This window comes from Pezoporus occidentalis, unplaced genomic scaffold (genome assembly GCF_034315485.1).
Source record: "Pezoporus occidentalis ecotype Australia unplaced genomic scaffold, CSIRO_AGI_Poc_V1 ctg149, whole genome shotgun sequence".
NCBI lineage: Eukaryota > Metazoa > Chordata > Aves > Psittaciformes > Psittacidae > Pezoporus > Pezoporus occidentalis.
This window is the reverse complement of record NW_026913305.1, coordinates 2470847-2759204: the sequence shown is the minus strand read 5'-3', so window position 1 is coordinate 2759204 and position 288358 is coordinate 2470847. Positions and strand designations below refer to the sequence as shown.

Below are 288358 nucleotides of genomic sequence, written 5' to 3'. Positions count from 1 at the left end.
ATCCTTGTACCCCACCATGGAAGGAGACCACTGCAAAGGTCCATGTGCATCCTATGCAACTTCTTTTAATATTCATTTTCATTACTTAAGCACATAAAACCACTGTCTCCCACCAGAGTGCCAGACACTCTTCCAGCCTCTATTCTGATCAGGACTGAAGCGCACACTGCCCTCCTGCAGGCACAGCTCTCCTAAAACAGACCTAATTTTCTGCTGCTCACATTTATACTCACCATCATCACTGGTGTGTGGCTCTGTGCCGTTGTCATGGTCAACCTCATCAATAGTGCCCGGCTCACTGTGCGGGCTGTCACTGAAATGAAATACACCGTGCTTTCAAAGAAAGAAGGAGATTCTGTTCCTAAGGCACTTAATGAAAGCAAGCTGTTGGGGGAAATTCTGGCCACAGTGACACTTGAGAGAGTTATGGCTTTAGTTTTCATAGGACTGATGGTCATTGTAAATCACAGTAGATCTCTGAAATTGCTTTGAGAACAGCAGACACTCGCACCACAATCTTCAGGCCCAGAACACCACGTTCTGTTGCTCAAGCATCTTACTCATATTTGGCAAAACATACAGAAAGTGATACCAAGTTAAAACGTTCCATTCACTCATTCACAGTGGGTTTTAGCATTTTATTCTCCGCTTGCATCAGTAGGGATGGTGGTAGGTGATTGGTGTCAGGGAAGATTAGGTCTCAGAAATGTGTAAAACTTGTACACAAATCAGTTCAAGTCTGTTATAAATACAGGTTTGTTGAAACTCAGATCAGGGTGTCAGTTTAGAATTTCAGCATCCTCCAGACACCTGTGTAATATCAATGTTAAAATCATCATCAATAACTTAATGTTAATACCACATTAACCACTTCTAATGTGAGAGCTTGTTTAGGGAGTTTCTCCTAAGTCAGCATAAGAAAAAAGAAATACTCATTGAAACCGCCTACTCTGTTTTAACTAGCAAAGCTAACATCAAAAGTAAAACTGATACATCTAGGTAGAGACTAACTGGTCAGGTATGCAAAATCCTCTTTAGTTTTAATGAAGGGAGTTATAACTATGAACCATGCAGACAGCCTTGTATGGAGTAAGATTCTTAACCAGTGTAAAACTGCACAAGCATATCAAATATATGTCACTTGCACCCCTAATTCATAATGTTAACAGTAATAAATGCAAAAAGGCATGCCCCTTCTGCAGAGGGGCAAATTCACCCCTGCACTGTGCAGGGCTGCCCTGAAGACTAAGTCTAAATGTCCCTAAAGCTCTCCTCACACCCCATCCTCTTAGGGATCTGCTCCCGAGATCCCTTCTCCTACACTCATGTGAGCTGGGTTCAGCTCTCTGTCTGCCAGGAATCAAGCCAAAGCTCTGCATTTTGTCACAGGCTCACTCTTGATGTACAATGCCAGAAGATAACCCTAGCAGGGGATCTAGCTTTAAGTTCTCCAACCAATGAAGTCCTGTCCCCACTCCTTACCAGTACTCCTCCCCTCCAGTCATGCACTTCTCATAGACAGGTCCTTCCAGTTCTCTGTGGCTGGGGAAGATGCCCTCGTGGTTGATGATGATGGTTTTGATGACCTCATTGACATGGGCTTGGCAGGACACCGGATCCTGCCCATCTGGAATGTGCATCAGAGTGGGTCCGAAGCAGATGGCCAGGTTGTAGGGATCCATCATGTTCTCATCGCTGTACTGTGACAAGCTGCAAGCACAAGCATTAGGGAGGCATGGTGCTGACTTCCTCTGCTCTCTCAGAATAACCTCCCAGCACCACCACCACTAAACCCCTACCACCAAGAAAGTGATCATCACTGAGCTGTTCACCTTCCCCAGACATACAGCTGTGGCTAGGCAAGGCCCATGTAGAAGCAAAATACAACTCTCCATGGCAATACCAGGAAGGACTTGAGCAACAAAGACAGGGGAGCCCTCAAAAAAAAAAAAAAGGGAGGCAAAGAGAAACTCGGTGAAAGAGGAAAACAAAACCCAAACTCACTGATTAAGGAAAGCAAAAAGGTATCTCATGACAACGATGACAGCCCGAGGCAGAGTGATGATGATTTGCTGGATCTGGTGCACTCTCTCAGTTGGGTTCTCGATTTCTGGAACACATGGATAGAAAACACATCTTTAAACCTTCTCAGGACCAGGCAATACAGCACCAGAGGGACTTGTTCCAGATCTAGTAGCCCACTGTGCAAGGAAAAGAGCCTGTTTCCGGATTCAATCCACTGGTTTGGCACTAAGGTGCAAGCAGAGAATCAGGCACAGCACTCTTCCGTGGGTGGATTCACACACACATTCAGATTCAGTTCAACAGCAAATAAAGACATCTCCACAGTTTCACTTTTAAAATGTTTATGAATTATTTAGTTCATTCCTCAACAACTACTCTGTTCTTCAAAAGCTTGAGTCACCACGGCACTGGAAAATGGAGCACTGCATTTCTAGTGCAGATCTTTAAATGAGGTTCTTATTCACGTTACTCTCACGGGTTAGGCATCAGGTCCTTCTGAGACTTTCTGCTCCAGTCTCCCATTGATTAAATTCCCACTAGGAATTTAATTGGAACTGATTCTGTGTCAGCACTTCAAGATTCACTTCTCCCCACAGCAGTGCACAAAGCCCATAGCTGCTATCACAAACCAGCTTCTTCCTGCAGGAAGGAAGGTGACTTAGAGCCATCTTGCTCCCAGTGCCAGCTCACTCGCCTGGGACCCCAGTGCTGCACCCTCATCATCCTGAAGCCCCACATGAGGAGGATGTGAAAGCCCCTGCTCAGGAGCCTCCTTCACCTGCAGAGCTCCAGCACCAACCCACTGAGGGGGCTCAGCGCTGTCCTGCAGCAGCTGGCAGCACATTGCAGCCCCCAAGGTACTGCTTTTTTAAGCTGCTTAGTGTATTATGTAGTTAATCAGTCCTTTGGCTTTTACTGTATAGAAGGCAGACAAACAGTACCAAAGCTTTCTGAGAGCAGTCAGCCTCAGACGTGTGGAAGAGATGCTTACTTTACTGTGCTGGCTCAAACTCTGACATTTGCTAGCCATAACAAAATCCACTGACAGCATGTGGCTGGGCTGCCATTTGTTCAAAATTCCAAGCGAAATTTGGCTTCAGTATAAAGATGGGAATCTTTATAGTATTTTGTTTTGGCAATTCTTCCTTTTGAGGAACACATTTATCCCTTGTTATTGCTTGCTGCGTTCTGTACTTCTTCAGCTTGCTCTTACTTAAAAGGACATTTGTTAAAAAAAACAATAAACAAATAGAAACTGGATAGAGAGCCTCAGCAATAGATATCTGTTCTGAAACCCAGAGGAACACATTGTCTCGAAGCACTTGCCTTTGTCACTTAGCAAAATGTTTCAACTGCCTGGAATTCAGAGGAACTAGAGCAATCATCAGTCACTGTACGACACTGGCACACCTCTGAATGAACCTTTGCAAATCCATCTATTTCTCATGTGCATTTGAGAAACACATCCATACAAACTCTCAGTCCCCCATAAGCAAAAGGAAAACCAGCCTTTCCTCTGCCACCAGCAAGCCTGGCTTCCCCATCACATCAGCGTGGCAGCTTCCGCAGACACTTAGAGGCCCTCAGACTTATGCAGCAGCACTTGCTGCAAAAAGCTCGCTCAGAATAACCTTAGCAGGAGCCCAGGGAATCAGGGTGGCTCTGTGATGCACTGTACTGGGGAGCCCAAATCACATGGCTGCATTTAACCTTTCCACCATAATGACAAAATGAGGCAGAAGCTCTTACGGCGAGGGTGGCGTTTTACTGAGCAGTGGCTCTCAAAGAAGGAAGGCTTCCTCAATCTGTTTGGATTGTGACACCAATTACACAGCCTGTATTTCTGTGGCAGAAAGTCAGATGCGCTTAAGGTCAGATTTTTAATGGGAACAAGGCACTTTAATTCATTTAAACTCCATCCTTAATTGCAAGGTAGCAACAGCAGCAGGAAAAGAAAGATGAGAAAAAGGAAAATTCTTGTTAAGATGAGAAAAAAACAGAGAAAAGAGGATACTGTTCAGAAAATTAACAGATGATGTTTGCAACAAAAAAAAACCCAAAAGCTTAATAAACTGTGCAAATTGGCATTAAATAGGGATGGTTCCAAAGCACAAGCCTATCTGCAAGCGCAGATCACATCACCAAGCACATTTCCTGGCACTGAAGGGGATCCAGCCCCTTCTTTGCAGGCTGTGCCCTCACAGGCTCTGCACTCTGCTGCTGCAAGCACCCTGGGGAGGGCAGCTGGGGCAAGCACTGCAAGCCAGGCTAAAAATCCCTGTCTGGGGCATAAAACTGGTGCAGAAACAGCTCCTTTTGCCATGTTACAGATGTGTTGCCTGTTTTACACATAAAACAGAAAGGCAACAGTGAATTTCCTAAAGCTAATGTACAAAACAACTGTTCTTGACAAATAAAAACACATTCTTCTCCTTCTGGAACAAGCCCATCCCTGCACCATTCCCCTCTAGATATCATCTGTCTGTCTTGACATCACTAAATCTCTAGCACTAATGCACATTAAGAAGGGGGGAAGGAGCCATGAGCAGGGAAAGCCAAATGCAGGACATCAGTACATATTTGCCAGTCATTCCCCCTGAAGCTACCCATGTACTGAGACACTCGAACCCCAAAACAACCCTGATGCCTGTAAAATAAAGTCATCCTGTAGCCAAACCATGCAACACCCTCCTCCATCATCTCCGAAACATCAGATTCATTCTGCTTTCTTCTTTTCCCCCAGGGAGTAATTGCCATGACTTGCCAATAAATGTATGTCATCACTACAAGGTACTGAGAGAAATAAACCCCAGCTGGGATATCTGTTTCTTCAGTTGCACCAGAACAAGTGGAGCTGGGAGGAGAATTCAGGACAGGACAGAAGTAACTGGGCTTTCCCTGGCAGGAATCCCAGACCTTTGTGACTAAAACCCCTCACATCTCAGAGCACTTTCTGGCTCCCTTTGGTATGGGGAATGCACATAGCAAACACTTGATGGAGTGAGGTTGAAACCAACTCTGTAGATCCAGGGGCTGGAGAAGGTTTGTGAGCAGCCAGGAGTTACTCATCTTCACTATGTTTACTAACAAGACACTGAGCTAAAGCACCAAAACTCCTTTGGGTCCCAGGAGCCACAACTGTGTGACACGTGATGGGCAGGCACAGGAACCATTGTTACCCGCAGATCTGTGCAGGCAGGACCACAGCTGACCCTGTTCAAGCAATTAATGACCCCCATTTACTTGTACTTGTTCTCCCTGGAGCTGTCACATGTACTTACTTATAGTAGATATCAAATCTTGAAACCTTTCCTTAGGAAAGAGGGGGTTTTCCAGTCCTCGGAAATACAGCTTCAAGACTCCAGCCACTGAATTAATGTCCCGTTCATTCTGATCATCAGCAAGGGGATCTTCACCTGCCCAGAGAAGAGTTTTCATTTGTATTGAGTGGGACTTGATATGTGGTTTTTAGCTAGCTTAGAGGAAACTCTGACTTTCCCACAGACAGAAAACCCTCCTCTGTGTGGTAACACTCTGCATTTTCCCAGCAAGAGAAGAGCTTAATAAGGTATTCTTATACAGCATCCTGCTGAGACATGCTATGGCCCTACCTACTAAAAACCTGCTTACTGTGGGTATTTTGAACCTTTCCTGAAATTGAGGATGTTATTAATCAGTTTTCCTTCACAGTTTCCAGCCCAGTGCTTTTTGCATTTAAAGCAATAGCACAGAGAGCTGAGCAGAAATAAATGATGGTGAGTGAAAGCCCAAGAAGACAGGCTTAACTGGAGGGTGCCATTATGCCTCTGGAACAGACTGAACGGTTCTGGATAGCATTGTAGTGACTTACATCTATAAAAGGCTTTCAATGCCTAAAGGATTTGGATACTGATTCCTCTTAAATGGGATGTGCAAATCCTCCAGCCTTTGAGAATCCCATCACTGCCTTATTCCTGGCCACGTTCACCCTGAGCCTTCCAATGCTCTCAAAGATTAATGCCACAGAGGCCATTACTCCCATCTAGACTGTCCCTTTCACAGCTCCACCTTCACTTGCTGACAGCAGGACTGCTCTGCCCTATCTTGCCTTGCACCTTCAATGTGATTTTCTCAACAGAATCACCGCAACTCCACAACCAATACTGTTCCCAGGTACACACAGCAATGCTGCTCCTCCCTTGACAAACCACTGCAAGAAGGAGGAAAATGGATCCCAACAAACTATTTTATGACTCTCATGCTCCTCATTAATGACAGTGGAAAAGAACTCTGCACCTACCCCTACTTCTCATACTCTTTCCCTAAGTGATTCTTCACTACTGCTGGAGATACAACACTGAGATAGCTAGAAGGGGATAAAAGCTCCTTGTGTCTCAGCAGAAAAGCCTTCAGCACAGGCTTTACACAATGTCTAATGCACCCACCACACACTGAAACTCCCAACAACCATCTCTGCTCCCAGCAGAGCATCCCAGCTGTAGCTGCACATGCTGGCAACACACCTCTCTCAAATGAATTCTTGATGTCGTTGACTTCCACCTGGGAGCCAGGGACTCTGAAAATGCCCTGCTGCTGAAGGCCTGGAAAAGAACAATGGTTTAGATGAGATTTCTGTAACTGTGTACGTGGTACTTTCTGGTACTGAACAGGAGAAACCATGAGTCCATGCACCTGGAAAAGCTCAGAACAAGAAGGCCTGTTACAATTCATTCCTGCTTGTATTCTCCAATCAAGGCCCCCCAGATCAAAGTGTTGAAAGGGCTCCCATTGGCTTGGGGCCTGAGAGAATCATTTAACCTGAGTAAGTGCTAACACCACCTAAATATTTGCCAGCCATCAATGCTACATCACAGGCAATGGCACTGTAATTATTACATGAGCCCGTGTATCAAGGGCTGTAGGCATCTCTACTGTATTTCACTGCTAACCACAAATACTTAATTTCCTTTGCACACAGTTTGTGAGAATTACTGAATCACTTACCATACAAATTGATGTAACGAATGCAGCTTTCTACTACAAGTGGAATAGCCTGTCCTGAATCCTTCATGAAAGGAAAAGAGAAAGTTAAAAGTTACTGGTTTATTGATAACAAAACACGGGAAATGCATTAAGGATCGCAAAACCAGAAGATGTGAAAATCAGTGTCATGGAGTTTAGTAAGAGGACAGGTAAGAAAAGGAGGTGTTACGCACATTAAGCCATCAAAAAGTTCTGAGTATACTATGTGCAGTCAGCTATGCACTAAAAAAGCTTTCATCAGTGCGTGAAAGGCTGCTGCTCACTATCTGGTGGAAACCGGGGACCGATGCAACAGGATCACAGCTACTGAATTTCAAAGGTGTAATGCTGAGCCGAAATAAAACTTGTGCTATATCTGATGAAACAGGCTTCCAATAACAGAGTTTATAACAATATTTTCACCTAAAAAGCCATTGTCAGCAGCTGCTAAAGAAACCCAAACACCAAAACACCACAGGGCATGAAATGAACTGCTGGTATCTGAATCTGTGGTGAGCTTTGGCTTGTGTTTCAAAGCTGCTTCTCTCCAGGCCCCTTGTGGAAGGAGCTCAAGGAGAAACGTGAGCCGTGTCTGACTGCCTAAGTGGACATTTATTTTCCTCAGGGGCTTTGTTTGGTTGTTTTTTTCCATTAGAGCATGGTTGCATGTCTCTGGTTAATTTACTTCGTCTCATAGACGGGCCTCCGGTAAATACCTGGTTTCTTGTTCGCGCATTCCTCCTTCCTCTGAGAACACAAAAAAGCAGCAGAGCGGGAGAAAAAGAAAAGATTAAGCAAGGATAAGTTCAGTTAGAGGTGAGCACCTCTTTCGGAGGCCATGAACGCTCAAATGCAATGGCAGCTTAGCAAAGTCCAACCCGAGCCTTCAGGCTGTGCACCCTCCCTTCCAAACCCCATTTGGCACACTGCACTCAAGCCTCAGCGACCTGCAGAAACAGCCTCTTGGATTTCCTCCCTCCCTGATGCTGCGGCACTCTCAGAGCCCAGGGATGCTGCCCGGGCTGCAGGCAAAGCTCTGGGGAGAGCTACTCTGGTGTGAGGGACCCTGTGTCCCAGACTCGAGGACAACCCCAGCAGCACAGCACTGTCAGTAAGAAGCCCGTACTGGCACAGGACACCCGTCTGCTCAGATGAATTTCCATTGCAGATAATTCCTCCTCCACAGCCCTAGACAGGCTGGACATAAAAATCAGTTTAAGGAAGGAATAATCACAAGTATTAAAGGGATTACTGGCTTTGTCAGTCAGGTCTGTATATTACTTGTGACTGTGCACTGTTTATAAACTTCACCCTTAGGCTTATGGTTGCACTAAAAGAGCCTAAGAGAATAAATCTGAGATGTACAATGCCCATTAGTTTACCTAATCCAGCAGTTTGTCATGAGTGCTTCCTACAGTGTTTTCACTAAAGCTTTCTTCAGAGCAGGATTTAAACACTCTAAGCAACTGGAACTGCATTACTTCCTTTGGAAATCTTTCCAGCAGCCAAGCAATAGCAAAGTGCTGGATTTTGGAGGATTAGCAGATAGATAGCTGGAGGTGTCCTTTGGGACAAATCCCACATCCGCAGCTCTTCATTTTTCTCCTCAAATCACTTCTTCTGGGTAATTTCCTGGGACAGGCAGGGCCCCTTCCATTGGGACTGCACTGATATTGAGTTCATCTGGGTTCATCCCAGTTTAAATGAAGAAAATACTCTAGCCCACATTTATGAAGGCTGCACATTATCAGTGATGGAGGAGGAGGAGACTGGAGGATTGGAGGAGACCATTCACAGCCGCTTAGGAATCGCTTTGCTCCAGCACTGGAAGCTGAGCCTGGGGCCCTGGCTGAGTGCCGGCAAGGGTTGCAGTGCAAGCTGCAGTGTCACCTCTCCTGGTGCTTTCAGAGCTCCCATGGGAGCAGCAAACAGCTCCACACTGCCATGGCTCTTGCCTGCCCTCGCTGCTGGCTTTCCCTCCTGCTGGGGCTGCGGGAAGGAGCCTTCAGACTCCCAGTAAGTGCCGAGCTGTACGAGATGGCACCAGCCACTGATCAGCCATTGGCACAGAGATGAGCCAGCTGGGCTGGTTATTATTAATGTATTTTATTTAAGGATAAGGATAGCATGTCTACCCTCCCACACAGCCAGCCATATGTGTAGTATTTCAATTCAAGGCTTACAAACAGGAAGCACTTTCTAGGAGCTTGAGTTATTTTGTCTGCCTCAGCTACAGGGGAAATGACCACGAAAAATGGGTGGAAAAGGGGGAGGTGGGAGGCACTGCTGATCCTTTGAGGGGCAGTCTGATCTTCCGTCCCAGCATGGGTGGAAACAGCACAGGATGATGAGTGTTTTGTGCTACACAGCCTGCCAGCATAGCCACCAGCCACGAGGGTCCTCACTGCTACCTTGCCTCTGTGCTGGTGACAGGATGAGAAATGCAAGGAATAAATGAGGACAGCTATGGAGAGAAATTGTCACTGAGGCTAAGCTTGTACTGGCCACGTCAACTGGGTGCAGGACAGACCAGAGACACCCCCGAGGAAGGAAAGCAGCCAGCAGTTAGGACAGGAAAGCCACCATTACATTCAGAGCGTTCATAAACTCCTACTGTCAGCCAGCGAGTACCTTAATGAACGTTTCCATATTGCCGTTAAAGAGTTTATGATTATAGACTGAGAGAGGCCTAGGTCTCCTCATTTTCTGTGGCTTAGGGGGAAGACATGGGGGCCTGGGAGAAAATGGAACAAAATAAATCAACAAAACACCAACGTAAATGCAATGACAGGGTGAGATCTCAAAGGTTATGACCAAGAATAAGAAATAAATCAAATAGAAAAATCCCTCTGTGAGGACTCGACATGTGGCTCCATGCACTCTGCAGCCGCTCACGCTTCAGCATCTCCAGCATGGACATGGCTCCCCCGGGACCAGGGGACCTGCAAAGCACTGGGCTCCACACCGTCACATCATACAGTGCTACTCGAGCACTAACTTAGCTAACTCATTTTGGAGCCCACGCCACGATGGCCTCACTTCTGCAGGTCCCAAAGGTGAGGCTGAGCCCGGGTGCAGCTGGCGGGTATCTGAAGAGTAGCAGAGCCAACCTGTAGGCTGCTTGGCGCAAAATCAGAGCTGTTCGCTATTTTAAGTCAAGGTCAAGACCATAGCCTTTATTTAAGTCATAAATTCAAGTTAATCTTGATAATAGAAGCACTTAACAGCAATAAGCCAAGCTACTATCCATCCAACCACTTTTCATCCACATATTCTTCCAGTATTTCCATGTCAGACACACTTGAGCCGCAGCCACATACAGCGATCTAACTAGCTGTCGCTGCAGGCTTCCTGGAGCCCTAGTTCCTATGGTGGAAAACAGTTGTCTCCAGAAGTAAGACAGTGACAGAGCAGTAACTACACCAGGAACCACAGCCTGAATGAACAACGGGTGGCCAGGAACACTCTTCATACAGGACTTGCTTCATTCAAGCCAGAGAGTAGCAAAGCTGCTAAACACAGCTGGTCCTAACTGTCTCGGGTACCCACAATCTGCAGCTACAATTCTCTCTCTCTGGGATGCCAAGTATCAAAACTGCTGCTCAGTGCTTGTGCTAGTGCCAGGGATGACACTGTAAAATGTCATCGTAAAATGAAGGCTCTGGTGCTCAGCAGGATTGTTAACACCTGCCTCCTACCTCCACCAGTTCAGTGCTCCATCAGCCTGAAAAAGCACTGAGAGCAGCTGAAGAGTTCCTATATATTCCTTGATATATCTGAATAAACCACAGCTATCCCTGGAAAACTCTAGGGTGTTCTGTTTATAGAATCATAGAATGGTTAGGGTTGGAAAGGACCTTAAGATCATCAAGTTCCAACCCCCTGCCATGGGCAGGGACACCTCACACTAAACCATGTCACCCAAGGCTCTGTCCGACCCGGCCTTGAACACCGCCAGGGATGGAGCATTCACAACTTCCCTGGGCAACCCATTCCAGTGCCTCACCATCCTTACAGTAAAGAACTTCTTCCTTATATCCAATCTAAATTGCCCCTGTTTAAGTTTGAACCCATTACCCCTTGTGCTATCACTACAGTCCCTAATGAACAGTCCATCCCCAGCATCCCTATAGCCCCCCTTCAGATACTGAAAGGCTGCTATGAGGTCTCCTAAATGGAATAGACAGCCTGAAATAGGAAAGTGGGAACATCTCAACCTCCCTGTAGCTAACTTCTGTTTGGGATTCACAGGGACGTGCATGGGTTTTCATCTTTCCAGCAGACATTACCAAGATGAAAGCCACCAAACAAAAAGGTGAGCCCAGTCACCACAGATAAGCAAACCCACCAGCACCTCTATAAGAACAGAAAAGGTAGGCATGAGCACTAGGAAGTGGCCTGACCCTCCCCCTAATAGCCAGTGACTGAGAGTGCTCATCAGTGCAGAAGAGACCTTAAAGACCCTGTTGACTTCAGCAAGGGTAACAGACACCTATTGCTTCTGGAAATGAGGCCATGGAAACGTGTAACTTATTTTAGTCCAGTGATGAGGGCTGCTTTCATTAATGCTATTCACATTTTTATTTCTTCTTCTGATAATGAAGGACATTAAAAACGAAATGCCTGGATCTAATAAAGGGAGAAAAACAGCATAAAATCTCTATCTCCAGCCAATTTCTGATCTGTCCTATACCCTCAAGCTGTATTGATGTCTGTAGAGGAGAGATCATGACTGCAAATGCAAACAAAATGAGTGCTAGGAGCCTTCATGCAAAAGTTCTCACAGAGCAAAGTCAAATGGGCATGTATGATTTACACAGAGCTACGATGCAAAGGTGACAGTTGTGATAGGCTGGTCCCTTAATCAGATGCCTCTAATTAGGAAATTGGACTCAATGCTCCTATAGCTTCTAACCACTCCTCCAACTGGTAACCGAGGAGCAGAAATGACCACTGTCCCTTATAGTGCACATCACCTGAGCAGGCCTGTGCTGCAGACAACAGCCCCAGTGTGGTTTGCTGCTATGTAATCTCCTCTCCTGGGTGATGCCCTAGTGCAAGGTGGCCAGGGCAGCCTGGCCTCAGGCTCTACCTGGTGGGAAGGTTGTTCTGCCTACATTTGCATCACTGCCTCACACAAGGAGATTGTCTCTTGTTTGTTTTCCTTTGTGAAGGAAAAACAACTGCTGAAGCACAAGCAAACAGAAGCAGCAGGGAGTTGTGCCATCATCCTTCATGTAGGAGGCTGCTATTCATTCCTTTGATTGCTTTGGCCTGCAACACCACTACCCCATGGGTACTCACTCCTGATAAACAAAGAACTCCAGAGCAAATTCTCCCTGTGAGCTTACACAGCCCTATAGCTGTGCTTTCCTCAACCAGCTCTGCAGAGCCCTGCTGGCACACCCCAAGGTGCTCACCTCCCAGGCTGTGTGCAGCCCCACCAGCCCTGTGCTTGCAAACACACCGGGGCACCAAGGGCATCAGGGTGCTGCAGAGCAGCACTGGGACCTGCAGGGAAAGGATGCAGCAGGGGTGCTGATGCAAAGGGGACCTGGGAGCACAGTCAAGGGCAGCTCCTCGGAGCACATCAGTGCAGCGATGTGAGGCAGGAAAGGCCCTTCTTTGTCCTCACAGCACCTTGCTGCCCTGCTCTGATACCCCAGTGGGTGCCCAGTGTTGACGCCACTCTCAGCCTGGCGCCAGTAGCACAGTTCCCTCCGGCCGGAAGGCATCCTGCTGTCCTGCCGCCCTGTGCTAAGGCAGCCTCTTTCCTGCCTGGAAAAGCAGCCCAGGCTTTGCCATCTGCTGCAACATTTCTGACATGGAATGTTGTTTCTGGGGTTTTTTTTTTGCTGGTATGGTATTTCATTAAAAACTGAAACAGGGCTGTAAGAAGATAACACAGAAAGACTGTACATGTTCTGGGGAGATGTTTGGAAGCTTTGCTGGCCCATGTCTTACTGTCAGAAAACTCATGGCAAGCTGTGGAGATGCTTTATGGACTGGACACAGATCAAAGTCTCCTCCCTGTTATATCCACCCCCAACACTACCTCCTGCTACAGGGATGAAGGTCTGATTACAGGCATGCACTGCACTACTAGGCAAGGAAGCCAGAGCTGGAAAGGCTTGCAGAGACTTATCAAAGTCCTCAAATGAACAGGGGCGGTAGGGAGCAGGTAGGCACCCAGTGTCGCACTATGTGAACACAACCCAGCCATGCTACAAGGCACTGCACCGTGCTGACACAGAGCTTCCAAGCACTTCGGAACCAGCCAGCTATAAACTACACTGCAGCAAAAACAAGGGCCTGTTTGTCATCACCCTAATTAATGCACTCCAGGCAATGCAGCTGAGGAGCAGGGCAGTGATGTGGGGAGCCTGGGATCGCCTGCCCTCCAGCCTGCCAGCCCAGGGCACCTGGTTAAATGTGAGCCCTGCCAAGCTGTGTCAGTAGCAAAGCAAACAACCCTTCCCACAGCCACCCTCCTCCTGCCAGAGCGAGCCCTTCCCAGCAGCAGATGAAGTGGAAGAAACTGCTCACCTGGTTGTTCCGCATTCAGCTCTTTCACCTGTAAGAAACACAAGTCTCTATCATGTCTCCACATTAGTCACCACCAAATGACTGTTAAAACACACTCACACACTCACTCCTGGTTCTGTGAGCCCTAGGTTAAAGGCTTCTGGCAAGAAGCAGCTGAACATGCCCTGCAGACTGAGGAGATGCCGAGCTGGCTGCTATACAAGCCCCCACCACTAAAAGACATGTTGGAAATTCAGGATTCAGCCACAAGAGAGGGAAAATGTCTTCAAATCCCACTGATATTAAAGGTTTATTTGCAATAGGAAGCCCATTTTGTAAATAACCAGATGCACTGCGGGTCCTCTGCAATAAGTGCTCAGTTACACCAGCTGGGGATTGGCCAAGCCAAATGGAAAAGGGGCAGTCTGATAAGGGCTGAAGCCCCCAGGGAGGCCCCTGAGATTATCCAACTGCCTCATGAAGGACCACTAATAGCACCTGGATGCAGCAGAGTATTCAATTCCCCAGCTTTCCCTGGGAGATAACAGCCTATCTAATCACCATCAGGCAGACTCTATTCTGGCTGTCAATATTCTCATTCCCTTCGTGTATTTTTAGTGCTTGGATCTCAAATAAATGGCAGCTATCACCACTGATAAAATCTGTTCATTTTTTAAGCGCATTTGTCAATCCACTGAAAAAATCTGAACTAGTTTCACGTTCCGTTTGTGCCTTTCTCCCAAGGCCAGGAAACCTGATTTATTCTTCTTCTTTCTACACACATAAAAGGAAGCATTTGGCTGCACATGCCTCCTTCCTGCTCTCCCTTGGCATTTGCGGAAAGCAAGCTTGCAGCCAATTCCTCACTGAAAAAGCAATGAATTCCACACAAGTATTTTGCAAATCCAGACTTCTTCTTAATGAGAATCAGCTCATGCTGAAACGCAGCATTTGGTATTTCTGGGCTAAATATTTGCTGAACGCCTACACGGCAAGATGATCCCATGGCCTGGGAGAAATTCAGACAGCTTTCATGTGAAAGTCTTCCATGGGGGCTTTTTGTACAACTCTAGAGAATTCAAACACCTGACCTTGCACTCTTCCTCCTAATTATGGCTCTTGTGTGAGAGAGCAGGATGGTGATCAAATTGACCTTCAACAGATTCATCTGCACCAATCCACAGGAGTCTTGGCACTGTCTCCAATCAATGGAGCCCTTTTCTGCATCAAGATCTGGGATCCTGGGGGAGAGTTTAGATGGGTCCAATCTCTGTTGAGCACGTGCTGCATCCCCCTTGCTGAAGTCAAAGCCTGAACTCAGACCCACACTGGAGGAGGATGCAGAAGGGCTGGCATTGACCTGCTGCTGCAGGGTGATGAGGGGCTAAGGTGCTACATGGAGTTCTGAGACTCCTGGGGAAAGCAAGTGTGTTAGTGTCTACCCTTGCAGCCTGCTTTGTGTTTACATATTGTGCCTTGACTTGGCTCAGTGTTCACTGAGTGGATCATACCGCAGGATCTAACTAGAAGAAGGATTTTAAGGTGAAATAAATTTGGCAGAGAAAACGTTTGGCAAAACATAGAAAAAAGAAAAGCTATTCCTTTTTTTTTTTATTAACTCTGCAATGAGGAGTCCAATTTCTGTATCATTAAAACAAGACCATGGACCATTTGTGTATCTTAATTTAAATACATTCTCTCCTCTTGGAGCATTGGGACACAACTCACATCTATCTTCTTTACACTGGAAATCATGCAATTTTTTAAAGCCCTTTGAAAGCACTAACAGCTTCTCCAAGGGATATGGTTGCACATCACTACCCCAGCAGCAATTTAACCCACCTAGAGCCATTTGCTCCTGCCTCCCCCAGGAGGTACTACCCCTCTGTTGTATGAAGCTTGTTTGTGTGTATGTAATAATGTGGGTAATAAAAGCCTCCTATGGAAAAAACTAGTTTAAAAACAAGGATGATTTTGCAGTTCTAGTTTAGAGCAAGTCAAAAACCTGTGTTCAGGGGGGACATTTCCTGCTGTCAAATCTGTAACAGAAACACAGCATCAAGGACAAGAAAATGGACATGTTCAGGGCTGCACTAAGAGGGGGAAAAAAGGGGAGAGAAAGAAAAAGGCAGAGGGCTGGAGTGGGTGGGAAATCTCCTTGCTGCTGGAGAAGTAACACGGCACTTTAGGACACACAAAGATTCAAACAAATCTCTGTAAGTGCACTCCCAAAGAAAGGTGGGAAAAGAGTAATATTCCAAGGAAATAATGATTTTAGCATGTCACCAGTTAAACTTAGCAGTAGCAGCCAACCGCAGAAGCCATCAGTCACTCAAGGAAACACAGACACAGGTAACACAAAGATGACGCCTGGTTTAAAACTGTCTCCTGTGGTGAGAAGGTTCCTCCCTGGACCTAGCCCCGCGACTCACCTTCTCCAAGAGTCTGCTTCAGCAAGTCGTGTTTAGCCTGGAGCTTCGTGATAAGGTTACTGCCATTCAAATACTCTTTAAATTTCTGGAATTAGAAATAAAACAAACAAGGTGGGTAAAGACTCTTGGCAAAAAACAGCCTGTCATTGATGTACACGTTTGCCCGGGGGGCTGCTGGAAGGGGGCTCGGCGAGGCTGACAGGCTCTAACAACCCAGACATCAGATGCGCCGCAGGGCCGAGCGCAGTCTAATCACTTCTCACTGCTCCAGCCACAGTCCTGATGATCTTATTAGCCTGGTCTCCTTGGTGCTGCACCTCCTGCCTGGGAACGCAAGGAGGTCCAAAGAGTTCAAAGCAAGCTTTCTTTTGTCAGCCTTCTGGGAACGGCCTGGAAAATCAAAAGAGACTTTCCCTCCACTGCCTTTGTGCAAAAAAGTGCTACAGAGTGAGAACTCCCAGCGCATGAGACCTCCCCAGGTTAGGCACTTTATGTGCTGGGCAACACTAACTGTGCAGCACAACTCGTCTCATTGTGAGACTGTTTGACACCCAGTAACACTCAGGAGAAGTAATTTTACAGATAAGAGGAATGAGAGAGAAGGAGACAGAACAGGAAAGAGAATGGGAAAGATCAAATTCTTACAAAAAGCATTAAAAAAAAACCCAAGCACAAGCCTAACAAAAATTGCAATTTTCTCCCCCCCCCCAAATTGGAATAATAACAATACTGTTAAGAGAAAGTAGAAGCTTTTCTGTACACATGTAATATGTCACAAGATGCTATTATCTTTAGCCTATTAACCATGCTTAAATGAGGGCTATTTTTGCTGAACTAATGGCTTATTACTTATATTCAAGCACTGTAACAGAGTACCCTAGATCTGCCTCTATCCAGTGCACACAAACCCAAGCTGTCACAAAGCCTCCAACATCCGGCATCAGATGCAAATACTTCAGTTCGCCCCATGGATCAAGGGCAAATTTTAGCTGTGTGAGCCAAAAAAGGAAGGGCTTCACTGATGGTTCAAAACTGTAAAGGCTTCCAGGAGCAGGAACTGAATGGTGACATAGTGCGAGGCTGGCTGGAGCCCGCTGCCCTGCTCTGAGCCACTCGCACTGAGATCTCCAAGTTATCAGTCACAACCGGTTGCTCCGGTTGTTCCTTCAAATAGAACAAGGCAGACCCTGGATTGTCATTCCCTATGCATTGCCCTACCACTGAAGAACGCATTCCAAACCCAAATCAGACAGAAGACAAATACTTAAAGAGACTGAATTGGTTCTTGCTCTTTCCTAATGAGCACTTAAATTGTACTCAGCCCTAGCAATTAATGCTTTGTGTCCTCTATCGCATGAGATGAGACTCACTGTAAAATAGAACATTTCAGTTTCCTGCTGGTTGGCTCTCCTCTTGGCGATGTTTATTTTGCTCATGTATGTCTCTGATGCAGCCGATTTGACTGACTCAGTGGAGCGACTATGCTGGAAGGCATCTGAAACATCAAAATCTTCCACTGTCAGCATGTCCTGCAAAGTCTGCATTGTGGCATCCAGAGTTTTTCGTACCTATCAGAAAAAGAAGCAGGGTTTTGAAGCAGACTAGGAAAGTGACATATTCTGAGCCAAAACAAATGGCCAACACACAGCTCCTAAGCATCAGGATTGTGCTTGCCCTCGCTGCAGTCAGTGGGTGCTCTCAGCATCGTTGCTAGACAGACTCCACACCTGAGCACCCCAAGAAACCCCCTGCATAACAGGCAAAAGGCTCAATGCTGCCCACGAGGCCAACACAAGACCCAGAGCAACTTCTTACCTCTTCATTCTCTATCTTGAGGGTGGCTAGTCGTGACTGCAGCTGGTGGTACCGCATCAGCAACTCGGTCTGCACAGGCTGCTGGGCACTGACCTGACACACCTGAGACAGGAGAGCATTCAGTGGGTTATGCACTGATCATACATACACATTTAAATACCAAAATGATTCCCTCCAGCGCCCAGAAGCTCCTCACTGCCTTCAGGGAGGCTATATCACCCAGTTTCCCACCAACAGTGCCCTGGGCTTGGGCCAGCACAAAGCATTTTCTACTCAGCATCTGAAAGCAGCCCTCTGAAATGTTCCAATTACAGCAGGTAAATCAAAGCTCTGCTTTACAAATCTGTTGGGCAGTTCAGCTGAGAATCAAACCACAGGCATTCTAATTGGCAGAGACACAGAGCAAGAGGCAGATTGAAAGGAGGAGCCCTAATGAGCAAAGTGTCTCATTAAGAAAGGAAACATGAATAGCAGTGTGTGAAGACAGCACAGAGGGGTAAGGAGTCAGAAATAACAGTGATGGTTAAGAAGAGAAACCCGGCCCAAGCCAGGCTGTAAGGGCTCTGCAGCCCCTTGGGTGAGTACAATACCTCATCCCCCATGTGAGGCTGGAACTCGAACTTCAGCGGAGGGCAGAAGACCTGGTTGCACATGTCCATGATGGTGTGCTTGTCGCTCCGTGCATCCAGGTTGTCCACAGCGTTCTCAATGATGTCCAGGCCCTCGTGGCGGGAGGTTTCGAGGTTGTACTCAGCAGACAGGTATGTCCTGAAGGTCCGAGCGAGGCTGGCGTGGAATCCCAGATCACAGCACTGAAACACCAAGGAAGAGTATGGTGACACAAACACTCCCACCCTTGCTCTGGAGGGTCATGCGTACATTGAACACCCACAGAAGTACTCTGTGTCCCAGAGAAACACTAGCCCTGTTGCAACAGGGCACATTTAACAGTGTACTCAATACCATATGAAAAAGCAAGAAGGAAAAAGGACTGAAGGAGAAGAGGTACCAGGGAGCAAACAGCCAGACAGTACAGCGACCCCACACTGGACCTTGACAACACACCATGGTTTCATACCCTTCACTTGACTGGGAAGGGCACAGAAGCTTTTCAGACAGGACAGAGGAAAATAATCATCCAAAAGCACAGCTCTCCTGGCTGCTGGCTCAGCCCCAGGGCCACTGTGAGCAGAGAGGCCCCACTGAAGGCAACCCCTACAGAGACCCCCAGGAAAGAAGTGCCCAGAGGTCCTGTGCCACTGCCTGCCCCCAGTGCTTCCCTTCTCACCTTGTGAACTGCCCTGCAAGCACTTTTTACACAAAGAAACCCTTTCCCAAAGTTATCAAACACAGATGGACATTTGAGGAAGGTGGCCCTGAGAAACATGCCCTGCAGTATGTGCAAACACTTTTATCCTCGCTCTGAAGTTGCCTTCCTCTCTCATGATGGAGCAGCTTTTTCTGCGTAACTGATCATTCTCATGTTCACCTTGGGGAAAATGATAAAACTCGGAGCTAATTGCTGCCAAACTACTGTACATTAGAGAAAAGCCTGTTTTTAAACTCTCTTCTCAATATAATTGAGTTTGGCATGTTAAGTATAGCAACAGCATGGGGATTTGCTGCTACGAATGCTTAATCACAGCTGAGCTCCAAAGCAACTCTCAGCAACCCTCCTCCCATCCCTGATGGGAGCCTTGACAGAGCAAACCTCTGCAGGGCTGTGGTCTGACTAGCTGGCTCTGTCCTGAGTGAGGCAAGGATAAACACCAAAGCAGCACCCAAAATCCAGAGGTTATCAGATGTTGCTCTGCAGGAAAAGGCAAGACAGAGGATGCTGGAAGCAGGAGGAGTGCAACACAGCCTGAGCCATGCTGTGGGGCTGTAAGAGAATGCAGTGGAACAGAAGGGCTGCAGTCCAAAACAAGCACATGTACTTCTGGGATGTAACAGAGGGCTGGAGTTCCTGATAGAGGACATAAAGTTAGATGATTATGGCTTTATCCTCTGCGAGGCATTTCATAATCACACATCCCCAGTGCATTCCTTCCTGTCTCCTGGCACAGCACAGGTACAGCTGTGGCACACTCCTGGTCTGAAGCTGTTCAGGTACCTCTACACGCAAACACTGCGATCTACAGAGATGCGCCCAGGCACCTCCGTGAGAGAAACAGAGGGAAGCCATGAGAAATACCTTCCATGGCATGCAGCATCAAACTAACCGTGGCCAGCAACATCTTATTACTTGAAAACTATCACAGGACAATTTATATGGCAGAATAATAATCTGCTACACAGATTAAGGAATGAGTAGGAAGTTCTCACTGTCTGAGCTGTAACAAAGCCACCCCAGCACAGCATTAGCAGGCCTACAGTGAGTGGCTTCAACTCCAATGTATCCCCACCAAAACCACAGCCAGGAGGACCCAAAACAAGACCAAGCTTTCCACAGCAGCTCCTGTTGGGAGCTGTCATTTCAGAGGCACCTTCTCCAGCTTTACAGCACCCACAGGCATTAACTGAACCGGTGCAGAAAGGCACAAAAAGTGATTCTGCATCAGAACATCAGCATTGATAAACTCAAAATGGGAAATCTGAAAACTCAGCTGGTGCCACAAGCACAAAGAAGTCATCTTGTGCCGTCTGCCGATCCGAAGAGATAACCCTCAGCTCAGATCAAGTCACAGGCAGAGCTGTATTTGATTTAGTCTGTGCTAAAGCAGCAGTAAAACCACAGTGGGCAGATTCCTGCTCACAGATACACAACAGCCTGCCTATCCCCATCTAGTCTTTTAAGGCAGTGAAACCACACATCCAATAATGAGGATTTTTACAGGAGCTATCGAACGGTCATAATCCACCACTTATCCTGCTTCTATTTAGCTTCTAATCTTATTAGTTGAAAACACAGGCAGTTAAGGACTGGTACAGCTCTGCCTTAATAAATCACCAAACAACATAAAAACCAAGAAAACAGGGCAAATTTCTCTTCAACACTTGGGGCAAAACCTCATTCTAGCGCCACGAGTCTCTCCCAGGAAATAATCTTTGCATGAATGTCTGTATGAGCGCTCCAGGGTTGCACACAGAAACCGATGAGTCAAGGCAACACAGCACTCCAGCCGCCCTGCTGTCCTCAGCACCCTGCAAGCCAGGAGCCCCAGGAGACGAGAGGCGAGCTCTGTGCTTGGAGCACGGGCGTGGACCTGGCCCCCACAGCCTGTTTGAGGCTGAGACCCCCATGTCAATGCTGGAGAAGACCCTACTCTCCCTCCATGACCAGTCGACTGCAGTTCTGCATCCTGAAAACAGGACTGCGCACACTTCCCAGTGCATCTCCCATCCCCTTGCTGTCATTCTCCCACCCCCTGGAAAGTACTGCTGATTGACAGAAAGAAAATAACAGGAAAAAATATCTGCTGCCGTTTGAGGGTGGGAATTCCCAAAGCATACAAAACTGAGCTGTTACAAAGGAAAATCACTGAATGCCACAGAACCCAAGGAGATGGGGCTCAGGGTGTTGCCAGATGCTTTTGAGAAAGAATTCCATGTGAAATCTTCCCTTTACTTTGATGCGGAACTCACGCTGAAGCTAGCAGTTATTTGCAATGCCCGGAAATCAGTTGCTACTGAAAACCAGGGCAGGCAGTTCCCTAACATGCTACAGCCCTTGAAGTCCCTGGTGATTAACACTGTGCCGGCTGCTTCACACACTGGTGCCCAGAGAAGAAAAGACAGCTCAGGGACTTCCATGAAATTCCCAGAGAAACACACAAAGGGGAGGGGAAAAGAAAAAGAAAGAATAAAAAGACTTCAAGCTCCTGCTCCCAGCTCCAGAACAAATGGCATTTTCTCACCCCTCTCATCCCTTTGATGGAAAATAAATTAGAACCACAAATAATAATCCTTAGCCCTTCTGCAGTGCCTTTCATCTGGAGAGCTCAAAGCTCTAAGTATATTAATTCATTAAGTCTGGTAACACCCCTGCAAGGGGTGGAAATATTACAGTGTTCAAGTTGAGAAATAAACCGACACCCCAGAGCCCCCTGGTTTGGGCCAAAACACTGTGGAAGGAGCCAAATATATGTGTGTGTGTGTGTGTGTGTCCCACTGCTCACCCTGGAGCTGCACCAGAGGTGGTGCCAGGGGCTGCAGAAGACCACTGCTGGCTGTGAATCCCAGGGCCAGTAACTCCATTTTAGACATAGGAGTGGAAAGAGAAACACTAAAAGGTTCCTCGCTGGTTAAATAATTAAAAGATATTTGATGTGTCTGTCACAAACATGAAATAATGTTTTAACAGAATGATGTTTGTGCTTGGCCATGACAATGCTGGGTGCTATGTGAGAGCCTAACTCACACCTTTATCTTCAGATCTTAGGAAGAATGTTCAAAGAGAATACAAACAGGCTGTTCTCGTTCATTTTTATGTAGAACATTTATTTGCTGGGTGTTAAATATAGAGAAAACAGTCACATCTCTGCAGCCTGCAATCACTGCACTTCCCTCAAAGCAGAGCAGCATCGAAACAAGCCCTGCTACGAAAGGTACTGTAGCCAAGGTATGAGAAATGCTTGTGAAAAAGCAATGCTGCATCACACCAAACAGGCTGCGCTATAAGCCGCATCCAGACAGCAAAGGAAATTAAACCACACCAGGAGAAGGCAGAAAGGGCTGAAACGCATCAGCGACCACAATTAATTGCCCAGAAAAGATGGGAAGAAGCAAGCAAATGCAAGTGCTTTCTCCCTTTGATGAATATCGCCCCTAACATTCATTCCCCTGCAGGTTTGATGTCACTGTTGGGGATGCTGAAGTGCATGGCAGTACCAAGGAGAGGAGATGCAGTGCTGGAGGCACTCACCACACTGCGCCAGGGGGTTCAAGGGCTGCTGAACTCAGCATTGGGAAGGGGGTGCATCCCTAGAAAGTGCACTTCTTAAATAGAGAGGCAATGAAAGACCCTATCTTTAAAGTTTTAGCAATTTGTGGCCTATCCAAATCTAATAAGCAGCTCTTCTGGCAAAGAAAAGAACCTGAAACCAACCTGCAGGCAGGTCCCTCCGCCATGCAGAGGTGTGCTGCAGCCCAGCACCACATGGCAAAATCCTTCCCCTGCCCACAAAATGCCAATGCTGGCATCACCCCCCAGACACCACCCACATGGAGGGGCTCAGACGCAGCCCACACCTCAGACATCAGCTGCATGGGGTGAAGGTGTGACCTGCACATCTGGCACAGCACGGGACCAAACTACCCTGGATTCCCACTGTGAGTTCCTGTATATCTGACTCACAACAAAACCATGCCTGTATCACAACACAGTACATCAGCTGTCGTAACACATTAAACGGGGAGCTATTAGGTTTCTGTGGTCTGAGGCCAGGAATGGGGAAGCCCATGCCATAACACTAGGTGGATGTGATGTATGCTGCCAGGCAGGCCTTCTCCTATACCCAGTGACAAGTACATGTTTTTAAGGTGTTTCCTGAACTGAGTGAAGGGTCCCCCATGCACACCACAGCCTGGCTTGCAGTGTTTGACAGTCGCCATAAATCTCTTCCAGAGGAACAGTCCATCAAGTTCAGTGTTTTGCCTGAGGCAGCAACCAAGACATAAAAACTCCTGAACAACTGATTTATTTTTAGCCAAACAGGGAATGATGTGTGGGTACGGCAGGGGAAGGACAGGATCCTCCCTGACCCTTGCAGTAATCAACTCGCGCCCTGAAGCATGAGATTTGATTATCTCTAATCAAAGGTTCCTTAACTGTAAGTATTACAGAGCCAAATATTACGTAGTCCTTTTTGAATTTAACTCTTGTTAATTAACTCTATGGTCCCCCGAGCAGGCTTCTTTCTGGAGGGTTTTTAACCTACACCCTCTCCCATGTGGATTTTCTGGAAGCTTTTCGATGGCGTTTGTGGTTGTTTGGTGGGTTGGATTTTGGGGATGAGGGTTTTTGCTTGTTTGGGTTTGAGGGGGTGGTGGTTTGGTTTTGTTTTTAAGATGAATGCATTGGTAAATTGATCTCTTAAGGACATGAAAACTTCAAGGCTATTCTTTCAAGCCACTGGGAAAAACAACCCGAAGCATCAAGAAGAAAATCCGCTCTCTAAAGGAAAGTACTGTGGCTTTTTTGTACCAGTCTAACAAGGTCTATCAGACAAAGACTGATCATAGTCTTCAGACAGTAAGATTTACAGCCTGCATGACACTTCTAAATCATAAAACAATCAGCACATGGGCTTAATTAACTTAGCAAGCTACGTCCAATGTCTGTGGTATCCACGTGAGGAATAAATTGTTTGCTACATGCAAACTTTGGCAAAAAAACATAGGTTTGCCATATTATTAAAGCCAGGACTGGCAAAATTTAAGAAGTGGGTATTGCTTCAATTCTTGCAGTTTAATATAGTACTGTGAGAACAGCTTAGTTATTAGAGTATGATGATTTATGGTTCCTGCTTACGAACAGGGAGCTATTATTAATTATTAGTTGCATACAGAAGAGTAATGTAAGTTTACTAAACTGGGGTAGTGGTAGATGAAAAAATTATGTGAAATTTTATGTAAAATTCTATGATCCTATGAAATTCCTGAAAGGAAATCAAGTAAATAAATGCAGCTCCTTCCCCTCCTCTCCTGCATCCACAGCAGCTCTGTGTTGAAAGAAGTCATACATATCTAACCCTTTTTACCCCATTAATTCTCTTGAAATGCATAAAGCATTTAAAGGCATATGGATAGTTCTGGTTTTATTACCCATTTCCACTGACAACCTCTGCCCTGCCCCGGCAATTCACACACCAGGACTACTGCCTGGGGCTCCCTGTAAGCTCAGGTGTGTTTTGTTGCCCCACTGTTAAAGCTCAAGGGTTAGCTCTGCAGCCACAGCAGCTGAGGGCTTTGTTCTCCACCCCCAGGGCAGCACAGCATCCCCTGCATGTGCAGTCATGGACAATCGCTGGCATCCACTGCAGCCTCCCACTGGGAAGCGCTGTCACTCATGTGTCTGTGTAGCTCCCCATCTCACTGCTCTCTGCAAAGTCACTGACAGCACCTCCTAAAAACACCTATTTTCTGTTTTCCAGAGCTCCCTCCCTGGCCACAGGGACAGTTGTGGGCTGTGGTGGCATTCCCAAACTGCTGCCCCTGCGGTAAACTGGGTAAGGGGGACACAGGAGCCGTGGAGTAAAGGGCACGGAGCCTCTTGAGACAGCCTAATTCCTCTTGGTGGAAGCTGTTTATTCTTTTTATTGCTGCACTGTTGACTTTATTTGAAATACCCTGAAGCCAAGTCTCCTAGCTGCAGCTGCACACGTGGTAAGCTGCTGTACAAACACTCCTCCTGGGAGAGCTCAGGTTTTGAGTTACAGATGCTGCTCTGCAGGACAGTGTGGTGATGATGATGCTTTGCATGGAGTCTCCATGATAAAACATACCTGGCTCTCGGGGTTGGCAGAAGCCTGGTATCTGGCAGAGAGCCCAGCCAAAGGACAGGGTGGGAGGAACCTCTGTGCCTTTGTGGAACTGGAAAGCTCTTTATGCTGGAAAAAAATCACTTCAAACAAGAGAGTAAACCCCCACAAGAGACCCGCTGCTTGTATAAATCAGTATCTCTTCATTAAAGCAAGTGGCATCATGCAGAGCTGCTCAGACCAGGGGAGCATCCCTGTGCAGTCACACGGGGAAAGTGCTGCACAAAGCAAAGCTCTGCAGGCACAGACATGCCCAGGCATTAGCCACCGACAGAAACAACCATGACATGAGCTGCAGGAGATGCCTAAAAATAGATCCTAATAAAGTGGTGTGTGGCTTCCACACCTTTGAGTCTCCCTCTTATCTGGCAGGCTGAGCCCCACACATGGAATACAGCCGTGGTGTCTGACAGCCCAGCTCAACCAGTCCCACTGCCAAGGCTGTTGGCACGGCGCTGGACCCTGTGCCTCACTGGTGCAAGTGGAAAGTCCCAGATTAAAACCTGAGCATCCCTGCTAGTCTGCCATCGATCACCCTACTTACCAGGTAACAGCAGCTTAACTCCTAGTCCTGCACAGTACCCAGTGCTAGCTGGAAACAAATAGCTCTTATTTGCTCTGCTCTGTTTCCTTTCTTCCTCATTTTTTCTTTAGTCCTTCTTTAAAGATGTATTATACACTTATATATATATTTTTTCTGGCCTCTACTCTCTTGACACTGCTTCAAAAATGCAGTAAGTAAAGGCAATTGAAGATCTTTGGCAGAACAACTTTGACTGCCATTTCTGTTCCATAACTTCAATAAGCATCACTTGACCATGTGAAAAACGACAACGCCATCAGCTCAGTTTCCTAGGGACTGAATCATTTGGCAGTAACAATATTAAATTGCTCACAATTCCTCTCTTTTACTTGCTTGTTTGCCTCAGATATGCCAAACACACTAATCCATAGAGAAGCAAGCTGCTGGTTTAAAAGGATTTACAGGAGGCTGAACAAGTTCTGGTGGCTCAGGACGTATTGACACCGACCGCTACGTTTTACCCCACTAAATCTAGTGATATCTTTCATGTGACCATTTCAAAATATTTCACAGCCATTTCACACAGAACTCCAGAGGGATGGATAAGCAGCTTTATCTCCACTTCACATATGGGGCCAAAGAGATTAACTTGGTCACACAGCTAATGACAGAAATGAGAGATGAACCCAGGCGTTTTAATATAAACACAGGCTTCTTTCGAGGGAAGAGGCACAGCTCTTTGGGTCCAAGTCTAATTGGATCTGTCTCTGCTTTCTTCTCTTCCTCTCTGAAGGACAAAACAAAGGCCACTGGAGACGGAGGGAGGGCAGACACGCTCTGTGCCACTTCACGGCTCCTCTGATCGAGTTTTACATTTCTCATTAAAACCACAGCCCCAGGAGGACTCTCCACCCTTTCCCGGAGCAGCTGGGACCTCCTTTCTCGCCAGAGCAGGAGATTAGCAGAATGGCTTTGTTATAGAAGTCACTGCGCTGCAGTGATGCCGAGGGCACAAGATATGTCAAGGCTGTGCCTAATGGGCGAGACTGAGCCAGGTGGGATTTGGGGGAAATGGTGCTAAATTAGCTGCTCCAGCATCCTGACGGTTCAGATTTGCCTGCAAATCAAAACCTGCACATGGCAATTTGTGCTTGATACGAAGGGTGTGCGAGAGCACCATCAACCCTCCTGTGTCCTGGAAAGACTGCCTGCTACATCGTTAATCATTCCCCTTGGTGACACAGGGTGGAGAAGCCAGGAGCACTTCCATAACTGCAGTACACGGGCAGTGGTGGGATCCCATTAAAGCACAGTCAGCCAAGTCCTGAGCTAAACCAGAACTCTGTTCCTACCTTGAACCCCCTCCACACTCATGTCCTGCAGACACACTCCCCCTGCACAGACACAGAGGGCCCTGCATTGCCTACTCTGCTCACATTGCTGCAGCCAAGGGCTCTGCTGGCTCTTGATCAATGGTAAAATTCACCTTCTATGCTCAGAGCCCCTCTGCTGTGTCCCATTAAACAGCAGGGCTACCCCAAGGGACAGAGGACCTGTATCCTGCATATCGCCATGGTACAGACCTGGTGCTTGCAAATAGCACCATCTTCTTATCATGGTTAAACGTACTAAGATTAAAATTCTAACTCTAAAACTATATCTAAAAATATCTGTTTTCTTCATTTCAAAACAATCTCTTTTCTTTATTTTCCTTCATGTGGATTACAAACCTATAGGAAGCCCAATGCTGCTGGATCTGATGACTGCCTTTTCTTTCAACCACTTTCAGTACTAGTGGGATACAGTGAGTGGAATCTGTGCTGAAACTCTCCCCGCCATGCATGTGCACAATACACTGAATCTGTACAAAAGTCTGCTCAAATAATCTGCTCTTCCTTTGAGGATTTAAAATTAGGACACCTGTGAGCAGCTCCCACAGCCAAGATTTTGCTTTCTTTGGTGAACAGAATGTATATAACTAAGGGAATTTAACTGCACAGAGTTGAAGACACTTTAGTTAAAGTCCCCTGAAGGGATTCCTGAAGTGCGGAAGAAAAGCCATCTGCTGACTCCAGTGGAAGTGTCAGCAAGCAAATAAAGTTGGGAGGAGCAATACAAACAGCCAGGACTAAAATGGAACTCGGCAGCTCTCCAAGAAGTCCAAGTCCCCAAAACTCCATTAATAAAAGTCATTCTAGCTTAAAAAATAAATGAGAAAGAGAACATAAAAGCAGAAGCTCCACAGACTGATCAAGGTATTATCATACCTTGCTGTTCAAACGTCTCTATCATCAAGTTAGTAGTTTTTTTATATGGCTAAATACATCTTAAAGAGAACAAAGAATATGCTAAAAATATTTTATCTCGAAATCTTGAAGTCATCAGGGGTTTTGTATCAGATTTACTTTAATTAATGCTTAGAAGAGTAATGTAACTGAGTTAGGAAATGAGATAAACACTCCGGAACATTTTAAATTATACAGCTGGGTAACAATGAAACCAGCAGACTAACTCCGTACTTACAGATCAGTTATTTATGTGCTCATTGAAGCGACTCTAGCAGGAAGAAACTGCATCATGCACTCTATGCCACTATGAAGATGACTATTAAAGAAAGAAATGGAAATCCCTTCTCTCGAGTCATTTAAGAGCAGCTCATAGGAGTCACTGATACAGAAACAATTCCTGCCATCACTAGAAACCTGCTTTCAGCAGCTCCTGCCTTGAGGCTATTTTGTGCAAAGAGCACTTAAGGTACAACTCAGCAAGCTCCTCCCTAGCTAGAAAAGCACTTCCACGTGTGCTTAACTGCCTGCGTGTGCTTGATGCCACCAAAGTTGAGGAGAGCTACGTGCCTGCTCATCCTCATAGAAACTGCAGATGCATGTGGTAGAGAGAAGAAATTCTGTTTCAACAACAAAACCAAGGATGTATCTGGTCTTCATAAGAGTTTATCTGTTTCAAATGCAGACTAATCGATGGGCCAGGAGGAAACCTCAGGCCCACCTGGCTCGCCCCAAGGCAAACTCTCCATCAAAGGCCCTAGACTTTGAGAAGCTCCAGCCCCAGGACACCCTGATCTGTGGGAATCAGCAAATGAAGGAATTAACACGGTCCCTCCATGTCTGCATGGTTCTGAGGGCAGAACCGAATATACTGGTAACAGGACCTCAACAAGCTCATAATACAACATGGAAGGTGCAGAAAACACACAAGCAATATCTAGTTTGTAAAGGAGGTTGCCTGAACCACGAAGTTCAATCCAGACTCCCCTGCTTATGCACTCAGCAAAGCGTTTGGCTCGGGCTAGTTCAATACCCTGCAGTTACAATGAGAACGTCCACCTTATTTCCAGGCACTGATGAAAGCAGTTGTACATAGCATGAATATGAACCAATTACTCTGCTGCATGATCATGTGGCCACCATAAAGTTCAGAGAAGGCTGAATATGAGTGGTGCCCAGAGAAGCTGTGGCTGTCCCATCCCTGGCAGTGCTCAAGGCCAGGTTGGTTGCACAGGGCTTGGAGCAAGCTGCTCTAGTGGAAGGTGTACCTGCCCGTGGCAGGGGTTGGAACTGGAGGAGCTTTAAAGTCCCTTCCAACCCAAATCAACCTATGATTCTATGACTCCCATGTCATGGCAACTCTGGCTCTGCTCATATATGCCTACATCAACTGAGGGGAAAGTCAAATGTGTGTGTTCAGCTGGAAAGAAAACGCACCATCGCGGAGAAAAACAAAAAAAAATTCAACTTTAAAGCACATTTTCAGGCCCCAGTTAAGCATATTTTAAAGCCCCAACAATCACCCTCTTCATTACCACCACATGAGAGCTCATTTAAGGACCCTAAGATTCAGCTGTGCACTTATCAGTGGAAAACGGGCAGGATGCACACAGAGGGAGGAAGCACTTACATCAATGAGGTCAGAGACGTCGTGGATGTAGTATTTACTGACAGCAGCATTGGTGGCTGCTAGGTTCAGCAGGTAGTCGTTCCTGGCTTTAGTACACTTCAGCTTGTTTTCAGAGTATTTGGCTTGTCTCTGAAAAAGCAAAATGCGCTGTCAGAGCACAAACAGGATGCTACTTTCACAGCTTCTCTTGCTGCAGGGCCCCAGAGCACCCTGCAGCCTGGGTGTGACATGTTAATTTGTTATCAGCTATGAAAACAGGCACCCTTTCCAGGATGGAGGAGATCACATCTGAATATCCCTGTCACCGTCAGCCAATGCACAACGAGTGCTTTCTGTTCAGCTGCACCCAGTGCATCCCGAGCACAGATGTTCCTCCTTCAGCTGTGCATTTATGGAGGTTTTGGCATCAATCAAAATTAGAGGGCCAAATCTCCCTCCCAGAAACACTGACATACATTTGGACTTGCTCCATTCATGCAGCTGTATCAAAGCGGAATCTGGCCCAGAGGCCCAAGCTACAGAATTTAGAACAGGACCCAGAATTCAAAACTGTAGGACAGCAGATGTGCTCCAGAGCTGGGGCATTTGCTCAGGCACACCACTTCAGCACAGAACGGTAACCTTTCAAAGAAGCGCTGCTAGACAATGTCCCAGTGCTGGCTCGGTGTGTGAGCAAACTCCTCCTAACTGGGGAAGCTACTGCTTTTTCCTCCAAAACTGGTAGAAAAATTTCAGTTTTGGAGATCCTGAGACCTGGGGGATTTGCTGAAGCCAGAATGGAGTTCAGTGTTTTGACTAGCAAAGCCAGCGAATATTGCACTTAAACTCCCAGACAGTTTGCAGAGGAAGAAACCCTGATATTCTACATATCGCACCCTTTTTCTGCCTGCCACAAGTCTCTGACTGCAGGAACCCTGGGACAGCTGCTGTCCACTGTTAAAAGTGCTTCTTTTACAAAGCAAGCCATGAACAAACCATAGACCCTCATAGCAGGGTCCCGTGTCCAGCTCTGAAAGCATCACTGCGCCCAGCCAGACACACCAGTGTGCTGCTCTCCTCAGCCTTCCACACAGCCCCCTGGGTACCAGCCATGCACAAGCACCTTGACCACCAGTCTTTGACACATGGGTTGACATCCCCCCTAACCCTTCCCACAGACACTGGAATGGCTGCATGGAAACGGATAGGGCTGGAGCCAAGCCCTCCTGCCTGCCAGGAGCCCTCACCCAGCCTGGCTCCCCCATCCTTGCCTCTCACCCACCTTCTCCTTCATCTTCTCAATCTTCTTGACAGAGCTCCGCCGCTGAGGCCTGTCCTCGTGCCGCAGCAGGTTCACGCTGATGTCCCCGGACTTGTTGAACTGCTTCTCCTCCTGTTTCTCTGCCTCCTTCAGCTTGCTCTCAGCGCTGATGCTTTCTGCATGATACATGTGGTAGGTCTTCATCACCTGAGGAAACAGAAGTCTGAGAGTCACCTGCCCAACAGGCACACAAAGCACCCGTGCATGAGAGGATGACAGCCATGGGCAGCATGGAACAGCCTCAGTCGTGCCTGGGCTGTCTGAGGCCACTGTGGCAGTAAGAAACAATAAGCTGGGAAGGAAACTCACACAAAATTAACCCCATAACTAGCCGTATTTCAAAATGGCAGAGGGCTGGTGTAAGAACCACTATCCCTGCTCAGTCCCCATTGCAGGGGCAGGCTGAGATGTGCCTCTTGCACATACTGGAGTTCAAAGAGTAATGTGCATCTACCTACAGGGAAATGAGAAATAACAACCAGTGCTCTGCAGCTGGGATAAACGGTCTCCATGACAAGAGACTGTAAGGAGACCAAAGTCAACCTGAAGTCACTTTCGACCCAACCCCTCTATTCCTGCACTTGAACTTGCTAAGCCAACCCACTGACATAACCCCTGCTCTACCATGCTAACAGTAGATCCCATATTGAAGTTACACTTTCCAAGCAGAAATGCTGTTTGTCTCTTATCACCACTTAATTCTCCTCTTGCTGCTGCCAGGAAACAGAGTTAGCGCCAGTGTGACTGCAGCAACACCTAGTCCTTTAAATTCAAGATCACCATCAGTGTCTCTGGATAGACGATGCTGATCTACTGCCAAGAAAACTCCTGCAGGCAAAACTGCTACCACAGCCTTTTCTTTCAGATACAAAAGCCCAAAGGGCACATTGCGATCATTTTAATGGAGCTGGCAAGAGGAACACATCTGCTCTTCTCTCTTTACGCCTTTAGTCACGTTGTCCCCTTTTATCATCTCCCCTCAGGATTTGGATGCTGTACTTCACATTGCCTTGACAAGGCTTGAGATGCCTGACTTCCTGCTGAAGATGAGCCTCACACAGAGCCTGGGCACCACTGGCAGTGGCCCTGGGACAGGCTGGCTGAGGTCCATGAAGCAAAAAGGAGCAGGAACCCACAAAAGCAGAGTATCTTTGCACAAGCCTTAATGAAGAAAATACAGAGTTTTCCTCAGCTGCGGCTGTCAGCAGGAACCAGGAGTGTTTAACTTGGATGAGGCTGCGCTGAAACATATGATGTCTCCTCTTGCCAAGCACAAACGTCAGCTGCAAATGAGCTCCAAATGCCGCATCGAAGCCTGCACAAATGTGCCATCACTGGCAGTTATAATTTTAGGCAACTGCAAGGAATCACAAGCCAAGGTGTGCTCCCTGTTTCTGAGCTGCCTTATTCCAAAATCCTGCAAATTCTAAACCCAAATTGCAGTTTCCAAAGCGAATGTCACAGGACACACACAAACCAGATGATTTCTGGGGTCTTCCTAAGGAGAAGGCTAGAAGGCTTCACTGAGCCCTCCCCATCTTTGCTGTCTCCATCTTTCTGTGAAAAACTCAGAGGAAAGGGAGAAAGAAAAGTCCTGCCCTGCAGCATGACTGCATGGGCAGTCATGAAAGAGGTTTCTCCAGCAGCCAGAGATGCCCAAACACAATGCAACAGAAAGCACAACGCAACAGAAAGCACAACAATTAGTGGTCCAAATTGCATGGGTTTTGTGAAATCTAAAGGTTATGAGACTGTAACCTAATCAGCAAAACTTGAGCACATTTCACAGGTGGTCTCTGCTCACCCAGGGCTACACCACTGCTGCAGGCCTTGGGACACGCTGCTGTAACCCCTCTTCCATGGACTTCAGTGGCTCTTGTGAGGCAAGAGGAATGTTGGAAGAAGGAGCGCAAGGCAGGCCTCCATTGTGCAAGGGGGTCCGAGCCCCATTGCTATCTGGTACCTTTGCACAGGCTCTGATTGATCTATCTGCTAATGACCGGAAAAACCTTCCTTAACAAGGGCCCTTTTTCTCCCTCTCCATGTTTTCTCCCTGCTTAAACCTGGAAAGGTAACATGAGACCCAGGTTTAAAAGTCCTGCAGAAGTCTCTTTAACAAAGTGCAAAGAACCTAACAGCCGTTAAAGTACTTCCGCCAGCATCCATGTAGCTGAAAACAGATGCCTTAAACAGCTCACTGTGCCAACCATTCTCCTCATCAACTGCTGTGCCACCCAGCTCACACTTAGAAATTTGGGGGATACTTCTGTTTTAATATCTGCCTTAACTTTGAATGGGGATTACCTGCACTGCAGCAATCAGCCCTTTGATCCACAATTCCCTTGTGCCTTCTCATCACTTGCAATCAATCAAGTCACTCTGTCCCTGTCTTACACTATTGTGCCATAGAGAAAAACTGCCACAGCTGCGTCCCTGGGATCTTTTCTGTAAATAAGTTAATTAGCTGCAGTGGAGGGAGAAAAACATGTTCCGATATTCATTGGTTATTTAACAACACAAGTTGTGTTTTCCAATATTAATAACATGTTCTGGGTAAAGGCCATTGCCAAAATGCCAGCCACAAATGGCACTGTTTGCTGCCTTCAGCTAGAAGTGCTTTATATTCCTAAAGAGCTGGTGATTAAGGCTCTGACCCAGCAGAGGAGCCAGATCAGAAACAGGGTGACCTGTGTAAGCACAGGCTCAGACCCTCCTGAAGTTGAGGAAACCAAAACACAAACTCAGCACATCGGGTGAAGCAGAGATGAGCACGGCCATAGGTGGAAGCCTGCAGAAGACCCAAGCCCTTTCTTCTTTGCATGGAGCCTATGGCACAACCTCAGGGACACTCAGGGCATAAGGTCTAAGAAAGGGAGAAATCCATCAGACCAATGCACACTGACCTCCCTCTCCCTGGGAACATGGGAGCAAACATGTCCCTTTCATAGGATTTCTATGGCGTGACACAGAGCAACATTTCCACCATGCCATACAGTCAATGATTTCTACAGCATGACACTGACAGAAAACATCTGTAAGCCACGAAGGTATTGCCTTCCCCATCGCTGCACTTGCAATGGAAAGGGAAAACTTCCAATTCATGACCTCCTACACAGGGAATGATGACTCTTATTTATTACTTTTAATGTGGGTAATGTATCTGTAGATCTTACTGCAATTAATACAATTCATTTCACAGTTATTATTCCTCTTCCATAACACCTTGTGACAAAGAATCACACCGGTTCACATGACAGTACTTCTAAGGACTTCAACACGCTTCTGCCTTCAGCTATAGCCATGTCCCTGCATTATGGCAAACAAAGCCCATACATCAAGTAACTCATGGCTAGTGCCATACCCCAAGTGGTACATCATCACCTGAGCCTACAGAAAATACAACCAGAACAGTGTTATGGGGTTACTGCTTTTCTTACCCTAATTCTGGCCTGACTTCCTTAGGTAGGAATGCATACAATATGAAAGGGGACACGTGAGCAGAGGAACAAAGAACTTCCAGCCTCTACAGACTTCAACTTGATATCTATCTGCTGGAGTCAGTAAGCAGGAATCAAAAGAATGAGGCTGGCTTTAGTTCACAGCTGAATTATTTCTGTGTAAAGCTGTTCAGAAGCAACTCCTACTTCAGAATGAAAGTCATTTACTTCCTTTTTAATTAAAATCAGCATGGGTTTTGGGTCTAGTTTTTTCCACGAGTCCACAGGGTGACTCGCATCAGAACAGCGACAAGGCTGGATTAAAATCAATTTAGTTATTTTGGTTTGAGACAGCAAACGCCTGAGAAGGCTGTAAAAAATGTATCATTTCCATACAGTGCACAGAATTTCCCTCTTAAAAAGCAGCCTAGCCAGAGCACAGATGTACTAGGGTTACAAGGCTTAGCCACAGGCAAGACTAACGACTTCCTTGCATTGACAGCAGGCAAATGACATTTTACAAGCAGCAGCTTTGTGTCCTTTGAGCCAGGGACCCTTATTCTATACCTGATTTTGTCAGCAGCCACTGCTACTGAATGTGCTGCTCTTGGGTAGCCAGTACATAGCAATGAACACATCAACATCATGCCAGTCCCGAAGAACACCCCCAGCATGCCAGATCAGCCTGCAGACCAAGCCTGTTCCACCTGATGTCTCAAGGACAGAAAACTACTGACTGGAGGGGAGCTGCTTTGCATTGAGCAGGTTTAACATGATCTTGCTTGCCCAACACAGCCTGCTTTTTCTTCACATTTCATCACAGTTTCTGAAATAAGCATGTCTCTCCCCTGCTCCCTCTCAGCCAGATGACACAATCGGTTTGTTATCTCAAGGTCAGTTCAAAGAAAACACAAAGCTCTTCCAGCTGTTCCAGCCTGTTTCACCATTCAAACACATTCTGCTTAGCATGTGGGAGCAAAGCAGTGAAGGGGTGGGGGTGTGTGGGGGGGAAATCTCAGCTCCAGCAAAGATGAAATTTGCCACAGATTCAATGGGAGCAAAACTATTCTCTATGCTCTTCCTTAACCAACTGCACACACTCTGGACCTCAGCACACTTCTGATCCTGATGCTGACCTAACCACGTCCCTCAGGTGATGCTCTATCCCATGTTTGGGTTCTCAGTACACTGGCCCATAGGTATTCAGGTCAGCCCAACCTTAGCCTTTCCTTGTTTTGCATCTGTTTAATTACAACAGTCACGCTGCTGTTGTAATTAATCTTAATTGATCACCACCACAGCTTGTGACATTCAGCCATCAACAACGCACTCCCAAATCTCACACAGGCTTTTGGATCCAATCTGGCTGTCCACCCACACTGCAGGTCTCAGAAAAACCGAATCCTTCAACTACCAATGCAGAAACAAACCTGTTTAGAGAAGATTTATGGCAGAAATTTCAAATAATACCATTCGTGCTCTGGTGTTGTTTAGGCCTATTTTTCAAAAAGATGAATAAAATGATTGTTTGGGAATAAACCTACTGCAGCGTTATTTATGTACCAGTAACAGATACAACCAAAGAAAGCGAATACATCATCTCAATTTTCCAACACAAGACAGACTTTATATTGCTTTGTTGATCCTAAACCACAAATAAAATAAATAAAACAAACAAAACCAACTGCTACAGGGCAAGAAACAGAAGCAACACAAAGATTTCCACTGCCCTATTATGAAAACCTGCTTGAAGAGCAATGTCCTGAATAACAGTGTACAATTTCACCTGGAGGCACAGAGACAGCTCCAAAACCCAAGTGCTCCTGGCAGCAGGGAGATGCAGCTGAACACACACAAGTCTTAAGTGTTCCTCAGCGGAAGGCTGTGATCAGACATCATCCACAGGCCATGAGACTCGGATGAGCAGGTCAGCTCTCAGCCACAAGCCAGCACTGTCAACTGCTGAGCCATTAGTACCTACTAGCAGCAACCACCAACCCAGTGAAAACTGAAAGGGGCCTAAAGGCAACAACATGGTGTAGAAGGCCTGGCAGGTGACAGCATTACAGACACCAGGGACCACACTGGATCTTGTCTACAACATCTCCATTTATGCTTAAGTGAAGCAGTTAGGTGGCATGATCCACTGCCTGATGCGGCTGCAGAAGCAATTCATGGGAGGACCGCTGGGAAATCCTCCTCTGCAGCCATCAAAACCAGTGAGGAGTGAAACACTCCTAACAACTGCAAGAGGAACCGATGGGCTGTACGGCAGGAGGGAGGCTCCTCAAGCCACTGAAACATTGGACATTTTGTTCTAACAAATCACATTGCCTACGCAGCACAGGGTAGGCATGGGTAGGGTCAGCTCATTACTCACCGTGTAGAGCTCATTGGTGACTTTCAGGAGCTCTTCATGCATCTGTAAGCCAATCTCCTTACTCTGGAAGGCAGAAAGAAGAAGAGTTGAGACTGTTATGCTCACAATATGCATTTCTGAAAGGAAAATACATTTTGGAGGGAAGAGTAAAATTGTGTGACCTCCAAATACTCTGTGCATATGCATCTTCATCCTACCCCCAAGCTGCATTCGCCAGAGCTGTCTGCCCACACTGTGGGCAGTACTGTGGCACATCCTCAGCTATGGTCAGCAGCAGAAGTGCGTTGCCCTTAAGGCCCTGCACAGGTTAAGTGCCAACAGCAGCAAACAGACACTCAGCCCTCACTCTGAACGCTCCAGCACACCACAGCTCCATGTCACACTCAGGAGACAGAGAGGAGGCACGGAAAGGAGGAATGGGATCCCTACAAATGCCCAGTTCAAACTCAGGAAGAGGAATTGAGGTGATGGGTTTTTTCCTAACTGCCTGATCAAAAGTACACTGAGGGTCTCCAGTGCTGCTGGAGTACTGATACAGGACACCATGGCACCAGCAGGAGCAACAACGTCTGGGACACTGCTGAGCTGGTAGGACAGGGAAGCAGTGAATTGTTCTCCTCTTTTCTTAAAGCAAGTGACCAACCTGATTCCTGATGAAGGCAGTACTTCTTCCCAGCCCTTCCATCCCTGTGCCCAAGTAGATCCTGTTGGTCCCCAGAAAAGGCTTTGACACCCATCCCACAGAGAATAATACTGCAGCAACCCCTCTCATGCCTGTAGGGTTTTAATTTCCTCCTCTCAGCTGACAATGGGGCAGGTGGACCTTGGCAGTACAACTGGCTTCTAGTGATGCCCTTATCTTAAATACCTTCTGCTCCCATGGAGATCTGCCCTCTGCCCCACCAAACACAAGACTTGACGTGTTTTGCGCTCTAGTGGAGTTAAAGCCATGCACCTTTTAAGTCTAGATATTGTTTTAGAAAACAAACCAGCCCCGGCAGCATGAGAAATGCACCAGGGGCTGTATTCACACCACTTCAGAAACCCTGTCTAACATCCTTCTTGCTCCAGGAGCTGGGAAGACATCATCAATAGGGCTGCCAATCCATACCTGGGCTTGGTTTTTTCCATTTCTAAATATTAAAGCCCAAATACAGATGGCCTCCTCTTCCAATCTACCTGCAACAGTGAGTTTAGAAGTAAACTGGTATTTTGATTTCTTTATATTTACTACAAATCTTTAGCAAAACAAAATGTGTGATTGTAAACATGAACACATACACAGTACAGCAAACCCTCATGCTACTTCAGAATTGCTGCATTCTCATTTGAGGATGACGTTTGCCCATGGATCACTCAACCAGGGTTTCAGAGACCATCACACAATTTATTTATCCTGCAAACAAACAGGATGAATCTGGAACTACAGACCATATCGCTTTGTCCTTCCACTGGCACTATTTGCCTCCAGCCCACAGCCAAATCACTGCATGGGTATAACACATAACACCCTCCCTCATTTTGTGCACTTGTTTCACATTAAGACTGGCAGAGGGCACAAAAGCTGTGCCTGCTCTATAGCCAGAAGTGTCTTACAGCTTGACTTTGCCTGTTCTTCAGCAAAACCTGTATTACTGGATGTGGGTAAGTGGCTGTTGCGTTCTCCGCACTGAGCTGGCTGTGTTCGGGCTACATTAACTCCCCTGTGTAAGTTAAACTGCACAGTAAGCATTTGTGGGTACACAAATCACTTAGATACACATTCTCCAGTCATACAGTATCATCTGTCAATCTATCTTGATTTGATAGATTCATTAATGACACCTGCTGCTGGACTTGCAATTCCTAATCAACTGGCATTTCAGAATGGGGATTATCATGGCTTCCTAGCCCAGGCATTTCAGGTTTTACTTTGACCACCCTCCCCATTTGTCTTCAGTGGCTCATTTTCACTATTCTGTCCCACATGAACCAAACTTTCTCTCAAAAAGGATATTTTATTATGAAATAGCTACACCACAGTTATATAATAAAGCTTCCAATTTCACAACTGGAGTTCAGCAAGCTCAGGACAAAGCTCACAGAGTATAAGAACTCCCAGCATCTTCCTCCCTCCACCCTCGTTTGCTGAAATCCTATTATCAGTTTGTATTTTCACTCTTCTTGTCAGGCAGGATGAAGCAGATCCAGTCACTGACCTCCTACAGCATCAACACAGCATTTCACAGGAGAGGCCACAACCTTGGGAGCCACAGAACGTTTTAGCTTGGCTGCAGATCAAGTCAACTCCTACTCAGAAAGCCAGCGGTTGGATGCTCCTGGAGATGTTCATGCACTGCTTTCCTGTCCGCCTTGTAATTACACCCCAGATCAGTCTGTGGATCTTTTTGGCTAGGAAACCTTTATTATAGCTTGGAGATGTATTTAAACTAAGTATAGATACCCTCCTTCCCCCCGCCAAAAACCGAATCGAAACAACAAGCAGTTTCTTTCAGATTTCCTCAAATAACTCCATTTTTGTGCATGCTGTCAGGGAAAACAACATCCCATCAGCTTCTTGGCTGGGTGGCTAAAGAAGCCTATGGCACAGAAAGGTCTAACTACAGCTAAGTGAACAACCTTCAGACTTGAGAAGTTTAATCTTAGGTGATTAAAAGTTAGAATTGAATACAAAGAGGGAAGCAAGGAATACGAAGAGTAAAAGCCCTCTGCATTCAGGGAATATCCAATAATTACAGTTTATCTGTGAGTTAACATCATGGTATTAGGAGAAGTCTCATCCTCAGAAGCACAACTGATGCACACTTACATGTGCACCATGTCAGTGTGCTTCCTTAGATGCATAAGGTGCCAGGAAGATGCCAATCACGAGGGGTGTGATAAATACTCTGTGGAAACCTCTTCTGCTGGAAACCCCGTGCCTCTTCTCTCCCTGCCAATGCCAGCAGTCACTGGCTGCTCTCAAAAATCTCACTGTGGCTTGCTAAGAAGCAACAGAGCTATTAAAAGCATGCACCCCTCCCAGATACATCCAGAATCTGGTACTGAAGTCAGGGTCTACAAACACGGATTCTGCAGCCCATAGGGTCCAAGCCTGCAGGAGTTCAGCATCACACATAACCCTTCTGGCTGATCGTGCTGTTAGGAGTCAGAGTGTTCCCAAAGCAAAGGGAGGAGAGACTTGCGGTAGGAGCCCTGTCCCCAGGTCGGCTGCAGTTCTTGCCTCTGCCCCAGACTTCCTCTGTGGTAAAGGGGAAGTCCACAAAGCCGTAATTTTCAAACCTAATTTTAGACTCCTAAATAGAGCACCAAAAACCGGCTCAGTAGTCAGCAGTGTGCCATCCCATCTGATGAGGGGGGACCACAGGTGGCTACTACATTTAAAGACCCATTTGCTTACATCCTGCATCCTGTTCCTGAAGACCAAAGCGGTCTCTGGCATCATCACAAATCTCCCAGCATCCAAGAGGGTAGTGTCCAGCCTCGGGATGCTGAAGCCTCTTCCAGAGACAGGCAGGAATGAAGCTGAAGGACTCACCTCTCCTCTGAGCTTGCTGCCTCCCCTTTTACAACAGAGAAATTACATTTGTGTGTTTATGGAAGACAACATCAAAACGTCATTCCAATTCCCTGGTACCATCTGCAAAACTCAGCTCCAATTTAGACACTTGCTTTATGCCTTCCATTCCTACCAAAAAAAACAATGCTGCTTGCTGGGGTAGCAATGGTTTCAGTTAGGTGGTTTATTAACATTCCCGCAGCTGCAGATGAAGTGAGGGGAAGCAGCAACACAGACTACTGGCAAGGAAGAGTGCCTATTTTAGACAAAGAAAACAACTCCCTCCCAGACAGACAGCACTTCTTCATTAAATCTCCATCCAGGACACTGCAGTATAGGGCGTAATTAAATTCACTGTCACGGAACGTAATTAAATCTCACACTGGGGAATAATGCAGCATGGTTATTTCGGACATAGCAATGCTCTGTCTCAAATGTATAATTTCCTGTATTCCATACTTAGAAGAAGCAGCAAACTTCTTTCCTTCAGCCTTGGCAGGAGAGGAAAAGGCAGAAAACACCAGCAGTGTGACCCTCACCCAGGGTTTGCCTTTGCAGGAGGATGTGCTGTGGGATTTCATGGTGATGGAGACTCTCTACAACAATAGATCAAGTCAGACCTCTGCACTGACATATCTTAGCATCTCCGTTTATTGCTTGCCTATCAGCAACATTGACACACTTGTCTTGATAACCTCCTCCTGTATCAGGAATGTGACTCACGCTGGAAACTCCAGGGAAATTTGCCCTATTGAGTTTTCTTCTATTTTCCTCATTAGCAGGGCTTGCCTGTCTGCTGGAGCAGGCTGGGAGGCTGCCTGTTCATTCCAATTGCACATGCTAAGCTTCAGGACAGGGATGCTGGGACAGAGGATGCTTGTCCTCTACACTGCCTGACCCATCTTCAGGTCCCCACTGCAGCCATGACACCAGAAGAGACAGCAAGGAGAAGCTGCAGGCTGAGCCACTGCTAAAACAAAACTGCCCAGAGCTGCTCTGATCTGCATTCTGCCACTGGGCTCTCCACAGCAGTCTGAGCTCAGAAAGCCTCCTCTGGCTTGGTCTGCCAGTCCCAGCACTCAAGGATGCTTTTCTGATGTAAAACATCTCAGGCATCAACTATCATACAACAAGAAGCCATACCCACTAGACGACGATTGTCCTTCGTCACTGCCACCATAACCAGTCAGTGCAACAAGTAAATGATGTCATTAGTGGGCCTTTTAACAAAAATGTTAGGACATGTCTAATATCCCCATGGGCTCCTCCTTCACTGTGACATACATCAGGAGCAGAGCCTCCAGCCCCGCTATCGCCAATGAGAGATGTTGGCCTTGGGTCTCTAGGCTCCAGCAAACTCCCACTATGGAAACTACCATATATATACAGCTATATCTATCACTGCTTCAGATTAGAGGGTTGCAGAAACAGGGCCAGGTGTCAGGAGAACCCCCAATCTACACTGCTATTCCTGCCCTCATCATCCACACCGATGGGATGCAGCTGAAGATCTCCATTATACCAGTAAGCTAAATACTGGATTCTGAAGCACTGTCAGGATTGCACAGTTTGTTCAACTGCTGGGGTAAAAATGTAAGTGGAGGGTTGGATTCTAACTGTGTAAAACTGCACAGCTTCAGTGTGCAGGGTTTCAGCTGAACAAAACGAGTTCAGAGGGCAAGCCATACCCTCATGGAACCAGGTCACCAGAGACAGGAATTCCTATATTCCACATCTGGGAAGGGGAAAAAAGGAACAGGAAGAAAGAAAAATCACTGGACAGGAACAACTACACATTTTGTGACAAAAGAACTATCAGAGTCTAAATCCAGACTGGACTCACATTTTGCACATGGTTCCTGCCTTAACAAATATCAACTACAAGCATCTCCACACTCTGCCTCAAGACCACCTTTGCACGAACCCCACAGCTCAGTACCCTTTTCCTGCAGGTCTTCAAGAAGGAGGCAAGTTTCTACAGCTACAACTGGTATTCCTTCGGATGCCATTCAGAAGTACCTGAAAGGCCAACAAGAGGGCTGTGGATTGCTTAATCGACATCTATCACTGGACTTGAACACCAGCGATGCCAAGACTGCAGCTTCCCTGGGAGCATAACCACCAGCCTCAAGGTACCACTGCAGCTCACCAGCACCCTGCAAAACTGTCCTGTCACTGAACGCAGATGCAGCCAGAAATCCAGCCTACAAAACCAGACTTGCCAATGATTCAACAAATGTCATCTAATTTCTCCTTCATCTCTAATAGTCAACCTCTAATTCTTGTAAGCCCTGCTGGTAAGTACAGTCCAAGCTGCCCCTGACCCCAGGTGAGATGAGGTCAAACATGGAGTTGGTTCAGTTAAATGTCTCCAACTCAGACACTACCATCTCAGTCCCCAGTGGCTCCTACTTTCCCCCTCTTTTGGGTTTGGGTAAGCCCTGGCACTCCTGAGTGATGCACAGCTGAACACCAGGGATCGTACATTGCCGGTCAGTGGGAGGACAAAACACTTCAGTGGAGATAACAAAACACAGCACTCCAATTTACTGATGAACGACCTCACTGCTGCAAAGCACATCCAGGGAGGCTGAGGGGAGAAGCAGCTCAGCACCCAGCATCTTTCCACCACACTGATAAATTGCTTCTTAGTTATGCACATCCTCGTACCCCTGATATTATGTCCCTGCTTTTTTTGCTGAGACTGTTTACATTTACATAATAAACACACAAAACATAAAACCTTCCAGTTCCTCCGTGTACCCACAGCATGTCACAACCCATTAATGAATTCTAGATGGGAGAAATTAAAACTGACATCTCTGGGAAAAAATGTTACTCTAATTTACCACCAAAGAGCAATCTACAACAAAACCAAGCAGCTGAACCACAACTGCAGATGCCTTTAACCCTTCTGGAGCTGGATTATTTGCCCAATGGTCCTCTATAGCACCGTCTCCCCAGGAGGAGTGCCACAAGCACTTCATTCATCATAGAATCACAGAATGCCTTGGGTTGGAAGGGGCCTTAAAGCTCATCCAGTTCCAACCTCTGCCATGGGCAGGGACACCTTCCACTAGACCAGGTGGCTCCAAGCCCCATCCAACCTGCCCTCGAACACTGGCAGGGATGGAACAGCTGCACAGTCATACTCAAAGCAGAACAAATAAAAAGCAGTCTTACTTCATATGTCAAAAATGGGTTCAGAGTAAAGTGCAAACTCAAAGTAGATTTTGAGACAGACTTAGAACTGACCTAACCAATATATCCCAAACCTGTCCCATTTCTGGAGCCCAGAAGCACAGGAAAAGGGGTGATATTTCACATTAGATCAGCAAATCCAAACCTGACCTTGCGGTATAACTTCTAGGTTACATCTATAAACTGGAGGAAACTGGTCATAAAAATATTACATTAAATTTACTCCCTGGTCAGGTTAAAATTTCAAGATAAGCAGTGACTTGAGAGCCCTTCTCCTGTTTGGAGAGGCAAGCAGCCCAGCAGGCTCACCCTGCTCACTAACCACAGTTCTGCAGCTACCCCTGTTGAAAACAAGCAATAAAAATTAAGGAAAAACATAAAAGCCATAGAGCCAAGTGAAAGTTCTGTCTAGGCCAACACAGCATCCCTAAAGATGGCCATCAGCAAATGCCCAGAAGCACAAGAAAAGGTCCAGTGATGCCACCGAGTACATTCACCATGTGATGAGCTGCAGGGCCATGATTCCCAATCCCAAAGCTCTGCCAGCAGCTGCTGCTGGGGAACTACCCCTCCACATCTGTCTGACTGCCTGAGGACTGAGGTTACAAACACGTACCACTGCCCTCCTATTGTAAGTATAATAAAATATATACAGTATTAATGATGTTAAAAAGCCTTCCCTTTTTACCTTCTCTTTCTGTCCGGTGCCTGCTGACCTCCCTTGCCTTATGGAAGCAGGCACAACAAAGTCCTCATTCCTACTCACTTCCTACAAACTGCTGTGAGTCTTCATGCTCTTACCACATTACACACTCTGCCCTCATTTTCAGCTGAAGAGTTCTGGTCCACCTGACTTTGATTCCTGCAAGTCTGATGCTCATTTTTAATTTGCTTATCATTAATAATTCTGTATCATCAGCAGACTTTGTCAGCTTCCTATTCATCTTTTTTTCCAAATAATTTATTAGGAACTCCACTGACATTCTCTTTCCTTTTCTTCTCTGTCTTTTAACCACTCCTTAATCCAGGAAACCACTACTCTGTATTCTTCAACAGCTTCTTCAAGAACTTCAGCAAAAGACCTTTTCTGAAGCCTGTAAGACACTGAAGGGACCGTGCCAACAGATCACTGGCTCCTAGAAATACCTCCACTAGATTTCTGAGGTGTGACTCTTCAGAAAGCCATGCTGACTCCTCTCTATCTGCCTACAAGCCTGTCATTCTGCTCTTTACTAAAGCTTCACCCAACAAGTCTGTTCTTAAATTTGTATTGCTGATCTGGTCTCTGGCACTGACACCAGTTTAAGAATCAGGTCACACCTCACTACTAGCCACTTGACAATTTTATATCTCAGTTTATTTAATAGACTTGGATAAATATTACCTGGAAAGACTTATAAGCAATAGTTCCTTTTACAAATTTGCTCTGCAACATCTACTGACAATTCAGTTGGATAAGGTTCCTCAGGTTGGTAACACCAGCACTTCCCCAGAAAATCTCTAGTCTAAGCTTTTCCATAACAAGTACCGAATGAAAAGAAGCCAGCTAGCCTTTGGCTGTTACCGCATAGTGTTTTTTTCACCTCACCATCTATTCCCCTTCACACCCTGCAGCAGGCTTCTTTCCTGTGATTTTGGAGAAGTTTTTGTTAGCTCTGTGTCTTTAGTAAATTGTCTCTCAGAATTTTACTTGGCCTGCCTTAATATGGTTTTACATTTTCACTGCCGAACTCCTCTCCAGTTTTCTCATTAAGATGTTGCATGTACTTTGTAGAAAGCCCTATTGCCTTTCTCTGCTTTTTAATCTTGGCCATTTTTGTACCTCGTTAGACTTTTGGGAGGGCACAGGCGTGTAGAATTCCACAATAAGCTTCTATTTTTGACCAAAATGCAAGGATGGATCCTCACTGAGCAGAACTCGAGGTCAGGTTGGACAGAGCCTTGGGTGGTATGGTTTAGTGTGAGGTATCCCTGCCCATGGCAGGGGGGCTGGAACTGGATGATCTTAAGGTCCTTTCCAACCCTAACTGTTCTATGATTCTATTCTAACTCTCCATCACTGCTTTGGTTACCTTTTTAAAGAGCCTGATGACATCCTCACTGATCTGTGACAGCCGAACGATGACATTGTTCATGAAGATGTCATTGAGGGTGGCGTGATCTCTGCTCTCTCGCCGGGTCTGTGTCAGAACCAGGTACCAGCAGTTCACAGGGGAAAGGAGGTGCTGATCTTTCCTAGGGAATTGGGAAAAAAAAAACAAATCAAAAAGGTCAAGTGAACGAGTCAAAAAGGCACAATCTCCAAATGAATGCTGACAGCATACTAACATTGCCTTCCTTCCCTGCACGCATCCCCTAGAACCCATTGTGTCCCCAAAGAGAAGTGTGTGAGTTCCTCTGGGCTGCCTCCCATCCCCAGAAACCGTACACTATGGGCTCTCTACAAGCCCAGAGCCATGTCCTTGTGGCAGACACTGCAGGGTCATTGGAACAGGTCTGGGTGCTGGCCCAGAGCTGTTGCCCAGCCAGGAATGTGGCCTGGCAGACAGCCCATGCTCAGACACACGGCTGCCTGCCCACCAGCTGACACAGTGGCACCTCCTCTTCAGTGCAAGGAAGATGCTTAAATATCTCTCTGCCAACACAAAAGCTCCCAGGCTAAATATTACATACAAGGGTTTCAGTGAGGCCAAGGAATTCCCATTCTTTGCCCCAGGATGTTCTCTCCTACACCTTATTTACCAGCCTCCCACAGCTGGTGGTGGTAGGACAGAGGTGCAGGGGAGATGGATGCTCTAATGCTGACCCACGCACAGCCCTTTGCTTCACTCAACACACATAAAACAAAATCAGACTGGTTTGTGTTGGAAGGAACCTTAAAGCTCATCTAGTTCTAACCCTGCTGCCACGGGCAGGGACACCTTCCACTAGACCAGGCTGCTCAAAGCCCCATCCAACCTAGCCTTGAACACTGCTAGGGATGGGGTATATATGGATCTTCATACATAATCTGCCCTACAGCTTGTTTTTTCTGCCCTAACTCAATTTTTGGAAGCACCCAGTGCACTCTCTATTGCTCCATACCTATGCTTTAAAAAGGTCAGTCAGCAATATTATGGTAATACAGTGCAGATGCTCCAGGCAACAGCTCTGAGGGACCTGAACACATATCAGCCGGAGACAACAGGAGAGCTGGTCCCCTGCCCCAGCTGGGCAGGGATCCCATCTGTGGCCCTGCCCCAGTTTACAGGAACCTCTCCCAGAGTTCCTTTCAGTGTTTCCCACAGGGAAGTCTGGTGGCACTTGAGCACACATGCCTAATCTGACCCCAACTAAACCCTTTCCAAACTGGGTGCTGGAAGATGGTACAGGAGAGGAAACACCCCTGGTAACCCCTTCATAGAACAGAATAGAATAGAATAGAATCAACTAGGTTGGAAAAGACCTTTAAGTTCTTCAATGCTTTCCAAGGGATTGCTTCTTTTTTCCACTTTGCACTATTAATACAGCTGTCACTTCCTTTTCAGGAGAGGTTCGCTTGCCACACAATCTGTTGTACTGCATTTAGTCCACTAAACACTGCTGCGGAAAATGTTTTGCATCCAACATTATCATGAAGTGTCTGTGCACAACATGAATACATTCGTGGTTGCTGAATATTTACGAAGCTCTTAATCCAGCTCATGCTGCAGACAACAGAGATTGCTGTGAGCGGCAGCACGCATCAGGGTGGGCAACTTGAAGAGCCCCCAGGAGCCAGGCAACATCCTCAGATCAAGCTCATCTGCACCCAGCTCCACTGGGTGAGACCCTGCACAGGGGCATCCCCAGCCCCTGACTTGTCTGGAAGCCAGCGGGGCTCAGAAAACCTCTCTTGAAGGAAATTTCAGCAAACGTTTCACATTTGATTAAAGTTTAACTCATTCTGACACGTTCCATCTCAACACTGAGAGAAACCTGCACTGCTCCCCGTGCGCCGTGTTTAGTACTGAAGGCAAACTAATCAAAACCAAATCAAAATCTCCATAAATGATACAACTGAAACAGAACATTTCACATCATCCAGCTGAAACACTTTGAGATAAATCCTCTAAATGAGGCAGCCAAGCAGTACTTTCCAAATGTTTCACCTACACCATTTTCTCTGGTTAAACCAACACTTTCCTATAAGATGTGTTGGCTCCAGAGATTTGGGCCCTTCTAGCAGAGACCTCCCATGCCCCCATCCCTATCGTGCCACCATCCCTATGTGCCAACAGCCATGCCCAATGGATGTATTCCAGTCCCAGAGGCTTCTTCCTCCCCAACACCTATCAACATGTGAAAGCTGCCTGGGAGCATCCACTGGGGACACAGATCTGTTGCACACCCGGGTTCAGCAACCTGTGTGCATCAACAGCACTGGCAACGTGGCCATGATGGAGATGGGCCTCAGACCCCCCTGTGCTCAAACAAGAGTGTCCTTCTCAAGAAGTCCTGCAACCAGAAAGCCAGCCCGTGCTCGCTACAGCTACAATGTGCAGCCAAAGCCTTCACACACGTACTCCTCCTCAACCAAGATGTTCTCACCCATGGTACTGGGGCTGCTGCAGCCCACTTCACTGCCAAAGAGCAGAGGGGAACTCCAGCAAATCTGTGTGTGCTCATATAGACAAAACAACCACATATAAAGCATGAATGAGTCTGCCAACCTCCTGGAACCCCCATGAACAGCCCAGCAGGAGCACTGCAGCAATTACTGCTATTAAGGGCTGGGCCACAGCCTGCTGCACATGGCTACACAGGGACAAAGGAAGAGCTGAAGGTACTGCATTTCTTAAGAGCGCCAAAAGCCTCATCAGAATAATGACATTCATGAGCAAGCTGGGGAAGCAGTGCAGATGAACCTGACAAAGGGCAGGTAGAAAGCAGTCCAGAAGGAAAACATATTAAGGGAGTCAACACAGAGCGAGACTGTGAGGACTCAGCAGAAGTGAGCACTGAAATCAAGCTGACTCTATTAGCACTATCCATACCATCACAAATCACGAGCACTTGTGCCCAGGTAATGGTCACCTGTAGATACAGCACAACTGCATCCTCCCAGTACTGTAGGTACAATAAGCAATGGTAGGGCTGTAATAGCGCTCTCAGCTGATGGGAGAGGCACACACACACAGCCTGAGCCTCCATGGGCTCTGCCTCTGAACAGCCCATACTGGGCAATACCTCCCCCAGGACAGTTATCCCTGGTATCATGGTACAGCAGCACCAGCCTGGCATCACATGACTGACAGGCAACAGTCAGATGCAAAAAGAACAGACAGCATTGGAATGGCAATTCCTTTTCAGCAGACTCTCCGTAAGACAACAGTAAAGCTTTGCTCACTAGAGAGACCAAGTAAACAGATTAAATGGGATTTAGTAATATGGAATAAATAGGATTTAGTAACGTAATAGTAGAAATCACTGCTCTTGCAGTGGAACCAGGAAAAAACAAACCCACAATGGGTTAGAGAAGGAAAAAGGCTGTGAAGAGCCAGGGGCTAGCAAGGCTAAGTGCATCAGACCGGCAAACCCCTCCATCTTCTAAGAAAAGAGCTAAACAGTGGCTGTAGTCTTTGGCATTGAATTGAATGACACTAGCTTCACCTTGAGCAAAGGGTATAATCCCAGTTGAGAGACTATTTTATGCACACTGCTGTCAGAAGACAACTGAGACAAAGAGGTAAAGGTGGGGAGCTTGAGCTGACATGCAGGGACCAGCTCCTGTGCCAGCGACAGGACAGCAGCATTCACAGGAACCTTGAGGTCAAGCCACTAGCCATCCCACCTAGCAGCACAAGCTATGTATGTACCCTCACCGCACAACACAGCCACCTCCAGACTTCAATTCTGCCTCCAGTTTAGGGTTGTCTTTTTGGATCTTTTTTGTTCCTGCCATTCTCGAGTGTGTGGTTAAACTGAAAAGATGCTGCTTTTGAACACTTGCACATATTCACACATTCTCATCATCAGTTCGAGTTTCACACAATTCCAGCATCCAGTTCATGCTTCCTATTTCAAAGCTTTGTTTCAAAACATTTCCACTGTGGATGTGCCTCGCTTCAACACTGTACGGGTGCCTGCACAGAAAACATACGTACTTCATTTTTACACACTGAAATAAATCAGATTTCCAGAAACTGCTTCCAAGTCTGAGCCTGTGAACAGGTCTGTGCAATGTGAAGCACTCTAAGGATAGGCTACATAGAGAAACCGGGGTTTATAAAATGGGCCTACCATCACTTGCACCATCAAATCAGTGGCTGAATTCAATACTCTTTAAAAAAATATCATGGGGCTTGACTCCTTCCTAGTCCTTCATTTCTGTTTTTATTGCATTGTATTTATTGTATTATACTCAAAGAAGTGCACAGCAGGTCTTTTCAGGCAGCACAGGTCAGCAACGCTGTGCTGAAAGTCTTGGGAAAAGGCATTTCTAGTTCCTTTTGTGAGTCCTGCACAGTGAAAACACAGACAAGGTCACCAATGGTATTTTTCTTACTGCTCTTTCAGGCTGTGCAGCTACAGGCAAGCATCCATCTAGCGCTCGAGGCAGTCCCGGTACCACTGTGCCCCCGGCACCGCCTGCTTACTTGAACTGGTGCTCTCTGGAGCTGCGTATCTTGGAAGAGAACCGCTCAGCCAGCTTCTCCAGGCTCCTGGAGTACTCCAGCTCGATCTCAGCCTTCCTGCGGAAGAACTCCTGCAGGTCCTGCAGCAGTTGCAGGCGCGACTCCGACTGCTGCTCCAGGCATTTGAACTGCTCCACCAGCTGAGTTCGGATTTCTGGATGGACACAAGAGAGGAGGAGAAGAAAATGCAACATCAGCAACAGGCACTGGCCAGGAGGGTTGTCTTCCTGTCCCAAAGCGATTGCACAAGCTCTGCAAGCCTCAGGTTTAATTCAAGGCTTGATAAAGCCGACAGATCTCTTTCCAAGCGAGAGCTGAAGAACATCATTCACCAGTCTCGTATTCAAACCTTGCTCTTTGTCAAAATAAACCGCTGTACAGTACATAGAGACCAACCCTCAGAGCTTTTCAATTGCCTCTTTGAAACTAGAAAATGATACTTCAATTTATCTAGTACTACCTGAAGTCCTGTATTCTTTACAGATAAATACATCTTTTCTTGATAAATGAACATCTCAATACCTTCCAAACGGCTGACAATGACCTGAAGGAAGCTGGCACTGTAAATGCCAACAGAGGACAAGAGCAGAAACAGGAAAGAACATTATTTTGGTGGCACCAAGGCTTACTATTACAACTAGCATCACCCCCAGCTCAGACAGCACCCAGGCCCCAGGTCACAGCTTTGCCTCTATCACTTTATGAGCTTACAACACACTAGCAGTTAACTTCAAACCCAGTGCATCACCAAATAAGATGAAGCACATGCACACCACCATGCACACAGGAGTAACACAACCTGTGGTTACTGGAGAAGTTGCACATCAGGGCTTATTCAATTGGGCAGCCCCAAGTTCTCTTTCCCAGTACATCTCGGGCTCCATGACCAGCCAAGGAGAGCAAGGACACAACAAGAGGAAGGAGGATGCCAGGCATTTGTGTGTGCTTGTTCAGCTCAAAGGCTTCTCCATACAGCTCAGGGTCTGACCGTTCAGAATAGCAGGCTCCAGGCTCCTAGAATGCTCGGCACTGCTGGACCATGGGCATGTCCTGCAAGAGGAGCAGAGCCCTCACCAGCCTCCCACATTGCAAGGGGTGCTTGGCCACCCAAAAGGATTACCAGGAGCGGACTGCAAACATGAACTGTCGTGGTCTGTGTGACAGCAGGACTCAGTCTGTGCCATGAAGAAAGTCCTAAAGTTGCTAGAGCTCTTTGGCAAGAGGGCTACACCTCACCCTTGGTTCCTTCTGCAGACGCAGTATAGTGAGATGACAAACAGTAACTTACCCACAAGAGCCACAGCAAACTAGAAGTATCTGTACTGCCTGAGCACATGCGCCTGAAATGGCTGCACTGTAACTGGGAAGCTCAATGACCTAACCGAGACAGTAGAGTGGTGTCATTCCAGTGACTGAAATAATCTTCAGTATACATATACATATGTATTATGCATGCAAGGCAGACTAGCCCTACCAGTTCCCTGCCAGCATCAAGCTGTCCCACAACTTTGCAAGCTCCTATCCAGAGTCATTTCTCCATATTGGATGCTGAATTAATAAATTATTAAGTAATGATGATGCAAAGCACTGACTGAAATCACAAAAGATTTATGGGCAATTTCAAGCTCTTTAAATTTGTGAGATCCCATGTGGAGGAGGTTTAAATTGCCATTATAGGAACGTGGCAGCCTGGTCTTTTCCAACATTTCTTCATATAACAACTTGCATGCGAGACTGAGCCACTCACAGCCCGAAAAGTGAACTCCAAAGAACTGCAGGAACAAGGGCACCTGCAGCAAGCTCATTACTAGGTAATTTAACAACAGCAGTAATGGGACCAGAGGCTGCAGGCTGCGTGAAGGTCACCTAAAAACCAAGAGCTCCTTGGAAATAAGAAATGCTGAAATCTTCTAAGTTAATCAGTCACTTTATGTGGGATCCTCCATGGGCACTGCTTTCACAGCCCTTCCTTTATGCTCTTGATACTTTATGAGAGGATAGCACAATTGTTCATAAAGATGCATCTGAGGCTCATAGACAGTCTTGGCAAGAGACTCGACACACTGCACTGAGCCACAAGCAAAGCCATTTTCCATTCCTTAATATGCCTGAAAAACTGTGTGACCATCCCTGCAGTGATGACCAGTGTCAGAGTGTCTTGGTCTATACTCTTGCATCAAAATAAGTGGTATCCTATCCCTGTGATATCCAGCACCATGCCACAACAGAGCTGCACACCTCACACCCGCAGACAATGGCGCTTCTCCATCCCCTGTTGTTCACATTTGTGCTCATATGCAGAAAATGGATCCACTCCTCTTGTAATGGCACTTTCTCTGGAGAGAGAGGAAGGATGCTTTAATGCCACACAGCACCATTTAGCCTGGGTTTGCTACAGAGATGCTACAGGAATGCCAGGAGGAGCTGAGTGAACCTCCAGAAAGCAGTCCTCAATCACCACACCTGAAAGCTGCTCCAGTCCACCTATGGCTTTACAGAGAGATCACGTGCATGCAGCACTGCAGCTTCAATTCCATGAGGGAGGACTGCTCTTGAGCGACTGTGTGTGCGTGCACGAGCAGAGATGCCTTATGGGATCAACAGGAGACGGACACCTACACAGCCACGGCTTGTGACAGCTCCCTCACTTTCCACCCGAGCAGAGCCTGGGTGCGGGAGGAGCTGGTGATGAGCTCGGCTTCTCAGGATACAGCATGCATACCACGCTGCAGCGCTGCTCCACACGCACCCCTTTTGAAGGCACATTCCCCTTACACAGCTGCTGCAGTTAGCGATGGTGCTCACCAGGGCTGAGGGTAGAGAAGCGAAACCGCTTTTGAATTGAGCCTTAGAAACCCACTGCTGTGTTCCTACAGGATACAAAGGTATCGGTTTCATAACAAAACCTTTTTAAAATGTTCACATTCCCCTGCCAACAAGATTTTCCTTCCCACACAAGGTCAGTGGAAACTTCATTACATCCCATATGGATTTTACATTCCGACTCCTGCTGGTGCCAACACAGGACTTGCTTTATAGAACTCTGCTTTCCTGAGCAAGTTTGATACAGATTTTTATTTAAAGCCACAGAGATTTCATCTTTAGCTCACTCTTTTCATAGTGGATTACAACCTGAAGTGGTCTCCAGCTCTTAATAACCCTGACAATGCACAGAAATACAAGGAATTATCTGTAATGTTTATCCAGTCTTTTCCATTTCCTATCTACTCCCATTTTTTATTCTGAATCTGAGCAACTGCTGCTTATCTGATCTTTGTATCTGCATGAAGTCTTCTCCTTGACTCTTACAGGGTCATTCGAGGCAACTCAGACAGCAGCAACACATACAGAGACTCACTGAGGCTCTTGTAGCTTTCAACACCCCCTGCTCTGAATAACTGGAATGTGCAGTTTGTGCCCACAGGCTCCACCACAAGCTCAGTGAGGCTCATCACACCAGTGAGCAGGCAGGACCCAGCTCCCTCTCCGTCATCATCCCACATGCGCTGGCTCATCCCAGAGTCCTGGCAGCAAGGACTCAACAGTGGCACATCAGTCCCACCAGCAGGCAAGGATGCTTTTGGGCATCCCAGCATCAGCAAAGCACCTTTTGACCTTTGTCAACAGAGCTCCTTTGTTTTCTGCACTCCTGCAATGTGTTGCTTTCACACTTTCAAGTTTCCTTGCAGAAGTTCTGCCAGGCCAGCACCATCTAAGCACGCGAAAGGCAGTCTCTCCTGACATGGAGAATCTGCTAGCCATGACCCTAAAGCCACTGAGCTTCAAGCAGTCTGACGAACAAATGGAGACAGCTACCAACCCCAGGAGCTCTTGCTGCATGTTAAATGGAAAAGGTTTGCAGTAGAAAACAAAACTGAGGGCTGCTGGCGCCAGTAATGCAAAGACAGAAGCACTAGCACAGAAAACAACATTCTTCAGTGCTCCGGAGGTCTCTGAGTCAGCCACTCACAAACACGGCCCCCAACAGTGCCTGCATTGTCGCTCCCCTGCTTCCACCATTACTTTGCTGCTGCATTTAAGAGGCGTCCTCCATTCAATTAAAATGAACTTGCTCCTAAATGGCCTTTTCAGGTAATCATGAAAAAGGAAAAGCAGGCAGGCAGAAAAGCCTTTTTCCACCCTTCACGCCTGCTGCCTAGGGAACGGGCAGGAGCACTCAGAGGACATGCATTTTCTCCTGCCTGCACAGAGGAGCTGGAGACCAGCCCCACCGACAGAGCAGCCATCACTTGCTGTTTGACCCCGACACCCTCCATCCTTCCCCTCTAACCGGGCCTCCCGCTCATGCAGCAGGGAGAGAGAAAGTGGATCCCCAGCAAACCCAAACCCCTCAGGCCTCTTACTAACATCCAAGGTGACAGACACCCTGACGGGTACCAGCCAACAATCCCAACCAAAACCCACACCGGCTTTACCAGTGCTGTTTGCAAGCAGTTTTCTGGCCAGCAGCATCAACATGAGCTGCATCAGCCCTGTCCATTATGGGGGGATTAACAGGCTTTAATTATAACCTTCAACTGAGTGCCAGTTATGTTTTCCATGTTAGACAAGTAACTTTTCAGTGTCTGACCCCAAAACCTTAAAACTCGAAGTCAGAGCTAGAAAGCAGAGGATGCTCACGGGAAGAGGTGCTTCTGGAACTGGAGGGAGGGGAATCACCTTCAGGCAGTCAACTGATGTACATGGTGGAAACTGGCTTTTACAAATGAACAGATGAGACAAGCCCAAAGCACAGGCAGTTGGGTACAGGAAAGTTCAGGCTTCCTTGGGCCACAGTAACATCTGCAAGGAAAGAGCTAAAGTGTTAAAACTCTGATGGGGGCCCACCATTACTCGAGGATTAACCCCTTCATTCCTGCTCTTTGGCTGCAGGAACCTGTGGTCAGCCTCACCTTCCCAGTTGCACGCTTCCACATAATGGTTCCTATGAAATTGCAGCAATAGAACCGCTCCTCTCAGGTGAAGAAACATGTACAGAACTGGAATTCACATAATGGTGGTGGGTCCTTATTTACAAGGAATAAAAATAAACTGGCAAACTAAAAGGGAACGGGATACCTCAGAAAGCATCACTAACAAGTTATTCTGTGAAAGCTAAAGGCTTCTCAAAGAAATGACCCAAACTGGCGAGGCCCCTTTCTTGGTTCAACTAGTACATATGGGGGTTTTTAATATCCCATGTTCAGAGCTGTCCTTGCTAGATTCAACTTAAGCTTCTTTCCATGAAGAGCAAACCTCACCAGGAAAACTCTCCAACTCCGGCTTCTGCACAGCACCATTAGGATGCGAACAGAAATGCTGCAGATCCGCACAAGGAAAACCGCCACCTCGTAATCCACGTTTCCCAACTTGGAATTTACAGGAACTTTTAGCAGAAACCAATACACAGAAAACTACCAAACTGCTTTAGGAAGAACTGAAAGGATTTGCCAGAAAGCAGAATGTTAAATATAACTGCATAGCTGTTTCCAAAAGTAGTTTGTCCAAAGTGCTCCCATGTTTTACATCACAGTATAGGAAATCACAAACAGCACCAAGGGAGAAGAAAGTGAGCCATTCTGTAAACAAGGATGCTAAAAAACCCTGAATCCCCTTGAACTCTGCTGGCCAGCTGGCTTCCAAGATTCGCTGCTTTCTTCCTCCCACTTTGTTTGGTTCTCATTATAAGAAAGGAGTTTCCAGTGTGAGCAGTCCTGCTGTTTGAGATGCAGAATCAGAGGTTGCAAATGCAAGAAATATGATTTCCTCAGCTCTTCTGGAACACAACAGCAGGGATGGTGGAAAAAAACAAAATTCCTTGGCAAACCAAGGACAGCAGCAATGCTCAAGACAGGCTGTGGGACCACTAATCCAGCCGGGAGAGGGAACATCTGTAATCAGAAAATCTGGGGATCTGGCTTTGGTAAATATTTTCAAGTCAATTGTCCCGTATCACAGCCAATGCCTGCTTATTAAACCATGCAGGATGTCAGCAGCAATCAGACATCCCAAAGAGACTTGTTCCAGCCCCGGAGCCTGGCAGGGTGGGATGACAGCCACCCCTGCCTCCAGGACCATGTTTAACATGGCCCAGCGCAGAGCCCCAGCATCAATACAGACTGCCAAGATCCCAAATGAGGCACAAGTCCCTCATCAGTCAAAGTGCCCCAAGAATGCTTACATCCCTCTGAAAGCCAGGGAAAGGACTGTGACAGGGAATGCAGAAGGAAAGCAAATGTGACCATCACGGCACAGGCTGAGTGGGGATAAACCCACCGCAACCAGCCCCATTGTCAGCAGCTAAGTGGTACATGAGTGTTAGAGACAGCACAAAGACAAGAAAAACATCTCACATCCCGCCTTGGGCAGGACTGTAAATGAATGGCAACGTTAGCAAAATGCACAACACAAAACCCCACCCAGAAACTTGACAGAGCTATTCAAAAGCCAGCTCAGGCCAACACCCTGAACATAACACAGTGATGCTTAGGGCCAGCGGGTAGGTGGGATGGCTGGGCAGCCAGTCCCCGATGGCTCTGCTAGCCTATGGTGGGCAAGGGGCTTAGGGGTGGCATGTTTTGACATTATGGTAGCTACAACCCAGCTACAACACTGAGCCTGGATGAAATTCTGTGTGCGTAGTTTGGAGCTGAATGATGTGCTTCTGCAGCAAAAAAAACTACACAGAGGAAGCAATCCTTTCCGTGTGGGTTTTGTAACGTCAGGTGCTCTTCCTCCTCCAATACAAGAAGACTTACAGTCGCCCAGGTATCATTTTCTATCAGGAATCAGCCTCTGCGGCGTCAGCACATGAAGGCAGCATTAGATGTCAACAGAGTAGGCTGTTGCACAAAGCACCAGAAAGATCTCCATGGAAAGGTGTTTCTTGGTTGCTTTCTTAATGTAAGACTCTTCTCCAGCCTCAGACATCCGCAGCTCTCTGCACCAGTGGAAGACAGCAACGCTGTGCCCAGCCCCACGTGCCCACCGGCTGCACTGAGCTCTGCTCCTCAGGGCTCAGGGGTGTTGCAGCAGAACAACGAGCACCCCAGGCTTACAGCATGCAGTGCATCACCAACAGCGGCTCACACGGGGTCCTGAGATGAGCTGATTCTCAGGGGCATTTAATGTTAAACCTCAGGAAACACGGACCTTCAGAAATGCTGGAGTTCATCTGATCACCAGCATGGCAGGAGCAACTCTTGTATCTTGGGAGAGTTCTGCATTTGGGTTGGAAACTGATACTCATCAGTGTGTTGGTGAAAGAGTAAAGCGAAGGCAACTCCCCAAACCTCTTCAAGACTTCAGAAGTGTTGTTGGGGTTGATGTTAACACCTTGGCTAGCAGATCAGGGTAAAGTCTCATTTCTAACTTTCCTAGGCTGTTCACTTCATCCATTTTCCAGGGAGGACACTGCTGGCAGGCATGCACAGAGCCCGAGAACAATCACACGCATCCAAATAGCATACCTCTGACAACACTGATGATGCAGTGCTTTACAAAGAAAAAAAATTATTTGGGACAAACTGTGGCCAATTTGAGTGCTCACATTAGAATTAACATGCTTATATGAAGAGGTCAAGATGAAGACAACAGGCTCAGCTCCAGTTCATTATTAACATGCCACTGCTTCTGCTTCAGCTGGTCCCACCCTCAGCTTTGCTGAAGCATATTTTCCATATGGTCTCATTTCTTACATATAACAAACTCTAGATGAATGTCACAAGATCAATGCAACCTCTACCAGTGCTATTCAGTATCATTATTCACTTATTCCTTGTGTTTTCATACAGCTCACATTCTCCTGGGCAGCAGAATCTCTGAATTTCAACAAATACCATGTTGAAATCTTAGCCCCAGCTGAGGCTGTGGCAGAACTCCCACCAGTTTCAATGGAGCTAGGATTTCATCTTTTGGCAGCAAATGGAACAAGTGAGACAATCTTGTTCTCCAGCAGTTATTTTGCAAGGCTCCCCTTCTTCCAGTAACCCCTGGCTCCAATACTTCTTACTTCAGTGCTGACAGGGGCCATGCTCCTTAACTGGCATCCACCACAGTGGAAACCAACACCAGCAGAAGTACATTGGCTGATCCATGGTGTACTGCTACTTTAGAAATTACTTTCTTCATAAACAGTAAAGCACCTTAAAAATCAAAACGAGTTTGAGTGAAACAACCGCAAGCAGAAGGTTCAATGTTTCACAGCTACATTTACTTTTGCTTGTCCCATCTTAGGTCAAAGTGCCACATGAGATGAACAGTGGCACTTTTTGCTGCTGCACCTTCAACACAATGCTCACAGCCCAACACCACGGCCTTTTAACAACGTACAGTTACTCCAGTAGCAGAAACTAAAGTTGGGTCTTGGCAGAGCCCATTGTCAGAAGCGGCAAGACTGTGCGTGGGAGCCAGGACCAGCCCCTGGACTTATAATGTTCACATACAGGCCACAAGTGGGAAAAGCAAGATGGCCTTATAAAATATACCAAATTCTACATGGGCAAAAACCAATGAGAAACAGGCAGTGGAAAAATACAGTTAGTTAAGAGGTGCACAGCCTGAACTGAAACGCAAAAGACCACAGGAGCCAAGTGTGCTCCAGCACGCAGGAAAGCCTGAAGCTGTGGGGATGCAGCGATGCTCCAGCTGGCAGAGCCATCAGCTGGGAGCCCCGCACACCCCAGCCCCACCAGCTGCATCCCACAGCTAGGCCCCCTGCAAGCCAGCACCCTCCTCCTCAAGGGGATGCTGGGTTTGGCACGCTGCCCCCTCCACAGCCCCCAGGGTCAGGCTCCAGCTGCCCAGACAGGGACAGACAAAAGCAGAGGTTTCTCTAGCAACGGGCTGGCTGGGATGAAAGCTTCCAGAGACCTCCTCCTCCAGCAGCACCGCATGCTTCCGTGAGCCAGGAGCGCAGGACCAAGCCCTGCTGTCAGAGGGCTCCAGCCCAGGGCCATCCACCACCCCTGCATGGGGATGCTGAATTATCTGTCCAGAACAGTGTTGTTGGCTGATCCTCCAAACGGGCAGCCTGGGACAGCCGCTGCTCCAACATATGTTTCACCCCACTGATTTGTGACAAGTGAGAAAATATGCTTGGCAACAAAAGCCATTATTTTTCTCACAACTGGGATTAGACCCAATAGTTTATTGCAAATATAGCATGGTAAGTTGGACTCCGAGGAGAATCCAATTCTTCTACAAATATGGAATGCACTAAGGCCATCTGACATCCAATTTCTATTACTCCCTGCCTCAGTCTATTCGTGTGCTGTCTTCACTAAAAGCCAAGCCCTCTCAACCCCAGAATTACCTCTTATGTATTTTCTAATGCTTTGTCATCCTGTTTTTCAACAGTACACACCATTTCCCTTGGGAGAAACACACTCCTAATGCACCACTAGTCTGGATTCACGATTAAAACACCAAGCTGGCTCTTGCACCAACCAAAGCCACTTGTTCCAGGCCCAGAGTGGCCAGAACACCCCATGGCATGGTGCTCGGGGACCTGCACTCAAACTCCATGGAATGCTATGTGTGTTTGAAGACAGACACTCCTGTTCCCCAGCACCATCCTTCTCATCTGCCCGTCTCACCCCACTCCACAGCCAGCTCCACCAATGTGGTTCAGCAGCAGAGGGAATCGAGGGACAGTGCTGCCAAAAGAACATCCATCTTGTGATGGCTGAATCCAGGGCAAGGCTTCAGCAGGTCCCAAAGGTGACACTGTTCAGCTTAAGCAGCCAAGGAGGGACAGGGACCATGGACTGGAGCACCTGGAACACAGAGCTGCCAGCCACGCTTCTTCCTGCCACACAGAGCTCCAACCTGCCAGCCTGAGGGTGCCCTTGTGGTGATGAATACATAAGGCTTCAGGGAAGGCACAGAGCAAACAGCAAAGAAAACATAGCAAGAAAACAGCTCAAAGCAAGCCTCCCCCCTTCTCTTACAAGTCACTGTAAACAACCCTGTCTAGGAAGACAAGAGATTTGGCTCTCAGTACAACAAAGAGTGAGACAAGCCTTTCATCCAAAACTAGAAGTTTTGGATTTAGAAGAGAAGAAAACACTTCCCAAGCCTGAAAACAATCCATGTGGCATTCACATTTTCCATACAGTTTTTTTCATGTGTGTCTTTAATCCCCAGTCCTGGGGACTGCATCAGGAGCCAGCCGGCTCCCGGACACAGCACCAAACCAGAGGCATTTCCACCCAGCAGTTCTGGTTTTGCCTTTGTGCCCTCACACCATTACTCGCTGGGCTGTAAGGTAACCTCTGATTTCATAATTACTACAATGGGAAGTGAAAGCATCAGAAATCAGATCTTCTCCCTCCCAGGAAAGCCACTTCTCTGGAGGGAGCACAATGGGCTTGGGGGCAGCATTTCCCCTTGGAAAAAGGATTATGGAAGCCCTAAGTAGCAGCTCAGGGAAAACACCACCTCTGCTTTACTGTGAGCCAAGCTGGCTTCTGGACCTCGCCAAGCTCCTGCTTGCTCACTATCACTCCTGGCAAGGGGCAGAGTCAGGTCCTGAGGTTTCCTGCAAGCCTGGACCAAGCACCCTGGTGCACAACAGGCTCCCTACTGCACCTGCAGGGAGAAAGTGACCAAGCAGTGAAGAAAAATTCCCCTTCTCTGAGGATATTTGCATAGACAGTTTTACACAAGCCATCCTTTCCTTCAAATTAACTCCAACCAAGCATGATAGAAATGAACCGACTGCGCTGGTACCCTTGAGAGCAGGGTTGGTGCCCAAAGTCACATCGGTGCCGTGTTCTAGCCCTTAAACACCTACCATCCCATCCCAACAGCTTCCTGAGCACCCATGCCACCGCCACATGGGGAAGACAAGAGAAACCCTTGCAGCATCTCCTCCCAGCAGCACAGCAGCCAGGCAGGAGGTTACAGCCTTCTCCTGCTGACTCTGGCAGCAACACAATGGGAACATGCTAACTACAGCTCACAGCTGATTTTTCTCCCTCCTGCTCCCTCCAACAGATTTGGTTTCTAACAAGAATCCCCTGAAACCCACAGAAAAGTGAACAAGTAACTAACTGGGTTCAGCTGCTTTCGGCTGGCCCTGTTCCCTGGGTACAGCAGCGCTGGCCAAGACAGGCACACAAAGACCATAGGGTGAACGTGTGCATTAGGGTGCACTGTTTAGTGCTTCACTGCCCTTCATTAGGCTTCTTCCACTAACATTTTAATACTGTGGTCAGCCCATCATATCAGGAATGATCTCTGCTTGCATCCCCTTTGAGACACGAAGTCGAGTGTGGGTAAAAATGGGTTTATATAAGGCTTTCCAGCCACTCCAGGGAGTGTAAATCCCATCTACTGCCCTGCATTCCCGAAACAGTGCCCTGGTGTCCTGGTACCCTCCTGACCCCAGGGAACTCAGCCAAACACACAGAATCTGAGGCAAGGGCAGCAAATTGGTTGGACTTGATGAACTTAAAGGTCTTTTCCAACCTAGTTGATGCTTTGATTCTGTGATTCTAAGCGTTACTCTCTTCATGGAATCTGCTGGCTCCCATATCCCAGTATGAACAAGCTTTATAGCTCCGTAAGTAACCAATGGTCAGAAGGGTGCAGCAAGGTGCTCCTGCCTTCCCTGCCAAAGAAGCCAGTGCCTTTGTACAGGGACAACACACAGCAGCTTTCCACAAAACAACACAAGCAGAAGGGTCCAGTGCTGTGGCACCCCAACATGTCACCCATGGAAAAAGACCTGCCAGCCAAGTCATCCTCTTCTTCCCTCGCTCCTCCCCAAGAGTGCAGGAGCCAGACCAAGAACCTGGGGAGGCCAGAGCAGGTACCAGCACAGTGCTCTGGAAAACATCCAGAGCTGGAGGAAGCACCAGACAGTGCTTATGGCCACCTCACTCCCCACTCCTCCTCTCCAGGCCACTAGGACTCCTGGTAGAAAGCAACCATATGGTTAGAGGAGAGACAGGGAGGTGGATGCCAGAGCAGAAGAGTTTGTCCCACCTCCTCTCCTCCACCAGCACAGCATACAACCCCTCTGCAGGGACGACTCAAGATGTGTAACACAACATATAGCTACTCAAGGCCTTAACACAGCATGTAAATGGGACCTGACAGAGAAGAAACCTTCCATGGAGGTGCACTGAACCCCAGTGGGTCAGGCCACCTGATCCTGAGACTTATGGCAATAGCTCATTTCAAAGTGGCTTTCCCAGCTTGCACCATCAGTGTGGTTGCTCTGCTCTGAAACAGCCTCTCCCAGCTCCACACCAAATATGAGAGAAACTCTACTCTCTCATCCCTTTCTTCTTTTGAATAAAGCACAGACGATCACCTTACAGCATCCAGCACCTCTCAGGCAGCCATTGCACCAAGGGCAACAGGTTTGGCCACATTTAAGAAGATACTGGTAATTTCCCCCTACACCCCCCCCCCATTGATATTCAAAATGCAAATGAAAGAGTAATAAAATTTCAAAAATAAAGCAACCAACTCATTTTCTTTTGCTTTTAAACTTGCAGAACTTATGTTAGCAAGGCATTCTTCATGAGAAAAGCAGTTGTAGAACAAATCTGATCTTCTGATACTGCGGTTAGAGCTAACGCATCGATTTCCATTTTGCTGTTCACCAGCACTTCAGAGAGGGGAATTCCATCCCACCAGAAGCGATACACCAGATTTCACTTATCTTTCTAGATCACAAAGTATCTTCCTAGATGACAAACAAGCTTAATACCACAAAATGATTACAGGCAAAGTGCAACTGCTAAGACAGCACAGGCTTCCACGGCAGGAGACTGCATGCACAAGGTTTGCCTTACCCACTCATGTACTGCTATGTAGGACCTGTAATCAAAATCATCAGTGGCTTTTGAATCAGTTGGTGCCATGAACAAAAGGAAATAAAACCATGACACAGATGTAATGGTGACTTTCCTCCAACTGAAATTTCATGGCATCAACCTTTGCCCTGAGAAACTTCTCAAATCAAGTTAGTCCTGGTTTAAGCAGACACCATGCTCACAAAAGCACTAAATTTGGCTCAAGACTTATTTCCCAATCACAACAGCACTCCACCAGTAACAGCAGCAAGACTGATGCTTCTTTTCAGGCCCATCTGAAATGCACTGGAGATGCTCAGTCCACGTTTACCGGGGGGGATCCTCCTCAGATGACCCCTGAGCAGCCCCTCATCTTACACAGACAGCAAGGGAAGATAAGGGCAGCTTCTTGATGCCTGAGAACAAAGATCAAAGCTGAGGTGGCAGCAATGAAACTTTGAAATAATTAAAAATAAGCTGGGCAAGTATTTAAGAACAAGGTACTAAAGCCCTGCTGCCAAGAACCACTGCAACAGTGGATCTCACACTGCTCTTCATGCACTCCCTTTCCCTCTCCTTCCAACCCATCCACTTGATGGTGGCTGCTTCAGCTGGTGAGGTGGTGGCATTTGTCATCAGCTTTTGCAATCCAAAGCTACAGAAGTAACTGTCAGTGTATTCCCTGTTAAAAACTGACTCTGGATGCAGATGGAAATGGCCAGCCTGGCTCATGAAGAGACAGTGCCAGCAGCAGGGAATACCTGTTTTGGGTGAAGCAAAGCACCCAGTTTTCTTCCATTTGCACTCAGCATCACCACACTCAGACAACTCCGCCCTCCTAGAACAACCTGTGCTCCTTGTCCAGGAAAGGGAAGAAAACCAAAACCCAAACCAACAGAAAACCCGAAGTGTTTATTCTTAACTTCAGCCAAGCCTCAGGACCAAAACTTTCCACGGATAAAGACTGACTGACAACAAGTATAATGGTGTGTTGTAACTATGTTAAGTTTACAAACAGAAATAGAACTTCAAACCTCGCATGCACCAGATGGCAAGCATAAGCCTGGTGTCCAAGGGAGCCTGGACCAGACACCAACAGGCATTCATGGCATCAACCACAGCTTCCCTGCTCTTTAGGAACACTGACCACAGCAGAGAGTGGCCGCCTCCCTGTGTGCTCACAGCGTGAAACAAGGTGTTGTGCAGGGATGACATTTCCTTCCCTTCCGAGGCCAAGAAGGCAAACCTGCTTCCAGGAGAAAGCCCCACTCAGAGGAGGAAAGGTCACCATGCTATGGAAGCAGGCTGGAAAGCAGGAGGGGTGACAGGAGCAGTAGAGCTCCCAGTACCTGACCTCTGCGCATTATCACAGATAAAACACTCCTTAGGTATTGCCTGCTCATTATAAAACTTAGCGAGGGGAATTATTTCTTTAAAAAAGAAATTAAAATGCTGAACTCCACAGCCAAAATATCTTTTCCTCATATGAGAAACAAATTCAAGTGTGGACAAAAAAAGACCCAGATAAATCCATAAGCAAAACTGGTCCTCAAGAAAATGTATTGCAATTTTTTCCATGGGGCATCAGCTGCTCTCACACAGTGTCTAAATGCCAACCCCTAATGAATTCAACGTGCTGATGACTGCACTGTTTCTAAAGCACTTGGCAAGATGTTCAGCATTATTAGAGAAGAGGAAAAATGAAGCAGAATTTGGACATTTAATACCCTATCTTCCAATAACTGAAGAAACATCCCTGCCTTCTTGAGATAACTACAGACACTTCCATCAGAGGCAGGATGATGACTCAGGAAGGACTACTGGGAAGAATCGCCAAATCTACATGTCTGAATCCCAGTTTCCCATTGGGAATGTCTGGGGGTTAGATTTGTTCTTAGCCAGGATCCTGAGTTTCTACTAGTCCCTCAAAGAAAGAGCAGGTTATATATATGTGAACTTCCAGCTTGGAAAGCAGCCCACAAAGCAGCATCCCAATACCACCACCTTCAGCTTCCACCTGTCAGCAACACTGATGGACAGAACTTATGCTTCCTGGTCCAGTCTTCAAAGAGCAATTTTCAGCAGCTGAGCAGTTGAAATCTGTATGGTAACATGAGTTTAACTTCACCATAAGGGCTCGTCTTCAATTTCGGTTTCTAACAAGCTTTGGCCAAAGATTTTGTGAACAGCAGGGAATTGCCAACCATGTAATACCTAATTAAAAAAATCCATGTCAGTGTTCTGACCATTTATATAGGTAGAAAAAGTTTCCTGGTTTTCAGAGTGAATTCTTTTTGGAGAGTAATTTTCCTTCTTCCTTAACAAAAATTGCCATGTCAGCCAGAAATTACTCAGCATTTTGCAACAAAATTCTGGCATAGAAACTACCTCTCAAAACCAGACTGTAACGCAGGAAGTAGGAGAGAGTCAGTGTGTGTGCATGTATGAGTGTGAACATAGAATAGCTAAGGCTGGAAAAGACCTTAAAATCAGCCAGTTCCAACCCCCCTGCCATGGGCAGGGACACCTCACACTAAACCATCTCACCCAAGGCTCTGTCCAACCTGACCTTGAACACTGCCAGGGATGGAACATTCACAACCTCCCTGGGCAACCCATTCCAGTGCCTCACCACCCTAACAGGAAAGAATTTCCTCCTTATATCCAATCTAAACTTCCCCTGTTTAAGTTTTAACCCGTTACCCCTTGTCCTATCACTACAGTCCCTAATGAAGAGTCCCTCCCCAGCATCCCTACAGGCCCCCTTCAGATATTGGAAGGCTGCTATGAGGTCTCCACGCAGCCTTCTCTTCTCCAGGCTGAACAGCCCCAACTTTCTCAGCCTGTCTTCATACAGGAGGTGCTCCAGTCCCCTGATCAGCCTCGTGGCCTCCTCTGGACTTGTCCCAACAGTTCCATGTCCTTTTTATGTTGAGGACACCAGAACTGCACACAATACTCCAAGTGAGGTCTCACAAGAGCAGAGCAGAGGGGCAGGATCACCTCCTTCAACCTGCTGGTCATGCTCCTTTTGATGCAGCCCAGGATACGGTTGGCTTTCTGGGCTGCAAGCGCACACTGAAGCCGGCTCACGTTCATTTTCTCATCGACCAACACACCCAAGTCCTCCTCCTCAGGGCTGCTCTGAATCTCTTCTCTGCCCAACCTGTAGCTGTGCCTGGGATTGCTCTGACCCAGGTGTAGGACCTTGCACTTGGCATGGTTAAACCTCATGAGGTTGGCATCAGCCCACCTCATAAGCGTGTCAAGGTCCCTCTGGATGGCATTCCTTCCCTCCAGGGTATCAACCGAACCACACAGCTTGGTGTCATCGGCAAACTTGCTGAGGGCGCACTCAATCCCACTGTCCATGTCAGCGACAAAGATGTTGAACAAGACTGGACCCAACACCGATCCCTGAGGGACACCACTCGTTACTGGTCTCCAGCCGGACATTGAGCCATTGACCACAACTCTTCGCGTGCAGCCATCCAGCCAGTTCTTTATTCACCGAGTGGTCCATCCATCAAATTGATGTCTCTCCAATTTAGAGACAAGGATGTCGTGTGGGACAGTGTTGAAGGCTTTACACAAGTCCAGGCAGATGACATCAACTGCTCTACCCCTGTCCATCAGTTCTGTAGCCCCATCCTAGAAGGCCACCAAATTGGTCAGGCAGGATTTCCCCTTAGTGAAGCCCTGCTGGCTGTCACCAAGCACCTTGTTGATTTTCATGTGCCTTAGCATGCCTGCCAGGAGAATCTGCTGCAAGATTTTGCCAGGCACAGAGGTGACACTGACTGCTCTGTAATTCCCCAGGTCATCCTTGTGTTCCGACAGTTCCATGTCCTTTTTATCTTGAGGACACCAGAACAGAACATGAGCATGAGTCCTTTCTCCCAGGGATGGGAATAAGAAGGCAGAACATGGGATCCCTATAGGGCACAGAGACCAGATCTGCAGCATCAGCACAGGCAGTGGATTGGCAGATCTGTCAGTGAAGTGTGCCCGCTGTAACAGGAAAGGCCAGTGCGTGCAGTGCTGCAGAACAGCCATACCTGACAGCCAGCCACAAGCACACTGCAGGGCACACGGAACACAGTTCAGGATGTCCACAAGAAGGCAGGGACCGCTGCCCTGGAACCGCCCCCCCTCCAGGGGATGACAGATGTCCTTTGGTTTCACAGCAGTGCAAGGGACAGTGGCAATGATGGTGGATGAAGAACCCAGAGAGACACAGTTGAAGCAAGGAAAACACAGGACACAGGTAACAAACCTGACAGATTTGGTAGCAAGTATTAAAAACAGAAATCAAGGTAAAAATCACAATGTAAGCAATTCAGCTCCCCAAGTCCCTTAACAATCACTTCAACTAGCGAAGCGCCAGGAAAAATGTGATCCTGTTCACCTAAAACCATCACCAGGATTACTCCAGTGCTGCTGAAGGTAGAATCCAGCCCAAAGGAACTGCAGCAAGAACACATTTAAGCAGTCTCTTAAGACACCTATTTTTTCACAGTTGCCTCTAAGCAGCACGGAACATACATTAGCAGAGATGTGATGGGTTAAATGGAAATGGGCAAAGGCGAGGAGGAACCGAATGAGAAGTATAATCAGCCCTGGCATGCTAAGGCTGAGCAAACCCATGGGCTCTGTGCGGATGGCAGCTCTGCTGGAAACCATGCCCTGGCCAGCTCGGGCACTGTGTGGCCAGCAGGCACCCGGCCAGCCCCGGTTCGCAGGCAGGGGGACCAGGTCCACGGAGCCTGCTCTGGCCAAGAAAAACCTCTGCAGCCACAGAGCAGAACCTGCTTGCACAGAGCGGGTTTTCAGCAGAGCTTTGCATTTTTCAGGCTCTTTATCAGCAGTATCTGAGCAGCTTTCCCAGATACAGCCTGGAGTAACTCCTGGGGCTGCCTGGCACTCAGCACAGGGTCTGTTTTATTTCACTCTGTACCACAGAAACTAAACAAATTAACTCAAACTGGTTCTTTTTCCTTCCTCTTTCCAGGAAGAGGAGTATGTGCACGGCCGGAGTCTGTGCAGCAGGTATTTACCCACATCCTTGCTGGAGATATGTTGGAGATGTGGCTGACCCTCACTTTCAACCTGTGGTTTACCACATGAGCTGCCACTGCGATCAAACAAGCTTTGGGGGCTAAATTTAGGCAGCAGAAATGCATATTTTCACGTTTTCTCCTGCTTCGTAAGGCCAGCCAGAAGCAGGATTAGCATTCCTGGGAGAGCAGCAGCAAAGCAGGTTATGACCAGAAACTGCTCCACTTGTGGTGCCCCCGTGAGCCTCAGGCCAGATCTCTCCCGTGGCTGCAATAAAAGCGCCTACCTGCAAAGAGCAGGGCAATGGAAAGCACAGCAAGCACAGGCACATTAAGTTGTCTCATCCATAGTCCACCTCCTGGGAGCTCTGGCAGCTCGATGTCTGCTCCAGCACTTTGCTTCATTTAACCATTGCCTGCTTCAGCTGAAGGAAAGTTCATATCAACAGCCTGGTCCTTGCACATCCCACCTCTGACAGCCTCATGGCTTTCCTCCTCTTGAGCCCCATGTAACACAGGGACACCAACACCGACCCAAGCAAGAGCAGCTGTGCAATAAGGGGAAACAAGGCATCCTCATGCTCCTCTTCCCCCCAGCCCTCAGCACCTTCTTGTGTGCTGGTGAACAGAGACACAGCCACTTGTAATTCATAGCAGTGTCTGCAGAGCCCCGCTAGGGACGAGCTGGATATCAATGCTGCCGCCCGAGAGCAGAGAAGGAGCAGCACAGCTCTCAGTCAAGTTAGAGCCACACAACATGAACCCCACATGCCTGCCAAACACAGTCTCTTCTGTCTCCAAGCTGTATACAAAAGAGGATGCATAGAATAACCCCAGAGATACAGCCACATTTGAGGTACCTCACGGGAATACCATGGATGCCCTCTACATCCTTCCCACAAGAGCACTGCCTGCAGCCAGGCAGCATGGATACAGCTGAACACAACAGCCGTGAAAAGCCACAATAAATGAGTAAGGGAGCTAAAGAAGCTATTCCAGAGCCTATGGACAATGGATCAAAGTAAAACACACGGGCATCGCCAGAAGCACTGTAATGGGGGAATGGGCACAGAAAACGTAACCACATTGTGTTTGCTGCTGACTTCCCCTTCAGCCACTCCACTCTGTATGAAAAGCTGCTATCAAACATCAAAACCTTCACTGCTGTTTCACCTACACCAACAGTACGTAGACATCTGATTAAAAATGAAACAAAAGTTAGCATCATTCATCTGAAATTCTAGCATCAATCTTCTTGAAGTTATTTACAGTTGCAGTTAAGTAGATTAAGTAGATTACAATTAGAAAGATTTGATTTTCTCTTTACGGAGTCTTTCATGGGATCTTTTAAGACAGCAGAAGATGAAAACCAAGTAGGTAAATGGGAAAACCAGCAGGGTCAGGCATGCCAGAGGAGGAGTAAATGTGGAAGCTTTCAATGCATCCAGCTCTGTTTTGCATGGCCACCAGGCACAGAACCTCCCAGATTCCCAACCAGACCCAAAACTGGATGCAGAACCATAGACAGGCTGCAGCCCTTTGGAAAAACAAATGGGATATGAAAAGCCTGACAGCCTGCCACATTTGACTGGTGTCTCCGCTCAGTACTATATTTTTACAGGTTTTATGAAGATAAAACTATAGGTCTCTGTTCTTCTATTTATTTGATTTCTAAAGAGTCACTGTCAGTAAACCCCAAAAGCTTATTTTTCCCATCTCAACTGCAGGTGTCTGCAGCAAAATCAGAAAGCAATTAAATGAAAAATCAGGCTCAAAACACAGGCTCACAATCATCAAAATTGAGGCACTGGAATGGGTTCCCCAAGGAAGTTGTGAATGCTCCATCCCTGGCAGTGCTCAAGGTCAGGCTGGACAGAGCCTTGGGTGACATGGTTTAGTGTGAGGTGTCCCTGCCCATGGCAGGGGGGTTGGAACTGGATGATCTTAAGGTCCTTTCCAACCCTAATTACTCTATGACTCTATGATTCTATGATCAAAATCCACAGCCACAGATTACACACAATTTATTGCAATATGTAAGGACCTTGACCCTGATACCAAATTGAAGAGATGAAGGTGGGAGCTCAGAACAGGACATTCAGATTTTTGGTGGTTTGGGTTTCTTGCAGCTCCAACAGCATCACTGGCCACAACACCCCCAAAAAAAACCAAAACAGAGAGATTCTCACAATGGTGTGGCATGGAAATAAACATAAAACTCCCTTGACTTACTTTTTCCATTTCCAACCCCAATCCATATCTCTACCCAAGCCAAGGAAGCTCTTTGGAGAGGAAGTCTCCAGCAGCCCAAGAAGGGTCATATTCTTCACCAAACCCCAATGCCACCAGCTTTTGCAACTGGCAGTTACTGCAAAAAGGAAGGATAAATTGTGCAATTGCATAGAAGTTCAGTGAGAGTTGCCTGAGAGGAAGAAGAGTCAGCATCAAGGAAGAGGAAGAAGACGAAGCATCAAGCCAAAGCCCATGTACTGCAGGACTTCTTTCTCAATGAAGAGCAGCCTCTCACCCCAATGCAGCAGGAGATGCTGATCCTGACTCCACAGTCTGCAAACCTGCCAGCATGCAGTGTCTGCCCCTAGTCACGGCTTTCTGGCCCATGAGTCCATGGGGACAAGCAGAGAAGCCCCGAATCTGACCAGGAACCACACAGACCTACACAGGCAGAGGGAACGACAGGGCAAACCCCCTGCATACCTCCCAAGGTCAGCAGAGCTGCACCATAAGGTAATCTGTAAGCACAGGCAACAAAGACCAAGTCCAACTGACAAGAGTATGGCTTATCACAGCAAGTCAGTTAAATTTTGAACACAGCCAGAACAGTAACCAAGCTCCCCCCCCGCTGTCATCAGCAAGACCATTAATGACCCATTCCAATCATACACTTTCTTGATATTCCTGCTTGACATAGGGACGTATATGTCTTTCCTTTACTTAATAAATCAATCCCTATAATCACCCGATTTCCCCATATTTGCTTCCCTTTAATCCTCCTCTTCCTAGATTTTGTGATGTTTAGGCACCCAGCTTTAAGGAGAAATCTGTGCAGATCACAGCAAAAGGCATTGCTCTTTCTACTTTACAGAGAAGCAGCATTCTCCGACACCAAGGGATATTCTGCACTAAAACCCACAGATGCCCAGAGTGTATTCATCTATCAGCATCCCAAGTATCCTCTGTGAATTATAGCTGAGTTGTGCACAGGCTGAACTGGCTGCATCTGCTTCCACTTCTTTCTGACTGAGCAACACCAAGGAAGTAAATCGCGTTGACTCCCTGATACACCCCGTTGTCCAGGCTACATGGCCCTGTACTGATTATGCTGAAACACTGGGAGGGATAATTTACATGACTGAAGGTGGAGTGAGCCCGAGGAAATACATACCCACACAAGATTTTGGGGCTCAGGGTTTTGGGGTTGGGGTTTTGTCCCCATGTTTTGTGTTGTTTTTAAAGAAGCCAAACTTTGAGCGGGTCCATTCCAAGCCTCCAGCCTCCAAACACTCCTGGCAATCCTCCGCTGTTCATGTCTTTTGGGGGATCCCTGCCTCCACCTTGTGCACCTCAGCCAAGAATTCTGAGCAAGTGACCTGTGTCCCCAACTGCTCCCTAAGCAGAACAGGACAAGGAAGAGGGAAAGTGAAACAGCTGGCTTAGCTGGGTTTGTTCCTCCTCTACTTTTTCTTGTGAGGGAAACAAGGAAGATGCAAGAAATCCGTAAGAAGCTGTTAAAGCATGAAGAAGAAAGAGCCAAACTGATCCATTGTTGTGCTTGTTCAAGATTTAAGAGCAGCAAAAGGAAGCTTCACAAAAACAGATGGTGTTTTTTTCCCCCAAAGAAAACAGATCTTCTGGCTGCCCTCCCACCACAGCCTGCATGATCTCCAAGAGCCTTCATCTGCCTGCTCTGTCCAGCAAGAAATCACAGTGTATTCAGTGCCGGGCATTGTGTCTCTGGGTTCAATGGAGAAAATCTTTATATGCTGAATGCCCCTAAATGACGTAACCGTAACTGGGGCACTGTGTTTTGGGGCTATTAAGATGCAAAGGAGAATGTATTCAAGCTCAGAGAAAGAGCGAGCTGTACAAGAATGTGAATCACGCCCTGAGCCACTGAAATGGAATAAAGGAGCAGATCATTAAACAGTTCACTCCAGCACCTCACATTCCTTAATCCAGACAAGGAAAGATTTCACAGATCATTAAGAGAGCAGAGCTTTACAGTTAGTTACATGAGTTAGCCTTGGGTATCCCCACGAGCTACCCAACCTCTCATACAGCAGTAACAGGATAACATACTATACACAGAAGTCGGATCAAATTATCGAGCAGCGCCTTCTGGCCTGAAAAATGCATGCATTCATGGATCCACTGAACCAATTCTCTTCCAGGCTAATGCTTTACACCTCTACATGCATTACAAACACATAAATCCTTAAAGGACTTTTCATCTAACAACTCAAAGCATCCTCTAAACTGTAATCATTTAAGCCTCAAAATCTCTAAGAGAGGGAAGGATTACTATACTAATTTTACAGATAGGTTAAAAAAAGTCTTTCCTCAGGCTTCTCAGCCATTGTTCTGTCCCCCATCATGCCATTCTGTAGTGGAGCCAAGCTTCAACTTCCAAACTGCTCACAATCTGAGAAGGACACAAAAAATGAAGGAAAAACAAACTGCAGAAGACTCGCATTTTGGATAGTGTAGGTTTCAGCATGTCTGAAAACAGCAGTTGCCCAATTTCTTGTATTTGCTTGGTTTAACATTCCTAAAAATATCATGGACAACAGTCTCCCTGAAGACTGCACCCAGCATGGATGTGCCCAGCTCTCCCCAGCAACACCAGCACTGCCAGCTCAATGGCAGTGAGGTGAGTGTCACATCCCTTTCAATGGCCATGGAGGGAGACCTCCATCCCAGCCAGTCTATGCCAACTGCCCACCCTACCTCTTCCAATGCCCCCACCAAAGACCAGCTTGTCCCAGAGAAAGCCAAGAAGAGGACAAGGACAATCCTAGCTAGGAAAGGCCTGTGAGGTGCCATGAGCACCCAAGGGCAGATGTGCTCAAGGTGAGCGCATCACAGCTAACACCCACTGCAGTCAGTGGGCTGGTCTGCACCAGTAGGATGCTCAGCTCACAAGTCAGCACAGCTCCTCCAGCTGCAGAGTACATCTACACCCCAGGAAGGGCAGCGGAGCTGGCTGCTGCAGGCACACACCATCTTCCCTGCAGGCATCCCCAGGACACCCAGCAGCTCATGCACCATTTGTTCAGGGGCCACTTTAGCATCAGCTGCTTCTGCTCTCTAGGGCAGAGGCTTATTAGTTCTAAAGAAAAACAATCACAGACAATAGCCTCAAAGCTGTGCATGAGGAGGAGAGCTCACTGCAGCATAACAGACAGAAAGCAGCCTCTGGTCCTGCTGCTCTGCCTGGATATGACGACCCCATTGCAGAAGCTGAGTGAAGTACAGCGCACTGCAAAAGAGGGAGATGAAATACAGGGAAAGCCAACATACAAACAGTGTTAGAGGGGAGGTTCAAGGAATTCTGAAGCATAAGAAGCCCTAGAAGGGCTGCCCAGGAGAAAGCTGTCAGATTGTATAACCAACAAACAGGGCACTCCAGATTCCTGGTACAAGAAATCTGTGGGAAGGTAACTTACGTATGCCAGGTACTTGCCTCTCCATACAATCCCTCACTCCCAGTGGGTGGAGTACCACATATATTCAAGGCAGCCCAAAACTTCCCATTGTAAATGAAAGAATGAATGAGAGTACACACAGACACCCCACATACGCTCTGTTTATAAATACTAACCAAACTGCACAAGAGACCAATTGTTTTCCAGTCTGTGGCAGCATGGATGCCTCGTGCATTAGCTCACAGCTCATCCTGATCCAGAAAGGTTATTACAGCTTTTCCTAGGGCACCAAAAGCATTTCCACATTTAAAGTTTTGACGTCCCATGACCCATGAAGGGCTGAAGGCCACAAGCAGGATCGGCTGAGTTCATGTCCTGAGCCTGCTAGAGCATGGGATCCCCCCTGCACCAAGGAGGAGACACCAAAAGGAGCAATGCCCACCCTCAGCAGCTCCCCAGACCTCCCCAAGGCTCTCCAGCTACAACCCTGTGCTCCAAGGCTGCAGGAACAGTAGTGCTAAGAGCAGTAACTCTGAATACAAAGCAATGCTCTCCTCCCTCAGCCAAAGGAGGTGGCTGTGCTTATCTCACTCAGCCTCTGCTATGCAGGAATCCCAATTAGAATGTAAAACCTCCCAGTGAAACACCTGAATCAGTGGATTTGTAACACGGACTCATTAAAAATGAAGGTAATGGTGTATCTGTCAGGAAAAGGGTTAAACCAAATCGCTTGGAAGTGTAACTGCTGAGCACAGGGGAGAGCCAGTGATGGGCTGGTACCAAGCACCATGTTTGAGAAAGTTATGCCTGCGGACAAAAAACATCCTGTGCATTTGCAGGGGCTGGTTGTGCTTCACTGGAAGCATATCCTGATTCCCTACAAACACTGGTCTTCCATGTCCCCTTTGTTAATTATCCCCACTGTGCATTTGCAATTCCAGCATGGAAGAGACAGGCTGAGGGCACGCGGAGTGTGCTCTGCCTGCTGCCCTCACCAGCACACGACAGGAAAGCCTCAGCTGCTGCCAGGGAATCAATGGTGCTGCTTCCTCCAGAGCCTCTGCCTCAGAAGGCATCAGCCAAAAGTCAGCCCAAGGCTGCCACTGCTCTCCTCCTTTCCTGGAAACGCATAATGTTGGAACAGCAAAGGAAAACTATGCCGTGACCAATGGAAGCACATTGTCTGTCCTTGGATCCAGCCAGCTTGGGAACCGCAGAGGGGAAGCATAAAGATAAAGATAAGGAGGAATTTCACTTTTCGGTGCCTCTGAGAGGCAATAACCAGCATAACTCTCCCTGATGGCTGCAAAGCCAGTCTCAGACTGGACGAGCACAGACAGATCTGGCACAGGGAAGAGAGGGGTGGAAGAGATCTGTTTTGGGCCTTTAAAACCTAAATGAAATACAGGTTTGATTGGGGCCCCAACCTCATCCAATCCTCATCCCAGCGGTATGGACATCACACATTCACATGCACAGAGGACAGCAGTGCGTGCTCCCTGCCGGATCCGGGACAAGCCTCTTGGCTGCCATGTGAAAGCAGAGACCCCTCACATCCTCCCTGCAGCTCTGGGCAGCCATTCAGGTGAGGCGCAGCCAAAGGACATCTCACACATCAAATACAGCCTGCTGATCACAGTCTCTATCACAGAGATGCAGTTAGGAGGCAACTGATGAGTTTTCTTCATCCACGCCAGCAGACCCTTTAAACAGAGGGAAGAATTCCCTCCAGAATAGGCATTCAGCACAGACTGCAGCGATGCACTCTGGAGTGGTTTAATATTTGATGAGACTGCTTTGCTCTCAAAATTGGGCCAGGTTTGGGTGCTCATTCGCAAATGCTGAGCCTATTTTTAACTGAACTCAGTTTTAGGGTGAAAACAGACCTGCTGTATCTTACTATTGCACTGCAGAAGGACCATGTGGATATTCAGAAGGTAAAGAGCATATGATAGAGGAACCAACAGCTGTGGGGAGACAGTCTCCAAAGGGCTTTCCATACCAGACAGGATCCAGCCAAATTCTTCACAACCTCATCAGGAGTTCATCATCTGCTCAGGCCCGGAGCATGTTTCAGGCTGCCGACAGCTCAACTTGAGGCTAATAATACACATCGTGTTGGGATCACTGGATTGTGCAGCTGCCACCCACAAAGTAGAGATAATCACCCTCATTTGCTTCATTTCTGTGAGAGTCATCACATCCTCTGGTATGAAGTGATCACATTACTCCCTTCTAAAAGAGGGGAAATCAGCATAAAGCATATTGTCTCCTCTCATCATCTTCCCCAGCATCCCAGGCTTTATTTATTAGCGGGCACAGAACCAGGTGGTTATAAATAAACAATACAAATGAAAACCCAAGAATAGCCTGTTGCAGTACATGAGTATGAAATTCCCACCCAGAATATAAGAAAGGGCATTAGTGCTACAAAGGTACTGGGGCAGCTCACAAGAGGAAGCAAGTCAGCAGGCAAACACAATCAGTGTGCGCCAATGTACATGCCTTTCCTGAAGCACCATCTGAACAGAACGTGCTCCCCGCAGCTACAGCTCTGGCTAAAATCAGCTGTCCCTGCAGGTGTCTGTCACTGCTAGAAAATAACCCCTCAAATACTTTACTTTATTCCCTCGGCATGCACATAGCCAGAATTTCTGCAGTGCTCTCCTGCCACACTTGCCTTCTATCACGCATGCAAGGAAGATCTGGATGTAAGCATGCCTTCTGTTAAGGCATCAATTAAACAAAACACCTTCCTTCTTTTCTGCTCGCATTCGTATGTGCAGAACTCATCAATTCTTTGACTTCATATGCCTTCACACATGGCAAAAATATGGGGCTTGCAGGTTGACTGAGGTACCAATGAGATATGGCATTCACTTAAAGAAGTAACGTCATCCTAGCAGGGCAAAGCAAATAAAGGTTTTCATTTGTTTATTTATTTGACTGCCTACCCAGAAGCAGCACCTAACCTTTGTGCAAAGCTCCCACACAGGGTGAACTGGAACATGCCACATTCTCACCTCGGCTTTCACCAGCAACATGAGTAAAGCAGCTCTGAGGGACATCCTCAAGCAGCCTGTTCCCCTCATGGGGTTTTGCAGCCTCGTTTGAACCTCAGGCTACAGACACATCTATGTGTCCTGTACAGCACTGCTGTGCCTGTGGGACTGCACCCTACACCTAAAATACCTCAGAAAACAAAAGCAAGCATGGGAGCTCCCACATTAATCATTTGCAATTGCTTTATTTCAACTGCTGGCTGTCAGCAGAGATACTTGCACATAAATGTCGCACTGATGTCCACACAGCCCCATACGCTGCCATGGGGGTATGCTGGCTGGAAGTTAGTGAAGAGCCCAAGCCCTTTGCATGCGACAGAGCTGGTGTCTGCTTTCTTAATAGCTTCCTTCTGAAGCAGATTGCTCCTGATTTTTGCTCTTCTAAAATAAGCTTCAGCTGCAATCTGCACAGACTAATGAACTGCCCGCCCACCTGAAATCCAAACTTCAGAGAAGGCAGGCATGAAGCCAGCCACTAGCACCACTCGCTATGCCACTGCCACCCCGGGTAGACACCCCTCAGCCTTAAGATGTGTTTCTCTTAAGAGAAACATCAGGGACCCCACAAAACAACACAGAGCAAAGGGAGGAACTCCATAAGGGGGGGACAGAGTGAGGAGGGGGCACACCAGGACCCTTCCCCATAAAGCAATATATTTCTACCTAAACCAAGCACTGAAAGAGAAGACTAACAGAAAGTGAAAGAAATCACATCACTGCCTTACTCAAGCAAAAGTAGGGAAAGCACTGGGAAGCGGCTTGATGGGCATAACCCTGCAACAGTGGGAGAAGAGGGGATGAATTAAACCTGTCAGTCCCTGGTTACTACCATTCATTAAAAAAATAAAACAGCAACAAATGGGGCTGCAGATGTCAGCTCCAAGGAGCAAAAGGAAGCAATTACATAAACAAATCTCCCAGCAAATAAACATCTCGTGTAACACAGTTCATGACTTTATCACCAGATAATCTTCAATGGCAAAAGCACATCAAAACATTATTTTCTCTTTAATCTTTCTTTGTGAACTGTCAGCTGCAACTGTGACAATGTCAACGCACCCCACCATTTAGCACTAAGCACAGCGCTCCAAGACACCTGCCAGCCATCACTGCTTTGACTCTGCTTTCAAACACAAGAACACCACCAGTTCCTCCACTCACCACCCTGCAGGGTATCAAAATGTCTCACATTCAAACTCAGTGATGCTCCCGCGGACTAGAGACTCGCTGTCACATCAAGGTAGGGGAAACTCACATGTGAAGCCTGTAAGCCTTTTATTTCCAAACCATCTGCTACACAAAAAGCATGCATGGTCCTGCAGATCAGTGAATACAGAGTGACTACACATAAATCAAGTCCCATGCTTAAATAACCTCATTACTGCACAGTCATGGCAAATACACACGATGGATGCATGATTTGGCACACAGGTGTACATACCATCTAACATGCATGGGAAAGCTGACAATACTCATGCTAAGCTTGAGCATCCATACAGGAAAGGGGCCATACCACGGCAGAATACTGTCTCGCCTTACTTACAAGGCCAGCAATGCTCACCCTGACCTCTGTCACTGCCTAGGTGAATTCTCTCTCTGCCTACCCATACACAAGGACAGGCATCTTTATTGTCAACTCTTCACTTTTAGTTGGTGAAAAAAACAACAACAAAAGAATAAACAGTGCAGATGGCTTCCCCACGAAGAAAAGCCCCACAGCAAAGCAAGGGTAACAGAAAGGCAAATGTCTCCTTCAGGCAAGTTCTTAGAAATTAAACCAGTCAGTACACTAGGGGAAAACCATTATCTACCTCTGTGGTCACTGCACTCCTCACGCCACTGGCTTCCCCCAGCACAGATCTCCCTGGAAAAAAAACATGAAGCCTACTGCTGCAGTAGTCCTGGCAAGTATTAGGAAGCCTACTGCTGTTTGGAACTTGCAAATTACTGGTTTTAAGTCAATTTTTCCAGGAGACCAGACAGCTCCCTTCCTTTCCCCCTGTTCCCTCCTGCTGCAAACACAAATTCCAAGCCTTAAGGATTAGACAAAAACATTCCCATTTATCTCATGTTCTGTGCACTTCCTCATTCACTGTGTTTTACTGGGAAGATTGCCCTCACAATCTCTTGCGTAATTATTCCTATTTTTTAAAGCTGCTTCTTGATTTCCATGCATGTTTCCCATCACTGCTGCCCCAGCTACAGCCCACCACACAGGTGACACACTGAGGACCACAGGCAAGGCCAAAACGCAGCTCTCCATAGGAACCTTGCAGCAATGATACAGATAACCCATTCTCAATCCTGCCACCTTCATTCACATAGGCAGTCTTGTCACTGCTCTCTGGCAGCACTGAGGAATCAAGCCTTTAACCCATCCTTCCTCCCTCTGAGAGCAGAGTTCAGCCTTTCCCACTCTCTCCTCTGCATCCCCGTTTGGCAATCCCTCCTGCATTCTCCTCCATTTCCCAATACCTGCTGCAAGCACTGCTGCCCTGGCATGCATCCTGCTGAGCGAACAACACTCGCTGGAACCCAGCACAGTCTTCTCTGACATCTCTCCTGTTCACCCTCATCTGTTTGTCAGGAATAATTAAAAGATTCCACATGCCATTTTATTTACTCAGGTTATGCTTGCAGCAGGGAACAGCCCTGTGGGCATCTCTTCAATTCCACAGTTACCTGGACCTCTGCTGCCTTACTCATTAGGTGCTAGGGCCTGGGTGAGCATGCGTGCAGCCGAGTACATCCTGAAGATGCTCAGACCTAAACCTTCGCACCTCTCACAACCAGCACCTATAGCTAGTTACTGTACATTTTCTGGCTTAAAACTGTTCAGTTAAGGGCTTATTTACTGCTGTGAACTCTCCCTCCATAATCCAGGACATTTAGATGTAAAAGCAACACTATCACTGCACTGGTGCATGTGAAGTCCACGTGAATCTGCGAGAGCTCCCTTCCACCACCTGCACAACTGAAGTACAAGTCTGAGTCACCACTTCAGTGTTTTCATCAATCTAAGAGGACCTAAGGAAATCAACCATTTCAATCTGCATCATGCATCTTGAGAGCACCTTGTAATTACCAGTTCTGGTTCTCTTCTATCTATATCTCTTCTATATCAAAATACCCTGCGGATCTCTTAGCACATCCCTGAACCTCCTAGCTCACTTCTCCCCCAACTGCCATCCCAGCTGCAGCTGCTGCATCAGCTATGGTATTTATATCCCCTCTCTTTGCTGATCCACTACTGTTCCCTGCTTATTTAGAAGCTGCTTTAACTATATTTGCTTTTGACAATATCACATTTATCTCTTTAAATGGGACTCTGACCCATGTTTTCCCCTTCCAAAACTGATAGAGACATCCTTTGCCTCTTTCTGTGTAGGTGGGTGGGGGGTATCGGGTATTTCCTTGCAGTGCACTTTCTTTCCTCCTCCCCACTTCAGAAGATCAAAGAAACAGAACCCTGCTAAATCTGTTAGAAACACTGCCAGTTTGGCAAGCGAGCTGAGATCACATGGGGCAGCCAGCTCGGAACATGCCTGGTTTGACGCAGGGGGCATTTATGAGCAAAGATGCAAAAAGCCACTGAGTGGCTGTTCTCTATCTTGAGCTAATGGACAGCTTCTTCTTAACCCTCTCCCCTGTGTATCTCTTCATCTGGTTTTAGGATGCCCAATCACACTACGCTAACATGGCCAACACTAACTTAGGCTAACTGGAAAGAGACCAAAGAAAGCAATTAGAACTGTGTTACAAAGAGAGATGACGGTTGGACAATTACAACTGACTGACAGATACAATTTTTAATTCATCTATGTATTTATACTTAATATGTATTTATCATAAAATAATTATCTGTTCAGAAGCGATGTTTCTTCAACAACTAAGTCTTGCTCAGGATAAAACACCCACACTTCTTTTTTGGAGCACAATTCCCAAACCTTGAAGAAGACCTTTGCCTAACAGACTAGCTCCCATTCAGAAACTGCCAGGAACTCAATTTAGAGCATATGGGTATTAATACTTCATTAAACCATACAGGTGTAGCAGCATGCCTTACATGCACCATTATTTTTTAATGTGATTCTGTTATATATAAGTCTATATTCCACATGGAATCTTTTTTCCCAAGCTCTCCCAAAACCCTATTTTGACACGCTATGGGCAAGTGCCTTGAGCTTCCCTTGGCCCCAAGATTACCTCTTGGGGTCAAGATCCTCAGTCAATTTCTAGTGCATTTTTAGGACAGGGTTTGACATTGGAACAGCCTTGAAAACACAAGGAATGGACCCTCCCCTGTCCACTCCCAACAGGGACTGACTGGAGGCTCTTGCCTCCTTTAACAAAGCAGCACATTTGTAGTCCGCTGAAAACCATTCTCTTTCTTTACTTGACCTGCATGACAGGAAAAAGCTGCTTCTCCTGATTTGTCAGCCTAAGAGTGAAAGAGAAGTGAAATTACTTGGGAATGTGTTTATCCATCACTCCCGCACGTATGAACCCCTCATTGACAGCTTGATGAAATCTGGCAAAACGTTTTCCTTCTAAAAGTAAAAGTAGTACCAAGTTGTTAGACAAGTACCTGATGGCTATCAAAATACACAAAGAAATGACCTTCATAACAAGCGCAGGTCAAGCTTAGTAAAACAGACAACTTAATGTTCTTGATATTTGCTTTGTCCAAGTAGCCTGTAGGCTCTTCTATTTTAAACATAATTCCCTGAGCCTATAATACGTGCACAATATGTTATACGTTGGTAGCATTCCAAACACATGCTATATTTTCTGCTCTAATCATTCTGTGTTTTGAAGTCATCAACCACAATTTTGCCCATCTTCAAACTGCAGAATTCATCACAAGAGCTTCTTTGTGAGTGCTCCTCCCTGGCCAGCAAGCAGCTGACTGCCATCAGGCTCCACCTTACAGCTCTTCTCTTTCCTGGAGCACAGTTCCCTTTGTGCATCACTTTGTCATCATTTATTCTGGTGAGCAGCATCACAAAAGACATCGTCCCTGTTCTCACGGTAAATGCATCAGCTCATTCGGTAGGACCTTTAACCTCTGCCCCCAAGATACCAATCACCACTCGCTTGGATTAACTCTCTTAAGAAATGGGCACCCTTCATGCTCCTCCTAAGGCCATTCTTTCCTTGCTTTGCTCCATGTTATTCTCATTCTCTCCCATACATCAGCTTGCTCAAGGTGACAACATTCTGAAATATGCTTAGCACCATCTCTTCACTCAACAGCTAGACCTAAACTAAAGCCTAAATCTCCTCATCTCCCCACTCAACATACAGCTACCGTATAAAATGCCTCCTGCATATTTTTATCCCAGAATGCCATGGGATCTCAGGGATACTGAAGAGAAAATTCTTTATTTCATATCACCCCTTGGCTATAAGGTACTACAGCTTTACTGCAAAGGCAGGCACCACAGACTCCAAGATAGGTACCAAACATCAAAAATCATTAAGTCTGGGAGTTCTTCTCCATACCAGCAGTAGCCACCTGCCCTTTTAAACCCACTTGCTTTGTACTTATTTCTATCCATCTAAGGTTTCTCCCAACTGATCAGTATACTAGCAGCCGACTAGCAAGAGAGCCAGAAACATGAGCTATGCTGCATCCTTGGCAATGCAGCAATTCCCTCCCAGCACCAGGGAGAGTAAGGCAGGAGCAACTCCTCAATGCTGCCAGCCACCGCTGACAGCCGGAGATGGGCTGTCAGTCTCCATCATGCAAAGAGACGCCAATATCTCAGGATCAAACACATGTATCCACCAGCAGCAGCACAGCATCCAAAGTGACTTTTCACTGTTTTCAAGGTTTCTACAGTCCTGGTGCCATGCCACCTGCCCCCACTCACAAGCTCTCCCAAAGGCACTGTCCATCCTCCTGTCCCATTGCTAACAGGATTCTCTTTGTGGTATATCAAACACCAGCAGAGCAGGCAGCTTGTAGGAGCACACTGCTTGTTTCCTGGTTTAGGCATGTGATGGTGGTAGAAAACTATTTTCCTCATATCCTTATGCCGGATACAGACTTTTTTAAATATAATTTTTTAAAACAAATAAATGTGGCAACCTGCTGTGACCATTCCTCATGTGAATTCCTGATTTTAAGTTTACATCCTGCCATCAGTGCTAGGAATAAACAAAGCCTACAATCATACAACTGTGTTTTTCCTTTAACGCAAGTCCCTGTGGTGGGAGCAAGCCCTGATACAGCACACACATTCAGAGTATCCTTATTGGAATTTGACAGCACAAAGATGAAGCAGTGAACAAATAAACTTAGGGGGACTCACTCACTTAGCCATCAATAATGAACATGGAGTGTGCTACAGCATATTAATGATGTGCAGCAGAATACACAAGACCAGCCTGAGCAGCATCCCAGCTCCGCCTGTACCGACGCAGCACATTATCTGAGACTGATCAAACTGACACCCACCCTCCCCTGCACACAAAGTGTGTAACCAGTACCCTGACAAACACTCCTGAATGGAGATTTCTGCTCAGCCACTAACATTTTGTCAATGTCAGCAAAATAACCCAGGAACTGTATGTAATACAACTCACTGGTATTTGGGTTTTGTGCAAGGACCGTTCCTTTTCACAATAAAGATGATCTGTGCTAGCTACAACAGTCAATATTGACCAGTATCACATGAAGCTATCAGGCTGTTCCTGCAGAGCAGCACCAGCTGATCAAACACCCGAGCAATCATGCACAGAAGCAGTTTCAAACTCATTGGAAAAGCAGGAGATTTCTCTCACTGAATTGAGAAAACAAGGTTTCAACTGCTGAAGCACAGCAAGCGCCAAACCAATATAGGGTCATTATTCTTCCTTTCCAATATGCTTATGGCCAATGAAGCCTCCATCTACACTCCACTGCTCACTCTGTCCCCTGACCTAAACTTAATCTTGCCCTTTCTTGCCCTTCTCTAACGATTACTCACTCAATATCTTTGTCTACCAAGGCACTCTTATTTCATCACATCACATTTGGCTTTCAGAGCAGCATCTAACCCACCGTAACACAGTGCAAGGAAGCTTAGTAAGTATTTTTAGGCCCTGTGTTTCATGTGACACCAGGATTTTCATCTTCATTGCCTAGCTCAATGTCAGGAAAGACCAAGGGTAATCTAGAGAAAGTAACATTTAACAGCACCCAGATCTGACTGCACTGTCAAAACATTTACCCCTACAGCAGAAGAAACACATTGGCCATGGCAACGAAGATGATTTCAGTGCCCATGTCTGTGGCAGAAGGTAGGCAAGAATCTATTGTATTACCAAGCTGCATGTGCTCCCTGGTAATAAAGCACTTGAGAATTTAAACCTACCTGTTCAGGGTCAGGCAAGACCTTTATAATGGTAGGATGACCTAGCATGTCTCTTTGTCCATTTTCATACTGCTGCCCCATATGATGATGTTTTTCCATGTTAAAGAGATACAGAAGTGAGAAGAGTATGACTGGACTTTTGAGGTGGGGGACACATTTAACAGATGGTCTTTAGCACCAGCCATCAAACTGAGTTCAAATAACAGCAATTTGAAGGGAAAAAAATGACAGTGACTTGACATGGTCTCTTACATAAAAATGCCCCATATTTCTTTTGTGCCATATCCTTATTCACTTTGATGTATGATAATTCCTTGCTCCTCTTGATTGCTTTTCAAAAGTGATCTAAATTAATGTGAATTGGTAAAGGGTAATTATTCCTATGAATAATTAGTGCATGCTAATAAATGCAAAATAGGACAAATTTTTTTGCTTTTACCAGCACTGACAGTTCTTGTTCATGACACCCACCCCAGTAAAAGGACACCTACTGAACACTGACAAAGGAACTGGGAGAATAGCTGCATCCTTACTGTGACAGCAGAGTTGCTCTGTACGGCAAGGAATGACAGAAGGATAGCTTCTGCTTTTTGTCTAAAGCATGATCTTACCAAACAATGGCTGATTTTCTCTCAGCAAAATCCTACAGGAACCTGTATTATTAAAGATACATGATAGTACAAAAAGAGGAAGAAGATACTACCAAGAAGAGGAAGACAAAGATGCTGCTAAGAAAAGATATTGACAGCAATAGGAAGAAAATGGAAGGTTTTACAATACAGATCCTTGTCATTAACCGTCCTGCTTTGCCGATGATCACAAAGAGTTCGGTGCCAGTGAGCACCAGGTACCTGCAGGGCCAGGGCAAGTGCCCAGGAACAGGAACTGCTCGAATCAGCTCCGGCAGTGCCACCAAACGTGACACCACAGGCTGTGCTCCACGGCACACCGTTCCATCACCGCACTGCACAGCCGGCCCCGCGCATTGCCCTAAGCAAGCATTTAACATTTATAATGCCCATTAAACTTTATTAAACTGAATAGCTTCACACAGCACTATTTAGAGGCACCTCCAGCACACTGATTGGATTAAATGGCACACAAGAACATTTAAGTGCCTTCTCAGCAAGCGCAGGAAGCTCCACAAGTAAGAAGTAAGATCCTGCCTAAAATACATAGTTTAGAATTCTCTGCAAGTTGCATTTGTTACCTCCTCAAAGTCACAGCAGACATTCTGGCATCATAATGGGAATGACATTAGTGAATCACGTGAAACATTTTAAATCCAGTTGGAGTCCAGCCCACCATAATTTACTGGAGTGCTTTTAAAGAAGTTTAGCATGTCACAGTATAATGAGTCTTAAAAGGGCTATTTACCCATCTTTTGGAGAAAGACAAAATTCAAAACCACACACACAACTATCCTATTTGCACTGAGATATGGCTATGCATATCTCTATCAAAGATAATTATAAACATGGTGCAGTCACATTAGCAAGAAGCAGGATGGAGAAAGAGATTCAAGTTTGTCTACAAGTTGTTTTTTAAGCAGACTGTAATTACTAAACTTATTAGAGGTTGAAACACTCTTAGATGGTGCTCCCTCTTTTCCACCCAGGTACGAAAACGAGCACTCCCCCTTCCACAAACCTTGCCCCACAACTCCCAAAACCTGAGAATCAGCATTTACCTTCTCTAAGCCTGAGGTCTCAGGAGCTGCCTGGAGCTTCCACCCACCTACAGGGCTCCAACTTCACAATCCTCTCCCCAAAACACACCTTCTGCTACAGAACTGCAAACGTGCGAGTTAGAGTCTGGATCTGAGCAGACTGATTTGCACTCACCATTTCAATCATGCTTTAAACCTGCAAGCAGGAAGCCAATCTCAGTGTGGTTTATATCTGTAATCTGCAGTTATTTTCTTTAGGAAATAACAACTGATTATCAGTGGCAGGCATAAAAACAGCATTCTGCTACACAGGGAGATCCACCTATACTCCTACACACACATTTAACCAATTTTGTAGCTTAAAGCGTGTTTACTTAGAGATTTAATGCTTCTGGTTTTATTACACTAAAAGGCCTTGACCTGATGGAGAAGACCTTAACACAGCCAGGATGCTCTTGGCCTGCTTTGTCACAAGGGTGCATTGCTGGCTCATGTCCCACCTCGTGTCCACCAGGACCCTCAGATGCTTCTCTACAGAGATGCTCTCCAGCCGGTCGCTCCCTACCTGTGCTGGTGGCTGGGGCTGTCCCTCCCAAAATGCAGGACTTAGTGCTTCCCTTTGCTGAACCTCACAAGACTCCTGTTGCCCATCTCTCCAGCCAGTCGAGGTCCCTCTCAACAGCAACACAATCACCTGGTCTATCAACCACTCTCATTTCCTAACACACAGCAGCTTCCTCAAACTGGGCTCTAAGAAGAGTTTTATGATTTCTCCGAAACAGTATTCTCCTTAGAGTCTTGGTGCTCCCTATGCTGCCCCTCCTGCTCAAGCTCAGGCTTTAGACTGAGAGCTGACAGCTGCTCTTTACAAGGTAATTTCCAGCTGCTGAGACCAGGCCACTCGTTGCTTATTACCAAGCCACCACAGCACAGAGCACAACAGCCAATGCAGCTAATGAAGCTGCCTTAAACAATAAGATAAATGCATATGCTGATGAGCCAAGGCACCACTGCTTTTCCATTTGTGCACCTCCATGACTGATGGGTTGTGAAAGCATCGCCCATCATCCATCACGCTGAAACTTACTCATTGGGTCCAGAAAAAGCAATCCACATTTCCTTCTTGTTCACAGAGCAGTAATGGGTATAAAAGGAGATTTATGCCACCTTCTAAGTTCTTTGCTAAGCAAAGTAATAACACGTTAGCCCATATAACTATTCGGTTTTACAAAGGATGTCTACTCAGTTTAGCACATGGCAGTACAGATGTCAATCTGATTTACAGCAAATGTTGAAAACAGGTTTAGCTTGGATCCATCATGTACCTAACTGGTAGAAGTAAAGTATGGTGGAAACACAGCACTGGTGTCACGGCCTGCTTTCAAGAGGGAAGTGTTGCTCAGGCTGGGAAAGACAGAACTGGAGGAAAACATGGTAACAGCCTTCCCCTGCACGAGGAGTTGTGCGAGGGTGGCTGATCAACTGGTCCTCATAAGCACCGAGGGAAACACACAAACAAGTCAGCTTCTCTTCACAATATTTAGTTTAAATAGTGGGACAAAAGCAGTCTAATCAGAAATAGTTAACAGACTAACCAGGGAGGATGTCAGATCTCCCATCACTGCAGGCTTTTATCAACAGATTAGATGAGTATCTGTCAAAGATGCCTATGCTGCCAGGAGAATCTAAACATAGAGAAGAGACTTTGGGGGAAATAATACAGAGTTTAATAAGGCAATGGATAAAACATTAGTTTGAAGGGAGGGGGGGAAAACAGCCTCTTCCACACAGTCAGGAGACAGCGAAAGCATCCTCCTTGTCCCCAGCACAGGGTTGGCCACACCTGCTGAGGACACATACCGGCTGCTAACCTGGCAGTCCACACAACTCCCTCCACAAACACATGAAGTTAAAGTTATCACTACAAAAATGGTACAGCTAATACTGTGTTAGTGAAATAAACATGAAACTTCTCCCAGGAGTTGTGTGCTGCCTCTCGAAAGGAGGGGCAGGAGGTGCCTCATTCATTCTGGGTGTACAAAGCAGCAGCCGGAGCTCTCAAGGCCTTTTATCATTTTGATGACCTTGTGCTCATTGCCTTTTCGGATAAAAAATTAAATAAATTCACACATAATGGCCTTTAGGGAACTAATTAAGTAAAATATGCTGGAGCTTCGCAAGGCAGCAGGCTAGGGACAGACCAATCGGGGGGGCCTGAAAGAAAACATCTGAGACCCTTAAAACTAATGTTATTTTTCTAACAACACTGGTAAAGTTATTTTCAGACCAAACTGAGATTTATATTTTTTATTGGAAGCCTTTAAAATGTAAATTATGAATAAAAAATACCATCGCTTCCACCTTTTCACTGAAGGTTACATATTAATATTTCCCTAAAACAATGTCAGGCTGTACGTTATGTGACTGTATCTCAGCAGGGATTAATTCCAAACTCTTGAAGCCAGTGAAAAATCTCCCCTTAACTTAGGAGCCCTTGACTCAAACCAACACTGAAACTGAGTAAAACAAGATAGTGAGGTTGTCCAGTCCTGTTTTATTGCCCAAACTAAGCAATGTGCAAACACTGAAGTAAATTTAGCTATAGATTTAATTAATAATTGTGAGAAAATTAACTTTTTTTAAATACATGGGGTTTATCCTAACAATTGTAATGTAAACGTTAATGGATTATTTTCTCTCCCCCTCTCCTACCAAAAAATGTCACAAGATCCATTTACACATAAATTATATCCAGCAAGTTGCCTCCAGCTAGGATATTTTATTAACTACGGCATAAAGAACAGCTACATTATACAGAGCTATAATTATGTTGTAAGGAAAATATCTTCATTGTGGAAGTATGATTTTCTATTTGGATTTAAAACTAGTGAACAAAATCAACCCCCCATGCCAATAACCATGTACAATCTCAGTCTCCTTTTGAGCATCTCCACATTTCTGGCCTGCTTTAAGAGGAGCTGCACAAGCAGACACATTCGTTGGCAGGGTTGCAGGGATTCAGCTGAAGCCAAGGCATGCTGATCAGCTACAGAGAAACAGGACATTAGCCAGAATCTCCATCACCACCTTACAGCCTTTTCCACCCTGCCCGTAGGACACAGCCGCTTTCACCACACTGATTTCATATGAGAGAAGGAACAGAAAACACAGCATTATTTTACAGCTGCAATGGCCAGGAGAGCTTAGTCCTGATGCACACTGAAAGCTTATGTTACAAGACATGATGCGGGTTCCTTTTTGTATCTATTCTGCTTTCCTTCTGCATTTCCTCCTCCTTTTAGCCATCCATTGTACTCAGTGGTACGTCCTTATTCAGTTGATCTTTATAAAGGAGTAAGAGAGGCTGGGGGACTGCAGAACATGCCCCTGCTGACAGACTAACCAGCAAACTGTCACTCTGAACTGTAAACTGTATTTACATGAATGATTTTGTCCAAAACAATTTCCCCATGGAACATCATTATCTGCGCTTTTCATCAATAAACTACAGCTTGTTAAACAGGAGGGAAAAGGAGGGGAGAATCAAAGGGTTTCTATTTGTATCCAATGAATTTCAGAAAATTTCTTATTAAAAAGCTGTTAACAGTCCTGCCAGCAGCAGGAAAGAGGCACTGCTTGAGAATGACAGGGAAACCAAGGGTTATAACACAGACACTAGTTTTGGGATGACAGAAGTCATCAGTTTTAGAAAGCCCAACACCAAAAGCCCACATTGGTGGGATACTAAAGATCTGAGCTAAAACAGGGAGTTCAAAGATGACCATCATTATTGCAAGCAACACAGCTTGCCATCCCATCCTGCTCCAACCACTGCCATGGCACAAGAAGCTTCTACCCATTTGGGGAACATCTGTCACCAAAACTGCCAATCTGGCCACTTCAAGCCACAGACTGCCGCAGGCTAGAACCACAATGCTCACAGCACGTGGCAGTTCTCCATCATTTTGGACACACAGCCACTAAGGACCCGTGGAGCAACTTCACCCTGCTTAAAAGCAAGCTGGGGAGCACAGTGAACCAGGACCACCATGCCAGGAGAAGAATCAGTGGCACTGCAGGGCTGCAACTGCCAGGTCACGCATCCCACACACACTCCTGCCTGGCTGGACCATGTTACAGTGCATTTCTGCCACAAAATGATGGCAGGAATGTATTTTCTCAAACAGACCTTTAATTGGCTGGAGATTATTTTAGAATCATGGAATGGTTTGGGTTGGAAAGGACCTTAAGATCATCCAGTTCTAACCCCCTGCCATGGGCAAGGGCATCTCACACTAAACAATGTTGCTCAAGACTCCATCGAACCTGGCCTTGAACACTGCCAAGGGTGGAACATTTACCACTGACAGACCCAGGCACCAGCCCTTGGTGAGGAAGATTTGGGTTCAACTCATTACAATGCTACCAAATACCCTCTTTGACTCCACACACCCTATTTTCACAGCTCATGTCAAGGGACCAGCAGGTACCAGGCACCCCAACAATCTGGTTCACCATCTCAGCCCCTGGAAGTAAAGTGTCCTATCTCACACTCACATTGCAAGAGTAGTTCACCATTACAGAAAAATGTTCAGTTACTATGGCAACAGGGAAATAAAATTAAAAAAACACCCTTAAAATTCATATCAACACAGGTTTTCATATGCAGATTGCAGCATTCTGTACTTCCAGTTCATGCTGATTTATGAATTTTCAGCTATTCAGCCAGCCAGCAAAAACTGAGTGATTATTTCTGAATTTAAAAGTTAAAGGTCATTCCTAGATAAATCACAAACAAAAATAGGCTTGAAATTTCTCATCTATAATATTCATAATGACTAATTCACCTCCAGTTATATGTCAAAGCCTAGTCATGCTAATTTTAATGGCTTAATGTAGGGGGCAACTCTTCCTTGTTTCCCTCATGCTAAATTTGTTTCCGTACGTATGTCTCCACTTTCTACCCTTTGTGGATAACACACATAGTAAACAAGGAATAGAGGCTTTTAGTGAATGCTTCTAAAAGTCACTATATTCAGCTTTGAACTGCTGGCCTGGGGGTGAAATCAGCACTGATTCATAATGCCTCAGATCTTTTTTTAAGCTGCAACTGAACATTCACAGAAAAACTAAAATAGTCTGAAGCAGCTCTGGTTACCAGTTGTGATGGGTTTAAGTTCCAATGTCCTGATACCACTCATCTGTTTTCCTCCTTTTCTGAGCCTTTTCAAAATCGAGTTCCAGGAACACAGTCTCGCACCCCAGATGCCTGCCTACTTCTCTTGCCTATTTTCTACATGAAACCCACCAGGAGACTGCAGCTCCCAAGGAGGAATCTAGTCCTACCTCAGTTATCAAAGAATCTTCTGGAAGATTCAGAATCAGCTGGACCTCTCCCAGGGTGGCCAGCAATCCTGGTTCCCATGGCTGTCGCAGCAGCCAAACAGCATGGAATACACATCAGATGGATATCTACCTCTGGCCCTTCCAAACTGTCCAGGTTTCTCTGCTACCCCGTTCTTGTACTCCCTCCTGCATGCTCCTAACACCAACAGCTACACCTGCCCTTCAGAGAGCTCACCCACCAGCCTGCATCAGAACCAGCACCCTGCAGCCACTGTGTTAGCACCCTCCGTCGTATGACACACTCCAACCATGCTGCGAGGCTCCACCCTGCCCGATACCAAGTACACATTTTATCTCTATCTGGTTTACATAGGATTTGTTATTTTAAACATTCATTCCCTCTGTCCTACAAAGGACATGCATACAAATACACGTGCAGAAAGCCACCATGCAGCTCCAGACAATGCCAGCACAGGAGCCCTTCAATAACTCAGCAGCAGCAATAAAGGCCTCATATTATTCTGGCAGTGATACCAGGCAGTCCTCAACCAGATGGATGTATTTGTAAATAAGGCAGATCAGTTTTGTCAGGTTGTAATTGGTTTTAGAACAAGCAATTCCCACAATGACAAACAATTAAAGAGCACAGAGCTCCCACAGCATGTAACACGGAACGGGGTTTTAGAAGAGGGGCAAAAGCAGAGGAGAGCAATGGAAGTCTTACCAACACTACACAAACAGTTTCATCCTGGTGGGCCTAAGGATGCCACCTATGAGAACGGGACAACCCAGCACCACTGTCAGGGTGCCTCTTCCACCTCCACCATTCAAGCTGCAACTAGAGCCACAGCAAACACTTTGGCAATTCAGAACCTGCAAGGATCAGCTGTCCTTCCCTCTTGGCAAGTCAGCTGGATGGCAGGCAAACAAGGAACAGTTAGGGTACCAGGAAACCTGAGAGTCTTCACACAGAGATGCTACTGGGGATTAGGAGTTCTTTCCAGCAAGCTGTGCACGCATGCAGCCTGGTAAAGACCCCCCAGAAAACATAAGGAAGAGGTCATTGGCGATTTTCTTTCTTTCAAAGGCATATTGCCACCACGAATTTCTGCAAGCTCAGTAGTTAGTTTGGTGGCCATAAATGTCTTATTTTGTTGTCACTGTGAGGTACACCATGGACAAGGACCCTGCAGCAAACACCAGTGACAATGTGACCAGCATTCACAAGTCCTTGGCACACTGATGAGACTACAAGTGCTGGAAACCAAGAGGATAGCCGGGGTTCGTGCCTGCCTCTCACTCACAGCTGCAGAACTCCTGAGGATAAGACCTGTGACTGTTCCCATGACCAACCACCACTCTCATGTGGAGCTTACCACCGAAGCTCTGTGCAAACTAACTGTCAGAGCAGCTGGACTGCCTCCGCAATGACAGCATCCTACAGCTAATAAACAAGGGGCCCATTTCACCATATTCAGACCAAAGAACCAGTTCTGCTGGTGTGATCATCTTTAATACACTGCCTTGAACCTGCAAACCACTACCCCTCCTTATGAAATATCTCAGATGCCACCCACTGAGAGAAAACATTGTTAACCCCATTCTCCAGATGAAGAAGCTTTGGAGAGAAGAAGCCTCACCACTCAAAGCCCCAGCACCAATCCTCTCTCAAGCCTGGTGCAGGAGTCAGAACTGCAGACCTGGGTACCTGCTGCTCCCTCCAACATCAAGGAGATACCCCAGGCAAGCTGCTCCCCACGTTTCCACAGTGCACAGCACCCAGAGCTGCGATGTGTTTGGATGCAGTAAGATGCACAGCTAGCTGGACACTCTGCATCGGTTATAGAGTAAAAAGGGACATTTGCCACAAGCTGTCACAGCCCTGATGTTACACCTTCCGAGGGGACTGGGAGCACGTTTGGGTCTGGAAACAGAAAACAGCAAACAAACATTCATATCTAGCTCTGTGAAGTAGCTTCCAAGAAAGGTTCCTGAAGGTATTTTCTTGAATATTCAATTTTAATCCCCAATGCAAGTTTCATTCTGAAGAAGTTATTCTCTGGCTTTGTGACCTGCAAAATTATCTCCTTCCAGCTGGTGCCTCAGGAGAAGTACACCATCTGCTACATGCTCCTCTCCCATCTGACACGGATGTCTTCTCATCACACACAAAAAGAAGTGTTTGTAAAGCAGGAGGCAACCACACCAACAGCACAACCCATGAGATGTACCAGAACATGTTGTATGATTAGGAGAGGTAAACAACGAGCATTTCTTTTCTCCTCTTCTTCCCACTCACCCTTAGTTCTGAGCTGACCTCTTATATGAAACAGATCATTGTTATTCCAACAGTGTATCTCAAACTGCCATCCCGCAAGAACAATGACTACAGGAGAACTCTTTTTGTTATGGTTTCACTTTCAAGGGTTTATAATATGACATTTTCACTTACAGTATCTTTAGTTACCGTTTCTTTAGGGGTTTTAGCAAGAGTAGGTCAAGAGCATAGAAGCACTGTGCAGGAAAAACTGCTTTTAAGTGAATCACTCAGCATGACATCATGCAAGGATATTAAAAGAAACAAAATTGCTTTGGAAGAACCTTTTGCTTCCCAATTCACTTGACATAGTCCAAGTTAAAACTGGTTCAATGCTGCTATTTATTTTTGCTTGGTTTGTTGCCATATCTCCTCGGGTTCTTCTTGAACTATCAAAAAAATACAATTACAGTGGAGATCCTGATTTCCAGTTTCATGTATTACAACAGTCGAGGTCCCATTCACTTGAGTGGTAAAAAAGAACAAGGCAAAACAAAAGTCCCTACAAAACATTTAGTGTATTTAGTGGAAACTAAAAGGACAAATGGTTTAAGGAAAATCTGGCATAGCTAGAGGTTAATCTTGCAGAGTTTCTGTATCTGACTGCTGCAGCCATTTCAGAGAGCTCCGACTGAGATGTCAGTCTTTCCGTTTCCTCTGGGTGCAACACTGCATGTTCAACATCTTCACGCCTTCACAGTGTGCTTACAAGCAGTTTGCTGCAGAATGACCTGTGCAGTAAGTCTTGTCTTCTCCATCTCACTCTGGCTGATGCACATACTCAGTCCTAGCCCTAAGACAGATCAGTTCCCCTAAGGTGTGAAACGAACTGGTTTCCATCACAGAGCAAGGGCAGCTGTCCCAAGTTACAGTATTTCTGTACAACACCTCAATAACTCACATTTTCCTACCCATGCTGGACACAATCTTGCTTTCTCTGGGAGCCACAGTACATCTTCAAAATGTGAAGTCATGCGTTACATGTACCATGGTGGTGAAGATCCACCTATTTCTGCATCACAGACAGAGGAAGACATCATCCTGCCCTGAGGAGCAGACATCCTCACTTGAAAACAGGAAGCGGCAGCTGAGTTGAGCAAACAGGCAGGAGCTGGCCAGGGACCTCGACCGCACTTATCACCATAGATCAGCCGATCACACAGCTTTTCAGACCTCACAACACAAGCAAGCTTCAAACAGGCAGAGGGGAACTGCACAGCACACATGCTACCCAATCGCTGTGGCAGCACAGAGGACATGTCCAACCAAAGCAGTTTCTGGTCCTCATGTGAGATGCAGAGTTCAAGCACTTGACTTTTGTTCCTGCTCCTAACTACTGCCCTCTTGCCTCCATGCCTCTGCATCACCCTGCCAGCCAAACAGGCAGAACGTTCCTGCCTGCCTCTGGAAACACTGGGAAAATAAAATCATTTCAAACAGTTTGAAACCATTATATGGGTATTTACAGAAATGCCAGTGTTACCTAACCCAGCATTTTGAACATTGCTTTGATGCTGCAAGGGAAACTATAATGTATCCAGCCAATTGTGTAATGCTCTACATGGGGATAGAAATTGGTTTCTGATCTCTCTAGCAATCACATTCCACCCTGAGGCATGATATTCGATTGTGCTGACCTCAGCATGCTTAACTGTACATAGTATTGACTGTAAAAGTACTCAGCCCTTTTGAAAATGTGCCCATCTCCAACAAGAAACAACCATCAGGAAACACTGCAAAACAAAAACACATCATGATATTCCAGCCTGTACTTGATAAGTGTAACCCTACTAAGCAATCATGTGCAAACAACTTCCTATCAAGGTAGTTAGCATCCTCTTGCACACTACATCACTGCTAAAGTAACTCAGTGTGACAACCAACAGGTCTTTTATCCACAGTAAGAGACATACCAAAGGAGGAGCCTTTGCCAGATGTCCCACCACTGCTGGTTTCGGAGGGGCTTCAGTCACTGTGGTATGAAAAGCAAGGTGAAGGATTCACTGTGACTCTTTTCTAACCTTGAAACATACATTGTGGGATTCCTCATGCAAGCAGGGACTTTAGCACATTATCTCAGAGGCATGAAGCACTACACACCAAAGTCAATGGAAGATCTCACCCATTCAAGAGAGCCTTCCCTCAGTGCCATGCTCAACAGCAGCAGAGTCTTGTTTTCAAACAAAACTATCTTTTGGCCAGAGCAGAACTTTCCCACTCCTTAATGGCCATTTAGCGCATGCTGTCCTTTTGAGGGAGTTAGCACATCTTCCCATGCAACAGAGGAGCGAAAACCTACAATAACGTTTTCTAAGAAGGCCTAAAACTTCTTCATCAACCAGCAGTTTATCTCCTTCCAGTGAAGGTCACTGCTGGTTAGTAGTCCACAGCATCCTTCCAGAGATGCTGTTGAACAGATCACAATCTGGCTCACAAGGTCTGCAGACACAACTTCACAACAACCACAGGTCACCTGCTGCAACATCAGGGTAAATCTGGAGTAACTAATCAGCTTTTGAGGGCAAACAAGAACAGAGATGGGGAGGGGGGAGTTAAGAAAAAGCTAAACATACTCTCTGCTTATGGCAGGGTAATCTTGCAGACAGTATTTCTTCCTTCCCTAACTGACCAGCTCAACACAGTGTCTTCTGATAACTCCCAAACAGCTTTAGTGTATCACTTTCCACTAAGGACACAAAGCAGCTTGCAACAAGGTCAACAGCACCGTTTCCATCTTGTCCTAGGCTACACACAGCCCCCAGTTTCACGCTATGCTCCCACTCCATGACTAAATCCCAAACTGGACTTGCCTGCGCAAGGCTTCGCCTCCTGATCATCACTGCCTAACAATGCAACTCTGATCTTCAAGCTCTCTTGCAGCTTTAATCCTGCCACACTGCCAATACCGTCAAATGACAGGTCAAAGCCTGTACCTTTAAGATTTCACACACTAACAAGCTGTCTTGATTGAAACATCATTCAGGCTCTTCCCAAATATCAATTAACCTTTTTTCACACAAAGAAAACCTTGAACTGTCTCTAGAGCCTTTGCCAACACAAAAGCTTTAGACTGCCATGCAGTTTGATCTCTAGTTCTTACTCTCTTAAGAGCTCCGTAATCTGTGATTAAATTATATCATCAGTTTAATTTCCATGAAGTAAATAGAAAAGCGGGGGGATGCAGACTGCTACCCAAAACCTAGTTTGCTTAAAGCCATTAGATCACTAACACTGGACAGAAAGTCCCACCTATTGCAGTAGAGCCTTGTCTGACCCAGAAGCTTTGAACATCACCATCAACATAAAGAATAACTCACTGCTGGGAGTTCTCTCAGATCTCAGCCGCTGGCAGACTCTACACTGACACAGAAGCTTTCCTGAAAAGCATTTAGTTGATCTGAGTATGTCACCTTCCACTGTGTTTTAAGGAGGAATTCTAGTCACCTCAGGCAGTGGGGAAGCATTTTCATTCCACAGCAAGGGGCTTTACTCCCATGAAACAATTATTGATTAACCAGTGCATTTGACAAAGAGAGATGCTGGATACACACAAGGCCAGCAACCTAACATTATCTAACTGGTGATCTTGAGCTAAGAAACCTGCTCCGGAGGTCTTCTCTAAACCAGATGTTCCATGTAGCAGACCATCGCCTCAGGCTCTAACCACACCACAGACCAGCCTCAAGACCACAGACAACAGTCCAAACAAAATAAAGTTAATCGATGCTATAACATCTAAAAGGAAAACAATCTTTGGGGCTCTTCCATGGTGAAAGGGAAGCCACTGTTTCATAAGGTCCCTGACAGGGATTTCTGTTGTGGGCCTTCAGTGCGTGACAGTGTTCAACAAAGTTGGAGTTCAGAGCTGAATTTGGTCCAACAGATGGAGAAAGGCAGTGGAAAAAGCCTGGCTCCCTTCTCCCTTAATGGGAATCACTGAAGCCAGACCTCAGTCTCCTGATCTCTGGTCAGTTACAGCTTTGTATCCCACTTTCATTTTCAAATATTTACTCTCACAATGCAAGCCAGACAGTAAAACACCACTGAGTCTCACCTAATCACTAGAGGTAGCTTTGCTATCCGGATAATAACCAAAGCAAGAGCCATATGGATGAAATCCTTGCCCTAAAGCCATAGCCCCAAGCATTCCCAAAAGCAGCAGGATTAGCAGTCGCCCAAAGAGCAGCATCCCCTCTTCTCTAATTCACAGACACGCCACTGAGGCTCAGAGTCCTGGAGAGACAGAGCTAAAAAAAACAGGGATGCTCAACTAAGGAGCAACCTCTTTCCCTATCTGTCTGATAGAGACACAAGCAAGACGCTGTGGACAATTTAACTCCACAGTCATTCTAACAGATTACTGAGCTTTCCTGCACACCTGCTGTTGCTACAAGACAGAGCAATATTTTACAGAGCGACTTTGAGAAGCAAGATGCCTTAGAGTGACTGCAATCCCTTGCCACACGACTGTTCCTCCCAAAGGCCTCGGTGAGAAAGGAAAGTAAAACCTTTTTTCTTCCCCTTCTTCAAAGCTACTCTTCAGTTCTGAAGGAAAAGAGTGATAGACACTAATGCAAATTCTTCTCTGAGCTGTTGGACACAGAGGGGCCCGTAGCTTTCCCAAACCCTCCCACTGCCAGACTAGCAGCCTGCAGCACCAGAAATCTTCATGGAGAACCTCCCCCTGAATGTCAGCTGGGCTTCAGCGGTCAGGAAAGGACATCAGTAAAGCTAGCAAACAGCTCTGTCATTCTGGAAGGCACACTGTATAAGGCAGCTCAGCAGCACAAGATGGGTAAGCAAGAGAACCTCACAGATGTAGCCTTCATGCAGTTTCCAGCTCCCTGATCCCTCCCATCACTCCCAGGCCAGGGGTTTCCAAACTGGGAACTCAGACCAGTACAGACACACCACTCCAAGACCACATTCGAACAAGAACATGAGCACAAGCCATGAGGCACTGCTGTTCCCCTCAGAGCTAAATCTGGGGACCCACCTTCTAGAATTGGCCAGGGCTGGGCCAGAAGCACCAGTTTCCACTCTGGAATTAGCCCACCACACCTTTTTTGCATATCTTTGTTTTTAAAACAAAGGGGAAGATTTAAAACAAAGAGAAAGAGTTAACACAAAAGGGATGATTTAAAACAAAGAGGATGATTTAAAACCTCTTCCCTCCCTGCCATGGACAGGATCCTAACAGCTGCCTCCTCATTGATGAGTAATGACAACACTGGGATAAATAAAAGGCTGTATATTCCCCAGCCTGGCATGCGAGGGCTGCTGTGCTATCGATGGTGCCATTTTTCACATCAACTCTGAACCAAGCTGCTGACCGCTCGCTGTCACTACGCAATCCCACAGCATCGTGGCAGTGAGAAACACATCAGCACTATCACACCAACTCCACCCCAGGGAAGCTGACAACAACTACATAAACTCCCTCAGTTCAATGTCAATACTCCACTTCCTCTCTTAAAACTGTATGTTGCAAAAAGCTGTTCAGGAGCTGCCTCTTCCCAAAGCACTGCAGTTGTCTTCCAGAGGAGAGACACCAAAATAGAGTCATCTCAGGCCAGGTTTTCAGAGAAAACCTTACAAGCAGGTTCTTGGAGATGTGAACAACTTAAAGTACATGGAACAACCGCAGGCACAAAGCAGGAACACCAGGAGAGGACTGGAAGCCCTAAGGAGGTCATCAGTGACAAGTACAAACCTTTATTACCACTGTCACTGTGTGGGTTCATGCTGTTTACTTGTTTCTGGGTCCTCCCTTGCTGCTATGATACACACCAATAAAATACAGAGGTGGGGCACAACATAATAGCTGTTAGTAAGAAATACTCATCTTTCTAAAGAGGAAGGTTTGCTGGCAGCTCAGCAAAAGCCTCATGGGATTAAATCAACTTTCTGGATTAAAGAGCCACCCAGGTTGTAAGAAAGGGAGATTACCTCATGGTAGCTTCACTGGAAAGTGCCATGAGGAACACAACTGCGCACGCTGCTGTGCCCCTCTCCTGCCTTGAGCCTGATGCCAGGCATTACGGGCTTGAACTGCTCCATCACCAGCTGCCTGTCAGGAGTACAGATGCCTCCAAAGTCAGTAAATGCATTTCAGGAGGTGACTGCTGTTGCTGCCATGGGTGGTGGCTTAACAGCTACTGAAACAAAGCCAAATTCAGGCAAAGAGAAAACTTAAGAGCTCAAGGGGGAAGGTTTCCCCCCACCTTCAATGGGCCCGTAGAAGGAGAGAGTAAATCCTGCTCCTGACAGGTGCTGAAACTGTGTGCGCAAAACTTAAAATACTACACCTTGCAGAGGCTTATAAATATCTGTTAAGCACCTGAAGCACATTTAGTGCTGCACTCTTAGGGCCCTTAAAACTCTTCACCTGGAACCAGGACTAGCTACAGGCCATGAGTAAGTGTTGTAAGAGGTTTTTACTGTTACCAGGGAAAAGGGTAGATTGACAAATAGTGGCCAAAGACAAGAATAGCAACCGCAGTGCCTTGGCACTCTCCAGTTCAATCTCCTGCACCAGCACCACGAGGCCAGCTGCCCGGCTCTGGTGAGGCAGTGCCTGGCGCTGCACCCACGCAGAGCTGATGCTGAGAGCATCAGGTCACACATCAGCTGTGTCTGACCCACAGCAAGGAACCCAAGCACACATGCACACACATCTCTGACCAGTCACCACAAGCTGGCAGCTCCTCCTTCCCACTGACCACAGAGGAGGCCCAAATCCAAGGCATTTTAGGAGGGTCGATCCCACCAGCAACTGAACAGAACCCACTGATGGCTGGCTGCATGCAGGAGCCTGCTGGCTCCAGTTGAACCACCCCAGCCTCCACCAAATCACTCAGGACGTTAGCTTTGCAGGAAACATCTCTAATAGATTCAATTTGTTTCCATTAGAGACTGCCAATTCATCTTTATTATGAATCACATACATACTTTCTGCTATTCTTTGCATATGGCTGTCCCTGCACATTGAGGTCTCATGTAAAACCAGGAGCACACTATCAGACACCACTGAGGAAACACAACAGATAACAGGAAGATAGCAACAAGTAAATCACCATGGGAATCAACTGAACAAGGAGCAGTGCTGAGCAGTTACTCTTAAGTCTCACAGCAGAAACTAGATCAGATTCATCTATTCTGCTATCTGTTGCCAATGACTCCACTGATGCCGACAGCTACACCAAGACATACCAGCTGGCCCTCAGGTCACACTTCCCCACATTTTGCTAAGCAAAACAATTAAGTCAATGGAAATTTTATATCCCTTTCCATGCTTAATATTTAGCAGTTTCCCAAATAGGTGGAACTTCTCTTTTGCACAGAACCATTTTATTAAATGGGCTGTCAAGTTTCAAGCCTTGATGCCTCTTCCAACTGGGAGCCCTGCTTCCCTCCTGAGCAAGCCATAATCCCAGAAAATAATTTGGTGTGGGAATTATCCCAAGAATTTCTGAGCTAAGTGGAAAGAGAGGAATAGGCAGCAGTTGATAACAGACATAAAAGAAGGAATGCAGCTACTGCAATAGAAAAAGTAAAATGAAGCTAAAAACTAATGACAAATCAATGTAAGCACACATCAGTTTTCTGTGGCCCCAGGTTTGCAAGCCTTTTTAATGGTTTTATATGCTAAATCCATCAAAACTGTAATTCTATTATCAATTTACACAGCAACTAAGAGTCCTAGAAGTGCAAGAAATCATCCCTTCATCGCTATGCAGCCAGGTGCACCATTTAAAGACTACTGTCTTTAAGATCACCAGGGATGCTTTTCACCAGCCAGCCATCTGACAGCAAAAGATGCCACTGACTCACAGCAGTCTTCCTGCCAACAATAACCAAACAGATCATACAATGACCCGGCTTTTGCCAGAGCTAAAGAAAAGCTTCAGGAAGCAATATGAAATTAAACAGCCAACTAACATGATGCCCAATTTTCTGCAAGATTTACAACCTCGACCCTTGGATGGCTGCATCTACATAATTAACATTGGTTAGCTTTAGTGCATTAAAGCATCAAATCATGCACCTGACAGTAATGAGGAAAAGACATTTGTTTATTTTTCTGGCCAGATAAACCAATTAAAATTGCATGTCTGAAAACATTCGCTTTAAATCGTACATCCAAGGATCTACTGTATTCTGTATTCCACAAGTAGCTTTAAAGTGGCAGTTGTAAATACGTAGCCACATCTTTGTGGCCATTTATTTTTAATGCGACCATTCCTGTCTGCAAACCTCAGACAGACAAATAAGAAAACCTGCCTCCTAAAATGTGCCCTTAATATTTTCTTTCTGGTACCATCAAGCAAGCATCTGCTGGCAATCCTGGGGACAACTCTCTGCTGGCAGCTAAAGAAGGATGCAGATGAGAAGCAGAAGGCAAGGACGGACCCACAGTGTGATAACTGACAGGAGAGACCACACCATGGGACGGTGCCTGTCAGCGATGCGTGTGTTCAGGAGGGGTGAAAGAGAGAGGTCTCCATGCACAGGCAGATGGCAAACACTGCGGATTGCCGCAAGGACAGCCAGCCTGCAGCAGCCACGGGCAGCAATGATTCGGTATTTCCACTCCTAGAAACAGAGTGGGAGCAGCACCGACCCAAAGCCTCAGGCACCCTGTACCACCACCAACAGTGTGTAACTATGCCCCAGCTATTAGCCCCCCCAGCCCTCTGCAACATCCAGCGAGAGGGTGTGCAGCGGCAGCACGCACTCAGCCCTGCGCACACGCAGCACACACCCTTTATCTCTTCAAAGCATTTCCAGGACAACTCCTTCCCACCATGAGAAAAGCAGGCACAATTCTCCAGGGAGGGAATAAGATAGAGCTGTTACAGCTGACAGATCACCCCTGTGCACAAAGATTACTCACCAGTTAAACTCCACTTACGCCAATCATGCACCCCCCACAAAGTGTGGGCTCATCGATTTTTTCAACTGAGGGTGCAGCACCCTGGAGCACAGGAGGTCGGGGCAGGGCTCAGTTATTGACAGGCTGCCCCTGAACCATCCGGGGCCTTTGCTCTATTCCCAACAGCCTGGGCAAGAGGGCTTTCAGCAAAACCTTCCTACAGACCAAGCGTAAGCAACACTTTTTATTTCTCCTCCCCACCACCACCACATTATTCCCAGCTGTTTGTGAGTAACTCCCTAGTAATACCTGGGCAAGTGAGGGTGTTTATGCATTTCAGGCACTGCACATTGGTTACTGCTTTGTGAGAGCCCCAGGAGCAGACACCTCACACCTTCCTAGCTGCCCAGTGGATCAGGCTGGCCAGCACCCTGAACGCTTCCAGTCACCTCCAACATCCATCTTTTAAAAGCATTTTAAACACACCTCTGCTGTGAATTACTCTTCCGCCCATGCCAACGTGTTCCCTGGAGTTCACATCCAGGGTTTTCCAGCTTTCTCCCTGCTATCTTCTTGACCACACCATGGGTCCATCCCTGTACTGCAGTCAGACTTCAAACCCACCCTCTGTAACAAGACACCACTTCTTCACATTTTCATCTATCATCTTCCTACTTCAGGTATTCCTTGGCAACATTTTCTTTGTTAGTCTCACTTGCCACTGCTCCCCCTTTTCTTTCTCCCTATTTCTTTTCCATTTTAGTCTTTCTCTGGAGATTTGGGTAACTGTCTCCATCAAGTTAGCACGAGTTTAGATATGAATAGGATAACAACTAAATCCCTGAAGGAAATAAATGGGGTATTTGGATAATGAGGTGGCCTACATGAAATCCCTAGGTCAAGCCAAGAGAGACCAAGCTTCACAGAAGGGGAGCAGAAGTGGAGGTGGGTGTTTATGGTCACTGTCACAGCCTCAGAAGAAGGCCTAGATGATGACGAACTCTCCCCATGTCGGGTTTTGCTGATACCAAGGACACACAGGTTGTATTTGCACAGGCAGTACACAACTAACCAAAGAAAAAGCCCCACTCCCTCTGCAGAGTGTCCTCCGCAGCCAGTTCAACTGGGGTCCCCACCAATATAACAACCAACCACCAACATATCACTAAACATTTCTGCCCAGTTACATTTTCTTTCGCCTCTCCTATTTAGCAATGAAGCACAGGGCACAACAGACCTCTGTGCCAATTCCTCTGGACTCAGATGTTGCTAAACTGTCCTCTAACATTTTAGCACCACAGGAAGGTCAGAGCTGCCCTGATCCCTGCAGGGAGGTGACAGTGAGGGTGACAGCTGTCAAGACACAGCCACGAGCACCAGAGCCCCTTCACCTCACCAAGGTCACCCCAAGACCACCTTGGTCCTGTGGCTGAGCTGATGCTCCTCAGGGATGGAGCTGCCACCACCTCAAAGGCAGCGAGCAGGCAGCACACACAGACGCTGGGGTCTGACTCTGCTTGCCTTGCCCCAGCTTCAGGCGCAGTTAATCCCCAGCCACATGGGAATTAACCTTCATTCACACGAAAACACAGACCAAGTACCCAAAACCAGAAAACAGACATTTCTGGAGGTATAATTAGGTACAGAAGAGTATAAAGGAAATTATTACTGGTCCATTAGCAAACTCTGTGTTACAGCTGCCCAAAACGTGATTGCTGTGGTGCAATAAAACACCCTTCTACATAGCCCCAGCATTAACCAACATATGGAAACCATGAGGCTACAGAAGTCAGGCCAAGAATGATCATGGCAAATGAATATTCCAGTTACAAACAACAACAAGAAAAAACACTGGCAATGTCTGCAGTAAAGCTTTTGGCACAGATCAGACCCTGTCCTGCTTCCAGCTACCCCTCTGCAGCCCCAAGCATCCAAGAAGCAGGAGCTGCGTGGCCCAGCACATCATCAAGAAGATGGAAACGTGGGGCAGGCTCCATGAATAAATGCAAATCCCCTCCCATAAAACAGAACAATACCACAGGCTAAAAGAATATTTCATCTGCTTAACTACTGGGTGCAATAACATCAATTTGCCCAAATTACACACAAGCAGAAAGGTAATTGGCACTGAGCAGAGCATGTTGTGACTGCTACTTCACTCTTCAAAGCCAACTACAAAAGACTGAAATGCACGAAAGTAAACAATGGCACAAAATCAACAGACAGCCCCTTCCCCAAACCCCTCCATCTGGCACTGCACTGTAGCATTTCAGCAGCTACTTCTTCAAAATGATGAGACATCATTCAGCCAAGCTCAGGATCCAACACGCCAAGTGACCTCTAGAGAAGGCAGGAAACCTGTTCTGTTTGCACACTCAAGGGTTAACTTGCAGGAAAGCTATTGTATATTTTTTTAATTAACTCTCTCTTAACCAGAGACTTGAACATAACAAAATGGTGATCGTGTACCTGTATAAAACAGCCTTCCAAGGGGAGATTGGAGCCAATTTTATATAACAGCAAAGGGACTTGAAGGGGGCAACTCAATGAGAAGGCATTCAGTAAGCAGTTAAGTACCTTCAGCTGAAAGTGGGAAAAGGAATTGCCATCAACTAACAGGATGAGGAATTGTTGCAATGAGGAACAGATTTACAAACTGAAGTTACCAAAAAATATCAGTTCATACACTTTGCTACTGATACTAAAACTCCTATTTTTGAAGTAGAGGGATGGCTACACAGACCGATTCGTTCGCGTCTGACCACACACACTCTGACACACTTGGCCTTTCACCAGGCTGCAGGCATTTGTGATGTTTCAGAGAGTACCAACTTTTCCATAATGACTCTAACTGTCATAAAAATTAATCCGGAGCCTGGTGGGTGATGCTTAGCAGTCTCAACAGACACAACCACTAATGATGTTCTTCTCCAATATTTATTAACAAGGCGGTCTGCTTCCCAAGGTCTTCATCCTGCAATAACGCTGGGACTTGCATAATAATGATTATGTCCCTTGAAGTCACTGGGCCTGATGCGCGGCGAAGTTCCTTACGTAAGACCCGCAAGATCAATGTGCTTCCTACCGGGCGGCCCGGGCAGAGCTCACTCTGCAGACACCGGCATCAGCAGGTTCCCTCCCGCTACCGCTCCCGAGCTGCCGCGCAGCCCCGGCGCTGCCCAGGTGGATGCCGGCCGCAGCCTCGCACCTCCCTCCCCATTCACCGGGAGCCGACTCGGGTTAGGGCTCAGTAATCAGCGACCGCGGGCGCTCCGCTCGCCGAGCTCCCCGCAGGGCGATGGCACCGGCCGTGCCCGCTACCTCCGCGGAACCGGGCGCGACGGGAAGGTGCCCGAGGAAGGGAAGGCACCAGGGGCAGCGGCCCAGGGAGGTCAGGGCGGTGCAGGCCCCGCAGACAGGGCCAGCCACCGCCCGCCCCGCCCCGCACACAAAGGCGGGCACCGCATCCGTGCCCCGCCGCCCGCCCCGCAATGCAGCGGCCGCACTCCGCACCTTTGACTTGCGCCTCGTAGTCGGCGATGATCTCTTTGTCCTTCTTGAACCTGCCCTGCGATGACATCTTGCGGGGGGGTGCGGGCTCCGCCGGGACACCCGCTCCGCCGCTCCGCGCACCGCCGGCCCCGCCGCTTCACCCGCCCGCGGCCCCACCGCCGCCCGCGGCTGCCTTCATTGGCGGTGCCGGGGACACAGCGCGCCGCACACAGCCCGGCGGGAGCCGCGGCGCCACCGGCCTCCGCACCGAGCCGAACCCAGCCGCGCTCCGCCGCCAGCCGAGGCGAGGCGGGGCCCTGCTGCCGATCCCGCGCTCAGGTTGCGCGCTGGGCGAGGCGGGGCCGCCGTAAGGGGCGGGGCTGGGCGGGACGGGACGCGCGTCTCCGCGCCCCTTCCAGTCCCTCCCGGCGGGGATCGGTCCTTGTGGGCGTGGTGCCCCTGGCGGAGGGGCCGCTGGTGGGAAGGGGGGATGCAGAAGGCTCTGTCGAGGGAGGGAGGGAGGGAACTGCCGCCTCCCCATCCTCAGCCCCGGTCCCGGGTCAGCAGGGCCCGGACCGTACCGCCGCTGTGTTCCCGCAGCTCCGTTAACCGGCGCACCCGGTCCTGCGCCGCCCCCAGGCGCGGTGCTCCCCGCGGTGGCGAGGCCCGGCCGCGCTGACCCCGGCACCGCACGGATCTGCTGCGGCCTCCGCATCTCCCCGTTTCCCAAAGGGCAGGGCTGGGATCTCGTTCTTCAGCCCCGCCAGAGCTGCCCTCGCAGACGCGGCACACGCTGGCTGGCGACGAGTCAGTTTCCGTACTGCGGCAGGGCACCGGGCTGGAAGCTGCTCTCCAAGGCTGAAGTATCAGATACCACACTGTTAACCCGTATAGTGGATTTGACAGCTGAGGTACCCGGGTGGGCACCGTCACAGCACCCTTGTCCTCACCACCCCTTGCAGCTCCCCCTTGCCCCCATGGCCACACATCTAAGCCATACCTACAGGCCAACATCCAGCTACAATGGGTGTATCAGCACAAAAGCAGTAATAAACATGAGTACAGTGGCAAGGGAGAGGTTTATGGCACATATTAAACTCAAAGGCCATTTGGCTCAAGCTGGAATATCTTTTGGCTGGTGCTGTCTTTTGAAACTGCATTGGGAAAGCAGCAGGTCCCAAAACACAGCGAGCCCTGTTGTTCAGAGTGACAAACACAAGTTTGGTTTTGGTTTTCCAGCCCCAGGAGAAGGCCCATCACACACATAAAAGGCCATTTTGAGGAGAGAAACTCCTGCTTTGGGTAACACAGAGCATCACCTCGTGGTGCGTCTGTAAGCTGGCTTGTGGAGGTAGCGCTTCGTTCTCCCTTCCGTAATCCATCTCTACATTAGTGCTGGCCCTGGGTCAATCACAGAAGTACATTTGTTTTGGAAAAATCCTGTTTGGAAAAACCACAGTACAAAAGGCTGGGCTCTGTAAGTGCCCCATGTTTGGGGCAGCCTCCCCAGGCACTGCTGTACTGCTTCAGCTTCTCATCAGTCCTCCCCTGGAAAGTGTGTTTTCTAGCACTACATATCCCCCCCCCCCCAGGTTTGGAACTGTGAGTGTTGAGGGGGCAGAATTAACTGCAAACCAAAGTGGCATCTGACTACACTGCTGTCCAAAGACACATTTCCAAGTGAAGAGGCAGCTTGAGGGGTGGGCCATGGGAGCCTCACACCAGGCAGGCACTGGCTCGGCAGTCCCAGCACCCATGGGAGCAGCCTCCCCTCTCTCTGGACTGGGAAAGCTGGCATCCAGGGCAGCTAAATTAGGGGTGTACATGTTGGGAAATCTCTTCTGTGTGGGCACCATTTGTGCAGAAACAGAGCCTTGCAAATAATGACAGAAACGTTCAGTTCAGAGCCCCTTGCAAGATAGGGGTGTGACACATGGAGGACCGGGAAGCGAGAGGGAAACCCACTTTGCAGACTAAGGGTCTGACCTCAAGGAGTTCAGGGTGCTTGGATTTCATCCAGAAGCTGTTTTGAGAGAGGGGCTGCACTTGAGCAGATTTGTCATTTTTTGTTACCAACTAGGAAAAAAAGGGGGAAAATACAGGGAAAATCTGCTCATTCCATCAGAAACAGCTATGCTATTTAAGGCTCTTTTCCAGGGGTTTTCTGCTTGAGTAAGAAAGATCATTTAGGAGCCTGTGTCATGAAAAGACCCTTACACTTTTGTCAGCAGAGAGTTTTCAAAGCCGCACGTACAAGTGCCCATGTGGCGATGCCTGTGAGCACAGCCTCTTGGGAAGCCAGGCCCACTGTGTGTTTCCCCTGTCCAGCCCCAGCTACACTCCGATTACTGCGCTGCACAATGAATCCTTTTGTTGGTGTCTTGTGTGGAGTGAATTCAGGCAGATTTGATGATTCACAGTTATTCTGCCAGCTTACAAAAAATAAACCAAGCCTATTAAACAAATAATTTACCTAGCCCTAGCAAGCAAGACAGAAGAGCATTCTGCATTTCCAGCAGCCATAAAAAGACCCAAAGAGAAGGGAGACAAAGAAAGAGCTGCTAGGGAAGCGGCAGCCCCTGCAGAGTGCCAGGGCTCGGGGCTGCAGGGCTGAGCAGCCATCCCTTCCCAATGCCTGTGGGGGCTGAGGAGCTCAGAACCCTTCCCAGAGGGCAGAAACCTGGGCACAGGGTGAGGAGGGCGGTCACAGGGACCCCAGGGTAAGAAAGGGTGCTGGAACGGTGGCTATGAGCATGGGACAACTTTTGTGGCGGGGCAGAAGCAGCCAGAGTTAGTGATGGTCTCTAGAGCTAGATGTGCTGCATGGATGATGCAGGGCAATGCAATGCTCCAACAGCCCAGGGTCTGCAGAAGCAAACCTCTCTAGGAGGTGAGCAAGCAACCGTCAAGGCATGAAGTGGCAGGGATTTGGTGAAGCTGCTCTGTGGGATTCACCTTGTGCCAGTGTAGACCCACAGGACAACCAGGGACCCCAAATTGGCAGCTGCAGAAGTAGAGGGGTGAGCTAGGAGGGGAAGGGCACAGGGAGCCCCCAGCACACCCAGTAAAGCAGCAGTGCAGGCTGCAAACCCCTGATCCAACGGAGCCAGGCACGTTTGAATGGAAGACAAGTGGGGAGAAAGGATAAGAATGAAGGATCTGATAGGGGGAGGATTGGGTGCAGTCAGCACAAAAGGGGCAGGAGAAAACAAATGGAGAAAGAAAGAGGCCGTGAGTAATCCCGTGGGTGAGCTGAAAGGATGCAGGACGGATCTGAGTGCAGGACATGCTTCCCTGGTCTCAGCAAGGAGGGTGGGGTGGGATTAGAGAAGCATCAGCGAAGGAGTGTTGACACCTCAGTGGAGAACAACTAGGAAGTCTGGAAAATAGCAATTGCTGAGATGAGATGAAGAAAAGGGGCAGGGGGGAGAAAGCTCTTAGTGTGTGATGGGGAAGCCAGGACGTAGTGCCCAATCTGTGCCCAGAGATGTGTCTATCCACCAGCTGCAGATGCTCAGCAGTGCTGGGAGCACGCTGGCCCTGCCTCTCTGGTTTCATTTGCTTCACTCACCAATACCCTTAATGTTTTGTGTTAAAATATCTTTGAAACACAATTTAGCTTGGTCTAAGCAGTTCTGCAGCGCAGAGACTGGTGGGACAGGACAGATGAGCCAGCTGGCAGTACAACACGTTATCATTTGGTACAATAGATGCAGAAAGCAGACAGGAGTGAGTCAAAATGCTGCATGCAGAGGGGTGGCTGGAAGATTAACTTATCTCCAAAACTTTGCTTAGGTTGTGTTTGGAATTCTTGGAGGTGGGCAGTAAAACAGCTGACATGGGGAAATGGAAGAGAGATCAGAGGTCTGTTAAACTGCTAATGGCTCTGATAAAGGAAAATAGAAAAATAACACAAATTGGTACAGAATGGGAACATGGCAAGATTCTTCACTGAGAGGGATTCTGTACAGAAAATCAGATCTGTGACAGACCTCGAGAGGAGAGGGCTGAGCAGGGCTGGGAGCTCATTCCTGGGTGTCCAGGTGCAGGCACAAAACCAAGAAAATAATAGGACGTTGTAACTGAAGAAAGGAGAAAATGGAGCATTTTACTGGCCATAATAAATCACCTATCAAACAAAAGGGTTGGGAGATAAACTTCAGTCTGCCTCAGAGAAGATTCTCCATTAACAGGCTGCTCCTCAGCACCGTTCACACTAGATGTTTATCTGCTGCTCCAAAGCATGAGTTTGGTAGTAAATCTTGCTCTACATAGAAACACAGTTTTTGGCAGAACTACTCCAGTGGGAAAGAAGAATAATGACAAGCATTCTGCAAGCCAAGTGACAGTCCTGAGCTGCTGAGCTTGCTGGGGTCCGCATGCTGCTGGAAGCTCCGCACGCCGCAGAGGGCTGCTCCAGTGCTACCCATGGATGAGCAGAAACCTGAGTTTCTGGGAACAATGAACGCAGCTGCCTTCCCTGCCAGGGGAATCCAGGAAGGGGCTGGGGTGCTGTGTGTCATACCCAGGCATGGGGTTAGCCTCATGGAAGAAAGGCTGCCCAGGGCTACAGTTGGAAACAGGCTGGAGACGGGATGACAAGGAAAGCTGAGAGGTGTCAGAGAATGATCCTACAGGAATATCAGGTCTCTACAGAGGGTGCCACTGGAACAAGAATAGAACTGTTGTGTGCAACTATGGTATGTAATTTCCCAAAGCAAGGAAAGCTAACTTACATGACAAGTACGTGCTTGTAAAGCACAGGGATAATGCTGTTGTGTTCCTTTGCATCAAAGACCACTGTGGTTGGGACCTTATAATTCAGAGCTCACTCTCTGCAAAGAAGAAAATGAATAGAAAAAGAGAAGCACAGGCCATTTTGTAACAGATTAATCCCCATGGAGGTTACTTCTCCCTGTAACCCTCACAAGTGTTAGGAGAGCAAGTACCAACATTTTCTAATAACAAGCTGTGTCATAGGACAGATTTTGATTTTCTTGCCAGATTGGTGCCAACATGTGTGGCTGCCTCTGAGGTCAAAGTGAAGCATCTGGGGGTGTTAAGCATCGTCCATCAGAATGGTCCATAATGTAGTGGTGAAAGAAAAGACCCAAACAATACTGAAATTATATAATAGCATCAGGATTTTCTGCTATTCAGATGTCACTGAGAATAAAGAAGCAGAAATGTCTGAAGAAAAATAATCCAATCATGAATTAATGATCTTTAATAAATATCAATGTCTAAGATCATTCCTGGAATTTCTACTTAAAACAGCTATTTAAAAGGAAGGAGTACATTATAATTCACTTTGTGACACTTTCGACACAGAATTTTTCAATGAAGAATGGGATGGGATTTAATCATAATAAATACTTCAAGCTTGAGATATAGGGAAACCAACAGTAACTATGGCAACGTGGTCACTCCAGTAAGGCTAATGCAGATTATTTCCAGGGCAATAGCCTTGTGTGTGCTCAGGAAGCAGAGGTAATGCTTGCTTAAAGCAATTCCTAAATTAAGGAAAATTCTTTAGGCAGAAGCTGTCTTGCACTCTTTGTTTCCAGCCTCAGACTGTAAGAGTTTCATGATATGCTTAACATACACCCAGTTGCCTTAGACGTATATGCAAATACTGTTCCAAGAGGGATACTTACATACTGTTGTCCTAAGTCAGGCAGACCCTCTGGCCATACCAACTCTCATTTAGGTCAGGCATTGAAAAGGTAGGCTGGAGACGGGCTGGATGAGCAAGCCAAGCCTTGACTGATGAGGACATCCAGCTGTTTGTTAAAACCCTTCACAACTTCACACAGGTATTAACAGCTGCAGCATTGCTGCTGGTTACCCATCCCAGAGCAAGGCAGCTCATGCTACATGACCCCAGATCTTTCTTGGTCTTTCTCACTTTCTGAGATCTTCAACAGATAGAATTCCCTATGCCATGCCTTGGTTTGATGGAGTTGGGGAAGTAGGATGACTTTCACCTTTGATGTGTTGCAGGACCCTTTGAAACCTATTTGGGAAGTTGCCATAGACCCCTACTTGGTGATAGCAACTATTCCTAGCTGTCCCTCTGTGCCCTTTTTTATCTGTGTGTAGTGAAGTGCATTGTAACTGGGCACTGACATTGCTATATCAATGTATCCTGCACTCAAAAGAACTGCATCCAAACACAAATCTTGATTTCCGTATGCCTTAGGTTTTCCATGTGAAAACTCTGGGAGGCTTCAAGGCTTAAGACGTTCTTGAACTATTTGAGATGCTCAGATAAAAATTGCGTCCCCTTTCTCTAGGAGGGTACAGGTATGGTTCCTTCATCAGCTACAGAGCTGCAGGAACAAACTAGAGAGTAGGTTTAGGAAAAAGTAGCCCCTTTCTGCCCACATTCCATGGTGGAACTGCAGCAGGATCTTGATAGCCTGACTACTGCACTCAGCTCTGCATCACTGGCTCCTGACTCCTAGACACTACCTGGGGATTCCTTCTCTTCCCCTTTCCCACCAGGAGACTGGAAATAGCCCTCCTCAGCAAAATACCCCAAACCTGTAACTGCCTCATCACAATCTTTGAGAGGCAAAGCACACTTCAGACAGCACGGGAGAGAGCAGTCTCCATAGAGTGATGAGCAAAGAAAAGCTCTAATTGTTAAGGGGGTAAAAAATAAGGTAACTAGAAGCAATTGCTGTTCCTTCCATCCATGGCCTATTACACTATGCAGGTCTTCTGATGCAGATCCACAAGGATAAGGTGATCTGATCCAGAGCCCCTCCTGTAGGAGTCCTGGAAGCGATGCTGTCCATCAGCTGTAGTGATAAAGCTGCTGAGTTCTCCATGTATCCCACAACAGCCTTGAGCCAACACAGCTGTGTTGGGAATCTTTTGGAAAAGTTCCCTGCTGTGAACAGTACCAAACAAGACTTGGGGCAGCAAATCCACTGTAAGCAGCTTCCACTATCTATTCTCCAGATTATTTGCAGTTTACCTTCACTAATGTCCATGGGTAACAAGCCTGTTTTTACTAGGAACTCTCAGCAAAGAGGGAGTCATAGAATAGGGTTTCTTTGCTCCCAAGGAGTTTGCATAGGAGGATATAATTTGGAAACCAACATGTTTCTTTTCAGCATCCCAGAAGTTTGCTTTTTTATGTTTATTTAGTTTGGCTTCCAGCATCTCAGTTGTAAGTAGAAGGTTATCTTCAGAAAATATGAGCTCAGTATCTTTGAAGACATTGCTATTCAGAGAAGAAAAAGAGCACTCTAAAAAGATGAGATACCATCTGGATACCTGTCTTTGTCGCTGTTACCATTTTTAAGCCTTTGTAGTAACAGCAGAATTTAGTGTTGTGCTGGTCAATAATTCAAATCACTGTAAGAAATGGGAATATTCACTTGTGACTGGAAGCGCGAGGTATTATGATAAACAACGCGGCAACAGCAGTTCTTCCCAGTAACTGTAATTCTCCTGTAAAAGGCATTTGAGTCACACTCAGAATCTGACGTAACTCTGCAAGGCCAAAGTTGCGGCACACATTGCTTAAGCGGTTGTGAAAGGTCTCTTGCTGGCAGTTTCCTGCTAAAGATCTGTTACCTCTTATTTCCTTGGGAAGGTTACCAAGACCGTGTGGTCAAAGCTGCACTGTCCTTTCTCTGCAGGTTCTGCTGGTGCCTGCGCAGCCACTGCTTCAAGGAGAGGGCACATCTGACAGGAGGGAGCACAGGGAGTTGGGCACTGCTGGAAGGTGGCTCAAAGACACGCTTCTTCCGCACAGGAGCTTCCAAACCCACCCACATCCTTCCTCTGGGAGAGGAATATTCACAGCTTTCCCTGCCAAAGGGTCTGCTCTGCCAGGCTATGTAGGAAGGGCATCAACTGCACAACGCTGCCACTTACATATGAATATCCAAGGTGTGCAAGATGTGCATCTGAAATCCAAGTAATTAAGTCCTGTCCATAGGACAGGTTGGAGTCCTTTGCCTAGTACCACTTAAGTCCACAAATAATAAGTGCTTTTGTGTAACAGCTTTGAGGGAAAAGCAACAGGAACCTTATTTCTGGTTAGCTCCAATGGTCTACTTCCTTAGATTTAATCTTGTACAAGACTACAGTGACCCAGACTTACACTGGGGCTAGTCCCTCCTCTACACACTGCTGAATCTGAAGCTGCTAGAACTATACTGTTATTTATACTCCTATTAATTCAGAGTAAAGCTAAATATCTAATATTTCCTGTGAGACAGTCAACCCCATTCCTGATATGTCGTTGCTCTCTGTCCCCATTTTCCCCTATTTTCTCCCTCACCCTGGCCTCCGACAGAAACAGCTCTATTACACAGCACAATCCTGAGCTGTTGCCATCTCCCACTCACCCCAGCCTGGCTTCTCATGGCCTTCTAGGCTTCGGTACAAACCTGTATCATTTGTTCCACTCGAATGTGTAGTTTGGATGCGATTTGACCTATGCTTTGCTCATAGGGGACTGTGCTTCTCCCCTGGTTATCTGCTCCCAGGATACCACCACAGTTTTAGTGCAGCCCATGTTTTGTGTCATCTTAGACAAACTTCATTGGCCTTTCTTCCCTTTGCACCCATTTTCCACAGTGATGAGCACGGTTAACCCAGTCCAGAGCTATCGCACACGCAGATGACAGTGGCTCCAAAGGTTTGGCTGTAACTGTCTCCACACTGAAGTTCTTGACCTCCAACAGCTGAGGCTGGAGCTCTGAAGATGAAGTCCCACCAAAGGCGAGGCAAGTCATTTGTCAAACTGTTCTACCATAACTGGGTGATTCTGCATGTGCAGAGACAAGCCTGGAGACGCACATTCAGCGGCCTTCTCCCAGTCTGCCTATCAGAAATAAGGACCATTGGGTAGGGGAAAAGGAACACAAATCCAGTATTGCCTTAAAAACAATTTTAACATTCATAAATTCAGACGACCTCTGTTACAGTAATTTAGATTTTACAGTTCTCATCTACACCACTGGCATAAATTGAACTTTGCCAAACTGAAACTTGCCAAGAACTGTTTGCTTCTTTTGAAAGAATATTAAGGCTTTGGGGATTTTGGTACAGAATATGAGTTGTGGCGTAAAATACATGATGTCCAAATGCAAAAGAAATAAGGCCAAGAAATCCAGTGTTTGTATTCATCCACTGGATTTAAATAAGTTGATTTGATTTAATTGGTCTCTAAGGGGAAGGAGGAAAAAGCAACACAGGAATTCTTGTCACAGGAAGGCATGATTTCTATCTGAAATCTAACACAATTAGTGGGGTAGGATTCAGTTACTGAAGGCAAAAAAGGAGGCAAATCAAGAGTCAATTGAGTTGCTGCAAAATTTAATATCTTGCTGTCATCTTTGTTCTTAGTAGAGAGTTGCTGTAGCAACAGACCAAAAAAAGAACTTGCATTAGAGGAGGAGCTTACTGCTCTTTTAGCAACATTTTTATCATCCCTGAATTCGCATCCAGCAGTATCAATGACTACAGATACAAGGCCAGATCCTGCAGATATTAAACCTATCACACAAAGAACTGTGTTCTCAGCTCCTCTCTGTAGGTTATACGATGGCAATTTTCTTTTGGAGGATTAAGCCCATTTTTATCACATGCAAGATGCAGCTATTCCTCGATCCATTTACATCACCAGTGGCTCTGCACCTTGCAGATTAGGACTGCTTGTGACTACCCTATAAATAAGGAACAGCTTTTCCTACCGCTTTCTTTGCAGATAACACAGACAATATGGTAACTGGTGAGGACTGGCATGGGGCAGCAGACTGCGGCAGTTCTGGGGCTCATTCCCCAAGCAGACCCCTCCAGAGCCGTGTGTGCCATGTCTATTTGAAGCCAAAGAAATGCTGCAGTGTGCCAGTGGCTGTCGTGCACTGACTGGCTTTTGGACATTTGGGTCACTGCTCTTTATTGTTTGCAATCAGTTTAGTCACACATGATCTCCGTTTCTCCATCTGCAACATGAAACACACTGATCCCATTTTTAGGCACTTTTAGATCCAGAACTTTTAAGTGCAGGATGGCCGAAGCCTGGACCTGCTTTGGTCACAGTCAGAGGGCAGTTATGGGAGTTCTGCCCAGGGACAGGGCACGCCTGCCTGTGTGCTACTGTGAAACACCCCCTTCACTGACCCCTTCCCAGTCTGGATGTGATGGTCCCTGAACTCCCTGCAACAAAACAGAACCATCATTTGGCAGCAGCAAGACACACAAGGCAAGAGGAGGGCAGGCAGGGGGCCCTCTGGGACAGAAATGGGGTTTGATCTGGGGCACAGGGAACTTTAGCATACCCCTGCTTCCTTGCTTTCAGATGGAGTTAGCATTCCTGCTTTCTTCTGCGGTGTCCTCCGATGTCTGTTGATGCAAAGCTTGTGTGCAGACTAGATATCACTGCTGGCTTGCCTGTATTAATGAGCAACATCAACTTGCTGCAGAGGTTGTTTTTCAAACTTCACCCTGTTTTTTCTCACTCCAGCATCTTTACCCATCCTGAACAGTGCTGCAGAGTGGCAAGTCCCTGTACCAGGAGTGCAGGGATATCCGCAGCCACAGAGGCCTCTGATACCAAGCTGCCCAGCACACTGGAGCTCACTGGAGCAGACCATAAGGGCACTGCAGCACTCTGCCCTCTCCAAAGGGATCCCAGGCTGCCTTCACCCTCTGTCCCTGGGGCACAGCACCCTGCCTGCCTATGTTTGAGCATGGCTGGCCCCTGCTTGCACCCCGGGTTGCATCTCTTGCTGACTCAGTTGTACTTGAAGCAAATGACCCACAAGTACCTGCAGTTGGAGCAGGCAGTGGGGAGGAGGGAACGGTCCCATGCATGGACTCCCCTGCCCCTCGCCTCTTTGTTTGCTACCGGTGGGAGCAGCCTCAGCCCGCTCCCGCATCGCCGGGGGCTTCCAGCAGGAGAGGGGAGCGGAGAAAAGGAAAAGCCTGGGAAACTGAGCCTGCACTGTGCTGCTCACACAAAGCGCTATTGTTCGGGGGGCTCAGAGATGCGTTTTAGTAGGCCAGCCTGTCCTCCGCCGAGCGCGGCCCCGGCGCGGCACACACAGGCTGAAGGGAAGCTGCATGCGGGGCCTTCTGTCTGAAGTGACAGCGATTGATGGAGGAAAAGGAGCCAAATGGAAAACACGTCTTTCAGGGAGAATTTAGCCCTCTCATTAGAGCTGAATGCAGCTGGCCAAAGGGGCCTTCTCGTGGAGAAGCCCCAGGCTTCAGCCACATTCACAACTTCATTGTAAATTCCAGCACGACAGTGTCATTTCCTGGAGCAGAGTGGAAAGTTTTGGGTTTTTTCTAAGCACCCCTTCTCAGGAACACATGCCTCAGGAGGAAGCCCTTCCCCTCCTTCATGGCTCAGCCTTACAGCTCTCCAGACCTGTGCAGCGGGCAGGAAAGCAGTCAGTGCGTTTTCTGCTTTTGAGAAAGAACAATCACGGAGGATCTTGCTCACCTGTTTGATTATTATTACAGTAATTTCATCTCTTAAAACAGAGGAGGCCATGTTCTTGTTTTGTTTTCGGAGCTGCTTCGGACAGTGAAAAGCACTGATAAAGTGATAAAGAGGAAAACATGAGAAAGAAGCGCAGCAAAGAGAAGAAAGAGCAAAACGAGAAATTTCAGTGTTATTGTCCACCTAACACCATAACAAGTTGGGTAAACACACTTGCATTGGCACAACTAATCACACAAGTTCACATAAAGCTCTCACCTCTCTGCCACACATCTGTTACCAGATGTGCTCCTGCCTCCACAGCATCTGCTCCCTTTGTCCAAGGGCTGAATACTGTCCCCCTCAAACTGCCCTGTCAGCCAGCACTGAGGCTGCCAAAGCCATGTGGAGCCGCTGCATGGCAATGAGTCTTAACCAGAAGGAGGCAGGCAGTGGCTCCCAGCACAGGAACTTCAGGTGCCCAGCCCGGGGCTGACACAGGAGCTCAGTGGGCGGTAGGGCTGGGGGCTCGCATCCTACATCCCATATTCCCATCCTACATCCCGCTTCAGCATCCCGCACCCTCCCTGTCAGCCTCCGCCTGCTCCCTGCCAGGGTGAGCTAACCCTGTCACCACATCCTGCAAGGGGCTCTTCTGGCTGCTTCCCAAGGGAGCGACAGCTTCTCCTCCTGTCTTCAATCAGGGAAACATCTTTACTGACTGCCACCATTTAAAACACTGTGCCAATTGCACACTGAGGAAACAGAACACAAGCGTTCATCCTTTCAGCATTCACTTCTTTGTACACAACCCCATGCTGAGCTGCTAGATGTGCTTGTGCAAGTGGAGTTTCTGCAGAAAACTCAGCGTTAGCAGAATCCAGGAACAAGAGCAAATCGGGAAACCTTCATGTGTCCCAGAGGCTTGGAAGCAAGTTGTTCCAAACAGTAAAGGACACAGCAGCTCTGCTGTTCTGCACAATTCACAATGCAGCACTAAGCTCCCGGTGTGCACAGAGCAGCGTGGCCATGAGTGGTGCTGGCATGCTGAGCAGGATGCAGCTGAAAGGCCGCAAGGAAGGGCTGCACCAGAGCTTCCCATCGCTCCAGTCATGCCAATAGGGTACAACCACAGCTCTCCTCCCCCACCCCCAGTAAGTCTGGCTGAGTCCCAGGTAGGTTTTGCAGCCTGTGTCAATGTCTTTGCTGCTGCAGTCAGGTGAATATTGCCCCAGATAGCCTGTCTGTGCCCCTCTGCAGCACAGATGCACTCAAGCCCAGTGCTCAGAGAAATACTCCTCCCACAGCTAGAGCAAACTAAGGCTCCTCGCACTGCCCAGTCAGAAGTTCCCCCTCTCACACATGGCTCTGCACAGTAAAGGCTCTCTCCTCCACTGCCCAAGCTCTGCTTGCTCAATAGGCAATGTGGGTGCAGGCGGTGAGCAGCCGCAGCACCAACATGCACCGTGGTTGCACAGAGATCCAACAGCCCAACCCATGCACTGCCACAGCTCCAAGAGACTGAAGGTTTCACTGTAGTATCTGAGGTCTTAGTCGCAGCCCACCTGGAGGAATGAGCTTGTTTTAGGAACTCAGGCTAGGCACAGTTCAGTGTGTTATTTATGACTGTTTCATACCATGGATTATCCGCGACTAGCACGTACAAGAAAGCACTAACACAGTTTCAATTACAAGTTGCTTCCCAAGATCTTGGCTTCAGTATTAATTTATCAGACAGGGATTTTCTGATTTCCTCCACCAACTCAGTTGACTGCAAAGTACCTTAAAATAATCCCAGCTATATGAGCTGAAGTGTCAGCATGAAGAGGGAAACAGCCTCTGTATTCATGGGCTGGCTCTCTGGGGTTCTACAGCAAAGGCAGGCAGAAAACTGTCTAGTCTGCACCAGTACTACATGTTGTTTCCATCAGGTTTTGTTTCCTTGGACATTCCCTTCTGCTAAGGTGCAAATTACACCCAGAGTTGCTTGGTAAGGTAAAGCCAACCCTTGGTACAAGACATAACAGCACATATGCTCTTGTATTTTGACATAGTAAAAAAAGATGAAGAACACTGGTAATCATTATTGTTATTATACAACTATTAACCTCCTTGTGATGGATTTGCTTAATATGGATAAGAGAAAGGGGGGAGAAGGAGAGGGGTAGAGGAGGAATGCAAGAAAGAAGAAAAGGGAGGCGGAGGTAAGGCAGAAGGTAACTGACTGCACTGTGATTCACAGGTGAAGGCATGGCCTCTCTCAGTGCCAGCCTGCAGCCACGGCACAAGCAAGCACACCCTCATGCAAGAGGAGGGAACCAGGGTGTACCAGAGCCCTCGCTTTGCATTTCACTATGAACTCTCACACTGGGCCCATTTAACACATTTTGCAAATCCTTCCACTTGGCTGTGACTTCATCCCTGGAGCAAAACCAGACCGACATTAACACCTTCACATCCTGAAGGTGCAACTAGGAGCTGACGAACCTGCTAGGGCGAGAACATGATCTTCAGAAGACCAGGAGTGTTTTCTGAGCACACCACCAAGCTGCAAACTTTTGAGCACTCTCCCTCCATCCACAATAAACAGCATTCACAGGTAACAGCTACTGAGAGCTCCTGCCCAGCAAGGAAATGCCTCTGCGGCAGCAACTGCATCCATGCCAAGCCTGGACCACAGCCCAGCGAGACGCTGCAGTTCTCAGTTGTGTTCTCTCTGCTCTTCCCTCCTCAGTGTTGCCTGAACACAGGTTTTCTTCACAATTAAACAGCGTTAGAGTTGCTGCTCTGACCAGATAAGGCAGCTGCTTTCAAAAACAGGCTAGAAGGAGGGCAAGAAAAACTGCACCACAAGCACTGGGGCAAGCAGAAGCACAGGTTTTCTTCTGTTGTGCTAATAAAGCTGCTGCTTTGGGGCCAGAGCACCTGATCCTCCCTCTTTAAGCAGAGGGCTAATCTGCACTGTTTCTGCCAGCTAGCTCTGTTCCTCTGCCCTGTAAGTACAGCCCGGCCAATGGACAACCTGAACCCAGCAGATGCACCTTCCCATCAAGAAGAAAGGCCATTTACTGTAGCAGCATAAATCCAGCTTTCCTGGAATGGCTAAAGCAGCACTTTGCTTATTAATAGATGCTATATCAGCACACCTGGAACTGGCCAGGCACCCTTCCTGGGTCTGCAGTAGGGCCTGGGCAGTTGTAAGGTGTCACCGAGACCAAGCCATGTGCACCACCCTCTGAAGAAGGCCACCAGACCCTCTCAGCTGCAAGGACCCCTTTTAGTTCACTGTAAATCCTGGTACCTTCACACACACTGCAGCTCAGGCCAAGCTGCAGGGCTCTGCATAGCATAGGTCAGGGCTCACAGCGCCCACTGCGCTTACCACCACGGGGATGCTGTTCCTGCCTTGGGAAGGGGAACAGGCAGTCGGTGAAGAGAGGCAGCTGTATTCCAAACCACCACAGTTGATGAGCCGCGGGCACATCTGCCTAAGCCCCACTGTGGTGTCCCCTGGTTGTGCTCGCGGAATGCAAAGCGACTCCAGAAGTGAAGCAAGGACAGCAATCTGCTGTTCTGCCTTGTTGTTAAAGCTCTGTTTTCTTCCCTCTACCCCCAGCATCACTGTGCTTTGGGTTTGAAAATTGTGTGCATAGTGAATCTAATTTGATTTTTATCACTTTTGTCTCTCTCTTTCTATTTTGCACACTACATTAGGCTTTTGTTCCAACACAGTTAAAAGCAGAATTACTGTGTGATGAGTGGCTGCCTGGCAGTGGCTGGCAGAGCTTCACAGCAAAGACAAGTGCCACGTAATAGATACACTATTGATAAGCTGGGGATGCTTTTACAATAGGGAGACCCAGGAGAGCAGGGATTTTTAACAACAGCAGTAAAAGCAATTGTATTTGAGCAGGTTCCTCCAGTTGGAGAGCTGCACTATGCAAAGATGCAGCGCTGTGTTCCTTAGAGCTGCAGCAACTGCGTGGGACTGGGTCAGGAAGGCTAGGCAAGTTCTGACAAAAATAGCAGCCCCGCTGTTGTTCAGTTACACCCTGATGTTTGGTTTCTTCTTTCCCTTTTTTTAAACTCATCATGTGTCAACTGACTGTGCTGCCTTTGCAGCCCTGTGAAACATGAAGGTAGGCAGAGAAACAGCTTGTTTGGCAGCACAGGTCTGTTCTCGCAGTCCTCTGACACAGCTTTGCCCCAGCAGAGCTGGATCAGTCCCTCAAGTGGTGCCACCTGAGGAGGTGCATGTGAATCCTTTCAGACAAGACCAGGAATGTCCCAGGATAGCCGTGGCTGCTTTCCAGAGAAGAAGCTGCACTAATCTGTGTTGGTGCTGATTTGGCACTGGTTTCTCATATGTCAATCATATTGCTATACTGGCTTTTCCTACCTTCCTCTAATCACTGCAGTATGAAAAATCTGCTTTATAGTGACAGTGGTATATCCATTAGCTATTATTTAAATGTATACAGATCCATAGGCGCTTATGTCTTGAGGGAGAAAACAGGACAAAAGATATTTTGTCACAAGGTAATAAGAAGCACATGGTATACATGGAATTTCACAGCACTGCAAAGCCATCATCCCCAGTTCACTCTCGCTTTAAAAACACATCTCTCTTCAGTAAGGACATAACCCTGTTACAAAGCACTGGCATTGCAGGGTTGTGCACTGGATGCAACAGCTCCAAAATCTGAGGGACTGAGTAAAACACCCATGTAAAATAGGAATCCACCAGCACTCTGCCAGCTGTCCATATGCCCAGAATCGGTGCGAAATGTTGCTGTCAGATCTAACTGGCAACCTCAACAGTAACACAAATGACAACACAGCCTGCTTGCTCACAGGGATTCAAGGCCAGCATTATCATTTGTGTGAGAGGCAGCATTTTGGGAAGATTTTAATTTTAAGTAAAGGCTGGAATGAAGAGAGAAGAGTTCTTTCTTATTAACTTAGAATACTTCAAAGAGGCATTTGTTGTTGAGAAAGAGATAATCCTGATATTCCTGTCCCAAACAAATGAAAATCAGGACAGGCTGAGGTTTGAGGAAACAAAGGCACAAAACTCACTAGAAATCACATAGCACATTGCCAGCAGAGCCCAAACCTGGTCCCAGGCTCCCTGCTCCATGCTACACTGGGCTGACAGCACTTGGTATCCACTTGCCAACTGAGTCACTGTGTGGCAGCAAGCATCAAACAAGGGATGTACACAGATTTAACCTTGCTGCAAGGCCAGGCCAGTCTGCACTCCGCAGCAGCCTCACCAACAGCTAATGGGGAGCCTCATGCTGCACCAGCTAGGAAGCACAGCGGGACCCAGTGACCTGCAGCAGGTAGCACTGGACCAAGTCTGAGGCAGACCTTGGCAGCCAGTGATAAGAAATTAATCTTTCATTTCAGTTTTTAATTAAGTTCCCCTGCCCCAAAGCTGCAGCAAAAAACCCTGACAAGTACAATGCAGGAGCATAGTAAACGCTCCAGTGTGAAAGACAAATAGTATCTTGAGCTGCTGTCGTTTTAATTGTAATGCCGTTACACTGAAGGAAGCATCTTGGTTTTTAAGAACTCGTGCTTTTCTAGTGCATGCAGTATGACTTTCTGCATGACACATCAAAAGTCAACCAAGGCGTACATACAAGCCCACACTTCTTTCTTGTCACAAGGTGCTGATTTACCTGCGCTCAGGATGGTTTTGCCATCCTCTCACACACTCACTGTTTCTAAAATAACTTAAAAAAAGACCTACTTCTATAGCTCTTTTCCTGTCATAGGCTGAAGGACCTGTTCAACCACCACTTCTTTCTTCACAAACAAGTTTCAAGCCTCCTGCTCCCATGTAGTAGGACCTGAGCTATGTGGGATGTCACCACATCGTCACAAACACACACACAGACCCCTTCTATAGTCACTGAACTGCACCACCAACCCTCTCATATCCGCTCATCTTCCCAGTCTCTTTCCCCTTAAAAGTATGTGTGGAACAGGGTGTTTTCATAGGGGTTTTGTCTGGGGTTTTGGTTAGGTTTTTCCCAGGTAGACACGCACACAGCCCAGAAATATTTACAGAAAAAAAAGACTAAAAGTTGTCTCTAGCATTAACAGCTTCTTCCCTCTCTACTGGACCAAGGAAAACGGTGCTGGGTCCTTTCTCAGTTGCCATCCTGGCAGTTGCTGTCTCTTGCTTCCGTAAGCCTTGGCATCCTCCCCACGTCCTCTTTTGCTCCTGGTCTAGGCTCTTCCCAGAGCTGTTTCATCGCCAGCTTTTGGCATGTAGCCCTTGGCATGCAGTTAAGAGGAGGAAATTGAGCTGACACCAGCACCAGAGCTGCTGCAGCCTAATAGAGAATATGCTGTATGCGCACAGAGGGAGCACCATTTCCTGAGAAAATCACCCAGCAATGTCACTTGTTTCATAACCAGCAAACTTGAGCCAGCCCACAGAGGAACAGGATGCAAAACACTGCGGCCCTTCAACTGCAAGGGCTTTAAAACGCTAAAAATCCCTGCAACAGCACTGTGAGATTTCTGCTCTAACACATCCTACACAAAATTAAATGCCCCTAATCCACAAATGGCTTGCTGTGTAAGTGTAGTTCAGGTTTGAACTGTCACTTCTCATCCAAACCAACTCGAGTTCACAGAGTATCCAGGTTAAAAAGGAGAACCAGGTCAGCAGAGACAGTGACTGACATCTCCATGCTCTCTGACAGTGTGAAAGCACTGGGGAATCACCAGGCAAGGAAAGCCACAAATTCAGCAAGTCTGATGCCTTCCTAAAGTTCACTTCCACTTCCACAAAATAACTCACAACTGATTGAACACCACTTTTCATTCCCATTCGGGAGCCACATCCAACACACTCTAGCATAATGCTGAAGGTCGTTTTGCACCACTGTTTTCACCAAAATGCAGGAAAGATGGTCCCCTAAAGCTATCACACATACATCAAGTAAAACATACAAAACACATCAGAAGTATAGTTTGGTGCAAAAGCAATGAACACACATGGTGACAGGAGTAACTTTATGGAGGGGTTTTGCACCCTCTAAAACAAAATCTTACAGAAAGGAATTGGGTGAGTGACCTGTATCCTCAGCATATTGGGCTCATTACTCCAAAAGGGTCATCCTCCGGCCCTATGAAATGAGTCTGATGATCCATCACGTTTCAGAATTCCAAAATAACAAGTCTTGATTCTCTGGCTTCGCTGTTTTGTAGCTAAGACAAATCACTGCCTTGTGCTGAAGAGATTCCCTCAAGGACAGGGCGAGGCACCCTGGTGGGGCAGCATTAGAAAGCAAGGAGGCCTGGCCAGAGGACTGGTATCCACAGCCCGGGAGACTAACAGACCAGGAATTACTGTGACGACTGCAAGTGTTCCATGTGAGCCACATCTGATGAAAAAAGTCTGCTTCTAGCAGCTACGTAGTCATGGATATAGAACAAACAAAACATCAAATTCCAGAAAATTTAAACCTGGAGCTTGCTTTAGACCCTCCTCCCTGTGGTGTTGCACAACTTTTCCCGTTTCACTTCAAAATACCTTCATAATTCAATGCCAAATAGCTGGGGCTCAACTGAAGTCTGTATTCCCTGCAGCTGATTTCACAGATTGAGTTCAGCAATATCTAACTCAGAAGGCATCTCTCCTTAGCCTCTTAAAAATGCGGTGACATTGAATTTGTTAAGTAATCACTCAGACATCTGCTTAAAAAGAACATTCATCACAGGCAGTAATACTGAAAAGTTCATCCATAAACCAGAACACACAAGGGGTTTGTTTCTGGCTTAAAAGAGCACAAAAATATATGAAGAATTACTACAGATCAGTGTTGATTCATGAGACCCCGATGGTGACTGCAGGTCTGGAATGGAAACTTAATTATCAAATCTGAGTTTTCATCTCGCTTACATCATCTTTTAAAAATGGTTTAGGATGAAGGTGTAGCAGTAAGCGTACACATTAGTCAGGATTACTTCTTTTCCTAGAAGAGGAAGGTCTGTCCTTCCAGGAACATAAAGCACATATAACTCTGCACAAGTCACTGTATGAACTGTACAAGTACTGGGGACCAAAGGAACTGCTGCCTTTGGCAGAAGAACAGACAAAACAAAACGCTTACACATTGCTGTTTCTCATCATGATGCTCCCTGCACACTTCCAAAAGCAAAGGGGACCACATTGCAATACCCGATACCAGTATTAAACACAGACAAGATTGATGCAAAGGTCCCTTAGCCCACAGGGGAAGTAGAGGAGATCCCAGTGGCAAGGCATGTGCCAAGTCAAGCCACAGATTCAAGCAGCAGCTGCCAGCGTGGAGAATAAACATATTAGAGAGGGAATGGGAGGGGAAAAGAGGCACAGATTCTCCTCAGCTGCTCCCAGAGCTTTCCAGCTGGGCCTTGCGGGCAGCTCCCATCTGCCGGCACATCCTGAGCCCGCACTGCAGCTCCCGCATCCCAGTACCCCAAGGAGGTTGAACAGCAACCATCCAAGGTGCCCTGCTTTCAGATGAGCTGTCCTCTCCATTTACTGTCAAGTGCTTAAGAGGAGACAACTCAGGTCTGAGCACTTTCTACGGGGGGGGGGGGGGGTTAATTGGTTTAAGCCAGCTTTTATGTAGCGGTAATTCAAAGCAATTAATACAAAACACAAGCAGAGAGCACAGTTGTGGAGTCCTTGTGTCACTGTAGAAGCAACAGTTGAGAACAGGAATCCCACTGCAACAGACATGTTCAAACTCAGCACAAACACAGCAGACTCCAAAACCATTCACATGTGTGGGTGGTGGTTTGGGGTTTTTTAAAGCAAGAAAGAAATCACAGCTTTTTTTCCTGTTTTTAATAGTCATTTCCCTATATTCTCTCTTTAAAATGGGAGTAAAGGTACTGAACACTTTTGAAAGAATGTTTTCAGCATTATCCAGAAGTCTGGCACCACTCACACAGCTAAATCTCTTACCAGCTCCTTTTTTATTGTGCCTAGCTGCAGAACAGAGATTTTCTGAATCCTCTGAACCCAACATGCCTTTCTTCTGCCTCACATTTCCTAGCGAGGTGGAAGCACCCAGATGGTTTTCCACTTCTGACTGTCTTCCAATTGTCCTTCCATGTGCAGGAGACAAGTATTCTCTCCACATAACAATTTGTTTTTAAGAAACAGTGAAGCACAGATGGAAGCATGACCTGATTCATGACACTGCTTTCACTATTCTTCATGTACAGCTACCTTGAAATATTACCTGTAAAGGCATGATTCTTTTCTCCGAGCAATCCCAAAGCACAGAGGAATGCCAAGTGAATGCAGAGGTGATGTGGCTCTCATGCAAGCCTTCACCACAAGCTTTTCTCACTGTGGTTACTTTCCATTTCACACATCTGCAGCATTCAGACCCCTCACCGTTCAGATGGTATTTTCTGTTGAAATGCACCTTTCCAAATGAGATTTCTGATTTGCGCAATCTTGTGCTCTTAGAGATGAAAAAACTCTGTTAGCAAATGGGCAGAGTTCACTGGACTGAATGAAGTACTTGCCATACCCCATTAACAGGCACAGATTTGGATAGCTCTTGCACTGCACGTGTTGTATCATTTCTTTCTCTGTGTTACACAGACACACATTCAGTCATTTCATTCACGGAAACCCCCTTTCAGAATGACTCACAGTAAGACCAGCTTCCTGTCAACGCAAACCCTGTTACAGTCACTTCTGAGCCACTTTTCTGCTCTATGAAATCGAAAGCACACGGATGTGTTTCCAAAGCTCCATTTTTGTGCAAAATAGAATTCAAGTAGGCGATCAAACTGTCTGTTTCACATGCTAAAAGACAGTGCAGGCTTCCCACTTCAGAGCACTTAGGTTTAAAATAGAAATTAACTTTTACTAGTAGAGATCAGTTTCATAGATTTTAAAAATTAAAACCCCAAAACCAAAGCTCCCCAAAAGGTCTTTTAAGTGTATAAGCATGTGCCAGGCTCCTTTCAAATATTCTTAACAAACGGATTTCCATTTAGCAATGTAATTTAAAACTTTAAACTTTTACGTAGGAAATACTTAAAGAAATCAGTTTAGAATTAAGCTAAACTGCTCACAGTTGTACTCAACTGCAATGCCTATGCAGGTTCTATGCAAGCTAGGATAATTCTCAGCAGACTCATTGTCACAAGGTCACTCAATTTTCACCAAGTTTCTTCTGCTGAAGAGGTTGTGATTTCCGAGCAAAGTCAACAGACGAACTGCACCGCACACACTGCTATACATAGTGTGTGGTGCTCATTAATTCTCTATACAAATATCACCTCAAATGACAGTGTAGTCTATTTAAAATGCACTAAAATATTTTTGCTTTAGCACAGAAATGACCAATGATGAATTGGAAGCAATTGCCTAGCTATCAACAAAGGTCTGAAACAACAGCTTTTACTATGTATGGACAGTGTTACTGACAGCTGCTTATAACAATGACTTCAGAGAAAGAAAGAGGTCAGAGCTCATACATACTACCACTTTCAATACAACAGCCTGGATTTATAGATAAGAGGCTGAAACTGATTTTTCTCAGCTCAAAATATCAGGGACAGCAGGATTGCTGAGCATCTAATACATTGTTTGAATGTATGATTCAACACAACAGACATCAGAACAGGTAGGAGTCTTACAAATCCTTACATCCCCATAGTAGAGTCACAGAGAATTTGACAGAAGATAAATTAGTAAAACTCTCTTGATATTTCAGTGTTATAAATCTTGTAAGATTCCATCCTAGAGGATAATTAAAATTACTTTATAAGATAGCTAAATCAACTTTATAATTCTATTAGACTCTTTTCTGGCCCCAAAGTGATACTTGGCAGGTCTTTTAATATGCAAGCCTCAATTTACTCACTAATAAATTGGTTGTCAGGAAAACAAGACTTCACATGAAATGTATCAGGAAAGCACAGATGCAAACTATGAAGATGTTCATCAGTATCCATGGTATCTCACAGAAGCTGTATATTCTCATAGCATCAGTATCCTTTCGGACTCTGTGAGGAGCTAATCTGACACATCAAGCGTAACAGAAAATGTGATGATGCACATTGCGGGTCCACAAGATTATCCCCCCCGTCTGAATGATGACAAAGAATAAAGAATTCTGAATGAAGAGTGAGGAATGGGACTAGTAGGGACCTCCTGCTTCACAGGTCCCGTGTCAGCATGAGGAGTTTAGATACCTACCTGTCAGGAAAGTCTCCCCAGTCCCATGCTCCTTTAGCCTTAGCATGGTTAAGAGTGGGGAACAAACTTCTGACACTTAATCTCAGTATTTATAGCTGCAGTTTAAAGGAAATAATCTTTTGACCTTTGTGCTATGGACAACAGCAAAAGATTGCTCCTTTGCTCTTAGCCTTATGGTATTTTAAAAATGTATTACCCTTGCACACACCTCACCCATTTTGTCTAAGAAAAGACAGTTCAAGGTGGTTAAATTCTCTCAGAAGTCATGCTTTTTAGACCGTGCTCCATTCACCTTTTGAATACTCCCCAGTTTTTGGAAGTGCAGTGCCCAAGACCAGAAACAGAGGAGACCCATTAGAGCCAGTAGAGCAGGCAGATTGTATCCTCTGCTTGCAGGTCATACCTTCCTGTGCATCATCCCAGCATGACACAAGCTCACACCCAGCTTGTGATCTCTCTGAGTCCCCAGGTTCCTCCCAGCACACCCACCCTAGCAGTGCTGGCTCGCAGGGCTGCAGCTCTATTTCCTTGCTCAAGACCAGCACACCTTGCGCTTATCACTGCTGACCAGCATTCCGGGTTTCAGTTCATTTCAAATCCTAATCCTCTCCTCTGATGCTTCTGCAAATGTAGTCAAGCCTTTTCTGTACTCTGTCATCCAAACTGTTAATGAAAATAGGCAACAGAGCCAGCAAGGCAGGAGGGTGTGATTCTGGGATGCCACATAATGCGGATGGAGAACGATGCAGATCATGCTGGGTTATTACGCAGATGAATAGAGTAACTGTGCACATGCATCCTCACCCTGCACCCATGCTAGGTCACGCAGACTCTGTAGCTGGTGCCTGTACAAGACAGTCCATGCCCTGCCACACGATTTTCACGTGTCTACCATGTGACAGACAAGGACAGCACCCTCATCACAGGGTTACACCACAACAGCCCCAGCAACGCACAAAGCCTGCTCTGTTGTGTGATTAGCATTCGCATTTCTTATCACGTAACACAGGACGCCTGCTCTGGGATCACTGGGCAGCAAAAACACCCCTGGGATGGAAGAACCAGGAACAGACTTCAGGCCAAAATAATGTGTTCAGGAGTTCAGATTGCGCTTGTGGGTCACGGGTTAGGAACACAAAACCAGTGGAACACAGTGCAGCACAAACTGCTGGGCAGCTTGTTTATTGAGTGTTTTAAGAGTAGGGGACTGAGAAAAAGGCAAGGAGAGATTAGAATAGACAAAATATGGGGCTGTTTATCATCAGCAACAAACAGAGATGGTGTGCTATAAAAATGTACAAAAACATTCCAGAGACAAAGACTGGAACAAATCCCAATACTTAACCCTCACTTCTGCAATAAATCCATGGCACCTTTCTGAGTAGCAGTGAAGTAATGCAGAAGAGGGAGTGAAAACAGTACCAAAAAGCACACAGCAAGAGTGACATTTGAAGAGGAAATGGTAAAGCTATTGCCCAGAGTCCCCTGAGAGCAGTACTTTCTTCAAGAGGTTACAGAAGAAAAGAGCCCGACACCTTTACGTGCTGTTTTCACTGAAAAGCTTCCTATGCTGCTCACAGCTTTTTTATATTGGATGAGAACACTTTTGATTTCACTTCTGAAGGAGACAACTTGGGCTCTACCCTGCAAGATATGAGAAAGAACTCTGCTCCAAAGCTTTAGAAAGTAACACCAGGCAGGGACAGTATACAGCAAGCCTGTAAAATACTGGTTCCTTGTAAAAAAGGCAGTAAGAGTGATTAATCGTGGGAGCAGTTTAACTTTCACATGAGGGATTCTCTACCAGTTGATGGTTTTATGTAAAGTTAATTTTTCCAAACTTTGGCATTGGCAAACTGAATGCAGGAATTATTGAGTGAAGCTTCACGTGACAGACCTGACCAGAAGGCATGAAAACAGCTCTGTCCTTAAAGCTGAAGCTCAAAGGATTTTACACTGGTTTTAATGTAGTGTGCCAAACCCACACAGTTGTAAAACATACCAACATCTCATCTCAGCAGTGAAGGAACTTGATTGCTGTATAAAGGATCCCACAGTTCTCATTCACAGGGTCACTAGGGATCCCAGTAACAATAAACAGCTGAGGGATCTATTCTGTCAGAACACAAACTGGAAGAACCTGTTGCCTTACATCCAGGCATGAATGTCCTTCCAGCATTAGGCTAAGTCAAAACCTACTTTCCAGCTCAGTAGCAGAAGTCCCAATTAGGTGGTTTGATGAGGAGCACGCTGTGCCAGTTTCTGATTTAGTAATGGCCCAGTGTAGGTGTTGCTTTAAAACAATGAAAGCCCAGCTCACACTACCTACTTAATGGCTTCAAGCTGTTAAAACATAAGTGTATTTTCACAAAGCACCTCTGGAGCTGAGACAGCCCTTTGCAGGACAACATACAGCTTCGAGGGAACAAATTTGAAGCCACAGACTGCTCTCTGTTTCTGAAAATCACCTCTCTGAGGCCAATAGTTGCACGTGCTCAAGAGATGGATTTGGTAGGACTGGAAATCAGACTCATACTCTCCAAGTTCTGCTAAACTCTTGTGTTTGTTAAGGACTGAGCCCATAAACCAACAGCCAGAGCAGCACAGATCCTTCCTCAGGTCACAGGTTTATGGTGAGAGAGTATGCAGGCTGGCTGCCTGCAGTAGGAAGAAAGGGAAAACTGCTAGGAAGCGGGATACAATGTCTGGCATTAAACATTTTAGGAAAAAAAAACACCCAAACCTAATAAATTACATTTGAAACCACTGGTAAAATCCCATTTAATTTCTGAAATTTATTCCCTAACTGGCATTGCTCATGGCATCACCTCATGGCTGTTGCATTAGTGTGATTGCTGAGCCTCCATGGATGAACAGCTCATGGAGAGAAGTGCCATCACCACTGCTCCAGTGCGAGTCCCAGGGATGGGTGTCACACAGGCTCTGGTACCTCTTGAGATGTCAGACCACAGCAGCCACACAGCATCACCGTGCTCTGCCTCCCCTCAGGGCACACCTCTGCTGGGGAGGATGTCAGACCCCACCAGGGTTTGATATAAGGCTCTGCAAGAGCACAAACTCACTTAAACACTCCCAATGTCCAGTGAGGTGCCAGTGATTTGCTTTTAGCTTCAGACCGCACAGAAAGGTCAGGCACATGGAAATTGTAGATGTTTACAGGAGACACCCACAGCTGCTTTGCCCTAAATGCTACCCATGGGTGGACACCAATTTGCTTGCTCAGTCTTATCAGGGCATCTGGCATCTCTGGGCTACTCAGGCTTCAAACATGTCAAAGTTCCTGGTATATTTCAAACACTTTTTTGCTCTTCTCCTCACTGGGTATGTATTTATTTACCACAGCATTTGCACACCTCATAATTTCATTGACTTTCTCATAACTACCTGAGACATTTTAGAGGTGGAGCACTGCATTTTCAAGTATGTCTAAACAGCGTAGGAGGCTAGGCTCCATTTACAGTGTGTAATCACACTGGAGCTCAACACTGTGAAAAGCACTGGGATTTGGGCTTAAAGTAGCTTGTGTTATTATGGGGTGGAGAGTAAGTGGGCAGTGTTTTGCTGCCAGGAGATCCACAGTACTGACCAGGGCGTGCAGACAGGTTCCTTCATAGTGCCATAATGGAGATGAATGGTTAAATACTCAGCGAGGGATCTAGAAAGCCATCTAAACCTAAGCTAGCCAGCAAGAAATGTGGAGAAGGGAGGTATGGTTCAGACCCTAAAGCAGTTAAATACTTCTTGTGTCCAACTTGAAATTCACCACCTGGCCCGTGGCATGTAAGACAAATTATCTTTTCCTCTGGAAAAATGGCTTTCCCCACACCCACTGGCTGAATTACATCTCCTTGCCCTGACAGGTTCAGAAGGGGAGCTGGAATCATGGTCAGCTTTGTCTCAGGGAAGCACCTCAGCTCCCAGACCAGGCAATGGTCCGGTAAGTACTGACATGGGAGAGGTGACTGCAACAGCAGAGACTTAACCCACACGGAGCTGGAACAAAGGGCTAGGACACCCACAGGGAAGACTTCTCCAGGTCATGTGGAAGAGGAGCTCTGATGGACCCTCTCCCTCCACCTGACTGACAAGACAAAAGAGAGCCTATAAAGCTAACCGCAGAAGGTCGCAGTATCTTTCTTTTGGGAAGGGATCAGGTGGAGGATGCTTTGATTTAAGAAAGAGATTGGTATCTCTGGATGAGTTTCCATGAGCACGTTGGAAAAAGAGTAGGTCGTGTCTGAGAATGCTCCCAGGCCTTGCGCACGAACTGATGAACAGCTTCAGGAATTCAGCAGTTACATTCATGCATGCTGGCAGAAATTTGGGTATCCATAGCTTTTAGGTACCTACAAGATTAGGCAAGACTCTTTGGTTGCTGGAGGTACCCGGCAGCTGGATTCAGATGCCTAACAACTGACTTGCACACATTAACAGAGAAGGGAAACAGTGGCTCAAGAATTTGAGACCAGATGGTTGGAGCTGGGAGCTACCACTGTCCTCTTCTTCTCTGAACTAAAGACCAACCCAGTCCATCTACCAGAAGCAAAAAAATGCAATCCAGATCTATATTAGCTGCAACAACAGGAAACTCTTTCCTTGAATGTGCCTTTCGAAGAAATTAATTTTCTAAAATATATGTTTATCCAAAATCAAAGAAAAACTTTGATTTTCTTGCTCATCCGTCCTCAAATAAGATTTGGGCTTCGGCTAGCTCTGACTACAGCTTTTCAAGCACCTCTCCTTTTTACCCTCTAACTGCCAAATGGAGCAATGGTCTATAAAAATCTTCACAAGTCTGGAGTACCTTGGGAACTCATTTTTAGTAACAGCATCATGCAAGTATTCATTTTGTTGGCACTTCTCTTAACAACCACGCACACAGAGCAGTGATTTCCTGCCCATGTGCAAGACCCGTATACAGGGCTTCATTGGTGGTCTGCAGTGCATTTGTTTTCACTAAGGCTAAGTTGATATCTCTGATACGGAGATCTAAGATAGCTCACCAGAGGGGAGATGCTTTATGAATGTAGGAAGAGATATAAACAGAGCAAAACATTACTATTTCTTGAGTTTCTCCAGATTTTGATTATCACAGTGAACCCAGGATTACCTTGAGATGAGCCTCAAATGTACCTAGTAAAGACAGTAAGGTTATCCCAGAAATTAATCCACTCTACTGTTTTCATATGTATTTTAAAAGAAGTTATGGCTAAATAAGCAGAATATAGAAAGCCCATCATTCTTACACAGACATGTGGTTTTCTTCATATCCACAGGAAAATGTGTGGAACTGAGTTTTTGCTGTTCACATATTTGGATCTAAAATGTCTTGTGACCACAACCAATAGATAAGCCTCCTCTGTCGTGCAGTGTGACATGCTAGTGCAAGGACAGAGAGACAGCTGGAAATGTACATATTCAAAACAAAACAGGTGTCATGCAGCACTGAGTTGGAGAAAAAAAACCATGCAGAATACACTGGTACTGAGTCCAGGTAAGACCTGCACAGCTTCCACTGTAGCACTGAATGAAGACAGCAGCATGGTGCTAGTGCTAGCAGTGATAATTACCATGCTTCTGCCACAGGGTACAAAAAGTCATTTGCAGTTACCTGGTAATTCCTAGGAAGACAAGAGTGCTGGCTGCTCTGAGTCCTGATCCACCGGAGGTCAGTGCTTCTCACCTGTTTGTGTTTGCCTTCTTCGCTGTCTAACTGGTGCTGTCACTGTGGTTCCTTCTCTGCCATTCTGCCAAAGAACTGTTTCTAGGGTGTCTGAAATGTTTCCCTCCATTCAAGGACATTTCAGACAATCAACTCCATTGTCCCTGAAGTTTAACTCATCAAGTAGCCACAAACCACCTCAAATAAACGAGTGAAGGCAATAGTTCCTCCGCTAATGAAGTTAGGTGCAGTACGTCTGGAACCATTCTTGTCTTTTCCACCAGGCATTCCAGGCTATCTGCAGACAGGATCCTGAAAACCCTGACCACTTCATCCTTCCCAACAGCCTCCAAGATTACAATGGACATGGGGACAGATGAACTCGCAGACCATGAAAACTGAGCTACACCCGTATCACTCTGCCAGACCCAACACACGCTGCTGCTACAACACAAAGCCCGCATCATCCTTGGATGAGAGACACCAGGGAAGCACCAGCTGCACATCACTAATGTAGACCGGCTTTTGCTTGACTGAACGGCTGACACATCTGGAGTGACACATGGTAGCTTACATGGGACTTCGCTGTGAGAAGATGCCAAGGATTTGGATCAATTGTGATGTTTAATTTGGATTAATCATGATGTTTTTCAGCCCAAAGTAAAAACTGAGATGGTCTGTAGCAAATTCCAGACACTGAAAAAGATCAACTGTCTCACTTTAAAGGTTTTGTTTGATGTGGATTTCTTAAGATGATGTGTCACAGATATTAACTATTCCTATCCTCCAGCTTTCCCATGATGGCCTGGAATATTTAGGGATCCCAGCACTCCTTTATGCTTTTTTATAAAACTGGGCTTCTCTGAGGAGCCCCACTTGTGCTGTTCTTCTCATGAAGACCAGGATCCTCCTCAGGTATGTCTTGAAAGTCACAGGCTTTGCAGCTGTGTGTTGAGGGACTGGGTTAGAAGAAAATATATTTCCTTTCTCAGAGAACTTCAGCCTTTGCAAAATCAAGTGCTGGATGGGATTTATACAACACATCCCTGTCACTGCAGGACAAATCACACCCGTTCACACCAAATTAATCCTACAGCTCTGAAATTAACTCAATATAAGCAGATTCTCCAGGCAAGGCAGGTGCAAACAAAACTTGCCATCTCTAAATCTGTTTATGCCCTACCAAATTAATTAAACCAATCCAAGAAGTTAATTTCATTTATTCTGGTCCAAGTCAAGCAAGAACTTTTAACACCTTTCACTGCTTTCATGAAACTGTTGATGGTGTGAACTTCTGTGTGCACATTATGTTTCTTGCTAGATGATGCTCCCTCAGCAGAGTTTTCATTTAACACACCTCATAGAGAACAAACCTGGGTTTCTCGAGGCAGAGATGTGCACGATCCAGCACTGAATGGCTTCATCAGTATGACATTTTAAGCACATCTTCTACATTGTATAGTATAAGATTGTTGTTCTTTTATGGCCTTATCATCTGCACACAGCTCTGCAACCTCCATGCTGCCCATACAGAGGCTGCTAATTGAGGTTTATTCACGTGCGAAATCTGCTGGGGACAGGAAAGGTGGGACCATCCCCTTGTTAACAAAATACCTCCAGTAACAAGGGTTTGCTATGCAATTTCTCATTTTAAGTTGTTAACTATTTGGCTCGGCTTATCACCCACTAGTTTCAGTTCACACCTCTTCTGGGCAAGGCACAGGGTTCACCATAAATACTAACTCTCTGCCATCCGGTAACCATTAAGTTGACAATTCACCTCTCTTCTGAACTCTGGGGTTTAAAATAACATGACTTTATACTTCATCTGGAGAATCCCAAACACTATACTATATTATCTTTCTCTCCCACATAGGAAATAGCAATACTTAAGAAAAATGAAGTAACTCGATGAAGAACACTGCTAGGGAATGGCTTCCCAGCTCTGCCCCACAGCCCACTGCTCTGCCAGCCTCGTGTGGCAGCAGGAAGAGCCATCAGGTCTCGATGCCCCAGAGCATCCCACTGCCTGCCTCACTGCCCAGTGCTCCTGCTCGCAAGAGCTAGCTCTGGCTCACTGGAAGGCTGGCACTGCAGTTCCAAATGGAACTGTGCCAGCCCCTCACCAGCAGCACAGAGGGAAGCTGCTCTTGCAAGCTGTCTGACTGACAGTGGTTTGCAAACACACCGGCATTTCAATCCCCCACAGTCCATGCTAACGTCTCCCCCTGCCCCATAGGTTTTGCTGAAATCCAACTTGCTGCAGTGCACCTTGTCCCAGCACAGTGCATCCTTCTCATGCTGCCCTAAAGCCAACAAGCATTCATTTGCTTGATTTTCACTTCTAAGATTCAGAGCTGTTCACCAAAGGACTCCAGAGACTTTCTGAAGAAAACTCTGATCCCTGCAAAACAGGGGCACGGTGGTGCACAAACAGTCCAAAAGTGGCAGCCGAGCTTTGGAGAAAGGAAAGGATTTGGCTGTTTGAGGTTCTTGGGAGTTTTGTTTATTTGTTTGCTTCACTATCTCCAGCCAAACAACATCTTTTGAAAACGGAACATTTCTGAATGGTTTGTCACCGAGTTGCCTTATTTAGGTCTGAACTGAAAGAATCCATCCAGTTATCCACCAGGTCACCTATGAAGAAAACCCAAACACCCAAAAAAGACAGAAACCCCAAATTTTCTCATGGGGGAAGCTAGTAACAAAAATGAAAAGAAAACCCCAATTCACCACATAGAGACCCAAACCGTGCTTTTTAAAAACAAATCTGCAAATTATGCCAGACAGCAAGTCAGTGGCAACTAACCACACAGCTCTGTGCACACTCATACGCCTATTCTGAGGTACATGATGATGCAAAATCCAGTTTATTCTTTGTTTATATTCATTCTATAGTCCCAATTATAGCATAAGTTATTAGCACATTAAGTTTGCTGTGAATGTTCTTCAGTTATATGCCAACATTATAAGACAAATAATTTACTCCAGGATAATATTAGGACACTTTCTTTAGCTGGATGGTTGCTGTTTCCATCGCTCTGCTGATTAACCCTGATGAGCAAGAGTGAAGAAAACCACCATGTCCTCTGGGATTCAGCCTGCTGTTTGAAGCGCACCTTCCAAATGGACAGACCCAATTCACCCAGCGCACAAAACCTTACAGACAAATGGACAGTAATGCTCCTCTTCAGGTATGCACTAAACCAGCTGTGAAATCGATGCTGCCAGCTCATCAGGAACCGCTTCAGTCTGTAACAAGCCTAACAGATCCACCCAACAGGTACCTTCTTGCTTTAACTGGAGGTTCGCTCTTGTGTGAGCCAGTCTGATTTCTTGGTTCTGGGAACAGGGGTTCATAATGGGCATGAAAATACAACTCTGGTTTCTCTTGAAGGCAGTTTGTTGTTTTTCTCTCCTACCAAAACACATGTCCGATATTATCTATATGTAAAAAATTAATTGGCTGTTTGGATAAATGCGAACATGCATGCTACTACTCCTAGAACAGTATGGCAACAATCCTTTTTTCCATCTACATTTGCAACACTATCTGCCAGCTTATATATTTTTGCAGCCCCAATGACCAACATATCTATGGTGTGGTTTTACTGAAAGAGATAGAAATGACATAATACACAATGGAATACAAAAGGTGCTATCTCACATTCACTCGAGAAGCCTTTGAAATATACAGGAGCTTTCTATAACTGAAGGTTGATCAAGGAATGAGAATTAAAGTACTTAGATTCCATGGAAACTGTTCTTAGTTTTGCCAGGTCAGCTCTCTTCTGTCCCATAGAGCGCTGCTGTGCCATCACCACAGGGCATCGCCACGTTCCCACTGAAAGCAACTGCAGAGTTTTCCTAAGGGTTCAACAAATAACACGGATTTCAGCGGCAGCCAAGGACATGCAGACGGCTGAGTCTGCACCTTCCAGATCGTGTGGGAGGCCTGTCCTCTAATTCACTGTGTGGGACCCTTCTCAGGATAAGATCTGAACAGAACACTGCCAGCGTGCCTCCCACACAGGAGGGTTCGTCCTGAATCCTCAGGCAAAAATCTCTCCTCACTCCCACTGTCACATATTGTGCTGTGCAGTGCTGGTCTGAGTGGTTTTGCCTCTGTCATTCACAAAGGTGACATCTCCCCCTGTTTAAACTGAAAGATGCTTCAGCTCTACATCCACAGAGCATGTCAGGAGTTTCTGGGAGGAAAGCTGCAAGCAAAGTGGGGCATTATGCTAAGAGTCTTGTATGGGTATTAGACAAACAGCTGTCTTCAGCTACTGCAGGACCTGGCCACTGGCAGGAAATGGTTCTGCGAGTGATGCTTGGACAGATTTCAGGAGGTGAAGCAAGGCAGGCTCATTACCGGTTCTCACCTTTCAATCTGAGACCAGCTGGGAAGGGTCAGAGCTGCTGCTGATAGACCAGACATATGGGATTAATTTAAGTGTCTGGCAAATACCTTCACCAAAATATGCTGAAAAGTCTGCTGGTGAGAGTAGCTCAGCAGTACGAGTTCGTTATCCCACTTGATCCACAAAGCTCTCCCCCACTACAGGCATTGCTGCAGCATAGAGCTAAGCAAAACCTGTAACATTGATGTGAGCAGCAAGACGCACACCCCAGGACCCAGCCTGCTGGGACTCCTACTGCTGTTGGTGTGCCCTTGTAGTGCTGCAGGCATGGAGCAGGATGCTCTGATCCCCTGGCTGGCAAACCACACCAACTTCATCTGCACCTTGTAAATACTGCAGTAAAGGGGCAGCACCACGGGCTGCTTCAGCAGTTGCATGGGGATATAAGTTTATGCAGTGCCATCGCAGCCGGTATTGTGGAACTGCCACCACACTGGAAAGATCTCTCAGGGTGCCAGCTATAGATCACAAGATGCAAGCATACCCCAGTGGTTTTCTCTGCTTTAGCTTATTTTTAAATTCTCATCATAGAACCCATTTCACAGGAACTTTCTCCAGTGTGTTTATGACCCAAATCCCATGATTTAAATTCTGTATTTTCAGACTCGAATCACAAGTTAAAAATAAACTGATGGCATAAACCCCACACCTTCCCTCTCTGAGACACACTCTCACACACATACTTCTCATGTGAAAGCAAAGCAGTGCTTCAGAAGGCTCAATGGCAAGTGCAGTGCTTGAGGCACCCTGCTTGTTACTGAAATGCCAGAGCGGAATCAGACCGTACGTGGGAAAACGAAAACAAACAGTGCTGTTGCCAGTACTGCCACTAAGGAAGAGCGAGCTGCAGGGGCGAGCTGGGTTTACATTTATAAATCCAATGCTGGGAACAGGTGAAGACGCCCATGGCAGGCAGCTGGAACTAGATGAGCTTCAAGGTCCCTTCGAACACAAACCAGTCTGTGATTGATTGATTCTATGATTTGGAGAGGAGAGGATGGAAAACAGTGCTCCTGCAGTTTCATGCAGTTCGTACTTCATCACACTGATGCAGCCACGGTTATGAAGATATTTAGAGTGGCCTGTCTCTCCCTCTGTGCCTCCTAAAAAAGCCCGTATAGCGGTTAGGTTCTTATTTACAAATCAGTCCTGGTGCTGGACGCATTCCCAGAGCAGCATCCCGAAGATCCAGGGAATTCGGTACTTCTATAACATGGGCAAATCAGGCAGTGTCCACCCACGGTTTGACACCCGGAGGCAGAGGGCTCTCCCGCCCGCGGCGGCCTGCCGCGCTGACGACCGCAGAGCCGGGACCGGCCGCCCGCCCCACCGAGCGCCCCGAGGCCCGGGGCTGGAGCCGCCGGGCAGCAGGCGGCGCTGTCGCCCCGCGGCTAGTTGGCCGGTGCGCGGCCCGGAAGCGGAAGGGGCGGGCGGCGGCGGCGCGTGGCTCTGTGTGTGCTGTCGGCGGGGCCGGCTGGGTGGTGGGAGCGTCCGGTCAGACCCGGTCCGGTCCGGTCCTTCGGTCCCTCGGCGCGGGGACATGGCGGAGGCGGCCGGCCATGCGGGATCGCCTGGTCCCGGTGTAGCCCCGGCTGGGGAGGGTGCGGAGCTGGCTGCCGTTATCGGCGCCACCGTGCCCACCGGGTTCGAGCTGATGGCGGCCGAGGAGGTGCAGGAGAAGCTGGGCTCGACCTCCCGCGTCAGCAGGGACCGCGGGAAGATCTACTTCGAGGTCCCGGCACAGGGCCTGCCGCAGGTCCGCTCCCTCCCGCTGCCGGGGCCGCGGCTGGTACCGGGGCGGTTGTGCCGCGCTCGCCGCTGTGGCTGTGGGCAGCGGCAGGGCCCGGCCCACGCTGAGCCGGGCACCCCGCTCCCGAGGTGGAGTGGGAGAGCGCGGTCCCTGAACTGGGGCCGTAAGGTTCCCGGCTAACGGCAGCAAGCGCAGCCCCCTCCGCAGGCCTGGTCGGTAACGTGCGCCGCGGTTTCTCGTTTCTTCCAGGTCCATCGCCTAAGGTCAGTGGATAACTTGTTTGTTGTTGTTCAGGAGTTCAAAGACTATCAATTTAAAGAAACCAAGGTGAGTTACTCTTCATCTCTCAACTGTTTCTGGGGTTTGTAGTGTTGTTTTTTTTTAACGTAGCACTAGTTACAGAAAGTATTGTGTTTTATGAGCAAGTTGGGGGGTTATTTATGGTATTATCCTGATTCCTCGTTGCTGATCTGTCAAACAGAAGCATGGTCATGTTGTCTACCATCATTTCTTCAGTTAAATATGTTGCATGGACAAAATCTGGGATGAAAGCTAATGCCATGCTTGTAGGTCACACAGACACAAGACAGTGAAGTATCACTTCAGTCATTTTAGTGTTAGGTGTTTATTCGACAAGACACAATTATGAAATACGAGTTCTGTGTCATTCAGTGTCGTTATGCCGTAAGTAGCACAAAAAGCTATAAGCTCTTCTTAAATGTGGGCATATGGTTAGGAAACTAGTTTGAGAGGCTTTTTGGAAAAGGATAGCTTCTGAAGGGATGGAATGACTATAAATCACAATTTTTTTTTGTCTGTTAAAGGAGGATGCTCTGAAGGATTTGGAAGATTTGGTTAAAAAGCTGCCCTGGAATGATCCATTGAAAGTCTGGGAGCTGAACAACAGCTTAAAAAAGAAAAAGACAAAACGCAAAAAACACAATCCACAGAGTACTGTGAGGAAAGAGAAGCTGAATAGTGACGGAGAAGACAAAGAAGTGGATCAGAAAGACAGCAAGGAAGAGGAGGACTATGCCCAAGACACTGCAGGTGTGGAACCTGCTGATGGTCAGGATACAGAAAAGACACCAGAAGTGGCATCTCAAAATGAGGAAAAAGAGGAGGAGGGTAACAATGAACAATCAGATGCTAAAGATGAATTGCAGGCAGGTGCTGGGACTGAAACCAAGGCTGATGATAGCAGGACGAGTGATGGAGAGGCGAAGGTGTTGAAGTTCCGTGTGACATGCAATAGAGCAGGAGACAAGCACAGTTTTACCTCAAACGAGGCTGCAAGAGACTTCGGTGGAGCTGTGCAGGAGCACTTCCAGTGGAAAGCTGACATGACTAACTTTGATGTGGAGGTACAGTGTTGTGCCTTGGAAATACCTGCATTTTTTTTTGTAAAAACTCTTAGTTCTGTTGCATACGGATCTCCAGATGACTCTGGAACTGAAAATTGAAATGCTGAAGTCATGGCCTCCTCAGAGGCACTTATTTTATGGGCACATCGTGTGTGTCCTGACATCCCACCAGTTGCCTTAGCCATCCATCATAGTGATCCCTTTTGTTGGCCCAGTGTGCTCCCCCACATGTCCCCTTCTCTGGGTCCCTCTTTTGCTCTGCAAATGCTGTTGTCTTCTTGAGTCAGCTGACTAACATCACCCGAGTTGGTGCCCAAAACCTTTCCCCTCTCCCTCAATTGCAGCAAAAGCTCGAGTACCGAGTATTGCTTCCTTCTCTATCACTTGGTCTTACTCATATTTAAATACAACATAAGTGCTTTCTGCTTTACTTTCACCCTCAATGGATCTTTCCTTAATCTGCTGTTTTGTATGGGTGTAAGTTAGCAGAAGATACGCTATCTGGAAGCTGTAGTTTATGGGTGAGGGGGCAGAAACTGTTAAACTGTCCAGTATCTACTCCTTTTCATAGGGAAGGCAGAAGTTCACTGGTCCACTGTTTTTGAGGGTCAGAAACCCCAATTTTTTCTTGCATGTATGTGAAGAGGTGGCCTGCTGCCCTAGAGCAAGCTTTTCACCTTCCAGATTAATACAATGGAGGGGACTAGAAATATGATTTAATTGCTGCTTTGTAGATGCTTCACTGTGATTTGCAGAACCCAGCTTCTCCCCGTACTTATAAAACACGACTTTCAAAAAATCAGCATTGTGGTTATAGCAGTTTCTGAACTCTTGTGTAAAAGGTTCTGTGTGAATGAGCAAATGTGTGAATGCTCTCCAGAATGTTGTCCGTTGTTGCCATAAAACGGTGCATTGCTTTTCTTCAAGGAGTGCTCTTTTATGTGTAGTTCATGTTTTTTAAATTGCCACTTTTGAGTCTCATATTTACCAGTCGTACTGTGGATAACTTCTCTTTACTCCTGAAATATAGCTCAAGCTTTTTTCTCTAGGTTCTTCTGAATATTCACAATAATGAAGTAGTTGTGGGTATTGCATTAACAGAAGAGAGTCTTCACAGACGAAATATTACACATTTTGGACCCACAACTCTGCGTTCAACTCTCGCTTATGGCATGCTTAGGTCAGTGCAATTGCATAGTGTTGTAGTATTCTCAGTTAACAAGTCATTTTGTTTTGGAAATTAGATCCTTTGTCCACCCACCCCTTCTTCAAAAGCCTTTTCTGTTAATTCTTAAGAAAGAAAGAAAATAAGCATAGTTGCTGAAGCAGTGTGCTTTGTAATTGACAGCGGATGTTTTCCAGCTAAGCAAAGTAAACGTTTGCTGTGTTAGCCAACAAAATTATGTATCACATGCTTGAAAGTATTTCCCTGTACTGCTATTTATAAAATGCTAATTAATGAATGGGGGGTTGGGGAGAATCACATAGGAGGTTTTTTTGTTCTAATCAGAGTGATTGAAATAGTTCCATTTTCCTTTCTTACAGAAATTCATGGTTTTAAGAGTTCTCACCACATCTTTTCTTCTGCTCCTTAGGCTCTGTGATCCACAGCCAACGGACATCATAATTGATCCTATGTGTGGTACAGGTGCAATACCAATAGAGGTGATTCCTCCTTTATTTTATAACTTATAAAACATGACAGTATCTGCAGCTGAATGATATGTAAGTTCCCTTGTTAATAACTGAGCAGTGAACTAATGAAGTGTCTCGGCAGCTTTCAAACAGGTGCACTTTTTGTAAGGGATGTTTTTTTGCTTCCCAAACCTGTAGCAGGAAGAAACTAAGTCTGAAAGTACATTAAAATTTTAAGGTTCATAATACCTGTAACAGATACAGGATTTTAAAATCACTGTATTCTGTCATGTTTGAGTGATTCTTCTGTTTGTTTTGTTTTGTTTTGTTTTAAATTCATCAGTTTAAATTCATCAGCTAGTGTTGCTTGTTGTCAATATTTCCCCCCAGGGAGCTACAGAATGGCCTAGCTGCTACCACATTGCTGGTGATAACAACCCTCAAGCTGTAAAGAGAGCAGCAAACAACATCTGTTCTTTACTAAAGAAAAATGAGAATAAAGAAAGGTGAGAAGTGCAAAGAGAGAAGTGATTTTCTTTTCCTGTAATATTATGTGCAGAGAAATCCATTTTGCATTCATGCATTTGACTGTCTTGTTTGTATTTTCACATTTGTTCTTTTTGCCCACATTATAGACCTCCTTAATCTAAAAATACTCTCCATAAACCATGTCTGAGATAACCATCTTTGCACTTGCAGCAATATTTCCCCGGGCGTACCCTTAGACATCATCCAGTGGGATATTTGCAATCTCCCTTTGCGGACTGGATCTGTGGACATCATTGTGTCAGACATGCCATTTGGAAAGAGGTGAGGTGTCGCTGGTAAAGGTGCTGTGCTGAGCTGCTGCTGCTGCATATGCCGTCCTGTCCAGTATTCTCCCTACTTAGTTACTTAGCTAATTGAGAAGTATTATATACTTTATATTAAAAATTGAGGTTGAAATTAATAGTAAACATAGTCCTGAATGAGCTAATCCGTGTGTGAAAGACCAACAACACTTAACTGTTCTTCAGTGATCACAAAGGGAATCTTAATTTATGTCGCAGAATCGGGTCCAAGAAGAAGAACTGGGATCTGTATCCAGCCTGCTTGATGGAGATGGGCCGGATCTGCACCCCAGGGACAGGCAGGGCTGTGCTGCTTACACAGGACAAGAAATGCTTTGCCAAGGTATGTTCTGTGAAATAAAATCAAACCTGCTTACAGTTGGAAATATATTGAGGAAAAATTGAAAGCTGTCTTTATGACAGAAGGTGATCTATTTTTAGAGCAATAATTAGTAACATTTAAACACAGTTTTGGACCTGAGGAGCCATTTGACATTTTGTTCAGATACAATTTAGAATAATAAAAAATAATTTAACGCAAATTTGCGCTTGTTTGGAAGCCACCACTACTCTTTGGCTGTGTGTTTTGCCGTGTAGGCCTTGTCACGACTGGGCCACATCTGGCGCAGAGCTCAGACTTTATGGGTGAACGTCGGGGGCCTTCACGCTTCAGTGTACCTCCTGAAACGCACCTGGGAAAGAGCAGAAGAAAAACGATCGTTCTGGTAACCTGCACAGAAGAAGGGACACCTCCAGAACTTGTTGAATTGCAGTTTGGTAAAGCAGACATCCAAGAGCGTACACCTGTCATTTCCTAAATAAAAACCCAACGACCTGTGTAGAATTGTGTAACACAAATACTAAACCAGGGATCAACTTCAGAGCTACTGCCTGTACTATGTTCTGAAATGTTGTTATTTAAATCACCTCTTTACTCCCCACCACCCTAAAGTGGTGAAAGTTTGTAATGGAATTAGTAACGCTTTCCTTTGCCTGAGTCTTCTCCACCATGTTCAGTGTAGTTTTCAGTTCAACGTTTATTTCCTCTGCTTACAGTAGAAAACAGGTTGAGGCAGCTTTGGAGGTAATGGTTAATTTATTTCCCAAACTGTGGAAATTGTATATGTATCTGAAAGTGACTAACAAGACTACTCAGACTGCTGCCTTGAAGGGCTTAGCGATAGTGTCTCTTGAATGTAGGATTTTTCCAGATTGAAGTTTTATAGTTTATACAGTTGCCCAAATGTACACTAAGATAATAAACCACTGTCTGTTTCATTACGGTCTGATAAGCAGATGCCAATTAGCAAACAGGATGCTGATGCTACTGTTTTTCATGCCTGTTACCTCAACTTAGTGCTAGCTATTAGAAAACATCTCATCCATCTTTTAATGTACCACTGCCGTGGGTGAGGGGACACACACACACAGCCTTAGCTAACTATAGTTACTACTGGAGAATGAAATGTTTAGCAGTTCTATTAGCAAGTTAGTGTTTTCAGTGTCTGCTGTAGGCACATCCAGGTGGCATTATGTTTAAATTTGAAGTGATTTAAGTGCCACAGTACTTAACCAAAATCTTACCTGTTGAATAACTTGACGTTGCAAATATTTTTTCCTCCTGTCAATGTACTGCGATTTCCCAAGCCTCTTCCTTGGCTCGGAACATGAGTTTGCCATTGAAAACTGTTCACACTCGTTGTGTTTACGGATGAATTAACAACTATTAAAGTTTTTCAGGTTTTCCATAGGAGGCATTGTCTTTACTGTGTTCTTTTATGCTCCGTATCCGGAGCCCTTTGTTACTACATCGTTGTGTGTGATAAAGCGATGACAACGGTGATGCGGGTGTCCCGAGTGTCGCTAACCGGCATGGGCGCGCTCCCCTTCGCGGCGGTCGGGAGCGCGCATGCGCCAGGGGGGCGGACCCGCCCCCCTGGCGCATGCGCGCTCCCGGCCGCCGCGAAGGGGAGCGGGTGCGGTGATGGCGCCGCCGGTGCCGGGCGTCGGGCCGTGCTTGCGCTCCGTTAACACCCGTGAGCTCTCCGAGGTCGTCTTCAACAACCGTAGCCCTCGCTCCGTCCTCCCGGTGTGGGTGGATTTCGACGGCAAGCCCCGTCACTACCCGGTCCTGCAGCCGCGCACCGGGCGGGTCATGCACAGCTACCGGGGTGCGTGCGGCGGAACGGGACGGGGCCTGATTGAGGACGGGCGGTACTCGGGGGGGGCTCCACCGGGCTTCCCCTTGGGTGTTTGGGGTCAGATATAGCAGTTGCGGCTGCCCGGGGAGCAGGGCCTGCGCTCCGCCACTGGGCCTCTCGGTTCGGCTCCGGAGGCCGCAGCCGTGCTTGTCTTCCCCTTCTCCCTCCTCGGTGACACCCAGTCACGCAGGTGGCCAGGGCTGCAGTGATTGCCTGTAAGTAGGGAGCCCAGCTGGAGAGCGTTTTGGTTCAGTAGCTCCTCAAACCACTCATTAAAAAGGCCGGTGTTTTCCTTTCCTCCCAGGTCATCTCTGGCTGTTTCGGGATGCAGGGACAAACGATGGGCTCCTTGTCAACCAGCAGGAGCTGTTCATAGCAGCTCCCAATGTGAACAAAGCAGACATCACGCTGCCAGGTAAGTGAGAAATAGGATCCTCATATAAGGTCTGTTTCAAATATGAAGAGAGAGAGAGGATTTCTTGACAGAGCTGTGGTGTTAACAGGGCTGTTTGCAGTTTTAAAGAGGTCCGTGATGGGTTTTGTACTGTGCCTTGCCACAGGAAACAAGTTCTTCACACTTGGGGTAGCGTGCCATGTTCTGGGGTCATGTACTTGGGGAAGTACTGTCTGTGTTGGAGTCAGCAGCTAACAAGCACCCTTGTGATGAGGCTATGTGTATGTCTGTATTTAACTACAGTGTTCACCCTGAAAGAACGATGTCTTCAGGTTGTTCGCAGTCTGGTCAAACCAGTGGACTACAGGAAACTGGACATTGTTCGGTCGTTATACGAAGAGCTGGAAGATCATCCTGATGTTAAGAAGGATCTTCAGCGGCTTTCTCTGGAGAGAAGTGAAATACTGAGGAATGGAGTTCTGGAATAATATGATTACTCCGGACCATTCGTATAGCAAACCACAGAGTTTAAGCAGGGAGCATGCCACCAAACATGCTAAGATCTGTTGTCTGTATTTTATGTTCTGAGACATGAGCTCAGTTAACTTGATAAGTCTGCTCCCAAAGACTAAACAGTGCATAGAAGCACACCAGGATCATGATGGTTTGTTATGCGTGTTGCGAACCAGCAACTCTGGAGGAGGAAGCTCAGAAGTTTTATTTGGACTGCGTCAGAACACCGCACAGGGATGTAAGATCAGGTCATCTGTTTGGAGCATACAGATTAGCTTTCATTGTATTAGACAGTAAATTACGCTAAAGATTAATTTAATTCAGACTCTAATGATTGTAAGTGGCAGACCCACACCATTTTCATTTGAATAATTTGCATTCAATGGAATTTCACTCTCACACTTGGCCTGAATTTGCCTGTGACCAACCAAGCGTGGGGGGTGTTTGTGTACATGAGAGTTTCAGACACCCCTTCTTGGGACCTGACATGAAACATCAAAACATCATGCTGGTGGAAAGATGACACGTGTAAATGCTTGGGGGTTTTCCTGCCTTTTGGCTTTACATGTGTAAGCCCGCTCAGGCTGACGCGTTTTTACACAGATTGTACCTTGGATGCCTTATTTATCCTTCATGCTTGGATCTGAAGGTCATCAACCCAGTCAGCCATGTAGACATAGTTCTGGGGTCCTAGTTCAGGGGCTCTTCTCTCCTCTGTAGAGCTTCCCGTTACAGGTTGTGCTTATAGACAGTAGATGCTTTGATCCTGCCTTTTCCCGTGGCAGTGCAGTAGTCCAGTAGTTGGGAGGCCTTTTCAGGGGAGCAGGGACCACTTGAGCTGCTGGTGTCTCCTAAGGAACAGATAGCAAATTGCATCAGCTCAGATGGGCCTGTTGCTAGATCTGTCTCACAGATCCATGCTTTATGCTTTATTGCAGGCTAGATAAGCAGGGAAAACATTTGCTTACCAATGTTCTCTTCCCTCATGCCTCAATTAGGATGTGTATTTGTGTGAACATGCACGTCATTCCAAGCAGTGTAGTTTTTTTACAGATACGTGAATTGTCCACCAAGTAACAGATGCAGTGCTGTTCACTGTTAGAAGCAGAGTGGTAGAAGATTATAGCAGGTTATTTCTGTGACACGTTTCTTTCCAGTTACACATTCTAAGAAACAGCTGTGAAACTGAAGACTGTCGACATGTTCTGTAAGTATGAAATGTCTCCCCTTTTTGTAGACTTGTTTTTTCTTACATATTTGAAGTGTATGAATTGATCTTTGTCCTAAAAATGTAAATCCATGCTGTTTGATTCTTTCACACAGCCTCACAGTGTTTGTGTCTTTATTCTTGTATTCCTGTGATACTCCTGAAAGTCATTATAGCTAATCAGTGACAGATACTCCTGGACTGAGTTTACAAACTGTGCAGCCTCCTGTAGCTGTGAGACTGAGGGGTGGCTAAAACTAAAAACATAGCACAGCCTCAGGCCGTGCTTTTGCACAAATGTAGCTACACAACAATTTGTGCATTCGCCACCTTTTGCAGATCTGCCTGTGCAGGCACTGGGAGCAGACAGCAGGATGTCACCCGGCTCCTGGAAGACCTTGGGTGCTCCTGCAGGTGGGGTCCTGCAGATTCAAGAAAGGAGTTTCTCTCCTGATGTCCTTGTGGTACTCTGTGTTATGGTTACTGTGACAGCACGGCCAAACTGGCGCAGAAAACAGGTTGCACAACTCCAGTTTTCCCGCAGTAGGTATTAGGTTTTACAGATCTGTACATATCACAAACCTTCTGTGTGTTCCTGATTTATGTGGGGTCTATGATCTCCTGTGTTGCTTCGTTTAATAATTTAAATTTATTCCATTAGTCTGTGACTTCCTCCAGTACACAGCCAGTCAGTGATGCTTTCCTAGTACAATGTTTGGCTGCTTTTGGATCAGATTCCTTGGATTTCTGCATGTTGGCAGACAGGAAAAACATACTTACATATCTGTGGCTTGCCAAAAACATATAAACTACCTCCTGATCTCATTGATCATAGGAGTATCCTGTCTTTGCTGAACTTTACATTTAGTTAAATCATTTCCTTAATGTATAGCAAGAGGCAATCCATGCTTGAAATCTTATACTTTCCTGAGACAAGATAACAATAGAAATACTATTTCCATTTTGCGGATGAAATTGAGTATTCCAAAGTTATGCCAGAAGTTTGGGAGAGGAAAGGACTGAACACAGATACGAAGTCTGAGGCAGAAGCCTGTTCATGCATCTGCCTCCCCTATTCCTCTTGCAATGTGGGTATGTTTTCTTGTGATATGAATTCTGTGAATACTTAGCTAATATTAGCTTTCCGATGTGTTGTGTTGATTTTTCCTCTTGACAAGCCATGGAATACCCCCCACCCCCCTGCCATACATCAGGTTTAAAAGCTTAGCAACTTCCTCTCTACAATTAGCAGCACTTTACAGCATCTCTCACAAACAGGTGACAAGGTTTTGTTTTCACAGCCCATTGAGTAACATCTGATGTTCCATTTGACTCTTGTGCCACAGTCTGACAGTACTGTTACAGGTTGTGTGGGTTCTTTTTTGTCTTTTTAAAAAACATGGCAGTAATTGTGAGCATGTTAAATAACACCTTCATTTAATAACACCATTAATAACCTTCATTTAATAATACCATTCATGGGCTGGTCGAATGCTCAGAGACCCTGCCATGAATTAGTTCAGTAATAACATTAGCCCAGATGTATGTCTTTTATATTTGTTACCCAGAGGCATTGTAGCAAAAACACAATTTGATAACATGTTGTTTGTTGGAATGCAATAGCTCCTAACATTTTTGGTATCGTTTGGTTTTCATTCTTCAGCCAAACGCATGGGTTGAGTATTTATTCAAAGTGCAAAGTGCTAACAGATGTAAGAAGGTAATTGACATAAAAGCCTGTTCAATTAGAATTGTTAAAGCAGGTGCATAAATGCCAACTAGGAAGGTTTGGTCATTAAAGAACTATTTACAAAATGTTTAAAAAAACAGAAAGAAAACCCAGATGTTATAGGTAAACATGGAGAAATGCTCAGCATATGCACAAAAGTGTATTTTTGGACTGCTCCTTTGGGTCAGGGTAAGAAAAGACGAGGAAATAAACCCAGCTGGCTATAATAGATGGGAAATGGAGCCTCCTAGTAATTACTCAGCTGGATTAGTGATGAGTGAAAGTTGCCATTTGGTTGTGACAAGTGCATTACAAACTTGGGTAGTATTCAGTTGGAGTCATGTTAGTGTCTTGTTGGCAGGCAGGGAGCGGCGAAGGTCAGGGCCTGGCTATGCTCCAGCTCAACAGCAGTGGTGGTGGAAATGAGCTGCTGCAGGAAGTGGTGGGTAACAGCTGAAGGTGCAAAACACCACAGACACAAACAAGTTGCTTGTTTAGTTCCCGGAGGCTCGAGGAGGGCAGGGTCCTGCCTGATTAATACCTCATTATTTGCAAGTGGAGGCTGAATAGCAGGAGTAAGATCATTCCAGTCTGCATGTGAAAAAGTAAATTTCACTTCCTTTGTAAAACCCTTCATGCTTTGTCAATGTGTTCTTTCCCCTTGCTCTCCCATGAGGCAAATAGTCCAGAACGTTTCAGTTTCTTTCCAGTACCCAAGGGAAAGAAGAGTCTTCTCTTCCTCCTTTTATCCACTTCTTTGCAACACACATTTCAATCTCATCTTGCGTGATTTTCAGAGATGCTCTGATCGTTTTCCCATGGCTGTGTGTCAGAAGGACACTAAGCAGGGAAAAGGAGGGGAAACCCCCATAAATTCAACTGTTATTATTGAAATAGTGCTGCTGCTAAAACAGGGAGGTCCTGAGGAATCTTTGAATTGTGGTCTTTCAAGTTACACAATTCGGATATTCTTTTTTCCCTGTCTTTTGACCTTGTAGCTACATTAATATCACATTTTTCAGCTTTTCCTTTCCACAGTGGGGGTAAGAAATTCATTGTTACTTTAATGGTACTTGAAAGGCTTGTGATTTCTGAGGTTAGAAGTATGGAAAATTGCCGAAGTGTGAAAGTTTGATCCTGAAAACAAGAGTTAGCTCTGCTGTGAAATACGAGCAGATTATAAAGAAATAGTAAGTGAAAAGCCCTCTAAACTTACAGTAATGTTTGCAGTAAATACAAAAAGACCTAGGGCTGAACATGAACGAAAAGAATAGGAAGAGGAATGGGTCACAGTTGTGTTTGGTGAATTGTCCCATGCTGGCAGAGGTACTGCTTTAAGGCTGTCTAAGTAGATGGTTTTGCCAGCAGGATCTGTAGCATTTACCCTGGCAAAGTCATTACAAATGTTTATAGAAAGCAGCTTCAATACAAAAACAAAGGAAAAATCTATGCATTTAGAAAAATTACTGGCTTTAAGACCACATTTTAAACCCAATCCTCGACTAGCCTGGCTAGATGACCACTTCTCACGCCCTGCATCTGCTACTGTGCTACATATTATGGTAAGTGAAATCCTATATGCTGCAATGAGTGCAAAAGCCTGGCAGCGGTTAGGCAGAGGCGTCACTGCTCAGTATTTGCTGACAGAGGTTTTTACTGCCCTCCTGCTTGTACATGTTCGTTGCTTAGATCTTGTGGGATATTTGAAACTTCCTCTATCCCTGGTCGTACAGCATCCCGCACAGTGGGAGCACGGTCGGTGCAGCTCTTGGGGGGATCTATGTTTAAACACACAGACATATCTATACCCACACAGGTGACCAAGCCACTAGCAGACTGCCCTGGAAATGTGGCTAATGGCTGGGCTGAGCGGGCAAGCTCCTTACCTACCAGCCGTCGCTTTGCGAGCAGCCATTGCCCAGCCTGTCGGCAATACCAGCTGCGCGTAACAGGCAGGAAAGCACCTTTCACCTTCATCCCGTGAAACCTGGCATTTGGCAATCGGGCTGGAGCAATCGGCACTCAATGGAAAGGAAAATCTGATTTGTAATTGGGGCCTGACGTCAGCCAGAGCAGGAAGCAGGAGCGCGGTCTGAGCCTGCCAAGAAACGCTTGCCCGTGTCGCTCGACTCTTCCGCCAGCAAAGAGTGAGTGTGGTGGGGTGGGGACAGGCTGTGAAGGACAGCCCCTTTGAGAAGAGGAAGCGTTTGAAGAAAATCAGCCCTCCACAAGCCGCACAGGAGGCAGAGAGTGGCGAGTGTCCCTGCTCTGGGTATGCACCATGTGTAGCCGTGGCTGATGGCCACGGCGGGGACAAAAGACACTCCGGAGAGGGCCTGCGAAGCAATGACCCTGCAGCAGCCGCCCCTGGCCCTGAAAGGGGGCTCCCCCCCGGTGCTGTACATCCACAGCATGCCTGCCTGGGTGCTGGAGGACTTCTGCCAGAAGATGGACTGCCTGAGTGACTACGACTGGATGCGGTTCGGTGAGCTTGGCATGCGGGGAGGTGGGCTGATGGAGTGCCATAGGGGCACAGCGCGGCAGCATGGCTGGGACGGGCAGTGGAAGGGTGCGGGGTGCTGGGAGGGCACACAGCTGCCCCATGCAGGGCCTCTGGCCCAGCCGCTGCCCAGCACTCACATCCTGTAGACAGGGAGTTCCCATGCACCACTCTGGTTTTGGGATCAAGTGAAACTGCTGGTTCATAGGTGGAATTCCGGACTTCTGTGTTTGCTTGGCTTCTCTGCGCAGCCAGGCTCCCGCCTCTCGCGCTCTGCTCTTTAGCACTCCCCTCTCTGCACTTTATCTTCTGCTTCTCCCAGTGTTTGCCTTGCTTAGATGATCTATTGTTTTCTTTCTCTCTTCACTTCATGTATATTCCCTCATACTTACTGCCCCATTTTTCTTGGTCCTGCTGTGTCCAGTTAATAAGCATAGAAAATGCAGTCCCTGAGGTTTTTATTCTTTTTTTCTGTATCCCAGTCCAAACAGTTCTAACCTGAATCTTTCCTCAGTTGTCCTCCCTTTCTTATTTAACATGACATAATTTCATTCAAGACTTCACTAACTCTGTCTACTGACTGAACTCTTAACCCAGTTAAACTTGCTGACTTAGGGTGGGATTCACTTCCGCTATCTTTGCATGCATAAAACTATGTCCAGTGTCCTCTAAAGCCAGCTGAGGACAATCTTTGTTCCCACACTCCAGGCCCCCACACCTCTCCTTCAGGTAGATGTGGATCAGCTGAGGCGGGCTGATTTGGACAGACACCTTTGGTGGCATCTCCACCAGCCCCAGGGACCACAAATGAGCACACAGCTGAACTTACACAAACTGACCTTTCTTCATGTCCATATAGTTCAGTTATTGCCATCCTTCCTTGTAAAAGCGTGCAAAGGCAAAGTGTGTCTCACACCTTAGTTTTCCCTGTTGCACCTGCTTGTATTTTCTAGTTTAAACAGAACTGTCCTTTGTCTCCCAATAGCCTCCTACGTGATAACTGACCAAACAGAGCTACGGAAAATCAAGTGCATGGAAAAGACTGGGATCAGCATAACAAGGGAGCTGATGTGGTGGTGGGGAGTGAGGTTGGCAACGGTGCCACAGCTCCTGGACCTGCTGCGAGCACTGCAGCTCTACCGAGCGGCCCAAGTCATTCTGGACTGTGAGTAGCTGCTCCTTCCTCCTGTGGGAATCTGTGTTCTCCCAGAGCACCAGCCCCAGTCCAGTGGATCTCACTGGCTGACGAAACCTTTTGCTGGGAGTCTGATGCTTAAGAAGTGACATAGAGAAAGAATCACAGGTCCCTCTCAGTCATCATCCCACCTTTTCAGTGGCTTTGAGAGGTGCCACAGAGATTGGCTGTGCTCCGAGCCAGGGCTGGTACTTTAATGCTTCAGTCAGGGTTTCTAAACAGAGCTTGATTCTGCATGTTTTAATTCTTCATACGTTCTTGTTTCTCTGTGAAACTTTGTCACTATACTCAGTCAGCAAACCCAGAAGAGCAGAAGAACATATAATCAGTTTTCCTATGCAGGTTGCTGTCCTGCACCATGAGAAAAAGATTATGAAAAGGAGAAATGCTTTATCAACTACCTACATTACTCTTTGTTTATTCCATCTCATATTTTCTCTGTTCCTATCGTATGTTCTCCTCTGTCCCTCCCCAGATTAAACTCTAGTTTAACTTGGGGAAAGCTTAACTTTGTAACTCTGCGTGAGATTCTTTTCACCAATCTCCAGTTTGCTGTATTTCGGGTTTATCTTTTTGAGGTAGGATGGTTAGAGTTTGAGCTCAGTGTGCCTGGTTAAGGTAAACTATTGACTTATAGAAATCACAACACTCTTAAATGTAACTTTCCATTTTTTTTCCATTGAAAATTATGTTTAAATTGCAGATTTTTTGTCAATTTTTGTAAACCAAATTGTACCTTAACCCAGTGCTACCATGAAATCTGTTGAAGCCTGGACAGCATACTGTGTTTCTGTATTGAGTAGCCCCAAAAAGTTGAGAGTGGACCACGTTCCCTTTTTAACACATATTCCCACACAAAGTCTACGGTCTGGAAACCAGATGTTTTATGATTTTCACCAGTTTTCCATGGGGAATTACTAGAAAGAAACATTACAGATTGTTGTTACGTGGCTGAAAATGGTTAGAGAAACTCTATCCAGGTGTGCTCACGAGGGCACATGCTGCCATAGGTGAGGAATGTGTGGGAGCCCCATCTGCTTCTCCCGTTCTGTGATGGAGAAGCTGTCTGCCACGAGTCATTTTGAGTGACATCACGAGCGGCTGTTGCTCAACAGCAGCCCATCTCCACCGGGCAGGGCTGCCAGCTGCCATGCATGGGAAGTCCAGCTCTGCATCGTGGGTTTCTTGCCACAGCGTTGGTTTGTGTGGCACTGCTGTGTTCTGTAGTTTCCGGGAATTAGTGTCACTGTAAACCTTCATCTGGGTATCGTGGAAAAATCTGACAATGGCATTCCAAATTATGTAATTTTATTGGGTGTTTTTAAAGGAATAGTAAGTGCTACAGCTCAAGCAGCAAATTCTGTCTTAGTACATCTAACAGGGTAACCACAGACCCTAATGAGAGTGTTGCTCAGTTAATGTAACTGATTTTGCTGCCACCCTGTGCAGCACTTTGATTCAGCAGATCGACCTCCTGACTGAATTCACTCACAGCATTCAGCATAGAAGACCACAGCAAGTCCTACTCCTCATTCTTCAGCAAAACACATAGAGCTACAGGATTTCCAACCCTAATCATTCTATGCTTCTATAGCCTTGGGTGACATGGTTTAATGTGAGGTGTCCCTGCCCATGGCAGGGGGGTTGGAACTGGATGATTTTAAGGTCCTTTCCAACCCTAACTATTCTATGATTCTATGATTTGGTTCGAATCTGGTTTAAGCTGTATCTTGGTAATCCAGTTGTTAATTTAGTCACTGTGAGGGTCATGTCTCAGTGGACAGGATTGAAGATAAAATCTTGATTTAATTTTTTTTTTAATTTATACTTAAATTTAATATTAATTTTATCATTTGTATTAAATCTGATCTAGATTAAGAGCACTGAAATAACCCTGGTTCTCTGATAATGGTATTTTTAAGGATGCTCTGGAGTAGGGAGTGACTTTCATGACGTGATGAGGTTTTTGCTCTGTGCCTCTTCAGTATTTAACACCATCAATTCCTGGTCCATACAGAGAGGTTGTGGGTGCTCTTATATAACACAGCTTAACCTACCACACCTTAAGCTCTAATTAGTTACAGGCCTTGCATTCTTTCCCTGTCAGAGCACATTCTGGGGCCCACCTTTGTTTATACTTCTTGTAACAACTGAGATGCTGCTGCTTTTACCTCCGGGTAGGGGGGTTTCTCTTCTGTTACAGGCCTTTAAAACAAGCTCCTGAACAGATTTCAAACTGAGGTTAGTTCAGCACATTGCAGGGGTGAATCACTTCAACAGAAGCTCCATGTATTTAATTTCAGAGAGCTCTTGCTTGCAAACCACAACGTTGGTGGCTTCGAGCTGATGTTTAGCACATTTAGTGAAATGACCCCCTGAAGCCCAGAGGCTGTGCAGGGGGTCTCTGATTGTTAGGTGTGGGCCTGTGTGCAGAGGCCAGAATGTGGCACTGGATCAAACCCTGAGAGGCGGCATTGTAAAGCTCTGACAAGATCGCTTACACAAGAACCAAGTAAGATTTGTCTCGGTGCTTATGTAAAATGCAAAGAATCAGGCTTCCAATCCCAGAGCAACTTCCAGTAATTTAAAGATAGAACCTTAAAGATAGAACACAAACAAAAATAATCATCCCAGCACAGAAAGTCATTATCCTTCTGCTTGTCTGACTGTCCGTATCACTGTGTGGTATGTCAGTATCACTGTATTGCTGTAGCTTGCACAAGATGCAGCTGAGGTCAGCCTCTGGTACAAGAGGTATAACCTGTTTTTTCTCTGCCTCTGTGATTTACCTTAAGGTTTTGGGCTTTGTTTTAGCTTTCTCAGAAACATTCCTGAGACTTTTTGGACTTCACTTGCCACAAGCTGAAAACCCTGAGGCTTTTCCCTGTTAAAAATAAACCCCAATCAAATTCCTGCAGGCTGGAAGAGAATGTTTTGTAATTACCAAGGAAAAACTCGGTTTGTAAAGATTGTAGCTGGCTGATGCAAGTAAACAAGGGTCTTTATAAGGGTATCTGCAGGCTGAATAGTAAACAGGGAAAGTAAATATTAATAGATCTTGGAAAGAAATGGACATGTTCAATTCAGCTTATTAAGACACTGAACTGATGTAATAAATCTAAGATACCTTTGTTTCTCAGATTTCCTTTGTGATAATGGGTGAACTACAATATTGGACTGTTCCACAAAGAGCTGCATAAGGAGTTATGTGATTTGGGGGTTGACTCTGTAAAGCAGCATGAAAGCTAGATAAAGAGGGCTTAAAAGAGGATGGGAAGAGACAAATCCTGTGGAGTGATCAATTTTTACTTACATTTCTGGATGATGGATATTAATGTTAGTCTCAGATCAACTCAAATGCAGTAAGTTGCGAAACTACAATGAAATGATCTTTTAAAAACACTTATTATAGTTGTCTTTTATATTGAAGTCCATAGCAAAGCTTCATATTAATTTGAGTGGCAGAGAGTCTGGATTGTTTTGTTGTTCTGGCATGTGGAAGTAGTTATGTTTTTTTGGAATTAACCCAATGCGGACATTCCACAGTGGGCTCAGTCACAAGCCGCAGTGATTTCTAGCATGATCTTTTTAGATTTAGGCAAATCTTTGAGGCCTTTACCCTCTATTTCTGCTTTTTTATTTATATCTGAAAATGCTCACTCAGGTCATTCCTTTGGGGCAGATACGAAGAATACATTGCTTGTTCTACTGGGCACTTTTGAAAACCAGGTGGTCCTTCATCACTGTAATTCTATTCATTCTGACCTAAAGGAATCAGACACAACACACAGGTTGGTTTTCCTGGCAGATTAATTCCAGGAGAGCTGTACCTCCCGTCAACAATTTCTTGCACTACTCTAGGCCCACTTCTGAACTCCCATAATAATTGATTTTTTTTCTTATGTCAGCTCTTTAGCTGCAGTGATGACCTGTTTGTCTGATGTGCAGGAAGTTGCTAAATTGATGACAAACCCTGAAAAGTAGGTTGAAAGAGGGAAGTGATTCTAATTTTAGAGACTTCTAGGTTGAAATACAGGAGGGAAAAGCTACCATCTGCGGAATGCAGGGACTGTCAGTTTTAGCTAAAGGCCTGCAGACTTGTTCAGTGACTGATTTTTGAGCCCTCGTGGAATTCGGGATTTCTTAGCATTCTGATACAGGAATAAAGAAACATACCTGTTTTTTTTGTGTCTTAATTCTAAAGCCTGGCTTTATTCAAACCTACATTGATACATGACTGAAGAAAGTGGATGCAAAACCCAAACAGAGGTCAGAAGACAAAACTTGCCTGTCACGACCGTGGCCACTTCTACCATTACTGCTTTTCATCTACTCTTCAATCTTTAGTGCACTGAAATGTGCATCGCTTGTCTTCTCTTAAACAGTTCTACTGAGCCCTGGCTTCTTGTGAGCAGCACTGATTAAAACGAAGCATACTGCTTCCTGCTTGTCTCAGATATTCTAATGCTTTGTACAGAAAAAAGGACACAAAGCTGTTGTCTAATTTCACATTCAAATAGAGGTCTGTGGCTTTTGATTCCAAGATCACCGCCATGCTTAAGATAGAAAGCTGATAAAACAGCATGACAAAGAAACCTTGTATTAATACCTGTGCTTATTTTCCTTTATAGCAAAATAAAACTTTAATTTTTATTTTTAGGAAAATTCACAAGGTGTTGCTGGAAAAAGGTGGCAGGTGGAAACAAAAATTTACAACTACAACCAGGAAAAGTTGTTAGCATATAGGAAGTTTTTCTAATCATCCCCAGTGCACACTGAGCATTTCCAAGCTCTTTTTCAGGCTCAGTTTTGAATGTATTCACAGATAAGAATTTATCTGCTCCTTCAGGAGATTTTGACAGATTCAAGATATCACAGTATCTTGATTTTTTTTTTTTTTTACTTCATTTTTTACCATCCTGACTTTAACCTAATCTAATTTTAATAATTCTAAGATGTACGCATTTTTGTGTTCCTGTACACTGAAAGCATCTTTGTGTGTCTTTTAACCAGACTTCAAGTTGGTTTTTCAGGCCTGATTCTGAGATTTTACCAAGCTGTATAGAGCACAGGATCTTTTAGAGCTGCAGTGAATCAATAATTCAGCCTTTATTTTTTACTGATATATTAGTAAGTCTTGAACTTTGATTTTTATGTTTTCCCTAGGTTGTCTCCAGCTTGTTTCTTTCTGTTCATGAGTAACAGAATGATTCTTTATTGCAAATAGTTCTATATAGGAAAGTGTTTTCTGGGAATGAGCAGGGTCATGACACTAAAACCACAGACTTGAAAACAGTCCTAAAACATTTAACTGGCTAAACCAAACACAATTCTGTTAAACTTCCTCCCAGTCCCACAACAATTGACAAAGAACTAGATGCCTTCTTTAGGCTGGGAGGTATTTGTGATTTGAGGTCATTGGCTGAAGGATGCTATACAGAAAATGACACAATAAATATATTGTTAATGTTTTATTGTAAGGGGCTGTGTATATTTTGCATAGTCATCACTGGTATTTGTTTGAAACTCTGACTTCTTACTGATTTTCAGTAGTAGTTAATGTCGTAAGTATGGTCTGAATTTAAATACCAACAATATTCCAGCAATTTCTCAGTGAATTGCTTGAATGTTTGTTTTAATGTTCACGTTAATGTACAGTCTGTTTTCCTGACTAGGGTTGTTTCCTGATAGCTGATTAGAGTCAGGCTGTGTTTTCCCTGGTAATCTTCATCTTTCCTTTGTTCTCTTTTGAAGGGACATCAGCCTCTAATATTGCCGACTCTGGAAAAGAAGAGCTGGTAGAGCCGCCTAAACCAGAGAACAGATCTTTAATTCCCACAGAAAACAAGAAGATAGACAGAGAAAACGAGATAAGTCTGTTGCCATCCACAGACTCTTCACGCCCGGGAGTACCACCAGCAGGTAGTAACGAAACAGATTCTGAATTTGCGCTAACATTGAAATGACCATGTAGGTAAGACTGCTTCCCATTTGCTTTCAGTATAGTATAATGAATATATTTCTCTTCAGAAGGGTAGCATTTGAATATTTGCCTTTTAACTTTGTGTTTCTTTGTAACTTTATCACATGGCCTCCTGTTTCTCTTTCCTACACCTCTCTTGGCCTTGAGGGATGCTGGCTGTATCTATCCTGTGGGATCTAAAGGCATTTTCCAGGTCTTTGTGAACACATGGGTCCCATCCTGGCTCCGTACTACAACTAGACCAGTGCATACATTTCCTGCCCCATGTCCCTGTTGCCATGCCGAATAAATCTAGGCCAGAAGGGAGCCATGCACAGGTCAGCAGGCCCCTCTGCCTGGGAACGGGAGGCAGTAGAACCACAGGACAGATTGAAAAGAACAATAGTATAGACAGAGGGAGCTCTGTGTCCCCAAGCCAGGACTAGAAGGATGTGCACAGTCATCTTGCAAAGAGGAACCAGGAAAACAGCTGCCTGTCTTCACACAGTATTGCTCATTTTGACAGATTATCCCTAGTTAGGAAATTCAGCAAAATATCCCAGACCTTCATAATCAGCCGCAGGCTGTGGCACTGTAAAAAGAACCTGTACTTTCAATGCTGTTATTTCAGTTTCAGGTGCTGTTTCTGAAGGAGCCTTGTATTCACTCCCTTTGCCACCCCCTCCCCCAAGGGACCTTTTGAAATCCTTACAGTCAAATCCTCCTGTCTCATCAAGTGTGAAGGTAAATCCTTTTAGTCCTTATTGACTATAACAATGAAAATTGTCTTCGTTACATTCCATGTTTTCTCAGTTAAAGTTTGTCCCTCTATTTGTATAAAATAGAGTGAAAAAGTAGGGGTTGATTACAAGTTGTTTGGACTGAATACCAATGGATTACTAATGCTTCAATTAGATTACTTATAGTGTGCATAATTTTTGCCAGTGATGGACCACTGAAGTTAAAAATTAACCATATTGCATGGAAAACATGCCCACAAATAGCAAATAATTTTGGAGGAATTTCTAGCATAGATTTTGCAGAGGACTTAACATTCCTGCTATGAGCACAGGACGGTACCACATATACCACTGACTAGTCAGAACAGCAAACTTCTATTAGTTTGATTATATACTTAAAATGTGTTTTTTCCTGAAACCTGGGCTAGTATCAAGTTTAAGTCAGGTTGCCCAGAGCCTGGTGTAGCTGACAATTGAAAATCTCCAAGGTTGGGCTGTTCTAGTGCCTAACCATCTCACTGTGACAAGCTTTTCCCATGTTCCTAATGATTTCATCACAATCTCTGTTCCTGCCTCCCTACAGCTCTCTTGTCTGTAAGATAGTCCAGCTAGATCTGTCCTGTGGGTTGAGTGTTTCACAGATCCATGTGCACGCCCTGGTCCCATCATAGTGCTGTTTTGGCCTGGTTCCTTTGTTTTGTTTTGTTTTGAAGAAGATTGTAGTTTAAGCTCTTCCAGAATAACCTGGTTCAAGGGTACCAGCCAGAAGAGAAGATTGCGACAAAGAATGTAGTAGTCTCAGAGCTTTTGAGAGGGAGCTAATGTTTTGTTTTCTCAAGTCTGGAGCACATTAAGGTTGTGAAAGCTGTGTGTTATTACAGTGGAACTGTAATAACAATTGACATTAGGACTTGCCACACTGGAAGCAACAAATTATTGTGCAACTGATGCCAGATGCTTCAGAAGTAGATGTGAAGTTCCTACCAGAACATAAATACATTATGAGGGGCCCTACTTTCTGATCCAACTGTTTCTTAGTGTATGCCCCAGCCATAAAGATTAGTTTCTTTGTAACTTAAATTAACATCACTTCAAAAAAAATATATGGACTTTTAAACAAAGTTAAGTCTATTTTCTGGGAAAGGTGGAAATGCAAATTGGTAATTGACTCTTCTACAAGGCAAAAGTTTTATAACAGCAAAACACATCAAGACAGTTATAACAAAGGGAAAGCATCACATGTACAGTACTTTTCACAGCTTCTTTCAACAATCACAGTGATTGCTTAGATCATGCAAAAGCAAATACAACTGAAAGAAGGAAAAAGCATATGAATTTTCATAAGAGAAACTTGTTTCTTCTGCACATGTGTAGCCCTGCAGCTCTCTTGCTCCTCAGCAGGAGACAAGGACGGATCTCCCCAGTGGAAGTCTTTTGTGGACCCAGAGGGAAGTTACTAATGCCACAAGTGGTTTCAGTGACAAGAGCAGAATTTGTGAGGGTACTTTTGCAGATGTCTACAAAGGTCGGAGGAACAACATAGAGTATATCATCAAAAGACTGAAAGAGGCAAGTACTCCACCTTTTCTTTTTCTTTGAAGGGGGTATGTTATTATTGTCTCTGAAGCATTAGCAGTTGTTGTTTACTATTGTATGGGCAAGGAACCAGAAGGGCTACACGAGAGGAGAGGTAAAAAGGAAAGGATGTAAAGTAAGTAAACCTACATTCAGCAAACACATATGAGAGATACTTAAGTGACTGGTGTTATTAACTCTAGCCATGGGAGTAGCCTGCAATATAGCTGCTTGCATTGATGATTGAATCAGATGTGTCCTTACGCTGGTTTTTGTTCTAATTTTCAGTTAATTGTTGTGTTTGACCCTAAGTTGCCTTCAGTGATACTTGACGGTTTTCCAAGGTAGCTTGTCATGTAGAGACTGAAAGATCTCTACAAATGCAACATTTTAATAATTACTATTGACATTCTAGCACACGTTTTCATTTTTCAGACGGAATGCACAAGCCCAGATTCCACCCAAAGGTTCTTCCATACCGAAGTACAGATTTGCTTTCGGTAAGTGTTGGCTTTCAGGTGCAATCAGTGCATTTCCTGCTTGTGGCCTGTGCCCATATCTTTAGTTTAAGACTGATGAGCCTCTGTCTTGGGTGCTGTGCTGCCCTCAATAAGAGGGCTATGCACAGCCTCTACTGGAGCCATGGTAAAGAGCATGCCTCCTGTTGATGCTGCAGGGCAATGCTGAGCAGACACCATGCTCTGCCAGCCCTTGAGGTGGTGAAGAAGCAGTGTCTTCTGCAGCTCGCATCCCTCCTACCTGCACAGAATGGGCTGCACTTAACCATTCTCTTTGCTGCTAGATTAGTCAGCCCTCTGCTGTCCTGCTCAGGGCCATTCTCTGCTTCCAGCTGCAGGAAAATTTCCAGTTGCCTTGAATTTAGGCATTTATTCCAGCTCAGGAGTATTTTCTGTGTTGCTCATATTTCATTTGCAAACCACTGCTGATCTGTGCCTGCAGGTGCTGTCATGTCAACATCTTGCAACTGCTGGGTTTCTCAGTAGAAACTGGATTGCACTGTCTGATATATCCATACCTGCCTAATGGATCACTACAAAACAGACTGCAGTGTCAAGTAAGCAAATAATCTGGGTCTGTTGATCTACATGTGATTACAAATCCTGGCCTGTTATTGTATGAAAAGCAATTATATCCTTTGGAATACTGAGAAACAGCCAGAAATTGCCCAGATATCTTGACTACAAGTTCTACAAAGGCTGCAGCTCATTTTCAGTTTCCAACTGCAAAGCAGACCAGGTCAACAGGAAGTTTCTGCTGTGCAGCCTTTAGCCTTTTCAAGTAATAAGGAATCTGGAAACTGTGTCTATTCATATGTAATGTTTCATTGGATTTGGGTTTGTTTCTGTAGAATCTACAATCATATTCATTGGCATAATGTGCTAGGAAGTTTCACAAGGGTTACGAGGGAACAGGTTGAGATGTTTACACCTATTCAAAGAGCATCTGCAGAGGAGATGGTAGGGCAGAGGAACCTTAGAGCAGCAGTCCATCAAAGCCAGTGCTGTGCCTCAGTAATGGGCAGTACCTGACGCTTTGGGCAAGTGTGATCTTTGCTGTATCCTTATCTCACTGTGTCCCATAGCATTAAAATGTGTAGCACAATATGCAAGGATGGGTTCTTTCCTTGGCCAAGAAATCATCACATTCTGCCTTGGACCAAACTTTTGATTTAGGTCAGCAGGAGTTTTGACTGGGACTAAAGCTAAGCCTTTGGTTTTCAAAACTACTGATGTCTTAGAGTCTTTTGTTCTATGAAATACCATTTTCTTCATTTCCTTGCAGGATGATTCTGCTCCACTGACCTGGGCGTTGCGAATTAGCATTGCTGTAGGGCTCCTCCGAGCTACGGAGTATTTACATAATTCCGGAATTCTTCATGGGAATATCAAAAGGTGAGGGATTTGGCAACTCAGCTCTTCCATCGTCACCTCTTATTTCCAGGATTTCTTTAACACTAATGGCTGAAAGCCTGCACAATTGTGAAATCCATTTGCAGTGTCTTTCTGCTGTCTCTTGTTCTGTGGGGTCTTTACCATTTTATGTTTAAGCCATCTCTTTTCTGAGTGATGGAAGTATATTCTTTTGAGGTTATTTCTGGACTGCTTGTTCTTCCCCCTCTCCCTTTCTGCCATTCTTTATCCTTTCACTCATACACAGCAGGCCAAATGCTGGAAGCTTTCAGCGCTTTTCTTTGAAAGTGTAGAACTGTAATTTTTTGCCTCAAGTTAAAGTGATTACTTGACCAGTATTGTTATTTGTCTTTATCACAGCTCAAATGTCTTGTTGGATGAAAACTTTACACCAAAGCTTGGACATTCAGGTCTGCGACTGTATTCTGTTGATAAAAAATCAGAATATGCCACAATGAAAACCAAAGTCCTACAGGCTTCTCTTACTTATCTGCCAGAAGATTTTATCAGGCATGGGAAGTTAACAGAGAAAGTTGATACATTCAGCTGTGGTGTGGTATGTGGCCTTTTTAACACATTCCATTGCATTCTTTGGTGCTTCTAGACAGGAAATTGGATATAAGACTGGATTTGCTGACAGTTTCATATTGCTGACTACATAATGTGTTGAAATACTGGTTCTAATTATGTTCACACTCCAAATATATTCAATTTTGGCAAAGTGAGGTGAATCTTTTGAACAACACAAACAAAATTGTTTCTTGCTGGAGAAAGTTCTTGCTGATCATTTAAAAACCCAAATACAAAGAGCAGCAGGATGCCTGCAGTTGGGTTCTTGGAATTCTTGCAGATTTGCCACAGGAACTGCTACAGACATCACCTGTCAATTTGGAATTTCACGTAAAACAATTGATAGGCTTGTAACCTGTATATGGGTATTTCCATTTAAATAGTCCAGTGTGATTTCTTATCTAGATGTAGAATGACTTCCTTATCATCCTTAGTTTCAACAAGGTCTTTTGTACCTAACTATAAAATAGACTTAGCTTTGGAGATAGACCATAAAGATCACAAATCATAAAGATCAAAATCATGACTATTGCCCAGATCTGGCATTGTTAAACCATCTGAAGTAAAAATACAAATTTAAATGCCCAGGCAGTTCAATATTTCTGTAGCTACACAACACACTTTAAAAAACAGAATTAATTCTGAACAGATTGTTTTATCTTCCATATATTCTTTCTAGGTTTTAGCAGAGATACTGACAGGGATTAAGGCCCTGGATGAAGCGAGAAACCCTATTTATCTGGTAAGAAGAAGCAGGAATAACTAATACCAACACAAGTGAATGTTCATTTTATATAAATAGTTCATTATTTGGAGTCTGCTGTACACACCCTGAAAAAGGGATATTTAGAAGCCATATTGCAGTTCCATTAACATCAGTAGCCTACCTGCCTTTAGACAGAGGCTGGATACTTATTCTCATTTCACACGCCACACTCGTGAGTACTGGCCTGATCATCGTAGTAGGGGGTACTCCAGAATACTGGTGTTTAAATACATGTGTATTTATTTAAGAGAGAAGACTTCGTGCTGAAATGCTGCTGCATGGTTTTTTTTGTGTGCCAGAAAGATGTCTTATGAGCCAAACTGAATGGGCAAACGTGGGCAGGCGGTAACCACAGTTGCTCAGCATCGTGTTTATCAGGTGCTTATGTGTTGCACTACTGTCTGGAATTTCTATCTTGGCCAATTTGCCCAAGCTGTGATTAGAACTACACAGCAATCAGAATTGGCCAGGCTCACTGAATGCCATTAACACCATCCTCATGAGAACAGACTCCACCTATATTCCTTGTGGGATGTGCTCCTGACTCCCCATCTCATTGAAGCCTTTGAAGGGAAAACTGTAGTATTCTTATTTACTATTTCTAAGCAATTCATCAATGTTCAAATAGGTTCAGAAAAGAAAGGATCCCAGGTTTATGATTTCTTTTAACACGTTTGAAAAGTCCTGAGCAAGAATGCTGCTCTATATGTATCTTTTTCATTCCTATAAATAGGCATAGGCCTAGAGGAGCTGGGTCTGTTTTAGTGAACTTGACATTAGACACATGCAGAGAAAACCTTTGGCCTTTTACTGAAAAGAAACATTTCTGTCAGCTGCATGAATGGAGATTCTTAAAGCTTTTAGGTCTGTAAACCTACCATTAAGGAGCAATAATAACAAATATATGGCAAGATTCATATTCTCAGTGATTCAAGCAGAAATGAGTGTTTGTGTTCATTTTGCCTTCACTAATGTATCTGTTTCCTTTGAACAGAAAGATATGATTGCTGATGAAATCCAGATAGCAAAAGAAAGCTCATATTCCAAAGTAAAAAAATTGGAAAAGCTAGCTGCGAAGGAAATATGCTCTAAATATCTAGACAAGAAAGCAGGACACTTGCTGGAAGAGGTTGCTATTGATTTTGCCTCAGCCATCTGCTTTTGTCTGAAAAAGAAGAATTCTAACACAGCAGAGGTAATATTTAAAATACATTGACCAAGATTTTAGTCTTTTTGACAGCAAGGTCTAAAGCTCCACATTCATGCCTTGCTTATTTGTGGGAGTGTTGACATATGAGAACATGTGTAAGGAGGAGTACAGGAATTACTCTGCATTCACAGGTTTTGTTCTTACAAACAGGTTCTTGAAGTGATGGAAATGGCTGAAAATAAATTAAGAGAACATTACATCTGTGGAGGCAGCACTTCTGGATTCTCCATGAACACTCCCGAAGAAACTGATGATGAGACAGTGAGTCTCAGCGTGGACGTGCCTTCTGCGGGGAAGAATAAAGAGGACAGCACACAGCCTGCCATCCTGACCAGTGCCAATCCATGCCCACCTTCAGTAGGTGTTGTGTTGCCTGACGTTTACTGTGAGCAGATGTCAAGGGTGCCTTGTGAATCAGATGAATTAAGTAGTTTTATATGGAACCCTTCAGAAAAATCTACAGATGAGCTATCTAGCTGTAACAGTGCTGAAAATGTGGCAGCCTCTGATTACAGGATCAAGCAGGAAAAGCCTGCACATGGACTCCAGGAAAGAAATGCGGCATGTGCCAAAAGTGAGGACGTCTTGGAAGCAGCATCTACAGCACAGAGCACGTCTCAACAAAAACACACAGCCGGTGACTCTCCATGCTCTTCACAAGGTAAATCAAGATCAATCTGAAGGGTGTATGAGGAACATTCAAACACACACCATCTTCAAGCTGTTTGTGCAAAACTTTCCATGTTTCTGTTGGGATAACTGAAGCCTTTATAAAAGTGCTCTAGTATCACAATAGTGGGGACAAATAACTCTCTTCTCCAGGATTGCTTAGGTTCTTCTTCCTACTTCTGAACACATCTCAGTAAATCTTTTTGCCTTAGTCATGATTTTACCAATAAATCTACAAAATGTTTTCTGCTTTTCTATCAGCTGTTTTTTTCCTAATCCATTTTTGGATTATTTTATTATCTACTCCTTACACAAGTGGATTTTTTTCTTAATATTTGGGCTTTTATTTTTTTGTTTTTCAGCATTAGCCAGAGAGACATCTTGGAAAATAAAGATAAATGATAAAAAAAAGAAGCTCATGGAAAATATTTTGCTGTATGAAGAAGACAAATTAAACAGTTCTGAACTTTTTGAATCATAAATCGGATGGATTCACAAACAGTGGCCAGCTCTGAAGAAGAAATAAATACTGTCTCCTCATTAGAACAATGGTAAAATTCTACCTTTCTTGTAAGGCTAAGTAGCAGATTTGGATCAGTATCAGTAACCCTGACTAAAGAAAACAAAAGTGATCACACTGAGAAGAAACAGGAAACATCTGTTCTAAAGCAGATAAAAGCACAATGCCACTCTAAACAGAAATGCCTTCTTCCTTCTCATGTGTAATGTAGAGATATGGCAAACACAAACTGCCAAAATAATTTACCATCCTTTTGCAGTGTGTTTCAGAAAGCATCTACATAAAATGTTTGTCTTGTTTAAAAACACAGTCCTAGGAGTTATAGGGCAAGCACTGCTCAGTAACCAGTTAGCAGTGCTCTTTACTGTTATTGTACGAATAGACAGAAATCTCCAGAGAGATTGGAGGTTTCAGTTTCCCAAAGAATTTATCCTATTCCATCTAATCTTAGCCCACATACTCAAAACTACTACATTACCAGAGAGGGGATTTTTTTATGCAAGTTCTCAGATGTATTCTACATGACTCAATCGCAATTTGAATTGCACTGAACGTAGCAGTAAGTAAATAATTTAAGCCATGTTAGTCTATGAGCTTCTCTACTACATACATATGACACCTTTGGAAGTTTTAACCTTTCAGCTTCACCGTTAGGAGATGGTGTTTAATACTTCACAATTGATTCTTGGAGGTTAATTTTTTCTAAGTGTCCTTTATATGTTGTTAAGGTTTCTCATTGTGCTTCACATGGTAACTGTTGTATATTTTGGATTAGGGACAAGATTTTAATTTAAAATGTCTTTAATTTTGTTATAGGTCGCTTGAGATTTGGTTTGTTATATTTATTTTGGCTATCAGTGAAAGATGAGCTAGTGAGTGGATCTGGTTGTGGTGCCACACTCACCATATATTCTGAAAGAGGACTAGTTCTGTGTGTCTCTTGGCTTACCCAGCATTAGCAGCCTTGGGGTCAGGCTTGGTGATCATGCTTAAAAGAATTAAGAAAGCAACAGCCTTGTATTCTATCATATTTATTAGCAAGTGAAAGCCCCTTAAGAAAGTGTCACTTTCATTGCTACAACTATTTATTACATGTGATATTATTAGCATATTCCACTCTTGTGCAGTCTAAGGAAATGCAGTTTTATTATAAACAAAACTATTGGAACATGTAGCTCGGCTTACAGACAGATCACTGCTGCCTCTTTAGCTTAGCTGATATGGCCTGATGTACAGAGATGGTTAGAATTCACAATGGAGTTGAGAGAATATTTTTTGAAATCCATGAATTTTGGTGTAATTCTTTTCACTGGAATTGTAATGGTCTGGTTTTCCTAACTTTAGATGAAGGTTGCTGAGTAATACCTCATATCTTCTATATCTGTACAGTACCTAGTTTATTGTAGGTATTATTCGGAGGAAGTAAAAGTATTTTAACTAGAGACCTGAGTATTAGAATCATCCTACACGTTTAGCATATTGATTTCTACACTAGAAACCGGTAAAATGCCATATTTAGAAGTGCCTTGGATACTGTCTGTATATTTGCCAGTGTCAGATTCTTTATTTTACAAGAATCAAACCAAGACAACATTGGTACTGACATAAGAAGCATTGAGTATATTCAGATTGGTCAATAACTGCTTAATTCTACATGAGATTTAACTGAGATATTTTGTGGTGCTGAAACTGTAATATTTGTTGGTTTTCATGGGTATATTTTGTGAGATCCATGTTAAATACCTCAGGTGTCCTCCAGGAAGAAATGCTCACAGCCACACCCCAGGGCTGAATGGAAAAACCTAAGGTTTTTAAATGGAGAAACATAGTTTATACAGTTCTGTTTCATGAAAATGCTTTAATGGTTTTGTTCTTTTGCAGTCACAAAATGAAGCTGTTATTTTTTTGCCTTGTTCCATGTTAGTTTTAAAGTATTCTGAGCTAACGGTCTGGTGGAGTTACATGAGTACATAATGGAACATCTATAAGACACTGTCTTAAGTCTGAGAATAATGGTACTCTGCTGCGTATCTTGGCTATTCCGTATAATGTATGTTTTAATCTCAACTCAGCAAATTTGTACGTTACCATTTACTAATATTTTGTGAATAAACAAAAAAGAAAAAAAAATCTTTTCTTTATAGCTTGCTTTTTTGTGATTTATGGCACAGAAAATGTGTTTCAATCCACTCTATTTAGATAACTTTGTGTTTGTGATAATTAGTGCAGACATGGTTATTTGGTTTTTGTTCACTGTTGAATAGCTGATTTTTTTCCTTTGAGATGTCCCTAGAGAAAAATTTCTCTCTAAAATTAATACTTAAGAGCATTACTGAGATACAACTGACATTTTCTGATGTTCAGATATCCTTAAGATATCGTAGCTGTTAGTCAAAAATTAAGGACAACTCTGCTTTTGTTTTTATCCATGAGCACTAGAATAAGGGCATAGAATATAATTTTTGTTTTAAACACAGTGGTTCTGGAACTGTGCAAGGAAAACTGCCAACAGCAACAACGCCAGTGCTTTGTCTGTGAGTAATACTTTTTGCTGAAGCCTATCAATTGATGGTTGTCTGTGTCTAAAAGCACAGATCTAGGCACGGGCTTTAAATATATACATATATCTAATTGTATAGGGTTATTTTTTGCCATCATTCAGTCCCACAGAACTTTTTATTGGTGTTATCTTGTAGTCTTGAGTTCTATTATTAAAAACAAGCCTGAAGGTGCCCATGTAAATGAAACCTTCGCTTTTATTTCATCATTCCCTTTTGGCCAGTTAATACTCTTAGAGGGCAGCCTAACATCATTTGTGCACTTAAAGACCTCTAGAATTGTTCCTGTCATTCGTATTTTTAGGTATGAAGTAATACTTTACAGTGGAAGTCTTTCAAACCTTGTCATTTTTTATAGGAACAGGAAGTCAAGAATGAACATAATGGATTGAGAAACAATTTTACTTGAATTAGAAAGCAGATGTAAAAATCCTGTGTTGCAGCAGAGCTACTTTATTGTTTTGTTTTGCTTGCTGTAGTTGGTTGCTTTCTATGGACCAAAAGGCACATTTTTATCTGAACAAGTGAGGCGATGAAATACATCGAATTTATGTTTCATGCTGTCCAAAACCAATTGTAGTCTCTATTTACCCTTTACTTTTGTCTGTATAACTTGATAATGTTGTCTGAACCTTGTTTAGTATCCTGTGATGTCTGATGGTCATTTAATGCTTCCATTCAGATAGACAAATAATGATGTGTTTTACTGTAAGCATAATGTGATGACAGCAGAATTGTAGGGAATCGGGCTGCTCCATTTCTAATTGTTGTACTGGCTAGCTGTGGAGTTACATAGCACCTTCCTTTTCCTCATCCTTTGGACTGTTGTTCTCCTTAATCTCACGTTGTTTAGTTGTTGGTAACTGCTTAAACACGTTACATACAATATCATTTACTGTCTAGCTTGAAAACTAAACCAAAGTGCAATGAGGTAAATGCTGTACAAAGAACAGAAAAATAAGTTCAACTTGAGAGAACAGAATAAAAATCACAGGAAGAAGAAAACAAAGTGCCAGTGATCCACTCTTAATATTCCTTAAGGCACTCCAGAGCCTACTTAAAATGTTGGAAGGAGAAATCTTGACTGCATGAAGGTCGGGCTGTTAGACCACAGTGTGGAAGAGTCTGTAGGGTAGGTGGCACCTTGAGAAGCATCCATATCGCTCCTAAACTTGAAGGTGTCTGACAAGTGCAACTGTATTCAGCCAGACAGAGAACAAAGCAGGTGAAAGAACCTGCGGCTGTTCAGAATGACTCAAGGCACCCTGTGACTTGTCCAAGCCCAGCCACTGAAGGAGCATCTGAGTTTGCATTTGTGGATGAACAAAACCCAAACAAACGGGTGAATAGACGTGTTGAGGTATTTGTGGGACTGTGGTGGTTCAAATGCTTTGGAAAAAATCTTAAATTAGGAAGATGAAATGTTTTTTAGACTTTTTTTACTTCAGGAGTTGGCTGGTTTTGTAAAACCCAGTCCAGTGATGTGCCATTACAAGAAAAGAGAAACATTAGGTCATGCTTTAGATTGAGGAACTATTATAATTGAAGTGACTGGATATTTTCCACTTCCCTTATCTGTAAAGAATTAAACACTTCAAGTAATTATAAAATATTACCTATTTTGGGTGACTCTTGATTGTTATTACTTTAATGGGACATTACTTTTTAGATATTATTTTGCATAGGAACTAGGTTGATTATAGCCTAATTAGTCACCTTATTTCATTTTCACAATTGAATAATCAAATTAGTGGAAGACAATTTTATGTCTCTATATAAATATATATAATGAAATATATATATTCATATATATTTCATTACCTCAAATTATTAGTAAGAATGATCCACAAAGAAACAAGCATATTCAGCTACACCATTTGATTGAGGGGGGTTTGTTGTTGTTAAATTAGTTCGTTGTTAATTCATTGCATCTTCACAAGGTCACCTTGGCATCCACTGTATGCAGAACAACCAGTTGTAGTCAATAGCCAGGTGGCTACCCACCTTCTGTTAGACGTGGGGTTTTTCACCTCAATCATTGCTTAGAAATAAGATAATGAGAATGCCAGTTTCAAAAATACCAGTACTGTGTCAGAGGGGAGAGACTGAGCTTATTTTGTCAAATAGATTTCATAGCTGCTTTGGAAAAAATCCTAGCTCAGCTATTGTAACGTAGGCTGGTTTATGCTACCCTCTTCTGGTTAATGTCATACTTGCAAGAGAGAATGTGCTGGCACGGATTTATAGGTCCAAGAATATTTTTCTCTAGATCACCAGGAAAAGTTGGTGGGGTTGTGCTGCCTTTTTATTGTATTTTTATTAAGACAGCTCAATAAGCTGGAGAAGCAGCAACACAGCATGATAGCCTGTGCCACGCTCTTTATTCTGTGGCCTAGCTTAGCCAGGGCTTTTTCCTCTCAGTGGGTAGACTGTATCCTACCCAACTCTCAGAGCTGTAGGAACAGCCGTCCTGACTGCAGAGCTGTTTATTTTAAGAAGATTCATGCAGTATCTCTAGCTGACAGTTCATTTCCTATACTTTGGGCAGCTGATTGGTTGGCTGTTTCCATGGAATACGCTTAGAAAACATGAAATATAAATAGAACACAAGCCAAAGATCTGCTGTGGAAGTGATGATTAGAGCTCAACTTAATACATGTAGCTTCAGTGGTCTTTCTGACTCTTCCTTTTTATAACACTTCTGCAGGATTCAAAAAGGACATGTTCATATCCTTACTCTAGGCTACACCCCCAAGATTAATCCTTTTTAACCCACTTCCCTCTTCACTTCTATTTCTTCTTTGCCTTCTGGTGCAGTATAGCACCAGACAGTACTGGTGCCAAAGGGATCACTTCAGTTAGGTGAATAATTCTGTGACAGAAGAGAATATGTTCAATAAAAACTGTGATTGTGCTTAATTCATTGCATTAGTCTGTTACAAATCTCTTCAGGAGGAAATTATAGGAGACATTCATGGATTATCACAGATCTCTATGTGCTGAGGTAGAGAAGGGAACAAGTGATACACTGGAGCATGTAGGGTGATGCATTTGAAGGCACGAAAACTTACCTTGGACCTCTGATATATGCACCAGTATGGATATGATTCTGAATTCAAACAAATAAACTGGAAAACTCACTTTCTTGGTTGGTTTTCTTTGTGTGTGTATGTGTGTGTGTGTTGGTTCTTTTAAACTGAAAGTGACATTAGATGGTTTCCTTAATAAGACCCATCTTCACAAATCCCTTGGCAATGAAGCTCATTTGGCGAGTTAAGTCCTTGTCCATCTCGTTTGTGTAGTTTGTTACAAAAACTGTAGTTTGAGCTACTCTTAAACTACCAAAACAAACCCAGAAGTGCAGTTTCAGCAAAAGCTTTACTCTCTATGGTAGCAACTCTACAAGTATCAAAAGACGCTTGCACCAGTTAGTTTTTTATATATATATATATATACATACACACACACTTAAAAATATATATATTACATGTTATACATGATATATATTTATATGTAAATATAAATATACACTATATGTATATAAATATAAACTATATGTATATAAAGGTATATAATACATTATATATTTTATATATTACATAATTATACAATAATTTATCTATAAATTTATATTTTATATTTTTATTTGTATGTATTTATATGTTCATTATTATAAATATACATACATTTATATTTTATATATAATATATATTATCTATATATAATATATTTTATTATATATATTTATATATACTAGTATATATTATATAAACATTTTCTATAGAAGCATATTTATAAATACCAATAAATATAACTATATATTATATAAAATACAAAAATATATAAAGATCTATTAATATACATTTTATAACTCAACATATATCTATATATTTATATACTTGTATATTTATATATATTTATATAAATTTATGTTTGATATATTTATGTGGTCTTTATATATAAATAAAAACACATAAATATAAAGACATATTTTCTATACATATTCATATTTATATATTTATGAATATTCGTATGTAATTATAGCAATACCTAGATACATATATATTATAAAGCTATATTATTAAACATCATTATATCATATATATGCTATACATCTATTTATAGTATTATATGAGATATATTTTATATATGTATAAAAATATATAGATATTATATTAAAATATATAGCTGTTATATTATAACTATATATAAATATATTTAAAGATATATGTATATATAACTATATATAAAAATTTATTTAATGATGTATTTTTATATATCTATATAAAAATATGTTTATATATAGTTATATATATTTATATAAACTTTTAATATATAAATAAAATACCTAATTTTATATATAAAAAATTATCTATGTTTATATATAAATAAAACCTGAGCAGTTTGCCCTGACAGACACTGGAACAGATTATCTTTTAAGGCAGAATAAAAGATCAAGAGCCAAAATAAAGGGCAATGGTAATCACAGGTTATAAATACGTATATAAAATAAGTACATATAATATATGATATTATATAATTATATATTACTCTTAATAGTTTATATAAAATTAATATATTTACTATATATTGATATTGTAATAAATTATAATATATAAATATACTAATAACATATAATAATAAAATATATTAATATTATATAATATTATTTAAATATAAATATAATTAAAATATATTTTATTCTTATTTTTATATATGGATATTTATAAATCTAAACCTTTTTGTATATAATTGTAGTAATAATTCATATCTATACATAAATATCATATTCATATTTCATACAATTATAACAATAATTTATAGTTATATATATTCAGACATAAATGCTTATATATACTTACAAATATATAAAATATATATAAGTATATAAATAATAATTCATATTTTATATATATTTTTAAAAACAAATTTATAAATGTTCTATATTTGTATATGATTTATATATGTTTTTATATATTTATAAGTATATAAATATATCTTTTTATATATTATATAGTCATATATGTAATAATATGATATATATTTATACATATTTACATGTAAATATATAAGTATTTATAAATGCATTGTTTATAATACATAAAATATAATATATTGGTATAGTTATATAACATGTATTATATATTAATTATATGTACATTCAGCCTGTGATTAACATTGTCCTTTATTTTGGCCCTTGATCTTATATTCTTCCTTTAAAGATCATCTGTTCCAGTGTCTGTCAGGGCAAACTATTCAGGTTCACATAATTCTTCAGAGTTGTGAAATCACTAATAATTTCATTTTAAAGTAAAATTGAAGACAAATCAAGCATCCTTGATTTTTTGATTGTTTTTTTCACCCCTGTTTCTATGCAGGCAGAAGATAAGGTGGCTTTCACGTAGTTGCATTTCATCAGAGCAAGACTTACTTGTTTAATGGCCATAGAAGCAGCCCTTCAGAAGGAAGTCTGGCGAAAACAGAGATTGGAGCTTGGAATCTTGAGAGGCAGGTTGAAAGCAGAAGCATGAAGTGATTTTACCCACGTTTTGAGGGCACCGTATTTTCCTCTTCAGCAGTAGCTGGGTACATACAAAGTGCCAGGAGCTGCTGCCACCAGCTCTGCCCTTCTGCTCCCACTGACACCCCAGGGGCAGGGTGATGGGCACCACCATGGACCTGGATTCTCAGAACAGCTTGCTCCAAGGCATCGGTAAGTTTCTCAGCAAGCCAGCCCTGTTGTGTTTTGCAGCCTTTTCTCAGGATACAGTGAATGAGTCTTGGCAAGACCCATAACAGCCAAGGGCTGACTCCTTACTTAGCTTTCATATGAGTCTCTTCATCCATGAGCCTTGCAACCCAGCCCATCCTCAGTACTGACCCAGTTTATTCATGTAACTACAAGGAAAACAACACTTAAACACCAAACAACAAAACAAAAGGCAAACCTCTCCCTCTTGGCATGCCAGCATGGTCAGGCTATGTGCAGGTTCCAGTGCCAGGCTCACCAAGACTGGGATCCAGTGGTTTCCTTTTGGCTCCCCCAGTTCTGTCCACAGGACCCCCAAAACCACCTGGAGCAGCAGCACCTTCTTCTGCCCCAGGAACACAGCCTTACCCGGGCCATTGCTGGGGCTCACTGCAGGGCTCAGTGCTAAGAAAGCAACCTTTGCGGAGTGTGGGCTCTTATGGCTCCCAGCAGGAAATGGGGGCTATTGGGAACAGCTGCCAGTGTTACTGGGTCTCTCTACCTCTGATCAGTGGGCTCAGCTGATGCTATGGGGTCAGCTTGGGTTGGCATGGGCTCAGTCAGGAGGAGTAGCACCACGCTATCTTGCTTCTCCAGTGTTTAGAGACTCCTCTTAATAAAAGGGAAAAAAGCAAAATCTGTATTGTGTTTGAAGAGATGAGCCTCGAGCCTTCCTGCTCTTCACCATCTCCTCGCCATTGCTCAAGGCAAAACCTGCATCTCCCAGAAATGTGGGGAGGACTTTCCTCCAGCAGAGCAAGTCCCCTGTGCTGTGCATCACGCCACACCACAGCCCTCTTATTCATGGAATCACAGAACTGTTTGGGTTGAAGGGACCTTAAAGTTCACCCAGTTCCGACCCCTGTCACGAGCAGGGGCCCCTTCCACTAGAGCAGCTTGCTCCCAGCCCCGTCCAACCTGGCCTTGAGCACTGCCAGGGATGGGGCAGCCACAGCTTCTCTGGGCACCCTGTGCCAGCGCCTCAGCACCCTCACAGGGAAGAGCCTTTTCCCAATGTATAATCAAAATCTACTCTCTTTCACCTTAAATCCATTCCTCAAAGGAAAAAATAATCATTGCATAGCAGACTCCTTCAATCACTAGATTTTAATAGCCATATAAATCCTTTGCATACAGCAATCTGTGGCATATGAGAAACCATAGAGATACCAAACAACATTTTCTGGCTTTAACCACATAAAACTATCAGCAATTTTTATTTTGTTTTTTTTTAGATCAACTCCTGTAGTAGAAACAATAACCAAGCAATAACAGCAAACCTCTGATCTGCTAAAAGAACAATGCTTCTTCTCTCAAAAAGAGCAGAGAAGCTGACAGGGAGTTTCAGATACCTGTACAGATCTGGGGACCTCAGAGAGACGTCGCGAAGATGGCTGTCAGCACCGCAAGCCTGCGCACCCAGTCGGAGGGGCTCTGGTCTAGGGGTGTCAGCCCCGAGGAGCACTGGGGGTGATGCCATCTGCTGATTCGCCTTCAAGAGACCCATGCACCTCCATGCCCTCCAACAGCCTGAGTCCTGCCAGAGACAGGACCAGCCCCTTCCCCGTGGTGAGTGTCTCACCCAGGGACATGCAGGACCTGTCTCCTCGCAGGCTGCAAAGTGTATCTTGTCTGCATCTCCCATTTCCACCTACAATTCATCACTCAGCAGTTACACCCATCCAGAGGACGCACAAGCACACCGAACCTTCCCACACCACCGCCCAGAGCCTCGCAGGAGACCTGCCCCCCTCCTCCCCACCCAGGAAGCCCAGGAGCCCGCATCCCCTGCGCTATGCACACACACAGCCTGCTCCAGCCCTCACGCCTGGTTTCAGCGACGCTGCCGTTCGCAGAATTCACGGAATTCATTAAGGAAGTCGCTATTTACATCAACGTGTTCAGCAGCGCGACGTGATGGAAGAGCTGAGACAAGAGTTTGCCGGAGTTTACTGACTCGCACCCTGCCCACGGGCTTATTGCTGACTCAGGCTCGGGGGCCGATTTGTCCCGGGTCGTTTCCATCCCTCTGGCTCACATGCCACCATCTGCATCCCAAGTTTTGACTCTCTATGTTCACCCTCAGGGGGAACCATCCCATGGGCAAGGCAGGCTGTGCGTGGACGCCGTACCCTGGGCAATGTTAAGGCATTACATATACACGGGAGCTGTTCAGGGATTTAGAAAACCCACTCAAAGTGTAAACATTTTGCACATACAGTCATTGGACTCCTACGCATGAAGTTTTCTGTTGTTTTCTGCATAAATCACGAGTTAAGGAGCTACACAAAGAGCACTCGAGCAGACGCCTGGAGCACTGGGGTTCTCTTACAGCACAGCAGCATGCAACGTGACGGGACTCTAAGTAGTAGAAATATTGTTAAGTCTCGGTGCAGGACTCTTCCACCTTCCTACACTTATATAGTTTAGGTAAAAGTCATTAACAACTACGTGCTGGTAACTTGGGTAAGATGGGCCACTGCGTAAGGAGCTTCAGCACACGGCATGGCTAGCGCTTGGTGATTTCAGCTCGTTTCTACTTTATCTCTAAGTAGAAAAGGGAGAGATTCTGCTTCCATTCCTGTATCTATGGAGGATGCTCAATGACCCCTAGGTCGCTGTGCTGGCGGTGCTATAGGTTTAGGTCTCAGTGGTTCTGATTCTGCCTTCCTCAGGGACTTTGGCACATTCAACCCGATTCATACAAGATCCCTGAGAACTTATCAAAGCTGCAGTACTTTACAATTTAAAAGACCCAGCATGGGTGCTTGGCTATCCGCCGCGCTCATGCCTGCTTCTTGTTGTTGTCCGTGCTCTGCAGCAGTGCCAGGAACTCCAGGATGAGGTTGGCTGTCTTGCGGGGCCGCTCCACCACCACCGAGTGCCCGCAGTTCTCCAGGATGTATACATGGCAGTCTGGGATAGCGCTCGATAAAACATTGGCACCGGAAACATCCAGGACCTGGATGGCAGGGGAAAACATAGTCAGTCCCACAGGCAGAGCTGGGCTTTGCTGGACACCATAGAAACCCCACTGGAGGTGACTTTGCAAGCTCAAGTGAGATGCTGAGCAGCGATGTGGATACAATCATTGTGATGCCAGCTCCATCCCATGGTACCCATGCCTGGGAATAGGGCAGGGAGGCTGCATGGTGTCTGTCTCCTCACACAGCCAGGAACTCTTAGATGTTTTTTGACTGGCAGCTCAGTGCAAAGGAGTCATGGCAAATGCTTACACTTCTGTATTTACAGAGCCCTTTGCATAGGGGACAGAGACACACATGTGCCACACTGCGCCCCTGTGGGTGGGCACAGGGAGAGATGGAAATGTGGTGCTGTGGGTAAAGAGAAGGGGGCTGCATACCTGGTCCTGCCTTCCCCAGATGACCTGCGTTGGCGCTTTGATCTTGCTCATGTTCTCATGCAGAGAGTGCCTGGATTTCTCATTTGCGATTTCTAAAAACACTGGAGGGGACAAGAGGACAGTCAGTCCGACCAGGGGGATGCTCTGCCTTCCCTTTTCACAGGGTCCCTGTGGGTCAGCCCTACTAGTGTCCCCTCACTGGGAAACCCAGGCAGGGATGATGTGCAGAGCCCCAGTGGGCTGTCCTTGCATAGCCACCAAGTCCTGCTGTGGAAGGACCCTCTCCCAAGCCCATCTCCTTGTAGGTATTAGCACAGATGTACCCAGCTGGGAGGGTGAGGGTGAAGCAGCCACCCCACTGCCCATGGGGCTGGCAGTGCACTGCTACCAGTGACCAAGGCACATCCCCAAACCTGTTATTGATGTTGCCCCCTCCCACCCTCAGCAAGGCAGCAGGGGTGTGCTGGGGCTGAGCAGCAAGCAGGGGACACGGGGCAGGGGCAGCCTGTCCCCACACCCCAAGGTCTGGCTGGAAAGCCCAGTGAGGGGCTGCTGGACACACTTACATTTCCGGTAGAAATCATTGTGTGGGATGCGAACATCAACGAGGCCCTGGAGAATCTGCAGGGGAGCAGAGGAGAGCTGCTGAGGGGGAACCCGTGCGGGGCTGAGTGTTCCCGAGAGCACCCAAGAGCGTGGCAGGCAGCGGGAACCGTTCCCCCACCGCCCCGATGTGCCCTGCACAGCCTGGCCCCAGCACAAGCATCCTCCTATTCACATCTGGCTCTCACAACTGCGCTTAAGTAACACGTATTTCAGCAACAAGTATTTTTGCCTTCTATGATGCAGACCCGAGTTTCTCCCCCAGGCCGGCTACCCACAGCCAGCAGCACACCTCAGCCATGACCGTGCTTTTCTTGCTTCCCTTATTATTTTGCCAGAAGGGTGTTCCCTCATGGTTTTTTCTTACTCTCCAATCTACTCATGCCAGACTTCCTAAGGAAAACCAGCTTAATGGCCAGCTCCTCGCCAAGTTCCTCTTCCCTGACAATAGAGGAATAACATTTCCATCACTTTTGCTAAAAAAGCCACAAACAATTGCTTTCCAGCCGGACAACAGCCGCTTTAGTTATTTAATGCTTCCTGCCAGCCATATTTGCTTAAAAAAACCCTTTGACATCCCAGTTCGCTGTCAAAGACCTCAGGGAAGGAAGAATTTCAGTGGGCGCTGGCAGAGGGAGTGGGAAAAGTGAGTTTGAAGGGAAAGCAATGGAAGTGGTGCCAGGGCTGTGCTGCCCACCCGGGTGACAGGGGAATGGCAGCACTGGCTCCAGCCCTGGCACCACCTCACCTCCCACCGTGCAGGCTCCAGGAGAAGCAAACCCCTCTCCACCTCTGACCCCCCGTTTCCCAGCTGCTGCAGCCAGCCCGGGCTCCTCACCTGCTGCGGCACCTTGAAGCGCACATAGGAGCAAAGCTTCAGCATGTCCGCCATCTCCTCGGGTGTCGAGGGAATTAAAGGGATCCTGTCGATGAGTTCGGACTCCTGCAGCTCCCGGAGCTGCTTAATGAACTTGCTGTCGGTGGTACTTGGCAGACCTGTGTTGAAGGAGGAAAGGGGCATGAGCTAAAACCCATATGAGACCCCCAGAGGTAGAGCATCGCTGTACCAACCTCCCTCATCCCTGTCTCTGGCCTACTGCCTGTCACCCATTAAAAAGTACATAACAGTGAAAAACAGGGGAAGGAAAACAACCTGTACATAGAGCACCTCAATGTGCACTCAGAGATGCTCCAGGGCTTGACACTGCCAAGCCCCTCGAAGCAACACGAGGTATATTCCCTGGAGACATTCATTAATTCTTTGGCGAAAACTATAGCACTTATTTTCCATGTAGCCAGCAGATGCAAACAGTAATGCCCATACCCACCCAGCCACCCAGTGCAGGCTCAGACAGAAAATTTCAGATGCTTTCTGTAGGCACCACTTGTGGGGAAAATCCCCCAGCAGCTTAAACTCCACAGCTAACAGCAGCCCCCACACAGAGGTTTTACATCCAGAAAGATCCAAGCAGGCAGCTAACCCCTCTCCAGAGAGGACCTACCCCCACCTTGCCACCCCCAGAGCCTGGTAGCTAGGTAACATTCACTGTGCTTCATTACTTGTGTCTTATCTGGAGCCGCTTTCCGTGTGTGGGAGGGGGAAGGAGCTGCCATGACAACCGGGATGCAGCAAAGCCCTTCCCAGCAGAGAAGCTCCCCATGCCTCCTGTATCACATCATGCCCAGGCTTCCCAAGCCCCTGGTCAAGGGGATGGTGGGGATGGAGAGGTGCTGCATGGGCACACGGGCAACCCACTGACCCATACCCAGCCACCAAGCACTCTTCCCACTCAGAGCACCCAAACATGTGGGGACAGAGCTCTCTGGCTCCTGAAGCCCCAGCCTTCCAGCACACCAGGGCTCCCAAGAGGCCAGACTGGGGAGGCTGCTCAGGTTCCCCCTCCAGACCCGAGAGGCTGCAGACATGCCATGTAAAAGGCCTGCCATCAAAGGGGAAAGGCATTTTCCCCGGAGCAGAATTTGTGCCATTTGCCCTAGTCCCAGCTCGAGTCACACAAAGGCACAGTGGGGCAAATTCCAAAGTCTTGGAGAAGTGCAGTCAGGACAAGGCTGTGATTTCCTCATGCGCCCTGCAGAGATTTTCAGACTGTAAATACAAATCAGTTCAAAAGCCTAAAAGCCTCATGTGCCTCCAGCACTGCTCTGGACTTTCACACCGGCTCCTGTGTGCCCTCTGCCTATCTCACCTCCCCATCATTGCCCACCTGCAGGACAGATGAGGGTCAGGCTGCAAATGTCCTCTGGGTACTGAGCAGCATAGACACCGGCAACATTTCCCCCCATGGACGTGCCAACCAGATGAAAGGGCCTTTTGTTCAGGTTGATGCATTCCACAAACTGGCAGGGGAGCAAAAGGAGCATTGTTAGGGGAGAGCAAGCATGGGGTCATTAGAGAAATGCAACTCAAAGGTCTGAGGCTGGTGGCTCTGCCTGCCTGGGAAGGAAAGGAGTGGGGCTGCATGAGGCAACATCCCTCATGTCCCTACAACCCTCAAGTCCCTGCATCCATCTGCAGAGGCAATGCAATGCTGGGCTTTTACCTGGTGTATTCTCTTAGCTTGTCCACTAATAGAGTAGTCATCTGAGGCTGAGCGGGTTGTGCCCTCATGCCCGGGCATGTCAACACACACCAAGTGCAGGTTCTTTGGCAGGAACTGCAGAAACAAACCAGGGGTGGTTATTGGTGCAGGAAATCTGCTGCGAAGCCCAGGGATGGGAACTGGCGACCATGGGTGGGAGCAGGGAGTCGCTCTCCTCCTAGCAGCCCCTGGTTACTCATGCACCACTGTAAGTCAGCTGATGTACCAAGGATGACATGACAAGAAACCATGGCCAAGACTTGCTCCCATGGAGGAGGCAGGTACATACTGCCATTCGCCTGCAGCTCTGCACGTCGCAGGGATGAAAGGGATCCAACAAGCAATGAGCGCAGAGATAAGAATGGTGTTTCCAGCATGTTACAGCAATCGTCACATCCCATACACACAGCCACTGGGTGCCCACCTCCCCCCCAGCCCAGGACCATCAACTTTCACTAAGTAGCAACGTGGTAGAAATGGAGTCCTACCTTCACTATGGACAGCCACATGTCTTTATGGGCTGAGAACCCATGTAGCATCAGGATGGATGGTCGGTATCCAGGTCTCCCTCTATAGGAATAACAGAACTGATAGTCATCGTAGGTTGTGTATCTAACCTGCATACCCAGGGCTCGGCGCCAGTACCTGGAAACAAGGAGAAAACAATACCAATAAGTGAGGCAAGACCAGGACCCAGTGGCAAGAGAAACCAGGTGACAAGCTCAAACTCAGGCTCCAGGCTGGCTAGTTAGCTAAAGCCAGTTAGGTTGTGCTCATGTCATGGGACTGTCTGCGACTAACTGGGACTAATCCTGAGCATCTGGTCCCTGGATTACATGTGTCCCTTACAGGTGCAGTACTGGCAGCTGGTTACTCACGGCTGCACTGCAGATGGCTTCTGGAGACACTCTTATTTAAAACTTATAAAAAGACCCTAACCAACTGATTTGGCAGTGGAAATGGGCCAAAATAGCAACCCTGAAACTGAAAATGCCCAAAGGTTGATATGAGAAGAGAGGCAGTGTGCAGGATGGGCAGGCCAAGGGAGGCACTTGTTCTAGGTGGGTAAGGTGGATCTGTCACAGGTTTATTTGGACACAGTCCCACATCAGTGGCAGAACATCACCCCACAGACAAGCATATTGAATCCCAGCCAAAACAACTGTGTTACCCAGGAATAACACAGAGACCCAGGTCCAAAATGACAACTATACAATCTTTCAAATGTATTCATACACACAGAGAGGACCAGAGGGACCATCGTTACACAGGGTCAAACAATCCTGGGTTAACCCCAGGGAAGCCCAGGCTGTTCCTCTGAAAGCAGAGGCACATGGCTCCTGCAGCGTGTGCTTGCAGCCTGCTTGAAGAGGATGCAATGAAACTACTGCCCAGAGGGAACACAGACAGAGATTACAGGTGACCCTTTGGACACATGGTGTGTGTGTGCAGTCCAAGACAGGGGAACAGGCTCACTTCCTCAGCATTTCCCCTGTGCTCAGATGTAAACCTTTTCAAGACAACTGCTGGGCTGCTCCTGATGGGCAAGATGCTGGCAAATACTTCTATATGTGATACCAGTATTTATTTGAGACACAAGAGCAAGGTCACCAACGCTGCTGGGCTGTCCTAGCTCTCTGCCCACTCAAAGCTTATGCATAGTGCAATCCTCTTTTAGCATAATCTCTTTTTAGAGGGAGTTAGTGGGACTTAAGCAGCATCTCAGCTCTGGGCTGGTCCTACAAGGAGAGGTGAATTTCTCCCTAATAAGTGTCTTAAGAGCCCTCGCCTCAAAGGCACCGGTGTAAACTGACGATGGGCGATAACATTTTTAGCAACTGATCCTGATGGATCAATTCAGGAGAAGGCAAAATAATCTGTGCAAAGCTGAACTGATCCCTCGCAAGGTGTTAACACGCTTAGCGGCAGCGGCTCAACCGATTAACCCCTGGCAGCAGTGCAGGCAGGCTCAGGGCCGGGGTCAGCCTGGACGTCATGGAGGCGCATTAGCAGCAGGGCAGGGAGAGAGGCCACCAGTGACAGAGCCCAGTGTGACCCTTGCCCGAGCCAGCTGAGGACATGCAGAGCAGCGGCAGGGAGGAGAAGAGGGGCAGCGAGTGGTGGGAGAAGGGAGAAGTGTCCCCAGGGACCCCCGGGGAGCTGCCAGGAGCGATGCTGCATGGGGCTGAAAGGGGGGAGCAGCAAGGAATGCTGCCTGCCCTCTCTCCTGCCTCTGCTGATGGGGAAACACAACTTTCCCCCCATAAAAGTGACTCAGAAAGAAACAAATAGGAAAGGAAGAGTGAAGGGCAAGCCCACTCTTCTTTTTCCAATGACCCAAAGAATAGAGAAGCCCATTTGCACACACAACATCACAGTTACTCCCACAAGGAGCTGATCCTTCCAGAAATGCTGGAAGAAAAAGAGATGAGGGACCTTACCCTTCGAAAGAAAACATCCCTGCTGATCTCCACTCACACACTCCCTCCCTCAGCTGAACACAGACCCACCTACCCACGGTGCATTTACATTCAGCCCCTAACTTGCAACCCTGAAGGACAAGGCAACAGGGTCTTCCTCACCTCCCTTTCAACCCAGCTCCTCAAAACTCATCCCTTTGTACCTCTTTTTCCCTGTCCTGCCACCCCTGCCTGTGGACCTCCAAAGGCTCTGCTCTGGTGCAGCAGCATCCCTTTGGCGATCCTCCTCTGAACCCATGAGGTTCATCAGCCCATCAGGGTCCTCCCTGGCTTCCACCGACCACTTCTATGTCCAAAGGGAAACAAAAACACCCTTTGACAAACCTGGTACCATCTAGATCTGCCCTGGGCAGCAGCCCAGATGTCCCTGGCAGGACCCTGCTCTCCCTTGGAGAACAACGTTTGGCCTACCCATACAACACACAATGGGAAGAAATTCTTCCCTGTGTCAACCTAATCACTGGGGTTTTCATCCCATCCTCCCTCCTCTCTCAAGCCTCCAGATGCTCTGATTAAACGGTTGGTAATAAACGTGCCGCTAGAAACAGGCTTCATCACGCTGCTGCATGAGCGCTTGGGTGGGTTAACGTCCTCCTCTCACAGGAGGTCACTTTGATTTGGAAACACCCCGTGAGCAAAACTGCAGGAACCACCATCTGCCAGCAGCACGTGAGGGCAGCCTGCCATGCTGCCTGCTGCTGCCTGCGCCGGGCGATGAGACACTGCCCCAGCTTCTGAAGGGAGCCTTATTCCAGCTTTCCCCTGCAACAAATCCAGACAGGAAAGCTTCCAACACGCTTATCACCAATTTCCAGGGACAGAGGAGGATGGAAGGGTGGAGGATGTAAAGCCTGCCTCCTGGTATCAGAAAGGATGAGATGCAAGGGGGTCAGGAAAAGCATCACTCCATCTTCTCTGCTGCTGCAGCCCAGAAGAGAGGGAGAAAATGAAAAAAGCCTTATCTGTAACTGCTAGCAAGGGAAAAGTCCCTGCCAGCTGAGCAGCACATGAGGCAGCACATGAGCCCAGGGACCCGCGGCAGAGCCAAGGACACCCTTGCTGACAGCTGCATTGATGAGGTGGGAGGTCACCAGGCTGGGGGCCCGCAGTAGCGATGACGCTTTTCCCACCCACAGCCCTGTCCTTGGGGAAAACAACCCAGGAAACTCAGAGACATCCTGCGAGCTGGTGCTTCAGCAGCCCAGGAGCCCCGCTGCAGGACAGCAAGACGCCGGCAGCCCAGCCGAGCCTGCACTCATAAGCCTCAGCAGCAAAAATGCATTGAGAAAGTGCCCTTTCCTTCTCCCAGAGATGCTCAAAGCCCCACACAGCCCCTGGAAACACCACCTCACCCACTGCAATCGCCATCATGGGCAGGAACACCCCCCTCTGTCCACACCGCCTCGCTGCCCACGGGCTCTCTGCAATAAGCCCCATGCGCCTGCGTGCGTGTGGGGACCGGCTGGGGAGCAGCAGTAATTCCACCCCCAGGCTGAAATGAGAGCAGCCAGGCTAAGAACTCACCAGTAGTAGATGCGGATAAGCGCTGAGGGCCAGAGAAGGAATGAGGCCACAAAGGCCAGGATGGGGATGGCCAGGGTGCCACCGGCGATGACAAACATGTTCAGTACATCCAGGTCCATGCTGCTTTTTACTTCCCGGCCTCACCTGCCTGCATTTAGGGAAGGATCAGACATTAAACATCAGAAATTATGACAAGTCAATGCTATACGTAGTACACCCCCTCTGCTCCCATGGAGAGAGGAAAGCAGCTCTGTGAGAGGCAAAGGATACCAGGCAGGACCACAGAAAAGTCTTTGACTTTTAATAACTCAATTATTTCATTCGGCTCCTTGATGGATCTAATACCGCAATGTTAACCTCTCAGGAGAGCACGTCTCAAACACACAATGAGCCTCCTAACAGGCATGGACCACATCTGGGGCAACAAAGCACAACATGGCCCCTGGGGCAGTTTACAGACACAGGCAGCACAGCACCCCAGCGGTGCAGGCAGGGCTGTATTAAACAGGCTCTACATTTCTTTTCGGAGGCAGGCGTCCATCTCCAGCTCCCCTCCCCCTGCCCGGTCCCAAATCCCCAGCACACAACCACTGACCTAGAATTGATGGCTTGAGCCTGGCTCTCATTACCACTCCGCACAGGCATGAACTAATCAAGGGAGCAGAGCCTATTAATGGGCTCGGGGGCTGAAGGAAACAACCTGGCAGGGCACTCCTTGGTGACTAGCCCTTAGCTGAGACAAACCCATCCCCACCCCCACATCCTCTGTCCTGCCCCACGGATGTTTTGCACTTGTCAATCACAGGCTCCCATCCTGGCTCCCGAGCATCCTTCAGACAAATCTCGGGGGATGAGGCAGGCAGAGGACACATGGTACAAGGATAACTCTTCATGCAACACCATTCTAGTCCCTGAGCTCGCCCCACCACGAGCAGCTGGGAGATATTATTCTTATTAAGAGATTAAACCCTGTGGCACACACATCTCCTCTAATTCCCCTTGCTAACCAACTTACGCCTTGCCTTCTCCTCGGCACTAGCTCTTCTGACACACATTCATAAAACGAAACCTCCTCAATGGCTGGTCTCCCACCAGCCATCACCCTTCATCACTACCCCACGTTTTTCCATGCCAGGACAGGCAGATTAATTCCTGCTTCCTGCAAGACTCATGGCAGTATGTGGCATGTTGTGTATTACGCCGTAAAACAGGAACAGAATCACTGCAGTCACATCCTCTCCCCCTCCAACGCCATCACACCCCCCCACCTTACACATGACTAATTAAAACAACAGAACCTCTGAAGCAGCAGCCAGGTTTGCTCTCGTTCCCCAGGGAAAATAGGAATAACTGAAATCTGAGGAATAGTGTAAATATTTCCACCAGGCACCTCCTTTTCAAAGCTAAACCTCATTTCCTTTTTCAAGCCCCAACAACACACCATTATTCGTTTCATTAACATTCTGCAGAACGATCTTTGATCTCTGCATAGCTGAACACTGTGCAACAGATAAACTGCATACGGGAGAGCAGGGGGGCTCGGGAGCCCACCTGAGAGCACTTGCTGCCTTTCATTGTGTCACTGAAACCGGGAAGAAATGAAGCACAGAATATTGCCGTCACTCCCATCGGCAACCGGTAACAAGAGAAAGCTGCAGCTAGGGAAAAGCGTGGGGCTACAGGAGCCCCTGTGGTTCCCAGCACGGGGTCACCGCCTCCACCGCTCTTGGAAAGCAAAACAAGGGAAAAGCCTTTAAAAAGCCCAGCTTACTTTGCAGAGATCCCCTCCTCCTCTCGGCACAGGTCCCGCGCACTGGGGGTAGCGGCAGTGCCTGAAAACACTGTCAGAAGAGGAAAAAAAAAAAGGTTAAAATCACACTTCTGCTTTTCTCTTCCTTTCAGGCTCGGTAGCTGGTGACACGGCGAGTTTGAGGACAGCGAGTTTGGGTATTTAAGCCACTGGCTTCCCCTCCAGACGCCTCATCTTCACCTTGTGACCAACCCTTCCCCTGTTTATGTAAATGTCGTCTTTTGTACAATAAAGCCCAACGAGGGCACTTGTTCCAAGCAGGAACAAAGTGCAAGCTGCCATCCGAGATGAACTGAAAGCCAGCGCGGTGCAGAGGGGAGAGCCAGCACCAGCAGCTCCCGCCGCAGCAGGGCTGCACAGCCCCCAGCGAAACAAGGCTCATGGCTGCGCTTCAGGTGATTACAGCTATTAGAACAAAGCCAGATAAGCTGCTTCCTATCTCCTTCCTCTTCGTCTTAAATGTAATTTTCCAAGCGCTCCCAGTGTCTCCCCTCCCCGAGCCTTCCCTATGCGAGTCGGGCTGAAACGCAGCGCAGCCGCAGGAAATCAGTGGAGAGGCAGGGAAACACTGGCTGAACTCGCCAGCAGCTTTCGGCCGTGGAAAATCACGCTAGAGGCTCAGCGGGAGCACCAGATCCAGCCCCCGTACGACTGCCCAGGGCTGCTTTGAAGCAGAAAACCCCCTATAGATCCCCTCTGCCATGGCTGCAGGGTTCCCGTCCCCGCTGTGCTGGCAGTTTTGGCAGGGCCATGGCACCCACTGCTCACCCAATGCCAGCCACGCGTACCCAGCCAGCCCTGTTCAGGGCCCCCGCTGGCCATGGGTACCCAGGGAGCCCCATGCTGTGGCCAAGCCTCCTCCTGCGTGGGCAGAGCATCACCACCAATCTCCATGGCGATGGAGGTGCTCGGAAGAAAAATGCCAGCAAGCCCAGCTCCGTGGTCAGAGGCTGCCACCATCACCGCAATCCTCAGCACCTCCAGCCACATAAAGCCACCTGTGCCCCCAGCAGCGCTGCGAGAGCATCAGCTCCACAAAGCCATGCAGTATCAACCCCCTGCGACGGTGCTTTGCACTGGCACTGATCACCCTCCCTGCTGCACCAGGTATCAGGGACAGGAGTGGGCAACACTGCTCCAAGGACGATCCTTTGCTACCAGCTAGAGAGACATCATGGGCTTAAAAGTGACCCCGTGGTAACAACTGTAAGTCTTCAAACTACAGCTCATCCATCACTCGGAGGTGCCTTGTGACCAAGAGTCACAGCAGATGGCCCCAAGCATTGCTACTGCTTCTTAGAAGGATCTCTGAGTACCTCATAAATTAACTCACAAACATCAGTTAGGCAAGTCTGATAATTGCTGTGATCCCTGTGGTGATAAGGCCAAGTGGGATGAGCACCTAACAGGACAGATGCCAAATCAGGAGCAGCAGTTCTCACACCAGCATGTGAGCCACAGCCCCTGTGTCCCACCTGAATGGAGAAGCCCCCAAACAAACTACCCCAGGTAACGGGATGGACCCAGGACAGGTGCTAACAGGAGGCTTCAGTGTCTGAGATGGAGTCCCCAAGAACTCCAGCTCACACGCTAGCTGCGTAAGAAAAACCCTAAACCTGCAGGTGAGCCATTTCCCTTGGAATCCACATCCCCCTTGGCACCCTCAACAGGCAGAAAAATAATATTGACTATAAAAAACAACGTAACTAATATTGCTAATGTCCTCAGTGGTATATTTTGTACCATGACCTTTTAGATGAGAGTCACTGTGAAGTTATAATTTAAGATCTGTTAATATTTAAAAGATCTCTGTCCATCAGCCAGCCAGCTCTCAATCTTAATCCAGCCTCCAGAGGGCTGGGAATAGGAAACATGCCCTTTCACCTTCATTTATTTATAGATGGCAGAAATGAGATCATTATTTCTGCAGCGCCGTTTCACAAGACGTGCATCTCTAACCTGAGTGTACCTGTGCTCTAATGTGAGCTGGGCTGGTCCCCCTCGCTGCTGCTGCACCCCAAACTCGGGACAAGCCGGGACAAGCTGTCAGTGTCACTGCTAGCCAGCCTGGGGACAAGGCGGCTGAGAAGCACAGCCGGAGCAGGCTGTGCCACCAGCCAGCTACCGGGTTACAAACTCATCCCATGCCCGTCCTGCTTCCGGACCCTGCCACCATCCCCATCCTGCCGCACATGCACACAGCAGAGGATGCACAGCACAGCTCATGTCACGAATGCACCCGGACTCAGCCCTCTCCGGGGGGGAGGGATGGAGTAGAGATACCAGGGACTACGTCCAGGTCCCCTCTCCCAGCACACAGCATCCCCTCTGCCCCAAAGTAACCTCCTCCAGCAAAATGATGGCATCCTCCAAAGAGCAGCAGCCGAGGTCTGCTGCCCTTCATGCCCCATTTCCGGGGGGGGGGGGGGGGGGAACAGAAATTTTAACGAAAATGGATTAAATATTTATATATATTGAATTATTTCTTGTATTTCGGCTTCTCTCCTGACCTGCCCACTCTCCCTCCCCTCCCCCAGTGATGCCAGGGTTGGGACCCAGAGCGGGGTGGCCCGGAGGGCGTCCCGGCATCCTCCCCCCGGTCTTCCCCGGTCTCAGCATCGCTACCGTCAGCCCCCCACCCCGTCCCCGCCTCTCACCGTGCCGATCCGAGCCGGGCCGGGCCGCAATGGCAGCGCGGAGCGGTGAAACGCGGCGGCTCCGCTGCGCCCTCCCTCCGTCCCTCCGCGCCGGTGCGGCTCCGCGGGGGCGCAGCGCAGCGCTGCGAGGCGGGGATGTGGCGCGGCTGCGGGGGGGTGCGAGGGGGGATGTGGAGGGGATACAACGAGGTGCAAGGGGGGGAAATAGGGGTGTAAGGGGGAGATGCAATATGGCTGCAGTGAGGGGGCAAGGGAGGGCGTAATGTGGCTTCCAGAAGGAAGTAAGTAGGGGTATAAGAGGGATGGAAGTGGGGATGCAGTGGAGCTGTAACAGGAGATGTGATGGGAGTTCAACGGGGGTGCAAGGTGGGGATGCAATAGAGTCGCAGTGGGGGGGCTGAGGGGGATAGAACGGTGGGAGGACATAATGGGGCTTCTGTGAGGATAGAAGGGGGTACCAGAAGGCTGGAAGGGGAGCTGCAATGGGATGCAAAGTGGGGATGCATTGCAAAGGTGGCTACAATGGGGAGATATAATGGGACTTCAGTGGAGGTGCAAGGAGGGATGGGATGGAGCTGCAGTAGGGATGATATAATGGAGCTTCCATAGGGGTACAAGAAGGGGGTACAACAGATGGAAGGGGGGATACAGCAGAGCAGCAACAGGGAGATGTGATGGGACTTCAGTGGGGGCGCAAGGGAGGATGCAATTGGGCTGCAGCAGGAGTGGAAGACAGATGTAACAGGGGTGTGATTATGGGACTTAATAGGATTTCCACGGGGTTACAAGTGGCACTTGAAATAGGGTGTACAAAGGGGATGCAAAGAGGCTGCAAGAGGGCTTTAATGGAGTGCAAAGGGAACATGAAGGGGATACAACAGAATGGGAGGGGGCTGCAATAATGCTGCAACATGAGTACAAGCAGGATACAACGAGGGTGCAAGAGGAAATGCAAGGCAGATGTTTAGGAATGCAGTGAGATGCTTAGGGGGTGCACTATCACTCTAATTGGGGGTGCAAGAAGAAATGCAACATGGCTGCAACAGGGATGCAGTGCAGCAGTCCAAGAGGCAATGCAACAAGGAGTGCAAGGGGGACATGACAGGGGTGCAAGGGGTTACAGTGGGGAATGCAGTGCAGCTGAAACAGGGATACAACAACTGATGTAAGGGGGTATGCAAAGGAGACACAGCAGGGATACAAGGACGATGCAATGAGGCTATGGAATTTGCACAGTGGGGTTGCCATGGGGATGCAACAGGGATAAAAAAGGGAATGCAGTAAGGCTGCAAAGGGTTACAACAAGGAGATGCAAGGGTAGATACAACAGGGTTTACAAGGATGTTAAGGGGAATGTGTACAACTGCCACAGAGATACAAAGGGGAATGGAGAGCTACACCCCACACAAGAGTGCACACCCCCTTGCAGGAGGCCTGTGAACAAGCCTGGGGGGCAGGGGACATCTCCCCCTTCCCCAGGTCCTGGCACAGGGTTGCAATCAGGGAGCACAGAGCTCTGTCACATTTCCCATGGAAAGGACACAAAGGCTGAAAGTTTAAATCAGAGCATCCCACTGATACTTTAACAGCTGAAACAGGATTTTTAAGCCTGCCACTTAGGTTGCAAGCCTGTTACCTGCCCTCTCTTCCGAACAGATAACACTGTTTGCTCTCAAGAGCTGTATTTCAACCTGCATTTAAAATCTGCTTTGGTTTTTCTTACAACTGCTGTCCAAATCCTTCTGCTATGAGTTAATTTACTTCTATCCCCCTTGGGTTGCGTATCAGGCACCTTTAAGATATGCCCAGAAATATAAGAAAACTTAATTAAATTGGAAATGAGATCGGCTCCTGACTAAATGCAAGCAAATTAGGTCAAACCTCACTGATGTGTACTTTGACAAAGGATGTCCCTTTGGACTGGCAGGCTGGGAAAGCCAAGAAAAGAACTGGCATAAAGGGCTTTCCAGGTCAGAGTTTACTACAATAACCTAAAGCTTTTGATAACATGAGCTGTCAGAAGAAACGTATAATCAGAACTGAGGGGTTTAGGTGGCCTGGTTTTTAGGTTTTTAGGAAGGCAAGGCACAGATTCATGCAGCTTTTTTAGGGTTTTGTTTGAAGAGCTTCCCAGTCAAGCTAGGCTAAGCAAAAATGAGCTTCCACTAAGATGACCTAAGCAGACCCAGGAGGTATTTCACAAGCCTTTAAACACAGGTTATTTGTTCAACTTTCTCAAGCGCGACCCGAGGCTCCCGCAGGACACATGCAGGGCAGTGCTGACTCATGCCAGGGATGGATTACCCGCTGCATGGTTATTCCAGGCCACCTGGTGGGAAAACCCCTGGAAACAGTCACAGCAAATTATAGCTCTTAGAACAGCAAAGCTAAAGCAGGGGCCTGCTGTGGTTTTATGTCGAAACATGGCATGAGTTTACTGGGGAACCCACTGTTGTAATCTCAGCCATAGGGAAGAGTCATCAAGTGTCTCCTTTGATGGTGATAGGGAAAGGAGGGATCTTCAAGGCTCTCCTGCGTCAGCTACCGCAAGGGCAACGACACAGATTCAGCAGGTCATGGCTTCAGTGAGGCTGTTGGCAGCACCATGATGACGTTACTGGTCAGGGACCAAGGCTGCTCCTCCATCCCAGCACAGCAGAGGGGACCTTGGGTTTTATCGGTGGTACAGGGGCCGTGTCGGAGCGCAGGGTACGGCTGGGCTCCTTGTTCCCATTGGGAGCAGATGAGCCCTGGGCTGGAGGGGAAGCCCCAGCAGCTCTCTGGGCACTCCCTTGAGGACTCTGCAAAGCCATGTTTGGGGTGGCTGCAGCATGGCAAGCTCAAATTAAAAGCCAGCCCCTGCAGTGACCTGCTCTGTGCTTTTGTTTCTCCTCTCAGCCCACAGACACAACTCATCACAGCTGCAGCCCTGGCAAGGACTGAGTCACCCCATGTCACCCCCTGAGGCTGCCAGCCTTCTGGAGCCAGCACCAGCTAGCCTGACCCTCAGTCCTAATGCCAGGATTCCTCATTCCTAATGCCAGCGTCAGGAGCCAGGCTTCAGCCCGGCACGGGAGCACAGCTTTGATGCTGTGAGCAGGCTAGAGGATGACTTATGATCCAGTTAGAAACAAAATGCCTTTCTGAATCAGAGTAGCCAAGGGGGAAGATATGAAAAATAATCAGGATGAGGTGTCCTATTGACCCCAGAAATGAGGCACATAAACTGCCTTGTTTTCCATGGGAAGGTGGAAGCTCTGCTTGGATTCAGGCCAGGGTAGCACTGGAGAACGCAAAGCTCCTCATGAAACTGAGGAGCAGCATTGCTCCACCAGATGAAAGGCTTCCACGTTATTTTCCACTGCTAGGTGATGAATCCCTGGGGAGCACAGAGGGATTGTTTGCAACCTTAACAAGTGACAGCAAGCTGCTTTGGCAAAGTGAATCAGCATTCTAGGGTGACTCGTCCCTGTCTATTTCCTCTCATGCAGGGGTGGCACGGTGGTACAATGCCATGAACAATTTCCCATGGGAAAGCACTGCGGCAGTGGGTGCCCCACAAACCCAGCATGGCCCCACAGCTCACCCATGGGACCTGCTGCTGAGGAACACCTCACTGTGCCCTGAGCAGAGGAAAGCTTTGCTGACATACAGCTGCCAAAATCCACCCCTCAGGGCAGAGAGAAGCTCTCAGCTCACCCTGGTTTGCAAACCAGCTCTGGGTGAGCACAGGGGTAGATAACCCCTGCAGGCAGGGCTCCAGGCAGCTGCCCCTGTCACTCTTGAGCAGCTCCATTGCACAGCCTGGGACCCACGCATATACAAATGCTCCTGGGTTTCAAAACATTATGAAGCAGCCCTACCTGCCTGCTAACAGCTTTAAACAATACCTTCTTAACTCAAAGTTAATGCGTGTTACACACAGTCTAATTACATCTTTAGCTGCTGACAGTAAGGGTGCACTTACTGTTAGAAACCCCTCCTTCATCGGTGGCTGCAATATCTTTATGGAGGGATGACTTCAAAGCCCGCTCTAATTGCCATGCGTCACAGCCTTTATTCCAGGTTGCTGTGAGCTCTCCTACACTTCAGCTAAGTGGCCTGCTTCAAGAAACTGGAAACACAATGAGGCGTTTTTCCATGAACTGCTTTAGCTGGCAGGCTTTCACCCCTGACATCCACTGCTTGAGCAATCCTGACGTATTAAGTTGAATAAGATAGCCCTATCAGAGCCCTGTATCAGCAAAGGAGTTATGCTCTGACAGTAACTTAGTATTCCAGAATTATAAACAGAGGGTTAAGTATCAAAGATGCTGCTATTGATTCAGAACACACCATAGATCTTGCACACCACATAATTTAACCCTCAATTATACTGAATTTCCAGGGACGCAGGCCACTTGTCACCATCGGACTGACACCAAAGCCACTTCCCAAATGACCAGATTCGGTCTGCAGCCCAATGGTGAACTTTAGCATGACAACATGGTCCTAGTGCTTTGCTACTCATTAACTTGAAATTCCAGGAGACTGCCATAAAGTGCTCAGCCCGATGGTTGTGATAAGGTCACCGAGAGCCCAAAGGTCATTTAATTTGCCCAAAGGAACCTACTTTTATGGTGATGTTTGTGACTTTGGGGCTGGCTTCTCCCACAGACCTCCCCTCACCACAATGGGTGTTGACAGAGCTGCAATTTAGGTAGAAACAATAAAAATTAAGGAACACCCAACACAAAGCCCGGCACATGAGAAGGGAAGCACATGAGTCCCTCCTCCAGTAAACAGAGCTGTGGTGGGAGCTGGGGAGCACCAGCCTGGGGGTGCTGGTCCCCACACCCCAACACCACCCAGTGGTGTCTCCTCTGGGGGCACAGGTGTATGGGGATGCTGACCGGGGCAGCAGGGGGATGCTGACAAGCTGTGGCTCGGGCAGGCAGGAGCAGCCTCTGTGCCCTTCGCAGAAGGAGCACAGCAGCACTGGTGTCCCCAGCAGCGCTGAACCCCCTCCAGCACACAGACACCACGCTTGGCACGCAGGAGATGAGATAAAATAAAGCCTCAGTGTTATTTCCAGGTTCTGAGCAGAGCCCTAGGTCACCTTGCGCCCCGCAGGTCTCACCCCACGGAGTGCCCCATGAGTCACAGTGCCCTGCAAGCCCAGGCCAGGCTTCCTGCGCAGAGCACGAGGGGATGTGGGCTCACTCGGTGGCTCCCACAGAGGCGCAGGAAGCGTCAGAAATCCTCAGTCCATCGCTGCCAGCACAAACAAAGCTGCGGGTGCCCCATGAGGCAGCCAGGGCTGCGGCCAAAAGGAAGCGACTGCACCAGAGGGGAGAGGAGGAACCCCCCATGGCTGCCAGACTGTAGCACCCTGCTATCGCATGGGGACCCCGAGCAGGCAGATGATATGGGGACACATCTCACCCCAACCATCCCTCAGCACCTGCTTGGGAGCAGGAAGGGGACAGAAGGCTGAATCACTGCTCCAGTCCCAGCCCCAGCACAGGCTGTCAGCAAAGCTTGACTGAAACACCCTGAAGAGGAGCAGGCAAGGCTTGAGCAGCACCTACTCACAGCTCTAAGCTCTTGCCCAACCTGGCTTTGGCATTGCCTGCAGCCTCATCACTTGTCCCTTCTTTCCTGGGAGCAGGGAGAGGCTGAGAAGGAGCTTTATTAGGGAACTTCCCACAGGTGCTGCTCAGCTGAAGGTGATGTTCCTCAGCCAGCATCGTTCAGAGTAGGGGTGAAAACCCAACCCAGGCTGATTGCACCAGCAGCTTCATTTGTCTTGTGCAAGACCAGGATAGCCCTGAATGGGCAGGGTTCATAAGCTGGCATCGAGTGGGTTTTATGGTGCGATATGGAGCAAAGAACATATGCAGGGAAAATGCAATAAGCAGAGAGATAAAATGGTGCAGAAAGGAGCGTGAGCTCCGCACGTCACTGCACAGGGTGGCTCTGCTGTCTGCTGATAACACCCGGGGTGTAGGGGAGGGCCCTTAAGTGAGTCCTGGGGACAAACAAGGCAGCATCAAGGCACAGTTCAGGGTCAAAGTCCTCACAGGCACCACAAAAGTTGCTTCTTGGTGCCTGGGTAACCCAAGCAAGTCTGGGCTTGGGGAGAGCTCTAGGTTTTGATGGCTCTGACCCCAAGGCTGCAGCCGCTGTTGCAAACTGTTGGCTCATGCTGTGCTTTTAGCGAGGTCAAGCAGGAGATTTACAACCCTTAAAGCTGTTGCTTTCCCTTCTGCATTATTAGTTTCCTCCAGAGCCTGTCCTGCTCAAGGCTGGCTCATTAGAGACCCAGTGGCGGGAAGGCACGGCACAACCCCTGTGATTTGGGAGGGCCACAAGCCTGCTCCCAGGCTGCTGTGTTCATTAGGAAGCAGGAGGGCAGCAGGGCAGCTCCCTGTGCAGGCAGGGCAGTGGGGTCCAACTGAGCTGCAGGACTGGTCTCAGGGAAAAGAGGATGTGAACGAACCTGTAAGCACAGGGAATAAAATCCAAGATACTTGAAGATGCCATTTAGCCTGACTTCTTGTTATACCTCCTGTCATTATAGACCTCCTGATGATAAATGCATCGCCAGGCACACAGTGGAGGAGTAAGGGAGGTCAGGGGAATGGTTTCCCTGCAAAAGCCACCCAATGTGACAAAGCCATCCCAGTTGCAGCATCCTCACTTGAGCGTCACCTTGGCCAAACTCATGTGCCCCCCACCACCACACAGCTTGAGCCAGACCCACATGCACACACCTTGGGTCACCACCCCGAGACTGCTGTGCTGGGGACACTTGGCTGGAGTTTGGGGACAGCACTGGAGATGTCACGTACCTCCCCATGGCTGCACTGGATTGAGCCATAGGGCCCCATCAGCTGTGGGTAGCCCACAGCAGGGTACACCGTGGCTCTGGATGAAGGTGGTAAAAGCGAGTGGCCTGGGGTGATGGATGGTTCATCGCTTTCTCACAGTGTGACTTTCCAACCACAACACAAGCAGAGCAAAACATGGATATGGTCAAAACCACTGCGTTCAGGGTGTCCCACCACCACCACCTCTCACTGGGGCTTCTGGTGCCCACAACTGGTGCCCTCCAGAAACTTCCCTCTTCCCACTGCTGCTTCCCAGACCCTTTCACTATCCACCCTATTCATTTCCTGGTCTTGACCTCTCTCCTGGGTGGCCCAGGGAGCCTGGTCCTGGCCCAACACTGCCCAAAGTGTTTCTGGCTGGTGTCCAGGCATAGCAGGCGTCCCTATGGGGATGGATGCTGGAGTCTGTTGGAGCAGTTGCTTCTCCAGGATGGGGACATTGGCTTGGGAGAGCTGGTTTTCCCCCTGGCAGATGTTCAAAGCCTCCATGCTGCTTTGCGCAGGGAGATGGAGGTGAGGGAAAGGAGGAAATGGTAATTCCTGTTCTTGTTCGTGATTGACACAGCTGACTGCTCAGTTTGATCTCCCAACTGGCCACAAAGGGACGGATGCACAAACACACGCACAGATATTTATAGGCACACTCACGGCAGCTCGTTTTGTCCAAGTCCCCGAAGATGTTGCTCTTCGTCTTGCTTTGGCTCTTCAATTTCAACCCATCTCTGAGCCTAAGAATCTGCTCCTTCAATGTGAGATCTTTTGGAGAAACTAAAATAGGCAGACCTGAAGTTGTGGATGCCGTGGTAAAGGTACGTTCATTTGCCTGGCTGAGACAGACATTGAGTTTTTGGGGGATTTCCTAGCTGCGTAATCTTGCACTTTACCTTTTCACAGTTGAATTTCAGGTTAAAATTGAGTGAATAATTTAAATAACTTCATTCTCTTAAAGTAAAAATCAGCCTGTGTTTGAGTAGGATGTTTACTGCTATTATAGCTTGCATGGGAATAGAACAGAAAAAACATCTGCTGTTTGCTTTGGAAATGGAGTTAGCAAGGAAGCAAAACCTCTGTGTGCAGGAAAAATACTTTTGACTTTGAATGCACAGAGCTTTGGTTTGCGATACGTTATTGACCTTGGTTTGCAATACGTTACTGACCGTGCTTATGTGCTGGTTATGCTACAGTATTCTTGTCTAATTAAACACATATTCTCAGGACAGCAGAGAGAATCGTATTAGAGTGAAAAGCCTGACTGCTAATTCATGTGAGCAAACCCTCACCATCAGGCTCCCTCTGGAGAAGCTGAAGATAAACTCAGCTTTTTTAAAGAACCTTGTTTTGGACTCACAGCTTTTGCAGGTGCCCTCCGAGATGCCACAGTAAGAGAAGGTGGTGCTCAGTGTTAGAGGGATGGCTGCAAATGTCAAAAGGCAGTAATGAAGAACGACACCATTTAGGTTTTAATTCTTCGTTGCAAACTGCTGGAGAAGAGGGGTTTACATATCTGGACTGTTTTTATACCATCAGCACTATGGGCAACATACTGATTTCTGCATGTTTCAAGGGGCAAAAAGGGGTGCTTTTTCCCATGAAATCACTCACAACAAAGCCATGGGCAGAAGGAAGCCCTGGGGTGCACTCTGCTGCAGGGTGAGCTGGCCTTTCCCATGGGGATCCTGGTGCTGGCCATGGGGATGAGGCAGCCCCCCCAGCACCCTGGAGCTTCTCTGCTGCAGCCCACAGGTGCTGGGACCTCATTTCAAACCTGGGTTGCTTTGGGCTGTATGGGCTGTTTCAGAGGGGCTGCAGCAGGAGCAGGGACAGGTGAATGCTGACAGCACACACAGCTTTAGGATGGCACATGTAGTTGTAGGACCCTCGGGGTGCTTACACCAGAAAAAGGATGGAAACCATTGCAGTGGGTTGGTAACGGACCCTATCCGGCTCCCGTCAAAGCCCCTCAAAAGCTCCTGCCACATCCTTCTGGGTACCAAGGGAGTTGGGGTGCGCAGGACAGGTCTGAAGCGGAGAAGGAAACCAGTGTGGCAAGGAGGAGAGAAAACAGCCACAGGTGAGGGCAGGGGTGGCAGGGCAGCACCCCAGCAGTGCTGGGGTTAAAGCAGGCTCACAGCAGCAGCTCTCACTGCCCCTTCCCCTCCACACTTCCTCCTCAAGGGCAGGGACAGAAGTTCTTCAACAAACCCAAAACCGCTCTGCTCCCGAGTTCCCTCTCCCAGCTCCAGTGGGGATGTGAGGCAGCTCTGAAAGCAGAAGGACTCTGCTCAGGCTACTGCCCCCCTCCCACGACCCCAGGCTTGGAGCTGCTTCTTCCACAAAGGACTTCCCCGCACCAGTAACCACTTCTGTCCAACCTTTTCCTAATCCTCCAAAACCCACCACGTGCAAAACTGCTTCTGCTCCTTCCCCTCGCAGATCATTTCTCGCTGTGACATCATGTTGCTGATGGAAATAAAGGAGAACAAGAACCGGGTTTGTCCTCTCCTGGTGGAGAAGCTCACCAGGTACGGTGGCCATGGGCAAGTAGGCAGATGTTGGGAAAGAAGCTTGGCAAGAGCCTGTGCTCTGCTCAGTGCTGTGTTATCAGGGTGAAAGCTCAGGGTCTGGGCTTTGTCCCAGCTGTCAAGGAAAGGACAAGGCTCTGACAGCCCTGCAGAAGGCCAGGAGCAAAGTCAGCTCCAAACCACCGTAGGACATGTCCAAACCATGTAGGACATTTTAAATCTCAGTCTGTTAAAGATAATGCTCAAGGGAAAACCAGAGTTTTCCACTGCGCTGCACCAGGGCAGCTGCCTGTCTGCAGGGTTGGGAATTGCTGTAGATCAGGGATTGCCTGCCTGGACTGGCAGCCTAGAGGAACGAGCAGCGTATGTCTGGCTGGATGTGAGACCCAGCTGAAAGAGAGGTAGAGCAGCAACAAGCAGGAAGGAGGTAAAGAGCCAGCGGTGGAGCACAGATCCAGACCGCAGGTCCTGAGAAGGGTTTATTGTCTTTACAACCCCCCTCTGAGGTCAGGCAGGCAGCATCCCGTACCCTTGGGCAAAACTATCTCCTCCTCATCCCCCCATGAATGCAGACATAAACTCAGGAACACCACTTTCCTTCCAGAGAGCTGAAGGGGCCGAAGGAGGAATACCGCTGCGTGGTCAGCGAGAGGCTGGGAAGGAAGAGCTACAAGGAGCAGTACGCCTTCATCTACCGGTGAGCAAGCTCCCCTTGCCAACAAGCCAGACCCTTACCCTACCCTGCCCTGCCCTGTAGGAATGGGCTGGACACAGGGGTGGCTTTGCTCCAAGGGACCCGGAGAGAAGCAGGCTGTGCGGATGAGATGGGCTGTGCCTGGCTATGGGATTGTCCCAAGCAGAGCCACCAGTGTGGCTGTATCCATTGCAGACCATGGCCTAGAGCATGGAGTCAGAGTTAGACATGTCCCAGATGTCCCAGCAAGCTATGAGCATGACATCCCCTGTCCTGTTTATTCTGCTGCAGGCCACACCTGGTATCGGTGAAACAAACCTACCAGTACCCAGACACCCAGCCTGGGGATGAGGATGCCTTCTCCAGAGAGCCCTTCACCGTCTGGTTCCACTCTCCAAAAACTGGTGAGACCTTTGAGAAACAAATCATCCTCCCACTGGCAAGTCTTACGGAGCAAAATAGCCCTGCTGGAACCAAGCATGTCGTGGTGGCTGCGAGAGGGGCCACATCCTGACCCCATGCTGCTTTTCCTTACACAAGCAGCATTTTGCCTTTGGGGCTGCTGCCTCCAGCATCATCCACAGCTCAGTGCATGCTGCAGCCCCAGGAAAGCCTCTTCTGCTGCCACGGGCAGTGGTTTGGTGGATGTGCTCCATGCCACTGGCACAGCCATGGGAGCAGCTATTGCCATGGGTATCAGAGCAGGGTTTGTCTTGCCCTGACACAGCACTTCACCACATCACAGCTCAGCCTCACTGGGCAGCTGGTGGGGAGCACTGTGCAACCACACAGCAATGGCCTCTGATCCACAGCCAGAACAGCAGCTTTTTCTTCTTCAGACAAACCTTCTTGCTTCCAAGTCAGTCTCTGCTTCTTTGTGATTCATTGTGTGTTTAACCAGTGCACTTTTTCCTGTTCTTTTGCTTTGTTTTTAAGCTGTCAAAGAATTTGCTATAATCCCTCTACACACCACACCAGAGACAGCAGTACGGGAGATTGATGAGCTCTATGATGTGTATTTAGATGTAAAACAGCGCTGGAAAATTGAGGTTAGTTGCCACATCCACATTACTAACAGCAGCTTTGGTACTGACTCACCTGGCATGCTATTCCTTACTCACAGCCTGGTAACCTTAAAACTGTTGACAAGCCCCACATTTGAGTCTCTCTTTAATGTATTTTCATTGGGTTCACCACATTTTAATAAGTAAACTTGATCTCACAATAAAACTGTTGTTTCATCAGTATGTTTGGTGGTGCGCCCAGCAGAAAGAAGGATCATAGAATCACAGAATGGTTTGGGTTGGAAAGGACCTTAAAGCTCACCCAGTTCCAACCCCCTGCCATGGGCAGGGACACCTTCCACTGGACCAGGTTGCTCCAAGCCTCTGTGTCCAACCTGGCCTTGAACACTGCCAGGGATGGGGCAGCCACAGCTTCTCTGGGCATGCTGTGCCAGTGCCTCAGCACCCTTGCAGGGAAGTTGTTCTTTCTAATACCTAATCTAAATCTACCCTTTTCATTCACCCGTGTCCTGTCCCTACAGGCCCTTGTCCAAAGCCCCTCTCCAGATTTCTTGTCAGCCCCTTTAGGCATTGGAGCTGCTCTAAGGTCTCTCCAGAGCCTTCTCTTCCCCAGGCTGAACAGCCCCAGCTCCCTCAGTCTGTCTTCACAGGAGAGGTGCTCCAGCCCCTGAGCATCTTTGTTGCCTCATTTAGACTTGCCCCAGTACACCCAATGAGTGCTTGCTATTCAAGCTGCAATGGCTACTGGGAGCACCCACTGACCCTAAAAGTCCTTGCTGTCTTCTTTTGAAAAGCTGTCCTCACGATTACCTTTTAAACCCCTCCTACCTTCCAGAACTTCATCTTCATGGGGGACTTTAATGCTGGGTGTAGCTACGTTCCCCAAAAGCACTGGAAGAACATTCGGCTGAGGACTTACTCCGAATTCATCTGGCTAATCGGCGACAAAAATGACACAACAGTGAAGAGAAGCACAAGCTGCCCATATGACAGGTGAAGTGTTCACCACCAAGTCACTCACTGTGACTCCCTGAGGAAAAAAATATATCAAAAGGTATCAATGACTGTCAGATAAAGCAGATGCGCATGAGGACTTCAAGGATAAAACAGTGTCCAGGGAGAAATGAGGACTGAAACAAGGTCTGAATACTTCTAGTCAGGAGCACAAAGCACTTTCCAGGCTTCTTGTCATGGAGTTTTGCAGAAAGTATGGCTTTGAGCTCTGCAGGACTGTTAGGGATGGTTTAGATAGAAGTGAGGTAATGCTGGCTTCCAAGGCCAATACACACCAAGACATTCAGGTGCCTCACTGTCAAGGACAGCAATGAGCCAAACTGAGCCGAAAGCAGGTGATGGCATCTCTTAGTACCTGGCCCGTCGGTAAGGACAAACCATAGATACCTGTGATTGCATCAAGGCCACCCCTCTGGCCACCAGCTCAGTGCTGCATGCCGCTGCTTGGGCACCCCATAACAGCACCCCATTCCCTTGTTCCTTGCAGGATCGTGGTCAGCGGGCAGAAGCTTGTCCATGCCATCGTGCCACAGTCTGTCAATATCTTTGATTTCCAGAAGGACTTCCAAATGACCGAGGAGCAGGTAGGCAGAGCATGGCCTCTGCAGCACTGGGACAAGGACTAACACAGTACAAAGCCAATAGTATCCAGGCAGTTTTGAACATGGCCCTGGCCACAAAGCCATTGCATCCTCCCAAAGTGATGCAGTGGCCATACTGCACCTCCCCACTGCATGGTGAAACCCGCTGGGGCAGTGTTTGGAAAGAGTGTGAGTATCTGGCTCCCAAACCCCTCTGTGCTCTTGTCTTGCAGGCACTGGGGGTGAGCGACCACTTCCCAGTAGAGTTTGAGTTGAAAGCAAAAGGTGGCTTCTTCAACTGGCTGAAATCAAAATTTACAAAGAAGAGGAGACCAAGAAACAGACGCTGCTCGAGCTCGTGAGCGTGCTGAGTCCTCTCCAGTGATGTGGAAACACACAGATGCTGAAGACTAATGTAGATATACCCACAGCAAGTGCAATAGTTAGTGGAAAGGAAGCAAATATTTTGTTAAAGTTCAAGTATTTTGGGTAAGAAGGGAAATTAAACCTTCAGGTTATTTTCCTAATTGTATGCAAAGATAGATCAGCTAGAAGCAGCATACTGCATGTACTGTACTGATCTCAAATGTAAGGAACAAAGGGAAAATACTTCGGTGTGCTTTGTCTGTAACACCTGAAAGGCAGGGATCTCCATGTGTTCATGTGGGCTCTGGAGCTCTGCCATTCCTCTCGAGGGGCAGAAGGATTAAAAGGACCTTTCTGCATTGTGCATGTGTGTGTATCTGCTTCAGAGCTGCCACCAGTGGGACACAGGTCTGTGCCTGGTGGTTTGCAATGTAAAATGTTGCTGATCTTGGAGTATTTGCTTGGTGTGGGTTTGAAGCTGCTCACAGCATCGAGGCTTCTGCACTAACCCAGCCAGGAGCAGCAGGAAGAGAGTGCTGCTGGTATCACCCCTTCCTGCCTGCAAACCTCAGGTGAGAAGTCCCACGGATCCCAGCTGACAGCACTGCAACAGAACATCATAAAACTTACATTAAAACCTGATTTCAGCATCATCATGTGCACGTGAATTGCATTTCCCCTTCCCAACCCCCCCAAACCTCCATGGCAGCCTGAAGTTGTCTGATGAACCAGCCTCTAATGATGATTATTTAACAGAGTGGTGCAGCAATCTGTTTTCTCAGCTCAGCCCACAGGCTGGAGTCAATGCAAAGCAAACCCTCCCATGCAGATGGCATGTGAAAAGTGAGAATAATCCAACTGTTAGTAGAGGCAGATACTCATCTCTTCATCAGCACCCCCCAGTTTGCCTGCTGATGGGGCAGGAAGGGCTAGCAAATGAGCTGGGCTTTTAGGGGAGGAAAGCAGCTTGGCCTTTACAAAACTCACTGTCTGGGGAGAAAGAATTTAGGGAAGAATTAAATAGAGAGAAGATTATCCCGAGGGGGCTGGGGAGTGTGTGTGCAAGGCAGACAAGAAATCCTTCAACTTTCAGTAGCAATTAATCTTGAAACAATACAGCATTGCATAAGCTCCCTCAGTTACACTCCAGTCAAAGCAAAAGGAAAGAGTCTGATTTAGAACAAATATTTGCATTGGGATTTTTATAGGAATGCCATTGTCTGGCTGACTGCAGCAACGGTTCACGTGAAGGCTGAAATCAGCCTAAGTCTCTGGCCTCATGTCTTAGTCGCACATAAATCCCTACTTTTTCTTGGCTTGCAGAAAGGAGCAGTGCACAAAGGAATAAATCACACTCTATTGATATTTCTCTGTTTACTCCATACATTCACTAGACAGTAGTGTAATTACATCCCAAAATGTTCAACAGTCCATGTTGTCTCTAGATTTTCCCCACCCAAGGATCATCACCCGGCTGTCCCAACTGCAAAGGGGTTTCTAAGTTGCAGGAGTCTCAATGTATTCTGCAGCCAGATCAAAGTTTGTCTTTCAATGAATGAAGATTCTTGAGCTTTATTCATTGTCAAACAGAAGTTTTACACTGGGAATCGGAAATGGCCTGGAGAAACTTTGTCTCACGCAAGCCAGGTCTCAGATCATGGCTGGGAGAGAAACAAAGAGGCTCTTCAGAAGTGAAAACTCAGTTTCCTCCACAGCAGCCCTGGCCAGGTGAGAACACAGAGCAGATAGTGTTCAGCTGAACAAAAAGTGCTAAGATCCCCCAGTCCATCAGGTTTGGGTCTCCTTGGGAAGCCCTTCTCCAATGCATGATGCCAGAGGCATCCTCAATTCCCATCCCACAAGACCACCTCCTAGCCCCACAGGAGGTCCCTGCTGCCCTGCACTGGGACAGAGCCAGGGCTGCCCCTCACCCTGCAGAAACCCACACAATATGGGTTTTGCTGTCCTTGGGGGAGTGAGTCGCTTGGCAGAGAAGCCCCCAGGAACCCAGAGCAGCAGCCTGCAGCAAGACTGCATTTCCTCATAGCCTCCATCACCTCACTGGATAGGTTTGTCCATCTGCACCTAGGACTCATCTGAACAGGGCTCATGTCTTCTTCCTGGCCTTGACACTGCTCCCCACTGACCTTGGTGGGCTTTGACACCTCTCTGCCTGTGTCACAGAATGAGAGAGCCTTTGGCCCTGGGCAAGGCTCTACATACCTCCCTTTGCCTCCTTTTAGGTACTGGCAGCAATGAGGACACAGGAGAGCTGATGTAAAACCCCACAGGGCCCCACCTGGCTTGTTCATTTGGGGCCCGTATATCCAAAATACAGACCAATGGAGCACGCACTGTGATTAAATATGCAACATTAGGGGAACATTAAATAAATTGCACATAAACAATCATCAAATATGCTGGGGTGTGCTGTTTAATGAACTGCACAAAGGGACAGGGGTCATTAGGACCAGGGACTGTCCCCTCTCAGCATCACAGCAAGTGCCCCTGGCTTTTAAGCCCTTTGGAACAGATCTGTCTCTGTGCAGCACAACCTCTCTTATTTGGGTTTGCATTCATGTTTGTTTTGCTTTCCTGAAAGTCTAACTGGATGAATACACACAGACATAAGCGATTCAAGCCTCAACATGCTCCAAAGCTCCCACTGCTTCCCTGCAATGAGGGTGATGAGCCAACAGCAGTAGGTACCAGAGCCACCACTGATGGGGTTTGGGCTGGGACATGTACGCACCCTGTGTCTGAACATACAGATGTACATGTGTACAGATGTGCAGCCAGCAATTGAGCTGCATCCCCGAGAAACACCAGGCTGCACTATCACACAGCAGGGCCAATAGCACCAATAGCAGTATCAAAGGCAGGAAAATCAAGGAGCCTACCAGCGTGGGGCTACTGAAACCAGCAGTTGGTCCAAGCCTGGCTGTTTCATGCCTCCGTTGCATCTGGAGGGGTGGTGGTGAGCAGCTCTGTGCCCAGGGCTGGACTTGGGCACTCACTGACAGAGCATTCACTGCAGAGAAGGACCAAGAGTGGAGCAAGGGCTTCATAGGCAGCACTTACATGGCACCCATGGAGCTTGTTCCCGGTTTCCATGTAGCACAGTGGTCCGTGGGGCTCTTCTCTGCCAAGCAATCCAAGGAGATGGGGAGCAGAAGGTGAAGGCAGCAGTCATCTTCTTCCTGCCCTGATTCAGAAGGAAAACAGTTTGAAAAGTCACAGTATTTTTTCTCCACCTTTGAGCCATTAAAAGCATTTCCCCACCCTCTGGCAGCCCCTTGCCCAGGATAAGGAAGGTTTTTCCCCCAGGCTACCCCCCTGCGGAGCCATGCGTGCATTAAATATTATTAGGGCACCCTCTGGTGGCATCGCTATAAATCCCTGTATCCAGGGGTGTCCCCACGGCATTTAGCCCAGATGCCAAAGCCAGCAATCCCAGCTGTGGCAAAGAAACATGATTCCTTCATAGGTGGGAGCTCATAGACCTGCCTTCCTGTGCGTGCCTCTGTACAGACCTCTTCTATTCACTGTTGAGAGCTGGCCCGCAGCTGACCCCAAAGTGTCCCTAGTCTCACTGTGCCTGTAAATGAGTTCTACAACAAAAACCAGCACCTTTTTTTGGCTCCAAGCCTGTTTATTCGTTGGCCACAGTTATTTAACTAGGAAACACGTTGCAATGACCTTTACAAGACTGCCCTGCTTGCAGGCAGCAGCTCCCAGGACCAGGTGCCTGCAGGTTATGGGACACATCTACTCAAGGGGACTCCTTGGTGTCCTTTGATACTCCTGCAACAGGGTGGCTGGCTCTGTCCCAGTGCCACAGGCCCCCTTTTCTGGTGCTGGGGGAAACAGCAGTGTGGATCAGGGGTTCTTTCTGCAATCCCTGGAGCCAGGTTTAGCCCATGTTGCTCTCTGCCATCCTGATGGTTAAGCACCACCACCTCTCTCTCCACTATCACCTGGTACAGCACTATGAACGCACTTTCTATGCAGCCCAGTTTTCCAGCTGGTGTGAAAACCAAGGTTAAATACTTCATGAGCCATTTTCAATACAGTGCCTCAGCTGCCAGCATTTGCAGGGTATTTGCTGCTAGCTGGGAGACAGATTTATATAAAATTAATTTCCATATTGGCTAAGGAGCCAGAAACCTTCCCTGGAAAGCTCTGCAAATGCTGGCCTTTGAGACGTGGCTGCTTTCTGTGCAGCTCAGCTGGGAGGAGGGCCTGACCCCAGCCATTTTCAATGAATCCAGATGCAAAATCCCACCCCCAAAAAACACACCTTAGCAGGACATCACTGTCAGAAAGAAATACCCTCACACCAAGGGCAGCTCTTCCACAGGGCTCGAAGGATTCACAGGCTTCCAGCTAAGCGTGGATGTAAATATTTGCAGTACCAAGGTCCTGCAGAAAGCAGTTCATCACAGGAAAGAGCTGTCAAACACACCTCTGGGTCTTGCTAAACCAGATTTTGCCTATTACTTTCTTTTAAATCACATATATTACCCTTCCTTTTATGTTATATAAAGAATTTGCTTTAAATCACGGTCAAATTAATAGCGACACGAGCTATAAATCCAGCCTGATCTAGGGACACTGTTTTTAATAAGTGTGCAATATAAACTCACAACCATGAAAATTAACTCTGGAAGTCTGAGAAATTCCAACAAGCCATTTAAAACCATTTCCCAGGAGGCCCTGGAGAACCAGCCCCACACCGGAGGGACAGCTGGCAGCGGGGCTGTTTTGATAACCTTCTGCAAGAGGGACCTGCTGAATATGAACGACTGCTGCAGGCTGCAGAGTGCTGTAGCCCATCCTGCTGCTTCCTCTCCAGCTCAGATGGAGCCATGAAGACGTGGCATGTCACTGTGGGATGGGAATTTCTCTAAGTTACTGTAAGAGAGGGAAAGCATATAGTTTAAAACAGACATTTGCTTTCAGGAATTGGGAAGTTTGATGCTGAAAGTGTGGGTACCAGGAGGGTTTGCTCCTAGCCCACAGCAATACAGATGGGTGCTTCAGTGGCATGTCCTGCACCACTGCTGCTGGCAGTAAAACTTCACACACTCCTTTGTGCTGCTGCAGATGGAGACAGGAGATATATAGAATAAGGAAAAGAAAAATAAGACCCTCGAGGCCAGCTGGCACAGAGGACAGAATAAAAACCTGGGGATGCTGACAGCAGCTTTGCAAGACCCCATCCCCTGGATGCCAACGGGTGCAGAGCTGTCCCTGACCTGGCAGAGGCCAAACTGAGCAACCAGTTTGGTTTGGCCCATGGGAGAGAGCAGCACAGCCAACTGTCATAGCAACAAATGCTTTGGAAAGAGTCTTTCTCCAAATGAATAAAAATCACAGTGTAAAATGCATTGTGCCATTCCCTGAATTAGCAGTTTCAAGCGGCTCCATCCCAGTTTCTGTCAAATGATGTTTGTTTATATGTAACTGCTTTGGACAGGCTTTTAAATGTGATTAATACATAGCCTGTTTCCTTTTTATTATTTTTAAGTAAGAAAGGTGCATTGTCTGGACTGCAAATACATCTCAGGGTGGGGTAAAAAAATGCTGAAAATACGATCAAACCAGTTTAAACCGATACATCTAGAAGCTAAAACTGAGTAGAGAGAAAAGCAGGTTCTGGATTGGAAACTTCACATTCTCACTTTCCGCAGACAATTAGAGGGAAAACTAATTATAGGGTTTGCATAATCTGACCAAACCCAGAGTCCTGCTAAGCAACAGCCCCACAACCCACATTGCTAATACACCAGATAAACATCAGAGCAGCTCAGTGCTTTTTGGTGGTTGAAGGGAGATCCATTCTGGACACAAAAAGTACTCTGCAAAGCCCCAGGCCTGGCACGGATTGGAGACTTACCTGCTGCAGTAACATCACAGGAAAAATTAAGTATACTGGTTTACCTTTTATCTCTCTCTCTCTCTCTCTATATATATATATATAATTATTACAATTAAATAATTAATCTGAAATTAAGTTCTAATAATTGATTAAGATACATATCTTTAGTTTATTAAGATAATCCCTTATACTAATACTAGAAAGGACAAGGAGGTTCCATCAGCTCCCATCTGCCCATGCACCCCATGGGCAGCCCCACTGGTCACCATATGCCCAAGCTGCAATGAGTCCACCAGCACATGTGTCACAGAGGACATGATTTAGCCTATTAATAAAGCAAGGCACTTGGTGCTGCACCCCAAACGATACTATCCAAGGTTTTATTATAGTGCAAGAAGAATAATATACCAGGTGTCAAATGGCATGAGAGCCATTTACTGGCGTGCAGACGTTGAAGTAGATGACAAGCTCCTGGCAGGCCCTGGATGGATCACCTTTGCCCTTGCCTGAGGCAAGCAGCTGAGCAGAAATAGCACCTGGTGCCTATTCAAGGAGCTGCACTTAATAATACCGTATTTCAGAAAGGCTGAGGCTGCTTTGAAAAGTGAACCCTGTGCTGCCAGGGTAATGCTGGGGCAAAGGATAGAGCTGGCAATGTTAAAAGCATGTGCTGCAGCCTGGGACCAGCTGATGTGCCCATGCCCAGGGTTTTCCCCCCAGAATGATGCACAGCTGGGCACTGCAGCCCTGCAGAAGGCAGCTTTGTGTCCAGCATGGACACCTACAGCAAACCGGGACCTTTACCACTGTTAGTGCCTGACAGAGCTGGGCCTGTAACAAGCTGCCTCCCCCAGCTAACACGAGACCTCTTGCATTTTCTGCATGAGGCACAGTAAAACAAAAGGCATCCATTCACATTTGTGCGTGGTGCAGAAAGCAAGGGCTGTGCTGTCAGCAGGTTGAAGTGCACTGTGGGGCTGTTAACCACCTCACTTCTCCCCAGGAGCCACCAAACACTGATTAGAAGTGGTGGATGTTCCTGACTGCATCTCTGTAATAGAGCTGCACAACACAAAATGCTATTCTCAGTTCTGAGCAACACCCAAGTATACAAGATACTGCTGGCCAGTGACAGCCATCAGAAACAGATGGAAGCAAGAACTTAATTTTAACCAAACCGGCAGAAAAGAACACTTCCACAGCTAAAGGCAAAAAACCCATGCCAGTCCTCCATGAATAATGAAGTGCACCTCATACCATTGCAAGTCTACTGAGCAAGAGGCACTGGCACACCAGTAACCAGGTACTGCCATACCCCGGCCCTAGAGCTGCCTGCTAAGGTGGGAACTGCAAATGAAAACCCTTGCCAAGGTGCCAAAGACCAAATGCACAGCACAGTTCCAACCCAAACACCACTTCGTGCCCAACAGAAAGTCAGTCTTCAGCTGCCAGAGCTGGTGGAGTTGGCCGGACCTTGTTGCCAAAGAAGATCAATACAGCCATGCTGCACCAAAACCTCGTGTCATCAACACCACCCCATGCTTGCTGCGCCTTAGCAAGTCCATTTTTGCGGCCACCCTCAGCTGTCAGTGCCCAGGCAACGCAGACTTGCTTGCTTTTGCTGGCGGCAACCTCAGACAAGGTAACAATCAGGGTCCATCAGCTTCACAGGCAACTCCCATTAACTTCAGATCATGATTAGACCAAGGTGCCAAGTGGTAACAGGCAAGAGGCGGCCAGACAAGCCCAGGCTTATTGGGAACTAGGAATTACAGAGGCACGAGGCTCTCGAGGTTTACTCAACCCAACAGCTGTAACCAGTTTTTTGGGGTTTGTTTTGTTTAACAACATGAAACGGGAGGTTCAGGCTGACATAGCACACAGCTAATGCAACACAGCTAACTATAAAAAGGAAATAATCTGATAAACCCAAGGCAGGGGAGCCTTTGGTAACCGCTGTGTCTCAGGTTTCAGCAGGGCTTCCAGCGGGACCATGTTTGGGAAAACATCTGCTGGTTTCCATGGCCCTGCGCCGGAGCCAGCCAGCTCCAGGTACAGCATCCTGCTGGGAAACACCTTCTGCAAACAACCACAGGGAGCCTGAGGAGCCAGTGAGTGCCAGCAGTGCCCCAGGATCAGACTGATAACAGGTTATGCCCAGCTACCTGCACAGCTCACAGGCATGGGGTTATTTGGGCTGCCTGAAGCTGCTGCTTGCTGTAGTTTGAGCTTTACTGACTACATATGAAAAGAATCCAATGTTGGTTTTAACATGCACATTTTAATGAAGCAAACATTTCTATTTAATAAGTTATAAGATACAATTTTACAATCCTGCATTTTATTCCAGTTTATTTTGTTTTTACTTCCTAGTTTACAATGTAGTGAGCATTTCACATTAAGGCACAAAAAAAGCACAGTAAAAAAAAACCCAACCTTCCTTTATTTTCCCAATGACTGTGCTGGAGAGTAGTGCATCCACACATAACTACAGAACAGTAAGCATGAACTTCTCCCTAGGGTCAGACAGTGACGTTTCAACAGGTTCTCAACAAATCCTACCTTCTCCTAATTGCAGAGTTAAAGCTCAGTTGGAGGGTTTACTAAAGCCCCAGCAGCTGACAGCAACTCAGATATGGACTCGGGAAGTAGCATGGAGTAATCCAGGACAGACAGACAAATTAATAAGGAAGTTTTCTTTCCCCATCCCTCAGCCTTTTGTGGTGCAAGGGGAATTTTAGGAGAGATGAGCGTGCTTCAGGCATGTCCTTGGACTGAGCTACAATAAAATGACTTGCACCAAAGGCGAGTTTGTTGACTGGTATTGCTGTGGTTGGTAAATTCATACACCCACCCTCCCTCCTGCCCGATACCCAATTACAGATTTGGGGTCCCATCCCCAGGCTGGCTTCTTTGCACCATCTCAGCCACTTGCCTGGCCCGCAGCCTCCAGGGCCTTTATTTAACCCAGCCAACCCAGGAGTTGTTCTTAAAATGAATGAAAAAGAGTGTGGGGAGTTAGCTGTAAAGTCACAGAAATCTCAGCAGAATCCCAAGCTAATTAAAAACTGCATCATGGCCAACAAGCTACCTGTCTAGATTTACAAAGCGTACAAAGTTTAGAAAGGCTGAAAGCTTCCAGGAAGTCTTTTTCAGTCTGCTTTTGGTTTGCTATAAAAGATAAACTTTTCCTAAATGTAAACCATTAGCAAAGCATTTTCAGAAACATTTCGAGTGGTAAAGCCACTTTTAGTAGCTTTTTATCATGTTAAGTGTTAAAATCGATCAAGTATACAAAGGCACCCATTATAGTACCAGTTTTACCTCATTTCTTTACAGAAAAGAATTTGAACTGGGGACAGCCCATGTCATATTCCATAACTAAAATGTAAAGTCTCCAGTCAAATAAAATCAGTAGTTAAGATATCCAATCACAAAGACAAATTCCAGTTTTTGATTAACATCTAAAGTCTTTAACATCCGCAAGGGAAATTAGTGTCTAGTTATCCACATGATTCTCCAAACATTAACAGTGACCCAGACAGTACTGCCAAAGTACAATTTGAGGAGGACATTAAATAGATTGGCATTAGGTTGGTAAGTAGGATAGAAGTGAAATGCTTGTAAAAAAATGAAGTTACAGAGTTTATGTCTGACTGCATTGAAATGTGAGCTGTGTGTATCTAGATACCGTATTTCGCAACAGGACTGCACCCAGTATAACCCTACATCTGAATTGCAAACAAAGATCGATTCCGATGCCCAGCGAGTTTAAGGAACAGTGACATGGAAGGGACTCCCAGGGATGTGCTCGTCACCCCACTTCACTGCCAGAACATAGTCACCCCTTTCCTTGACGACGTACGTTACGTTGTACTGATGGCTGCCCAAATGCTTGATGGATACCTCTTCACATGGTATTGTAGGCCCGTGGACGCCAACTAACAACATATTTGAACCTACAGCAAAATAACAGACTGTTAGAATTGCTAAGCCTAAATAAACAAGCATGGTTATACCATAATTTATTAGCCCCATAACACAAGGATTTTGTTGTTTTAATTCACAGAGTGGCAGTCTAAGGTATGGTTAAAGTAATTTGGTATAAGAAGGAATTTCATTTATAAAAGCCTTCAACCTCATAGAGGCAAGGGTTCATTTGTGCATTTTGCAAGACCTGAGAGGCTACCACTAACTAACTAGAGCACAGGAGACATTAACAGTGCTTGTGAAAACGAGCAGGCACTGTTGGTCAAGTACTTGGTTAGAAGTTAATAGCAGAGACCAGTGAACACGGCTGGTCTGTAATCCTACCACCGCAATGCTCCCAGAGGATAATGATCAGCTCTCAAGGCTGACGGGAACACTTTGCATCACATGCTACAATCCACCAGGAGGGCTGCTCAAGTTCAGCAACCTGTTTGTTCTCATGCCATAACCCTGTGGTTTCTTTCAGGTGCACCTGGCTCAGATAAAGCCATGTGGAAACGAACTGGCATCTTTACAGCCTCTATATCAGGACTGATTTGGTGAGCACCATGTAGCATTTAGAGTTTTTCTTTAGAACTAAATCATCCTCTCGATCTCTGAATTTTAACTCTTCAAATTGATTTAGGCAAACAGAAAGTCCCATCTGGTTCCTATACTCATACCTGCTTTGCTGCAGTCCACAGAGAAGGAGCTTTTCTGACCCACAAAAGCCTTTGAGAGTCCTGCTCCCCGAGAAACCACTTTGCTAGCATCCGAGGTGGATTTGGGAATGGCGCTATAGCAAGTTTCAGTTGATGACCTTGTAACTGACTCTACCAGGATGGAAGAAGTTTCGTTAGCACTGCCTGGGCTAACCAGTCGCTGTCCTGGAAACAGAAAAGGTTTCAGATAATCAGATTCACCCCATCTGAAAGGCGTTTACAAGGAGGTTTCAAAACCCTCCTAATGACGAGCACACATTCTGCATCCAAAATGCATTTTTGGAGAGGAGCAATTTCCCTCTTGGGACTTTAAGCCAACATCTTTGAGCAACACTGGCAACAACCCCATCCCAGAGCCCTCGAGTGGTTAAAGGACCACAGGATCTTCAAGATGTATTAAGCAAAGCTGGCTGCTGAAGAAGAGTTAATTGTGCTCCAATCACCAAATGCCAAAAATGACTCGAGTTGGCAGAAAAGCAGGTGCAGTTTTGCAACAACCCATTTTGAAGGCAGAGCGTGTCCCAGCTCAGGGAGGTGCAGACCCTGCCATCCGCTCCCAAGAACATCACTGCACCACAGGCACCAGGAGAGGGCTCCCCAGCTCAGGGGCAGCAGTAGAGGTGAATTGCAGTCTGCACTTAAACACAGCACTGGAGAGAGAAAGAGCTTCCTAAATAGCCTTCCTCACATCATCTAAAAGCCTCCCAGACATTACTGACCTTTGCTTAGGTGACACCTGCACCAAAATGAGACCAAGAGGGACATCACTTATGCTGCAGGTGACCAGGGTTCAGGCTTGGGGGGGGGGGGGGGGGGGGTAAGGGGTAAATACATCATACTTTCCTTCTACCAATGCAACATCCTAGCGCTAGGTCAGGATTTCATATTCCCCCATGCAACATTTACAGCACTCCACTAAGTCAAGCTGCAAACACTGTGGCTAATGCTCCTGTAGCCTCTCCTGAGATCCCTCATCTAGGCTTTGGAGGTGATGGGGAAAAATGTTTCTCTTCTCATGCTTTTGGGCATCTAGACCTGAATGCCTCACTATCTCAGAGGGACATGTTTGCTCAATGACACAAACTACTTCAGGCACACAGTAAACACCGGTTAGCTTTTTACCTGTAACCTTTGCCTTGAAGGGGCTGCCCACTATGTGGTTAGGTCCACCATATTTAACTCCAATTAAATAGTTTCCTGGAGCCATGGGTGTGTACATGACTTTGTAACCTTCTGGAGTTTCCTGGCAGTCCATTTTCACCTTTGATGGCCCTTCAATTGTAACAGACAGGGTACCTGGACCAGCCTTGGTCGTGTTAATGAAAAACTCCGACTGCAATCCTAGAAAGATGTAGCACAGTAAGACACACTCCTCACACCCAAGGTTACACAAGCAGCCTCAGTTATTACACAGGGATGGGTAGTTCAGTACAAGACAAGGCTGCACATAGGGAGGGACAGCACACACACGCCCCTAGCATCTTCACATGGGGCTCTGCACCCCAGCAGCCTCCCCACCAGCACTCAGCTCCCTCCTCTGCTCCTGTTATGCGACTGTGTGGGAGAATGGGTCATGAGAGCCCTTCAGGGACAAAATGGAAGTAATTTGGAATCAAAAGACTGGATTGCAGAGAAAACTCTGAGAACAAGAGCCTTTCTGCTGGGTGTTGGAGCCTGCGCCAACACAGCCAGCCTCCTGCAAGGCTAAGCTTGGGAAAACTCAGAGCCATCTCACTGCCTGGACTATAAATCAGCAGTGAAGAGCCCACAAGAAAGCAAGAGAGACAAGGGACAGGAGATCTCCTGGAGGAGACGGGTGTTTGAACTGCTTGGCAGCAGCACTCCAAGCAGTTTGTGGAAACAAAAGCTTGTTTAATTACAGCATCTGGTTAACACAGCTGAATTATTGCTGCTAATACTAAGCCAATGACACAATGCCAGGAACACAAGAAAAAATTAAGCCAGACTTTCAGCCCCCAAATAATTTACTGTCGAACTCTGGCTTCAAATATTTATGATCTTTAGGCTGTTTTATGAGACACTGCTAAGGAGGAATAAGTGCTTGAGCTCAGTCAAAACCAGGATGGTTATGGGAAAGTTCATGCATGCAACTGAAGCATGCAGGCGTGGTGGTGAACTAGGGAGAAGTTCCTAGCCTCTCCTCCACACAAGAGGCTGCTGTGTCACAACGCTGAAAGAACCCAGCTCCCACAGATGATTGTACCATCTTCCAGGGCTTTAGCAGTAAATCTCACTGGTGCTGCCTGTGAGGCAACATGCGCTGCTCAACCAGAGGAAGATTAATTTCCAAAGCCAGCAAGCTACACGCAGCTTCTCACTGAAGACTTCTTGCTCCCATGTCACTGCTCTTTCTCTGTGCCCCAGATGAAGGCCTGCTTTGTTGGAGGCTGCAGACATGCATCCCTCCTGCGGGGACGTTTCAGGTACTCAGCCACCGGCTATTGAAACCTCTACACTAGATCATTGTTCAGAAACTGCTGCGCAGCAGCTCCCAGGGCACTGAGCTTTTGGCAGCCGGCAGGACTCAACAAGGGGGCACAGAGTAACTTTGCTGAAGTTAAAGTCTATTTAGATTAAAAACAAACAACCCCGAGCGCTTTTATAGATGAAGAAAAATCGCCCTGTCCCTGATGCATCAGTGGCTAGTATTAATGAGTGCTTTTGTTTCCACCTATTAAAGCAGCACAGGCTATAGTATCTTTATTTTTAGACAGTATAGCTGCCTGTTTCCAAAACCAACTGCTGGGTTTCTCCAGAACAGCAGAAGCTTTGACTAAAGAACTGCAGTAGTTATATTTTTCCCCCCCCCAGGGAAGCAAAAAGGTATGAAATGGGGTCCACAAAAGACATCAATAGATAGGGTGAAAGGAATAAGCTATCACCTTGCCTATCAAAAGGTAAAAAACTATCAGTTTTACTCTGCTGTTCACCTGTGTGTGGCCTAATAGAGCACACAATTAAATAAACCAAAGTGCACATCCTGGAATGTTTTCATACTTTCTTACTAAGGCAGTAAATCATATCAATAAGAAAAAACCCCACCAAACCCTAAACCCTACATTCTTGAGTTGAGAACTATCAGATGGGGCAGCCACAGCAGATAAGTGTCAGACTTCCAAGAAGAGCCTGCATTCACACTGCATCTGAAGCACGTGTAGCACACTACAAACAGAACAATACACCATACTCCCTGGAGTTTACACATCAAATTAAATTTACCTTGACATTCCTTAGAGATGCAAGCACTGAAGAAAAGCTAACTGGGTACAGCCTTGCACTCATTTAAGTAACAGGGGTATGCAAGTTAAACAAGACTCCTTCAGCTAGACAGCCAACTCAGTATCTGCATCCACAAAAGCCTCCAGCCTTTACTGTTCATGTTCATGCGTGGAAGGGAGCCAGAGCACCTTGGGGGCACTTACACGGAGCTACGCTAGCCAGCAGAGTCGTAGCCCAGCTGCTAACCAGTTCAAGTGAACTCATGCTGCAGTTGCTGGTTTACAGAGGCTTTAAGTTTGTTATGTCTCAGTATAACCTGCAGACTCACCAGTCGATGGTTGTAAGACTTGAGGAGCATGCGGAAAAGCAGAATTAGCCTATGCCCAGGTCAGCAGAGAATGTGTTAGTTCAGCTGCCTTAGCAGGGAAAGTCATGTACATGCCTAGGAACAGGTTCTGCCTCTCTCAACATCCAAGAGCCAACAGGTCTGCAGCAGAGCTGTAAAAGCAGGATTACCTGTGGTACCACTCTCCAGGCCGGCCCCATATGCCGTGACGAGAGCAGGGTTGCCTGCCTGCCCGGGCTCCCCGACGCGCACTTTGAAAGGGCTGCCCACAACGTGGCTCCCATTGAACTTCACATCGATCGAGTGGATGCCGTTCTCATGGGGGATGAACCGAACAGCGTACTTATCTGCAAGAGAGGATACAGCAGAGAGAACAATAAAACAGCAATTAAACCACTGCAGGGCTGGGTAGCAACCCTAGCAAGGCTTCTGTAGTGCTTTGACATATTTTGGTCTCACCTTAAGACAACTCAGCAACACAAGCTGCTAAGCTCGTACTTGAGTAGGAAAACACTGTATTTATCACAAGAGGTGTCATGAGTTGCATTTTCACCTTGTCTACCAGGACCTGATCTCAGCTGTCATCTAGTCTGCAGGGTGAGTTTTAGTGTTATTTGCCTCACATGTGCACTAAACATGACAACTTAATCACAGCCCAACCTGTCAGCAGGCAAGGGAGCAGCACAGAGAAGTAAAGCAGCTGGTAAGAAAAGGCCAAATCTTACCAGTGGCTTCTCTGACTCCACAGACACCATACCTTTATTTAATAAAGTCAGCCAGCAATTTGCTGATATTTAACATTTTTGATTGCTCGTTAACCCAGAGAAGGGACTGATCTTCCCCAGCCAGACAGCTGCTGTCTGTAGTACGGACCATAAATCATTCAGGCTTCAAGAGAAAAAGAAAAGCTCATTGCTGAAATCAGTGCTGAGCTTTCTGTAGTGTTTGCTTATATTTAGCTTCCTTGGCCTTTCATATGAAGGAGTGCAAGTTAAAAATAAACTATTACTCAAAGATGGAAGCATAGCTTTGAAAAATAAACTTCTTCCCTGGCTAAATTCAACAACCGCATCTTATTCCATCTATGATTAATATCACTGTACCTTCACTGGCAAGCCAAGACTTAAATATCTGTATCTTACGCAAGTTAGGCCTCAGTCATTTCAGGAGCTATCTAGCAAAGCATAGATATGACCAAACAACTCTTGACAGTATGAGGTCACTCTCCAAGCCACGTGCTTGTCCCTTGGGTACACTGTTTGCAAGCCAAAGGAACTGAACTCCCTCGCTACGGGGCATGAGCGCGTTTTGGAGGTCACCCAGTTTGCTTCAACCAACGTAAAGCCGTGCTCACCTGGCTCCAGCTCGGACACATGGCACTCTTCTACAGCTCCGGAGGGGCTGTGGACTTTGGCATCGATCTTGCCCTTTGCCCCGTTCAGCCTTATAGCAAAGGATGCTGGCTGATTAACTTTTAATCCAGACTCCTGAGAATGCAACAGTCAGATTATCAAATCTAAACTTCTCGTTTCAGACAGCACAAGATTTGTGGCAGGGAAATAACCACTTTTGCACAGTTTTTCTTTTTCTTTTTTTTTTTTTTCAGTTTCAACAAAAGGCATAAGGCTGTGACTTGTCTTTACTCTCAGATCAGAAGCCCTCTCTCTCTCAGGGGGTGGCTGACTCAGTAGTCACCCACGTTGGCTAGGCTGATTTTTCCCATGGTAACACACTACTATGGGAAGCCAACAACTCTGCCAAATCAGGCAGAGGCAGGTTTAGGACGCTAATCACCCGTTATCACTGAAGTCAGCCTGCGGTATTCAGGCACTTGATTTAAAGGATGCTTAAGCTATAGCTCCATTTTTCAGCCCGTTCATTCATTCCAGATTCATTCAGGGGAAAACCTCTGATAATTCAGTTGTCTGAAAGAGTAATATGCATGTTTATATTTGCCGCAAGAGGCTGCATTTAGAACGCCACCACAAGACTTCTTAACATAAGAAAGCAATTTAAATCATGAAACCAGATGTTGCTGTGTGTCAGGCCATCGGCAGAAGGCAAGGCAGCTCAGCATCCGTGCTGCAACGGTCCTCAACCAGAGCAGCCCTCGCAGCTATCCAGCAGTAATATTTTACACTTAACATACTTTACCTGATTTCGTTTTCAACTAAATCCTGAAGAGGGAAATAAATGCAACTGAGTAGAACTGAGGTACAATATATAAAGCAAGTCCCTGATGTGGGTTTAGCAAAAACTAATGCTGCCCACTGCGCTCTGTTACTGAATACTCAGCTTTATCTGCCTCTCCAAGACTCAATTGAAGTGAGTATTCCTGTCAAAGAGTCTTTAAATGAAACACAAGAGAAACATCAGTACCACAGTGACTAATTAACGCCCTTGTAACTCCTGGCTAGAAGAGATATTATCAGATCAGACTGCCATGATTCATTTACACTGCCATGGTGGAGGAGTCCTGCAGCCCAGACAAACTCCTGGGGGCCACAGCTGGGATATATCCAAAAAACCACCACAACTGAAGTACTAATTGGTTATCCTCCTTGATGAGAACTGAGGTATCATATATTTAGACACAGATTCTCAGGCTCACATCCAAGGTTCTGGCTTCGAAGATTTAAGTCAGGCCTTTAATGTCACTTGTATTTTAATGTACGCAGCCACACACATACCAAAATGATATGGTGAGGTTAAGGTGAGGTTAACAGATGAGCCCAGACCAACTACAAAGCTGTGATTCACTCTGAGATTCACTACTGTTCATGAATCATCAGAGCTGCAACTGTGGTTGCATGACCTCAGCCAGCACAAATCTGTGCTCTGAGCTAACGGTGGGGCCCCCTCCATCTGCCCACTCAAATGTTCCAGCAAGGCTGCAGCAACATCCCAGCCACGCAGCCCTGCACTGATTCGCCTGTGGAAACCCTGCTCCTCAGTCAATGTGCCAATCAAGTAACTCAGTATCAGCACAATCACATTCATGTTTCAGTTCTCCCCTGGCTAATGTGGGTGGAAGACAAGTTTTACGTCCTCCAGTGCTCCTTCTAGAGCCTCTTATTCCTAATTCCCAAGTATTACACTCAGGTGAGCCTTCATATTTTGGCTAGCTAGAGCTGGGCCAACTCTACCAGCCTGTTACCAAAGGGCCAGCTGCCAAAAAATCTCTCTCTGGCTGCAGGCTAAGTTTTAAAACAAGCACCAGCCAAGGCAAGGCTATTATTAAGAAGAAGGGACAACCATTTTGGTCTTGGAGAACAAGGACGAAATCGGTCTGTGTGGTAAGTTTTGGAGATGTTTCCTTATGTCTCACCTGAAGGCTAGTGACAGTGAGCCTACGAGCATCATCGGAGGGGGCGATGACAGGAACCAGGTAGGGGCTTTCAGGAATGTGTTCATCATTGAACTTTATGGACACTTCATAGTTGCCTGAAGGGAGAAAAGAAACAGGGAGTGTCCTTAGTTTCTTTGAAAGTAGCATTCAGTGTTATTTCAGCATGACTTGGTCTTGGTATGTACCTGGCTCTTGAACTATGTATGATACACCACAAGATCCATCTTTATGGTCCTCAAACGCAATTTCTGCTTTACTTGGGCCTTCCACAGCAATAGACAGTCCTCCAGCTCCAGCTTCCCGTGTCCATATACTGAACTCGGCTGTTGAAACACACAAGAGCACATATAAGAGTCAGTTTGCTGCTTCTGGGCTGCAGCTCCTTCCTAACAGACCATGCAGCATCCCATACTTATGTGTATGAGGAAAGGTACCTCATCCCATCACCCTGGGTGATAACACTTTGCAGTTTCTCCAAGAGGCTCCTATTAGCCTTGAATTAGCCTGTCTGCCCATATAACACACCTTACAGCCTCAAGCTCATCCTGTGAGAGCAGTTTCCAAAAGAGAAACTGTTTTCTGTTCCAGACTGTATCTGCAGGACGCAGCAGTTATTATTTCTCCCTGTCTTGGGGTGAACCTACAGTGTTACACTAACCTCTGCTTAAGCTTTCAGAGGACAGGTCAGTAGAAACCAAGGCACTGTGCTGCAGACCTGCACATGGTCGGCACTGGACCCTAGTGCAAGCAGAGGACTCACCTGGGACACCCGTCTCTCCGCGCTCCAGCCCTGGGCCTCCAGCTCTCACTTTATGGGCTCCTCCCTCGCCCAGCGGTCCCACCGTGAACTGGAAAGGGCTGCCCGGCACCGGCTGCCCTCTGTATTTGACATCCACAGTGTGGACTCCCATTTCTTGTGGCACAAAGCGGACGCAATAGGTGTTTTTGTCAGCTTCTACAATTTCAGCATCAAAGTTTCTCCCAGAGGGACTAGTTACCTGGGCTGCCATATCCCCACAATCAATTTCTAACAAGAGAATAAAATAAATGCAGATTAGAAAGTGACAAATGTTTTCGGTATTTTGTTTTTGGAAGGAGGACGTGAGCTCACACAGTACAAATGACAGAAGAGGCACGTAGGTGCTAGATTGTATGCTGTATGTGGCTGAGCAGCAAGCCTGTCCAGTTACAGCAGGTGTTATGGAGGCAGGTGAAGAGACCGCCTAAGCCAGCTAAGACTGGCCTGTATCATTTACATTTGACACACAGCAGTACAAACACTTATCAGCCAACAAGATGATCTTAAAACCCTGGAGACAGGGTGAGCTGTGCAACCCATTCTCCAGCCTCCTGGACACAGAATAGATTAAGGCCTCCCGGATACTTATTTCCCTATATGCTAATCAAGTTTATGTTTATTTTTAACCCTTCAGAGAGACCACACTACCAGGGTCTCTTTCCTCAACTATCTTTATATGAGGATGTCTTAACAACACTGAAGTTCCTACTTCTATTGCTTCAGGTAGACCCAAGCTATACAAGTGTAAGTTATGGTTATGAGGATGACAACATTGGTTACCTGGAATTTTTAGGTTCAGATCACATATGCTTCCTACTGTTGCAACAGACGGAGCCCGTCTTGTTCGTGTGATGCTCTCCTTAACTCTTCCTTCACCACTTATCTTCACAGTAAATGGGCTGCCTGTAAGTACCACAGCAAGTCATTCGTCCTCTGCTCATTACACACTGCATCAGGGGGAGGCATGAAAGCTTTCTCTGAATTGTAGTGGATCATAGGAGAAGTTTTAGAGCCAGCTAGCAGTCAGGTCCAAGTGAAATACATCCATGTTACCAGAACTTGGATTGCTGCTGCTTGTGGAGGGTACTGGTAGGACCTTCTTGAATCTTTGAGACTTACGGTCCAAGCCAGATGACACGAACCACCTGCAGCTCCAGTGCACTGGCCAGATAGGTAGTCTACTACCTGGTTGTCTACTAACCACAAAGTTCCCAATGCTTCTGCTTACCTGGAATATGTTCATCTGCAAATTTAGTGGACACAATGTACACGCCAGGTACAGTTGGAAAATAGGACACTTTGCAAGTTCCATCCTCTAGGTCTTCAGTTTGGATATCTACCTTGCTGGGTCCTTCAACTGCCAGTGAGATCCCGCCATAACCTACAATACAGCTAAGTTAGCCTCAGATTTCCATAGTCCTATTATAAATTTGACATAAAATAGTCCAAAACCATAGCAGTAGCTAGCCAGTAGGTTTGCACCACAGCAGACATATGGGAGTTGCATGATACCATAACAACATTTTCGTAGTCCTTAGTGCATATTCAAAGTAAAGAATGCATTCAGCATCTAAAATGCTCTGACCATATGTCTTTAATTTAATTAATGTTGTGAAGTTAGCTTGAAAGACTGTGGCCAAGGCTCCACATTAAACCAAAAGGGAAATATCTTCCTCATTTCCTTGTTGCTGTACACACCACCACCAGAACAAGCACAATCAAATGAAAGAAAAGCTTCATCAGTGTCTCAGTGACAGCGCTTTGGCTATAACAGAAGACATCCGCCAAGACAACACAAAGCATTTTAGAAGTTAACAGCAATGCCTGTAGTTAATAACAAGCAATAATGACTGTGCATGCTTAACACATCTCCCATAGCATCTCACAGTCCCTTTGTGATGGAACTAACCTGCATCTCTTGTATCTACAATGAAATCACACATTTCAAAGGTTCGTCCTTCTACCAAGCCACGTCCAAAAACTCTTGCTCGTCTGGCGTCTCCTATCTCAGACTGGACCACCATGATTGTTACAGGGCTGTTTGGTACATGACTCCCGTTTTTCTTGATGCTAACCAGATGTTCTCCCACTTCTCGTGGAATGAATGAGATTCCTACGAAGCAGAGAAATGTGACAAACTTACTCACTTTTTATGCATTTATACTTGATTCAAATGCCTTAATCACACCAAGAAGTGAAATACTGAAAGAGCACCCTCTTTATACATGTTGACATACTGCTCTCAGTTGGGCCACAAAGCCATTCACATATGCTGACGAGAAGTACTTCAATCACAACCTGCAAGCTAACACAAGAGGTCATTTTTCATACTCTTCTGTCTTTGGCCAATGGTACCAAACAACTTCAGCTACTTAGTTTGACAATACTCTTCTAGGAAGGCACAGGGAAGTGAGTCATTTTATGTAGCAAAGCAAACTGGAGTAGACTCTACTATACTACCTTCTCAGCTCATGACTGTCAGAGCTTACCAATGTGGTTATTGGGTAGCCTCTTCAGAAGACAAGGCTCATCACGACCTGATGGGGCTTTAATGGTGGCTGTCAGGAGACTGAGATCAGTCTCATTGATGTCCAACAAAAAGTCAGCAGCAGAACCAAGCTTAACCTGGGACCGTCTTCTGTTATCATCTGAATACACAAAAGAGAAATGAGTAGAAATTATCACAAAGTTAAGTGCAGAACAAGTCAAGGGACTTCACGTTTCAGCCACAAACCAGGTCCTTCATGTTATCAGAGGTTAATTTTCATTATGAAGTGCTTCCAGAAGTCTAAACTTCATACCTGTGATCTTGGCCGTGAATGGACTGCCTGGGATGTGTTTGTCGTTGTACTTGACCAGGATGCTGTAGTTCCCAGGTAGAGTAGGCAGGTACGTGACTGTGCATGTCCCGTCTTTGTTATCAATGCAGCTGATCTCTGCTTTTGAAGGTCCTTCAATAGCCAAGTCCAGCCCACCTAGGAAACAAGGAGAACAGCACTTACGTACATCTTTGTGTATACCAAGTCCAAAGACCTGGTCCAAAGGGGAAGATCCAGTGCTTGGTACTGAAAATGCAGCTTAGATGCATGTTTTCAAAGAAAGGCAGTAAAAGGAGCTCAAGCCAATCCACTAAGACCAAAGCTCTATTTAGTCTGCTAGATTTACCTAACAGTGAGTCAACATCCACTGTATCTAAACTGCCTTCAGTTTATTTTTAATTTAACATACCATTTGCACCCTGTACCACAGGGTACATCAACTATCAGGAAGAGGTAGTAGAACAGTTTTTACTGCAAGTTACAACCTTATATTTGCACAAGTCATTTGCATCACACCAGAGATTTACAGTTGGACAGACTAACACAAGTCAACACTGATGCACCTAACTTCCAAGAAGCTCCTAGTTTAGGGTAGGATGACTTTAAAGAACAGACTTACCCTCTCCTGCATCTTCTGTGACAATGGTGAAAGTTGCTGGTTTATTTGCAACCCCATAAATGAGGCCAGGCCCATAAGCAGACACACTGCCGCTGTTTGGATAATTCACATAGAACTGCAGAGGGCTCTCTACAGGAAAAAGAAAAAAAAGGGGAGGTGGGGGGAACAAACAAAAGAAGAAGGATGAGTGGCCTGGACTGCAAGAACAAAACAGACATTGAACTGCTCTAACCCAACAGGATCTTATGCTTACTGACACCCATGCTCTTCAGTACCATTCCCACTACTTAATACTTGAAGAACCTTTATGTGACTATAATGTACTCAAAAAAAATGGATAAGCCTCCCCTTTTAATTTCCAAAAGATACTTCGCCACAATTTGTTCCACATTCAGTCATGACAAAGTAAGTGCTACTCAAATTACCAGAGATAAGCTTCAATGATGCTGTAAAGGGTCCTATTCATTACAAGTTTATTTTTAGCACATTAAATCAGAACATGACTCAGAAGCAGGCTTTCAGTTCAGGCACAGATCCTGAATTTTAGTAGCTCAGAATTAGAAAATAGCACAGCACATTGTCAGACTCAATGAACCTGAACTAGCAAATTTGAAGGGTATCCAAAACCGTATTTGTCAGCCTCAGATTAGCTAAGCTGATGCACAAGAACAAAAAGTACAGTCACCAATAGCCAACAGTGGTTTCAAAAAAAGGCACAGATAGCTCTTAAGGCCAAAGCTAGATTTTGCAGCTGTGAAAGTAGCAAGTTTGATTCATGACAGCCTTCAAGAAGGAAACATTACAGCACATCATCCTGTCCAGGTGCAGGGTGATGGTCTTACTGAACCAATACATCCAACAGCTTGGCACCTATGGAGGTGCTATATACATACAAAGTGCTGAAGATACTGAAGTAGCACCATGCATCAAAGTTATTGAGCCTCCTGCTTCAATCAAAGTTAACCTTTGTTTCTGAAACAGAACCAGCAGCCCAGTTCAGGCAGTGCTGAAGGTATTTTATCTCATGTCTACACATTCTTCTACAGATCTGCCCCTTTTTGTCCTGGCCCCATGCAGCAGCATGCCTAGAGAACTGTGGGGCAGCGCCAGCCTCCAGGCAAGGCACAGCTTCAGCTGGGGAGCTGGTGAAGTAAGGACAAAAGAAGAGAAGAGAAAAGGAATGAAAGGCAGTGGTTTCTGCTTGTTAAGAAGCAGCCAGGAAGAAAGGAAGATTACAGCTTAGTGTGCATGTGTGTTTTATTTTATTGCAATGAAATGGAAAGAGTAACTATAGTGTTTTAGCCACTGAGTCCTCCCCACAGATTGGAGATTTTATGCCAATGCAGTTTTAAGGATAAACATACACTGTACCCACTAGTTTTGTTGAGCAGCATGGCAGTAAATTTCAACCTGAAAAAAATGGTGGTTAGAAAATTGTACGTTTCTTCTTCATAATAAAAATGCCACAAAAGCTGGTTTCCAAAACTAAGCTCCATTTTAAGCCTGGCTGGTACTATTAAACCACAATGGAGGCTCACATGTGCCAGCACTTACTCCTTTGCTTTAGTTGCTCTCTAGACTGCTTGCAGATGAACTGCTGCTGAATAGTAAGACATCTCAGGCAGTTCTTACTGCAGTGTATACAAGTAAGCTATAGAAACCTCACCAGGGAGCAGATACATCCCTAGGACACTGCACTTGGATTTTCCTCACCTGCTTTGTCAGACTCACCTGGGATGTGCTTTCCCATATACTTTATGTGCATTTCGTGCAGCCCGACCTCCATAGGAGCATATCTCACTGTTACTGTGCCATCTTTGTTATCCACAATATCTGGAGTATCTGTCTTTCCAGAGGGCATGTGTACTTCACCTACAAAAAGCCACCATGGGAGTTACAGAAGGAGAAGCCGCCTGCTCCCCCTCTCCCACCCACAAAGAATTGTCTGGCCATTTAAAACAAGCATTTTAAATTGTTAAATTCCTTACCCACAGGCACAAATAGGAGACGAATGGGAACACTAACCAGACATGTTATCTACTTAAGCTACATGAATGCAACACAGTGGTAGACATCTGGCAAACAGTCCTGTGACCTGACAAACTCTACAGGCAGAGCTATTTGCTTCAGCCACTGAAAATTCCACAGCCAGTCCCAGGGAAGCTCTGATCTACCTCGTCACAAGGTGTTCCCTCTCCAGCAGCTCCTTTATAAAGGAAAGATCGACTGTCCCTTCAGCAGGGACATTCCAGGGCTTGGGATGGGACTGCTGAGCTAGAGGGCAGGAGGTGACACAGCCCGTGTGTGAAGGTTAGTACACCTGGGGCATTACTGGGGTGATGCTCTCAGCTGCCAGACCTGTGGAAGAGGGGTCACCTGTTTTGGAGGAGGTATATGACAGGAATGCAGGATTAGACTGTTTTGCAGCACCTGCACAAAATAAATAATGGAGCTTATCAAGGATGCAGGTAGCTACTTCAGAGGGGAAAAAGCAGCAATAGGTCCTACGGTGCAGTAGCTCATAGCCTAGCACTGAGGACCACGGCAGCACCAAGAATCCCCTCATTTAACTCACACCATCAGCAGGGCGTATCCTACTCATCCCTCAGTGGGTGCCACCTGATGTGAAATTAAACAACCAAATTGCTGGCAGGATACAATCATTCCCCACATGCCGTCTAGACCACCCAGACTGCTAGCTGCAAATGGATAAACATGCTCATAAAAAGCAAAACTGCCCCCAGAGGCTACGCATACTCCAGGTACCTGTTATTTCTCCTTTCCTTACGGCAAAAGGGATAACCATATCAAAGGGCCTGAATCCCATGCCGTTCATGTCTCCAACCGGGACATACGCTTCTTCTGTGACCTAAAGGAAGCAAAAGGATGGGTCATTTCAGAAAGGAGGGTAGACCCAAACGAACACTGAGCAACTCCACCGTGAGCACAAGCAGAAGAGAGCGTGCGGTGATTATCGCAGCAGCAACAGGACTGGGCTCAACCAGAGCAGCGTCTGGCCAAGCTCTCCTTCGCAACACCACCACACCACAGAGCAGAGCGAATCAAACACGGAATCAATGGAAGACATGCTGGAATAAAGTGAGAGATAAAATGGAACACAAAGGGATGGAACACAATGTAGCGCACACAAGACCCAAAGTGGCTCCATCTGAAAGGATTTAGTTGCTTAAGGCCTGGAAGAGAAAGTGATTTTTGAATGGGGCAGAGTGATTGCAACACAAAATGGACAAAAGAAACAAGTTTCACAATGCGACTCTGGACTCAAGACACTGTGCTATTTGACTGTGAAAACAAAGCGATGCATTTGGGTTGCTTTTGCCAACAGTAGACATTGCAGAAGTAGAAGCTGCTGTAGGTGTAACGATCCTCTTCGTGTTTAAATGAGAGTTTATTTGAAGACTCCCTTCAAGCAGCAAAGAAAAAACAAGGTGTGGATCCCAAGAACAATTCATCAAACAGAAAGAATGAACACAATGACCAGAGCAATTCAAGCAGTCCCAAGAAGCGGGCTGTCATCTGGAATGGAACACAGATGGGGAAAAATAGCTGAAAAATGTAAAAATTGTGTACCCAAGGGCGGAATCCGGGGGGGGAGGCGCCCACTGGCTCCTGCGACCGCACGGCAGCATCATCTGCATCTACAGCCTGGGCAGGGGTAAAGGCAGGTTAGCTGTTATTCCGGCATGGAGGCAGTCCTGCCTTTCACAGTACAGAACTTGCAGCTCCTTCCAAGCTGCTCAACACCTTCCTCCCACCATGAAGCCCTCCCAGTCCTCTCACCGTTGCAAGGATCCTAAATTCAGCCAGGGAGCTGGGACATTGCCTGGATCCACAAGCATTGGGCATGGGGGGAAGACACCAGCCGGTATGTGCTGTTGCTGGGAGCTTGGAAGGGAAGCTGGAAGCAGTGCCTAAACACTGGTGGAATTGAATTTCAGAGTTGCTTTTCTATGGGTCTGGTGCAGGGAGGGAATTGAAAGGTTTACACCTAAGACGCAAGTCTCCAAGCACAGCACAGTGAGCGAGCCAGGAGGCAGGAGGGCTGTTGCCACGGGAAGGCTGCTCCCAGTTCATGCACTTGGGTGACTGACCCAGCCCATGTCAAGTCATAGCTGCAAAGCTATTCTTCTGATTCACTGCTGGGATAGCGTTGTCAAGGCATCAAATGTGTTTTCCCTTGGTGCAGCCTCCCTTCCCACCAGGCATGCCAAGAGGATGACTTGTAAATTCCCCATCTCCCCCACTTCACCCAACGAGAGAGGCTGGAGCTTACACTCAGGCAACACAGCTCTGCTGGGCTCACTACTGCCCGTTCACACCACTGCAAACCATCCACACAAAATAATCCACTGGAAACATATACATGGGAAGACTCCACTGGAAAACCAATGCAAAACAGAAATACTGCTGCTTTGCTGTTCTGTGTTCCCAGCTGAGACACCCAAGTCAAACATGTACTGTATCAGTCAGCTAGGAAGTGGGAATTTTGGCTGGCTGGGAGCGGGCTCCCTGACCTCAAGAGGCATTTCCTGTGGTGAGCTTTGAGCAGTGACCAAGGGAGTCATTTTTCTTGCAGACACCTTCAGAGACACCAGCAACAATCCTCCAGAGTGGCAGGTAGGAAGAGCCACTGTGCCTGGCACCAGGGACTTGCCTGCAAGCTCCAGCCGGACCCAGCACAAATACAGCCATCTGGCTTCATGGACTGAGATGTGCTGGAAGCCCCCTCAGCTGAGATTACAAGTCTAAGACTTGTTTTCCCAACACAGAGAGCTGTTCTTCACATGAAGGGCTTCTGTGAGCCCTGAGAGGCACCTAATCTGCTCCTCGGGACGGCTATGGTTTTGTTTGCTTTTTAAATCTAAACACGCTGAAGTACTGCACACTGGAAGGAACATGGTGAGAAGGAGAGTGATTTGTCTATAACAGTTTAACTAGCACTTGCAAATCATTTTTAAGTGTGAGCTAACAGCCTGCTTCCCTGGGATCTGCCAGCAGACCATTCCTTATTTTTCAGTCAACATTATAAAGAGACGCAGACAAGTCAGAGCACTGTATCTGACGAGAGCTGAAGTAATTAGTTGTAGAAGCTGATTACAACCACCCTTACATCATTTAGAACAGGAACTACATGGTCAGGAAATGAAAAATTCATTTGTTCAAAGAAGCCATGTCTTCATCTTGTGGTGGCTTCTATCCCTCTTCACTTAACTGTAGTGCCTGCTCAAAACAAGCTCTGCATGTAACAAGGATTCATTAGCTCCTAGCAGTCTAATGAATGCCTAAAGAAACATTTACACACAGAGTTAACCTATCACTAAATAAAATGTGGCAGCAGGAATCCGAGTGGGAGGTATTTCCGGAGCAGAGCTGGCTTACCATGACGGTGAATGGGCTGTTGGGAATGTCCACCCCACCAAAGCGGACATAAATCACATAGGTTCCTGGTTTGGCAGCGGTGTAAAAGATATCGTAAGTCCCATCCTCATTTTCAACAACATCTGCTTCAGCTTCTGTCCCATCTGGTGTCAGGACGGTGCACGTCACTTTTCCCTTCCCTGCTGATTTAGCATCTACCACAAAACCAACCTCTTCACCAGTCTTCACAGTGGGTGCAATTCCAGGACCTACAAGGCAATTTAGTTACAGAAAGTGCTCAGGGAATATTTTTTCTAGGCAGGACACCCACAAGCACCTAGGAAGCATGGCCCCAAGACACCATATAACAAGGGAGGTTAATAGTGTTGATCAGCACAGGGGCATGAAGAGCCAGGCACCAGCTTTCCTTCTCCTCTGCAGTCAGAGAGGCTGAATGAGAACAGAGGGGAAAAAAGCTAAGTTTGAAGAAAGCAGTGCCTTAACCCGTGCTCTTATCATCATACTCCTTTATGCAGGGCCAAAGGCACCATCTTCCTGGCCAGCGACTCAGCTGTCACCGCTTTAACACAAACCTCACTCTGTAAGCAGCTATAAAAGGGCACAGTAGTAGCCATGGCCATGCTTCCTCCTACATTACCCACAAATGATTTTCCACTGTTCTGAGACACATCCAAAAAGAACAGAATATCATGAAACAATGCTCAAATTGTAGCAATCCGATCCAGCCTAAAGAAAGCTGTGTTTAAATGACGACTATTAAGTCTTATTTGCAGTACGTACTTAATACTCCTGCTTTTGACCAGCACTTGTTACCAGGTAAATGGTTCATTTTCAAGTGGCAATGAACCTGCCAGTTTAATGCCTTGACAGTATTCCAGCATCTACTCCTACAGTGATTGTATTTCAGCTTTACAGCAGAGAGTCAGAGGCACCTCTTGGAAAGAGGAAATTTAAGCTGGCGTCTGAGAGTAACCTCCATTACAGTTATTTTGAACTATTAGCAATTTAATTTGCTTGGAAGAGTATCACATTCAGCCATTAAGGCCTCTTTTAAACAAATTTTGAAGCAAAGGGGATACCTGCTCTCTCTTTTCCATTGTGCCAGGAATACATTTCTGTTTAAGCAGGCCTGAAAGCAGTCAGCTGCTGGACAGGCAGCAGGTATGCTCCAACTGAACGACGCAGGTGAGCACCGTGTCGGGGCTCTTTCAAAGGTCTGCCACTAGAGATTAAGTTTCCCTGTTCAATTTGGTCTCACCTTGTTTATTTTAAAATCAGAGGATTTAACGTTCAGTGCCATTCTTGTAACTAGTTCCTGTCACTTCTGCTCCCTGGAAGCAGCCTTTAGGTGGCTGGGAGGTGGCAACGTGCTGTAGTGGCCAGCCCAAGTTGTATTTACATCCTTGGAATTAATTCTGGGTTTGCTGGGAACAAAAACTTCTTGCAACACTCACAGTGCGAGGAGCATCATGTAGTGAACATGTGCAGATGTGTTCTTTTTAAATCAACCTCACTGCATTTCTCAGCAGGATTTATCTAGGCCAAAACAAGCATCAGACTTCAGTTGCATCTGGCTGTTTATAACCACCCAGGCAGATTGAAAGATTTTGCTAGAGACTGCAAGAGATTCCTGCTCACCGACCGGGTGGATACTCTTTATCATTGGGAAAACACTCTTGTAAGAGCAGCTGGATTACACAACTCTCTAGCATCTTCTACCCCCCTTACATCAACTGTACCATGCTCAGAAGGCAGCTTTACCAAGCATAACCAACAGCAACAGAAAAAAGCCAGCACTCACCTGTGGCCAAACACTTGCTGGCATCCCCAGCTGGAGATGCCCGGATCCGATAGGGAGAGGATGGGATATCATCTCCACCGTACTTAACACCAATCGTATAGCGTCCTGTTTTGTCAGGGACATAGGTGACTGTGTAAGTGCCATCCTTGTTGTCATGAATGTCCACTCTCTTGGGTTTGCCCTCTTGGTCCTGAGGAGTGCAAAACAGAAGATTTAGCCACTATGAAGTTAGTTATGAATTCCTTTAGCAGGGCAGAAAATCTGTTCACAACCATGTTTAGATAGCCTGAAACAAATACAGAACTGCAGCTTTTTGAGGGCTAAATATATTTCACTCAAGGACTAGTACAAGGAATAGACTATTAGGAGCAAAAAGGTATCAGACCACTATAAAACAATCAGTGCTATTATTAACTACCCTTTGTTTGATAAAAGAACGTTTATAAGATGCAGCAAGCAGTTTTAACGAACTCTATATTAATTGGAAGAAGTTTTGGGCCTCATTGTCATATCGCTGCTGGAAACGAAGAACATTTCCTGGGTCCTGAGGCACAGATTAAAAGCCAGACTGAATACAAGAATTAAAGAGATATATAAACAACAGAGATCTGAGCTTCAGCATTAAGCTTTTGTATCTACAACCGAGATCATCACTCTGCATGTTTCTGAGAGATACTTCAAGCCTCAGCTTTCAGCACAACTCGTCAGCTGTAAATCATGAAGCATTTTAGAAAGTCTTCCAGGTCTGCATACAGGGAACCACATGTTGACCCCACTCTGTATTTTATCCCTTAACACACTACTAGTGTAAGCTGCACAGGATTTGATATTTTAGGTACAGCATGAAAGAGCTTACTTCTTTTAGCAAGGCTTGTGAAACATCTGACATTCAATAGATCAGAACAAGAAGCAAACAAATGCTGTGAGGAGGATCACCTATGCACTCCCACCGTGCAGGAATTGTGGAACTTCAAAGCCATGGCCAGACTAGGAGCTCTGATAAGTATTTTGGATCTTTTAAGAGCCCACTTGCATGCCAGAATAAAGGCAACTGCTTTACAACTGAGCAGCCAGCAGGAGAGTACAGGAACAAGAATGCAGAAGGGCAAGTACAACCGGCCATGCCATGACCTCGGCATGCCACAGCTAAGAAATATGCTTTATGGCCCACTAGCCAGGGACCTCTCTGCTGAGGACACAGAGTCCAGGCACCAGAAATTTCAGGGAGAGCAGTAACAAGGTCAAATAAAAACATTCCTGTAGTATCTCCTTAAGCAACTTACGACTTTTGGCAACCTTGAGGGAGACTTGTTTGTTAATTTATCCTCATGTAATGCTGTGTGGATGTTATCTCATGGCCTTGTTGACGAGCCAGCCTTGCTAGAAGGCTGTCTCCATTTCAAATTCCAGCATTTTCATAATCTTACAAGACACTATTTCTCTCATTTTGGGCATTTGCAGAGTGTAAGGTTAACCAAGAGCCAAGAGCTGTGGACCCTTTTGATAGGAGCCACTCGCACCCACCTGGAACAGGATGTTTCCACCCCTGCTTCGTTCTGTAGCTACTTACAGTGATTTGTACAGCCAGGAGTCCCTGCCCAGCATCCTTAGCATCCACAGCGAACTCCACAGGCAGGCTGGCTGGTATGCCATAGGAACTGAGACCTGGTCCACTCGCTGTCACTTTACTGGCATCATACGTAGGAAGCACCTTCACCTTGAAGGGACTTAAAGGAAAACCTGTTACTGCCCCCTCCTCCTAAGCCAGTTGCTGCAGTACACACTGAGGTGTGGATACACCTCTCCTGCAGCATCTCTACGACAGGTGCAGCAGGTTCAAAGAACTGCTGAACCTTGAAGTTGTGCAAAGAGCTGCACTGGTTAGTAGAAAGGACCACAGCTAGCCCTTAAATGGTGCTCATGTGCTGGGGGAGCACAATCAGGTCACTGAATCTTCAGTTCATTAAACTTAGATGATTTAAATGAAGATAAATTTCATCTTCATCACCTTACCTGCGAGGAATCTCTTCATCAGCATATTTGACAGAGATCATATAGGGCCCCTCTTGCGTAGGGGTGTACACCACCGTGTGGGTGCCATCTCCATTGTCTACTACATTAACAGGCCCCACAACTCCTAAAAAAGCAACAGACAGTTTTCTCAGCTGTGCTATTAAAACTCAGTTCCTCACCAGCCATTTGCTGCACAAAGCTCCAAGATGCACTGCTCATTTACAGCTTGCAACAGGCTAAATTTCCTTTATTTTGTATTTGAATAAAGGCAATGGACATAGACCAGTGATCGATTTCCCTTATATTGTATTGAATAGCCACTGACTTGAGATAGATTTGTTATCCACTCTCTGGGCTCTCATCTTCTGACTGTAAACAAAAACTAGCATGAAAATACTGGAGAAAAACCTGCTTTCTGTGCAGCCCAGGTCACAAACAATTGCTCAGAATACACTGAAGATCTTTTGAGAAAAAAATGAGTAATGGTTATAACTGCCTGAACTGTCATTTACAAGATTATATACTGTTACTAGGATTCATTGCACAGAACTGAGCCCTAAAGCCAGTTGATGTGTAGCATTCACAGAGTCTTTCACAACCAGGTATTTGGAAAGGGAAGCTTGCTGCCTAGGCAAGAGAGCCCTGCAAGCTGCCAAAGTCCTAAGAAAGCAGGATCAATTATTTCAATTTGCATTAAGCTAACTCTATAGCAGATTACATGTCATACCAGTTCAGATCAACACACAAAGCAGTCTACAATTATGAGTTGGCTTTAAAACACAGGAAGGATTAGCAGTAAAGCAAGCACAAAAGAAACGTATAGTTGCCGTGCAAAGCCTAAAAGCAGTTCCGCTGGTTCCTACTCCCTCCTCCAGATGATTCCTGCTGTTGCCAATTGGATTTCCAAGAAACAAAATTGCCAGTAGTTAGGGAGAGCTCAAACCTGTCTCAGTGTCACCCTTTGGATCACCTTTAAAGAAATCCGAAATCACTTTCAAGGGGGAACGCTATCCCTGGGAATCCATCTCATCCGCTACAATTACACAAGGGTTACCTGAGGGGCACCTGCAGCAGTGAGACCTGACACATCAAGTGGGGAAGCAGCTCTCACATCCTAGCAAGGCAAGACTTGCAGCCAATACGTACTCACTGCCAACCTCTTCAGCTTAATATCCTGTGCCACTGAGACACAGCTTTCTAGGTTAATGGAAGCATCATTAACACTACTGCTCGAGAGCCTTGGCACTCTCTGGGGACCACTGAGGGGTTCCACAATGTTTCAGAGACTCCTGCAACTCAGTCAAGTGTTTTTTCCAAGTCACAATTCACGTGTGAGACTTTGGATTTACTTTTTGATGTCTAAGTCTAAGTCAAAATTGTTCACCAGTGGTGGTTACTCATGTCACATCTCCCAGCTATGAGGATTAGGAAACAGCCATCAGAGATACTGCTAAAAGCAGCACTACCTACGACACAGTTCTCCTTTTACAGCATGACATGTGAGGCAGCTGTCAAGGTACATAAGCCAGATGAACAGGAGGGAAATGCTCATTCAAGTGGTATCACCACCTTTGCAAGAAGGGCCAGGACCATGTTACCCACCCAAACACAGAGATGGCAGCACAGCTGGATGGAGGACTTTGGTTCTTACCTCTGGGCCCTGCCACCACCACCTCAAGGGGTGCTACTCCTGCCTTGCTGGCATCTACAGTGAAGGACTGTGGGATTTTGGCTCGAACAGCTGTTCCCAGACCTGGTCCTGCTATCTTCACCTTGCTGGGATCCACAACATCCTTCACAGGAACCTTGAAAGGGCTGCCTGGAAGTTAATGCAACAAGTGTTAAACACCACAGAGCTAACAGTTACAGGAAACCAAAGGTCTTTTTCCCTACTTTTCCCTGGGCTTCCTTATTACTATCTCTCAATCTCAGGTAGTAATGACAACCCCACAGTCTCCACGCTACATCTCTGCTCCTGCAAAAGCCAGAAGTGTAACGATGGTGCTTTCATATATTTACTGTCGAGACTCAACAGTTCAGTTATTTGCCAAGGGACAGCCTTCCTTTCCCTGTCTTACCATCTGTACCCGCTCTTTTATTCCTCCCCTGTAAGTGCTACAGTCTCGACAAGGCTCTTCCACATCCCCACAAAGGCTGTTTCAGAAACAAGAAGAGACTGCAGCCCTTCCTCAAAACTACCACACCACAGCACAAAGGGCTCCACACTTCCCCCCCAGGTCTGAGGAACAAGTGCCACCTCTGTTTCTGCTGGAATTCCCAGGAAAAGCAGAAAGGAAAACCTCAACATCCCCCAACACAAGTGAGATGCAGCCAAGGAACCTAAGTCCTTAGCTCAATGCCTTCCCTCTTCTGAAAGCCACTGAGCAAGAGCTCTTACCAGGAATGTGCTCTCCCCCATATGTGATGTTAACATCGTAGTCTCCTGGAACATAAGGAACATATTCGGCACTGCAGCTCCCATCCTTGTTATCTTTACAGCTAATTTTAGACTCTGAAGGTCCTTCAACAGTTATTCCAAGGCCACCAATTCCTGCCCCTCTGCAAGACAGAAATACACACTGTTAGTATTACCTGCTTCTAACAGCAGCTTCGTAGCCTTTGCACGCTCTGGCTGCGTTTTTACCCTTACTGGAAAAGCAATAACCTGACTTCTGATGTCCAGCCTTCAGTGTGCTCTGTCATGCAAAGCCATTCAGCAGAACCTCACTCACATTTTCCTACAATTTCATTCTCAAGCACTATTGATCCCTAATCTCTGCAGAGTGCTCAGTACACGATGAGGTATTGTACACAGGAATCAGGACACAGCTTGGTCTTGGTATTAATATTTGTACTGGGTTTAGCATCCTGCAATGCTCATTCCCTCAGATATCCCTTAAGGATCAAATAGGCCCAGTTACCTAGTGACAACTGAAAAGGCATTTGGCTGATTTGTGAAGGCTTCTTTAAGTCCAGGTCCTTGTGCTTTTACACGTGATGGATGGCAGCCCTCTGTCACGTTCACTCTGAAAGGACTGTTTGGCACAGGTACACCATCATATGTTACACTGACTGTGTGTGGTCCTGTTAAGAGGAGGAAAACACATTCTGAATTCTGCAAATATTCTCATCACTTAACATCACTTCTACAAGATGCTACCGACTTAAATGTCATTATACGGGTAAGAACTTCCTCCTGCATTTCACAAGACTTCACTAGTGCTTCATAACTAAGATGCCATATATGCAATGTTCTTCTGAAGCCAAGTTACTGTACAAGTCAATTCTTCAAGTTAAAATAGAGCTACTTTCTGCAGAACCAGCTCCTCCATTGGCAAAAATCTTGCCAAGATGCCAACAAGTTACCGGCAGACCTCAGCAGTTTGCCAAATGCAAGTGTCAGAAGAGCTGCTAGTTCTCGGTTTTCCCATCTCAAGAAAACAAACCAAAACCCCAGAGGTTACCCTTTTCAAACGGCGTGTACTCTACTGAATATGTGCCATCAGCATTGTCCTGGATGAGACAGTCCGCGGGGGAGCCAGATGGGCTTGTGATCTGTGTCCTGATGTGATCACCACCAGCCTTGGTTAGAGGTCGAGCATCCACAGTGAACTCGGTTGTGGCTTCTCGGAAGACATCTGCAGGATACATTTTGAAGAGTCACTTCAAGAACTTCCAATGACAAAACATTTACCAGCATGATAAACAACTTGTTTGGGAACATAACGAAACACCCCCATCTGAGGGTCACCATGGGAACATGCAAGGCTATTACAGCTTTTATTGCTCAAAATACTCTGTGCAGGACAAAGGACCACAAGTGCTACAAACTCTGACAACAACAGTTGTTCTCACCTTTCCCTTCCACTCCTGGACCAAACACTTTAACTCTGCTTGTATCCACAGCTGGCTCCACCTTGACCCGGGCTGGGAATTTAGGCACTTGCTCTCCTCCGTATCTCATCTTGATCGTGTACATGCCAGCCGAGAGTGGCACGTACGTTACGACATAGGTCCCATCTTTGTTATCATCGATCTGGACCTCGGCTTTGGAACCAGTATCCGACACCATGTCCACCCGCAGGTCCCCGGGACCTGCTTCCGTACAGTCAACATTCAGCAGCCCTGCCTCACCTACTTTACCACGGTCCAGACCCGGGCCCGTGGCAATGACTTTGGAGACATCAAATGGCATTTCTATGTCTGCCTTAAATGGTGAACCAGGAATGTGAACTTCTTCAAAGAGGATGTTTACAAAATACTCTCCAGGCTTCGTGGGCAGGTATGAGACAGAGCAGGTTCCATCGCCATTGTCTGAGCATTCAATTTTAGCTTCACATGGGCCTTCTACTGTCAAACCCAAGCCTCCAGTTCCTGCCCCTTTGGTATCTATGGTGAACTGGGCTGGTTTTCCAACAAGGCCCCCTCGAAGACCTGGACCGTGAGCTTTTACCTAGAAGAGAATATGCAGTTGAGCTAAACTTGTTTTTTCATGTTATTGCCAGCACACGCTGCCTAGTCAGGCTTGTTTGTATGTAGGACTCAACTAACAAGCTCTTATAAATGCTCTTGTAAAACTCTTTTGCCACTCCTCCCAGTTCTACTATAAAGTTAGTACTTCTTGTCCAAAGAGGTTTCTAGGCAAGGATATTCATACTCTCACCATAACTGTTTTTATATAGCCACGGGCTATAAAAGGTAGAAACATTCAAATACTGGATGGCTGTAAGCATGTTTTTCTTGATTTCTATTTCCTTAGAAAGAAGCATCTCAAATACAGTCGAGATGCTCAGGAGGCCTACTTCTATCAAATTAGGGGCAATACTTGTATTTGCCACACTATGCAGGATGCTTGTAGTATTCTTAATTAGTTCAATGCTTTTTCAAATACAGTGTTGCAGGAATTACTTCCATGAGTTATGGAACCTCAGTGCTCTCAGTAAGGACATCCCTGGGTCTGGTTTGGCCAAAACCAAGCCAAATCTCATGCAGTAGCCCACATTCAGTTTTTATGTATCAGTTGCTGCTAGACCCCTAAACCATTCACTTACCTTGGAGGGGTCTGGAGGTAGCGTGGCCTCCACAGTATAGGGACTCCCTGGGATTGGATTGCCATCATAACTCACATCGACCACATACAGTCCTTCTTCCCTTGGGATGTATTTTGCTGTGCTGCACTCCTTACCCAGAACTGGTTCCACCAAACATGGCACAGCCTTCCTCATGGGACTGGAAATATTAACTTCCAGTTTACCCTGCCCACCAGCTCCTCTGGTGTCAATTACAAATTCCTGATCTTTCCCTACTTCCACTCCTGAAAAAGACAAAATATGTATTACTATGTTAAGTACTCAACATCAGACAGTGCTTCAAGAAATCTCTCATACCACTGAGGGAGCAAGCACTGGCAAAGCCCTGCTCAGTTTGCACCCCTCTGCATGCAAAAAACCTCCAAACTGGGGGGGGGGGGGGGAACAACACACAAAACAGAAACAGCAATTGCTTTGCTTAGTTGGAGCTACAAAGCTACAGTGCTAAACAAGCCTGTAAGACATGGCCTGACAGTATCAGAGGCTCATTTCAGGAGCACAACAATATTTCACAGCCCTAAGCTCTTTCACTTCTAGAAAACCAGGTTTCAGCAGCAGGTGCTCAGCCTGGTGAAGAATTCAGCTCTATTCACAAGAGACTAAACCTCAACACATGCTTTATCCACACTGCTCTGTAATCATTGCTCCTTTCCCATCAAAAATACCCAAACAAAAAAACCCCAACCAACCCCCCCACAAAACTTAATTGGATTCAGTCCTCAAGAGGAACAGATAAGTCAGAGTGGCCAAGCTACAAAACTGGACATGGATGATCCCAACTGTAGCAAGTTAAAGCTTGTTTTGCCCACTTTTATTCCAGCAGGACATGCTGGCTATAGCACACATTCAGGAGACACTTCAGGAGGAGGCTATGGGGCTTGTAGCCCAGAGATACTTACTGTTTTCCAGTCCATTGACTTTAATTTTGCTCAGGTCTAGTGGAGCAGCAACGCCCACAGTGAAAGGGCTTTTAGGGATAGGTTCACCACCGTAAGTTACCAAAACCTTCATCGGACCCTAGTTGGAGAATTTACAAGTTTAGCTCAGTTCCTCACTTCATGCAGATAGTACGTACAGCAGTACATAACCACTTCACGTAATCCATTGTAGCTGACCACAGCCAAACTTACTGGTTTATGGACTCCCAAGCTCTCAGCCCTTCAAAGTACTAAATGTTTTTTAATGCAGGAAGAGAGAAACAGACAGTCCTTTCCAACAGCTAATTAGACTATATTCAAGCTGCTTGGCAAAACCTCCGGCTCAGGCTGGCTCCCACCCTCCTGACGCTCAGACCCATCAGCTGAATGAATGTCCCAGTGCTCCAGACCAGGTATCCCCTTCCACCACACAGAGAAGCCAGGCCAAAGCCAAGCCCACAAAGAGGCCATATTATTACAGCATCTGAAATACCAGGGGTTTAAGCTATACAAGTCAGAAAGATTAATGCTCTTGTGTATTTTGGCTGGAATACCACACAGCCATGGCAAGCTCCAGCCCCATGATGTGTGCTCCTTTTATTCTCTCCTACCGCAGTCCATATTTTAGCTATATTCACTGTTTGCTTACTTTTCGTTCTTGGCCGGTTCAGCTCCCAAGTGAAATAATCATGGATGGTTCACGCAAGCTAGTGAATAGCTTCCATGATTACTCTTGGTTGTTTTTAGAAAACACACACACGGGTAGCTGTAGCAACACCATGAGATAGATAAGGCTGAGTAAACAGCACTAAACCAAGGCTCCTCTGCTGCTGACACAGCCCCTCAGGAATTTAACTACCTAGTCTGTCCTCCCCCTACTCTTAAGAGTCGAGAGTCTTATTCACAAGCTACTGCTTACAAACCCAAGAAAGGGTCCAGGAATGATCTACATGCTCACAGCCTGGAGGGACGACAAGGCTACTCTAATTACTGTGCAGTCTATTTCCATCTCCTCTTTTTAACCATTGTCTTCCTGCCACTGCTATCTGCGAGCATCTCCTGTAAGCTCACAGCTCCTCCATGACCCAAGGTACTCCTCCAGATGGGAGGACCAAGGGGAAAGCCTGGTTTAGGCATCCTGGCTTGTCTCAACACTGTTTTTCACATGAAACATAGCAATCTATTACTGCTTACACACACAAGCATGGAGTTCAGAAGACTTCGAGCCCTTCTGCGTACCAACTCTGACTGGAAAAGCAAAAGCTTCTCCAAACAGGCATGCCAGCCGTATCCTGAGATCATGCAACTGCTTTATCCAAAACCAAATGCTAGCTCTATGGTGCTTCCAAGAATGCTAATCCAGCATTATCAGTTAAATAATGCTGCAGTCCTCCATATCAGTCCACTTTTATACAGCTACAATCAAGGAAGCTGCCGCAGATGATTGACTAGCTCATGTGTTTGTTCAGCAGAGTAAAAGCAGCAAAATGGTTTCATCTTGGCACTGCAGCACCTACGTCTTTAGAAATACATGAGATTTGTGCATTCTGGCATTTAAGGGCCCTTTACAAACACGCAAGCACAGCATAAGGAAAAACGCTTCTAGTCATTAGCAGCTTCTTCTTTCAGATCTTAAATGGTGTTGCTAGGAAGCATCTTTGAACAAAAAAAGTCAGACTGAATTAATTTCCAACCCAAGGGCAAACCTAAAATACAGGCAAATACTTTGATGCAGTTAATCTGCAGCCCAGCTTCCTTCCTCAGCACCAACTCTTTTGTCTTCCTTCTGGGGAGCTGCTGTACCATCACCCAAACTTTTTGTCCCTGCTCAGGTTTACACCACAGCTTCTTTGACAACAGCAGCTTGCTGAGGGGCAGCACACCACAGCTCAGACTTTGCAGGACCACAGCAGCCCAGAGCAGCTGGTACAGCAGCCAGCTCCATTTTGGACCCTGGGAAGGTTCACCACCTCTCCTCTTCAACTGATAAGGTGTGGAATCACAACATGAGCTGTTTGCTACTGCTTCAATACCTCACTTGTTCCCAGAAAATAAAACAGCAACAAGCTATCAATAACTACATTAGAAAACTGCTTTACTGCTTTCCAATCCCAATTGTCCCGCAGACTTTAGGGGACAGGACACCCTGGCAAGGTTTATCTGCTCATTCCTCTGTGCATAAATACCAGGGAGGAAGGTCACAGCACTATGGCAATATGAGCCATTCACTCTTGCATTCCTACAGAAGTCAAACCTACCTGCTGGATCGGAGTGTACCTAACAGTGTGGGAATAGTCATAGTTATCAATGATGTCCACATCTGCCACTGCCTCTCCTGGCACCGGGCTGCTGAACTGCACATCCAGCGGCGCTTTTCCAGCTCCTTTGGTGAACACAGTGAAGTGCGTTGGCTTGCCATTTTCCACGCCTGAGAAAAAATGTTAATTGTAATTTATGCAGAATTCACACACGGAAACTCTTCCCAAGAACATTTGGTACCTATAAAGCCCAGTCAAGCAAAATGCCAAGAGAATGGAGTTGTTTCCAATCACCTGGCACCCCACCCTGTTGCATCCAGGACTGCATCACTGCATCCCAGCAATGCTCATCCAGGCAGTGACTATCCCACAATAGGTCCAGCACCGGCCGCACCATCCCAAACCAGCTCTCACCAGTTTTGCTCAGCCCAGGTCCCTCCGCTTTCACTTTGCTGGCATCATGCGAGGGGTCCACTTTAACTCTGAATGGGCTGGCAGGAATTTCCTGCAACAAATACACATCTATAAACATAACAACTCTTTACTAGCCAAAAACCAGACAGATAAATCATTTTAAGACACTGTTGCTATAACTCCAGCACCAATTTGAGTAAACTTTCACCCCATTTAAGCACTCTGCTTTGCCTGAGTAGTATCACTCAAAGTCTAGGGCAAAGTTAACAGCTGGATAGTTTGCAAGGGCCTCTTCCTCCCTCCCTTTTTTTTAATAAAGAAAACTTATTTTTACTGCCATGTTCCTTCGAGAGTCACTTAGGTTTTCTATCCTTTAGAAAGCAGCTTTGCCCCATCACTGAGACCACACTCATTATGCCAGCCCAACGTATCACATGCTTGAACTCCAGTTTCTCCATCCAAGCCCTCTCACTTGTGTACCTTCAAGTATTACAAAAGTGGTTTTGGAAGCAGTGACCAAAGTGCACGTGAGCTGAAATGGAAGGAGCCAGCTGCAAATTGCCACAGCCAGCTGTTAACTGGCACATGCTTGTTGATCAAAGAGCAGATAAACACTCCAAAACCATCAGGCTGTAAAAGGAAGATGACAAACCTCTCCTGCGAAAAGCACTTTAATAGTGTAGCGCCCAGCGGCAGGTGGTGCATACTTCACTGTGAATGTATCATTAGCATTGTGGATGATGTCAAAATCTATGTCTTCCTCTTCATCACTGACCACACGAGCATCACACTTAATTCCAACACTGACGTCACCTAGGAAAAGTAAATGGAGGCTATGCTACAGGACAGTACAGACATTGCTAGCCAAACAGCCAGCACATTCCCATTTCCAGTAGTTGTTCAAGTGCCCATGTTAACTGATGTAACAGATCACATCACAATTCACTGCAATGTTTTGCTTCCCAAGGTTTTTCCATGAAACAAGGAAAACTAGCATGAAACAGTACATAACCCCCTCCTTGCATGACCTGTGGTTCAGATACCACAGCAACAGCCCAGCCTGCCTTTACCTTCTCCTGCATCTGTGCAGTCAACAGTGAAGTGGGTTGGCTCATTTGCTTTCAGGCCAGTTCTCTCCACGCCAGGTCCAAACACTTTCACTTTCTGAGGATGACTCCCTTGACCTATAAGGACCTACATGGATTCACAAGGGTCAGAATCACACATCCGTGTCGTCTTTGAGATCACAGTCAAGTCAGAGCATTGCTTGGACAGAGGCTATAGAAAACTGTGCCAAGGTAAGAGTAAATTGCCCCGATTCCCCCAGGCTGCAGCTTGACTGACAGGAGACCTCTGAAATGTGAGCTTGTGAAAACAGAAAGCTTTTTTCAAGTGGACAAATTCCTAAAAAATAGGAGCAGAAGGACACACCTCCTTGAAGTTCACTGAAGGGTTTTATCATCCTGCTTGTAATGAGAAGTAGTTGTGAGCATGAATGTCCTACTTAGCAAGAACTAGTAATAGCCATCTCTGTACTTACCCTGAAGGGGCTATTGGGAACATTGGCTCCTCCCCAGACAACAGAAATTGTATGTTTGATTGGTTTAACTGGCACATAGGAACAGGCAAACACACCATCAGGCTTGCCCTTTATCTGGATATCGATAGGGTTTCCTTCTCCATCCTAAAAAGCAGTAATACAGAGGGTTTGGGTACTTTAAAAATGTTTGTAATATTTGAACAGCCCAAGACTGTTCCAAAATGTGGTGCTGGGATTTTTTTTCCCCAGAACTGCAGCTCAGAAAGGAGCTGAAGGAACACGCAAATCACACTCCTGTTAGATGAGGAAGACTTACACTTGCTCATTTCTAACACCATCCTACAACACCTATTTTAACAAGCTTGCCTGAAATTCACAGGCTCAAAGACATTTTGGGTGCTTCCAAATGACAACTCCAGGAAATTACACCTTGCTTTGCTGAGGAGCTTCCAAGTAAGGAAGCAAAGCCATGTATTTCACATGCCACAGAGAAGTCACCTTGTCTTGAGTTAGGTTTGTTGCCTGACTACATTACACAGATCAAAGCACAGAGCTTTGAGAGAATTACACATGCCCAGAATTAAGTGGTGTGTAAGTGAGCAGAAATACTTAAGGCATTTTTCTCAACAGTAGTAAAGCCCTTTTGCTGAAGTTTCACATGGCTGCCTTTGGCTTCTTACCTGTGCATACATCTTCAGAGGTGCTTTCCCAGCATCCTTGGTTTCAACTGTGAACTCAGCAGGATTGTTCACTATACAGCCAGTCCTCTCCAAGCCCGGCCCATAAGCCTTCACCTAAAAAAAAACCACCCCAAGAGTCTTAGCTTGCAGTTCAGAAAGAAAAGTAAAACTAAGCAATTTACTTCTAAATACCTTCCCCTTCCCACAAGACCCAGGAAGCGTGGGATACAATTAGAGGCTAGTGTGAAAGCTGAGAATTTGGACTAATTCAGCAAGTCTTCATTACATTAAATCAAAACCACAACAGTGTTATTAGAAAAAGCTGAGTAGTATCTGGCTGGAGCATGGCAAATTCAGAGCTTTAAGCAGAGGCAGCTTAAGAATCAAGCCTATTACCAGAAGCCTTCAGAAATATCTCTACTGTAGTTATATCAAAGATGTGTTACGCAGGGGTGAACTCTTTCTTATACACCACCTTATCTGGGTTGAAGTCTCCTGAAGCCGGTCGGATGAAGGCCATGTAAGGGCTGTCTTTTATGTCCTCGTCATCACACATGATGTGCACAGCATATTCACCAGGCTCTTTGGGCCAATACTTCACATCACATGAGCCATCGTTCTTGTCATCACACTCAATTTTAGCCTGAGAAGGGCCTTCTATAGCAAAGCCTGAAAAAGTAACAAGTAGGATCCTCATGTTAGGTTTGTGTGGCTGTTAATTTAACACCCCTTCCCCAACCTGATTTTTATTAGCATTAATGACAACTGATTCTCTCTGTCACCCTTCTTCAGCAATATAGGAGATAATCCATCATTCCCTTTTGGATATCATCCCACAAAACCATAGCTTTACACTCCCCGTCACACACATTCCTGTCTCTAGGACTTGCCTTTGATACTCTGATATAAGTTTGTGTCTAGACCAAAAGTCTTACAGACATGTTTGGGTTTTTTTTTACTGCTGGGAAATCTATTGTTTCTCATGAGTTCATTGCTAGCATTGCAATTGATAAATATTTCAGGCAAACTAAGTAAAGAAACATACCAAGAGAGCCAACTTCTGTGCCAATGGACTCTACCACAAAATCAGCTGATTTGCCCACAACACCTTCATGCAATCCTGGTCCCCAGGCTCGCACTTTCTGAGGACCTGCTTCATGACCCACTTGAACTTCAAAGGGACTACAAGAGAAAAGCAAAGCATGGGATTAGAAATAAGGACAAATACAGCATCCAGGCTTTTCCCCAGGCATTTTAATGAGGCTTTACATTGGATTTTCCAAATTAATAGATGCTATCGTGTGGTGGCACAGTGCCCAGCAGACTCTTTCTCTGGCAGAGAGGTCATCCAACCCATCACGTACTTCCATCTTGCACCACAAATCCTGAGTGTCAAATACTTGGTCTGCACTGCTTGCTGTAGCCCTGGACACTGAAATAACAGATCCCTTCAAAAACTCACAGCAAAGTCCAAGCTGCATAATCCACCAAGTTTTATTGGGTTTTGTATTCATCATTTGGGTTTTGCGAGACTGATGCAAATCACCCTTCAAAGCTTTCTCAATATAAGCTGCTGCAGCCCTCGAACAGGCTGTAGATAAACTTTCACAGCAACTGCTTGCCACTAACTTGTCCCCCAGAGTTTCTTCAAAGGTCAGCATTGTTTTAAAAACCCACCAACTACACACCCCATCAAAGGGCACAGAACTCAAAAAGGCTTCTTCCAACTCACCTTTTGGGGATGTTGTGCCCACCCCATGTAATCATGACAACGTACTTCCCTGGGGTAGATGGATAATACTCAAACGCATATACACCGTCCATAAAGCCTTTTTGTTTCACCAGCTCCTCCAAGCCCTCTGTTGAAAGATTAGTTCAGCATTAAACTTAACAGCTTCCATCCTGCTTTCAATTACTGAGACAAGCTCATGTTTTCTAGTATTTATTTTAGCTTGCAAGACTAAATTTCTTCCACCAAAAAAAAAGAAAAGGTCAGGTTATATGGGAAGTTAGTTCTAGTTGCCCTCTAGGACAAAGACAGCAAACACTTCCAGAAGAAATACAGCAGAAAGTATTTTAACTTACCAGACTTAATAGATTCCCTTGTGTTTTATTTTCTTAGTCTGCAGTATGATGCATGTCATATGTTAAAACAAAAAAGCTTAACATTTGTCAGACTTTGCAACCACAAGTATGCAGGGAATGCCTACTTTTCATTTTCTTCAAGATGAAGAATTTAGGGAGAAAAGCTTAATACACTAAAATTTACATCGATACGTCTGTTGCTTTTTTCCCCCCTTGACGGCATTAAGCCACACAGTCATAGCACTGTGCATGTGGAGGAGGTGAAGGCAATACAATGCACCTTTTAATGCTGTCTCAGCCGGGGGGAGGTGACTGGCTCACAAGTACAACACCAGCACAGCAGCTCTCCAAGAGCAGCAGCACGGCCACCACTGCTGGCTGCCTCAGGAGCCAGACCCACCAGTGCTTCCATCACCCCAGCCTGCCTAAGCCCAGGTAGAGAGCCACATCCAGAGCTCTTGACACAGCAAAGGACTTGGGGACGGAGCCTGGTAGAAGGTCTTAATGTCAGCCTACCCTGCTCCTGAGCCCAGGCATCCAGTGCAGCCAGAAGTGCCTCCCTGAGACACTCCCAGCTTTATGAGAGCAGGATTTTCACCCTGCCAAAAACCTGGAACATGACTTACTCCTATGGATCAGATGAAGAAACAATGTGAATGCATAAAGCTTGGAGGCCACGGCAGGCAAAGGTGTGGATTTTCTCAGTTTTGCTAACCAATGTGCACTAAGACCTAAACCCAGGTGTAACCTTACCCAGCCCTGCAGATCAAAACCTTCACATTAAGCACAAAGTATCAGAAATTTGGCTTTTCATGGTGACACAAATCCCATCAGTTCCATCAGGTAATTATAGCCTTGCCGCTCTTCCTTTTTGCAATCTCCACTTCCCCCCCTTCTCCAAAACACATCCACAGCACACATTCACCCCAACACTTACTCGGTCCCTTTATAGTCACCGCAAGATCTCCACTCCCTGCTGCTCTAGTATCAACCTTGAAGTCAGCAGTTTCCCTCATGCGGACGCCCTTGGGCTGCAGACCTCTGCCAGTGGCACGACATGCGTTTGGATTGCAGGCTGCAAGGGAATTTCAGACATCAATACTGTCTTTCACTCTCAATATACACGTAGCGTAGCCAGCCTGGAACAACCTTTAGATTAGTGTTGATTCAGGCCAACCACAGCTTAGCATTCAGCACAAGTTTTAATGTTATAATACTTAAAGCAGACAGTCAGGAGTCTGCACAACCATTGTCTATGTCCCATGGCTTTTGGGCAGTAAGTGCAGCCAGGCAATACTAACCCCCTAGGAGGGCCATCTTTTAGAATTAAAACAAATTCTGAAGCACTGTTGTTTTCCAATTTGATGCCAGTTATTAATATAAAACTTACATGGCTATCACATACAGATATTCACCATACTAGGCACAATCTTCTTGACACCTTTTGCATTGGGAGGCACACTGCAGAATGGGGTGAAGCTTCTCTTTGCAGGTAAGCCCCCGTGAACCATATTATTGTGCTGTTCTTTCAGAAGCACGTGCCTGGAATAACTGCTATCAGTACAGCAGAGTTCTACATGTGTTTTGTCAAGTGACGTCACATCAAAACCCCTCCTTGTTGCAGTTCACACTTTCAGAAGCAAAGCCATCAAGCCTTCTGCAGACCAAAGCAGCCTCGGGCAGGGGCAGTAGGTTACATATGGCTGAACTGAAGCTTATGCTTGACCTCTTTACTCCACATGCTTCCCTAGGCTTGCAGAGTGGCTACATAAATAAGAACGTGCACTTATGAACAGTTTTTGTTACACAATCCCAGCTATCACGGGGTCTTCAACTCCAGAAACCTGAAGGGTTTGAAGAGACTTACAAATAATGACAGCTTCCCAGCAGTGTAAACCCAACATGCATTTCCCCACAATACGCCGTGCTTACAGCAGGAGCACAAGTCTGCAAAGCTGCTCGTTAGGTTTTCACTCATTTCAATAGCTTACAAGTTTCATCCTCACCCCTGCAGCAGCAACCAGCATCACTCCACATCCTACACTGGATGGTGTAAGCAAAGATCACATGCTATCTGCTAGCTCTGAAAACTCAGTGGGACATACAGGAGCGTGCCCAATGTGGGGTGGGAACAGCTCACAGAGCCCTTGCACAACTGTATCAAGCAGCTTGTGGTTAAGCCAGTTTCTCTGACTGGGACATACACCACTTGCAACTTTCTTCCCCAACCCCAACAAAAACAAAAGCCCCTTTTGCCAGGACAAGCTGCAGGCTAGAAGCTTACAGAAAGCACACATGACAAAGCATCCTGCACACCTCTTACCAACTATGAAGCCATTAGCAGTGAAGTCCAAAATTCCACAAATGGAGGGTAGCTCAGGAGAGATGAGCAGAGATCTAAAAGCATAGGAGCACGCAAGGATGGAACAGAAAGCAAGTTAAGTGTCAGTTAAGGAGGAAAACAGTAAATACAGTCATTTGAGGAACAAAGGTGGAAAATAGCAAGACACTGCATAGCTGCATAAAACACTTCAAAAAAAATAAGGGCAGCTTAATCGGAGGTCTAGGCAGAAAGGAAACTCTAGCAACAAAAGCTGTATTACTGTTAGCACTGTTTTGCCCTGTGAATATCTAGGCGACCCACTGAATCAGGTCAAAGATGTTGAAAAGCACAGAGAATGCCCCAGGCAAAACCAAGCATATTCTGTGATCACACTCAAGGAGAAAAGTGACCATCTACATTTAGGTGTATTTTTAAAAAGCATACCCTCTCCAACAAGAACAGTGCAAGGAGTTTTGGGAATTGCCTCTCCAGCAAAAGTCACTTTGACAATGTGAGGACCAGCTTGAACAGGTTTGTAGGTGCAACGGTAGACTTGGTTGCCTTTGTCTTCTATTGCAACTTCAGCAAGGCTTCTCCCCTGAGGATCCTCCACTTCCACGTTCACGTCACCCACACCAGCACCTGCAAAGGAAATAAGCCCAGATGAGCCTTGGCTTCCCCACAGCAACACACACTGCCTCTAGGATCACAGCCAGCTCTCTGTGCTCCTCCAGCCATCCTCTGCTACCATTTCTAGGCACAGCCTAAATGTTCAGCTTCTGCTGACAGCAACCAGACATTCAAGTGGGGAGGGGGAAAGACAGGATAGAGGCATCTCCATGAAGCCATCAAACTGACAGGGCTCTGCTGCTCCAGCCACAGGGTTTCACAACAGTATTACAATACTGAATACACACACAGCCTGGTTTATCCTATTGCTACCACCCTGCAGCACCTCTGTCACACGCTAGCCCACAACTTTACCAGTCAATTCAACTTTTCAAACTTTAAAGCAGTTTAGGTGAAGAGCTTGGGCAATGTGCATGATGGTCTGGACAAGGATCCTTCTCTGCTGGACTATACATATTCACTTTTGTGGCACCTGCTTCTCTCACATCTTGTTCAACCCACCATGCAGCAAAAACAGTTTTCCAGACACTTCCAGAGGCCAGACATGTCTTTACACGATTCAGACCACTCCCTCTCCCAATTAGAGGCTGAACATAACACTTCCCCTCACTGTAACCACATTTCATTTTATTTCCAAGCACCCTTAGGCAGAAGGCAATTTAAAATAAGCTACTCAGCATATTTTGGTGTTTAAATACTTCAAGTAACTGCCCTAAATAGTTTCACATTGTTCGAAATGAGTTAGCATTTGTAGCATCTTATTGACTGGTTCCTCTAGGCTACAGCATTGGCCTAATAACAGGCATCAAGTCACATGATGGAGATGCCCTAATGAAGATAGTAGCCCTCTATTAATTACAATAGAGGTTGATACCAGTTTGTCATTCTACTATGAACTCGAGGTAGCACTGTGGCAGGTTCTTTCGTAAAGCTAAATACAGAATGCATGAGGCATTTACAGTTTACTCACAGTTCATCCTTCTGAGGTGGGCATTTCACATTCCTGTTTAAAATGAGTTTGGGGAAGAAACCAGCCAGGAACTTGCCTGCTGCCATTCAGCAAGTGCATGGCAAATTTCTGGGTAATGCTTAGCACCTTCTTGCCCCAGCTCAGCTCCATACTTATAGAATACTTCAAATGTTTCAGACAAAGCTGAAGTCTCCAGGGCAGCCTGGCTGTTATTTCGCCTCTGAACTTGATGAGGCTGCAAATACTCATCCATTTTTCAGTTTGTTTATTCCTCCCAGGCTTAGGTTCTCCTCACATTTGAGGAAGCTGCACAATTTCAGCATTTGTTCATCCTGCTTACCTGCTGTGTAGAGGTCAAAGTAGGTAGGCTTGTTGGCAATGTTCCCTGTTGCCTCCAGTCCTGGCCCCTTTGCTGTTACTTTGCTTGCATCTCCCTGGGCTTTGTCAACGTTCACTTCAAACGGGCTCTTGGAGATGTGCTGCCCAGCAAACAGGACTGAAACCTAAAGACAGACAGTGTCAGCTCTGACCCATGGGGCAGAGGCAGAATCTGTGTCACTGCCACATAGCCAAGCAGGGGCTCAAACATCTGCATTCCTAGCACAGAGTCTATGCCTCCGAGGGAAGGGAGACCATCCATCCCACAGCCTTCATCCTGTCCATGCAGCAGAACTGATGGCCACCTCCTTGAAGTGGTGATGCTTGAATCTGGATGTGCCAGTAAGAGGCAGATCACCATCCAGAGAGGAAGTGGCAGCAGAAGTTGCATTTATCTTTTCAAGCTGGCTGTGGGACCAGCCACTTGGGCCAGTGCCAAGCAATGGGATCACCCATAAACCTGCTTCTGCAGGCATCCTGGGACAGTGCTGTGCGGGGAACCTTCTCTGCACAGCCCCTGTGAAGTACAGTATCATGAATAAAGAAATGTCTTACAGAAACAACCTGGTACTTTCCTCTGTGTGCCTGTGACAACTCATAAAACTGGCTTAATGAGCTGCAGGAAGTGGCCCCATGTGAGTGGAGAGTCAGCTGCAGCATCTGATACCCAAACACCCCCCATTTCCCCTTGAGAAGGGGGCAGACTGATAGTCTGGATGGAGAATTAAGGCCACACCAGGTTACATTTCTTCAGGATGCCCCAAGTGACTTATGCTGCCAGCATGCAGGCAGCCCTCAGGGACTCATGTTAACAAACACAAGAGGAGCACATTTAGCAAAAGATTACTGGCTATTGATGCACAACCCACCTTGTGAGGTCCAGTAACCCTTGGCACATACTGAACTGAATAGGTCTTGTTTTTGTCACTGGCCGGTGTTATCTTCGCCTAGGAGAGAAAACACATGCACCATTGAGCTGCGCCTACACACACCAACCTAAGACTTCTCTGGGTAGCGCCTGGTATTGTGAACTATTTCCAGCGTCAGACTTGTTGCTGTGAGAGCAGGGATCCTTCCTACCTCCTCTTCTCATATGGAAAAACCCCACTGGTTTTATTATTTCATAAGATGAAGCAAGCTACCTTCTCCCCACCCCCAGCCCTTTTCCTTGCTGTTAATTGCTTTACTAAGGCAAGCCAAAACTGAGGAGACGTGAAGTCCAACATACAGCTGTATTTTTCTGGAATGCTGTAACATGATCAAGTGGAGCACTTGGATGAGAAGTTTCTATAAACATTAAAACCAGCATTTTAACTCAAAATGATTCATGGCATCTAAATAGCTGCTTTAGCCATTCTTGCAGAATGAGTAAGGGCAGAGAGTGATTTAGTGATGTATGTTATCTAAAAACATAGACACTTGGCTAGTCAGGCTAAAGCACTACAACTACCGGACATTGGAGTTGTGTTGCTTAATTGCAGATAGTGACATTTTCTTCAAGTTCATCCAGTAAGGCAATTACGAGTAAAATCTTCAGGCTTGCACTTTTGATAGATAGCATTTTGCAATTTCCTTTTAGGTTACTTATCTGCTAAGACCTCACTTGTGAAAGATGAAGGTTACCGAAAAAACTTCAGCATTCAGACCAGCTTTACTTTTCCACACAAAATATTTACCATACATACCTCTTCTCTGTTTCCTTCCGGATCCTCTATGAAGACCATCAGGTCTCCCTGCCCAGCACTGATGGTGTCAACTGTGAAGATGGCAGGCTGCTTCACCATGTTCCCATGAGGCTCAATCCCTGTGAGACAGACACAGAGCTGTACATTAGCTGCTGCTACAAAACCCAGAAGTTAGTTTGGAGGCTACCTGCAAGCCCTCCAATCCATTCTCTCACACAAGCCCCCAGCACCAGGTTCCCCAGGCCTCTTCACCAGCTGCCCGGAGCATCACATTCACAATCATCCCTACTCTTACAGTATCAGCATTTGTAAAAATTGGTTGAATCCCAGTGGCTCAACCCATCTCGGGATCTCTGGATGAGTCAGGAACTCAGCTGGCATCTGGTTTCAGGTGAAAGCAAGTTACTGCATTTGCCTGAGCAATGTATGGAGGGTCCACTCCACAGCTTGTGAGTGCCCAACTGACACTGAGACACCTACAACAGTAGGAGTTGCTCTCTTTCACACAGCTAAATGCTGCAATGGTCCTGCACTGCTGGAAGGGCAGGTAAGGAGGGCAGGAGATAAATTTTGGGAAGCCTTTTGATAAAGGTGCTACCCTAGAGTCAAGGGTGAAAGATTTTTCAAAGCAAAACTGTTCTTACCTATACTGTCCCATTTTACTTCACTTTCAGAACTCAGCTGTACAGACACTAGTCAGATTTATTGTTCTTTGAAAGCTGCTCAAACAACCTTGCCAGAGTGAACACTGTACAAATGGCACACAGGAACCTCTTTAAACCACGAAAATCCTGCAATTCAGTGCCACTTCCACTTCACTTTTAATCAGTGTTTCCTTATTCCTCAGCACAGGGCCTGCTACAGCAAACATTCAGCAGCAGGATTTCATCATCTCCCTACACGTAGCCCCAGGTTATGACACCTGTCATGATGGTGTCAGACTGAGTGGGTGGAAGAACTTCCCAAAGTTGCTGGTTCCAGACTAGCCCAAACACATATACCCTTCCTTCCAAGGGAATTACTTGCTGGCTTATTCATAAAACCGTGGGCACTGCTGCTCCATCACACAATTAGTGGAAAGTACAACGTCTGATAGATTATAAAGGAAGTGGTTGTGAACAACAGAATTCCTGAACTTGTTTATCTTCAGAAAACAATAACTTGAGAGCAATGCAAGGAAGATCATGTTTTTACTAGGAAATCTGAGCATTTTGATAAGGTGTTAACAATTGGCATATTCATTCTTTCAAACTAAGCCCTAGATTATCATCTAGTTTAAACAGCTATAAATTCACTTTGTGTCTCTTCAGTCCACCACACAAGCATTAGGATATGATATTTGAGTTAAGTATCCCTCTTTTTGCAAGCACAACAAGAATAGGTTATCCTCAGTAGACAGATTCAGCCAGGACAGCATTAGTCACAGCACTTTCTTATCCCACATTGCAACTTCTGGGTTTTACTCTTTTATCAGAGATCTGCTTTGGTGGTTAAATGAAAACTCATAGTGCATCAGAGAGGATCTGCACGATTCTGTACAGCAGAATCCTGCAAGCTCACTTCACATCAGGTCTACACACAGCAGCCCTCAGAGTAAACCACCACAGTGTCCATGGTCTTGTGCTACCACTAAGACTCATGACAGGAAGTTACGAGCAATTTACATGGAAAAACAACAATAACCAATGCTAAGACTGACCCACTTCCCACTTGACAGTCACCTTTCTCTGGAAGCATGAAGACCTGTTACTCATTTGTCCAAAAGACCCTGCCCAGTTTGGTAGTGAGCCCTTGCTGCTGGAGTTACCTTTCAGTTCTGACGTATGCTAGCAGTCAGAACTGTCAATTATATTTAGTGACCCTGTTTTGGCAATTAACATTGAGAAAGCAGCCATTTTTCAAGAAGAGCAGTTCCCCCTTCATAATTTACATTACAATGGCTCCAGAGGACTGTATGCATGGAAGCAGATGACAAAGTAATTGCAGTTTTTGAAAGAATAAGAAAATTACTAAAGCCATATTTTACAGCTGAGGCAGGTTGATCAGTCATTTACACAGTAAGTGGAGTACAGGCAGTCTATAATTCAGGGTCTGACAAATGTGTCTGTGTATTGTGGTTTGTGGAAGGCACCAATGAAGGACATAAACCCCAAGTAGGGTATGCGCTAAAACCCACTTCTGACTATAATGACTGCTCTTCAGTGCACAGATAGTGACCATGTCCATTCGTTCCATTAGTTAAGTCTCAGTGGAAAATCAAATTTAAAGAAGAAAAAAGAGATGGAATGGAGAGCAAAGAGCAATGTTTCAGTGATGTTTTGCTGCAGACCTAGCATATTAAAGGTAAAAATGTGTTATTCATTCACTGTGATTGTATTCCAATCTGGAGTAGACCACATCAGAAGTTACAGGAAATTATCCATTTAAAAGCTAAGTTAGAAATAAGAATGCCTGTGTAGGTCTACAGTTGCATAAACATCTATGGACAAGTCCTTCCAATTAGCAAACACAGCCTTTACAACAAAGGCTCTGCACTATTTAATGTTTGAAGCGTTACAACCCACCGTTACACATTCACACCTCCAGATAGATACAAATAACTTATTTAGAATTAGTCTACCCTAATATACATCTGCCATCAAGGCTGGGAAACTGGAGACTCTGCCTCTAGAGAGAGCCTGCTCAGAGACACACACAGATGTAAAGAGGTTTTTCCTCTTTAAAGGAGCACTTTATCACAAGAAGCATTCGCTGCTAGATCAACAACTGTCAGCAGCAATACTGTTTACAGCTTAAATTTCACACCAAGGCTGTTTTAGCCCCGTATCATGCTACTTCTTCCAGCTGTGGACTGCAAGGCTGGCAGCTTGCAGAACAGGTTCAGAGACTTTGGGGAATTTACATGTTAGAACTAGGAGTGTCTTTTGGACTATATCCACGTATTTCTGAAACTAGGCACCACACCAAGAGTATACAAGTGAAACTTTGAAGTCAGTTACTGTAGGTCTGGGGTTCAACATAAGCAAAAAACCCCACCCAGCTTTCTGAAGAGTTAAATACTCTGTGCAGCTTAAGCTCACCAAGTCCTTACCTCTGCCATAAGCCCTTGCTTTCTTTGGATTCAGTTTGGGCTTTAAAGGAGCTCCTGGTTTCAGCTTGGCTTTGGGGAACTGGGACAGGTAAGTCATTACAGAGTGTTCATCCACATCAGGGTGGATAATTTCTTCAGGGGTAATAACCTGAAAGACAGCACAATTAAGTATATTGTACTAGTGCTTAGTTACCGCATGTCAACACAGAAACACAGCTATGACACAGTCTTACATTTCAAAACTCCCACATGCTATTGCAGTTTCTTACATTTATTTTCCCTTTGATACACACAGCACGGTTTATTATCTCATGGCAAGAAAATAAAGAAGCTCATTATGGCCCCAATGTGGTTTGGGGGCTTTTTTGTGTGTTGATTATTAGGGGTTTTCAGGTGATTGTGTCAAATTAAATGACAGCAAGGCAAGACAGTGGTAGCTATGTTCCCCTCAAAAAGCAAAATGGGGATCATTAAAACTGAAAGAATCAGTAATTCCTAATCCTGTGAGCTAGAGCTCTGAACTTCAGTGCTTGCAAAGTAGAACTTGTGACCAGGCTCTTCTCTCCTGCTCCCACGACATAAGCTGCTCCAGTTTCAGAGACTTCAGCAATTCCAACCAACTTTATCAGCATGAAAACAACCCTGTTTGCAAATACACTGCTCTGTGCTTGAAAGTCATCTTTGCAGGTGATTTCCTAAACCAGGTAAGGGCTGGGTTTTTTAACTGTGGCATTCAGTGCAGCAAAACAAACTCACTCCAAGGGCTAACAGAGCAGGCACCACTCCACATGCACTTTTCCCCCACCCCACATGCTGCAACACCAGCTGCCTTCAGAGGAGACACCTGCACAAAACCTTACAACCAGAGCTCTGAAATGTAATAGTGTGTTTCATTACAATTTGCCCTTTCTCAGGCAACTTCACAGGAGTAAACTGTAACCTTTGGAAGCATCCAACAACTTCAGCTGCTTGGCTCAATTTGAAATGAAGGTAGTCACAAGCACAGAGCTATGCGCTGTGCTCCCGCAGGCAACCTGCATCCCAGTGCCCATACAGCCTCACCTGCGGCACACCCAGCCAGTCGTCTGCCTGCTGCATGGCTTCACGGGCATTGTCAACGGGCTTCTTTGGGTCCCAGGTCTCCCAGTCAGGACACAGGCCTGCAAGCACATTTCAGTCATTAGGGGTTATCTGCAAAGGAGCTTCCCTTGCTGAAGAAACCAAGTGCAAGCTCCACCGCCACTTGTATTACACTGCTATACAGAAAGACATTCAGAACTTTGCAGAAGTAGCCAAAACAAGATGAGTGTGTGCTGCTCACCGAAATGATTCTGAGACAACAGCCAGCATCTCCATAGGCCCTTACAGCACAGACCGTAACAGCAAAATCAGAAAGACCCACCCTGCCTATCAACTAAATAATAATATATAGCTTGTCACACAACTGCACTGATTTAAAGTGCAAGTGGTGCAAGACACCACTCTAAATTTAGGATGACTACATCCACCCATTCTTTATGTTTCTCTGGCTCTCCTGCAGCAAATTTGGAAAAGAACATTTCAAGTGCTTGCTATAGCACCCCAGATTGTATTAGATGAACACCAGCAAGAGCACTAGTAAGGCTGTTTTACAAGAAGGTGAGGAAACTGTGCCTTTTTCACACTTCATCACGTTACGCGCCTTAAGTAGCACAGCCTCAGCTTGCTAAACACTGAAGTATCAGGTAGTGTACAGCTTCTGGCTGCTCTGTGCTCCCTCTGCAATCCTATTTCAGCAGAACACATGAAGCCTCCTGCTGCGCCCTGAAGTTGAAAGGTTGTTGGCACTCACTGTGAGAACAAGTCTTTCTTGCATTTAGAAGCCAGCATTCGCGCCTTTGTCCCTTGCACCCAATACAAAGCTTAGACCTGGCGCCTCCAATAATGCAATCACATTCTGCTTTAGGCCAGTATTTCTCTTGGCCAACTTATTTACAATTTGTTGCTTCCCACAGCCGGCTTCTTTGGACTTGGGTCTCTTGAAAGCCTCACTCTGTCTCCAGCTCAGCAGTGAAAACCTCCTCCAGGAGAACAGCAGAGCAGCCACAAGGACACTAAGCAAGGAAACACTGACCATCATAGCAAAGGACTTACCTGGAGCACAGCTATCAACAAGAGCCCCCAGTGCTTTGCCATCCTGCCAGTTTTGATTGAAGTTCGTGATTGGCAAGTAAGGGATTTTGTTCTGGATCCAGCCCAGCAGCCTCTGCTTAGGGGTCTGCTTCTTTGCATCATCATCACCTTCATCCTCCCACACTGGCATGGAAATGGAGTAGTGGAGGATAAGGGTCCATATCAGGCCAAGGATCAACTTCAAGTTTCCATCAACTATGGCTTTACTATCTGGAAGACAAAAGACACATAACTGTTTACTTCCCACCCTAAAGAGACATGTTTTTAAAATACTGTGCCTGCACTTATGGTCAGGCAATCAAGGACAAGAAAAGCAACCCAGCTCACTGAAGACACTTTCTTAAGCAGAGACATCTTCATGCCCTGCATTAGACAGGAGGGAAGAAAGGAGTCCAAGCACTCAGTGCTCTCCAGCTGTCTTGAGAGCTCTGTGCTCTCCAAGGGTCGTGTGACTTGCCCTTGAAGCTTTACAACATTAAGCTTAGAAGAATTGGCAGTTTAAGTTCTCTGGTATTTTGCATTTGGATGATAAGTGCCACCTGTTGTATTTAATGGCATTTGTATATTATGAAAGAGGCCAAACAGCATGTGATGGAGGTCACAAGAACAGCATCCCAACAGGGGTTGCTAAAAGCACCGTTTAGGAAACCACCATTTTATAGAGCAACATGCCTCCTCACACACAGCAATAATTTGCATTAAAAAATGATAGCAAGAAAAAAGTGCTATATGATGAAGTCCAGGAAAGCCACACTTTGGAATCAGAACAAAATCCAGATATACCATGACCTGTGCACAAATGGCAAAGTGGAGAGTGGAGGCCCATTAAGCATCCTTTGCACCATCACTGTCATGCCTGCACAAAAAGTCATCCCTTCAAGCTACAAATGCAGAGTTAGAAGAAAAGGAAAAGCCAGCTCTGGCTTTTCTATGTTATGCTCTAGCCTAGCAAAGGTTTACCACCACAGCAGCTCTACTTTAAGACACACCATGCAGCTAAGACTAAGGTATCAAGATCAGACTGTTGTAAGAAGCTGTCTGAAGGGGCAGGATATTTCTTGGCATCACTTTGGCCTTATGAAGTGACCTCTACAGTTTTGTGAATACTCTTGCAATTTACTTCGGTTTTAATGAGTCACAAATTGAATGCACTACTGTAGCTGCTACTCAGGTTGTATTACACTCGTAAAAGCTCCAGTTTGTCCAAGCGCACCCAAACCAGGGTTCTTCTGCAGTGTTTCGGGATGCCCTCAGCCTGACTGATCCTTTCAGTCACAGCAGCAGGTTACAGCAGAGCTTTTTTCTATTCTTTCCTCCATTTCAGTGAAAACTGCTGCAGAAACTCCTTTTTAGTCACAGAAGCTACAAATGACCTGGGAGCTTTTGTCTGCTCTCCAGTGCCTGGAGCAGATGCTGGAGTAAAGACAAGTTCAGTGGTATAAACTCACTTTCATGCCACCAGAATGCACAAGGATCTGACTGAGTCCTAGATACCAAAAGAAAAGCGTTTTGTATTTCAATTGCCTATTCCAGCTCAAATTCAGAGTGTTAACACGTAGAGAGTCCTCCAAGCTGAGCCTCAACATGCCCAGCATCCATATACATGCCTTAGTTGTGCCTCTTCAGCTACAGAAACCACAGTAGCAACCCAATAACATCTTATCAATACAGACAGATCTCCTGACTTTCAAAACAAGTGATTATACAGAATAGCCACCAAGAACAGTAAGCACCAGGGTGTGTTCCCTTTAACCCAATGCTAAGGTGAAGTAGTTAATATTTACATGGTTTCACAATAGGGCGGTCTGTCCTGAACAGATAATACTGTAACTTCAGACCTTGATGTGCATTTGGCCTCTCTGTATAGTTAAAGTCTGGTTTATAGTCAGATTTTATTTGCACTAGGGCTTTTTAATATAAATCACCCCAGTTTTGACTAATCTTACAGGATTATAAGTGTCTGCCACTTGACTGCTCACTGATGATTTCATATCCAGTCTGAGATACACAATAGATATCCGTGAGGTGATTAAGCCCCGTTGGGTTTTAATTACAGGTTTCAAGGTAAAAGCCTGCATCATGCAATAGTTTGTCTCTTAGCAACAACTAAACATTCCTGCTGTAACCCATCTCCCCCCTCTTTCCAGTAGAACTGCAAACTGGTCAGTGGAGAGAAGGTGCTCCCTTGCAATCTATTAAGGAAAGCTTTCTTGGAAGAACTCATGCTGGAGCAGGAGGAAGAGCTACATTTTAAACGATAGAGACCCAGTGCCATGTTGGCAAGCTCATCACAGTGCCTGAGATCTGCAAGCTGGAATTAATGGTTGCAGAGCGCAAAACCCACACTGTCAGCGTGAGCCCCCGTGCCTGCAGCACCTCCATCCTGCACCCCCGCGGCAGGACCACCCGCTCACACCACAGCACTGCAGCATACAGCCAGCCACCGCATCCCTGCGCCAGGAACACCTCTGAGTTTTGGTTTCAAATTCACACTGACATAGGCATTTTTACCGGAGTGGACACAGTATGATTTAGTATGCTACAAGTAACCCGGCTTCAGAAAGCCATCCAGCACTCCCAGGGAGGAACGCCAACAGGACAGAATCACCTCGAGCACACTGCTACCCTCACGTTATCGAGATAAAGAACGGCTCGTTTCACATTTACAGCACATAAATAATGTTATAAGGGGATGCACTGCGGTTACTGCAGCACTCAGCCGCGTGCTCAGAGCTTCCTCTGGCACCCCATCATCATCTCTGAAGGCACGGCTGGGCAGTGGTCCTTGACCTGTCAAACAGAGCCTGTACACAAGACAGCTTCAGATCGAAAGCAAGAATATCCCATCTCATTAGCCTGGTCCAGAGAGGCCAGCCCCAGACCGCTGTCCCAGTGACAGGAAAAGGTCACCACAGGAATGGGACAGCTCTTCCTCTGCAGGGCTGGTGCCATCCCACAACTGCACTCTGTTAGCACAGTTAGCAAGCTCTTGCAGCCTCCCAGCTTCCTGACAGGCATGATGTAATTTTTTCCAAGCCTGCTTGTAGGAGGGCTTGTCTGCTTTCAATTGGGGTGGGGAAGATGGTGGGAGAAGAACTCCTGGGCAGGACAAGAGACCTTATCAGCACTCAGCAGAACCGCCTGTGCTCCCTTCCCACAGGTACCCTGCTCCCAGCTGCAGGGGATCCCACCAGCAGCTCAACCCTGGCTCACTATCTCTACCACCATATATAAAAGGACTCTCCAAAGCAGGCATAGCTTCCAAGTGCTGGTGTAAAGCTCAGCTCCACCCAAGCATTCAGCCTCTCTACTCTAGTGCTGCCTTTTTAACTGACTGAAAACATTCAGTGCATTCTCCTCAAGGTCTCTCAGGCATTAAGATGCAAGTGGCACCCAGGAAGAGAAGCATCCATGAACAGGTCCTGCACAGGGAGCACAGCACTGTCCCAGGGAACCCTGAAACCTTCGCAGTACAACCAGATTTGCAGCATCCCCCACCAGCTCTGAGTGCACACTGACAGGGCAGTACTGCCAAGGTTTTAGAGCAGCGGAAAAAAAACGTGTTTCCAATGACACCTAAGCACCAACAACCATTACTGCAGACACTGCTGTGTACCCCAGCTCAGCTGGCTTTCCACTGGATTCTCCCTATTTCCTGGTCTGCTTCAAGACACTTTTTCTGGCCATCACAGGGTGGAAAACGGATTACATCAACAGCAGATCTTGAAACGCTGCTTTCCTACTACAGTTACTTTTAGGCATACTTCTTACTCACACCATCTATACTGTGCAGCTTTACAGTGCCCTTTTCAAGCCATGTTTCTCAATTGCTTCTCTGGAGTTTACTGTAAAGTTACAATATGGAGACGGCACACTTGTGGTGAGTGCTTCAGAACCACAGTCGAGGAGGGTGCACCTCCACCATCAGCAGTGTTTGGCTTTCAGCATCAATGAATTAGGTAGACGGGAACAGATTGTCTGCTTTCAGCTGAAGTGAAGAGTGTGTGTTTACTCCATGGCACCAGGCGAGTTTCCGCAGATTAAAGGATCCTCTCCAGGCAGGCAACAGCCACCGGATCCCTGCCTTCCCGTGGCTTGGAGGAAGTGAGCTGTCGCATCTCAGCCGCCAAGATAATTTAGTGGGGCTGAGCAAACTCTTCACAGCACCACTGTAGACAGCTTTAATGTAATTTCTCCTGGAGAAATGGTGGTAATCTGCATCATTTGCTTTATTCACGTTACAATGCTTACATTGACATCTCCAAGATGCACTTGCATGCGTGTCAGAGCGCACTTGATCACTGTTTCACTGTACCCAGAAGGAGATGAGTGCTTTGAAGATCAAAGCTCCTGCACAGGTTGAGTCACACCACTGCACCAGAGCAGGATACCTGCTGACAGCCATCTCACTTACACTTTCAAAGGATGCATTTATGGGGAGCCCAGGCACAAAGCAGGAATCCATCCATGCCACAGGATCTCTCACCTGCCTCAGACCAGTATCTGAGAGGACTTCGGCTCAATTGGAGACACAACCAACCAACTTTAGAGGTGCCATCTAGAACAGGGAAAGGGTGAGGGGTTTGGAGGGCTTGGTTTGGTTTTTTTAATTAGAACAAAGACTTTTTGGGCTGTTACATGCAAGTCCTACTGACATTCTGCTGCTGACTCCAAATTCTTTAATGCTTTTAGTGACCACTTTCAGACGGTCTGCAAGTTATCACAGCTAGACACACAGTCCTAAACCACCAAGAAGCAGAAAAAGCAGAAACACTCAGATTTGGATTTAACACAAATCTGCATTTCCACCTACACTGTTCAACATGCATTTTAGCTTCAGTTACTCCAACTTGCTTTCCTCCTCTAACAGTACGTGATGGCAATCCAATGTCAACAAAACAGCAACTGCCGTCAAACAAGATGCAGCCCTCGTCCAGCTGCACGCAGGCAGAAGCTGTCCGCAGGGTCAGGCTGCAGTCCGCCTGCTGCTGAGAGGTCCTGGCGTCGGGATGCAGCTCGACGCGACCTGAAGCCTGACTGCAGGGAAAACCTGCCAACCAGACATAAGCTGTTCTGCAGAATCAACACCAGCACTGAACAATCAAGCATTCACTCTTCTGTGAAAAAAAAAGCCTATATATAGCCTCCAACATTAAGTTTTATGTAGGAGTATCCTGCTTCTTAGTCAGCTATTAGAATTTAAGTGCCTGCCTGGTAGGGTAAAGAGGAAAACAGACTGAACCAGAGCTCGTTTGCTTCCCCCATCACACCTCTGAGTCTAGATTGTAATTCTTACCATTTTATTATCCTATTAACTACGTGGCAACTGGCCCCAAAAAAATGGATTATGGCAATTCCATAGGCCAGCATTATAAACCACCAGTCTCAGTCTTGAAAAGGAACCAAGTTGTAACTGCTCAAGCTGATTTATAATTGTTGCTCTATACTAAAAATTAATATGATATGTTATACTTGGACTGTTAATATCACGCTCCTTAAAGCGCAAAGGAAGATGTTAAAGTGCCTAGGCTTCAGCCAGCAGCGTGACTAGCCTGAGCCAGCAATACGACCATCAAGACAAACGTGTGTCATTTTTATGACCTGGGCCACAAAATACTTCCCAACCTAACCTCCCAAGTGGAAAACCGCCAGCACTGCAGAGCCGGGTCCTCTGTATCTGTGCTTGCAGCTGCCCCAGGAGCAAATGTCAGAACTACAACCCGGCATTGATTTGAAGGTTGCAAGTTCATCTACTCCAGTAGAGAACCTTGAACTTTACCTGCAGTACATAGCTTGAATTACATGACCTTCCCTAGGTCTCTTCAAAACTATTCTACAATTCAAAAAAAGCCCCAGTGTTACAAACAAGTTTGTGAGCAGTGTCTTTTGCTCATGTGCAAGCCTGCTTTGCATCAGATTAAGCACAAGAACTGCGGCAATGCTTCTTGAACCCTGCCCTAGAGCAGAGCTGCAAGTCATTTTCTGTTGGACAATTAAGGGAAACAAGATAAGCTACCAAAGCAGACGGCTTCCTTACTAAACTGAGCTAGTAATACAGACTGCTCAAAGTGCTGTGGAACAAATGAAGGACTGAAAAAGCAACTTCTGAGTGGCAAACTTCATTTTTAAAGCAGTTTCTTGGTTGAGGCTGCAGTCAACACTGTCTTATTCACAGTCTGGGCGAAGTCTGCTGCTCTTCACATGTGACATCTGCATCCAGCTTCTTTAAGAAGTGCCCACTCTCTCCAATCTTGATGCCTTCCCTACTTAAAATTCTGGTTTATGCACTAGACAGAAGAGCCCCCTGAGATGTATGCTCCTTTACTACTACACAAAGGAGCTGTCTCACCAGCAGCCCTTACTCCTTATTTCCAGACATGGAAGGAACTTGGTATAGCACACAAAGTTCATCTCAGCTGTGGATCATTTATGTAGACACTGTAGGAATTTTAAATCCCTGTACCTTGAAGATTCCAAGCATTTCCCCACCTCTAATTATTCTTGTCTACTGTTAATCAGCTATAGCAGTTGAAGGACAGAAAAAATAAGCTCTCACTAGGGCTTAATCTTCTGCAACAGTGAGAACTCCACATTGAACAGAGCTCTTCGAAAGCCCTGCTCCACACTCATGCATGCCAAACAGAAGTATGCAGATGAGATGGAGCTGAGCAAGCTGCCTAAGGAAATCCTTTGCTGAAGCATACAGTATGTGTTCACAAGCTTACCACGCCTGCTAAAGACATTAGCGGCATCCTCTGTAGGGATAATATGTCTTAAAATCAATTACACGGGTTCCTCTGTGCTTTAAGAACATACGGCAACCATTTTCTCCAGAGACCCTTAAGCCCAGGTCCACCTCACAGCTTCTTGGGCCTCAGCCCATAGCTGTTGCCTGGCCCCATGCAGCCAGCTTGGGCTGTGAAAAGCACAAGGCTGTGCTTATTGCACACAGTTGGCACCAGGGCAGCTGAACTCAGGCCAGTTTTGTAGATTCCTAGCTGTGACCTGCCAGCCTCTAACAGCAACATGCTCTAGCCCCATTGCTTCCCTGCTTCTCAGCACTGTTTGCAGTTGGTGCAGTGACCCATAGGAGAACCGTTTCTCAGCATCCAGCCTACCTGCATAGCAGCAGGCTTTCAGCTCATCCGCTCCCAGCTTAGCTCCTGCACCACCAAGGCTCAGCCAGTGGCCAGCTCCACCAACGAGCCTCAGGGCATTCATCACCTGAGGAAGCGTACCTTCAGGAAGCGTAAGTGATACACCATGTACATAACAGATCCACCAAGCTTCTTCCAAGGTGAGTTTTTCAGAGGAAGAATGCCATTTCAGAGGAGAGCTGTAAGAACTGTAACTGAGTGCTGGTCTGAGCACGGGCAGGAGGATGGAAAAAAGTGATAGGTTTTTATTTTGTTGCAAGGAGACAACATTTTCCTCTATGCTTACCAATGTGTCTGGTTATTAACAAAATAAAGTAAGATTCCTTTGTGAAACTCATGAATCAAAAGATTAAACATTACAATTCAGAGCTTTTTCAACAGTTTTTACTTTAACTGGATTTGAAGCCATTCAGACCAGAGAGCTTCAGGCTATTAATGCATCTACCACCTTGTATTGTCTACTGGTGCATGCTGGCTTCTGGAAAGGACCTCTTAGGAGGTGGATCAGGCAACCATAAAATTAAGTTCAAATCCAGTCCTTTCAGTGTAGGTTTGGCAAGAAAAAACAAAAACATATAGACTTTTAATACAGAAAAGAATAAAAAGAATCTAGCCAGCGAAGCTCAAAGAAGTGAAGCACAGATTAAAATAGCTCTGCCCGACTTCTTAATGGGCATCCAGAGACCACTTACATCTCACATCCAGAAGAGAAAGGCATAACATAAAGCAAGTTAAAGCCCACAGTGTAAGAGCAACAACAACCGACACAGCTTCTCCAAGAGAAACTGAAGACACCCAGGGGGGCTGGAAGAAGTCAAGAATTTCAAAATGAGGAATTGTTAGGGTGGGAGGGGAAAAAAAGTCAAACTGCGGGTGGCTTATGATCAAATTCCTTAATACTTTCAGTCTGAATACACCTAGGGCTTCTGTTGCCTTAAGAGCCATATACCAAGTTATGGATATGAGAGGGTAAAAGTGTTGATATGGTGTTCAGGAACAGCCTGAGGCAGGAGTGTCAGGGCACATCCGCCTCTTGCCACAAGTGCTCCTAGGGAGCATCTTCACCATGAGCACCAGGAGGGCTCCATGATGCCTGCACACTGCTGGGACAGGATTAGCAGCGAGTAAGGATGCAACACAGGATAATAAGAGCTGGCATTCACACTGGCTATTTCAGACTCGGTTGCTCACTGCCAAGCAGGTCCGCGCTCGCAGCTGTGGGACCATGGAGCTGATACCCAGCTGAGCCACATACAGGAATGCTGCCTTAATTATTCCAGATCCTTTTCAGGGGAGGGAAAAACAGAAGGGAGTGTGAATGTTCAGCCTTTGTACCGCAGCAAGTTTCCATGAGTGCTGCTTTGTTCACAGCGAGCGAGCCCCTCTCCAGCTCCACAGGGCAGCCCGCCAGCCGCCACCACCACGGCACCGACCCCGAAACCCTGGCCTGTTAACCGGCACAGCCATGGGGCACCGAAACACTCCCCATTATGGGAACCCCCATGCCCATGGAAAAGCAGCTCTGGCTGTCCCGAGCATGCAGGGCCTGCCACGGCACGCCACCGTCCATGACTTCATTGCCAAAACCGCCCCGACAATGGGCTCTGTGAGCACAGCCCCTCGCACCCAGCAACGCGCATTCCCTGTGGCTGAGCTCATCCCAACGCCCCGCCGGTGCCGGTCCTGGCCCCGGTAGCAGTCGGGACACCGTGGCTCCTGCTCCCCTCTGCCATGGATGGTGGATGCGCCCCACGCTGTGTTGGCGGATGTTAAGCCCCTTCAACTGCAGAGCTCTGCACTTCAGGGCAGGAATAAGTGGCAGCCAGGCAAGAACAGGGCTGCAGCCCTTCCATGCCTCACCAGGCAAAGGACATTCCTGCTTCCCTATGGCTCAGGGTGCATAGCAGCACCCTGCAGAGTGGGTGCACTGACCCCACGGGCAACAGGCAGCTTGGGAATGTTCCCAGAAAGGGCCAGGCAGCGTGGGATTAGACCATGGGAAGGGCTGCAGGCCCGGACCCGCACTACCACTCACCCCGCTGCTCCAGGGTCAAGCACCGGAGGAGGGAAACACCAGGAAGCAATGGGGACAGGGCAACGTAAGCTGCCCCCGTGCTGATTAATCATTCAGGAATGACTTGTCAAGGGAAGTCAACATGCGGGAAAGTGGATTTCTGTTAAAGGAGGGAGGGCAGGCGGGCGGGGGAAGGAGGCGTCCTGCCTTTGCCACACTGCCGAGAAACACTTGGCTCGGAGTTTGAAACCAAGGGGCAGGAGACAAACTACACCTCCTTCCTCTGGGCAGGGCATGGGAGTGAAAGGGGAATGACCGTGCCAGGACTCTGCTCCCCAGGGGTCGGTACGTTTATTCCCACGGCACACTGGAGCAGGCAGCTACACCCAAGTCAGCAACACCACCACCACCACCCAATTCACAGGAAACAAGTCTCTCTTTAAGAGAGACGTTAACATTTTAGTCAAATGCAAAGCTGTCCAAGCTTAGCACAAAATACTCGTGTGGGAGTCATGAGGTTGCTACTCCACACACACACAAAGAAAGCGGCACCGCCTCACAACACATGGTGTGCTTCCACAAGTGCAAAGCCAAGCCTCGATCAACAAGGCTGCACTGATAGAAGCAGCTGTAGGGGCAGAATCCTACAAGTGTAGGACAACAGAACTAAGAATTGTGTCTGAAGCATGCGAGTGCTGTAACCACCTCTGCAGGATTAAGGTAATCCTAAATCTCACCAGGTCAATTCAGGTTGCTTCAAGGTTAAAAACCTGGGTAGTTCTTACAAAGACCTCCGAGGGGCTGGCAGAGGCATTAGGGGACAAGTCCTTGGCACTGCGTGGTCTTTTATACTACTGAAGGAAGGCTACTGAGCTTCAGGGCAGGGGACCAACAAGAACATCCACCCTCAGGCACCAGCATACATTGGAGATGGAAAAGGTGCAAGAGATGAAGCTGCAAAGAAAACCCCGCCTCGGCGAGGCTGAAGAGCAGTGAGTAATTCCGAGGTTTCCAGACGCCAGAGTGACCTCTGCGTTACTGAAGAGCATGTTTACTCACACTGGGTGTAGGTCAAGATAGTTATAAGAAATGGCATGTAAAATCCTGCCGAGATAAATGAGCCCATTCAGATAGGGCTGCCTAACATCTTCTGTGTAGTAGACACCAGGCACGAAAGCTGCAATGGATGGAGTTTCTGAGGCCAAAACCAACACATTCGAAATTATCAGAAGTGATTACTGTTTGGGGAAATCCCTGGCCACAACAGACACCAAGATTCAGTTTTTCCATCTGCAACCAGAATTGCTGTACTGACTGTGATTCACTGTGCAAAGGGCTGTCTGAAGGAAATCCCCATTCATGCAGCCCTGTGCTGCTCAACCCATCTCCACTCCACACTGCAGCACCAAAGTGCTCGGGATTGGAGCACCCTGTGTGGTCTGGGATTGGTGAGACACCCTGCCAGTTACTTCAGCTGCACAGGAGATTTGTGGTTTGTCTTGGTTTTGATAGTCTCCGATTCTGAGCACTTAATAGCACTGCTTCATGCAGGTTTGTTTTGAAGTATTTAAGCAAAACACCCTGTTAGAGATGCTCGGTAGCTTAGGGACAAAGTTATTCCAGAATTTATCAGCACGTAAGCCATCTGCCCTACCATGTCACTGAGAAGCAATAGGAAAGGTAATCAGTCTCTAACATGCTACGCTAGTTTTGGCTGCAATAGAGTTAATTTCTCCCATTGTAGCTTGTATGGGCTCTGTTTTGGATCCGTGCTGAAAACAGTGTTGATAAATAACAGGGATGTTTCAGTGATTGCTGAGCAGTACTTGTACAGTCAAGGTCATTCTTGAGCCTCACCCTACCAGAGAGGAGGCTGGGGGTGCACAGGAGTTGGGAGCTGACACCAACTGACCCAAGGAATAATCCACACCATAGGACATCATGCTTACCATATAAAGCTCGGGAAAAAAGAAGGAAGGGGAGGACACTGGAGTGATGGCAGTTGTCTTCCCTAGTCACTGCTACACATGACAGAGCCCTGCTTTCCTGGAGGTGGCTGAACACCCGCCTGACCATGGGAAGTGGTGAAGTAATTCCTTGCTTTACTTAAAGTGTCCTTATCTCAACCCATGAATTTTCTCACTTTTTCTCTTCTGAAGCTCTCCCCACCCCACCAGTGAAGCAAGTGAGGGGCTGTGTGGGGCTGAGTTGCCAGCTGGGGTTAAACCATGACACGTGCAACTGTACCCTTCTGCAGATAGAAACGGCCACTTCGGAAATCCAACATCTGAGCCATTTCAACACTTCATTTTGACATCCAGACATAAGTATCCAGCACGGAAAGCAGCCCCACACCACGCACTGCACAGATGTGAGGATGCTCAGGGCAGTTGCACAGTCACTATAAACATGCATCCACTGTGCACCCCTGCGGTCTTGGCAGACACTGTTGCTTTTCCATGACCACTATGAAGAGGTCTTAATGCTTTTGTGTGTAAGCCAGCTAGATGTCAATTCTTCATGAGCTTTCACATACAGACACCTCCCCTCCCCTCCTGGAAACCATGACTATGCCAGTCCAAGGAGGAAGAAGGCCACTTTCCTTCAATTTTTAACTAAAAAAAAAATATTCAGTGAAGAACACCTCAAGAGGCAGCTGCTTTTTGAAAGGGGAAGCTTTCCCCTCTTTGTGATGAAAGCAGTGGAGTCATTTGAACATATTTTTGTATACTTGTGCCACCCAGCAGTAAACACACTTCCATGTGCACACAGCACAAGGCTCGCCCTGCACGGTCCAGACTGAAGTCCTGTGTGTTTAGCATCCCACACAGGATAGCTCAGCGTTTATACGGTTCCAGCTACAAGCTGCTAACATAAGGAATAGACACTTGGCTTGAGGCCCCGGTAATTCATCCAACGATGGCAGCCGCTATCAGACAGACCTCTTTTGAGTGGAGCTTTCATAAGCAGGAGAGCAGTGGTGAATCTGCAGAGGCACAGCCTGCATGGGTGGTCTCTGAACACCTTAAAGAGGACCATATGGGATTAGTGGTACAGCTTGAGCACATATTAGCCACAGCTGTGCAATGCTTGCGCAGACCATGTACCCACTCCTCCCACCCAAACTCACCACACAGCAAAGCTTTGCTTCAGATGTGCAAGTTCTGCATTGCTCCAAGCAGCCCAAGGCACCCCCATGGCTCACACCAGGTGCTACAAGCTGGCCAGCACCAGCCCCCAGGGCTGCTTTCCAGCACGCGTGTCCTGTGCCATGGGCTCTGCTTGGGTCCTCCTCCGAAGGGGCAGGCGCAGCTCTGCTCAGTCTAATCCAACTTTGTCAGGAGCTGCTCAGCCATAACAGGCTCTGGCTGCTAACAGCAACTCCTGAGCTATCCAGTGCTCAGGATACCACCTTTCCTCCCCGGAGCCTGGACTTCTAAATCTTCCAACTTCAAATCTTCCAACTTCAAGACTTCGCACAAGTCTTTCCAGACTTCACAAGCTCGCAGCTCTATCCCTAGTCTCCAGGGACAGCCCTCCACCACACACATGCTGACTGAGCAGGGTACAGGCAATTACCCAAATCCTCACCAGATGCAAGACCTCATTTTTAATCTGCAGTCTCACATTGTTCACATTTGCAAGCCTATTGTATTTCACATTTTTAGCACAACACAAAAAAAAAATAGCTCTAGAGGCAGTTTTGCTAGAGCTGGAACAACTGCAGCAACACTGTAAGCTACACTTCTCTGCTGACCTCCCATACCCCTTCCAGCTACGTACAGCATTAGGCTACCTCATTTGTTATCAACACTTAATGTTAGTAACATGCTATTACCTCAGTCCAGGCAGAACAAGAGCCCCGTAGGTGTTTATGCTACTCCTAGACAAAAACTAGGCTGCTCCTTTCAGCTTCTGCACTTGAGCTTGAATACTGTTGTTGTCCAGGTACTGCTTCAGAAGCCTGAGCTACTTCTTTTACATACAGAGCATGGAATATTCTGCAGCTTGTTAAAGCCTATGCTTAAAAGTAATAAAGCTGGTTAATTAAAATATTAAAGCTTCCTCTGCCTTAGGCAGATTTTTCAACCAACAGTTGCAGCAGTTCAGATGAAGCAGTGCAATTCTCCTCCTTGCACTTAAAAACTGTTGAAGTTACAGTTTTCAATTATTTATCTATATCAGAAGAGGTGGTTCTTTAAACAGGGAACTCTGAGCTAGGTTACAAAACCACAGCAAGCTCTGAAGTAGGGTTTTATGACTCTAACATCAGGAGGCTTCCCTGCAAGAATCAGGGCTTTCCGTCCAGGAAACACCAAACATTTCCACTGTTTCTGGGGTCTGAACTAGAAGCTTCTCACTGGAGTCTGCTGTTCTGGTGCTTTCCTGGCAGAGTAAACCATCCTGACAGCTGACCCTAGCAGAGTAGCTCCAAACCATTTCCTGCTAGAAAGCAGTATATTGGGATCTACTCAAGTGAGGATCCCGGCAGTAATGTGGTTAATTCTCCGGGACAAGATCTTCACAGTATCCTTGTCCAGGAGTCCCACATGCTCCTATCTCTATAACTGCAGATGTCTGCAAGTCATTAGAATCCTCACTAATGCGCACTCAGCACCCGCTAACCATCCGGTGTGACAGTACCAAGAGCAGGGCTGGGCTGCCCCACTTTACAATAGTAGCGAGCTGAATCCAACAAGTGCTTCTTCACTCTTATATTTTTGAGGAGAACCTGAACCACTGGAAGACTGTCTCAGGCTTTTCTAAGTTTTTTGGGATGCAAAACATATAATGGCTACCTGTGAGCCATGCCTGCTTTGGCAATGGTCTGGGAAGCCCCAGGGCATGCTGTAGGTCAGGGCCATCAGGATCTGAAGGCACTATTTGGTCTCTGATTTGTGGCCCCTCAAGTAGACATCTCACTTGGTCATTTATGACTTGATTGAGCTGACAATCCTCACTCTTGCTTATTACTACTCAGGCTAGGTCAGGGAAATAGTGTTGGAGCTGATTTATCAACATGCAGCCAACCTCTGCCAGCTGGGGTCTTCCCTGACAGCAGCTGTACTGGGTTGTGACAAGAGTGACCCTCTTCCCTTTAGCCACCCACATCTGACGTAGCTGTTCAGCTGCCCAGCACACATGATGCATCCTCTGTTCAGTGTCAGATTCACTTCAGCCAGCACTACACAGCGTGAGGCTACACAACCAAAAGCTCTGAGAGAGCATTAGGATGGCACCACTATAGAGGGTCCTGTGGTCCCAGTTTAAAAGCCTCCATATGTCTGTCCTGACATCTGACAGCCACAGGGTCCAGCACAACTGAGCTTGGACTGTGGCACTGGAAGTCACTACCCTTTCAAGAGTCACCACAAAGTTTCCTTGCAGTCACCAGCCTATTTCTTCTAGTTCTTCTTAGCTACAGTTTCACCACAAGCCTAAAAGAGTTACCAAAAGAAATAATCTTCAGAGACAACTAAAGCTGTTTTGATTCAACTTTTAATTAGATCATTGATTTTGTTCAAGCAGTTACATAAGGTATCAAATATTTACACGCAGCCACACTGTTAATCAACAGCCAGAACAAAGCTGTAACAACACCATTAGCATCCCGAGTCTTCCCACAGCCAGTCTGCTCAGACACCAACTCTTCCCCCACAGCGGAATTTGATAACAAGCCGAGCAAGTGACAACTGCTCAGAGAACCACCACAACAAGCACTGACACAGAAAACAGCAGCTCCACAGTGGCATTCCAGTGCTGGAGCAGGCTCAAAGGTGCCTGGGCTTTGGATTGTTTGGGAGAACAAGCAGCAGAATTACTCCAAGCCTTGCAAAGAAAAGGAAACCCTAAGAAATTCACTGTCTAGACATGATGCTGAAGTAACATTTGGTATCTTGCGCCATCAAGATGACAGTTAGACACGCACTTTGTTTAGCAAGCCATTGTTCTCTATTCTGTAGTAAGGATCACAAACAGACAGATTAATCCAAGATTTGTGTCTCACACCACGATCAATACAAGGTGCATCTGTCATATGGCCACTTCCCAGCCAGGGAGATGTGCCAAACAAATGCAGGACCTTGCACATACCCACCAGCTCAGGCTCTTCACTCCTGTAGTCCAAGCCCAGAGGAACTTGCTGCTACCACCCACTTTACAATAAAGGGATAATCTGCACGAAGGTAAAGGAGACCTCCAAGACTACTCATCCATGTGTTAGCACTGAAATCTAAAATAGCTCCAAGACTTGGCTTGCCAGTATTTGCCTATGGGAAGGCCACTAAACCTGCTGCACCTACTGCTCTAAGGTTGCTGTGAGCAAAGGGAATGTAAAACAGTTAATTATATCAATTAAAGGAAGCATAGATAGAGCATGTTAGTATCTAGCTGAGGGGAACAGTATTTCCTCTTGTGTGTTTGAATAACCTTCAGATGCACGTACCATGGGTGTTTGCTCAGAGCAGCTCTGAATACTGTGTCTTCTGCTGCAGGGCTCCAGAGGAGACTTTCAAAGCTTGTTTACTCAACATAACTCACCAGTTGCCACCTACAGCGCACTTTGGGCCCACCAATCCCAACAGTGCCCTTTAATATAAGCTCAGAAATACAGACACATACATTGTGTCCTCACAAGAGCAGACACAGACTAATCAAAACCAGTAGGCAGCCAGAGGCGCCCGGCACAGCCTGACATCACTGTGAGCTGCGAGTGGTGGAGGAGAGCCAGCCGCCAGCATCCCACCCCAGGTCAGGCTGGGGCAGCCCCCAGGTCCAGATGTGCTCACAGCACCTATGCAGGACACAGCAATGGCATTTCAGAGCTGCATTTAACAGCTCAGCCCAGAGCCCATCTCACAGGCAGGCCGTTTGTAGCACACCCCAGATTTCAGCACAAGAAGAGGGTGGAAATGCATGGGCTGGCAGGAAGGGTGGCTCCACAGCTTTCAGTTACTGCTCTGCAGCAGAGCCGCAGTGCACAGAGCCTGCGGCCAGCAGTGAAAACACTTGAACCCCACCCAGGATTGCAGAAGACAGCAACAGCCTCCCTAACAGCATGGGCAGAGCACAGGGCTGCTCACAGCCTCTGCCTGGGTGCTCAGCACAGCACCCAGCCATGCTAGTCCCATCTGCAGCGATGCACAGCCTGCTAGCGTGTGCTTGGGCCATGCCAGGACATGCTGCCGAGACAGCCCTTGACCAAGTTCTTCCTCACAGCAGGCAGGCTGGGTGTCAGCATGGCAGTCTGTCTGTGCCCACCTCACCCTCAGAGGACACGCAGCACGGCCAGCTCATGCTGGAGTAATTCAATGCTCCGACAAACACGTCGTGATTTACGGCATGCCCTGAAGCCAGGGAGAAGGAGCTGCAGTCCATGATGTCATTGCAGCCCACATCCATTTTTGTGCTATGGGTAAGATTGGCAGGGACTCCCCTCATGCAACCTGCTGCTGCTGTTAGGTGTTTGGACAGTTTGTCCCTTCCACAGGAAAGATCCCAGCCTGGATGTTCAAAGCTCAACCACTTCCAGCTTACCAGACTGGTCAGTGAAACTTGCTATAATTCAGTGACCCTGAGAAAACTCAGAAATACCTGCTGAATTTATGCTTTAGACATTGGCTTACTTTCCATTAGATTGGCTGTCTACTTCTACAAGTTGCAAGCAGAGGACCATGACCTACAGACTCAGAGGAAGCATCCCATTAGCAGTCAGACAGTGCAATTGTACATGTGGCCACTCTTCCCAGACAGAAACACAGCTTAGAGAGCCACAGCTGCTTTCTTCCAAGGGCAGTATCAGCAGGAGGTCCAAACAATCCCAGACCATCACACCAGGAGAGACAGGATTCAACTGCTCCATCCTCTGCCCACCCCAGGCAGCTCCAGGGCAGCGTCTGCTGTGTTACTCAGCACAAGGGAGAATATGCAAGGCAACCCTTGGTTCCCCAGGGACTTGGGCAAGGCTTCATTTGGGTATTGTTTGAAGTGGCCTAGCTTGTTTTCACTAACAAAAACAGAAAATCCAGTTTATTCTTGTAGTGGTTGTGAGTATTAGAGTTGCCATGCAGTAGCACAGTAGGAACTAGACACTGCATACATCTCACTACGGATGTTAGACTTCAACTGCTTACAGCAGAATAGTGTTCACACAAAGAATTGCAATTCACTAGCTAAACCCATGCCCACCACAGCAGTCAGTCCTCACTGTGATGATATACCAGGTACTATGTAATCACCTCCAACACTCAAGGCTAGTTGCAGGAGGGTTAGAAAGCTAAGGGAGGCTCGCAGACAGGTGACCACATCAGACCCCAAACAACCATTTGGTTATGATGCAACACACACCCAGTATGAGGCTTTCAAGTACAGGAACTAGGATTTATCTCCTAATGATGACCTGGAAGAAAGCGTCTTCCCAATTAGATTACAGAGCATGGGTCCTTCCTCAGGAGACACACGAACAGGCAAGAGTGCAAGCTACAGAAACTTCTGCCTTGGGGGGAAAAGCCTGCACCAAGTCCCTAGAAGCAAGACCTAGGGGAAAAAGACCTCGCTTGACCATCACTGCATTAATCCACATCAACAGGCAGAGCTTGCTTAGCCCAGAAGCTGAGAACCTCAGATCTCTGTTGACACAACTCTGAACCCAAGGCCAAGCTCTCAGGAAGAGCAAGGGTTGCTCTGCTCACCCCACCCAAGCAGCAGTTGCAAGATGGGTGGGTGAGTATTCACCTCTACCACACATACTGCTAGAGCAATCCAGCAAAGATACCCAAGCATCCAGCACAGGCTTCACAGACACAGTGTTTTCAGGAGAACCGCTACATTTACTTCTCCAAACACAATGTAAAGGCACATACCTCTTCCTCCACACTATTAGCATGAAGTCGGCCTGCAACAAACAGGTTTGTGAGCACTGGCATCCAATGAAGGCTGTAGCAAAGACTGCTCAGAAATTCCTACAAGGATGGGCAGTGCCTTCCCTTAACCTTTTTCCATATATCTTTTGTTTTGGCTTCTTCCCTCAGCAGTTAACACGCAGCTACACGGTATTTCCTTCCTTAGACAGGCTTAGAACATCTGATGCTGTTTTTCTTGCAGAGTCCAAGCAGACTGCAGCAACACATCCTCACCTACCCGCATCTACCACACATGCCCATCACTACCTTGGTGCACCTGCATGAAGATGATTCCCCTTCCCCATGGGTGGGTGCTCTGGAACAGGACCCACAGTACTATCACAGTACATACACACAAACCAAGAAATCTCACAGGAACCTACAGGTTTCTCCACAAAAAGCCTGGCTACCTCACCAAGAGCCAAACTCAGGCTTGACACTTCGTAAGCAACAGCCACTAGGACAGGCTCTTCAGGCACACCAGTACCAAGCACTAACAGAGCCAAACCTGGGTTGCTGAGCTTTGCATCTTCATTATTGTAATAGCTTACAAGTCAGGTGCTATATTCATTAACTGTGCAGCACACCAGGCAGCAGAGGATAGGTCCACAGGCAGGTCCACCTGATGCTGGCAGAGAAGAAATGGCAAATATCACAGCAGATCTATTCACGCCAGCATCACCTGCAACACACTGTTTCACTCTGGTGTGCTTGCTCAGCATATGTGCTAAACTTGGCAGGGGCTTGTCCAGGTCCTAAACCAGCTGCACATCAAAGTCTGTTTCTGAGGTTCAGAGAAAACAGAATTCCTCTGCAGCCTGGGGGACTCAGAGACCATTGTTTTATTCCCCATTGCTTGGAGCAGACACCGAACAATACTGGCAGTGCAAGAGCATGGCCACACACAAGGCTAACCATGTTCTTAGATTACAGTTGTAGGCTAGAAAAAGAATTATGCTGACCCATTTAGATTTAAACATCCCCATGTAAATCAATACAGGACATGGCATTGGAATATAGAGCAGTTAAGACTTCAGTCCTTCTTGAATAGCTGGCAAAGTGTTCAATGCCTTAAATGAAAAAGCTGTTTAGTGCATTAGTCTCGCTGGTCCCAAGTAATTTTACCTAAGTTTGATCACTTTACAAGTTTCCACTCATATGTAAAAGAACACAAGAACAGTGTGTGTGTGAGCTACCTTAAAGTTTCCTGTCACTTGGAGCAAGTAACTCATGCAAAGCCACTTTCACTTTTGACCAGCAGTCCAACTATTGAAACAAAAGATCCTGAGCAGACCAAACACCCTCAGAAACTGAAGCCACCTCTAGTCTCCAGCCGTGAGGCCCACTGCCAGTCTATCAAAAATAGGTTTTGAGGGGAAGAATTAAGTGTCACATTTCCAAGTAGCAGAAACCTGCATCCAAGACACACTGGATATTTTCCAGGAAACAGCCTCCAGGGAAGTCACAGGTAAACAGCAGAAAAAAATCAAAGAGTATTTTGACTACGTCCTTATGATGTGTTAATAGCACCTGGAGTGGGACAGAGTGAGACCCAAAGTATACACAGGCTGAAAACACATTTTTCTTTTCCCAGTTTTCAAGCACCTAGCTCTAGGCATCACAGGACAACACACTTACCAAGTTATAAAAGAACCAAGTTTTCCTCTAGATTTGCTTTGTCACCCTTCAGTGTAGCCTAGGGAAGAAAGCTGGTATTCCATTATTTTTCTAAAATGAGATTTCCATGAGATACTCCAGCTCAGGTCAAGATACTTCCATCTTTATGAGCACGCTGGAGGTCTGCACTACAGAGTACAGTGCATGTATCAAGTACTTGGTCATTAACCCCAAGCCCACCTGACAAATGGATGGCCCCTGCCCATCCATTTACCTGCATCACCACTTGACATCCTGCAGTTGCAAGGCACTTACCTGGTGAAAGTGCAACCCAGCAAAGAGAAACCACGTTTTTCAGTTTAATCAATCTGACTTTGGCAATCCAAAACTGCAGTTTTACAAACCAAGCCAGCCAGCTGCTCAGCACCCATCCTGCCTTTGCCAGCAATACAGGGCTGCTGGGTGAGAAGCAGCCATGAGGACACTGCCAACAGGTACTGAACAGCCCAGGAGCATGCACCTAGGACCTGCCAGCTGCAAGCTTCGGTGCAACTTGGCAGCTCACAGCCTGAAACCACCTGCCAGGCTTCAAACACCAAATGCTTCTGTTTCCAAGTTAAATCAGTTAACTCCTATTGCCTGGTATCAGGGTTTCCAGGGGTAAGCTCAAAGCCAAATTAGCTTCAATCCCCCTTTCTCTGCCACTTGCTGTGGCTTTTACCAAGGCACAATGTGGGTCTCATACAAAGTAATCTGTGAAGTTGATCAGCTCCTTCAGCCAAGAGCTAAGCCCTTGTGCTCTGCATTCCTGGCATCCTACTCCCCAGTGCCTTGCATATGCCACTCAGCACCCAGGAATCTGCAATTATCTCAGTCTAGCAGACAAATAAAAAGCAAGACTTGACACTTTAACACTTGAGTAGCACAGCAGCCACCTTGTGTCAGGCAGAAAACTCAATGTAGTAGTAGTCACCTGCCCACACAGTAGTTTTTTCAGAGCTTCCAATCCCATCTTTGTGGGATGGCTGTTTTTACAGTAGACCACATACACAGTTGAATCTGCACTGAAGTGAAGGCACTTCATGCCTAGAAGGAAAGCATCCAAAACAACCAGAAGACTCTGAGCAGAAGCTAAAGAAGGGGTAAGAGCAGCAGGAGAGGTTGGACTTCTGACTGTGCATCAGAAAATCTCACGGTTAAACACTACAAATTTAACTGATTTCTGTGTATAGGCAGAATTATTTTAAATGGACAAAACCTGAATGCCAAAAGCTCGCTACTGATAAAGTTTAAAAGTGTGGTTGTAGTATAGCAGCATTAGCTGAGCCATAATACATGGCTTCCAAAAAATTCCTGGAAGTTAAATAATAACTGGAAGAGGCACCACATCTACTTAGCAGAGGTCTGATGGCATTATTAATGCCAGAAATTCAGCAGCTGCAGCTGTCAGGTTTCCCCAGCTGATTTAGCTCAGAGCTGGCCCTAAACACCCCAGGCCCTAAGATCAACCTGGACATAAAAGTTGTCCACCTAAAAGCCCTTACTGGTACACAGCTCCAGGCCCTGTAACAGCCTTGGTTTTGTTCAGTAACACATAAGAGACTGAAAACTAAGAGAAAGCCCCAAGTTCTTCAGAACCTGCAGGGAGAAACACAGCACAGACAGGTAGTCAGCCCAGCAGATGCTGCGCCTGCAGGAGAGGTGCACAGGCTTCAGCCCCTTCAACCAAGAGGAGCACCACAAGGCTTGCTTTGAACCTCTTTTTTGGAAAGCAAACTGAGGATGTTTTTTCAGGATTGGCTCAGTTTATCCAGGGCTGTACAGTAGAGCTCCTGTGCTACCATTTGGCTCCAGCTCTGGTGGCACAGCACAGATGGAGCTGTGTACCACTTTCGTGCAGAGGCTGGGATATGGCAAAGGCACTTGCAGCCACAGCCATTCCATTCTCCCAAAGCTTCAGCTACAAGGTTTTTTTCAGGAGCTTGGCGTTTAATTTGTTTTTTTAACAGCCAACACAACACAAGCAAGCTGCAAAACAGTTAGGCATGTCTTAAAAGATTATGGCCACCCTACAGCTCAGTCTAATCCAGCAAGGAAGCTGTGCTGCTGCAGCAACATTTCTTATAAAGGAAGTCGCTGGAAGCCAGGCCTGACCGGACTAACCTTGATCTCCCAAGCCCACAGCCCTCGGGAAGTCCCACAGACAAATAGGAAGGCAGCTGGAACAGCTACATTTTAATAGGGCAAACAATACAATAGGAGGGAACACTGGGCTGGTGTTAGCACTGTGGTTGCGAAGGAGCTATTCCAGCAGCTGAAGAAGAAAGGTGAGCTCTGATGTTAGCAAAAGTAAGCTCAGCCCAGGAGTCCGCAGCTGCAACTCAAACCCTACTGTGTGCAAAGGGAACGCATTGCTAAGTAAATAATTAGCACCAGCTCCATTCCCAGCTGCAAGGACACTAGCTGTTTTGCCCTAGGAGGATAATCAGCCTTTCGGGACCCAACAGTCTCTATTTGTCCAAAGCTGATCTTACAAGTTAGTAGAGAGGAACAACAGGGACCTAGACTTACTCCACCCAGCCACAGGTTTTCAGAGAGAGCCAGGTCTCCCCCAGACTGGAATAGCTTATATTCCCTTGTTACTGTAGCTAAAGCCTCTGAAGGGAAAAAGCTATCACCTTGGCCAAGAGTTTTGGAGAACTGAGCAGCGCTGCACTCACCCAAATTCAGCTGTGCAGTTCATCCAGGCCAGAGTCATCAGGAGGCAGTAATTACAGTTATCTGGCAAAGAGCTAGAAAAGGCATTCACATTCCTTCCCAGAGATCTCTCAGGCATTCAAATTACTGCTTTACAGACTGCACTGCAGCCACACCTGAGCTATTCCCCCAACGGTCACCACATGCATTCCTGAGGGATCATCTACAATTTGACATGTATGCCAACAGCTTTAATTTTCTGAGCAAAGCATCAGTTACCTAGCAATTGCACCCTCCAACTGATAGCCAAACCTAGTGATAGCCAGGATGGGCATTAGCTCAAACCACCCATCTCCTGGAGTGAGCAGAGGTCCTTGTACATTTTCTGCCTACACGACCTACCACAGCAGAAAGATTCAGGAGAAAGCGCAAGCCTGTTCAAAAGCTGCAACTGTGATTAGGTAAGCATCCACGCTAATCTGAACACTGGCATCATCTACTGGGCTCTGGCGAGTAAATCTTGCTCTCCTATACCACGTATGGTAACACCTACCCACACACAGGTCACCCACCCCAAGAGACACAGGCTCCAGCACCCTGCCAGGGCCCAGAGACATCTGGCCAGACACAGGGAAACTGCCTGCACAGGGAGAGAACATGCTCTGGTACTGTTTTTTTTTCAGAAAGAGACCTGAGAGGAAAGCCTCACCTATGAACTAGTGACTAAGAGAGAAGCCGAGGCAGAGAGGAGAGCATTGCCAGCGCCAGCAGCCGGGCTGTGGGACAGTCTCACAGCACACACCGCACACTCAGCTTTAGACCAACACTACGCGTCACCCCCAAAACTTGCTCTTTGTAGAAACAAAAAGCAGCAACCCATCAGTTGCCGACCACACAGCCCCGAGGGGCCGACCAGCAGCACGCCGCGGCTGCCCCATGCCCCGATCCCGTCCATGCTCTGTGAGGCAAAGATCCCAGCGCAGGAAAAAACACACAATGAGAAAAACCTAAACCCGACCTGCTGGAGATGCACTCACCGATGGAGACCAGCTTGATGCTCTCCCGCTCCAGGAACTCGAGGGCCACCGAGACGTTCTCCAGCTGCATCTGTCGGAAGGTGGGCCGCTGGTGGTACTTGCGGTACATGCGCTTCTGGCTGAGCACCTCCAGGAGGGCGATGAGGCGCAGCCCATCGCTCAGGTCGTGCTGCAGGTTACCGATGCGCTTGTTGACGCAGCGCAGGTGCTCGTTGCACCAGCGGGTGAAGGTGTTCTGCTGGATCCGCTTCCACGGCGCGTCCTCCGCCAGGTCCTTCTCGGTGGCCGGCATCTCGCCGTCGGGATCAGCCGCTCTGCGCCCGCCCTGGCCCCGCGCCTGCGTGCTCATGGCGCAGCCCCGCTCCGCCTCCTCGATTCGATCCGATCCGCTCCGCCCGCGCCCCGCCCGCCGCCTGCAGTGAGGGAGTGCAGTGCTCAGCTGCCGCCCAGCTCCTGCGCCTGGTCCCGCTCTGCCTCAGCCCGCCCGCTCCGGGCTGCTCCGCCGCTCCCCGGCTCTGTGCGAGCCCCGCGCCGCCGCCCGGCCTTTATCCGCCGGGAGCGGCACGCCCTCGGCCGCATCAACCTCCCGCGCCCCGCTGGGGGCGCTGCGCGGGGCCGGGCCGGGAGCGCGCGAGCCTGCCCCTGCGGGAACGGGACCCCTCTGAGCTGACCCTCGCCTGGCAGGGACTGTGGCCGTGGCAGGGGAGCTGCCGCCGTGTCACGGCTGCAGGGCCGGAGCACAGCCCTGTGCCCTGGCAGCGCGGCACCAGTGCAGCTCACCTGGCTCTGGCAAGGGGCCGCGGGGCCAGCCCCGTTCCCCTCGTGTACGGCCGGGCCGCGCTGCGCTGCGCCCCGCACGGAAGGAGGGGAGCCCTGCAGCGAGGCGAGGGAATGCCGGGGGGCTCCCGGCGCAGGGCGGTGGAACAGTGCGGCCGTCGGAGGTGGTGTTCGCACCGGCCACAGCATGCTGCTCAGGGATAGCCCCCGCGGTGCTGGCACGCACCCTTTTACCGGACATACATAGAAAACATAAACTGCAAAAAGCACTCAAGCAAGGCTTAAATTCTCGGGACGGTGAGGGGGGGGAAGGTCTCTCCCCCCCTCTTTTGTGATTGATTTCCTGGTGTGCCACTCCTGCTGACATCCAAGGCTGTGACTTGCCGCTGACTCATTTGTTGACAGCAAACAGTCAACTGAACTGTCCCATCTCCCGTGGCTACAAGCCGATCTGCGCAGGTTGCTAGATGCCTCCTGACACTGGGGCAGTGAGAGCTGCGGGGGTGTCCCTGCCCGGGGGAGCCGGTGCCCACCCGCTCGCCCTCGCCCACCTCGCTGATCCCGCACACTTACAGTGCTGGCTTTGCTACCAGGAGCTGCTCCACCAATTTCAAGCGAGGTGTATGCGTGTGGATTGGTTCACAGCAAGGCTGTCACGCTGGAAGATGCGGGAGTCTGTCAGAGAAAACAAATCCATTAAAAGACAATCAATAAGGTCTAATTGAATTAAATGTCCATAGCCACTCTCCACTAAAATTAGAATGCAGTTTTCCAATTATTTTCTTTCAAGGGTTTTATTCTTACACCTTTGCTGAAGGGTGGCACTGTGGTTTCTCTCCAGTGACCCAACAGCTCCTTCCCCCAGACCAAGCTATATTAGATACATTTGTTCAGAAGACAATAAGAAAGAAGCAAAGAGGTGAGGTAAAGTGGGAGTTTTGCCTAAACTTCCATTGGTCCCCAAGCAGCATTGCCTCCTGTTTTAAAACTATCAAAGAAATCAGATTTAATTTACTGAAAAGATGAGGTGTATCTCATGGCACAGCAGCCAAAATCCTTTCCTCAATCACTGAGCCAAGCAGCAAGAAGGATTCAAATGAAAAATGTCTTTAATTGAGGGATTATATTTACAGAGCAAAACCAGTGAGAGGCTGCAGAGGTGCCCCAGCTCATGCCACCACGAGGAGCTCCCCAGGGGAAAGCAGGCTGGAAACGTGAAGCTGAGCCTTTTCTCAAGGGCTTTTCTCCCATCACCCCATACTTCATCTTTAATGGATCCTAATTGCTTATTGACTTTGGCCTGTGTTGGAACGCCTTAGCAACCATTCCACATCCGGATTAGGTGATTGCTTATAACACTTTAATTTCAGTTCCTTTCCACTCCTGCACCTAGTAATGCACACTCTCTTAAATATTCTTTAGCACCCACACCACACTGAAAGTTGAAGCCGCAGCCTTTTCTTTCTTTTTTTTTCTGCAACAAAATTAATGAATAAAATTTAAACAGGAAAAAGGCAGAATCAGCACCAGAACCTTCATTTTTAACTTAAATATTTAGCTAAAATTTTCAGTAAAGGTCATTGTTTCCATAGGCCTAGCAAAGAAAATTTTCATCCTAGCAATTTACTGTTCAACAATATGCTCTGCACACATCAGGACAGGGATTTCTTCTAGTGGTTTTGCACCACTCCATCCATCCATCCATCCATCCATCCATCCATCCATCCATCCATCCATCCACATCCATCCCTTCCTCTTTCCCTTCCCTCACCCATTCCACCAGAAGCACTGAGGCATGAAAACAGATGTTTTCCTCAGCTGGTGAGGAGATGTAAGCCCAGCTCACCCCATCAGCCTCAGGAGAAGGGCAGCAGCACAGCTGGGGCTGCTGCTGCTTGGGACCACACGGGGACCTTGGGATGCTGATGGTCTGGATGTAGCAGCCCGTGTCACAGCTGCCCTTCCCTGCACATCCCAGGGCTTTTGAACAGAATTTGAACACAGGGCTTTTGAACAGAATTATTGTTTCCCAATAATCATGAAAGCAATCAGGATGCAAAAGGCATCCTGATTATTGGGAAACAAAGACTGCTTTATGGGAAAAGAATACATTGAAAAAAATAATTTCTGCTCAGAGGAACAGATCTTATTTTCTTCCTTCCTCCCTTCTTTCCTTCCTCCCCATTCACAGATGACCCTCCCAGCTGCAATCTGAGCAATGCTTCTGGTGGATGGGCAGCGGAGGGGCAGCTCCCGCATGCACCCCTTTGCCTGCATGGGTGTTGAGACCAGGAGAAGCACCATGCCTGGGAGTTGCCTGGCCACAAGTATAGCACCTGGCTGTAGCAGTAACCACTGCACCAGGCAGATCCTCTGGCATCAATGCTTTGTCCTCCTCTACAAATGAGAGAGTTCCCCTGTGCTGCTCCGTGACTGGATTCTTCTTGGGGTCATGTTTGGCCTGAAAAACTGGAATCCATTTGAAATGAAGTTGGAGGGCACTTTAACACAAGTGAACACATGTTTCAAGTTTCATCAGGAGGCAGAGAAGTAAAAACAGGCTAACCCAAGAATTTGTACTTGCTAGAATACTGTCTTGGTACTGTGTGTTATTACAAATAAACTAATGTATGCCTTGCAGAGATACCTTATGTGTGTATTTATATGGGTAGATATTTGTGTGGACATATGTGTATATGCAGAGAGGGAGGGAGATTTCAACACTGTGCTCTGGGGCAAATACTTTTTCCTTTTCATTTGTCCTGTATGACAAGGATCTTTCCATCCCACCTCTTGCTTTGCTCACTAGATGCAGATATGAGGAAGGAAGAACATTGTCATTGCTTCTTTTGGTTCCCTTTAAGCAGCTGCAGGAACACAGTATTGATTTTTTTCCACTAAAAGAACTCTTCCTCCCTCTTAATGGTAATTCACTGCAAGGCTAGACTTCAAAAATATCCTGTTCATCCAGTGGTGGAGATCGTCCACTGCCATGTACTTACTGTTTTATCATAGAACTGCTCAGAATCTTTTGTGTCTGAAAATGCAGCCTTGGCAAATGGAATGAATTGTAATGGCATTTGGTTTCTCTATTTTTAGCAAAAAGACATTAAAGAATGTCCCTCAAACCAGAATATGGCATTAGGCTCCATGAATTTATAGAGAGTTGCTTTGTAGGCAGGAATAACAGAATCAGGAGCAGAGTTTAAACTGTAAAGGTAAGTAAAAGTTGGTTGGCCTTTATAGGTCTGCTGCTGCTCTTGCTGGGATCAGTGATAATCCTTAATGGAAATCTAATCTCAGCAAAGACTATTTATCACATCTGTGGAGACCCTGGAAGCATACTGTGGGACTGCACAGCGGACATTTGCCATTTTTGGAGTATCCTAAATAGCAGGGGAAATAGCTGCTCTGACCACAGACTGTTTCGTCCAGGAAAGGTCTGTATCAGCCTGGCTTGCAAAAGCAGAAGGGTGGGGGGAGCAGTGGTGCGGCCCTCGCTGACATCAGTGGACAGGCAGCGCATGATATGGTGACTAATGAAGTCTGAGGTCTGCTCCAGGGTAATCAACTTTATCACAGTCTCATGTGATGATATGTTCTTGGATTCCTCCGGATCATGGGCTATTGATGAGAGATCCCGGCCATTTGGGACACTACATGCACTCTGCTTGACGCATTCTTCTGCAACAGCTTGCTTTGATCGTAAGAGGGCAAGAATCAGAATTAATATCAAATGGTAATCCAATATCTGCCGAGTTTGCTTAAAGCGGGAATCAGCCATGGCTGAGGATTCAGGGCTGAGCCTTCACAGGTGAAACAGCTTTCCTCTACCACTGGCAAATCATGGTTCAGTTGCTGCCTTTCTGAAGATCTGTGCAAGTAGAAATGTCACCTTTTAAAGATTTCAGTGGTGCTGCTCATACACAAGGAGCACTGATTCTTCCCACACTAACACAGCTAACCCCACACAAATAACTTTGAAGATGCAAACCACCTCAACAGAAATGTGTGGTGAAAAGCCTGCATGATGCTTCCATCCTTTCTAAAGGTTTCTGTCAAAGCCACAGCACCCTGATGGTTCGTAAGCTTGGAAGTTGTCAGGGCAATGGCTTGGAAAAAGAGTAACTGGGCCATGGGCTATAGCACCCAGGTAGCTTTAAAAATTTATCATGAGATTTAAAATATTTATAACTCTTGGCCCATAATAGCCTTATCCAAACACAGGACAGCATTGTGCATTGCAACAAAAGCCATGCACTACAAATGCCATAAAATACATTATAGCACATTCAAAACTGTGCAGCTGCTAATCCTCACAGCACCATGAGAGGACTCATCTGCTAATCCAGTAACGGTAAAGATAGAGAAGCTGAGGCTCAAACCAGTTAGAGGGTTGGTTTTTCAAGCAGCCACAGAAACTGTAACTTGATGGGATGTCATGACGCAGGGACCATTAATGGCATTGCCACGGAGCTGGCAGCCCTGATCCTGGCTCAGCAATCACAGCTCCCTGGAGCAGCACCCAGAGAACAATTTCAAACACACCGCACATCTTCTTCTCACCCTACACTATTCACTGGGCTTTA

The 288358-nt window shown here is 46.5% G+C and overlaps 7 protein-coding genes across 14 annotated transcripts in view; 4 read left to right on the top strand and 3 right to left on the bottom strand.

The window, feature by feature from the left end:
* Positions 1-106072, bottom strand: part of SRGAP3 (SLIT-ROBO Rho GTPase activating protein 3) — a 115849-nt gene extending 9777 nt beyond the window's left edge. The window contains exons 1-18 of one of the 3 annotated variants that reach the window (XM_062610778.1): positions 105923-106072; positions 50212-50404; positions 45667-45829; positions 36835-36897; positions 30979-31164; positions 29718-29846; positions 18389-18610; positions 17799-17900; positions 17354-17551; positions 15984-16068; positions 13573-13600; positions 9658-9760; positions 7009-7069; positions 6528-6605; positions 5307-5441; positions 2005-2110; positions 1483-1710; positions 234-313 (exon numbers count right to left, since the gene is read on the bottom strand). In XM_062610778.1, the coding sequence (XP_062466762.1) occupies positions 234-313; positions 1483-1710; positions 2005-2110; positions 5307-5441; positions 6528-6605; positions 7009-7069; positions 9658-9760; positions 13573-13600; positions 15984-16068; positions 17354-17551; positions 17799-17900; positions 18389-18610; positions 29718-29846; positions 30979-31164; positions 36835-36897; positions 45667-45829; positions 50212-50404; positions 105923-105989 (2227 nt within the window). In that variant the 5' untranslated portion in view covers positions 105990-106072. Of the gene's footprint in view, positions 1-233; positions 314-1482; positions 1711-2004; positions 2111-5306; positions 5442-6527; positions 6606-7008; positions 7070-7742; positions 7774-9657; positions 9761-13572; positions 13601-15983; positions 16069-17353; positions 17552-17798; positions 17901-18388; positions 18611-29717; positions 29847-30978; positions 31165-36834; positions 36898-45666; positions 45830-50211; positions 50405-105922 lie in introns of all 3 variants that reach the window. The other 2 variants (XM_062610776.1, XM_062610777.1) reach the window with 2 other exon arrangements.
* A 34122-nt stretch (positions 106073-140194) lies between these two features.
* Positions 140195-146031, top strand: THUMPD3 (THUMP domain containing 3). Its single transcript, XM_062610779.1, has 9 exons — positions 140195-140455; positions 140699-140776; positions 141274-141813; positions 142863-142993; positions 143409-143478; positions 143839-143954; positions 144148-144258; positions 144498-144621; positions 144876-146031. The coding sequence occupies exons 1-9, from the start codon at positions 140240-140242 to the stop codon at positions 145005-145007; spliced, it is 1518 nt and encodes a 505-aa protein (XP_062466763.1). The 5' UTR covers positions 140195-140239; the 3' UTR covers positions 145008-146031.
* Positions 146032-146216: 185 nt separating this feature from the next.
* VHL (von Hippel-Lindau tumor suppressor) lies at positions 146217-148708 on the top strand. The gene is made up of 3 exons (XM_062610784.1): positions 146217-146449; positions 146784-146894; positions 147177-148708. Exons 1-3 carry the CDS (start codon positions 146263-146265, stop codon positions 147359-147361), a joined length of 483 nt encoding a protein of 160 aa, XP_062466768.1. The 5' UTR covers positions 146217-146262; the 3' UTR covers positions 147362-148708.
* Positions 148709-151844: 3136 nt separating this feature from the next.
* Positions 151845-170320, top strand: IRAK2 (interleukin 1 receptor associated kinase 2). Its single transcript, XM_062610771.1, has 13 exons — positions 151845-152807; positions 153808-153987; positions 159772-159939; positions 160611-160723; positions 162094-162288; positions 162730-162794; positions 163255-163369; positions 164098-164207; positions 164586-164781; positions 165475-165537; positions 166556-166756; positions 166922-167432; positions 167803-170320. Exons 1-13 carry the CDS (start codon positions 152621-152623, stop codon positions 167919-167921), a joined length of 2223 nt encoding a protein of 740 aa, XP_062466755.1. The 5' UTR covers positions 151845-152620; the 3' UTR covers positions 167922-170320.
* Positions 170321-177358: 7038 nt separating this feature from the next.
* On the bottom strand, positions 177359-191368 carry ABHD6 (abhydrolase domain containing 6, acylglycerol lipase). 4 transcript variants are annotated; one of them, XM_062610783.1, is made up of 10 exons: positions 191306-191368; positions 188610-188679; positions 186839-186982; positions 183323-183479; positions 182796-182909; positions 182460-182592; positions 181073-181230; positions 180198-180252; positions 179632-179732; positions 177359-179229 (listed from the first exon to the last, which is right to left on the bottom strand). In XM_062610783.1, exons 3-10 carry the CDS (start codon positions 186955-186957, stop codon positions 179053-179055), a joined length of 1014 nt encoding a protein of 337 aa, XP_062466767.1. In that variant the 5' UTR covers positions 186958-186982; positions 188610-188679; positions 191306-191368; the 3' UTR covers positions 177359-179052. The 4 variants fall into 4 exon arrangements, with proteins under 4 accessions (XP_062466767.1, XP_062466765.1, XP_062466766.1 ...); XM_062610781.1 differs by having other exon boundaries at positions 186839-186986; positions 191306-191367; XM_062610782.1 differs by lacking the exon at positions 191306-191368 and having other exon boundaries at positions 188610-189276.
* A 7346-nt stretch (positions 191369-198714) lies between these two features.
* Positions 198715-205032, top strand: DNASE1L3 (deoxyribonuclease 1 like 3). The gene is made up of 8 exons (XM_062610770.1): positions 198715-198986; positions 200611-200699; positions 201304-201396; positions 201685-201797; positions 202330-202442; positions 203254-203411; positions 203920-204016; positions 204247-205032. Exons 1-8 carry the CDS (start codon positions 198855-198857, stop codon positions 204373-204375), a joined length of 924 nt encoding a protein of 307 aa, XP_062466754.1. The 5' UTR covers positions 198715-198854; the 3' UTR covers positions 204376-205032.
* A 7489-nt stretch (positions 205033-212521) lies between these two features.
* FLNB (filamin B) lies at positions 212522-283379 on the bottom strand. 3 transcript variants are annotated; one of them, XM_062610773.1, is made up of 46 exons: positions 282993-283378; positions 259532-259780; positions 258461-258558; positions 257399-257546; positions 254308-254426; positions 253492-253569; positions 252585-252747; positions 251089-251286; positions 249259-249396; positions 247969-248095; positions 247282-247418; positions 246712-246905; positions 246237-246350; positions 245557-245700; positions 245087-245210; positions 244669-244829; positions 244017-244107; positions 243603-243772; positions 241327-241444; positions 240389-240651; positions 239193-239790; positions 238802-238975; positions 238259-238421; positions 237736-237896; positions 236989-237156; positions 235338-235461; positions 234895-235051; positions 233325-233514; positions 231524-231771; positions 229715-229789; positions 228890-228992; positions 227855-227995; positions 226124-226252; positions 225487-225660; positions 225175-225333; positions 224595-224798; positions 223914-224066; positions 223466-223588; positions 222647-222913; positions 222072-222209; positions 221866-221981; positions 219892-220024; positions 218708-218884; positions 216074-216292; positions 214913-215116; positions 212522-214219 (listed from the first exon to the last, which is right to left on the bottom strand). In XM_062610773.1, the coding sequence occupies exons 1-46, from the start codon at positions 283339-283341 to the stop codon at positions 214032-214034; spliced, it is 7869 nt and encodes a 2622-aa protein (XP_062466757.1). In that variant the 5' UTR covers positions 283342-283378; the 3' UTR covers positions 212522-214031. The 3 variants fall into 3 exon arrangements, with proteins under 3 accessions (XP_062466757.1, XP_062466759.1, XP_062466758.1); XM_062610775.1 differs by lacking the exon at positions 216074-216292 and having other exon boundaries at positions 282993-283379; XM_062610774.1 differs by lacking the exon at positions 229715-229789.
* Positions 283380-288358: the final 4979 nt, after the last annotated feature.

What these genes read in the sequence shown, in the direction of transcription:
- ABHD6 (XM_062610783.1), bottom strand. Translation starts at nt 186,957, where the DNA reads ATGGACCTGGATGTACTGAACATGTTTGTCATCGCCGGTGGCACCCTG. An exon ending in GACCCTCATCTGTCCTGCAG is followed by an intron (nt 181,231 to 182,459) that starts GTGGGCAATGAT and finishes CCTTCAACACAG; the next exon opens with GTCTGCCAAGTACCACCGAC. An exon ending in CAATGATTTCTACCGGAAAT is followed by an intron (nt 179,733 to 180,197) that starts GTAAGTGTGTCC and finishes TGTCCCCTCCAG; the next exon opens with TGTTTTTAGAAATCGCAAAT.
- FLNB (XM_062610773.1), bottom strand. Translation starts at nt 283,341, where the DNA reads ATGAGCACGCAGGCGCGGGGCCAGGGCGGGCGCAGAGCGGCTGATCCC. An exon ending in CGGAAGGAAACAGAGAAGAG is followed by an intron (nt 253,570 to 254,307) that starts GTATGTATGGTA and finishes TTTCTCTCCTAG; the next exon opens with GCGAAGATAACACCGGCCAG. An exon ending in TCCTGGCTGTACAAATCACT is followed by an intron (nt 233,515 to 234,894) that starts GTAAGTAGCTAC and finishes TGCACTCCTCAG; the next exon opens with GACCAAGAGGGCAAACCCAA.
- IRAK2 (XM_062610771.1), top strand. Translation starts at nt 152,621, where the DNA reads ATGGCCACGGCGGGGACAAAAGACACTCCGGAGAGGGCCTGCGAAGCA. An exon ending in CTTCATGGGAATATCAAAAG is followed by an intron (nt 164,208 to 164,585) that starts GTGAGGGATTTG and finishes TCTTTATCACAG; the next exon opens with CTCAAATGTCTTGTTGGATG. An exon ending in CTCTCCATGCTCTTCACAAG is followed by an intron (nt 167,433 to 167,802) that starts GTAAATCAAGAT and finishes TTTGTTTTTCAG; the next exon opens with CATTAGCCAGAGAGACATCT.
- VHL (XM_062610784.1), top strand. Translation starts at nt 146,263, where the DNA reads ATGGCGCCGCCGGTGCCGGGCGTCGGGCCGTGCTTGCGCTCCGTTAAC. An exon ending in GGTCATGCACAGCTACCGGG is followed by an intron (nt 146,450 to 146,783) that starts GTGCGTGCGGCG and finishes CTTTCCTCCCAG; the next exon opens with GTCATCTCTGGCTGTTTCGG. An exon ending in AGCAGACATCACGCTGCCAG is followed by an intron (nt 146,895 to 147,176) that starts GTAAGTGAGAAA and finishes ATTTAACTACAG; the next exon opens with TGTTCACCCTGAAAGAACGA.
- THUMPD3 (XM_062610779.1), top strand. Translation starts at nt 140,240, where the DNA reads ATGGCGGAGGCGGCCGGCCATGCGGGATCGCCTGGTCCCGGTGTAGCC. An exon ending in ATCAATTTAAAGAAACCAAG is followed by an intron (nt 140,777 to 141,273) that starts GTGAGTTACTCT and finishes TGTCTGTTAAAG; the next exon opens with GAGGATGCTCTGAAGGATTT. An exon ending in GACATGCCATTTGGAAAGAG is followed by an intron (nt 144,259 to 144,497) that starts GTGAGGTGTCGC and finishes TTTATGTCGCAG; the next exon opens with AATCGGGTCCAAGAAGAAGA.
- DNASE1L3 (XM_062610770.1), top strand. Translation starts at nt 198,855, where the DNA reads ATGTTGCTCTTCGTCTTGCTTTGGCTCTTCAATTTCAACCCATCTCTG. An exon ending in GTTCCACTCTCCAAAAACTG is followed by an intron (nt 201,798 to 202,329) that starts GTGAGACCTTTG and finishes TTTGTTTTTAAG; the next exon opens with CTGTCAAAGAATTTGCTATA. An exon ending in TCCAAATGACCGAGGAGCAG is followed by an intron (nt 204,017 to 204,246) that starts GTAGGCAGAGCA and finishes CTTGTCTTGCAG; the next exon opens with GCACTGGGGGTGAGCGACCA.